Source organism: Euleptes europaea, chromosome 7, assembly GCF_029931775.1.
Source record: "Euleptes europaea isolate rEulEur1 chromosome 7, rEulEur1.hap1, whole genome shotgun sequence".
Taxonomy (NCBI): domain Eukaryota; kingdom Metazoa; phylum Chordata; class Lepidosauria; order Squamata; family Sphaerodactylidae; genus Euleptes; species Euleptes europaea.
The window spans coordinates 78,155,658-78,426,057 of NC_079318.1; the positions used below are offsets into that span (position 1 = coordinate 78,155,658).

Genomic DNA, 270,400 nt, shown 5'->3' on the forward strand with positions numbered 1-270,400 from the left:
TGGCCCGTAGACCTGGGTAGGGCCTCTGCTTCAGGGGTTGGCACATGTGCTTTGCATGTAGAAGATGCCAGGTTCAATCCTTTGTATCCTCAATTGAAGATTCATGGGTTGCAGTGCTGGGGACGGCCTCTGACTTTAGAGAACCACTTCCAGTTGTGAGTAGACAGTACCTAAAGGAAACAGCAGTCTGACTCTGTATGGCAGTTTCATATGTTTGTCTCCTGCCGATGCTCTGACTTTCTGCAGACTGACTGGATCTTGCCTGTTTAAGTAGGTTATGCAGCCTTTCCCTTACATAAGTAGTTCTGCTTGCAGGCTTTGGTGTTGAATTCCAGACCTGGCAGTAGGAGAGTGATGGCATCAAAATGTCCCGTGTGTGTCCTTCTGTGCCAAAAGCCAAATTGGACTGCTTAAGTTCCCAGCTTCTGTCCAGAGTCACGTCTTCAGTGCTTTTGTGAACCAGGGAAGGTGGTGCCTAGCTTAGAGAGATGTCACCCAAGGGTGACACAAACGTAATATTAAACAAAGGTCCTGCCCAGTCCAGTTTTATCCTAGGTGTTTTGCACAGGTGCTCATTGGTGATGGAGGAAGGGGATGGATTATGTATGTTGTGCCTGTGGGTGCGTTTGGTAACTGGAGGAAGAAATTCCTGTTCTGGGGCTGGGAAATTGAGTAGTTGTATGAGCTCCAGATCATACTGGAGAGCCAGTGTGGTGTAATGGTGAAGGTGTCGGACTAGGACCTGAAAAGCCCAGATTCAGGTCCCCACTCATATCATGGAAGCTTGCTGGGTGACCTTGGGCCAGTCACACACTCTCAGCCCTGACCCTGGCTAGTATTTGGATGGGAGACCTCCAAGGAATACCACAGTGGTGACACGGAGGCAGGCAATGGCAAACCACCTCCGAAAGTCTCTTGCCTTGAAAACCCCGTGGGGTCACCAAAAGTCAGCTGTAACTTGATGGCCAAAAAAAGAAAATCTCCAGCACCTGCCCTACAGTGCTCAGTGGTTGCTGTTCTGAAATCCAGATAAATGAAGCAGGGAGTGTAAGTATTCTTTGGAGTTCCTAGGAAATCACTATGGGATAATCTGTCTTGGTTTTGTTTTTGAAGACAAGTAGGTTCAAAAATTCTGGAAATTTGCTAGTCCTTGAATGAAATCTGCACGTGAGGGACAGAGAGAAACCTGGTTCTCAGACCAATGTTCCTCATCCTTATTGTATGGGTCGCATGAACCTGGGAAACTGGGAGTGGTTTAATTTAGCCTACAGGTGTAGACTTGTAGCCCAAAATGCATGAAGCTTGTTTTGCAAGGCTCCCTGTGACATGTGGCCCGCCTTCTCCATTTCAGGAGCCATGTTGGCCAACGCTGCCACGATGCGGATCCTCATCAAGGGAGGGAAGGTGGTCAACGATGACTGCACCCTGGAGGCCGACGTCTACATTGAGAACGGCATCATTCAGCAGGTGGGCCGTGAGCTCATGATCCCTGGTGGGGCCAAGGTCATCGACGCCACCGGGAAGCTGGTGATCCCAGGGGGAATCGACACCAGTACCCACTTCCACCAGACCTTCATGAACGCTACCTGTGTGGATGACTTCTACCACGGCACCAAGGTACCAAACTTCCTTGCATGGGGCTGCAGCAGTGGAAGGAGGTCTCCAGGGTTAGCAGTGGGGTTTCGTGGGTTGTCTGGTCCAATTTGTCCAGTCATTGACTCGGACAACCGGCTCTCCTCCCAAAGAGAGGCAGAAGTGGCACTTGCCAGGGGGCTTCCTGAGCTCCCTGTCATGGTCTTGGAGAGATGAGTGTGGGCTGTGGAGGAGGCCTTGTCTGTGGGTACTCGAGCTTAGTGGGGGCAACTATTTCTTCTTTCCCAAAGCTTGTTGCCATGGAAGCTTAAAAGCACGCTTGGTCATCTGAATGAGAGAAGATCTTGTTTTGCCCATCTGGAGAAGCAAAAATAGTTTAGCTGCAGTTTTGTGTAGCTATGAATTTGTGGTGATGGTGAGAACGTTGGGTTGTATCCTACAGTCCGTCAGAAGGTGCTGATGGTTGTGGGTTTTTTCCATGTTTCCATCTTCCTCCAGAAGTCCTTTCTGACCCCAGGAAAGCTTAATTGCATTGCTGAGGGACCCACATTGACATATATCCACATGGGTTTGGGTGGGGGTCTGCAGTGGGGAAATAGCCCCTTTCTGCCTCTTCCATCAGGACAGCTCTACTGATGGAAGAGGAAGAAGGGAATGATTTGTCCCCCCACCCACTGCAGCCCCCACTAACCCATGTGGACATTAACCCTTGCAGGCCCCATGACTATGTGAATAATGTTTTCCTGAGATCGGAAAGGACTGCTATGCAAAGGAGAAAATGGGAACAGACCACAATATTTGCACCTGTAGTTCGCAGGATCCAGCTGGCTGACATGTTTTTGCTGGAAAAATCTGGGGACGTGCTCAACTCTGATACAACTGGCTTCAGGAGCTGGCTTGATGAATGGAAGTTTGAGAGGATGTATGGAGCCTGAGACTTGCTTTGGGGCATTTCTCTCTTCCCGTTGTGGCCCTGTGGCTGCTGACAAGTCATTACCTTGACTGGATGGATGAAGACTGAGAATCTTAGAGGTGGAAGAAACCCATGTTGGCAGTGGCCCTTCCTCTCAGATGGGAGATGTAAAGGCGGCAAAGAAGAGTTGGATTCTGGCATCACTGGAGGAAGCCACTGGCACCAGGTTGGCCACTGTGTGAACAGACTGCTGGACTTGATGGGCCTTGGTCTGATCCAGTTGGGCTTTTCTTATGTTCTCATTGCTGTAGTTAGACTGTTGCTACTGTCCAGCCTCCCCCTCCCTTAAACTCCCTGCTCTGTAACCTCTCATCCGTGAGTAGGGTTCACAGCTGATTTTGTATCCAAGCCACCCTTCTTTCAGGTATTTGGAAAGCTGTTTGTTCAACTTGGTATCCTCTCTGTTCTTCTGGGGCTCCAGCTCTGCCCTGAAACTGGCCCTATTTACTCATCTGAGTTCTGATTCCAGCAATATTTTAACTGCAACACCCAAGACAATGTGGGATTGCAGAATTGTGTCCTCCGTAAGGTACAGGAGAGTCAGTGTGGATAGACTGCTGGACTTTGCCTGGACAGATCTGGATTCAGATCCCTGTGCAGCCATGACCCGGCTCTGGTGGTTCTTAATCCAACCTACTTCACAGGGTTGTGTGGATAAAATTGGGAAAGGAGCTCTGCAAGCAGCCCCTTGAATTCCTTGAAAGAAGGATGGGATAAAAATGACACACTCTCAACACACTGTGGCATTTCCTTCTGGTCGTGCGGTACAATTGTGGTGGGGGTGGCAGAAGGCCTCAAGCCAGTCCTGTAGCTGACTGTGCTAAACACACCCCTCCTTCTTATTTAAGGCCCACCAAACCAGTCTGGATGCCAGAGCAGTGTCTCCCGGGGGCAGATCTGCCAAGCAGCCTGACTTCCCGCCAGGGCACCCCAAGAAGACATTGTTTGTAAACAGCTGGTGACTAATAGCAATCCAGCATGGAAGGCAGAGCTATCTGGCTGTGGTTTCTGGCTCTGTTTAGGAGGAAGGCATGTTTGCATTTTCTTTAGGCTTCTAGCAGCAGGGTGTTTTTTTTTTTTAAATCTCCATAATTCTTCCATAGATGATTGTATAAATTTACCTCCAAATGGTGGTAAAAGGGAGGCCTAATCACTGGTTTTATTTTCTGCAGTCTATAGCTGGGCTTCTTTCACCAGGGGGCAGGTGCTTTTGTGTAAACATCAACCATGAAAGAATTGCAGAAAGGCCTATCCCATTGTGGCTAGGAATCTCTCAATGTATATAAACCTCCTTGTAAGTTCCTGAAAAAAATTCTTAATGAAGCCCTTCCTTGGCAGAGAAGTGTGGGCCACGACTGGCAGTGAGATGAGCTCAGTGATGGCGGGGGGAAGGCATGCACGGGACTGCCTTTGTTTTCTGCAGAGCTGCTAGTTGAACTGCTGTGCATACCAGCCTGCTGCCAGCCGCTGCCTAGAGTTCTGTACCTAGACATTCTGGAACTTGCAATGCCCAGCCAGGAAGAGGAAGATGATGAAGAAGAAGAGTTGGATTTTATACCCTTCTTTTCTCTACCTTCAAGGAGTCTCAAAGTGGCATACAATCACCTTCCCTTCTCACAAAAGGCCCCTTGTGAAGTAGGTGGGGCTGAGAGAGTGCTAAGAAAACTGTGACTAGGCCAAGGTCACCCAGCAGGCTTCATGTGGAGGAGTGGGGAATCAAACCCAGTTCTCCAAATTAGAGTCCACTGCTCTTAACCACTACACCATGCTGGCTCTCTGGAAACAGAGCAGGAGTCTTCTGGTGCCCACAAGTGAGCTGCTAGAGGAGTGTTATGTGATGCTTGTTGTTGCCTTGACTCCTAGCTAAAACCATGAAGTCTGAAAGGGTCTACACCCAGTCCTGGAAACTGGTGCTTCCTTTGAACAAGCCTTGGATGGTAGCTTTTTTATGCAGCACTCACACCGACACATGCATCTTGGAAGGGCTAATCCTCAACTGATCTGGGCTGCTGATCTGAGACATAGACGGTCAGTCTCTGGTGCTCGCTTCATCTCTGGATGTACCTGGCCAGTATTACAGGCCCAAATAATATCAACAGCATAGTCTGTTGCAGCAAAAACAAGAGAGAATATCGTGTCACCTTAAAGCCTGTAATGACTTGAGATTCCTCAGCTATGACAAGTGTTTAACTCGCTTTGCAAAGCAAGGGAAATTGCATTGCTGTCACTATGAATAACATCTGTACTTTATTTCCTTTATAGTTGAGTTTTGCTTTAGGATTCTTTGTGGAGCAGCCTTGATTGCCCAATGGCTACCAAAGCTTGTAGCATTCTTCAGTCATGCCCCAATCACTGCAAACTCTTACCTCCAGAGGAGGCTGAAGTTAGTTCCCAGTTCCTTATTCGCATTTCCTAGTTCCTTATTCATGAATCCTGTGTCAAATATTAAGGATAATTTAAAAGCTCTGAACCCCCAAACAAGATTTGGACCACCACATACACCCCCACATTCAGGGGACTCTGCCCTCCAAGTGGATGTATGCTGTTTCATGTTCCAAAGTTCTGTTCTTGTGCCAAGTGCTTTGAAGTGGGTGGCCTTCAGGACAAATGCACAGGCACAACCTGGGGCAAAGCTGCTAAAGTTTGAAAACTGCTGCTGTAATCCATTAATGGCAACTGAGATTATAAATTCTGGAGGTAGTTCTGAAAATGGTATTCATGCATTTCCTTATTGCAAAAAACTCTTTTAAGGATTGTCTGTAAAAAAAATTAATTACTGCATTTCTCTCTGTTGTTACAAATAAGCAACTTGACTCTGCTTTCACCCCACCACCATGGATTCTGTAAAAGTTCCTTATTCAAACCTTCTTTGCAATATAGGCTTATTGGTGGCAACCTAAGTAGAAGCTCGAGGTGCCGGAACCACTGCATGTCATCTTGCAAGAGTGTGGGAGTATATGATTTGTGGTGGTCCAAAATTGTTCTGGGGTGTAGCCTCAGTTTCTGCATGTGCATTAAACCTGGGGGCACCCCACTGTGGAGCAGCTAGTGCAAGAACTGGGCTTTGGGCTGCAAAACAGCAGATGTCCACTTGGAGGGCAGAGTCCCCTGAATGTGGGGGTATATGATATGTCCAAACATGATTTTGGGCTGCAGAGTTCTTAAATTATTCTCAATATTTGTCATTGGATTCACAAATAAAGAACTAAGAAATGCAAATAAGGAACTGGGAACCAACTTCAGCCTCATTACCTCTAGGAAGTTCATGGCTGAGATAAGATTGGAAATGGTTTGTATTGTGTTCACGGGCTGTGGATTCTTAGTGATTGAAAGTTGTAAAAAGTATGTGTGTAGATTTTTCTAGGATTTGCCTCTCCAGGTAATCCAACCAACCCAGCACAGAATGACAGACAACTTGGCAAGCAAAGGAATAGGGCTGATAAATTGTTCAGAGAAAATGTCTCCACTTGAGACAAATTCAACAATCTGATTGTACATTACATATAAGGAACTCCTGTCCATTTGGTCAGGTTCAGCTGTATCTGTATGTTCAAAGGCAGAGGAGGTTAATTTCATTCTTAAAGTCTATCATCTCTCCTGCTTTCAGAAAGCCTACTAAAATACTATGCATATTCCTATATATGGGAGAAGATAGAGCTACTTATATAATTCTATAATTCTCTGAGGATTCAGGTACAATACACCTGCTTTTTAGAATGACCATTTATGCTTGGAAGGTTTGTCTTGGATTTGCTGCTCTATAGATGCACATTTTTCCTATCTGAATTCTCAAAACTCTACATAGGGGCTTATTTTTTAGTTTTAAGAATGTGGATGGGGAAAATGTGCATCTAGAGAGCAGCAAATCCAAGGCAAAACCTCCCATGTATAAATGGTCAATGTGTTTTGTTAATCACATATAATGGAAGGGGTATCTCCATGCCTTGGACTTCTGTACTTCCAAGATCTTCATCGACTTGATGCTTCTGATGAGATGTTGCAATAAAATGGTCTTAATTGTTGAGAATCACTGATTTTGTTGCTGGTTTTGCTGTCTGGCATGGCTACTATCTGGAGTTTGCCAATTAAAAAAGGAATATGACTACTGCGTTGGGGATGCAGGTGGGGTGAAGGTAGGGAAGGGGCTTCTTGCAGTGGGATTTGGACCCTTGGGTTGTCTTTCTTGCCTGGGAAGAGCATTATTTCACAGCTCCTCTGTCTTACTGCCTCCTGGCTTGGTGGATACCAGCCTGTCTCTGTGGCAACGGCATATCAGGGGCCCCAGGGCTGCTTTGTATGGAGCACAATGGATGCAACTTGAGAAGGGCTAGAGATATTGGGGGTGGGGGAGTCGATGGGAGGCTTTCAGCCGCCAGAGGCTTTCCTGTTGCTACTCACATATGATGCAAGCAGCACCAGAGTCTTTCCTAGCAGACCCAGCCTGGCTTCTAAAATGACCTAGTAGCTATAGAGCAGTGGTTCCCAAACTTTTTGGGCCACCGCCCCCTTGGTTCCACAAACTCAATCCCAGCGCCCCCTACCCTATAAAAAGCATTATTCAAAATAGGGGTTCGCATGACTCACTAAAGAAGATAATAACAATAAAATTTCAAAACAGTAACAACTAATTGCAGATCTATTCAAAATCAAATTAAAACTTCTTAGTTGAAATTTATTCAGCTAATCTGATGAACTTGATCCAGTGGTACCAGCTCTTCAAAGTCTGGAAAAAAATTCTGATAGTTTCCACCAAATTTGCCAGCATGGTGCCATAGCTTGATCTATTGTAAATTAGTGAACAACATAGTTGAAGGGGCCCACCTCTAGTGCCCTCCTGCTGCTTCCTTGCCTCTTAGTGCCCCCTTGGTAATCCCACTGCCCCCCAGGGGGTGGTATTGCCCACTTTGGGAACCAGTGCTCTAGAGGTACAATTCAGAAGTGTGTGTGTTTAATTGGTCATGTTGCATACCAAAGAAACAAAACAAATTGGGCTTCCGAATACCCAGTTAAACTTTGCCCTGAAGTGAATCCCAAAGGGCAGAGATAACTTCGGTTGTGACGTTTCTGCCTGCGGTTCAGACTTTGTGTCGTCAGAGGCGTAATTGCAGCTTGCTGGGCCTCGGCATAAATATGGCCTGTGACCTTAGGCAGATGATGAGAGGGAGGGCATCTTGGCCATCTTCTGGTCACTAGGGGTGTGGAGGGGGGAGGTAGTTGTGAATTTCCTGCATTGTGCAGGGGGTTGGACTTGATGGCCCTGGTGGTCCCTTCCAACTCTATGATTCTATGGGGAGTGTGCCCTGTTCTTCTTGTGTCACCTTCAAAGGAAAGCAATAATCTACCACCCTCCATAATGGGAACAGGTCTTTACCTGTGTGGGTGGGTGTAACAATGAAATGTTTGAGTGTGGAAGATTCCCCCCCTCCTTTTCTGGCTTAAGGAGAGCTGCTTGCTACCCCAGAGAGGGGTGGGTGGTTTGTCAGTTCTGTCTGATGGCATTAAAGGAGTTCCCATAATTCTCTCTTGTACATGCTTATCTCCCTTTGCAGCCCCCTCCTGTTTCTCCCTCCCACTTCCCCCCTTTGCTCAAAACAGCCTTCCCCACTCTCTTTGCAAAGCTGCTTTCCTCCTCTCGAGTGTGCTCTGCAAAACTCTTCTTCCTCCGCTAGCTTCATCCCCTGCTGCAGGCCATGGTTTCTTTCCATTCTTCTCCTGCCTCTGCTTGCCTGCTCTATCTGACCTGCTGTACGAGGTCATGCTCTTTGGCTTTGGGTTAATGAATGCAGGGCGGCTCTATTTGCATGCTCTCCTGGTTGTGAACATAGGCTGAAATTCTGACCTCCACCCCTCCCCATAAGACTAGACTGGAAAATAAAATAAGGCAGTAGGGTGTAAGAGATCTAGATTACATGGCAGGGAGGGGCTGCATGATGGGAAATGACCCACTTATGTGGTTCCCAGTGCTTCTCAGGACAGTTGTTTGGGGATGTCTTTACTGAATAGATGGCAGCTGATTGTTACAGGGTCAGGTTAGAGGAATATCATTCTGATCTCTCTTTCAGGGGTTCTGCTTCAGATGCCACCCCAGGTATAGCAGTCAAAGGTTTAGGCATCAGTGGCTTATTAATTATGTTTGCCCCTCTGCTTTTCAGGCTTGAGTAATTCTCCAAGCAGCTTATGATGATTAAAATCCCCCCACTGATGCAAGATAAGATGATGATAATTACACTACTTAGCCTTTATATCCATTTTCCAGTGTTCCAGAAATTCTTGTATACATTTTCACAGTAATCTTACAATAGCCCTGAAAGGTAGACCAGAACTATTCCCCTATTGCAGGTGGGGATACTTCAGGCTGAAAGAGAGAGTATGGTTTGATTGCAGGCCATGTGGGGACTTCGTAGCTGAGATCTGAAGGGGGAACTCCTGCATCTTATTTTCTTGGCTGCTATTCTACTCCCAAGTCCCAATATCAAGGGTATGTGAGTATGTCTGTGACAGATTCTTCTAGTTCTTGGTGACATGGGGCAGGTTCCAAGCAGTTTCTGCCCAAAGGATGGAGGAGGAGCCTGGGAAGGGTCTGTTGGCTTCAGCTTCCTCTGTCCCATGCATTTGAGCAGAATCCGAACAAAAGCTGCCGGGGGGGTTAGGGGAGCACCAGTGCCAGGGATCCCTTTTGCCACTTTGCAGCACAACCGGTCAAGAAGCAGTGCACTATTGTGCCTCCCTTGATCTACCCAGCAGAGAGCGTTCAAGCTTTCGCCACAGGCAAGCCGCTGGGGCCGGAGCTGTCCCTGCAAGTGGTGCTGAAAAAATGGCAACGCTGGCTTCTTGCCTGTGGCGAAAGCAATTCAGCTGTGCCGTAGAATGAGTCTATTGCCATCACCTTGAGCCCAGGAATGGTTCTTTTGCAGCTGTTCGCAGACCAAAGGCCAAGAGCACAGCCCCTCGCCATTTCCTACTTACTCCCATCTTCCCAAGGCTCTGAGAGTTCTGATTAATGCCAGAAAGAGGCTCATGTCATTATTGGTTCTTCTGCTTTCCAAGGGAAAAGTGCTGCTTCTCTCTGCCAAGTCTTTTTGCAGTGTGTGTGTTGCATACATACCTGATGGATCCACAAAGGGTTTCCTGAATTACCATCCACAACATATTTTAGGCAGGGCTTTTACAGTGTTCTGCATTGACAGTTTTCTTTCTTTTCCTCTCCCCCTCACCACTTTTTTGTTATATTAAGCCTAAAGAAGAGGCCTGAACATTGAAGACTAGCTCACTGTTTTCTGACTGCTGCTTAGCCCTGATAAAAGTATTCTGACACTTTTTTCTGTGTGAGTAAGGAACTCCAGGATGCTTCGGGGCCAAAATAGACGTGAGGTGACGGTAAAAGACTTGCCAGCCATTTTAATCTTCTCTTTAAAACAACCACTGAATGCTACTAATTTGAGTTAGGAAGCTCTCACCCCCAGCCCTGATCTCAGTCAATTAAATTTTTGTCTTGTCCTCCTTCCAAAGAGCTTAAGACAGTGAGCATAAATCTAAATTCCTTCCAAATCCAGTTTGTGTCTCATCTAAATTGTTCTCCCTCCCCAAAGGCTCACCTCAAAGTTTTGTATTGTAACAGTATTTCCCCCTGTGGGCTAACAGCAGCTTCAATGGCACAGGGAGAAAACAGTTGCACCCCCCAGCATCACTGCTCCAAACTAACTCCCTCAGGCTTCTTTAAAGTAACAATGAAACTATCAGGAAAGCTGCTTGACTGCCTCTTATCACACCTGTTTTGGCCCTTGGTCTTTCACACACACACACACACACACACACACACACACACACATCCTTTGCTGCATCTGATGGGTCATTCATAGATTGCTTGCTTGCTTGCTTTCCCTCTGGCTTTGTGAGTTCCACCTATTAGACATCACAAGGTTGTTGCTGCTAACAGGATGGATTGTGCAGGGGGTTGTACTAGATGACCCTGGTGGTCCCTTCCAACTCTATGATTCTATAGCTACTTCGGAATGAAGGGATGAATGCTATATTACAAGGTGACTCATTCTACTGCTCTACATGGGGAAGTAGAGTTGATTCTTACTGCCTTACTCACATAAAGGTCCATTCCTCACCTTGTAGTCCTTGACTGTCCCCTTGATTAAAAGCTGCCTGGGATTTTAGCTTTGAATGTTGATGATCCCCACCTGTCTTGAAATCGGTGAATAGAACAATGAAAGGGCATCTCACAGGAACAGAAGGAAGCCCTCCCCTCATGTGCAAGTAGGGACTACTTGCAATGCCAAAGTCAACCTGGCCAGCTCTACCTTCATGCAGGGCTGCTTGGAAAATGTTACCCAGCAAGCTTCCTCCTCCATCTCTTCTGTGGGCCTTTCCTTGTCAGCCAAAGAATACACAGCCTGCAAAGCAGCTTTGGAGATTAGCCAGTGCTCGCAAGTGTCATCTGAGGATACAGCCTTCCCCTGAAACCAACCGATGCAGTAGTGACTTCTGCCTGGGTGGGAAGCTTGTGTGTGTGTGTGTGGGGGGGGGGGGTTTCAGCCATAGAAACAGCCCAGAGGTCATCAGTTGTGAGGGTTTCTTCCCCCAGGATTTTTGTTGCCACCTCTCATCCCTGCTGGATGCCAAACAGCTCATTATATCAGGACAGGAAGATGGGGAGGGGCCTGGCATTGGCCCAATGGAAGACTGGCTGAGATCCACAGGAGGGCCCTTCTACTAAGTGGGAGGTTATATTGTTAATCCTTTTCCAATGAGTAAAGTGAAGGGCAATCCAGGGAGGACTCTACATGTGCACAGGAAGTGATCATCTGAATTACATCATGATTTACATTATTTTTAAAAATAGGATTTTAGTTGGAAGAAGAAGAGTTGGTTTTTATATGCCAACTTTCTCTACCACAAGGGAGACTCAGACTGGTTTACAATCACCTTCCCTTCCCCACAACAGACACCCTGGAAGGTAGGTGGGGCTGAGAGAGCTCTAAGAGAGCTGTGACTAGCCCAAGGTCGCCCAGCTGGCTTCGTGTGGAGGAGAAGGGAAACAAATCCAGTTCACCAGATTAGCCTCCGCCACTCCTGTGGAGGAGTGGGGAATCAAACCTGGTTCTCCAGATCAGAGTCCGCTGTACCAAACCACCGCTCTTAACCACTATACCACACTGGCTCACATCTCCTTAAAGAGGCACATCTCCTTAAAGAAATCTTACTTACTTGCAAATGGCCACCCTAAAGAAAAAGTATAAAGGTGGCCCACCTAAAGAAAAACTATTTTCCTCTGTTTTTAAATGGTGCGTGTATGTGTCACAAGTAGACATCTTCTTAAAAGAGGTATTCCCACCTCTTGCACAAGGGGAGAAATGCCTGTTCTTTGATGAGGCTGGTCATTTACAGTTTTGCTAAGTGCCTGTATTTAAAAAATAAAATAAATTGTATGGTGAATGTGGACGTCTTTTTAGTTCATCAAAAATGTTGCAACCCATTAACACAATCTATCAGTCAGCTAAATATTGCTGCCCTCATTTAGTCCTTTCTTCCTCTTTGTGTTCCTTCATCCTTCTGTTTATTGTTTTGAAAGTTCATGAGCCATGCGCTGAGTCATTTTCTTTATTCAGCACAACATTTGGCACAGTGTTAACAATAATAAATCAAGTGATTGATAATTCCTGCAAGGAGCCATGCTTCAGAGTATCAAAGTATCACTCCAGCATCAGAGGAGCATGCCTATTATATTAGATGCTGTGAAACACAGGTGGGATGCTGCTGCTGCAGTGGTCTTGTTTGTGGGCTTCCTAGAAGCGCTACTGTGTTGGCCACTGGGTGAACGGACTGCTGGACGTGATGGGCCTTGGTCTGATCCAGCATGGCCTTTCTCATGTTCTATAAGGTGTCACTCAGTTCCTGAGAAATTCTGGAGGCTTCTTTGTTCTTTGCTGCAAGTTGGGAAATAGCCTCTGACATGGCTAGGAAGTGTGATACCGCCCTCCCCTTGCTCTTTCCCTGGCCACTCTCACACATCAGTGAAAAAGCAGCTTCCCCTGTCACTGAGAAAGGGAGAGCCAGGCTGGAGCAGCCTTAGAAATCCTGGTTTGGACTCCCAAGTAATCTGCAAATAAACATCTCACAGGAGGATGAGTTGGAGCTCCCGGTTGAAATGGAGCAGTAATTCCCAACCTTTTTGGTATGGTGACCCACAAAGTACAAATTTACTTGGTTTGGTGGCCCGTCCAGGTCCAGCATGAGATTTTTTTGGCAGCTGAGGCGAACTATGACCTTGTCAGCCATCTAGTCCAGCACTGCATTTGTTTATAGTGGCCAGCCAGGTGTTGTGAAATCCACAAACATTACACAAAAGATGCAGCTGCACCCCAAGCAAGTGCCATCTCCATTTCCCCCTTCTTCCAGCTACTATGGTAAGGTTACTAGTTGCTAGACAGATTGTCCCCACTCATTGTTGCAAAGGGAGGCAGAAGGTGAGAATGTCAAATATTGACAAGGAGGACAAGGAGAGTAAGAATGATACAACGGAGAGCCAGCGTGGTGTAGTGGTTAAGAGCGGTGTTTTGGAGCGGAGGATTCTAATCTGGAGAACCGGGTTTGATTCCCACTCCTCCACATGAGAGGCGGAGGCTAATCTGGTGAACTGGATTTGTTTCCCCACTCCTACACAGGAAGCCAGCTGGGTGACCTTGGGCAAGTCACAGTTCTCTTTGATCTCTCTCAGCCCCACCTACCTTACTGGGTGTCTGTTGTTGGGGGGGGGAAGGGAAGGTGATTGTAAGCCAGTTTGAGTCTCCCTTAAGTGGTAGAGAAAGTTGTCATGTAAAAAAAGCCAACAACAGCAAAAACAAAGGGCAGGAGCTGGCCTGCAATCCACTTGCTTAGGCATCACGACCTCACTTTTGAAGCCTGACCCACAAAGGCTGAGAAACATTGAAATAGAGGACCCTCTTCTAAAGGCAGGCGACACTGGAGAAGACAGTCTCTCTGAGGCCAACAGCCCACAATGATTTTATTTGTCGCCCCACCAAAAGGCAGCACAAGACAAAGTCACACTGAGCTCTTTGGAGATCTTCTGGCATGAATGGTTTGACCTTCCACACTTGCTGGTCGCTCCCAGCCTCCAGCAATTAGACCAAAGCAGCCAGAGGAGGAGGTCGCATGGCCCCTGACCAGCTCAGTTGTCAACTGGTCATGAATGAGGGCCGTACAAGATATGTGGGTTTTTTTAAGAGGTGGGTCTGGGTTACATGGACCCAACTCAGGTTTTCCACAGCCACACAGCAGCAGGGAATGGCTTTTTTAAAATAAAGGGAGAACCTGTTGGGGCTAGGAATTCCACTGTGGGGAGAGGAAGGCGACTTCCCCCAAGCTGATTTTCCTTGCTGAACCAGGGCTGGGAGGAGTTATTTCCCCATTTTTTGCTGTTCCATGCGTACTCCCATGAAGCAGCAAAATGGGGAAATGACTTTCCCCGGTGCTATTTCAGCATGGGAAAAGAGCTGGGGGGGTGGGGGCAGGAACCCTTCCTCGCCCTGTGGCCTCTCCTTTATTTTTTAAAAGCTATCCCCACAGCTGCTGTGTGGCTACAGGGCAACCTGAACTGGGTCTGGCCAACCCAGACCCACCTCTTTAAAAACCTGCACATCTAGTTTGACCCTGAGATTTGCTCACGAAACGTTAGAATGCCAGGAAATGGGTCCCTGTCTCCAAGGAGCTTACAGTCTCTAGAATTTGATGCAAGGGATACAACAAGGGGAGGGAAGCGGCAGTAGCAGCTCAAGATCATTTGCTGCATGAGGCAGCAGTGGTGGTGGGCACCGCCCCTGCCTATCTGCTTGTGCCCTTGCCCCCAGAGGAAATATTCCACCGTACCTCTTCATTGCGCCAGCCCCCTTTAAAAACACTGTGCCAATATGTCCTACGGGGCTTCTCGAACACTCATCCGTTGACTTTCCCTCATGTGTGGTCAGCCATCAGAAATGGAAGCTGGACTCTTGTGAGAAGGAGTCTTGTGAGAATTTGTAAACTGGTACGCTCAGCTTACCCTGATATTTTTAAACAGGCATGAGAGAGTGAGGAGGTAAGGAAAATTATCTCTGGCTTCTGGCTGGGATAGTAAGTGGCTGTCAGGGAGAAGGGGCTGTCTCTCCTAAATTTTCTTTATATATGTACTACATTTATAGTCTGCTTTTCCCTCTGGGACTCAAGGTGGGTTATAAAATATAAAAAACAATTCAATTAGACTGTATCAGCTCTCCAAAAAATAATGCAGTAGGGCTTGGATTAGAAAACAGTGTGAATAAAAACACCTGCTACTTAAGGCAGCTGCTTCCAATTGCCTCATTATAGAATCAGCTCTGGCAGCATGGGTAAATGGGAACGGTATATGTTCATTCCAGTAATATGTGCTTAGGCTCTGTACTTTATTTTTAAAATAGGTATTATCTGCCTCTTCCATTTTAAAATGCTTTCAAGTGGCTCATATCATGAAAACAAAGACCAATAACTATGTGCCAGCATTTTTTTTTTAAAAAACCTCCACGTTAAGCAGAAATATAACTAAATGACAATACAAGCAGCTGGTAAAAACTTTATTTGAATAGCAGCAGAGGAAAAAAAGGCATCAAAATCCATTCAAATCAATCTGAAATCAATCAGTTTCTGAAGAGCAGTCATAAAGGGGGATATGACATTCTTAAGTCAGAGTCAGGGGAGAGGAGGACTCAACAGAATTCCTGGGCAAATAATAAGAATAATGAGAGTTGGTTATTATATGCCAACTTTCTTTACTACTTAAGGAAGAATCAAACCGGCTTAAGGGAGAATCAAATCACCTTCTCCTTCCCACAACAGACACCCTGTGAGGTAGGTGTGGCTGAGAGAGCTCTAAGAGAGCTGTGACTAGCCCAAGGTCACCCAGCTGACTTCATGTGTGGGAGTGGGGAAACCAAGCCGGTTCACCAGATTAGCCTCTGTGGCTCATGTGGAGGAGTGAGGAATCAAACCCGGTTCTCCAGATTAGAGTCCACCGCTCCAAACCACTGCTTTTAACCACTACACCATGCTGGCTAAGGTTTTCTCTTGCTCTCTAAAGCATAACAAGCTAGGCATCACTTGAAGCAAGATGAAGATGGTGTTCTGTGGCTGAGGCTCCAACACAGAAAACGCCCAGATGGCAGTGGGTGGTCCCGTACCTTTGATTTGTTTGTATTTAAGAAGTCATCAGGTTGAAGCAGCTGAATTGGTGTCAGTAACCCTAGACAGAGGCAGGGGCTTTGACTTACGTCACTTTTATTTTGACCTGGGAGATCCAGCAAAAATGGTAGCAGGATTCACAGTTCCACAGAGAAATGTAATCAGACTGTGACTGGCCCAAGTTGGACAGGAGGATTCAACAATAGGAACATCCTGCAAGTCTTTACTTCTTCAGACCTTTTGTCTCAGGATAGCAATAACCAGAGAATTTACAAAGCTGCCTTATGCTTAGTCAGGCCAAAGTTTCCCCTATATGGTTGCCAGGTCCCTCTTTGCCACCAGCAGGTTTTGGGGGTGGAGCCTGAGGAGGGTGGGGTTTGGGGAGGGGAGGGACTTCAATGCCATAGAGTCCAATTACCAAAGCGGCCATTTTCTCCAGGCGAACTAATCTCTATCAGCTGGAGATCAGTTGTAACAGCAGGAGATCTCCAGCTATTACCTGGAGGTTGGCAACCCTATTCCCCTAGCTCCTTTAAAAATAACAGTAAAAAAGGGGGGAGTCATGGGCCACCCTTTCCATTGTTGCCCTTTGTCGTAGACAGCAGAAACCATAAACACAGCAGGTGCAGTAAACCTTGAAAATGGAAATGAACCAAAATGGGTTGGATCCCACAGAGCTGTTCTAATGGTGGTGGTTTCCCCCCACCCCGGCAAAAGGAGATACCCCAGTACAAGTTCTTGTGCAGGGGAAAGCTCCTTGTGCCAAGGATAAGTGCTACCAATAGTGGAATGGATCTACAGGATCTAACCTACTGTTTTTAAAACCCTCCGGTGTCTCATTCAGGGCCATAAATTCTATAGATTAACTGTGTTGCCTGGAAAAGTTAACTGGTACTATTAAATCACAACATAATCCCAAAATGGAACTGAGAGCGTATCCCATTCCCTTTGTTGGCACTGGTAACTGATGGGCTTCATAGATTTGGAGGCAACCAGAAGTGAGTGATGGGAACAATAATGCTTGGAAGGAGGGGATGGTAGAGTTTAGGATTAATATTTAGCAAGGGAAATATTTCCATCAGTCAATGCTGAGAACATCCCCCAGGCTGAATGCAGGATTTATGGATATATTACGGTGCCATCCTAGAGAGTTATATCCTTCTAAGCTCATTAACTTCAATAAACGTAGAAGGGTGTAACTCTGCTTAGGATGTCCGTGTTAATATAGCATATTACATTTTTAATAGAACTCTTGCTTTATATAGCTCTGGGCAGCGTAAATAGTCTCTTGCCTAGAGTTGAAACATTTCTGCAAATTTTGAAGCTGGGGGTGGGGCCACTCCTGGAAATCTGGGGGGAACTGAAATCTATGCAATACTCATTTTCTTATCAAACCTGAACTTATTTTACTGCTTTAGCATAAAATGCATCATTTATAATTCAGTTAGCATATGAAATGGTACTATTTGGCATATTCGTTTAATTTAAAATAATAAATGCCTTAGTTTTCTACAAGCAAAATAGCAAATATACACAATAATAGACAATGAAAGAGATGTAAAGCTGCACCCTGTGATTCACCTTAGCACACATATCTTAGTTTTTGCTCTCTGAGAGGGAGCAAAAAAATAAAAGTTGAAAATAGAAAACACATATTTTGTAGTAAAAAAAAACTAGTCTTGTACTGTCTGAATAGGGCTAGCAGAACATCTGGATGCCGAATTAAACTTTATAACATTGAAAACAAATAATTATTCAGTAGTATATTGTAAACATTATAATATATTCATTGTGGACAAGTCACAATTAATAAGACTATGCTTGAAAGTATGTTGTATATCTATACAAGAATCATTCTTTAATGTTGTAGGTTGGCTTATATAAACTCTTCATATTGGACATCCTGAGCGTGTAAAACTTTGCCTTAAAAAGCATTTCACTCATTCTCCACAGTGCAGAAACAGGAACTGGAGAGGCCTTCCTTACCACACCATTGAGCTGTTTTCTGCAGGGCTTCTGTTTCTGTTTCTTTCCGGTGTGCCTCCCATGTAATTCCCGAATACCCCCCCATATTGCCCTAAGAAAGGCATGGCAGCCCCTCACCCAAGGTCATGCATGACAGTGTGCAAGGAGAAAACAGAAGGCTCTTGGGACTTCTTTTTGCACAGTCCAGTCGAAATGGTTTGTCTCTTGGAAGCTTCTGATGCCACCCTCTGGCCCTGGGTTCTGATTGCCTGGACAGTGTCCCTGAGCATGTGTAGAGAGAGTGCCAACCTCTCCTTGCTATCAGCATGACCAAGCCCCTCTTTTCTGGGACTGGCGGTTGGGGCTTGCAGGCATGCTGGTCCTCAGTGCGCACCTTGGATCCGCATGGGGCTTCCTGCCGCCCTCTCTTCTCAAGGTTCTTCCATTTTTTCTACAGGCTGCCCTGGTGGGGGGCACAACCATGGTGATTGGACACGTGCTTCCAGATAAGGACACTTCCCTGCTGGATGCTTATGAAAAGTGCCGCAGCCTGGCTGACCCCAAGGTGTGCTGTGACTATGCCCTGCACATGGGCATCACCTGGTGGGCACCCAAGGTAAGGGGGATGAGGCAGGTAAAGGAGGGTGGCTTCCATGGCACCTGGCACATCCAGCAATTTTGCCTTCCACGTGCCCCAGACTGTTCATCATTACTATGAACCTGCAGGTCTCCTCCTGACTACTCACTTCAGTTGGGCCTCAGTCTAGTTATGCCCTTTATAGCACATTGAGATCAGGACTGTGTGTTAAGGGCACCTGTCATCACACAGCATCTCAGGGGAGGGGCTGTGGATCATTGCTTTGCATGCAGAAAGTCCCAGCATCTCCAGTTGAAAGGATACCTTGGAGACCTTGGAGAGGGCTAGTCTGAACAGACAATACTGAGCTTGATGGATCAATGGTCTTACTTGGTTAATGGCATCATCACGTGTTCATGTGTTGACATTGCAACCTCGGGGCCAAAACAGATGAGAAGCTATATATCCAGAGTGCCCAGTGTTGTTTTTAATTCAATTTCCAGGCACTCTGGGGCCTGATATGGATGAGGACCATGGTGTGAAGTTACAGTGGGTTCAGTATTTTTCTCCACTCTGTTTTCTCAATCTGAAATTGCCCTGGGGAGTCACTACTTGCCTTGAAGAAAACTTATAAGCAACGATACAGAGTCATGAATTTTTTACCCTGCTAGGGCAAATAGTGGCTCCTTGGGGCCGTTGGAGTGAAGAAGTGGGGTCCCAGTGCCCCGGCTGAGCTCTCAGGATCTAGCCTGTAAAGTTATTGTGGAGAGGCTGAGGTTGGGGGAAACACCTTCACTTATTTATATGGCCTTTTGGGTTGAGGGGATTGTCTTCGGAGTTTCAAAGGCATGGCATATACCTGCTGTTGCTGTCTTTGTGTGTGTTTATGTAGGGGAAGGGGACATGTTTAAATCTGGTCTGCATTAATGTCGTGGACAAGGGGATAATTGAGGTCTCCCCTCCCTGCACCACAGGTGAAATCGGAGATGGAGACACTGGTGCGAGAAAAGGGTGTCAACTCCTTCCAGATGTTCATGACCTACAAGGATCTGTACATGCTGCGGGACAGTGAACTTTACCAGGTCTTCTGTGCCTGCAAGGACATTGGGGCCATTGCCCGTGTCCATGCTGAGAATGGAGAGCTGGTCGCAGAGGTGAGCTGCTCGAGGCGGGGAGGGGGTGTGGAAAGGCAAAGCAGGGTGCGCTTGCAGATCCCAGGGCCTAGCAGTGCTATTGCACTTGTCTGTTGGAGGGAAGAGGTCAGCTTTTGGAGCCTTGTTCCCTGGAGGGCAGAGGTTTTGCCAGTATCATAAAGCTGGTCCACCCCTTCTTGCTTGCGTCCCCAAGACACAAGATGCTTGGAGAGAAGATAGCATTTCCTCCTGGCTTGCACACACATTTTCCACCTGAATAGATAGATGTTAGGCCAGTATCCCCCACAGATTCTCACTTAATCTGTGCCAGTGGCAGCTGGACTCCTCCAGCTCCATGACCCATTTCCCCTTGTTGTCACCTACAGTGGGGCTGCCAGGATCCTTTCATTCCATGGGGGATGGCAAGATGGGGGTGGAGGGACAGAGGGCACTCCTTGTTCACTTGGCTCTGATTGGGTTCAGAATACAAACTGCCCCCCTTCTTCAGGCACTGCCCCTTCCTTAGCACTATCAAGGGCTTGTGCCCATTATGGTCTGAATGCATCTCAGTGTCTCATGAGATTCTTGCCTCCGCGTCTCCTTGGCACAGACATGGATGCCATGCACTTGGAGATGTTCCTATGGGCACATTTTTTCTGACAGGCGTAAGCATGGAACAGCTCTGGAGCTGATAGCAGCATCTGTGCAAACTCCTTCCAGTCTTCTATTAATCTGGGAGAACTGGCCCTTGTTCTGCACACGAGAATGGTGTTGAATTGGAATCTCCACTTCAACATCAATTATGCACTGAACGTGTGTGTCAGCGGGGGGGGGGGGCACACAATTTTATAATCTTTCTTTTGCCCTTCCAGATTGTGAGTCTTTTAAAGGTATAAATGTTACATATCAGCTGATCTTCACCATAAACCCAAAGTGACAGAGGAGAGAGGAAAAACGCCAGGCCTGCCTACCTTGCCTGCCATAGACTAATAATACACTGTTCTGGTTTCCACTGCAGGGTGCCAGAGAGGTGCTGGACCTGGGCATCACTGGCCCAGAGGGAATCGAGATTAGCCGGCCAGAGGAGGTAAGGGTGGCTCATATTGCAAAGGGAAAAAAACCTTCTTCTTCTGCTCCTGCTAGGAGTTGCCCCTCCTCACCTGTTATTCAGGCATGCTTGGCCTGTCCCAGCTCAGTCCCAGCAGCCAACAGTTATACACGTAATGTGAAGTCCTGCATAATCTCTGGGGAACTGGACATCTTCATGAAGATGAAGGAGGAACTGTCAGGTAGCCAGGTTGACTATTTTCAGGGGAGACAAGGTAGGTGCCCCCTTGTAAAGCCTGTCTTAGCCCTGGCATATGTCTGTCAAAGAAGGCAGCCGTAACTGCAGAATGATGGAAGCACACAGGGAGGTCTGTTGCAGGGATTGCTCTGCATAAGTGTGGGTGGAGATACAAGTTTCTAGCCCTTATGGTTGCTATAACAGCATCTGCAGGCATTGCCTGATGAAATCTCAGGCCCCCACACAAAGCTGCAAAAGGGTTCCACTAGCCATCAAGGGGCACTCCACTCCGTGCTTGGCAGGAGCAGAATAAACAAGGCAAACCTGTGGTGATTTGTTAAAGAACTTGGGCAAGCTTGGTGTACCTGTTTTCCTCCTTAGTACTGAGAATACAGTATTGCCCTCATCAGAGGTTCCCGATTGCAACGCTGACTATCTGTCCAGGCACTTTTGGGCTCTGAACCTGGGAAGGGTCAGGCGCTGCTGGGGCACGTGGGAATTGCAGGGGGGCGAATAAGCAGTGCTTGCCACGCATGAAACACCAATGCATAGAACCCAGCAAAACCACCTCCAGCGCAGCTCCCGGCGGCACGGCTTAGCATTTGTGTCATCTTTCTCTTTCCTCTATGTGTTGTGCAGCTGGAAGCCGAAGCTACGCATCGTGTCATCACCATTGCTAACCGGGTAAGCAACCGATCCCCCGCTCCTTGCCCCAGCAGACCGAAGCATCAGCCCAGCCTCAACCCCTGCACCTGTGCCCCTGCACCTGTCCATCACCTTTCTTTCAACAGGGGATTGAGAATGTATCTGGTGGGGTTCCCCTTTCCAGTCTCGGGTGAATGCCTTGGCCTCTGTCTGCCCCTGGGCACCTCAACCCCCCAGTCTCCCTCAGGCTGCTTTCACCCCCAGAACTCCCTGTGAGAGGGCGGGGTCTGATCCCTAGCAGAGTCATCCCTACACCACTGGGGGCTGGCTGCCCCATAGCCCAGCCTGACGCCTTTGCATATCTCCTCCTTTGGCAGACTCACTGCCCCGTCTACCTTGTCAATGTTTCCAGCATGTCGGCTGGGGATGTCATAGCCACAGCCAAGATGCAAGGTAAGAACCCCTGTTCCCTGGCTTCAGAGTGGGAGTAATCTTTTCTGGAGCCAGTGTAAAATGTCAGTTTTTATACTCAGTTCCCGGCCCAGTAGGGCACCACCCTGGCCCTATTAAAGTGGTGTGTTTTTTTTTGGTAAGGTTGCTTCCTTTCGAATGGTCCATAATTCCCACACATTGCAAGGAAGGAGGCAGGAATGGCTGGTTCCTCTTAGATCTGGCTGCCCAGCAATTTCTCCTCTCTGCTCATAGAACCATAGAGTTGCAAGGGACCACCAGGGTCATCTCGTCCAACCCCCTGCACAATGCAAGAAATTGAAAGCGGTTGGTTCTGGGAGACTAGCTACCTGGTGTCTTCCGTCTGATATGTTGACCCCGACACTCTGTGTGGAGCTTCTAGTATACTTCTGCAATAATAGGTCAGGCTCTCACTGACACTTAAAGAACCACACTTGCACCTGGGTTAAAGGCCCACATCCGCCATGGATTTAGTATTTGGCCTTGGGTGAATCCTGTAGTACATACAGTTCAATAGAGGGACTGAGGGATGGAATACCCCGGCAAAGCCTGAGGCTCCTCCTCTCTCTTCCTTGCAGGGAAGGTTGTGTATGCAGAGACCACCACGGCGCACACCACGCTGACAGGCTTGCACTACTATCATCAGGACTGGTCACACGCAGCGGCCTACGTGACTGTGCCGCCCTTGCGGCTGGACACCAACACCTCCACCTACCTCATGAGCTTGCTTGCCAAGTAAGGGAGCTTTTGGGGGCTCAGCCTTGACAATGCCCTGAACTGTGTTCCGAGTCCTAAGCCCTGAGTGCAGCCCCAACCCAGGGAGGACAGGAAATGCCCTTGTGGTAGGGAAGGCCTGTGGAGACCAAGGACAGTCACCACAGCAAAAGAGGGGGGGGGGAAACAAATCTGGCATCATGGGCTGGGAATGGAGAATTTCATGAACACATGAAGCTGCCTTCTACTGAATCAGACCCTTGGTCCATCAAAGTCAGTATTGTCTACTCAGATCGGCAGCGGTTCTCCAGGATCTCAGGCTGAGGTCTTTCACCTACTTGCCTCGTCCTTTTAACTGGAGATGCCAGGGATTGAACCTGGGACCTTCTGCATGCCAAGCAGATGCTCTACCACTGAGCTACAGCAGTATAAGGCAGTATAAGCAGATGCTCTACCACTGAGCTACAGCAGTATAAGGCAGTATAAGCTGCCTTATACTGAATCAGAATGTTGGTCCATCAGGGTCCATATTGTCTACTCAAACTGGCAGCAGCTCTTCAGGAGGTCTTTCACATTACCTCCAGGTCTTTTTTAATTTAGAATTTTATTAAATTTATTATTAACAAAATTACAGAAAAGCTATAAACAAGATGGGGGGAAAAAGGAAAAGGAAATTAAAAAATTATCTTTTGGGTTTTATGAACAGAAAAAAATATGGATGTTTGTTTTTATATATTATTTCTGCAGCAAGAATATTATATGCACAAAAATGGAAAAATCCAGCTATACCTACAATAGAAGAATGGCTTGTTAAGATGTTGGAATTAGCAGAAATGGCCAAATTGACTGCTTTGATTAGAGAAAATAACTTATTTAAGTTTGTAGAAAATTGGTAACCCTTTACTTTTTGCGTAATATGGAAAAAAATGAATTGATGATTTGTGGGTTTGGAGATTAGAAGAATAAGAATTTAGGCATGATAGAGAAAAGCTTGATTTTTAGTTGTAGGAATATTTTTTAAAAAATATATATTTGTAGCTAGAGAACAAGTAGCAATTCTTATTAGATTTTGATTAGATTTATATTCGATACAAACGAAAATGGAAGTATCCTTTTGTTTGTTTGTAGTTATATACACACACACACACACACACACACCTCCAGGAGGTCTTTCATATTACCTACTACCTGATCCTTAACTGGAGATGCTGGGGATTAGACCTGGGGCTATTTGTCTTCTTGTTGGCTTTAATAATGTTTTTTATTACATCTAGAATTGCTGGCTTCCTTTTTATTCCTTGTAGCATGGGTCCTATGAACAAGTGCCAAAAGTGCTAGATAGTCTCTGCCATTCATTTTCTGCTAAAACTCCCATTTGCACAAGAGGAAACGCACTCTGTGGCAGAGCCTATCTAGCAGGCATGGTATCTTTCTGCTTGATTCTGGTGTTTTTTGTTTGTTTGTACTGGATGCGGTATAATTTTATAATAGTACTACATTGTTTTATGTCTGTTGTAATCTACCTTGGGGATCCAGATTAGGATAGAAGCGTAAGATGGGAACACTTTTAATAAATCAATAAGTAAATAAACAAGAGTGGTTGACTCTGTGTGGAGAGGCAGAGGACCATCCTTTTTGCAGATGCGTGATAGCATTGAGAGTGGGCATTAGGATGGGCTCACCTCTCCCCCCCCTTACCGCCTCTCCCCTGCTTCTCCCCTAGTGACACCTTGAACATAGTGGCTTCTGATCACCGGCCGTTCACCACCAAGCAGAAGGCCATGGGCAAGGAAGACTTCACCAAGATCCCCCATGGAGTCAGTGGGGTTCAGGACCGTATGGCTGTCATCTGGGAACGTGGCGTGGTAGGTGGCAGGCATGGGTTGGACCTTTCCAGAGGGAAGCCTTTCCCCCTACTCTTTGCAGTGGGTGCATGGAGGCAGTTCTGAGCAGAGGAGATCTGAGGAACTTGGTATCCTAAATCACTGTCACCCATTTAAGTTGTGGGTTGAACCAGCCATGCTTTGCCTAGCCTCCACAGCAGCTATAACTTTCCCCATATTTCAGCTACTGATAGGGACATCTAGCACCCCAGTACTGGCCACCAGATACAAATCCAGGCATAATATCCTAATGACGCATGGCAGCTAGGGCTGGGAAGTGGAATTGACACTTAGAGGTCCAGTGATGATTGTGTGTGTATGTGGGGTTACGGTGTGTTTAGCGATACAACCTTAGTTCAGTGTCCACAACCCTGGCCTCCATCTACAGCAAGGTGCAACATGTTAGTCCCCCAAATCAGTACCGAGACTTGACTGTCCTTGATCAACCACAACTCACCTCCAGTGTTCTGAGTTCTTATTTTCCAACATAGTAATGCCTGGTGCTTCTACACCATTGTCCCCGCCCAGGCCAACCATACCTGCTTCCACGAGCAGATCTCTGCTCTTCCACCGCTACCTGAGCGCTTGGGAATCGATGCTTCCAAATCCATCCCTTCTTCCGTGGCCCTTTTAGTGGTGACTCCTCCCTTCCTTTGGCTGCTCTTTCAAGGCAGTCTCTGAGTGTCCCATACAAGGGGCTGCATAGAGCAAGGGAAATGAAACCCATATAGTACAACCAAGGCTACAGCAAGGGGAACCTCCTACCACAGGCATCTGCCCAGGTGTTTGTAACTCCGTTCAAAGGACAATGAGACTAGCAGGAAATAGCAACAAGGGTGCCTTCAGTGGTGGGGGGGATTGTAGCCAGGTAACAGGCTGTGTATGGAGGGAAGGCAGCATGGAATAGCCAAATCTTATCAGATCTCAGAAGCTAAGCAGGGTCAGCCCTGGTTAGTATTAGGATGGGAGACCACCAAGGAACACCAGGGTTGCTGTGCAGAGGAAGGCACTGGCAAACCACTTCTGTTAGTCTGTTGCCTTGAAAACCCCATAAGGGGTCACCATAAGTCGGCTGGGACTTGATGGCACTTTACACACACAATGGGCTGTGTTGGGGAGGAAAGGCAGCATGGAATAGCCCAATCTTGTCAGATTTCAGAAACTAAGCATGGTTGGTACTTGGAAGGGAGCCCTCCAAGGAAGACTCTGCAGAGGAAGGCAACGGCAAACCCACTCTGCTTCTCACTTGCCTTGAAAGCCCTTTTTCAGGGGTCACCATAAGTCAGCTGCGACTTGATGGCACTTTACACACACAATGGGCTGGGTTATGCATGCCTCACCCCACTTCCATAATCCAAGTGAAGACCAGAGTTCCCTTGTTAGCCCCGCTGTTGCTGGGAGATTATTCAGTCAGCCTCTCTTCATGTGCCCATTGCAGGTGGGGGGCAAGATGGACGAGAACCGTTTTGTTGCCATCACCAGCTCTAATGCCGCCAAGATCCACAACTTGTACCCTCGCAAGGGCCGCATCATCCCTGGAGCGGACGCTGATGTGGTTGTGTGGGACCCTGAAGCCACAAAGTAGGCACCTGGGTCATGGGGTGATGGAACAGTCAAGAGGCCAAACTCATGTTGTTGTTATGTGTAGTGGGTGGGGGGGGGCACTAAATAGTCTGTAAGCATGTGCCACTGCAGCATTGGTGAAGCTAAGGATGGGAGACTCACTTGAGAGTCTACAACATGTTACGCAGTGCTTTCTCAAGGAAGGGATGTTAATAATTGAACAAATCCTATATAACCATCACTGTCACCACACGGGGGTGCAAAGAGCATCACATTTACAAGAACATTCTGTACACAGTCACTGAAATACTCTGTGGTTCTTCAGAAAGTCATACAATGAAAGAGGTGCTTTAAATTCACCAGACTTCCAAGTTCTCTTTTGAGTTAGTTTGCTAGATTTACGAAAGTAGATCGTGTTTAACATAAGAAGAGCCCTGCTGGATCAGAGACTAGTGGCCCATCTAGTCCAGCATCCTGTTTCACACAGTGGCCGACCTGTTATCCTGGAGCGCCAATAACAGGGCATACAGGCCAAGGCCTTCATCCTAGCACTGGTATTCAGAGGTTTCCTAACTCTATATGGTTCCCTTTAGTCAGCATGGCTGGTAACCATGAATCTGTCTTAACCCCCCTTTAAATTCATCTAATGCTCATGGCCATCGCTATATCCACTGGCAGTGAATTCACAAATTAATCACTTGTTGAGTAAAGAAGTACCTGTTCTCTTTTTGGGGTATGGGAGAGGATAGCTCCCTCTTCCTTACTGGCCAAATAATAGCTTCAGACTTATCTTTCTGCATCTTTCTCCAAGATGCTCTAGATGTTGCAAACACAGCACAAACCTTGTTTGAATAAGGGGATTTTTCTTTATTGGGGATTTATTGCATCACAAGCCTTTTGTATTGAAAATATGAAACAGCTTTATACAGAAAGAAACCACTGATTCATCTATCTCAGTGCTATCTACTCTGATTGGCAACAGCTCTCTTTGACAGGGGTGTCAAACATAAGGCTTGCAGGCTGGATCCAGCCCCTTGCGAGCTCTTATCCGGCCTGCAAGCCAGCCACCTCCCCACACTCTAAATCTCGGCTGGCAAGGCACAGCCTGGCCTGACCAAGTGACATTTATGTCATATCTGGCCTTCGTAACAATTGAGTTTGACACCCCTGCTCTAGGATCTCTCTCTCTCTCTCTCTCTCTCTCTCTCTCACACACACACACACACACACACACACACACACAGCTAGAAGTCTTTCCCGGCTTTGCTGACTGAGATCCTTCTAGCTGGAGTTGCCAGGGACTGAAATGTAAATCATGCACTCGACCACTTGAGCCCGTGGCCTTTCTGTGATTGAGTAGCCTCTCCTTTTAAGGACCTTCACTTATCCCTTGAACTTTCTGGGCTTATGAATTTCAAAGGGGAAGTTCAGAGAGAAAACGTAGAAGAGATGTGCAAAGTTAAGGACCCTCAAGGATTGTTCCAGGGAACCTAGTAGGAGAGGTTCGTACTCTTTGCTTGGACCTTGTCCAGCCTTCCTTTGACTTGCCTGCTAATTGTTAACCATTAAAAATGAGAAAAAGAATTGGTTTTTATATGCTGACTTTCTTAAGGAAGAATCGAACCAGCTTACAATTTCCTTCCCTTCCCCTCCCCATAACAGACACCCTGTGAGGTAGGTGAGCTGAGAGAGCTCTAAGAGAGCTATGACTAGCCCAAGGTCACCCAGCTGGCTTCATGTGTAGGAGGGGGAAACCAACCTGATTCACCAGATTAGAGTCCGCCGTTCATGTGGAGGAGTGGGGAATCAAACCCGGTTCTCCAGATTAGAGTCCACCACTCCAAAACCACCTCTCTTAACCACCACACCACGCTGGAGAATATTACACTCATGCTTTGAATTCCTTGGGTGGAAATGTAAGCTCCCTTAGAATCATAGCTCATACACCTGGGAGGGACTAGAGAACCAACATCCTGCCACAAAGGGAATAGATGTAACCATGGCTGCCAGTAGGAGGGGCAGAGAGACAAAATTCCTGGGGCCTAGGAAGCCAGGCAAGGGGTAACTGGTGGGTAGCTATACATTCATTTGTTTTTTGCTGAGAGGTGGGGAAGGGTTGGGGGCTTCATCTGTTAGTGGTGTCCATCCACCTGTTGTCGTTTGCAAAAAACACATTCGATCTGTGCACTGTGGGCTGCAGAGTCATCCCCAGCTCCCAGCGAAGCCTTCTGCCTCCTCCACCTCCTCTCCAGTTCTCCCTGTTCTTCTGCAGGACCATCTCAGCCAGCACCCAAGTCCAAGGTGGTGATGTGAATTTGTATGAGAACATGCGCTGCCATGGGGTACCGCTGGTGACCATCAGCCGGGGACGAGTGGTCTATGAGAACGGCGTTTTCATGTGCGCAGAGGGTACCGGAAAGTTCTTCCCACTCCGCTCCTTCCCAGATTCTGTGTACAAGAAACTGGTGCAGCGGGAAAAGGTACGGCAGGGAGGCTGAGGGCCAGGAAGGGAGCTCTCTGCACAGTGAGCCAGGGCATAGCTTGGAGGGAGAGGGTGGATGAAGCTAGTAGAGCACAGTGGCTCAGAGCCTAAGCATAGAAGTCCCGTTCTGAAATGGAGAACTTGTTGATGGTGGCAGATCATCACCTCTTGGCCTCAGCTCTGCATCTGCAATACAAGGGGATGCCCACGTTTAGGATTGTTGCCAGGATCCCACTGAGATTGTATATGTGGAACCCTTTGAACATAATTCAAGTGCTGAGGATTATATGACGGTGCCCCATGTGACTGTCAAGGGAGGGGGAAGCTAAAAGGTGTGTTTTTGGGGGAAGGGAAGCCCAAGCAGTGATTATTAAATTCCACAACTGGAAGGAAAAAGTGCTATGAATTTAAAGGCATAACTATAGAAGAGAGAACTGCTCATAGAAGCCAGGATAAAAGGGGATGGTGGGCAGGTAGAGTGCAGAGAGCCAAGCACGTTTACAAGGCTCTGTATGTCCCACATGTTTGTGTTTTCGATACGAGTGCAGAAATTAGCATCAGGAGGTATGTTGCTTTTTGAAAAGTAAATGCAAGGATTGAGCCAAGCCCAGACTTGGTATGGTTAGCAAGGCTTGCTAGGATTGGGGGGGGGGGGAACAGAGGAGCATTATTTTCTCCCCCTTCCTACAACTCCTCTTCATTACCACCACAGAAAAGGTAAGAGGTCTGGCCAGGAGGGAAGGAGCACACCCCCCTAGCCTGGTGCTCAACGTTTGTGTGAAGGAGGCAAGGAAGCATTAGAGCCTGCAGCTTTGTAAATGGATAAAGACCTCAGTGCCCCGGAAAAATATCCATTTCCATTTTAAATGGAAAAACTGCCTGGAGAGGCTTGAAAGTGTTTGGGCAGCACCTGATGAAATCTCAGGGTTCCTTCACCTAGTGTCTGTAGTAAGCCTGTTCCCAACACAGTTCAGAATGCCGGGCCGTGCAGTCCTGCAAAGAAATCCCTGGGAGTGACACTGCATAAGATTGGATTGAAGAAAACACAACTGGGTGTGTGTGTGTTGTGCAGACAGGAGCAGGTTTTGTAACGGAGCCTGCCGCCCCCAAAGGAGCTCTTGAGTGCTTTCATCCCTAGGGGGAAATGCAAAACAATGCACTTTGGGGAAGGGGAGAGCACAGGTGAAAGAAAATACTGAGGGACACTGGTGGGCCAGCAGGGAGAAGCGATCTGACCAGTAGACAGAAAGTGGGAACCAGGAGATGCAGCCAGGGGGAGCTAGCACCAGAAGGACGCAGAAGTGGGAGGGAGATAAAGACTGCCAGAGGAATAGGCTTGGAGGAGGGGGGTGAAATAGCAGCACTTGGAGTAGACAGAGATGGAGAAAGGAACTGACACCCCCACCATTTACCCCAGCCACACGGCCTGCCTGTGAAATTCTACAGGCCCTAGTTGGTAAGGTTGAGGGTTTTTGTGGGGAGGAGATTCTCAGTTGATTGTGCAGGGATGGGTTAGGGTTGCCAACCTCCAGATGCTAGCTGGAGATCTCCTGCTATTACAACTCGTCTCCAGCTGATAGAGATCGGTTCATCTGGAGAAAATGGCCACTTTGGCAATTGGACTCGATGGCATTGAAGTCCCTCCCCTCCCCAAATCCCACCCTCCTCAGGCTCCGCCCCCAAAACCTCCTGTCGGTGGCGAAGAGGGACCTGGCAACTCGAGGATGGGTGGGGAAAGAGGTGGGTATTGATGCCTAGGTTTGAGTTACAGCTTTGTAGTATCTTAAATCACGCCCAGAGAGAGAGATGGATTTACTTCAGCAGACCTGCTCCACTCAGGCCTGGGGAGGGGGGACTAGCTGCCCTCTTCAGGTGTAATGGTCTTATGTCCCCCATTTCAGATGGCAATGTATACTTCAGACACAGAACTACAGCCTGCTTATTTTGAGGAGGGGGGGTGAGATTGTGTTCTGTGGTTCTGGACTTCTGCCCCAAAGTCCAGTCTTGACTGGATGTCATCCTTTGCAGAGAGCGAGTTACAGGATTCCGATCCCATCGTTATGAAAAGACAAGCAAGCCTGACCCTCCCCTCCCCTCCCCAACTAACCCTGCTGCTAAGGCAATGACTGTGCCCCACTTGAGAGGACGGGCCCAATTACACACATTCCCCTTAGCCCCACCGAAATGGTCAGGGAGTGCCAGCGAGGCTTTTGGTGGAAGCAGGTAGCTTTCCCCATTCCCCCCCCCCCCAGGGGATGCGGGTTCTCACAGGTAGCCTTTTTTCAGGGGTGGGGTTCTGACGGTTGTCTTTTATTTTGTGTATTTTTTTTAAATTAGAGTTTAAAGCTTAAGGGCGTGGACCGCACCCCGTACCTGGGGGACGTGGCTGTGGTTGTGCACGCTGGGAAAAAAGAGACGGGGACGCCACTTGCAGACACCCCCACCCGACCTGCCACAAGACACGGGGGCATGAGGGACCTCCACGAGTCCGGCTTCAGCCTGTCCGGTAAGAGCGGGGCTGGAGCGGGTCCTGTGGGGAGGACCCCAGGGAGTGGGTGACCCTGTCCCACCCAGTGATCCTCAGGCACCTAAATCACAAACCTGATGCTCTGTCCGTCACAATCACCCCCTCCCCAGCCCATTCCTCTGCCTCAAGTACTCTCAGCCCCCCTTTCCCCCGTATCCTGGAGGGCATCATTTTGTATCCTTGCTCACAGGACAGCTGGGAGGGACTGACTGATTTTTGCGCACCCTAATTATTGGACCACATTTCTCTGCAAGGGCTGCATCGTGGCTCCCGATTCCTTTGCCCCTCCTCTAACCCAGCAGCTCTTCTCCTTACTCCACTCTGCTTGCTGAGGGCAGTCCCCCCTGCAGCCAGCTAGCCAGGCTGCTTGTGCTGCATGTTCCCCTGGCCTTGCTCCTGTTTCAGTGGCTGTGTGTTGACAAGGGGGGTTTGTGGTTTGTTATGGATGAGGAAGGCACAGTTCTAGCATCGTGCAAAGCAGGATGGGAACAGAGGACAGGAGGCAAAAATGTTTTCCACCTTGGGGGGCTACAGCTAAATGCATCCCTGGGATTCAAACTGGGTGCAAGAGCTGGAGAAATAACCCCAAATGGCCTTTTGGGTTTGTAGTGCAGTTTGCAAGGAGCCCCGTGGCTAGGGTTGCCAGGTGCCCGCTGGTGGCGGGCAAACCCCCGGTAATGTGCCCCTCTGCCCGCCGACCAACTGAGGGCCGGCGGGCAATCGTGCACACACGCGCCGATGCGGCACTTCTGGTTTACAACCGGAAGTGCCATCTCACAAGGAGCCTTAGCCACTCAAACTCTTTAAGAATTTGAAAGGTCTAAGGCTCCTTGCGAGGCGGCACTTCCGGTTGTAAACCAGAAGTGCCGTGTCGGTGCGCGCGCACACAAGATCTGCACAGAAACCTCCCGCCAAAGATGAGTGGGGGCCTGGCAAACCTACACGTGGCACAGAGTAGTAAGCTGCAGTACTGCAGTCCAAGCTCTGCTCACAACCTGAGTTTGATCCCAACGGAAGTTGGTTTCAAGTAGCCAGCTCAAGGTTGTTGTTTTTTTTTAAAAAATTATTGTTTTCTTCATTTCATTAACAATATATAGAAACGTCAATTATTTAAAATCAACAAGATAATAAAAAGTAAATAATTATAGCAATTTAAATATAAAACAAACTCCCCCAGCTCAAGGTTGACTCAGCCTTCCACCCTTCCAAGGTCGGTAAAATGAGTACCCAGCTTGCTGGGGGTAAAGGGAAGACGACTGGGGAAGGCAATGGCAAACCACTCCATAAAACAAAGTCTGCCTAGTAAATGTTGGGGTGTGTCGTCACCCCATGGGTCAGTAATGACCCGGTGCTTGCACAGGGGACTACCTTTACCTTTAATGTACTTTGCAGGAGTGTTCTCCATTATAAAGCAGATATTTCCAGAAAAGCCCTAACCTTATTTTAGCCATAGACTGGGGGAGAGCATATTCTATGTGTAGCATTATCGGTCTAGATGTGTACTTGGGATACGCGTATTGCAAACCTCTTCCAAAGGAAGCATCTGTTCTATGGGGGGCCTGTTCTGTAAAGCTAGAGGCAGTGTCATGTAAAGAATCATGGGGGTTTTATAGGGCAAGGGCTTCTCTTCAGTGAGGAAATGGGAGGCTGGTGGGCTCCTACAGGAATTGGGGGGGTGTTACCTTGGGATGGGTCTCTGTGGAGGTGTGCTGTGTCTGTTGTGTGGGGCTGAGAGCATCTGTTCTATGGAGTTCTGGAGGAAAGATGCTTGCTTTACCCTCTTCATTCATTAATTTGTTTATGTGCCAACCTCATCATAGCTAGCTCTTCATTGAAAACTCAGTTTCTACCCAGACATTAAAAATATAGACTATTGCATTAAAATTCAGGGGAATCCAAGTGAGTGGCCAAAACATTTGAACGGTTTAACCCTGACCTCTGGGCAACATTTCTCCCAAATGGCCTAAGCACTTCGCTGCTGCTAGACCAAAGCTGTCCCATAGAGTTTGCCATCCTGTTTTCAGCAGTGGCCAGCCAGATGCCTCTGGGTGCCTACAAAGCAGCGCATGACAGTAACACCCTTTCCCTGCCCTTTGACCCCAGCATCTGGTAATCCAGAGATACCCTGCCTTTGAACATTGAAAGAGGCGATTAATAATAGCCCCTTTTCTCTTTCTCGATTAATTTGTCTCATTGCTCAGTTGGGGGTACGTGTGGAGCTTGTGAACCCTGCATGCTTTGGCATCCTTCCCTACATCCTTTTTTATCTCCTCCCCCCACCAGCATGCCTTCCCTCCTGTCTCACTCATCTGCACCACTGTTCTCTTCCTGGGGTGCTGAAGATGGGCCTTGTGAGCCCTGGGTACTGCCTCCCCGCTTGGGAAGGTAGGCCATGGAACAGGATATGACCTTGCAACAGCAGCCTTTCTCCTCCCAGCACCTTGTGCAGAGGCAGGACAAAGCAAGATGCAAAATAAAAAAGACCCTAACTAACATGCTTCTGATGCAGCACCCTCCTCCCTTCTCTCGCTGCAGGTTCTCAAATCGATGACCATGTTCCAAAGCGAGCTTCGGCCCGGATTCTCGCTCCCCCCGGAGGCAGGTCTAGCGGCATTTGGTAACTGCCCCCCAGACTTGTCCCCCAACTAAGGACGCCATCGCCACCCCCCACTTGCCCGGCTGCCTTCCACACCCTGCGGGCCCGAGGCGGCCACACCTTTCACCGGAGCCAGCGACACCGGCGAGCCCTTCATCATCCCACGCCCAGTGCCACGCGATGCCGATGGGAACGAGGCTGAGAGGACGGGGCCCGCGCCCTGCCCTCCTCACCGCATGGCTGCACTGAAATATAGGGTGATGCACCCACGAAGAGCCTGCCTCTGTTGCTTTGTGAGTGGAGGGTGGGGGCTCCCCCCAGTGCCGCAGCAGTGAGGGAGGGGTCTGGCCTGGGGAGGGGGCAGGGCCGAGGGGGCCTGTCTGTGCTGGTTCCTTTCTGTTTTGCACGTTGGGTTTTTGGATCAGTGACATTTTTTACTTGTTTGTGCATCACGTGGGAAAAAAATACTGAAATAAAGGTACTTTAGTGTGACTAGCAGTAGGATAGAAATGGAGAGGGGGGCGTGGGATGGGCACTGGGTGGGAGGCAAGAGCCACCCCCCCTCACTTCACACAGTTGTCTTTCTGGGCAAGGGGGTTCAGCCCAGCACTACTGGAGGGTGCCTCAGCCGTTTCTCTCCCCCTTGGAGAATAATGTATTGGATTGGGGGGGGGGCTCTGTATCCCCTTGTTTTCATATTCCCAGATGTCTCTCTAGACAGCCAAGTGTTGGCAAAGCCCCTTCTGCAGGCCCACCGGGCAGAAACGAGGCAGTGGCCAGAGCTAGATGGCAGGAGGAGAACTCACATTCCTGTTAGAGGGTGCTGCCTAGTGGTTAGAGTAGGAGGGGGCTGGCAAGCAAGGACCCTGTCCTTCCTCCTGTCTCCCTGTCCGTCCACGCAGACTGATGCAGCAGGACCTTCCACCTCTTCCATCCTCCTCTTCTTTCAAAGGCGGGGGGGGGCAGCGGGCCCTTCTACTTACATCCTTTTCTGAGCTCCAGAGTCCCAAGGACAGACCCTGTCCCCTTCCGATGGATCTGTTGCATTCCTAGAATCCTAGCCAGCTCCTTCCATTTGGGGTGGCAGCCAGTGTGCCGGAGAGCCAGTGGTGACCATTCGGCCCTTCTCCCACCTGCCTGCATAGGAGAGGCTTCCAGAGCAGAAGTTGGTTGTTGGGAGGGGGCTGCGTGTGTAAGGCAGCCTCCCCCATAGCTATTCCTCCCCACCTCCCAAAAGACTAAAGAGAAGGAGGGGTGGTGGATTTAGCTCTTCCGGCCACATGGCTCCCTCTTTGGCTGTGCCAGTTGCCACCCCGCCCACCCTCTTAGCTCTAGGTTTTGAAGGTGAAAGAAATACACCAGATGTTGCAAACAGGGTAGAGTGTCTCTCCTCTGATGCTAAGGGACGGGGAGAATACCTCGAGTCTTTAGGAGGAATACCTCCTAAAGGACTTGCCACCCCACTGAACTAGGGGTACCCTGAGAGAGAAGACAGCCGGCTCCCACCCTTCCTTTCTTCTCTGTACACGATGGTGCTAACCCCCCACCTGGTGCTCTGGCTGACTGTTGGGGGCCAAAGGAGCCCTCCTCCCCCCACCCTCCCCCCCACCCTCTGCCCACCAGGTCTCCCTCCGGAGTAGCGTGAAATGTGAACTGTTACTTGTGCACTTTCCCGCCCCCCCTCCACTAGTTGATAACCCATAGGTGTGTGAGGCCGGGCAGCCGGGCGCGACGGAGTCCCCAGCTCCCAGGACCGCAGTGGAGGAACTCGGCTTCTGAGCGCAGCCCTGCCCTGTTACATGTTGGAATAGTCTTGTAATGGCTGTTTTAGCGACCTGCAGTGCGTTTCTGTTTCCTCATTAAAGGTTGTTCTCACGGTCCTAGGCTCCCGTGTCTTTACTTGCTGACCCAGCCTATGGGCATGCCGTTGCCCTTAGAGGAGTGGGGTGGGCATATGCCCCAGAAGGGGTGCAGCAGATTCCCAGACTAGTGGGGTTGTTGTTGTTTTAGTGGGAGTGGGAAATGCAGAGTCTAACAACTGCCTGGACAGAGCCAGGCCAATGACCCACTGATGTCTTCAGCAGCAGTCTACCAGGTGCAGCTACCTTCCCTGGCTTCCAGCAGCCACCATTCAGAACTACACTGCCTCTCAGCGGCTCCACCCCTAGCAATCACAGCTAATAGCCACCAGTAGACCCATCCTTCGTGAATCAATGTAACCTTCTGAAAGCCACCTGTGCCAGCGGCTGTCATGGCACTATGTGAGGGCGATCTGGCTGCAACATCTGTCACCCCATTGATCGCCAGGTTTGATTCGGCTGATCTAGCTGGCTAGATGGGTGTTTCCTCCCTCCCTTACCGCTCCAGGTGTGTCCCTCCCGAAGCTGCGCACTCGGTGGAAGAGGACGACCATCCCAGATAGGAATGTACCGTTCTTCGGTCAAGGGTATAAGATAGCTGCGCTTCCCTGCTAGAACCTCATCTCAAAATCATTACTCTCGTTGCTTGAAGAAGCCCTTCCTGGGTTTGCCTGGAGCCGACTGCCCGTGGATTTATTGTTAGACAAGGGATGCCCTCCCATTTCTCCATTGTGACAAATTCCAGAAGGGCTATTTGTGCTGCAGCAGAAACAGCAGCAGAGATGCCTGACACCTGGAAGACGAAGGCATGAGATAGACATGTGAAAGAATGAGGTGGTAAAATGATGAGATGGGAGAACGGACCACACCACAGCAGGCTAACAGATGGGAAATCACAGTTTGGGATGTTTCCCTATGTTAAAACCGCCCCGTAAACAGAAAACCAGCACAGCGAGCACAAAAATGGGTGTGTGTGTGTGAAAAGTTTTCTCTGCTGTGCTAGCTGCAGGAGGCTTCCCCCCCCCCCCCAATGCGAAGGATAATTCAAAGCTGGAATCCACCCCTGATGTCTGCAGTGGTGCAGTCTATTCTACCACCTCAACATTCTGCCGTCCCATTCTCCTGCATGTGTAAACCCAGGGCTAAAGAATAAAATTTGTGGCACAATACTTTGTCAGCCAAAAAGATCACTTTCTCACAAGTGACTGCTGTCAGAGATGGATCTTACCTTGGGAGGGGCTGTGGCTCAGTGGCCGAGCATCTGCTTGGCATGGAGAAGGTCCCAGGTTTAATTCTGGCATCTCCAGTTAAAAGGATCAGGTAGGAGGTGATGTGAAAGACCTCTGCCTGAGACCCTGGAGAGCTGCTGACAGTCAGAATAGCCAGTGATGATTGTGATAGACCAATTTTCTGGTTCATATAAAGCAGCTTTTATGATTGTTCATATATTTGGGTTCCACAGACATCACAGAGATGCTGGACCCTGTGCACTGTGCAGATCTGAATTGCTAAACACTAGTACTTTCCAGCACCAAGGAGAAAGCCCCTGCAACAAGAGAGCAACAGTGTCATCCTGAACAGGTCTACTCAGCATGTTACTCAAGTTATTCAGTGGGTCTTACTCCCAGGAGAGCCTCCTTTCAATTGCACTGTTACATTGCAAACCTAAACAAAGTTATGCCCTTTTAAGCAAATTGATTTTTAAAGGATGTAGATGGCTGTAAGTCTGCTTAAGAATGGTGTTGTAAGACTTGCATTGGGGGCAGACTCCTTGTGCTGGAGGAAAGTTCCTCCATTAGTGGAATGGATCTGTGGGATCCAACCCATGACCCTTTGGCCCTGCTGTTGAAGAAGAAGAAGAGTTGGTTTTTATATGCCAATTTTCTCTCCCACTTAAGGCAGAATCAAACCGGCTTACAATCCCCTTCCCTTCCCCTCCCCACAACAGACACCCTGTGATGTAGGTGGGGTTGAAAGAGTGTGACTCGCCCAAGGTTACCCAGCTGGCTTCATGTGCAGGAGTGGGAAAACAAATCCAGTTCACCAGATTAGCCTCCGCCGCTCACGTGGAGGAGTGGGGAATCAAACCCGGTTCTCCAGATCAGACTCCACTGCCCCAAACCACCGCTCTTAACCACTCACCACGCTGGTTTACAATCTTGTTGATTTGATAGCTGAGAATCAATACTTCATGCTTCTGACAAAATGGGCTCTAGTCCGTGAAGGCTTATGCCATGATACATTTGTTAGGTGCAAGATGCTTCGTAGCTCTCCCTTAGTCACTCTCTCCACACCTCCATTCCTCATTTATAAGCAGCTATTGTGTTCCCTCTTTAAGCTAAAAATTCCCCATCTGCTTAACTCATTCTTTGTATGACAATCCATCTCCCTGATCATTTTAGCTCACTGTCTCCCAACAATGTCTGCAGGGGAGCATTAGGTGAGCCTTTCTGCCGATTACACCTAGCTTGTGACAGCCACAAACAAAGACTTCCTGCCCACCCAAGCTAGTGGCCCATTGTTTACACATGTAGGAAATATGCCTCCACCAAGATCTGTGGCAGCAAAGCCTACCAATTAGGAGTATTCTGCATGTGGCAGAATGCTAATAGTTGCCTATTGGACAGTACTCCCACTGGTCAAAGAGGAAAATATAATTTACCAGGGATCTGCTTTTGGTAGAGGATGATGGCCCTCCTTCCTCATTTCCAACATTTGGGAGAGAGAAATAAATGGAGTCGCCGCAACAACTGTATTTCCTTCTTTTGACTTCCTTAATCAGGTTTCCACAGAATGGGGCTTTGGGCATCACAAACTGTGGCAAAGGTTCAAAAACCCATTGCACCATGCTGGCTCTCAGAAGAACCACTATATCAACCACTAAAGAACCACTTTATCAATACCACACAAGTATATCCTGTCCCTTAAAGACTCTCTGTGCTTGTTTTGGGTTCCCATAAACCAAACGGATGATCTGAAGAACTGGTGGATGTTTTTAAATCCCACCCGTGAGTTCCTCAAAATGCAGGCCCCAGAGCCATATAATGAGATGGAAGGGGAAAAGGAAATACCAGGAGTCATCAGTGGATTTGGGAATAAGAAGGCGGCGGCAGCAGCAAAGTAGTTACATAAACACCCTGGAGGTGTTTATCTCTACCTTTAATGTGCCCTGTTATTTCTTATGGCCCAAGAGTCCAGGTCTGGTGATGAACTTAGCATGGCTGCCACACTTGCATTCCCTCGCGCTCCGGACCCTCTCAGAGTTCCCCTTCATTGGGGTCTCAGATGCCTTTACAATTCCTCACAGTTCTCCCTGGAGCAGGCAAATCCCACACAGAGCCTTGCCTCTAAAGGCCTCCACCTCCTGTTCTGCTGGAGCTCAAGCCTCCTCAGCCAATACACATTCCCGCTCATAATCAGAAGCCCCTTCTAGCCCAGGTTATGGCCTAACGGCCCTTTCTGTACATTACCTCATTGCTTTATCCGTGATAAAGCAAAACACCGGCTTACAAAACCCTGTTCTCCACCATCCCTAACCCCCCATCTTTCAGGGTCTGTGTAGAGCCTGCGTAACTGTGTGGGTATCCTGACCATGGTCACCCAGCAACTGTGACTTTCCAGACTGGGCAGTGTGTTCCCTGGTTGCTAGACAACCCATCAAGTTCTTCCTCTCTCAGAAACTGGTCAAGCGCCTCACTGTGCTAAGACTGCCGCAGAGCGATGGCAGAGGAAGGAGATTCACCCCCAAGGTAAACAGGAGTGGTGATGGGGCTTGAGATTGGAGGGGCTGGGGAGGCATGGATCTACCTTATTTTAATAGACGGGTGATGGTTATGCTTGAGAGGTAGTCACTGTTGACTTCTACAATCTGTCTTCCCCATGTGAGTCTGAATAGCTGTAACTCTGCAGCAGCTTTTCTGGCAAATTTCTGCCCTGCTTCTGAAACCCCAGTTCAGTCCTGTAGGCCATCTAGAACAAAGCTTCTTAAACTGTGGGTCGCAACCCCATATGGGGTCGCATAACTGAATGTGGGGGGTCGTGAAAAATTTGGTAACAGTATAATTTTTAATGATTTATTATCAGTACATGTTTGATTTGTATACATGTTTTATATACCTATATAACCGGGGTTGCGTAAAAATTTCTCGGGCGAAAAGGGGTCGTGAGTGGAAAAGGTTTGAGAAGCCCTGATCTCGAACACTCAGGGCCTTGCTAGACCTTGGCTTGTACAGAAGTATTCTTTTTAAAAATTCTCTGTGGAAAGCTGCTTCAGGAGGGGATGATTTGGAGCAGAGAAGCAGCAGGGAGGAGAAGGTTCAGCATCCCCTCCCTCCTTTGCTGGCGGTGGTGGAAAGTGCCATCAAATCACATATGACTTATGGCAACACCATAGGGGAGGGGTCCCCCACATGGTGCCCACCGAGTGTTTTTAGAAAATATGTGGGGGCAAGTAGGGCGGTTTCCCAGCAGGGCTTCTGATTGGATGTGCAGATTTAAATAATGTTTTGGCAGCAGCTGCCACACAGTGATGTTAATCTCCCGTTCACACCTCTTTCCCAGTGTATTGTTAAAAAAATACCCCTCTTCTTCCCTGCACTTTGGCTTCCTCTATTTATGTGTCTCTGCCTCCTCTGGCAACCGTTTTGTAGATGTGCCCACCACCCTGTCTCAGAATTCCAAAGGTGCCCATCGACTCAAAAAGGTTAGGGACCCCTGCTATAGGGTTTTCCAGAAAAGAAACAAACAGATGGGTTTTGCTATTGCCTGACTATGCACAGCAACCCTCACCTGCCTTGATGGGCTCCCACCCAAGTACTAACCAGGGCCAACTATGTGGAGCTTCCAAGACCAGTTGAGAGCAGGTTAGCCTGGGCCATCCAAGTCTGCTCCCTCCAATTGCTGCTTCACTCAAAACTGCCTTCTCCTGAAAAGGTTTTTTTTTCCTGTTTCTGTGTAACACCTAATTAGGCCAAACTCTCTGGACTCGTTCTGTTTTGCTGATACTTTCTGGTGTTTGTGGATGAGCTATTTCAGTTGTCTGTTTCGTGGTCTTTCTTAGCAATGACATTCTGAGCCAGGTACAGGTATAAGGTGGCACCTGCCTTCCTCAGCTCCTCCTGTTCTGGCACTGAGCAACTGCAGTGTCCCCTGGGGCTGGCATAGTCACTGTAAAGAAACAACAGGACTCGTGGGAATCCTCGGCTGGATGTTTTCTATGTGGCCTTCCAAAGTGTCTTTGCAGTTCGACATGATGCAGGTTTGGCATGCTAGAAACCTAATTTATACCAAAAAGTAAAGAGGTAATTATCTCAAGCTTGTTTTTCTGTGACATGAGCACAGAAGGAGTCACCACAAATATGATGTGATGTTCCCCAAGACATCGCTGCCCTTTGGTCTCCAGATTTGAAAGGGCTTCACAACGATACCTTCACTACATCTTAATGCCTCCTCACCCTGCTGTTAAAAAAACACCCCACAGGTTTTATAAAACCCCACAGGCTTTATAAAATCCATCACATGCACAGAGCTTGCCCATGTCCAGCAGGGCCTTAGAGGATGGTGGGTTTTAAGCCTTGCTTTTGACTCTGCCTGAGTTCCAGGTACTTTCCTTGGAGTACAGTGTGGCAACTATGGCTCAGGAAAATATTTAGTGGGAGACAGATAAGTTTGGGAACAAGGAAAGAAGTTTCCTGATAGAGCTCTTCATGAATTTAGTGCTGCTTGAGCATGAAAGCTCCTGGTGGATTGGGCTCCTGCTTTTTTTATTGCAATATGAAATTGAAATTGTTTTTTGTTTTTTTTTACCTTGTTTAGTTCTGTGTTTGCTTACAGTCCTGAAGTACAATGCATCCAGGTCACCTGAATTTTATTTCTGTCCTCTGTGGTGTTTGCAGTTCCATCCAATATTTTAACATTCAGTAATGTCACAGGCATATAACCTTCTCTCCTTCAGCAAACTGTGCTGCACACAGAACAACAATCCTTTTTTCAGCATGTCAGAGTCTCTGCTTTACTGATTTTGGTTTGTGGCTTTCTAATATATCAAGTAGGTCTCTGGTAAGGCAGCATATCGGCTTTCTAAATAAATACCCCCTACTGCATAATTCAGTTAGACCAGGTATTCCATGTGAGCTCAGTCCCAGAACTTATTTTTAGTGCCAGAGCTACTTCCTTGAGCATGTGAAGTAACAATTACAGAGATAATGCCTCTGAGCACAGGCAGAGTGCAGTCACCTACCCACTGACTAACCACAGCCTTCCCTGATATATCTGGGTTTGGATAGCAGGATTTTCTATCAAGGGTACACGTTTCAGGACAACATCAACCTTGGAATCTTAAATTTTTTTAAAAAATAAATCATTGTCCTTTTAGCAACATCTTCTAATTGAATCCCCCCACCCTGGAATTTACTCAAGAGTCTGTCATGTGAAAACATGCACTCTGGAGACACATGCTAACAGCACCCTTGCTGAAGTCAAACAAGGCCAGGTCTATTCATTGCCGTCAGGAAGACCACCTTATGAATCTTGTGGAAGTCATCTTGACTTCCATGGAAGAAAGGGGAGGGGTATAAATGTATTTATCAGTTAATTAACACTCCATCAAACAAATTACCTTATCAAAAATAAAAAAATAGCTGGAATAGATAGGATTTAACAGGTTAATGCCCTGACCTGGATGGCCCAGGCTAGCCTGATCTCGTCAGATCTCAGAAACTAAGAAGGGTCAGCCCTGGTTAGTATTTGAATGGGAGACCCACAAGGAATACCAGGGTTGCTGTACAGAGGAAGGCACTGGCAAACCACCTCTGTTAGTCTCTTGCCTTGAAAAGGGGTCGCCATAAGTCGGCTGTGACTTGAAGGCACTTTACACATACACAACGGGTTAATAATTTATACAGCCCATTTTACATGCAAAGCATTTTATGATTTTTCATCATATATCATAACCTGTGCTCTGACGTGGATAGCCCAGGCTAACCTGATCTCATCAGATCTCAGAAGCTAAGCAGGGCTGGCCCTGGTTAGTACTTGAATGGGAGACCACCAAGGAATACCAGGGTTGCTGCGCAGAGGAAGGCAATGGCAAACCACCTCTATTAGTCTCTTGCCTTGAAAATCCTACTGGGTTGCCTTATGTTGGCTGTGACTAGATGGCACTGTACACACACATATTATAATCTCCTCTAGACATGTTACATATATATTTACAAGCTTATATTTTAAAATGAGGGAAAAGTACACCTACCTATGTTGTCAAATAGCACACAATGGAAAGCAGCAATAGAGAGAAATGTTGTAAACAGTGGATAAAAAATAATGGACCTCTGAAAAGTCTTATTTGCATAGCCCCCAGTCCCATACCTTTGCCAACTTTCATCCAGTCTATACGGGATGCCAGGAAGCAGCTAGTTTTCTTCTGGCTGCAGACAAATCAACCAGTACACAACTTGTTCTGCTCTTATGAAGTCAGAAAAGGGACTAGTTTGCATAGAACTTCCCAGATTGCAATTTCCCTGCTTTTGGGGACAGGTGCTAAATTGGCACTTCATCTCCCCAAATCCCTCTGAGCCTATGGCTTGGTAGTCTTGGGATGTCCACAATGGGTCCCTCTTTAGTACTCCTAACATTGTTGAGATCCTACTCACCACTTATGTAATTGTTTTCCTCTGACTCTGTAACCTTGAAAGGTTGCCAACTGACCAGAAGGCCATCCTTCTGGGGGGAAAATGTGCTTTCAGTGCTTTATTTTCCAACTTTCTATACCCCCCTTTTGTTGTTTTAGAAAACAATAAACAAAAGATCACAGAGGATATTCTGCCCATGTGCACTGCTGTTTTTCAACAGAAAACTGCTGTTTTTCAACAGATCCTCTTCGGAAAAAGGAAGGCACTCTGCACATGCTCACGATCACTCTGCACACTACCACTGATCCTTTTTTTGTCCAAAGTTTGTAGATGAGCATAAGGCGCTTCGACCAAGGTTCCAGACGCTCCTTAGGAAGGAGTGCCAGGGTTTCAAGGGTGGGATCTGTAGCCCCAATGGATCGAGTCGATCCAAGTTCGAGGCCAGAGCAGGAATCAGACGAGAAAAGGGGAGGGAAAGCGTCTGGGCGGGACTTTAGAAGCCGCGGTTGCCATGACAGCCAGATCAGTCGACCGCTCTCTCTCCCGCCCTTTGCGGTTGCTATGGCAGCGGGAAGAGAGGCGGGGCTAAGGCCGAGGCCCGACAGGTCCCTGCTCTGGAAGCCTGGTGAGGGGCGGCGCATGCGCGGAGGGCCCTCTCCCCCCCCCCTTCCTCTCAGAGCCGGCTCGGTTGGTGCGGACTCGGAGGCCGAAGAGCCGGAGGAGTCTCCGCCGCCGCCGGTAGGAAGAGGCAGGCCGGAGGAGGGAGCCAGCCGCCGTTGCCGCGCCGGCACCGCCGTGAGTGTTGGGGGGGGGGGGTGTACAACGAACGGAATGGAAATCCGCCCCGTCGTCATCATCATCATCGTCCCCCCCCCCCGGGAAAAAAATTATTGGGCATCTCTCGCGGTTCTTCTGTCGCCTCAGCGCCACTGCAGTGGGGGAGGGGGGGGAGGCGGCAGCGGTTCCCACCTTGAGACGGGGGGGGGGCGTCGATGCACGCGCGTCTTTGGAGCTGCGGAGGGGGGGAATCGGTGTGAGGCTTCTGCTGCGCAGCTCGGCCCAAGCTTCAGGCCCCGTCCTCGGGGGGCCCTGCCGGGGCGAGGGGGTCAGCGGCCCGGCGGAAGCGGCGCTTTCCTACCCCCGGCTGCCTAGGAGGGCCGAGGCAGCGGAGCTTGGCTCGCCGGGCCGGGCTGGTGGATGCTGAGAGGGCGCCTCGGCCTTGGATGCGCCGTCGCATGCCTTTCTCGGGTACCGAGGGTGGGCCGCCTCTCCGGAAGCCGGCCGGAGCGGCGGCTTTGGAGCTGTCTCCAACCCGGCCGGGGTGGCCTGACAGCTCCGAGGCCCAGGACTGCTGAGTGCCACCCCATGGCCTCAGACAGAGAGTCCCTGCGGTCCCCCCTCGCCCATCCCGATCGAGCCCAAAACATTTAGGTGCTTTGGTTCTTGTAGGTTATCCGGGCTGTGTGACCGTGGCCTTGGTCTTTTCTTTCCTGACGTTTCGCCAGCCGCTGTCTCTACAAGACACTGTCCTTCAGTGTGACTCCTCTGAAGATGCCGGCCACAGCGGCTGGCGAAACGTCAGGAAAGAAAAGACCAAGGCCACGGTCACACAGCCCGGATAACCTACAAGAACCAATGAACTCTGACTGTGAAAGCCTTCGCCAACATTTAGGTGCTATTTACACAGCCCAAATAATGCACTTTCAATCCACTTTGAAGGTGGATTTTACTGTGTGAACTGGCAGGTGCAGTGAAAGTGGATTGAAAGTGCATTATTTGGGCTGTGTCAATAGCACCTTAGTGAATCTGGGGCTCTGGATTTTTGTTCTACTCACACACACACACCCCCGCTGGGGTCAGCAGTCCCACTGGGAAGCTGAAGGGATGGGCCTGGCTGTTCCTCCCCACCTCATCTGTCCTGATCGGAAGACCTGATTAAAGTAGATTCAAAGCAGGAAGGACTTGGAGGGAGAGACCAGCGCTTGTTGGGAGGCTGCTGAACTGGCTGTGCTTGGGAAACCCTTTTGTTTTGTGGGACCCTTGGCATCTTTCTGTTACTCCTGCAAGGTGGTGAGTATAGTTGTTACTAAACTGCTGGATCTTTGGGGGCGGTTTGTGTGTAACGCGATGGGATATGCCTCTGTCTTGAAAGGAGAAGCGTGGACATTGATTCAATGTGTGGTTGTGCGTGCAGAGGGCCTTTAGCTCATGGTAGGATCCCCCCCCCCTTGGCCACACTGTAGGTGAGAGTGACCATGAAGGCTGAGTGGTAAAGAGGTTGATTAGTCTTTCTTCTGGATCAGGGATGGCCTTCTCTGTTTCTTCTGCAATGATTGTCAAGCCAGGACAGTCTAAAAGTACAGGAAAGTGAGCACATGAAGTTGCCTTCTACTGAATCAGACCCTTGGTCCATCCAAGTCAGTATTGTCTACTCAGACCGGCAGCGGCTCTCCAGGGTCTTAGGCAGGGGTCTTTCCCATCACCTACCTGCTTAGTCCCTTTAACTGGAGATGCCAGGGATTGATCCTGGGACCTTCTGCATGCCAAGCAGTTGCTCTACCACTGAGCCACACAAACATGTTCTACTTAAGTAGGTTGGTAGGGTGATGAAAGGAGAAGTCGTTGAACATCTTTCATAAGTCTAACTCTCAGTTCTGGCCTCTAAACTAAAAACAAAGGTTGATATAGTAGGTTCTTTTCGGCTATGGTCACACAGAATAGTGGCCTGGTTCTGAACATAATCCTTTAGATTCATGGTCCAAATCCACATTGCCTGCCTGTATCTGACTGGCCACCGCCTGCCATGACGTAATGGAGAAGGTTGCTTACATTTAGGATGGAGAAGGGAGGGAGATTGTGTTCAACAAGGCACTGCTAAATTTGAAAACAGTACAGCTGTGAATGAGATGTCTTAGTAGGGGAGGGATGTCTCTTGGTGTCTTTTTAAAAAAAAAACCTATTGGGGTGCTGTATGGGACATCCATACTTGGGAATGGAGATTGGGCGAGCTAAGTGAATATGAGGTTCTTTCCATCTTGGTGATTCTTTGTATTAGTCACATTAAAAGGTGACCAGGTTCTGGTCTGGACCTGTTTGCCACTAATGTTCATGACTCCATGAAATTTCATTCCCTGTCACTTTAGTTGATTGACCCTTTAGGAATCCCTGGCATAGTGTGAGAGGGTGTGAAGGGACAGCTATGTCATTCAGTGAGCCACCTTGGGGGGGCTGTGCCTTTGCAATCTGTCGACTAGTGCAGTGTCTGGATGCCAGTAGGCTGTGTCAGCACTTCCATTATAGGCAGAGTGATGAGCAACTGTTCTGTCAGCAAGTGAAGATTCTTGCACAGGGGACTGCTACTTGTGGATTCCACAAAAGTGTGTGGGTAAACTCCCTGCCTTATGGCTCCTGAATGCCTGCTTTGGACGCTCTGCAGCTGCTGCAGAAAGCAAGAGAAGGTGTGGCTGTGCTCACCATTGGAAGGATGCAGCTGTCAGAACCTGTTTGGTAAGGCCCAGGGCCTCCAATACAGCAAACAGAGCTCTCTTTTTTTCCCCTCTTCTCTTCCCTTGCGGCTGTAGGTCTTCTTGTGCTATCGGCATTCTCTCTGAGTGACAGCCACTTGCACAAGGCTTTCTTTTTTGGTGCATACTTATCTTTTTGCCAAGTCACAAGAGAGACCCAGGTATATCTCATAAAGTTCTGGCTGAGCCTGTGTCTGATCCGCTGTTTGACAGCCTAGCTGAATGGTACTTGCTGAGGTAATGAAACGGACTTCTTCATTTATTCTGCAAAGTACCCCACAACCCAACTTTAAGGGTACCTTGAACCTGGCTTTAACTGTCTTGCTACCTGTCATGCTCTACACATGTCTTCATGCTCTTTGTAAACATATGTCCTGAAGTGCCTAACAAATTCATAGTTGTGTGAACTGCCCCTAATTTGTATACATGCATCATTTGATGATGTCTAACAGAATCCATTGTAAAGGCTCAGCAGAAAAGCCGAGCTGATGTGTTGTGAAGCGTCTACCTGTGACGGCTCATTTACTCATGAAGCCCCCTGGAGTCCCGTTTTGGACTTCTTGCTGTCCCTTGGTTTATAGGCAGACACTCCCTTTTCCTTCCTGGGATTGTCTCCTTCCTGGAAGTTTTGTCTGACTGTTCTGCAGGGCTTGCCTTAAATGCAGTCTTGATCACCCTTGAACTTGACTGACATTAATATTTATGAGGCTGTTGTAGAGAATAATTCGCACTTGTACTGAGAGGTATTTTCCCCCTAAATGAGCCTTGCTGGAACTGCCTGCCTGTCTGTAGAGGCTCCAGGCAGGACCACATGGGTTGTGGGCCTGTGCTTGGAGGGGTCACATGCAGGGTGTCCTCCTCTCTCAGCAAGCATGAGAATAAAGTCTGTTTTGTGTTGCCTGATTGCTCTGAAGCCAGTGTAGCCTTCAAACAAGTCACTGACGGAAAGGGGGTAAAGGGTGGAAGAGGGTGTGCTTTTGGGGTGGTGGTTGACTGCTTATTATAGAACAGCGTTTTCTGAACATGCAAGTCAGGCTAACTCAGGGAGTGGCGAAAGGAAGAAAGATTCCTGTCGTGGAGGAGAATAAGCAGAGGGAATGAGGTTCAGAGTCAGGCGGAGAGAGTCTGAGGAGGCAACTCCAGACACAGCCTGGAAAAAAAATATTTTGCACTCTGGGACTAAAAGCCTTGGGGCTTTTTTTGGAGCACTCTCCTTGTACTCTCCTTGCACAGGTCTGAGTGAAATTTTCAGATTTGTCAACTGCCAGCTCCCTTGGACTTTTCCAGTTTAGACCTAAGCAAATGCTAATGCCTATATGACCTTCCACAACTTCTCCAGGCAGTTGCTTCTGCTGATCCTTGTCAAATCCTGGTATCTTTTCCCCTACCTTTTTTTTAATCTTTGAAACCATTCAGCATATCTGGATATGAGTGGGTACTTGTCTTCATTTGTCGCAAGGAAAAATTGTCACTAAATTTCTGGAATGCTGTCTGCTTGTCTGTCCTGCAATTGCAAACCATTTCAGTGGCTCCCAAGGGCATTTCTCAGTTAACATGTATGTAGAATGTGGTGTGGGCCAGCCACTCAGTGCTGCTGTCCTGCTTTAGGCCAGATCATCATATTTTCTTACAGTATATGCAGCATCACTTGAGATGGGCGATTGCAGTGGCTAGAGAAAAGGCAGAGGCTCAGAAGAGATGGTGGTGCTGATTTTACCCAAGGGCCATTTATTGAACATACACATGAAGCTGCCTTCTGCAGAATCAGCCCACTGGTCCATCAAGGTCAATATTAGACTGGCAGCAGCTCTCCAGGGTCTCAGGCTGCAGTCTTTCACATCACCTCCTTTTAGCTGGAGATGCCAGGGATTGAAAATGGGACTTTCTGCATGCCAACAGATGCTCTATCGCTGAGCCACAGCCTGCCTGATGTTAGGGACTGAACCTGGGACTGTCAGTATTGTCTACTCAGACTGGCAGTGGCTCTCCAGGGTCTCAGGCTGAGATCTTTCACATCACCTACTGCTTGGTCCTTTTAATTGGATATGCTGGGGATTGAACCTTGGATCTTCTGCATGTCGCACAGAAGCTCTTCTGACTAAACCATAGCCCTTTATATCTGGGAACCTTACATCTGACAGTTGACATCTTGGAAGTTCAGCAGGCGTGCATATGGCATGCACATGGGAAAACAGGCAAAGCAAGAGGTCTAAAAATTGCAAGATTTTAAAGGCCCCAGCAGGGAAACCAAGCAAGGAGTTCCACTGCCCCCTCACCTCTTTCTGAGCTGCCTTAAAAGAAGAAGAGTTGGTTTTTATACCCTGCTTTTTCTCTACCTTTAAGGAGTCTCAAAGCAGCTTACGATTGCTGCCTCCCCCCCCCCACAACTGACACCTTGTGAGGTAGGTGGGGCTGAGAGTTCTGAGAGAACTGACTGGGACACGCAGCAGGCTTTATGTGGAGGAGTGGGGAATCGAAACCGGTTCTCCAGATTACAGTCCTCCACTCTAAACCACTGCACCACGCTGGCTCAGTGTTCATCGTGTGATGCCTCCGGATGCCATTCCACCTAGTCCGGTAATTGGTAATGGGGTTGACGGGCTGGACTCATTTGTCATGCATCACATCACCATAGCAGCCCACAGTGCTGCACCTGGCCAGGTCACTGCTCCGCCCCTTTAGCTAGTACCCACCATTTCTCAGTCAATGGCCACCATTTTGCTGAGCTTGACCAGTGCTGCGGCGGAGGAGAGGCCACTCTCATGCTCGCTTTGCTAAGTCCATCTGCGCTGCGGTTGTTCTTGGTTCCACTGGGCTTTGCAGATCAGCTTCCTGTTTTGGCAGGTGGTGCTGGGACCCCAGAATGGGCAGAGAAGCGGAAGCCTGAAGCCTGGCTGCTGTGAGTGGCATTTTCCTTGTGAAATGTTTTGGGCCAGCACCCAAATCCATCGCCCATTTCTGCTCTATTTTGGCTGCCCCAACTGTCCTGCCTGTCGGACTTCTTTCTTTCCTTGCCCCTCTCCTGCTCCATCGTGCCCCTGTGAGAAGCATCCCATTTGGGAGGGCGGACTATGGTGGCCACTGTTTCTGTTTCAAGTAGCCCTTTTGCTCCAAGAAACGGCAGCATCTGACAGTGCTGTTGTGGTTGTGGGGCCAAGTGTGAGTGAATCCGTGAAGCCTGTCGTGGCTTTGGTGGAAGGCTGATATCAGTCTCCACTTGTGCAGTTCTTTAGTGTAGTGAATTCACAGTGGGTAGCCGTGTTAGTCTGTCTGCAGTAGTAGAAAAGAGCAAGAGTCCAGTAGCACCTTAAAGACTAACAAAAATATTTTCTGGCAGGGTATGAGCTTGCGTGAGCCGCAGCTCACTTCTTCAGAAGTGGTTAGAGTTTTGGTTAGAGTAGTGGTTAGAGTTTTGGATTAGGATCTGGGAGACCCAGGTTTGAATCCCTGCTTTGCCTTGGAAACTTGCTGGGGGATTCTTGGGCCCGTCACACCCTCTCAGCCTAATCTACCTCACAGGCTTACTGTGGTGATAAAATGGAGGAGAGGAGAATGACATAAGCATGCTCTGGGCCCCCACTGGGGTGAAAGCCAGGCTATAAATGAAATTAAGTAATAAATAAAGATGTGAATGCTACACATCATCCCATCCTGTGGCAGAATTGCCACAGCTCACTTCTCTCCTAGAGAGTCCATGTCTTTCTTGATCTGTTGCCTTTGTTGGTGTACTGCCTGGGATTATCACCTGGGTGGATTCACTCGCTGATAGCCTTGATTGCTGTGAGTGATAAGGCAAAGGGCTAGGAGCTTGGTTAAAAAGTTGCTAATGAAGTTTTGGCAGCCATGCTTGCAATTTGGTCAGGATAAAATCAGAAGTAGCAGAACTGGCCTTGTTTAATTCCACTTGATGTAATTAGGACCTGCCACTATAGTTCAACGTGGGGCCCACCTACAACTTGTAATGTTTGCATGTTCAATATTTACTGCATGACAGAGCTGTGGGTTTGGGGTGGATTTAAATAGGGCTCATTGCTTGACGGGTAGAAGGAGCAGCAGCCTCCATTGGTGAAGGGAAAGTCTGTGTCTAGGTACCACAATCCAGCAGTTCTGCAACAAAAATCACTGTGGAGTTGTGTGAGGACTCTCTTCAGAGAGGCTTGGGATAGAAGGTAAGTCTTTTTAGGTTTTACACAAAAGATCAAAACTGCTCTTTGAAGAGGATTCTGTGTGTGTGTGTATGTGCACGTGCTTGTGCGTGCATGCATTTATGTTGGGAACACTCCATGTCAATTGCTTTCCTTGGAGTTCTACAGTGACCCAGTGGATAGCTGCATGGTCTGAGTTTAATTCTTCCTCTCCATGGTTACTTTTATTACAAGTATAGAGTTATTTATATATTGCATAATGTTTTAGTCTTTGTATTCACACACACACACCCCAGCAACTCTGTCTGGTTCCTTTTTGCTATATAGTGGGGGGAAATGGGTGAGATCTGGCTCATGACCATCCTTCAGAAGCCAGGTCCTTGGTGCGCACACCCACGGTTGACTTCTGCCGTCTCTGCAGAAATATCCTTAGGCAATTGTAATAGTCCTGTGGTGTTACTTGTGAGCAGTTCAGCAGAACCAGTCAGAACTTTGCTGTGACAGAAAGTTGACCAAGTATAGTTCACAGAAATCTCTGATAAAACATAAGCTTAAAAGTGTTGTGCATGAGGGCCTAGTGGGAAAATGGTCTGGGCCATGGCCTCCATGGGTTTGCCAGGACATCCATTCCCTTCAGTTATTTTATTGTCCCCCTATTACATTCATTACCCTCATGAGGTCCAGCAGACTGGGGGCAGGAAGGGGAAGCATGATTTTCAGCCACGCAAAAACGTGAAAATCGACAGAAGGAGCCGTTGGCTTATAAAGCAGATGCCAGTGTTTCTCTTTGAGACCCCACTCCCCATATTATTCTGCTCCTGACTATTCTTCCCTCATACACATCCAGCAGTTTGAAATAGCTGGCTCGGATTACATCGTGCAGCTGCCAGAGCAAAAACACACTGGTGAATGATGGGCAGTGAGTGGAGGGGTGGATACAAGAAATCCCCCTCTGCTCTACCTGTTTCCTGCCTGGACCATATCTCAGAGCAACGATACTCAAACTGGGAAGCAGGTCTCCCTCTCACTCACTGTTTTATTGTTTTGTTGTTGAATTTTTTCCAACTTTGCCTTCCTGCCCTTGAGCCAAGGATGTCTGGATATGCCTGATGCTACCAGCACCACATGAACTTGTGACTGGATCAGCACAGTAATGCGACAGCAGGGTTTACTATGGAGGCATAACAGAATGTTTTCCAACCATATGCTTCTTCCAACGACTGTATAGACAGTGAGGCTGTTAGAGTGAGGCAGTGCTATTAAAGCTCCAGATGGAGTACAGTGAGAAGGGTGGTGGTGGTGCAGAGGTTGCATTTGTTGAGGGCACATAACTGCTAATTTAGGCACAATAGAGGTTGGGAACTTCACTTGCTCAGAGCCATGAGCCTGGGTGTTCACAGCTGCCTCTGAAACTCTTTATAGCCTGCCCTGAAAGTCCCTATCTCCAGTCCTCGGTTTCTTATTGTGATTACTTGATGTAGAAAAGATAGTGTGTATGCATAATGATCACATTATGAGAAGACAAGAGACACTGGAGAAGACAATCATGATAGGAAAAGTTGAGGGCAGCAGGAAAAGAGGAAGACCCAACAAGAGATGGATTGGCTCAATAAAGGAAGCCACAGCACTTAATTTGCAAGATATGAGCAAGGCTGTCAAAGATTTTGGAGGACATTGATTCGTAGGGTCGCCATGAGTCGGAAGCGACTTGACTGCACTTAACACACACACATGCATCTGCTCCATGTGTTCCAGAACTAAACCCTTCTAGTTAATACTGGGCATGTGCTAAGTAGTTCTGAATTCAGAGTGTTGCTTTGCCCTGTGGTTGTGTGTTTCTTCTCAAAGATGATGATAATTGAGAGGTTTTCGGTTTTTTAGAGTTGCAAGTAATGAATGATTCAGGGAAATGCTTCAAGAGGAATTGACGCTTTGAGGCTATGAAGAGGTACCAGAAATAAATTGTTTCTTGTGTTTATGAGAATTTCAAGGTTGGCCTTGTGATAACATCAGCTAGGACACTTGTGACTTCATATTTCCATAAATCATAGAAAAAGGTGCTCCCTTACAGTTTGCTTAAGTCCAGGGAACCCCCAAATCAGAATTGCTGGCCGAATTTTGCATTGCTTTGTCCATCTTCTCTTACTATGTGCTAGGTCTGAGTTTCTTGGTCATTCTGCCTTCTAGACTCTGTTTCCTTAATTTGGCTGTGCAATAACAGTCATGCTTTGGTGAAAACTCCACAGAGGCCTATAAAAATGGTGCCTAGAGATGCAAGATTTTTCCAATGTACATAAAAGTATTCTTGGTAAGGATGGAGTCATGGCCTGGGCTAGGAGCAAACATTGTCTGTATCGGCTGTTGGTGCTAGCTGTCAATACTGAGAATCTTCGAGTACAGTCCTTTGCAGAGGCATTCCAGTCTTAAGCCCACTGAAATCAATGAGGTAACTCTATGAAGGATTGTTGTTTACTTGCTCTCCTTGCTTTAAAGAGTGATCTATCCATCCGGCAGCTGTTGACATCTTCTTTGTGGGGAAAGCACACAAGACAGAGGCTGCTAGAGAACTCAAGGTGCCATACAGGGTTCTTGCTACCTCCATGTTATCTTCACAACAGTCTTGTGAGGTAGATTAGGCTGAATGTGAGTGACTGCTCCCAGGTCACCCAGAGAGCTTCCATGGCAGAATAAGGGTTCAAACTGGGTCTCCCCAGTCCTAGTCCAAAATACTAACTGCTACACAACTCTGACACTTCTGGTGTCTGCTTTGAGCCCTGTGGGCACAATTCAAAGTACTGCTCTTGACCTACAAATCCAAGGGTCAGCATTGTCTGAGCCCATTGCTTCTATTATATACCACCACATTCTTGCTCAGCGTAGTATGTTCTCGTAACAAAGTCTGTGTGTGCCAAAAATCCAAACAGCATGAGGCTGTAATGGCCACCCCACAGCAATGGTATTCCAGGTCCCTGGAGGCTTATCAAATCCAGAGCCAGACGGTCTTCTAGATGCTGGCAAAATCCTGCTATCTGGGCCCATTTTCTTGCAGATTGGGATTAGGTGAGATTTTAAGTCATTTAAGTGTTTTTGGTTTTAATCCTTCCAACGTGAGCCCATGCACTTCCAAGTACATTCTTGCAACACTGAGGGTTAGATTTTTTAAAATGAAAACTGATTTTCTCAGGATGCTGAATTTTGGGGCCAGAACTTTTTTCTGCACCTGTGCAGACTCACAGTACCTACATTGAAGGTATAACTTTGGCATTGCATGTTCTGCGGCTTCATTGCATGCACATGGTTTCTTTCTCCCCTTCCCTCACTGTCTGCCTTTATTAAAGAGCTTGTTTCCTTTTATCTTCTGTCTCAGCACTTTGTTTTTAAGTGCTGCAGAGATAGGACTGTTCAGTATCAGAAACTACTTGTGATGCCCTCTTGAGTCTCACAAGCAGCTTCCAGTTGAGATGTTAACCTTCCAGGCATTTTGTTTATTTATTTATTAAAACATTTATACGCTGCCTTCCTCATAGTTTAAGGCAGCTTGCAATGATAGTTAAAGAACATTTCCAGTTAAAACCAAAATAAAATAGCAAACCCCAAATTTCTGCCTCCCTCTCCCTGCTTAAGAAGAAGAAGAGGAGTTGGTTTTTATATGCCAACTTTCTCTACCACTTAAGGGAGACTCAAACTGGCTTACAATCACCTTCCCCTCCGCACAACAGACACCCTGTGAGGTAGGTGGGGTTGAGAAAGCTCTAAGAGATCTGTGACTAGCCCAAGGTCACCCAGTTGGCTTCGTGTGTAGGAGTGGGGAAACAAATCCAGTTCATCAGATTAGTCTCCATCACTCATGTGGAGGAGTTTGGAATCAAACCTGGTTCTCCAGATTAGAGCCCACTGCTCCAAACCACTGCTCTTAACCACTACACCATGCTGGCCTGCCAATTCAAGCAAGACTTTAAATGCCTCCTGAAGATCACCAAGTCAGGGAGCCCATTCCACAGAACAGGAGCCATGATGGAAAAGGCTTGCAATCTGGTCAGTGCCAGATGGGCATGCTAAATTGTGGGATAGCCATTGGTATGCGCAGGGACCTATGGAAGGAGACAGTCCTTTCAAATGGGTGGGTCCCAGGTTGTGAAGGGCTTTAAAAGTTGTAATCTTGAATTGAACTCGGAAACAGATCGGCAGCCAGTGTTGATGTTTCAAGTGGGCAACATATGTTCCCAGTGGCTAGCCCCTGACAGTAGTTGGGCATTCCGCACCAGTTGTGGTTTCCAGGTTGAGTTCAAGGGCAGCCCCACATAGAACACATTGCAGTAATCCAGCTGTAAGGCTACGGAAGCATGGATCAGCATGGCTAGATCGGCTGCATCTAGGTAACGAGAGAGTTCGTGAACTAGATGCAGCTCATAGAAGGTGTTCCTGGCCTCCATGCCCACCTGCTTTTCAAAGAGCAAGGCAAGGGCCATGAGCATCCCCCCCAAGCTCTTAACCTGCTCTGAAAAAGCCAACTTCACCCCATTTAGGATAGATGGATTTAGTTGCTCTAGAATATCAGCCTTCCCAACCAGCATGACCTCTGTGTAGTCTGGATTCAGCTTCAGCTTGTTCTGCTTTAGTCACCTGACCACAGCTTCAAAGCACCAGTTCAGAAACAAGACGGACGTATCTGGAGACTTGGATAATGAAAGACAAGGTTGGGTGTTACCTGCATATTGATGACACCGAACCCCATGCTCCAGACAATCTCAACAGATTTATGTATACTAAAGAGCAAGTGTGAGAGAATAGAACCCTGTGGCACTCCGCAAGGTAAATCCCACCCAGTCGATTCTCCCCCTTTGGTGGAAACTCTGTGCATCTGGTCAGACAGAAAAGAATGAAACCACAAAAGGAACAGTGGGAATTTGGGGAAAATCTAAAACACATGCAATAACTTATTTTCTAAAGATTTAAACTTTTCAACTTTAAGGACATAGCTACATTGTATATAATGATTTTAACACTTGATAATTCTGTGACATTTTAAATTTAATTCAGACAATAGCTTCCAATTTACTCAGTGCTAGCGAGAGAGAGAGAGAGAGAGCAAGCATATTGGTTAAGAAATGGAGTACAAAATGCGATACTTCCCCCTATACAGGCAATATTAACCAGGAACAGTATAAAAATCTTAAAACACTGGTTTACCAGAGGCAGTTTGGGGTTAATGCATGCAAAAAGAAAGAGGGCTGCACCAAACCAAAATGGAGACAAAAAGCAGCAATTGGCGCAAGGGAAAATTGTTTAATAGTTAAATTGCCCCATCACGCTTCACATATGCTTCTTCAAGGGGAGCTTTTTTTATTCAAACGTTCTGAGCTTGGGACTTCTGGGTTAATGCATGCACCATAACCCAGGAATTCTTTTTAAACTATTGTTTTAAAAAACTTGTCTGCCTCCAAAAAAGCCTAAGAGATTACAGTATTAAGGGCTTTTTAGTAAATCTGCATATCGAGTTAACTGCTCTGGGCTCTTTAAATAGTGCACCGTCATTATACAAATGTCATAACATAATTGTGTAGCTGCAACCCCAGCATCACAAACAACAAACAGTATGGCTTTCAGAGTGCTACCACTGAGTTTCTTTCTCTAATCGGAATCACTTTCTGAAAGATATCCCTTAATTCTGAATCACGGCTCTCTCATTAAGACTTCAGAAGGCTGAAGAATTGTCCAGACTGAATCAAGCTTCTCTGTTCTTTCACCTGTCAGCTTGTTTCTTGATTTGTGTATATTTTCAAATGTAGACCACACACCGCAGAAGGTGCAGGAATCTGAAGCATGTGCGAGGCTTTAAGTGATGCATATTTACAAAACAGAAACTGTAATACCGTGTATTTTCTGTCTTTCATAGGCTGCTTTGGGGGTTTTCATTGCGTCCACAAGAAGTTCTCCCCCCTTCCAATCACCCTTCTGTGGTGTCTCCTCTTTTGCTCTGATGTTTCTAGAACGTTTTTGTTCCGATGTTTCCCGAAACATTGGGATCGTACTGGGGTATCTTGCAGTGTAGACAGGAGCGTGCATATTTCCACACTTCCCCGCCCACACCCTGCTCCATTTTCCGTCCCCATTCCCTCATGCCTGTCATCCCACCCCCGCTGCTTGTGGGCTGTTTGCTGTTTTTTAAAAGTCAGTAGTGGGTACATCACTACAATGCTATAGTGATACACCTAGTATAGTTTTTTTAAGCCCTCTGGTGGGGTGGGAGAATAGCAGGTGTGAGGGATTATTAGTGTGTGTGTGTGTGTGTGTGCGTGCGCAGTGCTGGATTCTGAGAGTTGTGCTCTCCATAGAAGTTGGCTTTCTGAGCAGCTAGTGTCTTCAGATGCCAAACCCAGGAGATTGGCAAGAGAAATAGTTGGGAAAGGTGCTAGCCTCCTCTCCTAGACCCACTGATCATGGCCTCTCCACCCCCACCACCCATATGATTGGCAGAACTATAAGGTAAAATTTAAGTCCTGTGAAGTAGGGGCTGGCAGGCAGTTGGTTTCTAGTTGGTTTCCCTTGTTAAAATACATTTACTCTTCACACAGAAATTGTTCTCTGCAACAGATTGCTGCTGCCTGTGAATTCTTCTGTCCTGGGACTTGAATAAGCAGAACTAGGCAAACAATGGGACGGTAGGCTAGAAAGCAAAGCCCTGCCTCTGTCTGGGGCTATAGCAAATGGGCGAAAGGCCTAGAACCTGCTAGCTAGGAAGCTCAGGGCATTGAGTGAGTGCCCAAATGTGCTGAATTGGCAGGCGGCAGGGCTGGGCAAGCGGATGTGATTCAGCAGGGAGCTGAGCTGGGGCGTTGTGCACATACAGGGCACCTGTGGTCACTTTCCTATATATAATTGGGCAAATGTGTGGCCAGGGTGGAGGTGGTCCTGCAGCTTTTTCCAACAAATCCTGTGCTTGAATAGGGGTGAAATAGAGATTATCCAGGGGGTGGAGTGTATGAAAGAGAAGGGAATGGTTTACACAGGACTGAAGAGCTGAGGGAAACAAACTGAGATTTTTTCAAGAGCCACTGCGGAGCCAAGTATTTTGAATTGTGTACTTTGGAAGCATCACCGTTCTCAGAAGCTTATGCAGCCTGAGGCTTCTTTCACCTCTGCGTATAGCCACTGTTCACTTCTAAGCAATAGATGCAGCCTAAATGTGGCAGTCTGTTTGGAAGCTTCCTGTGGCTCCACAAAGTGAGCGTAGAGGAGACGGGGTCATATTGCTGTCACAGCGTCGTCCTGGCAGTTGATGTTTCTCGGGTAGGCTTGGTTTTGTCCATCATCTGTGAAGATTCCAGGCCTCTAGCAATTCCTGGAATCCTTCTCACATAGCTCCAGTCATGCTGGGGTAGAGTGAGAAGTCTCCTCTCTGAAGCATACTTGTGTGGCCCACAGGCCTTTCCCTTTAGTTTTACTCTCCTGCAGAAACGAGCCATCTAGCCCTCCTGGTTGCTGGTAGGAAAGGGCAAAAACTCTAAAGCCCTTTTATGTCCCTCTATGTGGAGGTTGTGATAAGGTGCTTCGTCTTCCCTTCCTTCACTCTCCAGTCCCAGAGACTGCCTTTCCTTATGATGCCACCCCTGTCTGGGGCATGTGCAGTGTCCTAAGGGGAAAGCAGCTATGTCCTGGGGGACAGTAGGCAGCAGTTGCGTGGGGCAGGTGATCCAGTGGCATTACATCACAGGTAAGGATGGCCTCTGTGCCCTGGCAAAGCTTGCCTTCACCCTTCTGGCGAACCAGCTACTGTCCCTGACTGGGTAGCCCGAGCCCAGTGTGCGTGTTTGGAGATGGGGGTGTGTGGGAGAGATTGCTGCATGATATGGGTGTCCTAGCAGGACTGCAATTCATGACCCTTATTCCTGTCACAAGGGCCTTTGGGGGCTCTAATCTCATATTGAAATGAGATTGGTTGTCTAAACTCTACTGGGATTTAGGTGCCTTATTTAGACTTGCTTCTGGAGGTGTCTTTGAGTTCAGGAGAAGCCAGAGGCAAAAGCAGCTGAAGGGATCAGGCAGCTTCTCTGAACCCAGCGAGGACAAAGGTGGAAATAATGCCCTTCTCTGTGCCAGGCTAGAAAGTATCATTGCCTTGCTTGTCCCAAAGTGGGCGTTGGAAGTTGTGATCTGATTTGGACCTTGACATGAGCAGGGTACGTTCACCCAGGCAAAGGCGAATGGGAAAGAGAGCTGCTTCCGTAGTAGACTCTTGAGTGTTCAGCACAGTTCCCCAATGTGCTTTCTCCCCTGCCCAAGTAATCCAGCAGCATTCACATGGCTGCCAGTGGCAGAATCAGGAGATCTGCTGTTCCTTATAGAGCTCCATTGTTCCTCCATTCTCTTCTCACTGAGAGCAGAACAGAAGATGGAGCGCATAGGGCTGAAGGTGCTGTGTAGACGTTTTCCAGGCTCCCTCCCAGCAGCTCATGGGCTGTTTACTCAGTGACAAAATGGACATGGCACTGGGTCTGACTGAGGAGAGTCTTCTGCCTGCAGCTGCAAAAAATATGGGCAGAATTCCAGCCCTAGTGAGCACAGAAAGTTGATCCATCACTGGTGTGTACGGTTGCAGCTGCCCAGAACAAACAAGCACCAATCTTCCCTGCCACCTATTACAGTCTAGCAAGACCCCTTGGAATAAGGACGCCTCTTCAGTTGTGGTGCTGGTTGGTCTCTGTACTGCCCAGAAAATTCCCCTGTCTATCAAAAGTGAAGTTGGCTCTTTTAGGCCCTCAGAAAAGGGATGTAAAAGTGGTGAGAGGGAAGCGCTGATTGGACTCTTCTTTTTTCTTTCAATTTGCAGTGGACTTATGGTGACCCTGTAGGGTTTTCAGGGAAAGAGACATTCAGAGCTGGTTTGCAATTGCCTGCCTCTGCATAGTGACCCTGGACTTCTTTGGTGGCCTCTCATCCAGGTCAGGGCTATCTAGGTCAGGGCTTCCATTCATTGTGTGTGTGTGAAGTGCCATCAAGTTGCAGCTGACTTATGGCGACCCCTTTTGGGGTTTTCATGGCAAGAGACTAACAGAGGTGGTTTGTCAGTGCCTTCCTCTGCACAGCAACCCTGGTATTCCTTGGTGGTCTCCCATCCAAATACTAACCAGGGCCAACCCTGCTTAGCTTCTGAGTTCTGACGAGATCAGGCTAGCCTGGGCCATCCAGGTCAGGGCTTCCATTCATTAGTGGTTTGAAATTTTTGTTTTGTTTATTTATGTCCCACTTCTTTCCTCAATGGGGACCCAAAGCAACTTATGACATCTCCCCCCGCCTTGTATCCTTACAGCAACACCCCTGTGAGGTGAGTTAGGATTATAGAAAGTGACTGGCCCAAGGTTATGCAGTGAGTTTCTGTAGCAGAATGGGGATTTGAACTTGGGTCTCCCAGATCCTAGTCTGAAATCTAACCACTACGCCACGCCGGCACTTTGCAGGCTTTCAATTTGCACTGAACTCCTTCTCAACTGAAATAAGGGTTAAAATTCTGTATGTAAATGGCTCCATTTTAAATGTCAACTTGGGGTTTTAAGCTCCCCCACCCCAATTTTTCAGAACAGAGACTTAACCATCCTATTCCTTGTGACTATGACTGCATCTAGATCAGGGGTGGGGAACGTCAGGCCCGGGGGCCGTATAAGGCCCGTGAAATCATTTGGTGTGGCTCTTCATGGGTCCTGGCAGATCTCTAGCTCAGAAGGATCTAAGACTGGCGATCCTCCCCCTCCCGCGGACAGGAATAGCCTCTATTCAAGGTGGATGTGAGTTTGTGTTTGCTGCCCTGCCTGAATCTCTCGGGCTCAGCTGGGGACGGCAGAGCTCAAAAGCGAGTTGCTCTACGTGGCAGACACTCGGAGCTGTCTCCAGTCGTGGCTCTTGGCTAAATGTCCAAATATAGCAGGCTAATTTTTAAGTTGATAATTTTGTATGGCCCGGAAATGATGTTATAAATATCCAAATGGCCCTTGGCAGAAAAAGGGTTCCCCACCCCTGATCTAGATGTTTTGGCTGGGATCCTATACTTTAGTTCTGTTCATCTGTTGTAGAGGCATGCTGCAGAGCATACTTCCTCTGGTGCTAGGCACTTGCACAAGATCAGTGTTTCCCAAGGAACCCCAAAGTGCCTAGTGCAATAGGAATGTGCTTCACAGCAGAGGGTTGCCTATGCAGCAGACAAAGAGAAGTGCATGCAGAACAAAGTTGTACAATCAAAGCCACTAAATTGCAGAGGGGAACCTGCTATGGAAGCATATTTACCACATTAGTAAAGTATGTAGAGCTTTCTGCTCAGGATTGAAGGTGGGGTAGGAAATCCTGTTTTCCTTCAAGGGCTGGATTTGGACAATTCTGATCAGCTGCCCCTTATGCCAGTCACAAAAAACCTGACTGCACAGAGGAGGGAAAGGGCAACAAATCAGCTTTGGAACCAGAGCCAAATTTGTGTGGGAGTACAGGCGTGAGGGTGTTGGGAAATGAAGCTGCACTGCAGCAAACCACACCCCACCCTGGCACCTGCTCCTGTTTCTATGTACATCTGCACACAGGTTGCAAGGGCCTAGTTGTTTAGCAGGTACATCTTTCTCTAGCTGACCGTCCTCCAGTTGAAATTCCCATTTGGACAGCCCCACTCGATGCTTGTCTTAATGCTTCCAAGTGTTGGTGGTGCAGAATAAATAACTCATTAAAGCTTGCTCTGTTGCGAGGAACAGGAGGGTGAATCCAGCTTTGAACTCAGCGCTGGGCTGGAGTTGGGCTCTTTGCCGTTTCATCGGCCTTCAAAGTTTCATCAGCCCAAAGAATTTGCTAGCTCTGGAAAAGTTTTATTTTTTAGTGATCTGTTGTTTTACTTAGACTTCCAGTTTGCCTGAGTTCCATCAAGAGTCACCCCTCCTGGCTCAAACCCTAGGGTGCATAAGGGCCTAGGCCAACTTTTGCACTCTGAATATTATGATGCATAAAGGTATTGTTCAGCATAACTCTAAAACTTACAGCACCTTTAAACCAGGGGTGTCAAACATAAGGCCCACGGGCCGGATCCAGCCCCTTGAGAGCTCTTATCCAGGGTGTGAGCCAGCCGAGGCAAACCCCCCCCCCCTCGATCTGGTCTGGCGAAGCTTAGCCCGACCCGACCAAGTGACATTTATGTCATATCCGGCCCTCGTAACAATTCAGTTTGACACCCCTGCCTTTAAACCATTGTTTGCTTCAAGAAAGTATGCCATCTTTCCAGAGGCGGCCCTATTACAGGCAAGGTGAGGCAGTGGGTTTTAGATGCCATCGGTGGCAACAGAGTAGGAGAATGCATATTATCCTTGGGACACAATCAGTCGTCCTGCACAGACGAGTGTCTCTTGGTTCAGCTCATCTGTGTCTGTAGGTTTGCACAAGAGCCCTGCTGAATTGTGTCTCATGCATGCGCTATTTGTATTTTTGTTTTTGTGTAGGCTGGCTCCGCATCACACTGTTGCCATTGTTGTTGTGCTGACACAGTTGGCATATCCACCCCCTAAACTTGGGAATAGGCTGCAAGAGAGAGAGAGAGAGAGAAGTATAACTGTCTTTTGTCCACTTAGCATCCTCTGGAAATAAGCATGCTGTTCACATAAGAAACTAAGAACATCTATGCTGGATCAGACCAAGGCCCATCAAGTCCAGCAGTCTGTTCACACAGTAGCCAACCAGGTGCCTCTAGGAAGCCCACAAACAAGACAACCGCAGCAGCATTATCCTGCCTATGTTCCACAGCACCTAATATATTCGGCATGCTCCTCTGATCCTGGAGAGAACAAGCATGCACCATGACTAGTATCCATTTTGATTAGTAGCCATGGATAGCCCTATCCTCCATGAACATGTCCTCTCCCTTTTAAAGCCTTACAGGAATGTAACTCCCTGGAAACCATTTGTATGGCTGTGGTTGGGCCTGGGCTGGTGTGGCTATTTTCATGCCAAGGAAGGAGGTTGATAGGGTTGTTTTCCCTATTGGTTTCCCTACTCTCTCTTGGCTCCACACCCTCCACTTTGTGTCCTACTTAAATCACTCTCGCTATTGTGCATCCAGCGCCTTGTTGAGTTGAGCATCTTCAAGGTGACGGTGTCTTGAAAGGAAACGGGTGAAGGCTCCTGTTTCTACAGCTAACTTGGATGCAGCGGGACAGCAATTGTAAGCAGTGAATTAATGATCCTTTTATCAGCAGCTCATTGTACAATGTAATGGCAAAACATGGGATTCCAGGGATGGAATTAAATTAAAAGCATGCCATAGCTTTTAGTTTCGGTTAAACCTCCATGTGGAGGAGCAGCACATTTATGGTCATGTACACAACGACGCTTCCAGAGGGGCCGTCACATTAGCCTGTTACAGCAAACCAGAAAGGGAGTCTTAGGACACCTTAAAGACAGAACAGATTTATTGTGAACTAGAACCTATGCTATCAGATCTATGAAGTATTGCCCCTTATGTGGCAGAACAGATATGGATATGGAGGGGAGAAAACTGTTAACAGTGGGAATCAAAAGGCATTGTGTCATGTCTATGGGAAGCTCAAATAATAGACATTCCAAAACAGTAGTAATTTAATGCCTTTTTATACAGACTAACCAGCGAAGCATAGCAGAAAAGAGCAAGAGTCCAGTAGCACCTTAAAGACTAACAAAAATATTTTCTGGCAGGGTATGAGCTTTTGTGAGCCACAGCACACTTCTTCAGATACATAGTTAGAGAACTCTTCATTGGAGTGGATGTTCAGTACAAAAAGTGTGGTGGGGGGAAGAGGAGAGAAAATGTTTTCAGGGCATAATGGAAGAGGCCAAAGTCTATAGTTCATGTCCTTGAGATGGAGACCAAGAAGTGTTTCAGACTTGATTAGATTAGATGGTACTGGATGCAAAACAGATCAAAAGAGTTGGAAGAGGCCATACAGGCCAACCCCTTGCTCAATGCAGGATCATCTTAGAGCATCGTTCAGCCGCTGTGTGAAGACTGCCAGAGAGGAGGAGCTCACCACCTCCCTAGGCAGCCAATTCCACAGCTGAACTACTCTTACTGTAAATAATTTTTCCTAATGTCCAGCTGGTACCTTTCTACCTGTAATTTATAGCCATTATTGCGAGTCCTATCCTCTGCTGCCAACATGATCCCTGCCTCCTCTAAGTGTCAGCCTTTCAAATATTTAAAGAGAGCAATCATGTCCCCCCTCAACCTCCTTTTAATTCACAGGGGGACTCCTTTCCCTCTTTGAGAGTTTTTAACTGTATCTTACTCAAACTCATCAGCAGATTGAGGCCAGGTGAGATTCAGAGATTCCCAGGCAGTAAGGAGAGCCGGGACTGAGTGGAGAAGCTGAGTTGTATGGAAGGGGGCACCGGATCTTGATTGTGTGGCAGCAAAATAAATTTTTCCTAGTATAAACATTTGTAAGTCAGAGCTCACTTTATCAGATGCATGAACTCTTTGATGCAGCTGAAGCAACCTCTGACTCATGAAAGCATGACAGATTTTGTTAGTCTTTAAGGAGTCACTGGACTCCTGTTTTATGTTGCTCCTACAGACTAGCATGCCTACCCATCAGGAATTATCCACTATGCAGCTGCAACTCCTCTTCTTTTTTAGAGCTTTTGCTTCCCCCCAGTGGTTGTTCCCTCTGTGACATCTTTGTTAATACTGCGATTTATTTTCCATCAGCTTGTGCCAGGCCGTGGCTGAATTAAGTGGTTTTTCTGCTTCCCCTCACGCTGCTGCCATCCAGTCCTGTGTGCCAGTCCTCTTTTCCTTTCCTGGAGCACCAGCCCTGCTCGACACCAGTAACCTGAATGCTGCCTTTTAGGTCCTCCCTCCTTCACCCCTAGGGTTTGCCCTGTGTGGGGGTGGGGGGGAGACACTGCAGCGTTGAAGTCTGGAACTATGCAGCTACAATGGCAGCCAGGCTCGTATGTTCTGCCCCAGAGAAGGGCTCATAGGCTGGGAGCAATTATCTTCCCAAGTAATGTTCTTCAAAATTCTGACTTCAAGACTCCACGAGTGACAGGTGATTCCGGCAGCCCTCTCTGTTGCTGCTCCTGTGCTTCAGAGTGAGGAAGGCATTTTTAATGTTATTTTTGTGTTCTTATTAGCCTAGATGGATTTTTTTTTAAAAGGAGGGGATTACACATTGATAGATTAAGCTATTATGGCTAACAGAGGTATAAAGTGGAACCTCCATGTTTAGAGGCAGTATACCTCTGATATACCAGATGCTGGACAAAATCATCTCTTCACCTTTATGCGCTGCCTGAGAACTTCCAAAAGAAATGGCTAGCCATAACTGGAAGCAAAGTGCCAGTTTCCTTTCCTGGGACACCTAGATGGCTTTATCATAAGAAAGCATCCTGCTGTTCTGTGCAGGCCTATAATTTGACCATGGAGACCTTTCTGCAAAGAGCCTTTACTGCAAAGAGTCCTATTAGCTGTCCCTCTCCTCAGCTGTCTGTGGGGATTCTTGCTTTTTCCCCACCCCCTTTTACATCCACATGTGAATCAGTTGCTCATCCATGTCTAGCATTTCTCCAAAGTGGCATCCAAATAATTCCCTCCCCCTTCTCTGGCCAAATGGCATAGCGATAGCAAGCTGGAGTCAGCTCCCCCCATATGTCACATTCCACCCATGATGGCATGTACAGTAATTGCCCCATAGCAGCCCTGGAAGCTCCAGGGAAATCACCTGTGCTGCACAGCGATGCCCTCCTTTGGGCATGTTGGGAGTCAGAGGAGGAGGTGGCTCTTCTGGTGGAATTCCTTCCTTTCCTATTTGTCCTGAGAAGGGAGGGCTGCCAGCTGTGGCCCTGGAGGATGCATGTGATCTTTCAAAGTCCAGCAACTTAAAGCATATAAGGCTGTTCGTGGCATTTGCATGGGAACAGGCCTGCTCCTTCCTGGTGCCTCCCAAGCCATTTTTCCTCCTGCCCAGGGAAGGTCCAGAAACAGCAAGTAGGAAATCCTCCCTCCTTATTTTCTTTCATTTAGTCTTACCCACAACACAATGTAAATTGGCACGACCCGTCTAAAATAAAGCGGCAAGCTTCATGATACCTTTATTCTGGCTGCACTGCAGAAGCCTGTGCTCAGCATGTGACACACAGTTCTGCTTGTCCCATCTCTCAAAGGACCAAGCACATTTGGAGAGGGGTCGTAGATTTGGAAGGGGTCTTTGTGGGTCATCTAGTCCAACCCACTGCTTCATTCAGAGAACACAAAGCTAGAGCATCCACTATATCTGCCTTTCCAGCCTCTGCTTGAAGACCTCCGGCAAGGAAGAGGCCTCCCCATTCCCACCCCCATAATTGGTTGTGCTGTTGTAGTGGTAACCATGGCTTCTCTTAATGTTTCACTGCAGCTCTGTGGTACCTAGAAAGTCCCAAATTCAACTCCCAACATCTTAGGTGGCGAGTCCTGGGAAAGAGCTTCCTCTGTCCTAGAGCTTGGGAAGCAGTTGAGTGTCAGAGTTGACAACACTGGCCGGGTGGACCAATGGTCAGTCTATCTTGGTATATTCATGATACCCAAAAGGGCAGCTAAATGGATAAGAGGAATGGAGCATTCTTGTTTTGCAAAGAAAAAGCCTTAATTTATTTGCAGCTATTTCATTAGAGAAAACAATCCTGCAGACTCTTGTCACCTCTCAACTTGGGATGGAAGATTTGAGAAGCTCAATGTTCTGCCTGTTTGTTGATGCTGTACTTTGTGGTGCACTGGGAAGCCCTAACAGAGAACTAATTATCTTAGTCAGCAGCTACACTGTCCAGAGGGCCAAAGCTGACACCAGTACGGCAGCAGTGTGCCAGGTTTTCTGAGCACAGGCTTCTGCCAGCTTAGTTTTTGCTTCATGCCTCTTGCTGTGTGTAACTGGAACTCCTGGGAGAAATGTTTTCCTAATGTAGGTACCCTGAGCTGCAATGTGCACACTTGCATTCAGAGAGGCACTGAACCCAAAGATCTGGAGGGAATCTATTAAAATGTGGACATCCTGAAGCAGATTGGAAATATGAATATTCCATTTACATAATGGTTTGGCATACTGGAAAACATACAGCTGGTTCATAGAATCATAGAGTTGGAAGGGACCACCAGGGTCATCTAGTCCAACCCCAGCACAATGGAGGAAATTCACAACTACCTCCCCCACATACCCCCAGTGACCCATACTCCATGCCCAGAAGATGGCCAAGGTGCCCTCCCTCTCATGATCTGCCTAAAGTCATAGAATCAGCATTGCTGACAGATGGCCATCTAGCCTCTGCTTAAAAACCTCCAGGGAAAGAGCACTTACGGTACCACCTCCCGAAGAAGCCTGTTCCACTGAGGAACTGCTCTAACTGTTAGACATTTCTTCCTAATGTCTAGACGGAATCTCTTTTGATTCAATTTCAACCCGTTGGTTCTGGTCCGACCTTCTGGAGCTACAGAAAACAACTCGGCACCATCCTCTATATGACATCCCTTCAAGTACTTGAAGATGGTTCATTCCTACCTATCTTCAAGTACTTGAAGATGGTTCATTCCTACCTATTTTCTTGTATAGGCATGTGGTGTTGGGAGTGGATGAGACAGATGTTGATTTTTCTGACCTATGGTACCCTTCAGGACCTTCCCTTCTTTTTTCTGCATCCCAGCTTGGTGTGAGGATGTGCTTTGCTGTGGCTTTCTCTTCTTTGTGCATGAACAGGAGGGCTTGCAACTCTTTTTCTTGACTTGGGGTGGCTTCTCATACTCACTTTTTGAGATGAAGAAAGTTACTTTTTGGCATCTTCCCCATTATTTTTGTGAAGTGAGCATTTCTTCTGAAAGCATTCGCCACTGAGCGTGGTGAGCTTTTACCATGGATTTCTCATGCTGGGATGTTCAAGGGCCCTCTCGAATTATGCAAGTGTGAGAAAGTTCCACAAGAGGGTGTATTTAGAAGAGCATTTTACTGTGTCTTTACAGTAAAGACATGGTGAAGTCGCTCTTCTTTTGTGCGTGTGTCCTGAGCATAGCAAAAATGAATGAGGCCTGTGGTAGATCAGCATTTAAACAGTTTTGTTTGGGAGAAAAACACACCTCACTTTGCTGGAGAAGAACTTTCTTAGCTTAGTTTTGGAATGGAGCTTATGATGCCTGACATGGGTTTCATTTGGTGTATCATTCAAGCTGCTGTCATCCTTGCAAAGGGGAGATTGCTTTGGCCTTCCGTGACTTCTGGTGCATCTTCTCTGTCCTCCATTGAGATCACTCATAAGAGGTTTCTGATTCAGATGCTGTTCCTCATTCTGCTTCCCTCTGTGTCACCAAAAGTGGGCTCATTTCAGTTCCCCTGAGAGAGCAGTTCCCAAATTCTTTTCAGTCTCTGATATTCAGTGGGTGAATCAGAAGCTAAAGTGAGTTGGAAGAACGTTAACAATCTCGGGCAATATTGTGAGGCTTGGACAGTCCTGTCTTTTATCCAAGGAAAAGGTGAACATGAAAAGGGTTGCAGCTAGATTTAAGCCCAGTAGCACCTTAATGTCCAAGATTTTTGGGGTATAAGCTTTCAAGATTCAATGCTCCATCAAATATGACTTGGAATGGAGATCTCTTAGTCCTTATATCCCAGTCTGAAGGTGGTGGTGTTGTTGATGGGAAAGCCAAGAGCCACCTCCCAAACACGCACACCTCCCAAAGGCTCTTCCGGCTGTTTTGCAGGCCTTGCATTTCTAATACAAAGCTAAATGATCTTACAAAGGATTGGTAACCTTTTCAAACAGCTGGTTCTGCTCGCTGCTCGAGGTCTCCTTTGAGCTAGCAGCCTCACCAGACTCAAAAGAGGGGTGGGGGAGAGAAGTAACCCCCTCAGTCCACTGTGATTCTTTACCTCCCCCCAATCTCAACAGGGAGACCCCCAATTTGTGCCTGCAATTTCTTACCCTGCCACTTCTTTGTGGCTCTGGATGCCCCAGATCCCTTGGTGTGGGATCCCAGCACAAAGCACAAAATATTCCCAGCGCAAAGAGAAGTGAATGATGAAGTCGAAAATCATGCTTAGCTGCAGGATTAATTCCGGTTTGTGTTCCAGTGACCTGCAAAGGGTTAACTTGGCTTGGCCCAAGACTGGATTGTGACAGACCCCTCCTTCCTGTCCTCTTTTCTGTGCTAGAGCAGGGCAGCAATGTGCTGTGATCCTCCGCCAGTTCCTGCTTGCTCTGTTGCTGCTCCCTGGGTAGACCATGGCCCCAGTCAGAGTACGCTCTTTGCTGTCTCCTTCCTGCGGGTGCAGTGTGGAAGAGCAGGGCCTCGTCCCCTTCCGAAAGCACACTGTGCGGGAAGAGCGCTTCTACAGGTAGGTGCAATAAACCCTTGGTTCCTGGACCTCCCTCAGCTCCTGCTGTCTGCTGTGCTCCAAGGCAACTCTGGGTTGCCTCCACAGTGGCCCAGGAAGGCATTCTTCCCCACCCCTGCCAATTCTGCTGAGAGATCAAAGGCCAAGAGATGACAAGTCATGAATTTCTTGGGCCACTGTAAGACGCCCACAGGACATTGCTGGAGGCACTGAAAGAGGTTTGAGGGGAGGGTGCCAGTGTCCCGGGATGGGGTTCTTGTGAGGAAGTAGCTATGGTTTGGGGCTGGGTGGGATGCCATGAGTGTCAAAGAGGCTGCCGCATATTCATGAGATTCCAGGGAGACCTCTTCCAGCTTCAGGCCACATTCTCCGCTGCAGCCAAGGGAAGGAGCAGTGGAGTAAAAGGAGGTTCCCTGCATCTGCCCACAGGCAAGAGAATTTTGGGGATGGAATAATAAATAATGCAGCCTTTCCCTCCCCCCTCTGGTAATCTGGACTCTGCTGTGTTTTAAACAATCTCTGCTTTGCCAGCAGTAGTGAAAGTCTTTTTATCCCCTTAATCTGATTTGACCCAGCTGTTTCCCAGAGTGCCCCACTTGGGGGTTAGAGTCTGAAGGGAGGAAGAAAAGGTTTGTTTGAGAGCTTTACACAGCAGACGATAAGAGCCTGTTGGGTTTTGGAGTATTTGACAATGACCAAGGTGGCACCTAGTGTGGTGATGCGAGGGGCCAGTATTGCTACACTTTGGTTTCTCAGGCTGCATCAGCAGCAACAGCCCTAATTGGAATGGGATGGAGGGAGTAGAAGCTGCTGGATTTTTTAATGCATAGTTAAATTGTGGAACTCCCTGCCCCATGATGTGGTGATGGCTGCCAGCTTGGAAGGCTTTAAGAGTGGAGTGGACATGTTCACAGAGGAGAGGGCTATCCATGGCTACTAGTAAAAATGGATACTAGTTATGATGCATACCTATTCTTTCCAAGATCAGAGGAGCGTGCCTATTATATTAGGTGCTGTGGAACACAGGCAGGATAATGCTGCTGCAGTTGTCTTGTTTGTGGGCTTCCTAGAGGCACCTGGTTGGCCACTTTGTGAACACACTTTGTGAACACACTGCTGGACTTGATGGACCTTGGTATGATCCAGCATGGCCTTTCTTATGTTCCTATGTTTTTAAGTTTGTTTGGGTCTTCCTTGCAAGATATTAAAACTTCCTTGATATAATGGGGGATTTCAGAAAATTTGTACGTTTTGCAGATGTAGAGAATGCACATTTGTCAGTGCTCTGTAGAAGGACAGTAGTTCTTTTTTGATGCTGTTGGTACCTTTGGTTGTGCTGATTTCCTGTTTGGGAATTTAGAGTTTACTTGGCCTAGGGCTTTTTGACTCATGAAGTAGGTGAGTGAAAGAAGGTCTGAAGGTATAGCTGCGTGCCAGTTCTAAGACTCTGCATATATGCAGACTAATGAAGTCTAGTTTCAGTCAGAAGCTGCTCACAAGCCCAGGCCTGGTCCAGAAATTAAGCAAGTCAAGATATAAAACCAACCAACCACATTTAACACATTGGGGGGAAACTCCTAGAAGCTAGATGATGTATTTTCTAGCTGATCGTTTCATATGTTTTAACAGGTAATCAGTAGAAAATAACAGGAGCCCAGTAGCACCTTAAAGACTAACAAAATTTCTGGCAGGATATGAGCTTTCGTGAGTCACCGCTCACTTCTTCAGGTACAGCTAGAATGTGAGTCCATCTATCCTTAAGTAAAGAGAAGTGAATTCAGGCACCCAATGGCAATAGCAAGTAAATTCCATTAGCAGGTGTGATTGGATATGCAGAGGGATTGTAATATGCAGAGGGGTAGTCGAGAAATCAGCATTGGTAATGAAACATGAATCCCAGGTCTCTATTCAATCCAGGAGAATGCATAGTCATGAGCTTCATTATCTGTTTGTGTTGTCTGTCTTGGAAAGCTAAATACTTGATTTATACTGAAAGCACTCATTACACAAGATCACTGTTCTAACAAAGAAGGGGACTGGGAAAGCCAGCATGGTGTGGTGGTTAGTGTTATACTAGGATCTGGTAGACCCAAGTTTGAGTGTGCTGTGGAAGCTTGTTGGGCGATTTAGGGGGCAGTCACAGACTTAGCCTGACCTACCTCATGGGGTTGTTGTGAGGGTAAGCTGTAGGAGGGGAGAGGCCCAGATGGGGATAAAAGTGGACGTCTCTTGCCTTGAAAACCCTACGGGGTCGCCATAAGTCAGCTGTGACTTGACAGCACACCACACACACACACAAATGAAGTAAATAAATGAAATAAAAAGTGAACAAGGATTCCTTGTCAAATGGTTCAGGATGACACTGCTCAACATCATGCAAGGGAGCCTTTTGGATCTCATAGCTCGGTCATTAAGGCAAACGTTTGGATTGTACAGCTGGGACTTAATGGTAACTTGGCAGTGGGAAAGCAAAGCAAGTAGCCTGAACTTGTGTTTTCCAGTGCTGGGCCTGCCCTTGTTTCTTGTTGGACTGACTTGGCAAGGTCTAAGTCTTAATTTTTGCAACTAATACAGGCACACAGGTAGGACTATGTGCCAAAGACACCGTAATGCTGCTGTATTGCAATGTTGGCTGGCTTGCTGTCAAAGAACGAGTTGCTGATTGTTCTAGTGCCAGTGAAATGTAGCGGTTGCTGGAGTAGGATTGGAGAGACCAAATTCATATCCTCACTTAGCCAATAATTCCTTTAATTACTTCAGGTTGGGGGAGACGTTTCCCCCCCGCAAAGGCTTAAAAAAAATCTCTCAGGAAAATTTGGAGGGGCACTGAGGGTGAGGAAGGAACCTCTTACAAAATATTGTCTCTCTTGGAATGAGAAAATGCTACACACATGAACACATGAAGCTGCCTTCTACTGAATCAGACCCTTGGTCCATCCAAGTCAGTATTGTCTACTCAGACCGGCAGCTGCTCTCCAGGGTCTCAGGCAGAGCTCTTTCACATCACCTACTTGCCTAGTCCCTTTAACTGGAGATGATGCCAGGGATTGAACCTGGACCTTCTGCATGCCAAGCAGATGCTCTCCCACTGAGCCAAAGCCCCAAGCTTTGGAAGATGCTTTGTAAGACAAGGGTTTTCACACTTAGAAATGTATATTATGAAAAGGTTTGAGGACTTCTCCACTTTGTCCAGTGGAAAAATTGGGGAATTTGAGGAAGTATTGGGGGGGGAATAATTTGACAAAATATGTTTGCTTTTTTCAGTGAGAAAAAACGTGTCTTACAAAGCATTCCACTGATTCCAAGTGTGTGCGTGTGTGTGCATGCTGTAAAGTCACAGCTGACTTATGGTGACACCGTAAGGCATTAAAGGCAAGAGACGTTCAGAGGTGGTTTTCCATTGCCTGCCTCCACGTGGGCTGAGAGAACTGTGACAGGCTTCATGTGTACAGCATGAACAAATCTGAGGAGTTTATCTGTTTCTCTAAATTGGGGAATTTGGGGGAACACTGAAAAAAAACCACTTTTATACTGTACACATAGACAAAATTTTGAAGGTTTTTTTTTGTTTAAATGTAAATAATTTTGGCAACAATATGCTTTAATGTGTTTATTAAAGAGTTCAATATTTTCAGTGCTCTAAAGTTTAGCTTAATATCCAAACATGCTGTCAGTCCTATTTACTGTGCCCTGGTCCAAAGGAAATCTCTGTCCAAGTAATATATTTTTGTTTACTACATAATTTGTTTTCTACCTTCAGCTTTTATTTTTCCTACCTCTCAGATGGCAGGAAATTAAAGATGTAAAGAGGATACAGAAATTTGCAACTCCTTGTCAAGTCCTAAGTGTACTTGCAATTTTTCTTATGGAAAATGAGAATTTTTATACTTCTAAATTCCATAAATAGTGCAGTTTTATATATTTTAAACTATGCATTTCATGTTGTTCAACCAGTAAACGAAGTTGAGGTTTGATATCAAAGCAAATTCCTAGGCAGGCATTTTGTCATTGGCGAACGAACAACCTGTGACTGTGGGGTGGAATTTGGGGACAGGGAGAAGGCCCAGAGGAGGAAAGAAGCCTCCCAAAATAGGAAAAGGGATGAGAAATCACACTGACATGCTGTTATGGTACCACGTCTGATTTCTCTTGCACTCTTTTTAGAGGAAGGGAGATTAGGAGAGAGGGGTCCAGCAGCTACTAAGCTGCTTATCGACCATTAAATGAAGTGCCTTCACCCTGCTGGGGGAGGGATTGAGGGATCTGCATTCTGAGGTCAGTCCTGCCCGTGGAACGAGGAGCAGGCCTTTCTTTTCAGGTCAGACCTCAGAAGCCACCCCAAGATCAGCCAACAGCCCACTTCAGTGTAGAAAACCACAGTGAAGCCTGCCTTGCCTTGTCTTCACCCTCTCCCTCCCCTTTTGACCAAGTAGAATGGCAGCAGAGAAGGTAGCCGTTGAAGCCCAGCCTGGCTCCAGTCCCTGCTCAAGAGGCAGAACTGTTGAGATGGTCCCTCAGGAAGTACAAACATCTCCTGCTTGTCCCAGGGGGTGGTCTTTTAGGTGTGATCAAAGCAGCTGTTTTGGAGCGACAAAGTAGAAGATGGATTGACCCATGAGACACAGTGCTCCAGGAAGTTGCCTTGCACACACAGCTTCCCAGTTGGATTAACAGGAGGCGCAGTCCACCAGGCAGCTCTCCTTTGCAAGCCCCACTGGAATGGGCAAGAGCAATTATTGTGCAGCATATTCTCTTTCCAAAGGCCTTCGTATGTACAAGACACCTTCTTGGAGGCATTTCTTGCAAAAAAATTCTTTTGCGCTGTGTTCAAGAAAGGAAAGGCTAAATACTGCCAGGGATCCAAATGGAAGAGTTCTGCTTGGCGTTCTACCAACTGCAGCTGGTCCCAACAGCAAATGCATTTCCTTTTGAGTCAGAAGAATTTTTCCTTTGGTCTTCCTAGTTTCATCACTGAGCATGCCTGAAGCATGTTCACCTCTGTGAGGCCTAACCCCAACACCAATGTCTCCACCCTAGAGCAAAGGTTGCTCTGACTGCTGAGTCTTAATTCATCAGCCCCTTAAACCTGAAAGCAGTCGTCCCATTTCCTGGGAAATGGATGTGCCACTGGGAATGCCCCCCTTCTTTCATGTAGTGGAGCGGTAGAAGCCTTCTCTGATCAGTCAGTGCTAAGTCATAGTGACTCAGACATATTCATGCTGTATATTTGGAATGTTATGCTTCCAGTAGGCCCCAGACTCAATCCCAACATTTTCTAGCTGCAGGGTTGGCAAGGACCAGTGGGGTCCTTTGATTGCTCATGTCAGTTGAAGTATTGGTTTGCTTATTTTACTATATTTTATTTAAAATGATTTTATTTAAAATGTTTCTGTGAAACATGTATTTGAGACGGTTTACAGAAAACGTAAAGCAATAGAACATTTTCCTATAAAAGCAGCATGCAGGAATCACAAACAAAGCAGCAGGTAAACTACTCAAATCCCACAGAGAAATTAAAGACAACCCCAATAAATCCCACTTATAGCATAATCAGCTCAAGGAGAACAAACCCATCTTTGCATGGCACTGAAAAGGTAGCAAAGACCATGCTGGGTGGATGGCCTTTGAGAGGGAGTTCTGTAATTGGGGCACACTACAGAGAAGGCCCTCTTCCTAGTAGCCCCCCACCCATGTTCCAGCAGACTGAAGCCCTGCTCACAAGTTACCATGAATGCACATGTGTCTTGCATGTATGTGCGTACCCCTGTGTGTAATGAAACTGGGGACAAGTACCTAGATAAACATCTAGTTTTAATCACACATTCAGCTGTACACACATTGAATGTAACATGACAATTACTAAGCATATGTATAAGGAAAAATCGAGTGTACACCCTGCATGGATTGTACGTGCATTCACTGTAACTTGTGAACAGGGCTAGGGACTGAAGGAGAAGGGCCTTGGGGTTGTCTCAGCTGCTAGGTAAGTTAATATATGTAGAAGTGGAGTAGACAGTAGTAAACTAGTTGGACCAGTGGCCTGGCATTGTATAAGACGGCCTCGTGGCTTTCTCCAGCAAGGTGTAGTAGTTAAGAGCAGTGGTTTGGACCAGTGGACTCTAATCTGGAGAACCAGGTTTGATTCCCCACTCCTCCACATGAGCGACGGAGGCTAATCTGGTGAACCAGGTTGGTTTCCTCACTCTTCCACATGAAGCCAGGTGGGTGACCTTGGGCTAGTCACAGCTCTCTTAGAGCTCTCGATGCCACCTACCTCACAGGGTGTCTGTTGTGTGGGGGAAGGAAAAGTGATTGTAAGCCGGTTTGATTCTTCCTTAAGTAGTAGAGAAAGTTGTCATATAAAAACCAACTCTTCCTCCTCCTCCTCTTCCTCCTTGCAGCATACTGCAGTCTGAATTGTACATGCAGAATGAATGGCTGGTCCTGCCTCCTGGGCAGGGGCTGAACTTTAACCTTTTGCTTCCTGATCAATGTTCTCTCCCTTTCTTGTGCAGTTGGGGCATGGCCGTCAATGTGTATTCCACATCTGTGACTAGCGAGAACCTGAGTCGCCATGACATGCTAGCATGGGTCAACGACTCCCTGCAACTCAACTACACCAAGATCGAACAGCTATGCTCAGGTACTGTGAGGGATCAGAAGGGAGTCGGGGATGGGGTAACACAGCTGCCCTGGTAGCAGCTTTGTGGCAAGCGGAAATCCACTAGGCTTTGAGCAATGTTGCTAGGAATTAAGAGACAGATGCTGAGCCAGAGGGAAAAGAAAAGCCCTAAAATAATGCAACTTCCTAGTCAGGAAGTGAGGAACGTGTGTGAAAGCCAGCTTATTGCATGCCTGTCTGTCTTTCTGTCTCTGTATTCCCCCTCTCCCCTCCAGGTGCTGCTTATTGCCAGTTCATGGACATGCTGTTCCCAGGCTGCATCCATTTGAGGAAGGTGAAATTTCAGGCCAAGTTGGAGCATGAGTATATCCACAACTTCAAAGTGTTGCAGGCGGCCTTCAAAAAGATGGGTGTGGACAAGGTGGGTTTATTTCTTTGTTAAAACCCCACCTTTCCTCATGGTTCAAGGTGAACACTGGAAAAGCTTTATAAATGCTAATAAATAATGTGTGTGTAAAGTGCCGTCAAGTCACAGCCAACTGATGGCAACCCAGTAGGGTGTTCAAAGCAAGAGACTAATGGCGGTGGTTTGCCATTGCCTTCCTCTGCATAGAGACCCTGGACTTCCTTGGTGGTCTCCCATTCCAAATACTAACCAGGGCTGACCCTGCTTAGCTTCTGAGATCTGACAAGATCAGGCTAGGCTGGGCCATCCATCAGGTCAATTAATAATAGCTATGACTTCTAAATCCTTGTTTTTTAGTGTAGTGTTGTTTTCTTTTTTTTTTCATAGTTACATTTCTCAAGCTATCACGTCAGCAATTCTAGTTCTCCATGAAGGTTGTTCCTGTTCCTAAAGGTTGCCCGCATTCTTGCCCATTGAACATTTCTGTTCTTTGAATGGGGTTGGGGGTTGGGGTTGGGGTTGGTAAACTTGAGAGGGACTTCACGCAGAAGCTTGGTAACCGTCTCCTCTCCCTTCCAATTATGGACTTGTGTGGCTGCAGATTATCCCAGTAGAGAGGTTGGTGAAGGGGAAGTTCCAAGACAACTTTGAGTTCATTCAGTGGTTTAAGAAATTATTCGACGCCAACTATGACGGGAAGGAGTACAATCCATTGCTGGCAAGGCAAGGCCAAGATGTGGCCCCCTCTCCAAACCCAGGTGATCAGAACTTCAACAAACCCAAGAAACCCATTGGCACTGCAGGTAATGTTGCAGGAGAGGGCTGGCACCCCAGGATCCCGCCTCTAGCATGACCTCAGCTCCCTGGCATCCAGCTTGGCAGTTCCTGGGGGCACACAGGGCGGGCAGGGAGGTGAGAGCCCAGCTCTGTCAGCTTGGGAAGTAGCAATCTGCTGTGTGGCATGTGGACTTTGGAGGGGTGCTGAGAAGTTCTCTGGTGGCCAGAAATGCAAGAGCATCAGACTCACCCAGCCAGGCCTCTGCCTACCTTTTCCTGAGGAGACTACACATCCTCGCATGCTGCTATGCTTGAGTGGGTGGAGACTGATTGCATTGCATGCTGGCTCCTGTGGTCCCTTGGGCAATAGTAAGGTCTGCCTCTGTTTGGAATCTCTAGCTCAGCCCCACTACCTGCTCTGGGCTTGGAGAAATTTGGAACTGGGACCCACCGATCTGGCCCTGCAGCCCTGGACAGGTTTTGCCTGCACGGATGAGTGACTTGCTATGCAAGCCAAGGCCCTGCCTTCGTGTAGCTTCTCTGGCTGCTCCTTAAAGTTTGTAAAAGTGCTTTCCCGTCTTCCCTGTTCCCTTCCCAGCACCTAGTGAGGAGTTATGTGGTCTCAGCTGGACAGGTGAAGTGGAGGGCTGAGGCCAAGAGTGTGGCTTATGCAAAGCCACTCAGTTGCTTGATCTTAGGAGCCCTGGTTCCAAGACCTGTGAACTGCAGAGCCTCGAAGCTCCTCTTCAGAGGTTTAGCACTGGCTGGTCTGGGATGTTTATTACTAGTAAATTTTCTGTCCTGCCCTTTGTGCTGGGAGGGGCAATTCACCCAATTCACCCAAGTTCCCTGGGAGCTTTTCCACATCCAGACCCACCATCCTTTGTGGGTGTCTGCGTCTCCCAGTCCCCTTGATCTTAATAAGAGAATAAGGCTCCCCCCCCACACACACACACACACAGGCCCAGTTCTTCACAGCCTCCAGAATGGTTCTGGAGTTGGATCTCTGCCAACACTGAACCACTTCCTGCTTCTCACGATGGTGGTGGCAGTTCCTCTTGGTCTGTTATAGAAAGGCATTCCCAGTGTGTCTATATGAGATGGGGGGGCAGGCTGAGGCCAAACGAAGTGGAGCCTTTGGGCTGAACAGGGCTCAAAGGTCAGCTTTGACCTCATTGAAGTTGCTGCCCTAAGGAGAGAAAGTGTCTGCCTTGTGCTGAGTCATCTGGTGCTGAGTGGTTCATTGGAGTGACTTGCAGTCATCCCATGACGGGTACAGGTGCCTGCATCTGCCTCCTGAGTAGAGAAGAAGGTGTGCTTATGAATGGGGTGGTGGAAGGCTAGGAAATTGCATAATGAAAGCAGCCTCTAAGTTCTGCATGGCTCTGCCCAGCTGGGCCTGCTCGCTTCTGTGTGTGACGGTGGCAGCACCCTTTGGGACAGTTTGGGGCTGGCTGAGGGAATAGTGGGGGGATGTGACTCCTTTTCCCTGCATGTAGCTTTATGCTGTCTATTTTGGTGATTATGGTGGTGGTTCATCTGTGCAAAAAGGATAGGCCTCTGATCTGGTGGGGTGGGTATTAGGCAAAGTGGATAGGACTTCCTTTTGCTGTCAAGGGTCAGTCTTGAATCCCCATGGTGTGGGAAGGGACCCCAGAGTGAAGAAGCACCTGTCTGTGTGTCTTTCTCACTGGCGATGTGGAAGAAAAAGAGGCCTGGTTTTGGCTGATCTTCCTCTTCTCTGTTACCCAAGTGGTCATCACTTTTTTGCAACCCGTACAGGGGCTCTGACTGTGCATGTACACACATGCACATTCTTCTCTCCCCACCCCAAAGTGTGTCTCAGACTTGCACCTGGAAGGATCTAGCCTATTATTGTTGGGGCTAGTCAAGTCAGGGGACTTATAGTAACTTCTCTTTCTCTCTCTGGCTTCTTCACAAAGTCCCGCAGAGAACCTCCCCGACAGGCCCTAAGAACTTGCAGAATCCAGCCAGGATGACCATTGCTCCCAGCAATATTGTACGGAAAAACACTCCTTTGGCCCGGAACGGAGGCAGCGAAGCCGATGCACAGATCCTGGAGTTAAACCAGCAGGTGCGGGGTGGGGATGGTACTGTTTGGTTTCTCAGAGGAATGTGAAAAGGATGTGGAAGGGAGGGGGTTGTCCCCTTAGGGCAGCCTGGTGGATCGCGGAGAGACCCCCTCCGCTCTCAGACACAGCCATGTGGTGAGGGGTGTGCTCAGCTGGATGTCAGGATGAAGGCAATCCTCTGCCTACCCCCCCCCCCCCGTGTTACTGCCATACTGTAATGGTTCCTTTGCCAAAACTCAAAAGGTAGCGGTTGGGCTTACTCTTCTGCTTACACAACAAGTGGCTCTGCTTGGCTCCTACCCTCGAGAGGTCCTATGGCTCAGTGGCAGAACACATGCTTGGCACGCAGCAGGTCCCCGTTCAGTCTTTGGCAAGTCCAGTTCAAGAAGGCTTGAAACAGGCTCTCTTGCCATATCTTCAAATCACTTGCTTGGCTGCTCACCTGTTGAATTTCCTATAGGTGCATTAGTAGCTACTAACAAGCTGGTGCTCTCTTGTCCTTGCAATTCTTGGGCTGCTTCGCTGTGTGGAATAAGTCGACGCATTTTCAGTGTTAACGGGTGGGGCAGCCACATGCATGTCGCCTATGAAAATGCACTGTGCTGAGCAGCAGTAGGTTCCAGTTCCCTGCAGGGTGTGTGTGTGTATAAATGGACAACGTGTGGCATAATGCATGGGGAGGGGCCGTAGCTCAGAGGTAAAGCATCTGCTTGGCATGCAGAAGGTCCCAGGTTCAATCCCTGGCATCTCCAGTTAAAGGGACTAGGCAAGTAAGTGATGTGGAAGACCTCTGCCTGAGATCCTGGAGAGCCGCTGCTGGTCTGAGTAGACAATACTGACTTTGATGGACCAAGGGTCTGATTCAGTATAAGGAAGCTTCATGTGTTCATGTAGTTGCTTATATGTTATGGGACAGAGTGGACGTCTACAGTATGGTCATCCCAAGGATCTTTATTGAGACTAGAGCTAGTTAACAGTTATAAATTACTAGGAGCCAGGTAAAGACCAGTCTGAGGATAGACTGCCTAGGAAGGAGGTTCTTCGGGTTGGGTTATGCAGTCTTCTACAGATATCTGTGGGCTGCAGCTTTGTAAAAGGTAAAAGTGTTAAGGATTGTTAGGAAATTATTGTAATGTTCTAAGCCAGTATCAAAAGGCCATTACATAAATCTTTGATGTGGGCACACTGGGAATCCTGTACTCTGTTCTGATTATCCTATCTCAGTGGATATCCTGGAGCTGGACACTGCATCTAAAATAACCAAGAAGATGGAGCACCTTCCTTATGAAGAAGGACCAAAACCTTTTAGCTTGTGGGGGGAAGATGCAATGCTTTTTTGTTATTGTTGTTTTTTGGATGAACCTAGACCTTTTCCTTAGTATATCAGTGATGTCCTGATACATTTTGAGGGAATCTTTCATTCCTTGCCCGCTGGCTATGGGGCTTGGTCTGTAAGAACTGCTCGAAGTCCACGTGCTCTTGAAGTAGGGCTTTCAAATCAAATTTCCTGTCCCACCCCCTCCCAAACCAGAGGACAGTGCCTCTTTGGGTATATAAGGAGTCTTCCCGCTGAGTGGGCACCCTTTGCATCAATAACGTGAAAGGGTACTTTTCCCCGGCAGGGCCCCCAGTTCATCAAAGGCTACTTTCCAGTGCCAAGCTGGTCCCAACAAGTTGAGCATTCAGATTCTTTCTCAAGCCTGCTTTCTAGCTCCAGGCTGAAGTTTTTAAAAAGACTTTGGGGGGTGTCTGGCAGCTTTCCAGACACTTTGTTTCAAAAATGGTGGTGGTGAAAAGTTACATCTAGTCACAGCTGACTTATGGCGACCCCGTAGGGTTTTCAAGGCAAGAGACGTTTGGAGTTGGTTTGCCGTTGCCTGACTCTGTGTAGGCTGAGAGAGTTCTGAGAGAACCGTGACTGGCCCAAGGTCACCCGGCAGGCTTCACGTGGAGGAGTGGGGAATCAAACCCGGTTCTTTAGATTAGATAGAGTCTGCCGCTCTTAACCACTACACCACGCTGGCTCTCGCCTCAGAAAGGGTAACCTTGGTTTATTCCTTTCTGAGTAGCTGCAGCAACAGCTCTTCTACTTGTAAAAGGCTGGCAAAAGGGAGCTGGGGCATCACTTAGCAAAAGGAGCTGCTTAGGTGCTCTCCCCGGGCATTGCTTAGTTCAGTTACTTTCAGAGGAGCTCTCTGGGGACAGCTGGAACATCTCCAGGGTTTTAAAAAAGTGCCTGCGCCCGACACGCACACCCATCCACCCATGGCAGAGGAGAGAGGTATGGGGAATGTGCTAACGAGGTCAGCTGAGGCCCAGTCAGTGGGTGAAGATGCGAACCGGTCGTTTGTGACCCAGCACATTGCAGCCTTTTTTTCTCCACTATGGATCAATAAGATTCTACAGGTACTGCAAGGAGCAGCTCCCTCTGCAGCCATGAAGACGAAGAAGAGTTGGTTTTTATATGCCGACTTTCTCTGCTACTTAAGGAAGAATCAATTCGCTTAGAATCACCTTCCCTTCCCCTCCCCACAACAGACACCCTGTGAGGTAGTGGGGGCTGAGAGTGACTAGCCCAAGGTCACCCAGCTGGCTTCATGTGGAGGAGTGGGGAATCAAACCCGGTTCGCCAGATCAGAGTCCACTGCTCTTAACCACTACACCATTCTGGCTCTCTGCAGGGAAGTGGCTTAGGATTGGAAGGGTTGACCCACTGTGAATAACTATTTGTTAAATGAAAAAAAATGGTTGTAGACGTGTCTCCACCCAAACACTGACTCAAAGAGGGTTAACAAAGCGTATGTATTCTAAACCATTAAAAGTGGCCTTGTTGCTAACCTGTTCCCCTTTTTTCTGGTTCCCTCTTCTGGGCTAGTTGATTGACTTGAAGCTGACAGTGGATGGGCTGGAGAAGGAACGTGACTTCTACTTCAGCAAACTGCGTGACATTGAGCTGATCTGCCAGGAGCACGAGAGTGAGAACAGCCCCATCGTATCAGGCATCATAGGCATCCTGTATGCCACAGAGGTCAGTCCTGGAAGGAAGGGGGCATCTTTAGCTACTGACGGGGGGGGAGAGGGTTGGCCCTTGGGCCATTTGGCCTGTTTGCCCCTTGCCCTCTGGGGTCCGCAAGGCAGCAGCCAACGACCGTGACCCTGAGCTTCTCCCCACGCCCTTGCAGGAAGGCTTTGCACCCCCAGAAGACGATGAGCTGGACGAGCAGCAGCATCCAGAGGACCAGGATGAATACTAGTTCCACGCCCGCCCGCTCGCTGTCCGCCGTGACAGCCCGCCCCACGCTTCTCACTGACCATGGACATTTAAGGTTTTTGCGTTGTACAGCCTTGTTCTGCACAGTCCACACATTATAACAGGTTTCTTACCAACACAAGAGGCCCGTGGTGGTTTCTGTACGTGTGGCAGATCCCACAGGAAGGCCCCCCGACTACATGGTAAATAGGCATCAGTAGAGGGAGGAGACCAGTGCTGTAAATAGGCCAGTGGTGGGGCAGGACGCCCGGCATGGTGCCCTGGGCTCCTTCCCCTCCTCGCCCTGTCCCATCCCACCCCCATCCTTCCTTATTTATTGAATTTTCTTTTCCGGTTGTCTTGGGTGTGAGCGCTCCCAACCCCCAGCCCCCCTTGTATTATATTGAGAGACAAATTCTTTGTATATTTTTCCGTACTGGATTTCGCTAGCACTTTGCCTGTTGTGTTCATGCCAAGCCCAGCTTTGGCACCCCCTCCTGGCTTTGATGGGAGGGGGCATCTGAGCCTGGGGGAGGCCAAGCCCAGAACTGGAAGCTCGCTCAGTGGGTGGGTGTGGGCAGGGGCGGGGAAGGATTGGATTCGGAATATTTATTTATTGGGGGTGGGGTGGATTTTAATAATGCTGCTGAGAATGTGGCTTTTCCAGCTGCTCTGACATATCGAATAAGCTTGAGGGGAGGAGGGGGAGGAGACCTCATTCTGTTTGGGGCTTTGTGGTGAAATCCGGGGGTGGGGGACCTGGCAGCCTTGCAGTTGGGAACAGATGGGCAAGTGGAAGCCCGCCAAGAATGACCTTTCTCCGTAAATGCCTCTTGCTTGAGTTCCACCCGATTGCACTTGGGACTCAACAATTAGGAGGGGCTCGGGCCTCCTCCCCCACCCATGGTTCTAGCCCCACCAAGGTTTAGTTCATGCTGTTTTGACAAGGTTTGCCACACAGACTCTGCCTTGACCCCGTTTCCTGTTTGCATTGCCTGTCCAATCACAGACACCGGTGTGCAAACCCTCATCTGTGTTGCGTTTTATTTAAAATAAACTTGTGTGGTTTAAAAACCTGACCCGGTGTGTTTGTGCTGTGAAGCCCCAACTTTTTCATTCTCATGGACGGATGGGACTGTGGCCCCAGAAGGCCAGGGCACAGTTCAGGGCCGTCAGGAAGGCAGGGGTGTAAAAGTGCCTGCAGAACCTTTGAGAACACCAGCAGTCTCTTGTCTCCATGCTGGCCATCCCTTGCCCTTCTACTTCAGGTTTTTTTTGCAGAGGGGAGAGGTGGTCTGTGACTGCAGGTGCTAAACTAAGAGTTCTCGTTGTCACAGATGAAAGCATTTGTGTGTGCACATGGCAACCATGCTTCTCAAAAGTCAAGTTCCAAGGTAAGGAGCAGGCTGTCCCACCATGTGGTGGTGGAAAATGCCATCGAGTCGCAGCTAACTTATGACGACCCCGTAGGGTTTTCAAGGCAAGAGACATTCAGAGGAGGTTTGCCATGGCCTGCCTCTGCATAGCAGCCCTGAACTTCCTTGGTGGTCTCCCATCCAAATCCTAACCAGGGGCAACCCTGCTTAGCTTCTGAGATCTGATGAGGTCAGGCTAGCTGGGCCATCCAAGTCAGGGCATTGTCCCACCACGCCTGGCTTTAAAACAGTGTTCCCTGCCTGTATTCCAGGCACTAGGGTAAATGGGCTGCTCTGCAGCTTTTACACCCTGTGAAGTATTTCATAGGTGCAGGAATACTGGTCCTCTGTCACGAGCCCAAAGCTAGCATTTCTGCAAAGCGTAACTGTAAGATCCACCTCTCCCCTCCCCCCGTGCTGTGGTTGGAGGGCCTTTGATGCCAGCATGTCCCAGGAGCTGTCTTTTAGGACCAAGCATTTTCACATCCATGGTGCCAGTCCCTGTGATGGAACACAGTATGGGACACTGGGTGTATGCACAGCCTGAATCGTCCTCTTCCCACCCCACGCAAGCGCCGATTCCACTGTTCCTTAGCTGCTAGGAAGTTACAGATGGCTGCAACGGTGTGGAGTTTGCCTGGTTAGCCAATTGTGGCAGAAGGATTTGAAGATAAGAACCGAAGCTGTATGTGAATATTGTATGGCAAGCTGGAGATACCACAGGAAACAAGGTGTTAGGTAAGAGGAAATTCAGACACTGGGGACTGCTTCACCATATTCGGCATTTCCTATCTTGTTCCTGAACATTCAGTGATATCCTTCCCGTGTCTACCTGTACTGGTACTCTGATCCATTGATCTGTGAATGGGTGTGTGTGAGTGGAGGATACCTGTGATAAAGCTTGCAATATTCTCAGGATATAAGGAAACACTAAAGTACTTTGACGTATTTTTTTTAAAAAAACAGCTCATCTTTTATAAATGTAAAATTATTCCATGTGCAGTCAGAAAGGAAATGTTTCACAAAAGTCACGATTACAGACCACGCAGCCTCAAAATGTCATGATGACCACTGGTTTAGATGCTTTAAAAAGGATTTTATGAAATTTGCGAAGGTTGCTTGAAGCAGCCTTAAACTGAGTAGGACCATCAATCTGTCCAGGGTCAACATTGTCTACTCTGACTGGTAGAGGCTCTCTAGGGTTTCAGGCAGTGGTCTCTCACATCACCTGCTACTTGATCTTTTTAAAAAAAAACTAAAGATGTCAGGGATTGAACCTAGGACATCCTACCACTGAGCCAAAGCCCCTCTCTGTTTTAGCCATGATACTTAACTGAAATCTTCATGTTCGGTGGCAATACTAGTTACAGAAAGGTAAAGAATGGGGGAGGGCTGTTATCTTTGTCTCTTGGTTGTGGGCCCCTGTGGGAAACTGGGCCTTTTGTCTGATTCAGCAAGACTCTTTTCTGAATGTCAGATCAGTCTGTTCAGTGGAGATGTGTATAAATGCAACTTGTTCTTTCTTGCCTTGACCACAGAGGGGCACCCTTGCTTCATCCAGTATGTGTGTGTGAAGTGCCATCAAGTCGCTTCCAACTCATGGTGATCCTGTGACTCAACGTCCTCCAAAATGTCCTATTGTTAACAGCCTTGCTCAGGTCTTGCTAACTGAGGGCCGTGGCTTCTTTGATGGAGTCAATCCATTACTTGTACATATCTATGATGAGACCACACTTGGAATACTGTGTATAGTTCTGGTCCCCACACTTAAAAAAGGATATTTCAGAGCTTGAGAAGGTGCAAAAAAAACCAACAAAAATTATCAGGGGGCTAGATCAGCTGCCCTATGAGGAGTGGTTAAAATGCTTAGGGCTGTTTAGCTTGGAAAGAATGCAGTTAAGGGGAGACATGATAGAGATCTATAAAATTATGCATGGTATGGAGAGAGTGGACAGGGAGAAGCTTTTCTCCCTCAATACTAAGAACGCAGAGTCATCTGCTGAAGCTGGAGGACAAGAGATTCAAAACAGATAAAGGGAAGTATTTCTTCACACAATGCATAATTAAATTGTGGAACTCCCTGCCCCAGGATGTGGTGATGGCTGCCAACTTGGAAGGCTTTAAGAAGGGAGTGGACATGTTCATGGAGGACAGGGCTATCTGTGGCTACTAGTAAAACGGGCTACTAGCCATGAATGCATACCTATTCTTTCCAGGATCAGAGGAGCATGCCTATTATATTAGGTGCTGTGGAACACAGGCAGGATAATGCTGCTGCAGTTGTGTTGTTTGTGGGCTTCCTAGAGGCACCTGGTTGGCCACTGTGTGAACAGACTGCAGGACTTGATGGACCTTGGTCTGATCCAGCATGGCTTTTCCTATGTTCGTGTGTTGGGTCTTCCTCTTTGTCTGCTGCCTTCCACATTTCCTACCATTATTTTCTTTTCCAGTGACTCTTGTCTTCTCATAATGTAACCAAGGTACAATAGCCTCGGTTTAGTCATTTTAGCTTCTAGGGATGGTTTAGGCTTGAATAAAGCTGAATCCATTTGGAGCCACCCGAACACTGCTTGGGATGATAACTGGAGGTGGGGGGGAGATAGTTTAGAAATCATTTCATTTAGAAGGAGCAGCTTTGCTCTAATCACACCCCATCTCTTGTTCAACCTTCTGACACCGAACTTTCCTTACTAGTTAGTATTAATTTCTGTCTTGGTGACTGATGCTCACACACTCACATGAGATTTCGCTTGCTTTGAAGGTGACTGTCTGTTCTCAGTTTTGTATGCTGTTCAGTCCGGAGGTATTGCTCAAGGGTAGGTTTTGCTTGAGCAGTAGATGGTCTCCCTACAATGATGCTTTTAAAGAAACTGATGCTGTTTCCTTGCAGAAGGATGACCACATCACACACACCCAATTCAGGTCTAAGGAAGCTAATTGGAAAAGCAATGGCTCAGCCATGTAGTACTAAGTATTTAGCACCGGAAACTGTCAGCCCTTCACATAGATTTGCAGAGGTGTTTTTGCCACCTGCTGACCTGTTCTCATCAAACAACAGCACCCTTTGAGCTCCTCATTCTCCTGCCTTTTCTGTACTTCTTTGGAATGACTAGTTAAGCCATCTTGAGACCAGCTGCTGTGTCTCAACTATGAAGTGTGGCCTAGAGATCAAAGTCCTTTTCCACTGTGGCTGGCTGAAAGCTAGAGTCCAGCTGCCAGCAAAGCATTTACCTGGGGAAAGGGGAGCAGCAGTGAGGCCATCCTGTTGGAAATACTTCTTTATTTCCTTGGTGAGAAACAAACCACAGGCTTATCCTAGCTGGTTGTTTATGAACTCTGTGTGTTGCTCAAGTCTGCAGAGTGTCGCTGTATGCAGCCCAGGAGAAGCTGGGTAAAGACAAAGCACCAAGGTTTTCTTACGTGGCAAAAGTATGAGCATTCACTGGATGGATTTTTTTCAGCTTGCATGGATACCAATTCCTTCCTGCTATGAGCAATCTGTCCCAGTGTGCTGTAGTGGTTAAAGAGTCAGACAAGGATCTGGGAAGCCCCCCAGGTTTAAATCCCACTTTCCCAGGGGAGCTTGCTGGGTGCCCTTGGGCCAGTCACATATTCTCAGCCTAACCTACTTCACAAGGTTGTTGTGAGGATAAAATGGAGGAGAGGAAAACAATGTAAACCGTGGGTCCCCATTGGGGAGAAAGGCTGATTCAGGGCAATGGGACATTCATAGCTAAAGCACTTCAGCTTTGGTCAGGTTTTGCTTGCTTGATCTGCTGCACTCTGTTAGAAGGTAAACTTCAAAACTGTTAGGTATAAAAATATCCCATTTCCACGTTTCTGTCTCTGTTTACCCAGTTTGTTTCATAGCTCGTATATTAATAGCTTTACTGTAGGGCAGAGAAAATGAGCCCTACATGAACACATGCATCTGCTTTATACTGAATCAGACCCTTGGTCCCTCAAAGTCAGCACTGTCTTCGACAATATTCAGTACTGTCTACTCAGACCGGCAGCAGCTCTCCAGGGTCTCAGGTAGAGGTCTTTCACATCACCTACTCGCCTAGTCCTTTTACCTGGAGATGCCAGGGATTGAACCTGGAACCTTCTGCATTCCAAACAGGATGCTCTACCACTGTACTGAGCCACTGCCCCTCATGGCAGTAAAAGTCTTTCTTCCTACTCAGCCTAGCCCATAAGATGGCACCTTACCTTGATATGGCTGATCTAGCCACCTGGATCCATGCCATAGTAACATCAAGACTAGACTACTGTAATGCACTGTACGTTGGTCTCCACTCAACTCGGAAACTCCAACTGGTGGAGAATGCCACAGCTCGGCTATTGTCAGGAGCTAGACAGAGCATGCATATTACTCATTCTGCAGACACTCCATTGGCTGCCCATTTGGGTTTTTGTTTGTTTGTTTTGCTGTCAAGTCACATCTGATTAATAGCAACCCCTCGTGGAGTTTTCAAGGCGAGACATTCAGAGGTGGTTTGCCATGGCCTGTCTTCGGATCACGACCCTGGTATTCCTTGGAGATCTTCCATCCAAATACTTGCCAGGATCGATCCTGCTTAGCTACTGAGATCCGTGGCGATCAGGATAGCCTGGGCCATCCAGATCAGGGTGCCCATTTGTTACAGGGTGCCCAATTGTTACTTCAAATTTAGATATTGGTTTTTCCTACAAAGCCCTCTCTCCTTATGATCCACCACTACAGCTTTGCTCATCTAAGCAGGGCTTCTGCGGGTGCCACCTTGCAAATGGGCAAAAACAACTTCCTGTACATGTACTTTCTCCATTGTGGCCCCCACCTTGTTATGGCCTATCTGAGGTCAGGAAGATGTCCCACTGTCCTGGCTTATTATTATTCAAGAGGTCCTTTCTGCACAGGTGATAGGGTTGCACTGTACAAAATGGTTTACAGACTTACTTGGATAAATTATTAGTGACTGTGATCTATACTTCTGTGTGTAACTTACTGTAAATAGGGTCCTATTAAGTAATTTTTCACCTCATAATGTGTCATGTTAATACTTATGCTCTGCTTCAGTTCTTTCTGGTTGATGAGAGCCAGTGGTGTAGTGGTTTGGAGTGGTGGACTCTAATCTGGAGAACTGGGTTTGATTCCTCCCTCCTCCACATGAGCAGCAGATGCTAATCTGGAGAACTGGATTTGTTTCCCCACTCCTACACATGAAGCCAGCTGGGTGACCTTGGGCTAGTCACAGCTCTCTTAGAGCTCTCTCAGCCCCACCTACCTCACAGGGTGTCTGTTGTGGGGAGGGGAAGGTGATTGTAAGCCGGTTTGATTCTTCCTTAAGTGGTAGAGAAAGTCAGTATATAAAAACCAACTCTTCTTCTTGATTCCAGACTTCTAAAATCCTAACACATTGTTTATTGAATGTCCTGTTTTGTTAACTGTACTGACTCACTATATGTAATCCACCTTGAATCCCTGTGAGAAAGGCAGACTATAAATAGCATAAATAATAATTAAAAAATTAAAAGATGTTTTGGTGTTGAGAGGATGCATTCCTTAGAGCATCTGAGATAAGAGAGAAATTTCTAAGAGTATCTGCTACCTGCAGTTATTGTAAGTACCTTTGCTAAGATTTATACTACTGATTTTTTTTAATGCAACAGTCTTTTATCCTTTGAGTTGGTGCTTGGCCCTAGGTTGCTCTGTACCCTTCAGACTAGCATTTTATGCAGCATTTTCTTAGCTCCAGCAATCTTTGCCTGGTATGCCTTTGTCAAGTTCCTGCCTGTCACCAAAATCTTCAATCCCTCCCAATTCTGACTGCGGCTTCCTGGTTGCTCCAAAACGTCTCATCTTCAAAGACTGCTACAGCCCCGTCACGCACAATGCTTAATCTCTGCGCTCTGACTCAGTCCTGCCTGCCAACTTCACTCCTGAAGCTCACTCTCAGCCTTTCGAAAGTCTCCTGTTCCTTCAGACGACTCTGCCCTTGCTGTGTACGTCTGAATGTGTGTGTGTGTGTGTTAAGTGCTGTCAAGTCACTTCCGACTCATGGCGACCCTATGAATGAAAGTCCTCCAAAATGTCCTATCTTTGACAGCCCTGCTCTGATCCTGCAAATTGAAGGCTGTGGCTTCCTTTATTGAGTCAATCCATCTCTTGTTGGGTCTTCCTCTTTTCCTGCTGCCCTCCACTTTTCCTAGCATGACTGTCTTTTCCAGTGACTCTTGTCGTCTCATGACGTGACCAAAGTACGACAGCTTCAGTTTAGTCATTTTAGCTTCTAGGGTCAGTTCAGGCTTGATTTGATCTATAACCCAGTGATTTGTTTTTCTGGCAGTCCACGGAATCCGTAACACTGTCCTCCAACACCACATTTCAAAGGAATCTATTTTCTTCCTGTCAGCTTTCTTCACTGTCCAGCTTTCTGGACATCTGAATAACCTCCCAAAACACCAGGACGGCCACAAAATCCCTCTTCAAAACCCACGTTTTCCACCTTCCCCGAACTCCTGTTTCCTACTGAAAAGAAGCCTAAGATAAACCTTCAATTTGTGACTGGAGAAATTATGGATGTATATGAGGATGGCCAAACTAACTGAATTCCTACATGGAAAAGATATGGAAGAATTTAAAAAAACATGGGCAAAGGCCATCACATATTGGGATAAACTGGCAAAAATGGATTTTACTACTTTAATTAGTGAGTTATAGAAACTAGTTTAATACTTTTATACTTTACTGTTAATAGATATTTTTAAAACTGTTAAGACACTTCTTCAGAAGTCGGGTGATGGGTCACTTTTTTAAGGTGGGTGGAGGGTCGAGGGGGTATCTTTTTGGATTTAATAATTTTGTAATCACGAATGTATTGAATAGTATATATAGATACTCTTTTGTACTTTTTAATTTTAATTTTTTTGATTTTATTATTTTTGTATTTGTTTTGAAGTGCCTTATTAAATTCAATTATGGGGAAAACATATATTCTTTCACATATATGCATATTCACATACATAAGATGCCATGCTCATATATAAGAGCTTAAGCATCAAGACACATATATTCTGATACATATGTAAAGACACTATGTATGATGGGTAAAGTAGGAATCTTTGGTTCAGAGATTCACTAGTGTGAGACCTGGGTCAGCCTGACCCAGAACCATTTCTAGGCAAGTGTTAGTGAGATCATTCTCTATCTCTCTCTTTGCTGGTACAGGCAGGCCCCTTAATGAGGCCTGAAGCTTTGATTTAAGACAAAAAGTGTCAGCCAGGAATCTTAGCTTTCATTTCTTCATTAAGATCTTATAACCATTAGAGACCGCCTTGAAGAGCACTTTATTGGACATGCAAATAGTTGCTTACACGTCTATAATGGTTTATTGGCTCACATGTTATACACAATGATAATTGGTGCTGTCTACTTGAATATAAAACATGCTGTATTCCTCTGTTTGGGTGGTGGAAGATCTCTGACACTTTAAGAGCTTCCTCCACGCGCGTTGCTGTCCTTCATCGGCCAATAAAAGACCTGCTTGATCGTTAACCTCTCCTTGAATTACTTAATTGAGTGCTAAAAGTAATTTAGGGCACTACAGTTTTATGCTATAAAATTTAATAAAAAAATTTTTTTAAAAATGAAAAGAAGCCTAAGCACGTGGGACTGGAACGAACGCCAATTCTTCCGCTGATTCTCACTGCCTCCCTTCTGTCTGAGCCATTTCGAGACAGGGACCGGCGCTCTGAATAGATAAGGGCGGAAACGCGCGGCGGCTCCTTCAGAGAAGCAAGAGGCGCGGCCAGAAGAGACGCAGGAACGGGCAGCGGAGGGAGGCTGGCAAGAGCGGGCGGGGGCAGACCTGGGAGAAGGGGGCGCGTCCCCACGTCACGTGGCACTTGGGGGCGGAGCTCAGAGGGGACGTGGCAAAGCGAGCGTATAGCTCGGGCTCTCCCGTCGGGGGAGGGGCGTGCGGCTAGCCAATCGCGGAGGCCGCGGGGCGTGTCCTCTGGGGCCTGTGAACGCGGTCTGGTTCTTTCCCCCCCGCCTCCCTTCTCTCTGTCTCTCTCTCTTGCGCGTGCGCGCTGGTGGGGTTTGGTGGGTCTCGTCGGAGGAAAAAGAGCTGGGGAAAGGGGGGGCTCCAATGGCGGCGACGGCGGGGCGCTGGGAAGTGGTGCGGAAGCCGAGCCGGCGGGGCCCGGGAGGCGGCGGCGGTCCCGCAGGGCGGAAAGCGCTAGGCGAGGCCAATGGGGGCCGTGGTCTGGCCCCGCCCCGTGAGTGAAGGGAAAATGGGGGGGGGAGGCCTGTATCTCTGGTCAGGCTGCCCTGTGGAACCTCCCTGTTGCAAGGCAGTCTACCCTGGTGTATGAGAGCCGGGTGGGGGAGTGCAATGGCGGCGCCCTCTCGGTTCTGGGGTTTGGTGTGCTTCGGTAGAGTTGGGATGACAGCTGAGGCCAACGCGGCTGGGTTCTCAGGCAGCCCTGTTGTCCCGCTTCGCCCTGCAGAGAGAATGGTATCTAACGGGTCTCTGTTTTGCCTTTTCGGTAGTGCCTCTGGCGCCTTCAGAAACCCTCTTTGAGCTTGCATTCGAGAAGACCGCGAAGAAGCAGAACAAAGAGCAGGTGCCCCCACCCCCCGGGCAGCAGCCGCAGCAGAAAAAGCAAAACCTGGGGAAACCCGCCAAGAAACCATCCGCTGGAGATGTGGGGCGCAAGCAAAGCCAGTTCCGATCACTGGAGGATGCTCTGAAAGCGGTAAGTGGTGCTGTTGCAGCAAGTGAGACCTATGACTGTGCTCTGCAGGTGAGCGTGGAGCGCCAGAACAGGTTGTGTTAGTGGTTGCTAGTCCGAAACGTCCCCTGCATGGGAGCAACAGTGGTTTGCCCAAAGGGAGGGCAAGAACCAATGCTTTAGGCTGCAGCTTGGCCATGGCTGTTGAGCTTGCCTTGTTGCTTCATTGCCCCTTCCTCTGCAGAGAGAATAGTTAAACTGCTCCTATGAATTATTGTAAGTGAAGGATTCAAAGTCTGCGGAAGGAATTTTCTGTGGGTTTGTGTCCTGGAATGAATACTCCACTCATCTGTAGGAAGAAGCCTAGAAGAAACTAAACTTTTTTTTTAGTTTTAAAAGTGTTATTTCAGTACACAAAACAAACATAAAACATGAACACAAAACAAACATAAAACATCTTCATACAATTTGTATGGAGCTTACTGTTTCAATTTACTATTTTTGTTACATTACTCTATCTTTTCAATACATTACTCTATCTTTTCAATACATTACTCTATCTTTTCAATACATTACTCTTCTATCGTCGTATCTAATAACATATTGCAAAGCATATGTTACCTAAATGTTTAACATTGAAAAGAAACTAAATCTTGAGGCTGCACCTGCAGGGGTTGCTTTCTTTAGAACCAGCTGCATGTACAAAAGTGTGCGAACGGAGCGATAAGTGGCCCACTGCCTGCACTGTGGGAGGAAACATTTGAAACTGATGGGCGCGGAAAAGAACACCATGTCTCTAAAGCATAGCCTGGTTAGTTTGCTGTAGGTCTGGGGAGGGGAAGTATTTGTATTGGCCTTTGAAAATATTGTGAGTTGTTGCTTTGTGTCCAAATGTGCTTTCCTGTGGAGTAGTTTGGCTTAACAGTTCAGTTACTGAAATTTGGGAAGTGATCCTGTTGATACGCAAGAAGCAAATTTCCCCACTGCTGCCCTCTCAACTAGGGTGCATTTCTGTCCTTGGATGCATTTGGGACACTCTTGTTTCTCAGGGTCTGTTGCAAATGTTTTAAAAACATGGCTTGGTAAAACAGAGAACAGGAAATACCCATTCAGTATACGGTATATAGAAAAGTTTGTTCCGAGTGGTCTGTATTACTCTCTAGTGGTAAAATAAAAGTCCAGCAGCTCCTTACAAACTAACAGCACTTATTTTAACATGAGCTTTTGTAACTCATGAAAGTCATATTGAAATAAACACTATTCGCTTTTAAGATGTTATTTTTGGGGGTGTTGTTTTGCTACAGTACCTACCCCTTTACAAGAAATATTGCCAGGCTTAGAGGAAGGTGGAAGCAGTGAGCCTTTTCTGCCTTTCCTAATCCATGACCTGGAGGTGTGCTTTTTCTCTGCTGGAGTAGTGGAGATAGTGGTTAGAAGGGAAAAGCACACACACCAGCCAAGGTAGGACTTGACTCTGAGTGGGGGAAGGGAGCAATGTTCCAGGACTGCATTATCTCCCCCTTCCTAATTGCTCCAGGCTGGCTGGGATGTGTGTATATGTGGAGATAGAGCTGCTAAGAACACTTCTGTTCCCTGATGCCTGGTGGGTTCTCTTGGTACATGTTCCATCGTGATCTTTAAAAAAGAGAGGCAGTCCCTGCGGCATGGAGTCTGCAAACCACTTGACCGTCCCCTTCCTACTACTTGAAGCTTCTGTAGCACCAGCCTCTATCTTGATAAAGTTGCCACATTGAAAGCAGAGCTGGATCTTGGAGGTGAAAGAGACTGAGTTGATGCTGAGAGCTGGGGTGGGGGGGAGTGAGAGTTGATGCTGGGACTCCATGGGTTGAGCACCTGGTTTGTAGGCAGATGGTCCAAGGTTCAGTCCTTGAAAGGACTTGGTGTCCCTTGGTCTCTGTGGGTAAGGCTGAGCTAGGTGAACCAACAGCTTGACTCCCAAAAAGGCAGCTTTGCGCTGCTTCCTCTCTGCAAGTTTCCTTACAGAAGTGTTTCAGATCCTGACCGTTGTGCCGGTTGTTGCCTTTCCCAGTGTTCTCTTTAACTCTTCTTTTTGCAGCTTGACTTGTCAGAACTCCAGCAGGAGCTGGACAAAAGCTTGAGCATGTTCCCAGAGAATCCTTCCGTGTGGGTCAAGGACCTGGCTGGATATCTGAACTACAAGCTGCAGGCTCCTAGGAGCGACCCCACGCTTAGCCAGCACCCTCACGGTCAGTGGTGCCTTGTACGCGGCTTGTGTTGTCGATCAGAGGGGACGGGGTGTGTGTGTGCCTTGAAACCTGCCCTGACCACACCCATACTTCATGTGCAGATGTCTGAAATATGTGCTTGGTGTTGTCCAAAATATTCTCACAGCTCTTGTGCAATGTTTTGCTAAACCGGTAATTCTTAAAAGAGATAGTGAGGGGGGAAAGCTAGTGTAGTCCTTGTTGACACACTGTTGTCAGCCACCTTTAGAATTCTGCAATCAGAAAATCCAGATTTTTGAAGTTGGAGTGTTACCCTATAATTGGGAGAAATTTGCCTGCCTTCTTGTGGTTTGTGAATTTGTATGATTTTGCAGTTGTTGCAGGAAAGTTCTTTATATTTTATTTTTCTTCAGAGAATTTTGTTATATTTTACTTCACAGAGAAAGTGGTGCTTGGTATTTTCAAACACAAGTAGGTAGCTCCTCTCTCCTCATTTCCTGCTAAGTGACCCTTGTTCGAATCCAGATCTTGCTTATTTTTTCTGTGTGTTTCCTGTGCCTGAAAACATGCCCACTTTAGTCATTAACAGTCCAATCCTGAGTGGTTACAGTGGCCTCGGAGACAGCGCAAGCAAAAAATGTTAGTTTAAAGAAAACCCTGTGAAACTCTCCGTTGAGTTCCATGGGACTACACCACCCTTTTTCCAGGCGCAACTTGGGGCCTGCAAAAAGGGGTGTTCCCAGGCTCAAGGAGCATTCCTCCCCCAGGAATGCCAAATTTGGTGCAGGTGTGAGCCCCAGCACTGGAGTCACGTTCCCATGGCAGCTATGCTGGCACCCAGCCGAGATGTTGCCACACTGCTCCCCCCACCAGCGTACGTTCCCCTTCGCCGGCACAGATGCCAGTTTAGACGGCGTTAATGGCATCTATGTTGGTGCTGGGGTCATGCCAGCTCCTGTGCCCTTTTGTTCTCCCCCCACACACAGGTTTACTCTGCCCAACTAGAAATTTGATTTTTAAAGAAGATAAAATTCTCAGGGTCGCTGTTGCAATAGATGATGCATTCTGCGTCTTGAAACTGTGCAGATTTTGTTGTAGTGCCTGTGTTTCAGGCTGCTGGGTATGTTTGTTCTGATTTGGTGCTGATAAAAATACCCCCAAAACAGTGGCAGTAGAAAGACATTCTTCCTCCTCTGAGCAGAAGAGGCTTGTTCCAGCCATTCTGTCTCCTTGTGTGTTTACACTGTGCCTTGAATTTCTGCTTGGGGCTCCTTCATGAGCAATTAACTTTGTAACAAGTGGTTGTTCTCTTCAGTGGGGCTTTATTTGGCAAGATACTGAATAACAGGAAGTAGAGGACGTCCCTGGAAAGAGAGTATCCAGCCAAAGCTGAGGTGCTGTTGTCAATGGAGAAGCTGCTTGTTGATTGCAGAGCCAACCTGTCCTGTAGGGGATGCACTCCCTTGAAGGAGCAGGTTCCCAGCTTGGGGGTGCAACTACATACTGCCCTACAGATGGAGGCTCGGGTGTTCTCCATGGCACATAGCCCCTTTTATCAGCTATGGCTGTTTCTCAAAAAGTGATCTGGCCACAGTGGATCCACGTTCTGATCACATCCGAGTTAGGAACTTCTGTTGGTCTAAAATGCAATGGCCAGGCTACTGTCGGGTTGGTTACAGGGACAGTATCACCCCTGTGCCGAAAGATCTGCATTGGCTACCTATCTGTTTCCAGGCACAATGCAGAGTGCTGGCTCTTACCATTAAGGCCCTAAATGTCTTGGGGTCAGGGTACCTCAAGGTCTCCCATAGTATTCAGGCCACCAGTTAAGATCTACCTCTCAAGCCCTGTTCTCTGTGCCTCCACCTTCAGAGGTGAGGCAGATGGCAGCTAGAGTCAGGGCATTTTCTGTGGTGGCATCTCACCTTTGAAATTCCCTCTCTCTTGAGGCTTGCTACTTTACTTTCTTTTTAGGCACTAGGCTAAAAAACATCTTCCTACCCAGGCTTTTAATTACGGGTTTATTTTACCAGCTTCTTAATGGTGTGCTCTGTTTTATAGACAATTTTAATGTCGCTTGTGTTTTGGTATTGTAGTTTTTAATTATAAGGTGCCTTGAGCAGGACTCAGATGAGGGGGCAGAGAAACACAATAATTAAATAATGCTGCCTTTATCTCCTGGGCTGCATGTGGGCTTCCTCCTGCACAGCATTTTCCAGCAGGCTGAGCCTACAGATCAAGCGATGTCAAGCTGCCCTGTCCAAAATCCACAGGAATGTGGACATTGGGGCTTAGTTGTAGGCTGGCTTTGGCAATTGTGCAGCCATTTGGACTGAGATGTCAATGTGGTTCTCAGGCCTGTGGGGGCGGGGAGAGATCTGTGCTAGACATCTCACTGCATTCTGCGGGTTAAGGTTTTGTTACTGGTGGACACAGGCCAGAAACAGTGACTTAAAAAAAAAACACAGAGTGCTGCTGGACCCATGTTAAAGTTTGTAATAAAATCTTCAATAGAATATGAGCCTTGTCAGTTGCTTTTGTGACTGCCAGCGTGGTGTTGGGGTTAAGAGCGGCGGACTGTAATCTGGAGAACCAGGTTGGTTTCCCCACTCCTCCACATGAAGCCTGCTGGGCGACCTTGGGCTAGTCACAGTTCTCTCAGAACTCTCTCAGCCTCACCTACCTCACAAGGTGCCTGTTGTGAGGAGGGGAAAGGGAAGTGATTGAGTTTGAGACTCCTTAAAGGTAGCGAAAACCGGGATATAAAAACCAGTTCTTCTTCTTTTTGAACTTCATAACGCTACTGAAGTGCCCAGTGAGTAGGGTTGCTCTCTTGAGGAAGCAGCAGTATTTTCTTCCATTTTGTTAAGGTGAGGCAGGGACATCCACATAAACTCTTGATGGTGTATGCAATCCTTGTGTTAAGACGGCATGCAAAGTGGGGGATTAGCCCAGGTCCCCGCATGGGAAACAGCTGCTGTCCCCTTGAAAATGGAGCCTCCCATCCAAACCGGAGTTTGTTTCTAGGTCCAAAGGTGGGGAAGTTCTCATGGCAATGAATGTTGACTTTATAAATCCTTCCTTAATCGTGCGACTGGATTATTCTTTTGGCCGCAGACTATCCCTACTGTCTCGTGAACAAGGAGCTGAGGAGCATAATCAAGTCCCTGCTGTCGAAATCCGGGGGCGTTCTGGAGCTTTTCTTTGACCACTGTATTTACACAATGTTGCAAGAGCTGGACAAGACGCCTGGTGAGAGCAAGCGAAGCGTGGGGAATAAGCTGTTGGGTGAAAGGTTCTGCCACCCACCCTCCCCTGAAGGGTACAACGAACAGGGATGGAGTCATTTGGAAGCTGACTTGTGGGACTGAGTTGTGGGACCTTTGAGAGCAAGAAATTGAGAGGGCGGCAACAGCTGTGGCGGATGAGGGAAGAGAGACTGAAATTGGCAGCCACAATCTCTGGAGCTGCCAGACCAGTGGGGCCACCTTGCAGGGTACTGGCAACAGGACTGGGGTTCAGTTCTCTAGGGTTGTAGGCATTCCCAGCCCCAGTAACTAGTCCTGAGTATGTGTGTGTTTGTTCTCTGATCTACAGCTGTGTTGGGGAAGTGCTGCTGTTTTTAGTGAGGGAAGCCTCATTTGAGGGGCAGAGGTGGAATCAGAATCGGAAAGGTGCGGTGAAGAATTGGAGGAATTGGGCCACTTCCAAGACAGAAGGGGGAAATTTGGGAGGGCCTTTTGAGGCTCAGAAAAGCAAGAATGGGAAAAGTGTTCATTGAGAAGTGGAAGATGCTTTGCAATGGTGGAGATTGTGGGTTCTCTACTGAGGCAAGGGCATCCTGAGCTGTGGGTTGTTTTCCTCTCCATCCGGGTAGGCAGGACCAAAACTTTGACTTCCTGTCTCCCTTGGCGGGAAAACAGCCTACAGGAAGCCAGTTTCCGTCCTGCCTAGTCGGGTAGAGCAGGCATCTTCGCACAGCTCTGTGCCACAGATTAGGAATAGAGGATAGAATAGCCTTTCCTTCTTTCTCCCTGTCAGTTTATTTGTGTTTCTTCTATTTCCCTACCTTCCTACTAGCTCTGTTCCTCCCTAGCCTTCTGATCCTCCTTTTCTCTATCTTTCTCCAAGGCTATTATTTCTGGCAAGGTCTAAAATGGCCGACACCATTAGAGTCAGAGAGGACGACCTCCTCTCTGAGAAAGATTATCAGAGGGGGCTGGTTGAAACCGCCCGAGAGGATCCCGGCTCTCCCAACGGCCGCTCAGTCGGACCATTAGGGAGCTTATCACAGCCGGAGGAAACCGCGCCTGAGGAGCCAGCCCCGGTCAAGCATAAGATTAAAAAGGCGCGAAAAGCCGCGCCGCAACTCCAGGGCACCCGGAAAAGGCGGTGCGGCGCGAAAGTCGGCTCCGGACAGAAAGCCAGGCGCGGAACGCCCGACTCTTCTCCTACCTCCGTCCCCAGCGCTAAGGCGTCCTCGGTGACGGCGGTCGCGGCTCCTTCTCAGGCTGGAACGGGTAACATGGCAGCGGGAACCTTCCAGGCGGGAGTTGGCAACCCCCCCCCCTTGGCCCTCATCCGCCGGCGGCCATTTTCTCTCCTGGGAAAATGCAGACGAATTGATTAATTGCGCCTTGCAGCGCCAATGGATGGCTTTTCAAGCTTTTCAAGCCAGAATGCCACCTCCGCCCCCCCCTCTCCAGGCAAGTTCTATGGGAACAACCATAGCTCCCCCACAGTCAGCGATCACTAATACTATAGAACAATTAGGTGGTCCTAGCACCTCTACTAACCCCAGGACCAATACTTGGCCCACAAAGGCGGCTATGAAAACCAAATTTATAGAACCACTGGAGTCACAAACAGATACTTCTAAATCCCTTGATTCTTCCCTTGATTATGAAGAGGAAGATAAGGAGGAAGGCGAATTTGACTCGGCTGACGAGGTTGATCAACCCACAGAACAGCATAATAGGCTTTACTCTGGGGATGACTATCAGGCCTTACTGGCCAAGGCCATTTTAGCCCTTGACCTTAATGAGGAGGCCAATCCAAACGAGGAACCCAAATCTAACTTAAAGCAGGGTGTCAAGGAATGCTTCCCCAGACATCAACCACAATCTAATATGGTGCCATTCCCTGAATTTTTTATACGAGCAGTTAGAGAGGAATGGGAAAAACCTGCATCGAATAAACCAGTTCCTCAGTCCATCAAAAAATTATACAACCTCGCACCACATGCCATGAACATGCTCAAAGTGCCATTAGTTGATGCACCAGTGCTCGACTTACAATCCCCGGGCCTTGTCCCAGAGGATGGTGTTGGTTCCCTAAGGGACCAACTCGATAGAAAGTCTGATTTTCTAGCAAGGAAGGCTCATGAGGCCTCGGCCCTGGCCATCCAATCCAGCGCAACCACTTCAATTTTTGCCAGAGCCTCTTACCTCTGGGTTAAGAAAATTATTCAGTTGGTTCCTGAGGACAGCCTCAGAGCCATAGGAGGTCTGGAAAGGGTACTTAGTGCAATAACCCTAATGGCAGACGCTTCTCTGGATACAATGTCCTTTGTAGCTAAATCCATGGCTTCTGTTACCTCCCTTAGGAGAGGTCTTTGGTTAAGGGCTTGGCCGGCCGATTTTAAAGCCAAAACTACCCTCATGTCTTACCCAGTAAAGGAAGGTCGTCTATTCAGAGAAAAGCTAGACAGCATCTTGGTTGAGACCAAGGATAAAAAGCAGGTTCTCCCAACTCAACTCAAAAAGGAAAACAGGTCTTCCTTATATCCTTCCTTTCGTGCCTCAAAAGTCCAGCCTAGATTTAGAACAGACTATAGGAGAGGTTCATGGGGACCCACCAGGGGTACATGGGGCAATAGCCGTTCCTTTCGTAGAGGAGGACGGTTCCAAAAATCCCAAGGGTTCCAACCCAGATCAGACAAAGCAGATCGCTTCCCCAAAAACAATCCACAGTGACGCCATTCACCCCCAGATAGGAGGGAGACTGCAATACTTCACCACAAGGTGGGCTCTGTCCAATCTGGACAAATGGGTCTCCAAAATCCTGTCACAGGGTTATCTCCTGGAATTTACCAGGCACCCCATAAACAGATTTCTTCGCTCCCTGATATCTTACAGAAAAGGAAAACACCACAGAACATTAACAGCCATTCAACACCTGCTGAAGATTGGTGCTATCGAACCGGTTCCCACTCATCAAAGATGCCAGGGAGTGTACTCCATTTTCTTCACTGTCCCGAAGAAGAACGGGGACTGGAGGGCCATCTTGGACCTAAAATACATCAACAAGAGGATGGCCCACCGACATTTCCGCATGGAAACGGTCAAGTCCATAGTGGAGTCCCTTCTCCCTGGCACCTTTATGACTGCTTTGGACCTCACTGAGGCTTATCTACATATCCCTATCCACCCCTCCCACAGACATTTCCTACGCTTTGCCTTTGGCACGAACCATTACCAATACAAAGCCCTCCCATTCGGCCTGACATCAGCTCCGAGGGTCTTCACCAAGACCCTCGTCACAGTCATAGCGACACTCAGACAAGAGGGAGTCCAGGTACACCCGTACCTGGACGACAACCTGATCTGCGCACCAGACCCGAGCACATCACATTCACACACAGCCAGAGTCATTCAAGTTCTCCAGGAACATGGCTATCTGGTCAACTTTGCCAAAAGCTCACTCCAGCCATCCCAGGTCATGACACACCTAGGGGCTACTATCAACTCCAAAACAAATTCGTTATCCCTTCCAAAAGAAAGGATAGACAAACTGATGTCAATAGCAATCGACACAGCCAAATTAAAGTCCACCAGACTCATGTCCTTGGCCAAGCTCTTGGGACTAATAGTAGCATGCATATCCATAGTGCCATGGGCCCGATTTCATTCACGCCCCCTACAGTGGATGCTTCGCCCGCATCAAGCAGACATAACAAAGAAAAAAGTAAAAATGGTACCCATTACCTACGAGGTCAGAAGGAGCCTCCTATGGTGGTCTTCCAAAACCAATCTCCGCAAGGAGACGCAGTATATACAGGTAGAGACTCTACAGGTTTTCACAGATGCCAGCCTAACGGGTTGGGGGGCAACCCTGGGAGATCACATAGCCCAGGGGAGATGGTCACAACAGGAAGCTCGGCTCCACATCAACATTCTGGAGCTCAGAGCAGTGGGTCTGGCCCTCAAGACATTTGCAACCCAACTAAGGAATCACCATGTCCTGATAAGGACCGACAATGTTTGCACGAAGTCTTACATCAACAAACAGGGAGGGACCAGGTCGTCCTCTCTACACAGGGAGGCGATGATAATCTTCTCCTGGGCCCAGAGAAACATACCCTCAATTCGGGCAGAACACATAAAGGGCACACTCAACACACAAGCGGACTGGCTGAGCCGTCGGTACGTAGACGAAGGAGAATGGACCCTAGACCGCACAACCTTTCATCTAATCACACAAAAATTTGGCATCCCCTCAGTAGATCTATTTGCCTCCGGGTCAAACCATCAGGTACCAAGATTCTACTCAAGGTATTATCACCCAAAAGCAGAAGGCATGGACGCTGTCCTGAGCGATTGGCCCCACGAATTGCTTTACGCCTTCCCTCCAATACCCATCCTACCCAAGGTGCTGCGCAAAATCCACCAGCAAAGGGCCAATGTCATAGTAATAGCCCCATTCTGGCCACGCAGACCATGGTTCGTCACCTTAAAAAGAATGTCATACCAGGAACCATGGCAGATTCCAACGGAATTGGCAACACTGCGCCAGGGACCGATAACTCACCCAGACCCTCAGTGGTTCTGCTTGACCGCCTGGCACTTGAAAGGAGGTGCCTATTAGATCAAGGTTATTCTGAAGAGGTGGTTAATACCATCATAGAGGCCAGGAGACCTTCCACCAGACGTATCTATAACATGTCTTGGAAGGCCTTTGTCAGATGGGCGCGGAGAAAACACTTCAATCCTTTACAGCCAGGCATTCCAGCTATCCTAGAATTTTTGCAGGAAGGAGTCAGACAAAAACTTTCCTCCTCTACACTGAGACGTCAGGTAGCGGCTCTAACAACAGTAATACCCTTTTCAGAAGGGGTTGTCACCTCCCAACACAGGCACACTACAGCGTTCCTAAAGGGAGTTTCACAAACTCAACCACCCGTGGTTCACAGATTCCCTTCCTGGAATCTTAACCTGGTTCTAAACGCCCTCACCGCTCCGCCTTTCGAGCCCCTTAGATCGGTGCCCCTGAAGTTCCTTCGTATGAAGGTACTCTTCCTCACTGCCATAACTTCAGCGAGGAGGGTATCCGAGCTCAGAGCCCTGTCCATTCGAAAGGGACTATGTACCTTCCACAAAGAAAAGGTTGTACTCATTCCAGACCCCACCTTCCAGCCAAAGGTGAACTCAAGCTTTCATAGAAGTCAGGAAATCTGTTTGCCATCATTTTGTCCCAAACCCTCAGGTTCAAAAGAAGCCACTTGGCATTCCCTAGACCTGAGAAGGGCCCTTTGCATCTATATTCACAGAACAGCTGAATTCAGACAATCGGACTTCATGTTCATCGGTATTTCCAATCCCAAAAAAGGTCAGAGAATGTCAGCGGCCGCCATTAGTTACACCATTAAGCTGTGTATCTCTGAGGCATATAAAGCCAGTGGAGTCCCTGTACCAGGAGGCATTACGGCACATTCCCTTCGCAGTGCAGCCACCACGGCTGCATTCGACAAACAGGCTTCAGTCGACGAAATCTGTCGTGCTGCAACCTGGTCCTCAGTATCAACCTTTATTAAACACTATAGGATTAATACGTGGTCATCGGCACAGGCAGCCTTTGGCCGTAGAGTCCTGCAGAGTGTTGTAGAGTAGTGAAGTACCCACCCTTCTTGGGAGCTCTATAAAGTCCCACAGCTCAGGATGCCCTTGCCTCAGTAGAGAATAGAGCCTTGGATACTCACCGTGAGGGCTTATTCTTTCCTGAGGCGAAGGGCATCCTGCCCCACCCGGGGATGTTAACAAGGCACACCTTAGATAACTTACTTACATAAGCTAAGGTTTCTCCATCATTATAAAATGACAAATTTCAAATAAGGGATTACATAATCCGTGAAAGTCTCAAGGAAAAATTCAAATCACAACCTTTTAGCCGCTAGATAGTATTAAAACCAGTTATTATAGTTCATGTTGTTCCTATAGTTCATGTTGTTCCCACATTTTGTTCAAATTAACACCGTTCTTGGTGAGTGTTCTCGTTACTGTCAGTTTAGCTAGTCTAGACGGTAACTGGCTTCCTGTAGGCTGTTTTCCCACCAAGGGAGACAGGAAGTCAAAGTTTTGGTCCTGCCTACCCGGATGGAGAGGAAAACAACCCACAGCTCAGGATGCCCTTCGCCTCAGGAGAGAATAAGCCCTCACGGTGAGTATCCAAGGCTCTATTCTGTGACCTGAGTGCGGCTTCTTGATTTTCCAGAAAGGCAGGCCAAGGTGTGTGGGGTGTGCTGGGAAGAAGAAGAAACCTGTGGGTAGTGATACATTGGTTGGGGGGGGGAGGGCAGAGGTTCTTCTGTTTCTGTCTATGCTTTGGGGTTTGCAGGCGGGGGGACACCACTGAGCACTGGCAGGACCCAAGCAGGTGGGTGGCAAAGCCACCACTGTAGAATCCACGACTAACTATTCTCCCCATTAGCTCAGTCCCACAGTTGCTACAAGTGTGTATGGTATGTCGATAGTGTCCGAGTCCCAAACTGGTAAGCCCGGCACTGTTGTTCCTCATGGTCTGCATTGCTGTGCTTGCCTTTCAGGAGAGTCGCTGCATGGATACAGGATCTGCATACAAGCAATGCTGTTGGACAGACCTAAAGTTGCCACGGTGAACTTAGGCAAGGTAGGCAGCTGGGGTCACATAGCCTCATCCAGCGTGAACGGCTTCTCCCCTTCGGTTTGCTGTGGAAGTTCCTTCACCCCTCTCCACCTCCTTGAGTTCTCAGTTGCCTTTTTAGATCGGCAGAAGGCAGTCTTGCACTCCCGTTATGGATCAGGTTCACTCCATTTCCATGCAGGTCACATGGTAGCATAGCTGCATCTGGCAACATTTTGTGCGGACCTTTGGGGGCACTTGGGTTTTCCAGTTTTGTGTGCCTGGAACCAGCTCCAACATTGTTGCCAGAGCAATTCTGGTGGGGAAGGGGACAAGGAGAAAAAGTATATTGATGCCATAGCCTGCTGTCCTTGGAAAACCCACCCTGGAGGGCACGGTGACTCCTGGAGGTCTTGTGGTATACAAGTAGACCAGCATTTATGGTGCACAGAGATTATACACCGTGTCCCCCACCTCAAAATAAGCTGCCAGTATCTTGTGTAGGAAGACTGCAGGTTGTATGCTTACCATTGGCGGTTGCTCCCATGGCCTGGGGAATTTCCCAGAAAGCAGCTCTGCATCCTTCCGGCCCTGAGAGTTCTGAATTAACGCCGCTGTCTTTGCCTTTTTGCCTCAGTATCTTGAGCTCTTGAGATCCTGTCAAAACCGACCAGCCAGATGTCTCACCATCATGTGGGCCTTGGGGCAAGCTGGATTTGCTGACCTTACAGAAGGACTGAAAGGTGAGTAGAGCAGGACCATTGCCCCGTCCAAACCTATCCTGCGCACTTCATAGGACTGTGCCCCTTTGAGTTAAATGTTTGTTGCTGGAACATTTTGCTGGCCCACACCACAGTGTTAGGTTGCTGTCCTCTTTAGAGCAGAATAACCCCCTTGAAAAGGTTTTCCTGATGGCCAAACTGGACATTACAATCTACGCCAGTCTTCCACTAGGACTGTCAGTCATAGTGCAGCTGCTAGTTCCGGGTGGGAACTCCATTTAAAAGCACTGTGGGGGCCAGCGTGGTGTAGTGGTTAAGAGCTGTGGACTCTAATCTGGAGAACCGAGTTTGATTCCCCCTCCTCCACTTGAGTGGCAGACTGTAATCTAGTGAACCAGGTTGGTTTCTTCACTCCTCCACATGAAGCCTGATGGGTGACCTTGGGCTAGTCAAAGTTGTCTCCAAACTCTCTCAGTCCCTCCTACCTCACAAGGTGTCTGTTGTAGGAGGATTGTAAACTGCTTTGAGACTCCTTATGGTAGGCGAGAGAGACAGAGTTGATGCTGAGAGGTGGGGGGGGGAGTGAGAGTTGATGCTGTTTCTATCCAGCCTTATCTCCTCAGACTCAAGATGGATAACAAAGCAGGAACCAGTTTGCAAGGAGACAAATTTATAATAGCCCAATTAAAGTTAAAACACAGGTTCAGATTCACAACTCACTAATTTAAAAGCAGCCCATATTGAAAGCACACAGGAGCAGAATGAGCACAGTCAAACCTGTTGAAACAATTTACTCCCTTGCCTACATAATCATCACTCTGATAGTGGCCCAAGATGTATGCTGAAGCCAGCTTGCCCTATAATGTGGGAGGCAAGTGAGAGACTGTATGGCTAGTTCTTTGCTGTGAGGAGGTAGAGAGGTGAGCTCAGTATGAAGATAAATGCAGGCATTGCGCTGAGAGCCCCAAAGCCCAAGCAGAAGCCATGATGTGTATCAAACAGTGCTCTTCCATAAGTATAAGTGCTTTTGCTCTGGAAGAGGGTGACGCTCAGGATGGGGGCAGTAGCTCTGTTGGAGAGAACCTGCTTTGGCTGCAGAAGGTCCCAGGTTCAATCCCCAGCATCTCCAGTTAAGGAATCTGGCAGTAGGTGATGTGGAAGACATTTACATGAGACCCTGGAAAGCCCCTGCCAGCCTGAGTGGACTTTACTGAGTGTGATGCACCAAGGGTCTGATTCATTAGCAGGCAGCTTCATGTGGTGCAATCTTAATGTATCCAACCACTTATTTCCACTTGCGCAAGATGGAACTCCACTCCTGACTAACGATTACTGAAGTAAGCATTCAGTAGCATATTTTTAAGAAGCAGGCAGCCTTCGCTGTTATTTCCTATCAAGATTAGGAGGAGCGAGAATCGACAGCAGAAATCTGTGGTGGAGAGGAACTGAGAAGGGAACGTGAGCAAAGGGTGAGGGGCAGCAGCAGGAGGAGGAACGCTAAATCCATTAACCATTTATACAATGCACATTTACCTTAGAGCGAGCGCCACTGAGCATATTGGAACTTTTGAATCGACGGGCATAGAATGTTGCTGCAATGTGTTGATGCAGAATGAAGAAAAGTAGCAAGGGAGAGGAAAGTGAGCTGTGTGGACTCTCACAGAGCACTATAACAACCAGTACACACCCCCAAACACCATCCATGTGGAAACGTTTTAAGATGAACAGTTTGATATTTGTTTACTAGCTGAGTCTTGATTCATTTCCCAGTTTTGGATTTGTGCTTCCTCTTGAGCTTCTGCTGTGGCCCATCCAGAGCTGTCCCAAGCTGTTGTAGATATCTTTGCACTGGTCACTGGGTACATGGCACTCCCCTTCCACTGACAAAGACCACGTTGATCCCTAACCAAATGCACCATCCTTTTCCTCTGCAGTGTGGCTCAACATTATGCTTCCTGTTCTGGGCATCAAATCTCTCTCCCCGTACGCCATCACCTACTTGGATCGGCTATTGATGTGAGTTTCTCTGTGTGTGGGTGGGGTGGGGGTGCAACATCAGGCTGTATCTTGTTGGCTGCCATCATGGGTTGTCCTGAAACTTCTCCCCGCCAACTTTCAGTGACCGCATTCTCGTATTATGCTGAGAGAGGAGAATTATTCTCTTATCTGCTCTCTTCACACCCGGTGTCATTTTAGTGTCTCCTCCCTCCTTCCTGATGCAGTTGAATGTCTGTGGTGTTTGGCTGTTGAATGATCTGGCCGTGAGCACTGGCACATCCCATCCCATGTAGTGGGCTGGTGGTGGGTTTGTCTCTACTTGGTGGTCTACCTGCTTGTGTAGGACCGATGTACTTATCATGCCAAGAGCGAGAATTCATGTCTGTTCAGTCCATGAACTGCAGAAGCATGTGCCCACGAGCACTGGGTACTTGGTCTGTTGGGGGCATCTATCTGCCTTTGCCACAGGCCCTGTGGTGATGGTGAATGAAGCTCCTAGAAAGACTTACCATAATCAGTAAGCAAGAAAGAGCCCGGATGAGCCTGTGGGATGGCAGTGCATGGTAGTAAGTGAGATTGGTGGGTTGATTCTGGTGTCCAAGCATTGGAAATGACTGGGAAAGCATTCGTGGTCTTTGTATTCGGCGCGGAGGCTATTCCCACTGACAGGCACTGCTTGCTTTCTTGCAGGATGCACCCAAACCTGACAAAAGGCTTTTGCATGATTGGACCCAAAGACTTCTTCCCTATTTTGGACTTTGCCTTCGTGCCCAACAACTCTTTACCACCCAGGTATAGCAGCATGTGTGGGAAGTGTGGCCTCCGCCCACACTGTTCTGCGCCGCTTATGCAGATGGGAGGGACCTCCAGGTGTATTGAATAGCACAGGGAGGTTGCAGAGAGAAAGGGGTGATCCTGGTATGGCACGCTTCCAGCCAGGCATGGCATAACAAGCATCATGTTTCTGAGTGAAGGCTCCGCAGAGCAGAAACAGCAGCCAAGGATTTTAGGAAAGGAAGGCAGAGTGCCAAACAATTCAAACATTTCCCTGACTTAACCTACTTAGCACAATCAAAATAGTGTGACTGTTGGTACATATCAGTAATGAACAAAATTCATATTATACCTACAAAAGGTCAGACGGTGATGTAAAATGCCTTCATAGTGCCCGAAAATCCAGTCTGCTCCGCTCCCATTCTTTGTAGTATTCAGAGCAGGATTAATAATCCTCCAGCATCACAAAAGAAGTTTGAAATAGCACGCAGGTCATTTTCCATTCATGGTGTGGTAGTTACGGGTTCTTGTATCCATAGTGTGTTTCTTCAAGGGCCCAGCATTAAAATAATTGCTGATGAGGAGACGGGGGTTCTCATTCATCAGAAATATCCCATAATTATTTATTGTCTTCATATGACACCATACTGCTAAGGTCCTTGGAAGCATGCTAGGTGCCTGTGGGTCAATCACATACACTCAGCCTAGCCTACCTCATAAGGTTGTTGTGAGGATTAAATGGAGAAGGGGAGAACAATGTAAGCTGCTTTGTGGTCCCCATTGGGAAGAATGATGGGATGTGAATTAAGTAAGTAAATAGTTATATCTACAATAATCATATCTTAACAGTAGAAAAGAGCAAGAGTCCAGCGGTCAGAATTTGTCCTTCCTTGCCCCAGCACAGGGTGAGATCCTTCTCATTTCCAGGCATGGTGGGCTGATGCGATTTCTCTCTCTCTCTATCTCTCCTTAGCCTGCAGGAGCAGCTACGGCAGTTGTACCCCCGCCTGAAAGTGCTGGCCTTTGGGGCCAAGCCGGAAACCACCCTACACACGTACTTCCCTTCCTTCCTCTCCAGGACCACTCTCAACTGCCCTGATGACATGAAAAAGGAGGTGAGGCCGGGGCGGGTTTCGGAGAGGCACAGGTGTGCTTCTTCCATCACCTATTGGTTCCTAGGGCTGCGGTATCTAGGCAGTTAATGAGCTAAGCTAATCTATCAAAAGGCTCCCTCAATTAATGAGAGTAAAAGCGCACTACCCTTTCAAAAGTTCCCCCCCCCAATACTTAAAAACCTGCAAACGGCAGGCCGCCTCCTAGAACAGCTGTTCCCTCTCGTATTAAACAGAGCGTGAGGAACGGAGGCTTCAGAGGTGATGCTTGCTTGTTCCGTCGGATAACGCACTGCCAAAGTGAGGGTCTTGCCCTCCGAAAGCTCAACTTCAGGTGTTTCCTGGCCCCTGAAATAGTCCCTGACTTAGTGAGCCTGCAGTTGCCATTCCCACGCCGGTTGCCACCATTCCCCCACCCTCGGTGCTCTCCTCTTCACTCCCATACAGCAGTGATGAGGCATGAGGGTATGCTGGGAGTCACACAAGACAGAAAATGTGCTGGCAACAGCCCACCCCATCCACACATGCAAAGGACTTTGTGTACTGAAGCTACCTAAGAAAAGCCATGCTGGATCAGATCAAAGGTCCATCTAATGCAACATTCTGTTCACACCGTGGCCGATCAGCTGCCTCTAGGAAGCCCACAAGAAGGATCACTGTAACAGTATTCTCCTGCCCGTGCTCCCCAGCTACTGCTATAAAGAGGCATACTGCCTCTGGTGCTGGAGGGAATATATATGAACAAAACCATTTGAAATTCTGATAGAACACGGCCCTCAGTCTGTAAAGCTGTTAACGATAGAACGTTTTGGAGATGATCAGTTCACAGGGTCACCGTAAGTTGGAAGCTACTTGACAGCACATCACACAGGACAGTATTCCATAGGTGCGGGCATACCCACCCACATCTTCTCCCTTTTGTGCCAGAGAGAGGATGGGAACCTCAAGAGCTGAGTTAAAGCAATACTTTCCTGCCAGCAGCAGCATTTGGGGGACCTGAGCTTTCACAATGTTCATCCAGCTCCTGAAACCAGTATAGCCTCATGACTTTATCAGTGACCTTGTTGCAGAATTTTCTGATTCTTAGCCCTCTTGAGAATCATTCTTCTCTCGCCCCTGTGCAGCTGCTGAACTGCCTGAACGACTGCCTCAACCTGGATCCTCTCAGCTTCAGCGTCTGGAGACAGTTGTACATCAAACACCTCTCACAGTCTAGGTGCGAATAGGCGAGTGCCGTTCTGCTGCCTCAGTGATGCTGATTAATCCTGTCTGAATTATGCTGGCTGGATCGCAGCTTTGACTTGTGCGTTAACATAGAAACGTTTCTAGCCCTCAAGGTTTCTAAAGATGATTAACTAAGAGGAGGTATGGAATAAGGTAGGCTAGAGAACTTATAGGGAGGGACTACAGCACAGAGGTAGAACTCTCACTTTGCATACAGAGGGACCCTGGTTCACTTTTCACCTTTTCTTGAGAAAAGAAGAGGGGTTGGTTTTTATATGCCGACTTTCTCTACCACATAAAAGAGACTTAAACCGGCTTACAATCACCTTCCCTTCCCCCCCAACAGACACCCTGTGAGGTAGGTGGGGTTGAGAAAGCTGTGACTAGCCCAAGGTCACCCAGCTGGCTTCATGTGTAGGAGTGGGGAAACAAATCCAGTTCACCAGATTAGCCTCCGCCGCTCATGTGGAGGAGAGGGGAATCAAACCCATTTCTCCAGATTAGAGTCCACTGCTCCAAAATCAGAGAAGGAGAAGATGATGATGAAGAAGAGGAGTTGGTTTTTATATGCCGACTTTCTCTACCACTTAAGGAAGAATCAAACCAGCTTACAATCATCTTCCCCTCCCCACAACAGACACCCTGTGAGGTAGGTGGGGTTGAGAGAGCTGTGACTAGCCCAAGGCCACCCCGCTGGCTTCATGTGGAGGAGTGGGGAATCAAACCCGGTTTTCCAGATCAGAGTCCACCTCTCCAAACCACCGCTCCAAACCACTACACCACACTTGGTGTAGAAAGATTTCCCCCCTCCCAAAAATTAAATACAAAGTGTAGACGTTCTGCCCGTCTGCAACAAATATGAGACATGCCAGCAGAACTGTGAAGGGCCATGTTTCGCTTGTGCGCAGAGCTCTGCTGTCTTCACCCTCACTGTTGAGCTTTTGTACCACAGTGGCAGTCAGATGTGACCTGATTCGTCAGAGGGCTTAATATCTTTATTTTGTAGAACAGAGGAAGTCTTCAGTAGAAAAGAGCAAGAGTCCAGTAACAAAATTTCTGGCAGATTATGAGCTTTCGTGAGCCACAGCTCACTTCAAATACTTTCAGATATCTGAAGAAGTGAACTGTGGCTCACAAAAGCTGATACCCTGCCAGAAATTTTGTTAGTCTGTAAGGTGCTACTGGACTCTTTGCTCTTTTCTACTACTACAGACAGATAACATGGCTACTTGTCGTGATTTATCTTTGTTTTGTGTCTCCGTGGCTAATATCTTTGTTTTGCTTTTCCCTTCCCAGCCTGCTCCTGAATCACCTTTGTGAGTCCTCGGATGGCACTTCCAAAAAGGTTTGCGTTCCTTGGTCACTTTTACTCCGCTTGCACGGGCAAACCTGACATGGGGAAAGGGCCCTGCCATGAGCATTCCCAGTCTATGTCTTTTGGGGGTTCAGACCTAGGTGGAGCTGGTGAAGGTTAGTCAGGGGGTGGTGGTTTTTGATAGCGTATTTCGGTATGCTTCTAAATATTAATAGCATCACTAGTGTTCAGTGATGCTGGCTAGTCATACTTAGCTTTTTCCACTGGTGTTTGTTTACAAAGTTTGTTATCCATCTTGGGACTGTTGGATTAGAAGGCTGAGAGAGATGTTAGCCAAAGTACTTCATGGCTTGCATGTCACATCAGGGCGAAGCCTGTAGCTGGCCCTTCTGCTTTGTGGCTGTGATTCAAGAGGTTTGCATGTATGGAACATGAGGTTGCTTGGTGGAGGAGGAGGCTGGGAGCTGGGGCAGCATGGGCCTCTTCCTCACTGAAGGCAAGCGGCTGGCTGGCCTTTCAATGCTTGGACCCTGAAGGCTAACAGCCCTCTCGGCTCGGTCTGTGCCTCCTGCTGCTACTTCAGAGCGATGCTTGTGATCCTCTTCTCCTCCAGATGCGGAAATCTTTGCAGGAAACGGTCCATTCCTTTAAAGTCACAAACGAAGAGCTGGCTCTGAAAGGGCCGAACAGTGTTCAGGAGGTTGCCGCTTGCAGAGACACCTGTAAGGTAAATTTCCTTGCTTGGAAGGAGAAGGCGGGCTTTGGGGGCCGGCAGATCCTGAGTGAGTCTTGCATCTGTTTTCCCGCTCTGCTAAACTTTGTTTGATAAATTGTGGAACTCCCTGCCCCAGGATGTGGTGATGGCTGCCAACTTGGAAGGTTTAAGAGGACATGTTCATGGAGAAGTAAAAATGGCTATTAGTAAAAATGGATACTCGTCATGATGCATACCTATTTTCTCCAGGATCAGAGGAGCATGCCTATTATATTAGGTAGCGTGGATCACAGGCAAAATAATGCTGCTGCAGTCATCTTGTTTGTGGGCTTCCTAGAGGCACCTGGTTGGCCACTGTGTTAACAGGCTGCTGTACTTGATAGACCTTGGTCTGATCCAGCATAGCTTTTCTTATGTTCTTGTTTCTCTTTTGGCTTTGTCCTTTTTAGAACTTGCTGCTCAAGATGAAAGGCAGCAGGTTCCCCTGGCTTCGACTGCTGCTAGTTATCCTGGTATTTACCACGGGATTCTTGATGAATGACATCAGAACTCACAGCTCCTTCCAAGGTTAGTCCTGCCCCAGGAGGCCAGAGGATCTGTGTGGGAGGGGGATTTCTTTAACTCTCAGTCTGCCTTTGAAGGGGAAGGCAATTCTTTCCTTTAAGGATAGGTAGACTTGGCCTGTGCAGCCTTCTCCAGACCACACCCCCACTCAAGGAGGCCATGACTGTGTTTTTCCCCCTCTGCCAGATTCTGCCTCTGCTCGTGTCCTCCGCAATTCTGGCATCCTGTCTGTTTCTCAGCAAGCCTGGAACAAAGTTACCCATTACTCTTTCAAAGGATACAGGTCAGTGACTTGCTCTGGATCTGCGTCGGCAGAGAGGAACAATAGAAGCGCCTTCACTTAAGGGCAGGTGGGGGTGGGGAGTGCACGGCAGCCCAGCACTTAGAAGAAGAGTTGGTTTTTATACCCCTCTAGCTTTTAAGGATACTCAAAGTGGCTTACAATCACCTTCCCTTGCCCCCCCCCACAACAGATACCTTATGAGGAGGTGAGGCTGAGAGAGCTCTAAGAGAACTGTGACTAGCCCAAGGTCACCCAGCAGGCTTCATGTGGAGGAGTGGGGAATGAAACCCAGCTCTCCAGATTAGAGTCCACTGCTCTTAACCACTATGCCACGCTGGCTCTCATGGGTGAGGCTTAGCATGGGTAAGGCTCCTGGTGTGTTGCCTAAAACGTAAACTCTACAACTTGGATAGTCTGTGAAGGACAGCAAAACATGCTCAGGCACTGATTCTTGTGGTTTATTGACACTGCTGTGCAAGTTTCTGTACACTACTGTTTCAGTCCAGAGATGGATCACGCTGGCTGCCTGTGGCCTTTGGGTGGAACAGATGGATTCCAAGTCATGCTGGCAGAGTTGGCTCAGCTGGGCTTACTTCTGGCTTGCCTTGTATCCTCTTCTGCTTCTCCCCTTGCTATGAAAAATTTGAAGGGTGGTGTAGTTTTTAAAAACTTGTTGCTGAGCTGATCCCAAGGAAAGAAGCAGAAAAAGTTAGAGCGGTTCCTCAGTGGAACAGGCTTCCTCTGGAGGTGGTGAGCTCTCCTTCCCTGGAGGTTTTTAAGCAGAGGCTAGATGGCTGTCTATCAGCAATGCTGATTCTATGACCTTAGGCAGATCATGAGAGGGAGGGCATCTTGGCCATCTTCTGGGCATGGAGTAGGGGTCACTGGGTGTGTGTGGGGGGGGAGGTAGTTGTGGGTTTCCTGCATTGTGCAGGGGGTTGGACTAGATGACCCTGGTGGTCCCTTCCAACTCTATGATTCTAAGTGGTCAGATAGCAAGGATAATTCTCCCACAGTGCTTTTGGCTGACCTATCGGACCGGCAAGCCTAGAAATGTATAGCTTTAGGTCAAACATAAGACAGGAATTCCCAGATGTCTAATATAAATATTTGCCAAAAAGATATAATATTTGCCAAAAAGATAAAAATATTTGCCAAAAAGCTACGTTCGCTGGATGTTTTTCTTTACTCTCCCCTGCTCCTGAAGAGGGCTCCAGCTGTAAGACATCCACTAAGATTTAGGGATCTCCTAGAAGGCTTGAGCTAGCCGTGCCTCATGCCATACTGGGGTGGTCTTACACATTGGAGGATACGGCAGTGACCTCTGTGCATGTCATTCAAGAAAATTGTATAGATTGCTAGAAGATCAGATTCGTTGTTGTGGGTTAAAGTTCCCTGTGCAAAGTGCCATATTTCCAGTTAAGACACCCCAATAAATAATCCAGCTCATCCAATTCCACTTCTTTTAGAAGAAGAAGAGTTGTTTTTTATATGCCACTTTCTCTACCACTTAAGGAAGAATCAAACTGGTTTACAACCACCTTCCCTTCCCCACAACAGATACTCGGTGAGGTAAGGTGGGGCTGAGAGAGCTCTAAGAGAGCTGTGACTAGCCCAAGGTCCCCCAGCTGGCTTCACATGGAGGAGTGGGGAAACCAACCCGGTTCACCAGATTAGAGTCCACCGCTCCAAACCACTGCTTTCAAGCACTACATCACGCTGGCTCTTTTTTAGAAACCTTCTCTGCCCCCTAAGGCCCGACTTGGAATGTGGCTGGCACCCTTTTCTCTGGGGGGAAAAGAACATCTTTCTATTAGTGTCATACTGGGATCTAGGAGACCCAGTTTTGAATCTCCACTTGGCCATGGAAGCTCGCTGTGGGACAGTGGGCCAGTCAGTACGGTCTCTCAGCATAACTTCCCTCCCAGAGTGGTGGTTAAGATAAAATGGACATGGGGAGAACAATACTGTATGCCACTTTGGGGCCCCCACTGGGAAGGGGAGCGGGCCGTAAATGTCTAAACAAAGATGCCTTCCCTTCCAGCTGGCTAGAAACAAATGTGCCTCTGTACTATTCACAAGTGGTGACCGTGCTGGGGCCAAACCTGGAGTTAGTCTGGGCCAAGACGAACGAGACTACCACGTACATCTCTGGGAAGTGCTCTACTCAGCTAGCCTGGCTTGGGGACAACCTGCCTCGGCTCATCGAATGGGTAAGGGTGGTGTTTCCTCCATTTGCCAAGTAGACATAGGGAGGAGGAAGGTAGCATGGGCCGGGGGTTACGGTGCAGAATATTTACAGGAAGGTGGTTATCAGAAATGGTGTAGGGAATTCAGACACAAAGGGAAGGAGCCACAGTGCATGAGAGGGGGCTTTGTGTGGCCGGCGTTTCCAGGTGGACCAGTTTTCCCAGCACGTTATTCTGGCCATGCAGGCAGGGCAATGCAGGCCTAGATCTGTCCAGCCAGATTGTGTATCCAGGCCACCCCAGTGGTACTTAGTGGAATTGAGGAGTGAGATGTCTGGCTCTTGGCCGTGCAGATGTTTTCCTGCTGTTCACACGGAGCTGCCAGTGCCTCAGCTCCAGCTGTGCTTGTGAACAGCCTCGTAGGGGAAAAGAGCAGCTGGGACTGGGGCAGTAAAAGCTCTCTTGGGAGCAGTGAAAGGTGTGGAGGGAGAGGAGCACCAGCAGCAACCAGAGGCTCAGTGGGTCTGATGGAAAGGGGCGGGGACACCAAGGCTCCGTCAAACACCTGGAGCAGCTCTTGGAATGTGGGGAGTTGCCCTTTCTGCTATTTGTGGGGGCGGGGGATGACCCTTCATTCTCCAGATCAGGGAAGGGTCTTCATTGCTATCGGCAGTTTCAAGTTCTGTGTTTCTCCTCCCCTTCACCCTTCTTTATTTCTCCTTATTGCCAGCCAGTTATGTGTGATCTGGATTCCTATGGCAAGCCCTTTAAAAGGATATAGAGCCGTGCATAAAATCCACATCTGTTCTTGGCCATCCCGACTCTTCTGGATAGAGATCAGAACAAATAATTATAGTCTGTAAGCTATGCGTTAAAGATGTGGGCCCTGTTACGATCGATCCACCCTGAAAGTGGCTGAACCGATGCCTCTTCTCTGACCTTTTCCTGCCAGCTCCAGGCCCACCTTCCCGATTCCGTGTTGCACCTGGCCGAGCACCTCAAGGAACTGCTGCTCTTCCTCATGCGGAACTACCTTCTGCCAGCTGTGGACTACGTTGCTGGGACGCTGGAGCAGGGCTGGCAACTCTGGGTGGCTTCTTGCAAGTGAGCATTTCCAGCATGAATCGGCAGGAAGGTCGTCCAAAACGACTGACCCCTCAAAAAAGATGTGGGGGGGGGGGAAAGCTCTGAGAGGCGGGTTGTGGCGGAGAGCATTGATCATGCATGTGGCTGTGTGCTGTTACACCCCTGTGGATGCAAAACTTGGATGTTCTGGAAGAATCCACCCTCCTGGAAATTGCAGCTTTTAAAATTCCTGCCTAGAATTTCATAAGCTGGGTTGGCCAGTAGTTGTCATAGGAGGCGAGTGCTTCCCATCCCAGTTTATCATTCCAAAGAATAAATTGCCTGAAATAAGCAGGGACAGATTCACAGCCAGGCCGTCCCAAGCTCTTCAGCCAAATGGATGAGGGGCTGTGGCTCAGTGGTAGAGCATCTGCTTGGCATGCAGAAGCTCCCAGGTTCAATCCCCAGCAACTCCCGTTAAAGGGACCAGGCAAGTGGGTGATGTGAAAGACCCCTATCTGAGACCCTGGAGAGCCACTGCCGGTCTGAGTACATAATACTGACTTTGATGGACCAAGGGTCTGATTCAGTATAAGGCAGCTTCATGAGTTCAAGCGCAGGGCCCTGGTTTATTAGCTTCTCTGGCTGTCGCACATGCATTGTGTTTGCACATGTGGGAAGGCAAGCAAGCCAGTTTGTGACGGGGTCCGTGTTTAGTACTTGCAGTGGCAGAGTGAGATTATCGAAGATTATTCTCTTTAGAGAGGCATGAGGAAGACCCAGAATTAGACGTAAACTATAAGGACTAACCGATCGCTCTTCTGAAGGCTCTCTGGTGGCAAACCCCTTTAACACACCAGGGGCATCTTGGTCCTAGGGGGAGGCAGCAGGTATTGAGGACTTTAACTCTCCCCTCCTGTTTTTGATGGGTCAGAGTTGGAATGTGGGGCTGAGAGAGGAGCCTGTCATGCAAGCCCTCCTTTAATTTCTTCACACGGGCCCCAGCCTGCACAGGTAGAGAGGACTTAAATGGAAAGACCAGCCGTTAGCCTGGCCACAGTTCTCTGTATGGTCAATTAGTATGCAATGGCAATAATATGATGTATACAATGACTTTTTATAAATTGTTCACAGTGACAAAGACATTGCGTAAAATAGATAGGACAGGAATCTGGGCGTTTTCCTGTTTTCAGCAGTCTTCTTCAGCTTGAGCCAAATGGATTGTATGACAAAATTGTGAATTGTGAAACTGGAGCTCTGGCAGATTTCAGTCACTAGAATTTTAATGCAGGCAGGAGCACAAATCTGTTACCAGGCTAACGCTGTCCATGCTGGCTAAAATGCCATAGCATAGAATCATAGAGTTGGAAGGGACCACCAGGGTCATCTAGTCCAACCCCCTGCACAATGCAGGAAATTCACAACTACCTCTCCCCCACACCCCCAGCGACCCCCACTACATGCCCAGAAGATGGCCAAGATGTGTTCCCTCACTCTGCTTAAGGTTATAGAATCAGTATTGCTGACAGATGGCCATCTAACCCATGCATGCAGGTTGCACCTCTGATCCACCTCTGTTTCCCTCCTCCTAGCGGTGAAGGGTCGTGGGACTGCTTGAGAAGACAGCTGGCGAGCCTCACCCATTCCTCTTGGATATACCTCCAGGACGCAACCGTTGCCATCAAGGACTGGGCCTTGGCCATTATCTCCGGCCACTGAGATCCAGGAGTTGGGCGGGAGGTTTGGGTTGCTGCTGGTGACTAACAGCAGAGTGTGCCAACTACTTGTTCTTAGTGCTGATCCTCAGGTTCAGGGACAATCTCCTGCTGTGAAGCTCTGCTCTGCCTGGGCCAGAGTCCCTCCAGGCTCTGAACCCACTGTGCTGGCAGGCCTGTTCTCCGCTCAGGCCTTAGCTGCCCCCTTCTCGTTGGTCGGTCCTGTCGCTTAGCTGTTGCTACGGGATCATGGTGTCAGCAACAGCTTTCAAGGCAGCAATGCACACCCCAATCAATTGCCCCCTGGCTGCTTGAGGCTGGGGTACAGGTGGGAAAGCATTGCCTCTCTCCTTCCCGAGTAAACTGTCCCGCCTCAATAGCCCAGATAAATGGGTTCTGGGGACAGTGATCCTCTTCCCCGCCATTTGATGCATGGAGCTCCCGTTCCTGTCCTCCGTTCCTGAAACTGTGCTCCCCCCACCCCTCTCCACCCCTCTTCTCCTGAAGCCATTCCCAAGTTGTGGTGCTTGCTTGTAATGCTCGCTTCCTCGTCTCCCTTCCATCTCCTCGTCATCTGGTGGGAGGGCTTCCTGCACAGCATCCCCAGACTTCAGCCTGCCCCTTTCAGCTGCTCAGTGACTGTCTTGGGGCAGCCAGCAAGCCTCCCACAGTAGAAGCAAGGATTGTGAGCCTCTTCTTCCCCTCCCCTCAAGTGCTGTCTTTTGCCTTTCTGTGTACCCAGAAAGAAGGGGTTGGTGGTTGCAGGTTGGGCAACTCTTCAGACATGTGAATAGAAATTGGAGCAACGTGAAACCTGTAGAGAAGAGAGGGGGGCGGTTGCTCCTCTTTTTGGGGGGACTCGAGAGCAGTTTGCAAGTCCCGTAGGGGCTGCTCTGCCACCCTCCCCTGGCTTGCAGGGAAATGAACAATTCTCACAAAGATGTAGGTGTGGATCCTGTTTTTAACAGCGTTTCCTCAGCCCACTTTTAAACTCTCCTCCCCCACAAAATTAAAAGCTGCCCTCCTGGAGGGCAGGAGGAATGCTGTCCTGGTCTGTCCCGTGCACATTAATCAGTGCGAGGCTTTCTGGCTGCTGTGACTGGATTGTGGCTGCCTCCACACTGTGGCACGGATCTCGTTGGGTATTCCTGTCTCCTTAAAATTAATGGTCAGGGACCAAGTCATGATGGATTTGCCTGGGGAAATAACAGGTTGGAGGAAGCATCTCTTAAGTTATGTGGCACCCTCGTCCGTAGTGTCTGTCGTGGTCATCTGCTTGCGGGCTGGGCCTGCCCCCTCAATGCCTATCAGGCGCTGCCAGACTCAGGTGTGTATTTGTGGGGGAGAGGCGTTAGAGCAGGACTTGTGAGAAGCCCATTGTCTGCTGCTGCGGGGGCCTGGCCACTGACTATGGGCTGTTCTCCTCGACTCACTTGGAATTCCAAAGGTAATGGGACTGTCATGACAGTTCTGTGGCGCTCCTGTCATGTGCAATAAAGGAAAATATATTTGGTAACAATCCTTGCCTTCATGTTGTCTGTCTTTGCCCCTTGCTTCAGATGGCATCTTAGGCTAGACCAAGTCCCCTTTTGACCCCGTCATTTTCCCATTCCGGAGCCACCAGCTTCCTCCTTCTAACACCGGCCCTAAATCCTCTGCCCCTTCACTGTCCTCTCAGGTTGGGCTGCTGCCTTCCTCTTTCTTCCTCATTCTGTGTGCATGAAATGTATTTGTCTTCTTCATTTTATAGTCCACCTTTCTTGCTGAGACTCAAGGTAGGTTACAACCAAAAGAATGCAGTAAGAACAGTGTAATACGCAGAGCCGTCAAAGTGAGAAAACATTGCACCCCAAAAAAACAGTGCAATACAGACTGTAAGGCAGGAACCGCAAGACTGGAAATAATGCAGTGGAACATTACAATAAACAGTAATAAAGCTGGATTACAAAAAACTGCAGGCATGGTGCTTTTTCCCCCATTAAATGGCTCTTCCACTGCCAAGGGAAGAGATGAGTATGCATTCTGACCTCCATTGGCTGTAAAAGAGGGATATGGGGTGGTATTTATAATACAGATTAAAATATGCCCATTCCCTGCCAAGTGGGCCTAAAGTAGCTGCACTGTGTAAACTGGAAAAAATACTTTCAACCATAGTGGGGAACAAGGCATGGGGTCAGAGCACGGAAGGAGTCCTATCCAACCTAGTTAGGTGACATTGCAGCCCTGCTGGTCTCAGCATGCATGCAGAGAAGCAGGAAGAAGAAGAGTTGGTTTTTATATGTCAACTTCCTCTACCTCTTAAGGAAAAATCAAACCGGCTTACAATCACCTTCCCCTCCCCGCAACAGACACCCTGTGAGGTAGGTGGGGCTGAGAGAGCTCTAAGCTGTGACTAGCCTGAGGTCACCCAGCTGGCTTCATGTGTAGGAGTGGGGAAACCAACCCAATTCACCAGAGTAGTCTTCCCTCATGTGGAGGAGCGGGGAATCAATCCCGGTTCTCCAGACCAGAGTCCACCACTCAACCACTACACCACACTGGCTCTCCATGGCACCCTGTCCCTATGCTGCAGGTTCTTCCAAACAGTAGTGTTTTTTAAAGTTCAACAGGGGCTCGCCTATGCTTGGCTTGTGTTTCCTGGCCTCAGCACTCTCGTGCTGCCTGAGGTTCTGGCCTTGACACCCAGATGGTCATAGCTCTGCCTTCCCCTCTCCCTGCCTAATAGCTGATTCCAAGTGAGCATGCTGGGTGTCTGCAGCTCAGTGGGTCACATGCTCAGTGGATTATGGGGGTTTGTCCTAGATCCTAGTCCAATTCTCTTAAGCACTACAACTCACTAGCTCCCCTGTACTTTCAAATGTGATAGCTTGCCTCCTGGTTAAATGCTACTCGGCCTTGAAGCCTTGACTGCTCTTTTATTACTGTGGAGTTGCTGCTACACTTTTGACAAGGGCCCTCCTGCCTAGGACGCTTCTCAAATCTCTTGATTCACCTTTCAGAAGTATGAGGAAGAATCCATAGGTTAATGTGGGGAGGAGGGCAGGATTGAGGCCAGTATGCTCTTCTATGGGAGAAGGAGATAGCACAGCACCCTGTGGGTTTGGGGTGCATTCACCTGACTGCAACCATGAGATCTGCCCACTGCAGACTATTTCAGAAGCTAGCAATGATTATTTCCAATCACCGATTCTCGCCCTAAAATTGACTCGTAGCCACGAGGACAACCCCCCCTTCCCACCACACACTTTCTAGAGCTGTCAACTGGAGGTTTACCCAGAGCATTGAACAAATTACTTAATTTAGTATGATAGATTTTGTGCCACCCACTGAAATTTTGAGCGAATGACCACCATACCTCTGAGCATGGGCTACGTGCATTTCCTACACTGCATATCTCTGTGTGGAGCAGCTCTTACCTGAAGGTATTCTGGCAGATTGGAGCCTCCGCCTGTGGCGAGCTGGGAGGCCCGGCAGGTAAAGGGTTTTCTCATCATATAGCTCTATGAAAAGGGCAGGAAAATCTTCAGTGTATGAGGAGTCAAGTTAATTCATGCCATCATATTCCCTATTACTATATATGGGTGTGAAAGCTGGACAATGAAGAAAGCGGATAGGAAGAGCTTTGAAATACGGTGTTGGAGGAGAGTGTTACAGATACCATGGACTGCCCCCAAAACACACACACCAAAAACAAATCAGTGGGTTATAGATCAAATCAAGCCTGAACTGACCCTAGAAGCTAAAATGACTAAACTGAGGCTGTTGTACTTTGGTCACATCATGAGACGACAAGAGTCGCTGGAAAAGACAGTCATGCTAGGAAAAGTGGAGGGCAGCAGGAAAAGAGGAAGACCCAACAAGAGAGGGATTGACTCAATAAAGGAAGCCACAGCCTTCAATTTACAAGATCTGAGCAAGTCTGTCAAAGATAGGACATTTTGGAGGACTTTCATTCATAGGGTCGCCATGAGTAGCAAGCGACTTGAGGGCACTTAACAGAAGTCAAGCTGCTAGAGGCCAGGGAGAGCACCATGCTCCAGCACAAGCAGGTAGTCCAACCCAGCCTTGCCCAAGGCTTACTTAAACGGGCTGCAGCACCCTCAGCGGAGAGCAGAGGGCGCGCTTGAAAGCTTCATATGCCCTGATGCGCCCACCCACGCTCCCTCCCAATGGCTTTCAGTTGTCTTTGCCTTATTTCCCCCCTGCTGGAGAGAAAGTTTACTTCAGCTCAGTGGAACTCTCCAAAAGAGTGGGGGATTAGCTCAAATGGTAGAGCGCTCGCTTAGCATGCGAGAGGTAGCGGGATCGATGCCCGCATCCTCCAACAACCAAGGCTTTTATCCAACTTCCAAAATTGAAACAATCTCGCAGTTTTTATCTGATAATAATACATTCGCCTTTCCGAGCCAGGTCGTTTAAATTGGCAGGACGTTTACACTGCGTTTAAACCAATCCCCTATTGGACCTTATAATTTTGTAATCACGAATGTACTAATAATATATAGATACTCTTTTGTATTTTCATTTTTAATATATTATTATTGTATTTATTTGTTTTTTTGTTATAAAAATTAATAAAAATTCATAAAAAAATAAACAAATTGCGTCTGCACTCTGTTTTAACGCAGAAAACAGGGACGCGTTTTCCAGTTTCTCTCTGCGAGTTCGCCGTCTTGAAAGAGAGCGAGGGATGAGATGGGCCGGGATCAGGAGGGATCGCTGAAAGAGCTCGTCTGTGGCCGTGGATGAGCGGAAAGGACTCTTTCATCATCAGCTTTGCAGTGACGTTCCCTTGCAGGGTTCATTCAGCTACACGGGTCTTTCTTTCGAGGCCATGGGCGCATACGGCTGAGAAATTTCAGAGTACAGCTGCCTTCCTTGCTTGTTCCGAAATGCAGTCCGGAAAACGACGGAGGGTCACTCTCTCTCCCCCCCCCCTCCCCACGCACCCCCGCCAAGAAGCAGCTGTTCCTGTCGCTCTACCCGGTCACGATCCGGGGGGAAGCTTTATCCAGGGTGATCTTAATAATATGCTAACCCAGAAAAGAGATCAACATGCAGAGCGAAAGCCTGCGGCTTTCCGGGGCCCGTGCATCCACACGTTCCTTGGGAACACGTGTTTTGTAAGAGGAGCAACCAAAACCACGCACTCCGATTGTGGGCTTCCGAGAGGCCCCCGGTTGGCCACTGTGTGAACAGACTGCGGGACTTGGTGGGCCTGGATCTGACCCAGCAGGGCCTTCCTTAGGTTCTTCACTGCCAAAGGCGGAGCTCCCGCCGCTTGATTGGCGACGGATCAGATTGCGAACCAGCCTTTGAAATATGGAGCGGGCCAAGTTAAACTCCGCCCCCCCCCGCCGCCGCCGCTGCCGCTCAGCGCCCCCATCCCCCTTCCTGCTGTGTCGGAATGGAACTCGAGCGGCAGCGTTGACCCCGCCTTCTCCCGTCCCCCGTTAGCAACCAAACCGTCTCGTCGCCATGGAAGGGACGCGGCCAGCCAATGGTGCGTCGCGTTGCTATGGAGAAAGCCTGCGGGCCAATGGTCTACCGAGTTGCTGCGAAAGGCGCGCGCTGGCCAATAAGCGGCCGCATTGTGGTTGCCTAGGTAGCGGAGCCAGGGTAGGCCTGGCCTGGCCCGGGCCCCTGGCGGCGGTGGCGGCGGTGGCAGTGGAGCAGGTCGGCGAGAGCGCGGAACGCGGGGGAGGAGGGCAGGTTGGGTCGGCGGTCATGTCTTCGGCGCCTACTGGGAGCGTATGCAAATATAGGTAATCACGGGGCGTGGCCTGGCCAGTGGCCACGCCCATCCGGTTGACCGCTTCGGGGTCCGGAAAGGAGGGGGAGAAGTGGACCGGCGCTGCGGGTTCGCCCCGGGTGGCGGGCCTACAAATAGGTGACATGTCCGCTTTTCCCATGGGGGATCCCCTGTCCTGAGGCGGAATGAGATTTTGTGAGGGGAAGGGCTGGGAAGCGGTGCCTTCGATGTCTCCCACAGACCACGATCCGGGGGCTGGGGGGCTGGGGGGCTGGGGGGCTGGGGGGCTGACCCCTTCGGTGCCTTTGGCCACCTCAGTCTCCCCAAGCAGCTGCTGGAGCCCCTCGGCTGCCTGAGATCCTGCTCCTTCCTGGTGCCTGCAATTAGATCCCCATGTTGATGATGGCTGGAAGTTTCCTTGGCTGCTCACAAGTGACCTTCTGACCCTATTATAAGGGTTTGGTGTGGGGAGGGTGTGAGATGCTCCCCTTGAGTGCCCATGTTTCTGTTTTGAATACCTGACTGTGCTGTCTTGAATGACGTGCTTTATGCAGGGGAATCGGGGCAAAGAGGAGCTGTGCCTAACGGTGCCTTGGAAGGCTGCCAGTCTGAGCAGGTAAAGACCCTCCCAGTGGGTTTCTTTGCATGTGTGCATGCATGCAGGGCAATGCGGAGCCTTCTTAATGGTATCCCTCGGGTTCTTATTTTCATACACTGGTGATCTGTAAAGTTTTGCGTCTTCCCATGCCTAGGTAGGACCAGAGAGGTTTGCTTGTTTTCGCAGCAGTTTGTACTTTGGAAAGGCCTTTCGGGGAGAGGAGAGAGCTGCAATGTGTAGGTACCAAAATAATCTCTTCCTCTGCTCATTGTAATGCCATTTCTCTTTCCCAAGACGGGGGAGAGCAACTGGATTTCCTCTTTCCCTCTGGAGATGAAGCTCTCTGGATGCCAAAAGTAACTACTCCTTTCCCTCTCAGTAGGAGGTCCTTGTAACATCCTGCTGCGTAGAGGAGGATGAACCCCTTCTGCTGGTGGCGAGGCTATGATGGAGATACGCTGCGGCGGCCTCTTGTTCAGCTCCAAGTTTGACTCGGGAAACTTGGCTCACGTGGAGAAGGTGGAACACTTGGAAGGGGAAGGCGACAGCGCTGGTAATGGTGGCAGCGCTTCCTCGATGGTGTTTGGCTGCTCCCTTCCCATCGCTGACTATGAATTCAACGTGTGGACCAAACCGGACTGCGCAGGCACAGAATATGAGAATGGAAACAGGTGAAATGGATGCAGAGACAGACAGTGGGCCTCTTAGGCTTGTGGCCTCACAGGGCCCTTTCCAAGACTGGTGGTATGAACCATTCCCTTTCAAGGCTGTTGGTGACTAATGGATCCTTCAGGGCTACTGTTCCTAAAGCCTTCCTCCAACCCATAGAGACCCCTTAGAGACTGACCGCTTCTTGTGGCTGACCTGGTCCCTCTGCCTTATTGTATCTGTTGATGCCTTCTATAGCTCTATGACTCCCCTGTTGTTGGCACCTGGCCATTCGTCTTCCCCTTTTCAGAGGGTCCCTGGGATGAAGTATAATTGATGGGAATGAGAGAAAGTTGAGAGGCAGTGTGGTGTAGTGGTTAAGGCGTTGGACTAGGACCTGGGAAACGCAGGTTCAAATCCCCACTCCCTCCATGGAAGCTTGCTGGGTGACCTTGGGCCATTCACACACTCTCAGTCCTGACCCTAGCTAGTATTTGGATTGGAGATCTCCAAGGAATACCAGGAATGTGACGCAGAGGCAGGCAATGACAAACCACCTCCAAGCGCCTCTTGCCTTGAAAACCATACGGGATCGCCATAAATCATCTGTGACTTGATGGCAAAAAAAAAGAGCAGGTTGCCAAGCAAGTGGGTTTTCCATCCTTCCACGGATCTCTCTAAGAGTAGCGATATGGGGTACTATAAGGGAAAATATACCGAATGACCTCCCCAGGAGCTGGGGAACAGAAGCTGAGCCATGGCTGCAGTCCTGTCTGATTTTCCTCCTTTTTCTCCTTGTCTTCCCTGCCCAGATCTTGGTTTTATTTTAGTGTGAAGGGGGGGATGCCAGGCAAGATGATCAAGATCCACATTGTGAACATGAACAAGCAGACCAAGCTCTACTCACAAGGGATGTCCCCCTTAGTCAAGACTGTGCCTATCAGGCCCCGCTGGGAGCGCGTCCGCGAACGGCCCGCCTTCGAGGTATCCGTGTGGCGAACCCCTCAGGGGAGAACACCCGATTGGTGCGTCGGGAGTTCAAGCTTGCCTGCACTTGGGCTCTCTCCTGCATTCCTGTTGCCTCTGAAAGCAGCATTTGACTGGGGTCGGGGCTCAGTTTTTTTCAAGGGGAATAGTGGACCATGGACTTACACGATCCAAGTTGCACAGGGCAGGGGAAGGCAGGAGTGACGCCTGTAGGCACCAGTCAGCAGAAATAAGGCACCAAGGAGCCCTGCCTCCAAAAGCTGTCAGCCCACTGATGTTTTACCACTGTAGTTCGCCGCTGGAATTCTTCTTCCATGATTCTGAGAGTTAGAATAACCTTTTCCTTATCTTTTTGGCTCCTTGGAAGAACCTGTTGTCAGCTTGATTTCATGTCATGCTGTTCAGCTTGGTCACACTGATTTTTTTAATGTTTGGTAGGGAGGTACTGTGGCTCGGGTAGAGTGCTTGCTTTGTGACCAGGAGGTTTCTGATTCAATTCTTCTCCATCTAAAGCAGTGGTTCCCAAAGTGGGAAGTACCACCCCCTGGGGGGCAGTGGAATTACCTAGGGGGGCACTAAAAGGCAAGGGGGCAGCAGGGGGGTGCTAGAGGTGGGCCCCTTCAACTGTGTTGTTCATTAATTTGCAATAGAACAAGCTATGGCACCATGCTGGCAAATTTGGTGGAAACTATCAGTATTTTTTTCCAGACTTTGAAGAGCTGGTACCATTGGATCAAGTTCATCAGTTTTGTTGAATAAATTTCAAGTAAAAAGTTTTAATTTGATTTTGAATAGATGTGCAATTAATTGTTACTGTTTTGAAATTGTATTGTTATTATCTTTTTTAGAGCATCATGCAAACCCCTCTTTTGAATCATGCTTTTTATAGGATAGGGTAGGGGGCGCTGGGGTTGAGTTTGTGAAACCAAGGGAGCAGTGGCCCGAAAAATTTCACCCTCTGTAAAGGTACTTCTCAGAGTGGTCCAGAAAGAGCCTGAAGACACGTCTGTGTCTCTGCAGAAACAAGTCGGTGTGGGAGGCGTTGAGAATAGGCATTCCGAAACCAAAGAAAAGATGAGGGGGAGGCAGTGAGCAGGAACTCCTGGGCATTTAATCCAAAGGCTTTTGGGGAGAGAGGTTTCTTCAGCCCAGGGCCACAATGGGATGGCAGTCCCTTGGCAGTATGCTTGTGGTTATTGCTCCCTTAAAGCTCCAGGCAGTGGCACTGGGGGGTAGGGAGTGGGCATGGATCCTGCCTGAGCAGCGGGCCACTCAGTAGCCACTTTTCCTCTTGTGCAGATGGTGGATACCCAGTTCGTCCTGTCCTTTGTGCATCGCTTCCTGGACTGCCGAGGAGCCACTACCTACTTCGCCTTCTGCTATCCCTTTTCCTACACAGAGTGCCAGGACATGCTGGAGCAGCTGGACGCTCACTTTGCAGAGTGCAGATACCTCCCTCTCAGCAGGTGAGCACGGTCTGCAGCTGCAACCCCACCTCCCTCTTAGGCAATCAAGGGCCTGGTGGAGTAGTTGCCATGTGAAGAACAGCCAGGCACTTTCTCACTGTGGGAGGGGCCCCAGGTCTGGGGTCGGAGGCCCTGGATGGCCCACAGGCTCCCACGGGCCCAAAGCCATGGCATCGTTTTTACAGCACTCATCAAACTGGGGAGGCAGTGTGGTATAGTGGTTGCAGCTTTAGACTTGAATCGGAAATTTGCACTCAGCCATGAAGACTACTTTGGATCACTCGCTTTCTCTCAGCCTTACAAGGTGGCTGTGAGGATAGAATGGAGGAGGGCAAGCCTTCCCTGAGCTTCTTAGAAGAAGGGCAGGGTAAAAAAATGTAATAGAAACACTGATCCCATTCGCCCTCTGATCCCCCTTTTGCGGTAGGTAGACCACCCAACAAAAGCTTGATCTCCCAGGCTCAGTGTCACGTTGCAGCTTGCAAATGGTGCTGGAGAGCCCCGGGGCTCTTCACACGGCTAAGGATGGTAAAGCTGCAGCCTCCTGTTTTCCTGCGGCTAACCCTGTTCCAGTGGTTCAGGGCCAGTGAAAAGAACCTCTATGTTTCAGGCGCTGCCCCATTCTCTTCCTGCCCCTACGGACCAGGGACTCCTTGCATAGAAAGGCAAAAGCAGCTGCTCTTTGCAGATCGAGCCTGCTGTTTCTGTGTGCAGGCAGCGTAAAGATTGTCCAAGCACTGGCATGCTTCTTGGGTGTACAGTGCAGGTGAGCAATGTGGAAGAAGCTAAAAAAAGCTGCCCGACGAGTTGGATGGGCGATGCAGCTGTTGTCCAGCCAGGATAGTCTATGGTGTTGGCCCAGGGCTAGATGACGTTGGAGGCTTCCTCTGTGACAGGAGGGAATTGGAGGTGGGGCATGCTTGTGACCATCCTACTTTGCCTGATTCATAGAATCATAGAGTTGGAAGGGACCAACAGTGTCATCTAGTCCAACCCCCTGCACAATGCAGGAAATTCCAAACTACCCCCACACACACACCAGTGACCCATACTCCATGCCCAGAAGATGGCCAAGGTGCCCGCCCTCTCATGATCTGCCTACGGTCATGGAATCAGCATTGCTGACAGATGGCCATCTAGCCTCTGCTTAAAAACCTCCAGGGAAGGAGAGCTTGCCACCTCCCATCTCAAGGTGATTTGAATAGCTGTTCCTCCACCATTCACTGGTTTGCTTCCATAGCAAGGATTCCTTATACGTACGAGGGTAGCTGGGGCCCTAGATTGGGCTTTGGGCTTGTTCTTGTCTGCCTTGATTATACTAGGGTCTTATTTCTAAGGGAGGGGTGGTCAGTGGCTCTGCCATTTCTCTTGTGATGCCTTTAGGTAAAGGTGTTCATGGCTTAGAAACGTTTCAGCTGTGAACCCCGTAGTGGGACAGGCTTTCCCCACCCCTCCAGCCAATCCTGCTCAGCTTGGATAAGTGGCCACTGCAGCTCCAGTCCTTTTAAATTGCCCTCCCAATGTTTGCTGTTCTCAAATGGAGAAGGGGCTTGACCCCAGCCTGGAGCTGCAACAAAGACTGGTTAGACTTGAGGATTCAAGAAGAAGTTGGGAGGAAATATGAGAAGTTCAAAATATGAGAAGTTCAAAGTACTTCCTTGGCATGCAGTAGTTGTGGTATGTCATGTTGCACAGCTGTATCGTTTGGCTTGGGGCGCATCCTTCCCATGCTCAGCACTAGGTCTCGGAGGAGACTGAGCAAGAAGTCTAAGAAGGGGTCTGGTTGGAAGGAGCTTGTTATGGATGAGCCGGCAGTTCCCCTGATCCCAAGATGCTGTGTGTGTGTTTTCCCTCATGGTTCTTGGAGAACCCAACTGGATCACTGGTGTGTGTACTTGTTTGGCACAGTAATGGAAAACACAGCAGCAGAGCAATCTCCACTCTAGGTATAATCCACCCTCAAATTAAACAAGAGCAAGAGCTTTGTGTGGGACACAGAGGATCATGGCAAGAGCAGGGCCTCCAGTCACTCGTGGGTGCCAGTCAAACCTGTTCCCATGGGACAGAAGGGGGCCTTCTTCCTAGACATGCCCCTTCTTTGGTAATGTTGTCTGAGGCACAGCAGTCCTGATGCCTGCAGCTCTTTGGTGCCTTTCCTTCCTTTGTGTGTATCGAGGAATAGTTTGGTGCCAGACCGATACCTGACTGCTTGGTCCCTGTCCACTAGCCGGGAAACATCCTCAGGCTGGGTGGGGCTGGCTTTCTAGAGAGGGCAGAGCAGGGCTTCTGTTGCTTCTGTTTCTTTTTTTAAACTTTTTATTTTTCAAACATATTACAAAACATACAGACCTACAAACATACCTGTTATACCTTTTTTAATATAATTGCATATTCAGTGGCATATTTCTTAATTTTTTACATTCTGTTATTTTTATCAATTAACAAGTATATACTCAAGACATACTTTCCATTTTTCATAAAAATCAGCAGTTGATCTGTTATTCACTAAAGAAGTTAACTTAGCCATAGTTGCATATTCTGTTACTTTATTTGCCCATTCAGTTACATCTGGGCAGTCTTCTGCTTTCCACTTGCTTGCATACTCCACTCTTGCCGCTGTCACCATGTATACTTAAATAATTCATTAGATATTTTGGCATATTATCTGGCAAAAATATTTAACAACATACGTTTTGACTCTTACCACAAATTTGATGTTCAATATTCTTTGCATTGCACCATATATCATTTCCCAGTATGTTCTTGCTGTTCTTCTCTTTCCACCGCTGCCCTGGCTGCTGTGACGATTTTCTAAGAGCCTTCTGGGTCAGACCAAAGGCTTCTTCAAGCCAGTCCTGTCTCCAGAAACAACCAGCCAGATGCTTATGGGAAGCTGTGAAGCCAATGGCCACTTCCTGCAGCTTGGCTCCTGAATTTGGTATTCAGAAGCATTCTGCCAGAGTGCAGAAGTCTTTTTTTCCTCCCCTAACTGCCCTATCCCCTGTCACATAGTCGAGTCTCAGGTAGTGGCCATCCACACAGCTTGTGATTCATTGATATTTAAATTAACTGGGAATTGTGTGAAGGAGAGCTGGCTTTATCTGGATGAGAGGGTAGATGATAGCCATCTGCCCTAGCAGGACTCCCTTGTTCTATTCCCCTTCTGCTTTGATTCAGGAAACATTTGGATATCTGTGGCAGCCACTGCCAAGCGAACAGCAAACTCAGAAGTCATCTCTGGTCTAGGTGTGCTCTGGTCTAGGTGTGCCGGCTTGGCAGGGTTTGAGTCTAGGAATTATCGCCTCCTTTGCCACTCAGGCCTGTACCTCTTTGGCTTCCTCTTTGAACCAGCTGGGCATGAGTTTTTGTAGGAATAAGGATGATCTGAACAGGAAGAGAAGTTCCTTCACCTCCTCCTTACCACATCTTCGCACAGTCATCATTCCTGTTGGCTTTTTTTCATTTCCTACCTCATACCATCTGGAGCTGCCCTTGATGGTAGTGGAAGCAAAGAATCCTCCTGGCTTGCTAATTCCTAATGGGTAGCCATGTTAGCCTGTAGCAGCAAACTAAAGCAGGAGTCCAATGGCACCTTAAAGACTAACAAAATGTATTCCATCCTAAGCTTTTGCAAGCCAGAGCTCACATCATCAGTGCAAATGAGGAAGTGACGTCTGACTCGCGAAAGCATCCGCTGAACTCCTGCCTTGGTATTTGGGGGCCTGGTGTTGCTGTTTGTGCTGGGGCAGAGGGAGGCTGGGACTGAACCAGTGAAAAGGGCTGAATGGAGCGGAGGGGTGGGCAGCAGGATGGGGGAAAGCTCAATTCAGCAGGACACTCACTTGTCCATTTAAACCAGCATCCAGCGTTGTAGCACAATTAGTCGGAGGGCAGGCGCAGGCCCTAGAAAGACTCAGGGGAAGCCACACCCCACCGCCCACAGAGCGAGAAAGTGCCCTAGAGGAGGACGTGCAAAGGGGAGAAAGGAGGAGGCCCTGCCCAGGGATATGCCGTAAGTGATTGATTTGATGACCTCCCTAGACCCAGGTGATTCCTCCAAGCGGGAGATGGGTAGCAAACAGTCAAGGTCTGGGAGCAGCAAGCCTAGTGGCACCAAGAGGGCAGCTCCAACACACTGTGGGGAGAAGTCTGTTCCCTTCCGAACATCCAACCTTGCTGTCTTCCAGGGGCTCAGCTTCCTTCCCCTCTGTCTCCCATCAAGAACCAATAGAGAGGGGGCTTGTATTCTGCAAGCATAAGGCAGGATGAGCCAGTCAGCCCTCAACCTCCCTCCCCCCTTGGGGGCTTCCTTCTAGCCTTGTGGGTTATTGCTGGCTGGGTAGGTTCAGACAGATGCCTGAGGCTAGGTGAGCAGAGCTGGAGGGTGGTACTGTTTGAGCAGGCACCGACCCACTCTGATGGAACTCGCGCATCCTCTCCAGCTCTCTCGATACCATCTATTACCATCGGGAGCTGCTCTGCTTCTCCCTGGACAAGCTCCGCGTGGACCTGTTAACCATCACATCATGCCACGGCATGCTGGAAGAGCGGGAGGCCCGGCTGGAAAGGCTGTTCCCTGACCAGAACACGCCCCGACCTCACCGCTTTGTGAGAAAGAGAGTGAGTTGGTGTGCTGTCCCAGCAGGGGGATGTTGTGCGCGAGGCACAGAATGACCCATCACGGGAGGCTTTTGCTTAGGCACCCAGGTGGGTGTGTGCTCAGGAACCAGCTGGAGGGGATGAAAATCGCCACTCCATAGAAACAGCCACAAACCAGTAGCTAAATGCTGCAAGTGGTTTTTGCAGCTTTGACAAGCTCAATGGGGTGTACTTTGGCCCATGCCAGCCAAGGCATATGGTGGCGGGGGGAGGGAGAAATGAGTAGGGAAGCAGATCTCTTCCCCCTCATGGTTCCCAAGAAATGTATGGAGCCCCTCTCCAACTCTCTCACTTCCCCCTCCCCCGGCCAGGTGTTCTTTCTCAGCAGCAGAGTGCACCCCGGTGAGACACCCTCCAGCTTTGTCTTCAATGGCTTCTTGGAGTTCATCTTGCGGGAGCAGGACCCCCGAGCCCAGATGCTGCGCCGCATGTACGTTTTTAAGCTCATCCCTATGCTGAACCCGGATGGAGTGATGCGGGGCCACTACCGGTGAGTGCTGCTGCCAGCGCTTGGATCTCAGGGAGCAGGTGAAACTGGCGCATGTGCAGCCGGCAGTATGGGGAGGGGGCAAGTCCTAGGCTGTCTTGCTGGGCATAATATCTTTGTGCCTGTGCACTAGTGTTTAACGGTAGCCCTCGCGGAGGTTGAGTAAAGGCAGAAGGTCGGGGGCCAGTTGGCTGTGGAAAGCGCTCGCCGAAACGGAGACCTTCCTTCCAGGCTCCAGGTCAGATCAGTTTCGGTTCCCCTTGCAGCAAATGGATCAAAGAGGCCTGACTCCAGCATGCCTATGGGAGGCCTCGCAAAGGCCAGGGGCTGATGGAGAGCAGCTAGCGGCCTGGGATCGGCTGCCGCTAACACAGTTGGCTCAGATCAGTTTCCTGTCACAGTTCTGCCTCCGTTGATTGCAGGAGTGTAGGAGAGGCTCGGGCCTCCTGGCTCCTGATACAGGACACTCTGGGTCAGGCTGCTAAGTAATGATGGGCTTGACATTATTTGGCTCAGGGGCAGTGGCTGTATTGTCTCACCTTTGCAGCAGGTCCCGCGTAGACTCTGGGATGGCGACCGTGCCCAGCGTCAAGGACGAAGGTGCCTTCATCCAGCCTGATTCCCAGATTGTTCCCTCTCTTTCCCACAGGACAGACTCCCGTGGAGTAAACCTCAACCGCCAGTATTTGAACCCCGATGCAGTATTGCACCCTGCTGTATACGGAGCCAAGGCCGTCATGCTCTACCACCATGTTCACAGCCGCATTCACCCCGGTTCCCCTGACTGGCAGACCCACGTTTCCCCCCTTGGCACAAAGGTGACGAATCAGCATTTTGTGCGCAATGGCCTACCCGCTGAGGAGGCCCCCCTTTCCAAGCTGGAGAGAGCAAACAACCTCCGCAACTGTCTCAGAGATGCCTGCGTCCCCCCGTCTCAGGACCTCGAGGCACTGGGGAGCAAGGACCAGGATTCCTGGATCCTCTGTGACTACCCAACACCCGACTACTTTGACAACGAAGCAGAGAGCCTACTGTCCTTCCCAGAAACCATCCCACCTCAGGAGAGCGGACTAGCCTACTATGTCGATCTCCATGGACATGCCTCCAAGCGTGGCTGCTTCATGTACGGGAACAACATGTCTGATGAGGCCTACCAGGTGAGGAGTGGTGGGAATGTCCAGGGGCCAGTCAGAGTCTGCGAGACCTGCCTGGTGACGTGCTCTACCCATGTGCTACTTTGTCTGTCAGCAGGATGCTCTATATCAGAGCAGTATCAAAAGGAGCAAGTGGGACACGCTTGGCTGGGATTATTTACCCCAAAAGGGCTTACATCATTCTTCCCTCCTCTGTTTTTTTCCTCACGAGAACCTTGTGAAGCACATTATGCTACTCTCCTTCATGTGGTGCAGTCGTATCACTGCCTAGAGGCTGTTGGCTCTCTCTGTGTAAATGTGTGTGTGTGTGTGTGTGTGTAGTCACAGCCAAGGCAAGAGACTAACAGAGGTGGTTTGTTTGCCATTGCCTGCCTTCACATCATGACCCTGGTGTTCCTTGGTGATCTCCCATCCAAATACTAACCAGGGCTGACCCTACTTAGTTTCCAAGATCGGGCTATACCATATTGCCTCCCCCCCTCCCCCGTGAACACTCATATAGCTACAGAAATGTGACAACTAGCAGAAATTATTTTGTGTCCTGGGATGAATTCAGGCTTGGCCTGGCACAATCCCCACGTCCGCTAGAAGGTCGGGGTGGCTGGGTCAAAGGAGTGCTTTCCAAGGTGATGCTGTGCTTGACCACATAACTTGTTTAGTCTCCTGTGGCTCATTCATTGGAGGGCTCTGGGACCACTACAGTCCCTTGACTGATCTGTGATCCCTCCACCTCTTTGCCATCCGCACTCCAGCCTAGTGGCCATTTCTCCATGGTACATGTACACTGGCTCCCCAGGAAACGTGAGAGCCAGAAAAATATGAGGGATGGGCCGAAGCAGTTAGAAGGCTCTTGCTTGAGGCTGGCTGAGCTGGAGATGGTGGCCGGCCATTGTGCCTCACCGGTGGCTGCTGATGCTGCTGGCTCTAGCACTGGATGCCTGATAAGCATCTTCTGCAGGTACCTTCCAGCCGTCACCAAGTTGGTTGCGATTCCCTCTCTGTGACAGGCCACCTCTTGGCTGGCTTCAGTTTCTTTTGATTGTTGTTTCCTTGCCACCCACACCTCCCCGGGGGGGAGGTTGTCTGTCTGCTTCTGCAGTGCTTGCCCCAACCTCTCTGCTTGATCTTGCAGGTTGAGAACATGCTGTTCCCTAAACTCATCTCCCTGAACTCAGCTCACTTTGACTTTGCGGGCTGCAACTTCTCGGAGAAGAACATGTACGCCAAAGACAAGCGGGACGGACAATCTAAGGAGGGCAGTGGGCGGGTGGCCATCTACAAGGCCTCGGGCATCATTCACAGGTATGTGCCCTGGTGGGGTTCCGCTGAATTTCTATCTGCTTGCTCCTTCCACATGCACAACCCCTGGGCAGCTTTGGTTTTTAGAAGGCAGTCCTAAAACCTGGTCCTCAGAACCCTGATTGTTATGCACTCTAAATAGTCCTGTTGCTTGCATGATGCTCCTCTAGAAGTGATGGAGATGGAAGAAGCCTGTACCTTCGCCTGCCTACTTTCCTGGCTTCTAACATTTCACTAGGTCTGCGGGTGCAGGGCAAAAGCTGAGATTCCTAGGCTGCTCAGTCTTGCTCCTCAAGCTGGATGCAGTACTTGGCCAGTGGAGTTGCAGACTAGCAGAATCCACCCATCTCTGGCAGAGGGCCAGGCTTTGTTGCCATGGGGAAGACTCAGGCCAGAGAGAAGGAACACCTTACGGTACCTGGCTCATGGAACTACTCTTCCCAAGAGGATCACAGTCTCCTCCACCTCCCTTAATGTTTTTTTTTCAGGAGAGTTGCTCTCTAAAGGATCCTTGCAAATTGAAGCCAGTGCTGTGTTTGGGTTGGGGTGGGCAGGGTAAACTCAAGGTGGGTCAGGTCAGACCTGGCTCAGTCCATTTCGGCAGGAGGGCAAATCTGAGCAGTCCTAAGGCGCGTGATCACATGTGGATCCTTTAGGTCAGGGGTGGGGAACGTCAGGCCCAGGGGCCATTTAAGGCCCGCGAAATCATTTGGTCTGGCCCTTCGTGGGTCCTGGCAGAACTCTAGTGCAGAAGGATCTAAGACAGGCAATTCGCCCCCCCCCGTGGACAGGAATAGCCTCTATTCAAGGCAGATGTGAGTGTGTTTTGCCGAGAAAATGAACCTTTTTCCCCCCTTGCAGAAGAGTCGTTAGCTATGGAGCTGCTAGAACCGCCCAAGAAACTGTTAACCCTTTCCCACCTGGGCCATGGAGAAACGTATTCCCTCTGTACTACAAGAGGGCTGGGGCTGGAAGTGGTGACAATGGAGGGGTTAAAGGAGGCAGGGCCAGAATGCGCGCGGGGGGGGGGGGGGCGGGGAGTGAGTTCTTAGCCAGTGCGTCCTCATTTCATCCCTGTAGGTGGAGGTAGCAGGAGCCGGCTGTAGAATCTGGCCCCAACCATGCGTAGCAGGAGCAACTCTGGCGTGTGGCTGGACTGCTACGCCTGGCTGGTGCAACAGACCATCCTGTGCCACCAGGTGGGCAAGCACGCCACTGGTTGGATGCTTGCCTGCGTGGGAGGCAGGTCATCTGGGGCAGCTGCCTGCTTGGGGCTTGGTCAGCTAATTTTTAAGTTGATAATTTTGTATGGCCCACGAATGATGTTATATTCAAATGGCCCTTGGTGGGAAAAAGGTTCCCCACCCCTGCTTTAGGTGGTGTTAACCTTTCTCTTTCTGCCCTGGAGCAGCTGGGAGGGGCCCCTGTCTTTTTCTCCATCCTCCATCTCTGATGCGATCACTCTCCGCATCCTGGTAGCTGGCAGAATTCTTTTTCTTGTGCCAGTAGTGACGGCCTTTGTCTCTGTTTTCCAGCTACACGTTGGAGTGCAACTACAACACAGGGCGATCAGTGAACACTGTTCCGGCAGCCTGCCATGACAACGGGCGGGCCACCCCTCCTCCTCTCCCAACATTCCCCTCTAAGTACACCATGGAGCTGTTTGAGCAGGTACCCGTCTCCTCCTCTCTCTTCTCCCCCACCCCAGTAATGCTAGGTAAGCTGTATAGTTCCCCGGGTTTGCTCCAGGGCAGGGTGGAAGCCCCTCCCAATAATGCTGGTCACATCCAGGAAAGTCCCTCCTGCCTAACAGGAAATGGGAGTGTAATATTTTGAGGACAGATGCCGCGTACGGAGGAGCTGGTGAAATACAAGACTCATAGCCAGATGGTTTGCTTAGTCAGTGGCAGAATCTACTCATGTTTGCTGAGTAATACCTCCCCTGCCCCCATCTATCATTTGTCCCAGCCTGATGACCAGACCAGGACTCAGCACAACCTGTGGGTCAGGATTCCTGAGTTCTCTTGCTGGCCCTGTGACTTTGGGACACGAGGTTTGATGCACCCATGGCAGATCTTGCTTTAGCTGCCATCGTGAGAAGATTTCTGGAAAGGCCTCTGGCTGTTGGATCTCAGAGAAATCTTTCCCAGGGGGCTGAGGTTGATCTTTTCCTGATCTGTCTCTCTAGGTACGATACTATGGGTGTTAGACGGGTGCTGCTGTTCCCAAGATGTAAAGGAATTGCCTTCCTAAGGAAGGCTGAGGATTAGACCCTGTGCGGGATAAGATCAAGGGAGGCCTGTCAAGGCCTGTCCAACCTGTACCCTGTTCTGTGTCACACGTTTCCTCTATTGTGGCTGCCGGGTGCCTTGTAAGCCTCCTGTTTTTGTGGCCCACAAAACATTGGTATGCCACATACAGCCTGGATCTCAGGAGCACCAAATGTAGATCACTCAGTGCCCAGCATCCTACCACATGAAGCTGCCTTATACTGAATCAGACCCTTGGTCCTTCAAAGTCAGTATTGTCTACTCTCACCGGCAGCAGCTCTCCAGGGTCTCAGGTAGAGGCCTTTCACATCACCTACTTGCCTAGTCCCTTTAACTGGAGATGCCGGGGATTGAACCTGGGACCTTCTGCATGCCAAGCAGATGCTCTACCACTGAGCCACAGCCCCTCCCCGTACCAATGATACCTTGACCTCCCCCAAGAGAGACTTTTGGACAGAAAGCAAAGGAGTTGAACAGACTTCTCCAGTCAGTGGCTTCCCCACCCCACCCCCAAAAAAAGAAATATCAGGAAGCTCAAGCAGTGTCATATCTACAGAGGCCACTGATGAATGACCCAGTCCACATGAGTTTCTCCAGGCCTGACACACTTCTCTGATCATTGTATCGAGCTTCTGCTTCTCCCAGCTGCCTCTGTGGTTTCTCCACTGGCATATTCCTTTATGAAAGGGCATGAAAGGACATAGGCAGGAGCATAAGAGATACGGCATCTCATACTGGGGCATCATCAGCTGCCAGCAGTATCTCATAAATGTCAGCTGATTGATGGGCTGAGGGCTAATCCTTGAATAACCTTGGGTTACTGCCTCAGTCTCAGCAGGCAATAAAAGGAGGGCAGGACAGAAATGGGCCATCAGAACATCTGGCTAAGGACCCTTGACACTTCCTGCTGTCTCTTGTTGAAGAGAAAGGGCTACCAACTGCTTCTCCGCAGGGCTTTCCTTGGCTCTTCCAGTTCCACCCTGCCTAGAAAACACACCCTTTGGCCAAAATACCCCGGAGTCTAGTGACGTCTCTTGCCGTACCCAGGTTGGAAGGGCGCTGGCAATCGCAGTGCTGGACATGGCGGAATGCAACCCCTGGCCGCGGATTGTCCTGTCTGAACACAGCTGCCTCAGCAACCTGCGAGCCTGGATGTTGAAGCATGTGCGCAGCATGCGGGGCTTGGCAGGCTGCAGCCGGAGGAAGGGCAACAAAACCCCACCCAAGGGGGGCAAGTAAGAGACTGGGCTGGGGGCCTGGTGTGAGGCGGCTGTCCTTCAGGGATTTCTCCCTTTGCTTCTCAGAGCAGTCAGAAAAGGAGGGGGGGCTTGGATTTCTTTCTCGCAGAGCCACTCAGACCCTGTCGTACCTGTGCATGTGTCTCTTCCCTCCCCAGCCAACCCACTTTCAAGGCTTTGCTGTGCTGTTCAGCAGGTGCAGCCAGCCACCTGCAGTTCTGGAAGATGACTGCGTAGGTCTTTTTTCTGAGCATGTTCAGAACCAAGCCCTTGCCTAGCATGCTATTGCATGTGGCAGGCGGAGCAAAAAGCCCTCTTCTTCCTAGCAGCGGTTTATCGTGGTGGGTGGGTTGGATTTGTTTATCTCTGGAGGCACAGAGAACCTGAAAGCTGGCTGTGGTTGCGGGGAATAGGTTCCTGAGGCAGGTGTTGCTTTCCTCCCTTTACCAGCCTGGACCTGAGTAGTCCCTTGTGGGGGCCCATCACTGCACACGGGGGTTGTGAGGGTGACGCTGTTCCCTGAATAGCTAATTTGAGACAAGGAGGAGCGGCTGCTTTAAGAAACACTCATGCCCTGCATGTAGTTTCAGTGGGGAGTCAGAGATGCCCTGTTGCATTCTTCTTCTGATGCCAATATTAGATTAGTGTATCAGTCCTCAGACCCTGACATGCAGAATGCATGGAACTGCACGTGAGAATCCTAGCACCTTCACCTTTGGCAGAGATGTTGAGGGGGAGAACACAAGGTAAATTCAGGAGGGTGGGTCTAGTTCCAGAAATCCTGTGTGTTATGCCAGAAGGCAAAACACGTTGCTCAGGGATGGTTGCCCCAGCTCTTACGCGGCCTTTTCCCGTTTCCTCCCAGCGCGCTTTCTGCCTCCAGTTCCGAGAATTCTCTGTACCGGACCAGGAGTTTCAGCAATGGCACCAGCGGGAGCAACAGCAGCCAGCAGACCTCTCCCCAAGTCAAAACCTCGCCTAGCTTCACCTTCAGCGGCTCGCGGTCTCCTGCCCCTGCGGGCATGGGCCAGAGCCCCCAGAAAGGGGTCTCGAGGGTGCTGGCTCTCGTACGAGGTAAGCTGCCCGATGGATCCATAGCAGGAGTGATCCAGTGGATGTGGGAGTGGATCTGTTGCCGACCGTGGCACCCTTGATCAAATGACACCTTTCTCAAGAAATAAAGTTGGAGCCCACGCATCTTGTGAAAACTGTCCATCTGTCAAACTGAGCACCCCTTCCTCTTTCCCAGCCTTGGGAGAGGTCAGGCTTCGGCAGCCTGCGCAGGGCAGCAAAGCTTGTGCTTCCCCCACACCTGAGGAATGGCCAGTTGGTCCTGGGGGGAAAGAGGCAATTCTTCAGCAGCTCAGTTTCAAAATTGGCATACTGGATGACTGTTTTGGAACATGGCTGTGGGGTTATTATTTTTATGTAGCTATTTATGGTCCACTTTTCTTCCAACTGGGGACCCAAAGCAGCTTACATCGTTACCCTCACAACAGTGGCCCTGGGAGGCAGGTGCGGCTGGCTCAAGGTTACCCCGCAAGCTTTCATGGCCGAGTGGGGGTTCAGACCCGGGGTCCCCCACATCCTAGTCCAATGCTCTAAACACACCACCATGCTGCCTTCCACTGCATTTCCAGCACCTTCCCCCAGGTTCTGCTGCTCCTTAGTCTCCCTCATTCTTCCCCCCATGCATCCCCTATACACCTTTCCCTGTTCCTCCCTCCAAGGGAGGGAGCATATGTATCCTTACGGCAGTCCTGCAAAGTAGGTGAGGCTGAAAGAGTGATGTGACCAAGGACATCTAGTTACCTTTGGAGCTCGCAGGGCTTCCCCAGTTCAAGCCCTAAGCCTGGGCCTGAAACCCACTGACTGGTGTCTCCAGGGGCACTCAGCTGCGCCAGGACCCCCATCACAGTCAGTTCCCCCCTTCCTGAATCCAGCCACTTGCAAAAAGCCTCTGCTCCAAGACACCACTTCATGTGAACGGTTCTCCCTGCCTCCGCTTGCCTGTTGGAATGGCTCCACCCCTGCTGTGCCCAGGGGATTCCCAGCTCCGGCCTTGCCTGTCGGGTAGAGAGATTGGCGCACAGACCACTGCTTCACGCAGTCAGGCCACCTAGCCCAGTTCAGTCTACTCCAACCCCAGTCTGGCAGTGTCAGCACACTCGTGAAGAATGACCACTGAGAGAGGAGGAAGATCTCTCTTGCTCAGAGCATGAATGGACAGAGCATAGTGTGAACCGTCCCCCCTCATTTCTCCCTTTGTTGCTGTAGAGCAGAGGTAGGCGACCTTTTTGACCCAGCCCTGGTTTAGAGAAAAAGACAGTTCCCCGTGAAGATGTCGGCGTGCCAGGGGTGGAGGGGGCACGCACACAGCCTGTTTTCGGCCTCAAGCCACACAGGGAGCAAGCGGAGCCCAGCAGTGCTGCTGCCTGCATCTCAGGGGGCATGCCTCCCACCCAGACAAGGTCTCAACGGGCCCAGACCCTTGCCTTCTCCCACCCTGCAGGCCCCAGTGGAACTGCCATCACCTCAAGGGCAGAAAACCAGCCCTGTGGGCCAAGCAAAATGGTCTAGCCGGCACATCGGCTGGTGGGGGTGGGGTTTGCACAGCCCGAGGTAGACGTCGGGGCCCTTTGACCAGCTCCTGCAGCAGGATCCTGTGACACACCACAGGACGATCCACGCTCTGCTCTCTTGCACCTGCCTACCAGCTCATTCTCTTACGAGGCGCCTTGGTGTATCACCACGTTCGTTCTTGTTGAACAGTGCTGCGGGTGGTGGTGGGGGAACGGGGCTCGCAAACTCACTGTGCTTTCCAGGTTTCAGTAGCCTGCAACTGTTCAGAGCCTCCAAAACACCGCCTGGGTTGGATCAAAGTTGACCGGGTCACACTGGAGGCAGAACAGGGAAGGGAGGAATTCTTCCGTTTGCCAGTGAGGAAGCTCGTCCCCCTGCTGGCATGACTGCCAGGGACCCACTCATGCTGCAGAGAGCTCCGGCCTGACAGTAAAGTGCATCAGAGCCCGGACCTTTTACCCCTCTTAAGGCTGTTAGCCTTGCCTGATTGTCTATTCCACGTTCGAGGGTGCTCTGAGCCCAGTTTGCTCTATTTGCTCTTGCTACTTGGTCCTGTGTGTTGAAGAAACAGGACAGCTGGCTCCTCCTTTCCTCCTGAATTGAACACTGATCTAAAACATCTGGAGATGGCCTGGGTTTGAGACAGGAGAGTGGCTCTTTCCTCTCTTTGTTGACTGTGCCTGCCGCTCACGTTGTGCTCCAGCCAAAAGGGCCCACCCATTTGGGCCAGCTCTATAGAGGAGGAGGGAGCTTGGAGAGCAGAGGGGGGGCAGGAAGACGGCTGCTCTCACCTGGCCTTTTGCTTGTCCCTTCTTCCACGTAGAGCCTCGAGTCCAGGAGAAGCAGCGCCATCAGCATCCGACCTTGCTGCGAGCCGCGGTGAGCGGCATCCAGGTGCCTCCGCCTCTCCCTCCCTCGGGCCGGACAGTCTCCCACCTCCAGCTGCCTCCCAGTCTCAGCCCCTGCCCCCTCTCAGCCACGCTCAGCATGTCAGGTTCGTATTCCCTCCTCTACCTGCACCTACCCTCACTCTCTTCCTGGGGTCAAAGACTGCAACAGAAACCTGAGCAGATTTGCTGCTGTCTGGGTGACTCAGCCACCAGGGAAGCCAAGGGCAACAGGCTGTGTGCCTACTCGCTGTTGCGGACTTAATACTAACAGGGAGATCCCTGCTAGTTCAGAGTTGCTGCTAGTGCCAGCTGGGTAGCCAAGGCATGTGGCTGCTGACAGCCAAGGTCAGCCCACTGAACTTTCTCTCCTTGCTGAGCCAAACCTCTTTGCCAGGAGGGAGGGCAGGTAGCTCTCTTCCTACCAAAGGTAGTAGGATATTAAGCAAATGCAGAGAAGCTGTGGGGCAGATTATATTTTTACTTGGCTGGCACAGGCCCCAGCCACTTACTCTCCAGCTCCACCACAAGTGCATTTATTCAACATTTTTACCCCACCTTTCCTCATGTGTCAAGGTGGTGGTTATTCCATCCATCTTCTCCGCCAAGTTAACCTTCGCTCCCACTGGAGCAAAGTCCACGGTTTCCTTTTCCCTGCACCAGGTGCCTACCCTGTTAGACAGCAAATCTGTATTGGGCTGTATCCACAGGCTCCTGCCCATCATGGGTTGTCTCTGCCTCCGGCGGCTCGCAACTTTTATCACCCTACCAGGCAGCGGTTTTTTCCTCCTATCTTCAGGTCCCCTTGCTGACAGCTGCTGAGTTTGTGCACAGGGGGAGATGACCTCTCCCCGTTTAGTCAACTGTCTGCTACTCACTACCTGTACTGCTCTTGTTCTTAAGTCTCACCACCTTAGTACCCCTGATCCCTGTTGCGTCTTTGTGGTTCTGATTAGAACACGGGGCCAATTGTGCAACTGCTGCTTGAGCTGCAGCCCCCACCTAGCATTCAGGCTTCTCCAGTTCTTCCAACACACACACACACACCCCATGGTGGTAAAGGTATCAAGCCGAGTGCTGTCTCGGAGGCTGCTGCTTCGCTTCCAGATGACAGGGTGTAGCTCCTAGTATTACGCATGCTGGCCTGCTGTTCTCCTAGCGCCTCCCTGTGAGTGTTGCACCCCAGAATACTTATTCAGTTTGTCTTAAAGGATTGACTGAAAACAAGGGTCGTCTCAGAAAACAAAACAATACTTTGGGAATACTTTGTGCAAGATCTTTAAAATATCTTCCAGGAAACAATTGCTAGAACAAGGACCCAGCATGGTGACAGCCTTTGCCATGTGTTCTTTTCAACCGTCAAATAGGTACTTAAAGCGTGACTCACTGATGCTGGTCTGACACGAACCAAACAGGGATTGCCAAAGTAGATTCTGCCTCACGGCTTCCAGTCAGAAATAGACCCCTTGGGGGTGATATGAAAAGGACAGCTCAGTGCAATTCAGCTGTATTTCCCAGTTGGTGGTCTGTAAAGCAGGGCATGCGCTGCTGTCTCCAGACTTCCCTGCCTTACTGCCCAACAACATGCTGTAAAACCTTTAGTAAAAGAAATGTGGTCATAACAATCCGTTTTAAAGAGAAAGTCAGGCGTCTCCGAGGTATTTCTGCCTGTCAATCAAGACTGAGGGAGAAACGCATTCCATTTCTTCTTTTAAATCAAACGTTTTGCTTTGGCGAGATCAAAGCTTCCTATTGGCTTGTCCTCTCTAATTTTAGACGGTCATTTGCTCAGTTTCACATGATTGAAAGGATTTTTTCCGTGCTTTTAAAAAAAACTGATACCTGGAACAATACTCGGCTAAAAGAAGTGTGAAACTTCTAAGAGGAAATTATTCTGTAGGGAATCCTTCATTCAGTCGTTCTTTTAAAATTTCCCCCTTACTACGCAACTAGCTGGAGCTCTCGGGGGGGGGGGGCGTCTCTTGGTGGCTGTTCTCCAGTATGGAAAATGAGTTGGGCTTTTGGGGAATGATGCCGGGTGGATACTGATGGCTCATGGAGCACCACAGAAGTCTCTGCCAGGCTGAACTCTCCCAAGCTGGGGAGCCGAAAACATCCCCTTAGGAATGAGGATCGTGCTCCTCCAGCCCTCCAAGGAGTATTACGGAGCTGCGTTTCCTGGGTCAGGCTAGCCGGTTCCTGTGTCAAGGGTTCTACGTTCATGCAAACATATTAATCTCCCCTCCCCTGTCCCTCCAGCGGACAAAAAGAACAGTTTCCAATTCGTCCCCTTAAAATTTGCTGTACTGCCTCTCGTTCAAGAGAAGAGCCAGTCTTGTGCCTGAGCGCTGGAAGGTAGGTTCCCAAGTGGTACAGGCAAAAGAGTGCAAACAGTCCAGTCCTTTGGCTTAAGGTTGCCTGTGGTGGGAGAACAGTGAAGAAAGGCCTTGCAAGAAGCACACTGGAAGGTAAAACCACCACACAGTATGGGGCACTTTAGACCTGCTGCAAAGGCCATTAGAACAGCGCTCTTATGCGTCAATTTCAGCAGAGGTGTCTTTGCGAAACAAGCTGTCCATCGGTATTCTGACACATACCCCGCCCCCCAGAAGCAGGTCTTAATGGTTCTTTCAAGGCCTTTTTTATTTCAGTGTCTTCCCACCACACAGAATCTCACACTAGACCATTCACACTGGCCATTTCTGCATGGGAGGATTTGCTGCGCTCTAGATGCACATTTTTCCCATCCAAATTCTCAGAACTCAAAAATAATCCCCCGTGCAATTTTGAGAATATGGATGGGGAAAATGTGCATCTAGAGAGCAGCAAATCAAAGGCAAAACCTCCCATGCAGAAATGGCCACTCTTTCAGGTGCAGCTACTCAGATTATCGCTGCAAGGAAAAAATAATGCAGGGGATGGCAGGCAGCAGTTTGCAGCCCTGCTGGTATGTGGGGCAAGCTCTTGCCAGCCACACTGTTCCGCTGCCTCTTCTTCATAGGCCCTGCCCTGGAGTTGCTCCAGAAAACCAGCAAGTAACACCTTGAAAAGGAGGGAAACCGTCGCAGCCTCAGCCTAGGCAGAGGAAGGGCCGCCAGCTCAGTATATGCACCAGTTTGCCTGTTCCATATTTGTTTAGAGCTGTCACATGGGGTGAGGGTGTGAGACTGTGTTAAGGCAGTACATTCTGACTGTACTTTCCAAGGAGCTTTCCCCATAGCTAGTGGCTTGGTTGCATATTCCCCCTTGAACTCTGAATGTCCAGCTCTGTCAGTGAGTACCTCAGGGAACACGGGGTGGGTGGTGGGTGGGAGGTGCCTCTGCAAGCATAACCTGTGCTCATTGGAGAGGCTAAAGCTAACTGCTCTCCGGCCTAGTGACTTGTGGGTGAAGCTGTGGGGGTGATATAATACTACAGGGTATAAATATATATGACTTCGCAGGGCATCAAGGGCAGCAAAGTATGACCCTGCCTACACCACGGCCTCCCTTGGCCTGAGCATCTCTCCTGCTCTGAGCCACTGTGGGCTTGTTAGGTATCTGTGCTGTAATCCTAGCCCTGTTACAAATGCCCTGTTGGTACAAATGGGGACGATACTAATTCCCCTCCCCACCATTAATCACTCAGGGTCCAGCCACCGTGGACTACTTGTGGGCACCAAGGCAAATACCTTAGCAGCTACCTGCCGTGGACTGCAAAAGGCAGAGCACCCCAGAGAGGAGCTACAGGGCCATCCACCTTGTAGCCTTGCACTGCTCCAGGTAAAGGGAGAAGGGGGATGGAGTCTGCTTTACAACACCAGCCTCCTTAGCTTGACTGACAGCTCTCCTCCAGGAGAGGAAGCCACAGGAAAGGCTTCAGCTTGGTTCAGAAGGGGCAGGTAGTTGCCAGGCAAAGGCCTCCTTGCCTGGCTCCCCTTCCATGCCACCAGTGTCCTTTCCAAGAAACATGATCCTTGGCTTCCATTCTTTCCCCCTGCCCCAAGATAAAGCTTCCAGCTGCCTCCCCTCCCATTCCTACTGCTCTGCTCCTCATAGCTCAAAGCACCCAGACAGTCTACAAGCAAAGTGCTTAGAAGCATAGGGTTGGAAGGGACCACCTGGGTCATCTAGTTCAACCCCCTGCACATTGCAGGAAATTCACAACTACCTCCTCCCCATCCCCAGTGACCCCCTACTCCACACCCAGAAGTTGGGAGAAAGAAAAACAACCTGCAGGATCTCTGGCCAGTCTGGCCTGGAGGAAAATTGCTTCCTGACCCTAAACTGCTTGGCTCGTGCGATGCCTCCCTCATGACTTTTCTCTCTCCCCACAGAATCTGAACAGGAAACTGAACAGTGAGAAACTACCACAGCCACCCAGGTAATGGATGTGTGGCAAGAGCCATCAAGTGTTCATGTCCAGTGTGTGGGGGGGTGCCCCACAGAGGGAGCTATTTTACTTCTCTTTTGTGCCCGACTCTGTGAAAGGGCCATGCTTGGGAATTGTGCGTTCCCACATCTCCTTCTCCACACCCAAGCAGCCAGAACTGAATAATGTACACCTCCTCAGGTCCATACAGCCTTCCCAGCTCCAGCTGTTGCCTTAACAGCAGGACCAGTTGTCCCAGTGCCCCCACTTTTGCTGTTCCCTCAGCCTGGAGATGCTTGTACCTCGGCCCAGCCGGATCCCCATCCGCAGGAAAGCCCAGGCCCAGCACCTGCTCAGGCTTCAGACCTGCAGCGAGGATTCTTCTCTCAAAGTGTGGAAATACACACCCTCACAGATGCCAGCCCAGAGTTCTCTGCCAGGTACGTTCCTGCACACCAGGGGGAAATAGCTGCCTTGTAGTCAAGCAAACTGGGCATCTAACGGTGGAAACTTTGGTTAGTTTCATGTCTTGAATTCCCTGGGGTCACATTGCTGCTGGCGGGCTCATCCACCCTTTCCTCATCTCCCCCTTCCTCCAGAGTTCCAGCTGGAAGTGCCAGAGCTGACTGCAACGAACCAGAGGGAAGAGCCGCTTTTTCTATGCAACACTCCCAAGGTTTTGTTGGACAAGGTACGGAGAGGGGGGACTTCTGCTAAGCCAGCCACTGCAGCATCTCTCATCTGCAGCCACTGCCCTCCACTTGAGCACCTGTCTTATAGGCAGAAGAAGAAGAAGAAGCGTACTCCGTGAGGCATAGTCAGTACCCACCCTCCCTCCTCCCCAAAAAAGCATGGGGGTAGTATTAGCCCCTGTAAGTCCCTTGAGGCAGATCTCTCTGTTGCAGAATCTCCCGGGGCACGCAGATTCCCCCCAGCTCACCTACCACAAGATCCTGTCTTTCTGCACAGAGGCCTGACTTGCCAGGGGGGGCTCAGCAGCTGCAGCCAACCTGTTCCAGCTCCTCAGGAGCCTCCACCCCGCAGCATGCCAGGCACAAGATGACTCCACCGTACTTCTCACTGTGGGAAAGACCTGTGGGAGATACCCTGCTGACATCCAACAAGTTGCCAGACCATCTGTCACCCTGCTCCTGTCCTTTTAAACCAAAGCTCCTGTTCTGGCTGGCGGCAACCACTGGTGCTGGTTTGGAGCCACCCTTCCGGGCGTAAGGGCCCCCCTTCCACACTCAACTTGCTGCATGGGACACCAAAGGCCTAAACAGTATAGCCCAGCCAGTCTTCCTGGAGCCCCCTTCTCTGCTACCTTCACCAAGGACTGGAGTTCTGTCTCTCTCTCGTCTATTCTGTGCGTGATGCTCTTCCCACCCTGGATGTTCCAGCAGAAGGAGGGTAAAAGACTATTAGGGGTGGATGACATCTGGGGATCTCGACGAGAGCAGCTCTCCCGTGGAGAGTACATCCCAATCAGCAAAACAACAACAACAACAAAACGAAAGTTGTGTCTGGAGACAGATTCACCACAAAGCCAGCTGCCCCTCCTTCCCCAGACCCATGGGAAGGAGCCCACCTTAGGCCATTTCTGCAGCTGTATATAGTAGTTACTGGGTTGGAAGCTATTTTTGAAATGAGATTGTCTTGTAACACGTTTCTATTAATAAATTTTGTTTGACAAAAAAGAAAAGAAAAAAGAGGCCCATTCTGCCCTGCTGAGCCACGCCTTGCTTTTGATCCCAGCCTGCCCCATCACAGTTACAGGTGCTTTGTTCTTGTCCAACCAAGCGGGGAGGAAGAGGCTGTCGGGTGCTGGGGCATGACGCCGGCGGTCTCTGCCGAAGGAAGGGAGAAAAGGTTGAGGGGGGGTAACTGTTCCAGCAATTAGGGGGAGGGGAAGAGGGGGGGGCTGACAACCAACTTACCTGCCTCTTTGGAGGGGTGTGTGTGTGTGGGGGGGAAATCGTCACTCCTGCTTCTTGGGGTTGTTGACTGCTACGTAGTGGTAGAGCACAACGAGCAGGAAGAGCGACACGCCCAGCATGTTGGCGAAGATGGCCAGTTGCACGTCGGTCACCATCCTTGGGGGATGGGGCGGAGAGAAGGGGAGCGTTAGTGGGGGTTAACTGGTCCCTTTCGTGCAGCGGCAAAGCGCCTCCAGGTCTCGCTCGGAGACGGTTCGGGGGTTGCCCTAGACGGCTCCCGCCCCCCGAGCGTCCTCCGGGGACGGAGAGGGGCACGCCGGACCGCTTCCCCTCCCCCTACTCACCTGGCGGTTCGGGATGACGCTGCCTTGCGCCGAGCTGCTTCCCAGTTTCCGCCGCCGTCTTCCGTGGGCGGGGCTTGAAGGGAGGGTGCGCCGTCGCGCTTCCGGCTGTTCCTCCGGCGGTATCCGCTGCGGAGCAGCGCCCCTAGAGGGCAGGAGGAGAAGAGCGCCTTCGCCTCTGCCCCGCCCCTCCATCTGGGCGGAGGATTGGAGTCTGTCGCTGTGAGGCTGCAAAACTGGCGCAGGAGTCAGAGTCCTTTTATGCGCGGGAGGTTTTGCCTTGGATCTGCTGCTCTCTAGATGCGCGTTTTGCCCATCCAAATGCTTAAAACTCAACAATAAGCCCCCATGTAGAGTTCTGAGAATTTGGTTGGGGAAAATGTGCATCTATAGAGGGGGCCAATCCAATGCAAAACCTTCCATGCATAAATGGCCAGAGGCAGGCTGGAAGCCAAGCCCACGTCATTAAAGGCCATTTATGCACGGGAGGTTTTGCCTTGGATTGGCCGCCCTCTAGATGCGCATTTTCCCCATCCGAATTCTCAAAACTCTGCATGGGGGCTTATTTTTGAGTTTTGAGAATTCGGATGGGGGAAATGCGCATCTAGAGAGCGGCCGATCCAAGGCAATACCTCCCATGCATAAATGGCCTTTTGAGCATTTGGATGGGGAAAATGTGCATTGAGAGCATGCATAAACCTCCCATGCATAAATGGCCTTTGCCTCTTCTACAGTCAGGAGTAAAAGTCACCGGGTGTGCAAGAAGGCTTACAAAGACTGGCAGATGACTGTTCCTCACTGGATTTTTTTTTTACCGGGAATTCAGACGATGTGGCTGGCAACCTCTTCACCATTTTGTGTTGCCTTTTTTGTTTTTAAATTGACTTGTAGCCATTTTGGTCGGTCCCATAATGCTGGTCATGTATTGCTTCTTGGCTAGCGTTTTAGCTTTTCTACATGGATGCTTAGTCAGTACAAAGGTGCGGTACAAATAATTGATCAACTTAATGTTGATGGCCAGTGTGGTCTAATGGTTAGAGTGTTGGACTAGGACCTGGGAAAGCCAGGTTCAAATTTCCGTTCACCCATGAGACACCTTTTCCCTTTGTGTAGGAACATAAGAAGAGCCCTTCTGGATTAGACCTGTGGTCCATCCAGTCAACATCCTATCTCACACAATGACCAACCTCTGGAGGTCCAACAACAGGGCATAGAGGCTGAGACCTTCCCCTGATGTTGCCTCCTGGTGCTGGGATTCAGAGATTTACTACCTCTGAGTGTGGAGGTTCCCTTTAGTCACCATGGCTGGTAGTCACTAACAGACCCATCCTTCACGAATCTGTCTAATCCTTTTTAAAGGTGACTGTACCTGTGGCCATCACCACATCCTCTGGCAGTGAATGCCACATTTTAATCACTTGCTGTGTAAAGATGTATTTCCTTTTGTCGGTCCTGAATCTACTGCCCATCAGCTTCATTGGATGCCCTCGAGTTCTAGTATTTTGGGAGAGAAAGGAAAATTTCTTTGTCATTTCTCTCTATCCTGTGCATAATTTTATAAACCTCTATCATGTCCCTCCTCGGTCTTCTAAACTGAAAAGTCCCAGACTCTTCAGCCTTTCCTCATAGGGAAGATGCTCCAACCCCTAATCATCTTGGTTGCCTTCTTCTGTACTTTGTCCAGCTCTGCGATGTCTTTTTTGAGATATGACCAGAGCTGCATACGGTCTTCTAAATGAGGCCGCACCATAGATCTATACGGGGCATCTGGGGAGGGGCTGTGGCTCAGTGGTAGAGCATCTGCTTGGCATGCAGAAGGTCCCAGGTTCAATCCCCGGCATCTCCAGTTAAAGGGACTAGGCAAGTAGGTGATGTGGAAGACCTCAGCCTGAGACCCAGGAGAGGTGCTGCTGGTCTGAGCAGACAATACTGACTTCGATAGACCAAGGGTCTGATTCAGTAGAGGGCAGTTTCATGCATTCATTATAATATGGGCTGTTTTATTTTCAATCCCTTTCCTAATAATCCCCAACATACAGTTTGTCTTTTTCACGGTTGCAGCACGCTGGGCTGACACTTTCATGGAACTAATTTCTGCCTAGTAACCTACATTTTTCCTCCACATGATTGCATTTCCCAGTGTCATTGGTGCCAACGTGTGCCATGACTGCTGACTCTTCCCCAGCTATATCAACTATCTACTCAGCACATGATGTGCACAGACTTTGCACCAGGCAGGCAAGTCAACATGAAGCCAAAACTCTATATTCCTAATAATCGAGTCACCCACTGCCAAAAGCCCACCTCTCCCCAACCCCAGAGGGGTATCCTCAGTTTGAGAGGATATTGGTCCAACACCCGAGCAAGGGGTCCCTTCCATGCAGTCACAAACACTTGTCAGGGATGCTCTAGGCTGATCCTGCATTGAACAGGGGGTTGGACTAGACGGCCTGTATGGCCCCTTCCAACTCTATGATTCCTCACTGTTGCCTCCAGTGTATGGTTGCCAACTGCCAGGTAGTAGCAGGAGATCTCCTGCTAATTCAACTGATCTCCAGCTGATAGAGATCAGTTCACCTGGAGAAAAATGGCTGCTTTGGCAATTGGACTCTATGGCATTGAAGTCCCTCCCCTCCCCAAACCCCGCCCTCCTCAGGGTCCGCCCCCAAATCTCCCGCCGATGGCAAAGAGGGACCTGGCAACCCTACTCCAGCTTGAAGACTCTCACTCTCCACAACAGCAGACGAGCTTTCAGCACAAGAGTGGGACTGTTCTGGGTAAGTCCTTGAAAGTCTAGTCCCCAAACCTCTCTCTCGGCTTCAGCTTCTCCAGGTGGGCAACCTAGCCTCATGGGAACGAACCTGCTCCCTGAGAGCAACAGGTACACAGCCACCAGAAAGTAATTAATAAAGAATATGGATAAACGAAGCTGCTTAAAAACAGTAGAGCCAAGGAGGTTTTAAAGGGACCAGAGGAAGTGTCTGTGCAGCAAATCTGACTTTTTTTAAAGGAAAAGAAGGGGGAAAGGAGTAATTAAAACTTCCCCTTCCCCAAGGAAAAAGATGCATTTAAGCACTGACAGAGAGTAAGTAATTAAACACCGAGAATCTGAAACGTTTAAAAAGTGTAATAGCAAAGGATTTACACATGCATTAACTTCTGGACACTTCATGTGGCTGGCTGGCACTGCAATTGTGTTTAATTGAGGGGGGAAATCATTGCAACAGGCCTGAAGAAAGGAGGAAACTACATGGAAATCACTTCAGTGCAATGGGTTGACTGTGATGTCATCTAGGTGCTCCATGCAAACACTGTAACAGATCATGGAAAGTTTAGATTCAACTGTTTAGAACCAGCTTTTTCACTCGAAGCACCAACTGTCCACGTGCAGAGACAGACAAAAGCCCAATTTCAGCTTCACAAGATTACTGCCCCTTTAAAAAGATTCCACCTGTTTTAAAGCTGATGTCAGTTTCTCAGCCTAATTAGTTACCTCCTGTCCAGTCTTCCCTTCCTTTAGTAAGTTGGTGGCCGAAGGGAGGTTTATTTCCCTCCCAGAAGCTCTTGTTCTGATTTAAACATGAAGCTTGTGAGGCAAAGTAATTTGGGGCAGGCTTAGCACCTTCTTCAAACTGTTCTGCAACCCATGCAAGGCAGCCATGCATATTTAGTTAGCGCGTGCCACCACTCAGATCTCTGGTGTGCAGATTAAGCCCATAAAGCTGCTTTGCATGGATAGCAGCCAAGTTTAAAATTCTGTACAAATTCTTTTGCAGCAGACAAGTCATGCTTAAATCAGGCTTAAACTTCAGCTGAATCTTGGTTTTCAGTTATATCTTTTTGTGGTGGGGGGGTCTTCACATTAAGGAGACCCTCTGCATTTGGCCCTCACAGCCAATTGGAGCTTGAGCAGATCAAGACCAGTGTGCCAGAGGAAGATGCATTGAGCATGGACAGAGAACAACCTGCATTCATGCACGACACAACCTCTAATTCGTTGGAGTTCTCTTCAAGCAGCCCCCAATCCCACATAGGTCAACAGAAGAGGCATCCTAATAACAGCTTGGATCCTTTGCTCTGTGGTTGCGTCTCTCCAGGCACTGTGGGGGCAGTGCTCTGCTGCGCACTTGTGGGGGGGCACTGAAAACCATTTGAATGGAGTAAACAGAAGTGCCTGGCACCCAAGAAATCAAGCCCTGCAGCAGAGGACTGCCTTTGCACCACCTGGAGAGAAGTGTGTACAGGACTAAAGTATACTCAGGATTGCAGGATTATTTGGAAAGAAGGAAGCTCCCCTTCAATAGAGCGGAGGATGGGATCAGCGCAAAAGAACACAAGAACAGCTTTGCTGGATCAGACCTACTAAAGGTAAAGGTTGCCCCATGGGGTGACATCACATCCCGACGTTTACTAGGCAGACTTTGTTTGCGGGGTGGTTTGCCAGTGCCTTCCCTAGTCATCTTCCCTTTACCCCAAGCAAACTGTGTACTCATTTTACCTACTATCTCGCTTAAATTATTTAATTCACTGCATTTTATATAGCACACTTTGGATGACATTCTATCAGTAATCCTAACAATAACCTTTGTAAGGTAGACAAGTATTAATTCTGCAGAGCTTTCAAAGGAACAGGAACACTACTCGGCTTCAGTTGTGGACAGAACTTGAAGCTGGGATTATTCACGAGGATTTCTCCTTGGCCAGTTTGCCTCTGCACATGGTTGTGCAGTAGATGGCACCAGTGTGCTGAAAATGCCTCTGCCCTTTTGCCTCCACAGAAATCTGTCAGCCAAGGTGAGGAATGGCAGAATACTTGAGGGGGGTCACTGCGAAATCAAATAAGTATTCTAGTGACCGTTGCAAGGCAACAGATTTGTGGCAACATTAATCCACAAAGAAGTCTTCAGCCACAACAAATCTGTTAATATTCAAGATATGACAGGGTTCCCCCTTTTGCTCCATTAATTTTGAGGGCGTTCGGGACTGTCTGTGCCTGCATATGGAATTGCACCTGGTCCTGAGCCATCCTGCTTCCACTGTGGCTTTTGCTGGTTCATTTCTAATCAGCTGGTATGGAAACTTCACGGCACAATATATTCCCTGCAGTCAAGCTTGATATGACCATAACAAGTTGCTTCACTTCATGGTGACCTTCTGAACCGAGGGAGCTTGAAGAGATAAGACAAAGATCCCGTCTATAACATGAAAATTCCAGGCTCAATTTCTTCCCTGAAGACTGCAGGGAAGGAGAAGGCAGGGGGGGCCAGTTTTGAATACCAAAATCAAGGGGGCTTTGGGGGAGAAGGCAAGAGGGGCACCTCCCTTCCCTACATGGCCTTAGAATCATAGAGTTGGAAGGGGCCATACAGGATTGGCCGGTGCTACCATTAGGCGAACTAGGCGGTCGCCTAGGGTACAGACCTCAGAGGGGCACAGAACTGGCCTGAGGGGCACAGTTTTAAATAGATTCATTTCTTGGGGAAAAAATGCAACTGACAATTTGTATTTTTTAATTTTAAGATAAGTACCACAACAGTGCTATGGAATATAATTAATGATCATGTCTTATAAAATGTTTTGTGCTTTTATTTTTCTACAAGACATCTGTTTTTGAAAATTGGTTAGTAATGGGGGCTCAAGTAGTTAGCCTTGCCTAGGGTGCAGAAATTACTGGCTCTGGACCTGCATACAGGCCATCTACTCCAACCCCCTGCTTAATGCAGGATCAGCCCAGAGCATCCCTGACTAATGTTTGTCCAGCCTGTTCTTAAAGACTGCCAGTGAGGCTCGCCACCTCCCTAGGTCGGTAATAAAGAATGCTTGTCAACAGTTCTTGCATGAAGGAAATGGCAAGCCCATTTGGCTGGGGAACCCTTGATTCTTGGCCAAGGGAGAGAAGCCACTCTATGGACAAGGTAGACAAGATGATAAGTGGGAGGGAAAAGGTCCAAAAAGCTCCATCACTGGAGCCAACAGTGGGCTGAGAAACTGATTTGGGGTAGCAGAGTGTATGACTCAGTTTTATTGGAAGCTCTTAACACTTCTGGTTCAAACAAGTTTATTCAGAGTTTAATGCTAACTTGCAAGCTGTACTGCCGATCAGGAAGTCGTGCATTCTGTGGTTTTGAGCTGTGGCCACTGCGATGTCTCTGAACCATCTGGAAAAACAACTGGTATTTTGAACTACAGATTCTGCCTTTCGTGTGAAATCTTGGAATTGAATCTCCTCTGAGCCATCTCTGATATGCAGATCGAGCAACTGCAGAGGAGGAAGTGTCAATGCTTGTTCGGCGGGCTAGGAAAAAGCAGAATGTTTTAACAGGGCTGGCCTTTCCAGGTCGCTTTAGCTGTTAATGGACTAACTGGTGTTTCCCCCTTAAGATCCCCTGAAGTGTCACAGAAGATGCTGGGAATACAGTGCACTTGGGTCACATACATCTGTGCGCAAGCCCTCATGCCCTGGGCGCACTCCTGGCCTCTTGTGCTGCAGCTACCGGGCTGCAGAAGGTTGTGGGGTGGCTCAGCCTCCCCTGCTGTTTTTGCTACCTTGAAACAGAAACCAAAGAGAAGTTTAGATTTAGAATTATAGAGTTGGAAGGGACCACCAGGGTCATCTAGTCCAACCCCCTGCACAATGCAGGAAATTCACAACTACCTCCCACACACAAACACACCCAGGGACACCTACTCCATGCCCAGAAGATGGCCAAGATGCCCTCCCTCCCATGAACTGCCTAAGGTCATAGAATCAGCATTGCTGACAGATGGCCATCTAGTCTCTGCTTAAAAACCGCCAGGGAAGGAGCACTTGCCACCTCCTGAGGAAGCCTGTTCCACCGAGGAACCACTCTGTTAGAAAATTCTTCCTAATGTCTAGATGGAAACTCTTTTGATTTAATTTCAATTTAATTTGTATGGTTTTCTGCTGCTTGAGTGCTACAGAAGCCAGGAAGCCCCTCTAATTGAACTGATTCACTCTTCCAATCAACCCTCATCAGATCCAACAGGGAGGAGACCTCAGGCTCTAAGCATCCTCACCCCACTGCCACCAGGCCCCTTTTTGCACTGAGGCATCCCAGGAATCTGTGTGTCAGGATTCACTGACATCTCATCCCACAATCACAGCAACTGCTCTGCCACTGTGAGCAACCACTTAACCTTCCCAACTGTAGACCCCTCCCAACTCTCCAGAAACACAACAGGAATGATGTGTAGATTTGCCAGCTCCAGGTTGGGAAGTATGTGGAGATTCTGGGGTTGGAGCCTGAGGAGGGTGGGGTTTGTAGATGGGAAGGGTTTCAATGCCTTAGAGTCCAATTGTCAAAGCAACCATTTTCTCCAGGGGAACAGATTTCTATCGCTTGGAGATCAGTTGTAATAGCTGGGGATCTCCAGCCACCACCTGGAGGTTTTGGAAATTAGCACAGACACTCAAAATGTAACAAAGTGCATAAGGTATATTAATATGCTACACAATTATACAATGAAAAGGATTCTAACTTACTAATATAACAACTACATCTATCCTAAGCTAAAGTGCAATGATTCAATACAATGGACATGAAAGTCTCAAAAGTACAAAGTTCAAGTCTCCATACAGGTAAGGTGGTAGAATATCCACAATAATGAGATATAGTGCTGATATAACAATGTATTCTTCTTATTTTCTAGGATCCTTCACCAAGGTATCTGAACAGGAGAAATATCATCCAGAAGGGGATACTTCTGATCAATGCCGAGTTTCACAATTCATTCTCATTTTCAAATGTCAGAGTCTCAGCATCACATAATGTCATGTTTCATTTTCCTACTTTAGGATAGCTTTCTGAGTTCCCAGCAGGGACTGTTGAAGACTCCGAAACGGCCGTATCCCCTTCTGGATGATATTTCTCCTGTTCAGATACCTTGGTGAAGGATCCTAGAAAATAAGAAGAATACATTGTTATAGAAATAACTAATGTATTTAAAACATTTTTATGTCGCCTTTCCATCCAAACAAAGTCACCAAGGCGGCAAACATCAAAAAAATCAAAACCTTTGAGCAATTAAAAACAACGGTTCTTGTAAGTTATCCGGGCTGTGTGACCGTGGTCTTGGTATTTTCTTCCTGACGTTTCGCCACGGTCACACCGCCCGGATAACCTACAAGAACCGATGAACTCTGACCGTGAAAGCCTTCGACAATAATTAAAAACATTTAAAATTATAACATAATTCAATAAAACTCAAACAAATCCCGTCGGGGTGGTCTGTTTCCAGTGGGAGGGCTGTTTCTTGGATAGTTTTCTGCTGTTTATGCCCCTGAGGTGGGTTTAATGGCTTGTTGTTTTTATCTTTATAATTTATCGTTTTAGCTGCCGGTCACCTCCAGCAGGACTCCGATGATTTACGAAATCTCATAAACAAACAAACCATTAATCCGGAGGTCACAGAGGCAGGGCTGGTTAGAGGGAAAGGGTTCTTATACCCCAGTGTCTTGTCAGAGGCCTGACAGGGCGGTTCCAGCCCCCAAAGACACCAGAAACGGTTCCTTCTCAGGGCAAAGCAAAACATTGCGCTGTAAACCCAAGGGATTGCTCTTTTTATCTGGCGCCTTTCACGTACAAAGTGTGTGTGTGTGTGTGTGTGTGTGTGTGCATATGCTCAGACACACAAACACAGAGTACAAATAGATGGAGAGAGAGAAAAGCCACTTCCGGGGGGGAGGTGGGGGGAGAGAGACATTCCCCGACTGCCTTGCAGTTTGGCTGACTCAGCTCCCCTTCGCCTTCCCTCCGAACAGGAGGTTCTTGTCACCTTCCTGCAGCTGCTGGGAGAAGGTTGGGAAGAGGAAAGGGGAAGGAAAGGATGGCGGGGCAAGGAGACCTAGAACGGAGCATAGAGGGGCTCCAAGGAGGAGATTGGGGACCAACCCTCCGAGAGGACTACTTGGCAAAGAGGGGAGAAGGAATAGCTGGGCTGGGGGGGCCAAAGTTTGCAGGAGTCCACTGTGGGGAGGTCCTGGGGCCCCAGTCCACACTTTCTCTGCCCCCCGTTTTGCTTCTCAGCAGCGTCCTTTAAGGGTAGGGTTGCCAGGTCCTCCTTCGCCACTGGCGGGAGGTTTTGGGGGCAGAATCTGAGGAGGGCAGGGTTTGGGGAGGGGAGGGACTTCAGTGCCATAGAGTCCAATTGCCAAAGTGGCCATTTTCTCCAGGGGAACCGATCTCTAGCGGCGGGAGATCAGTTGTAATAGCAGGAGATTACCAGCTAGCCAGGCTAGCCTGATCTCGTCAGATCTCAGAAGCTAAGCAGGGTCATCCCTGGTTAGTATTTGGATGGGAGACCACCAAGGCATACCAGGGTTGCTGTGCAGAGGAAGGCACTGGCAAACCACCTCTGTTAGTCTCTTGCCATGAAAACCACAAAAAGGGGTCATCAAAAGTCGGCTGCGACTTGACGGCACTTTACACACACACACCTGGAGGCTGGCAACCCTATGAGGCACCCCACCACAGGCGAAGAGCATCAACATTAGGCTCCACTGGAAAGCTTCCAGTGGTAGCTACTGAATGAAGCCCCTATTGGGTGGGCTTAGTGGAAGAGCACCTGCCTTGCATGCAGAAGGTCCCACGTTCAGTTCCTGGTTTCTTCTGTTAAAGGCCACAGGGCTGAAAAAAAGAGGTCATTGCCAGTCAGAGCAGACCAAGGTGGACCAGTAGTTGGACTCAGGATGATGCAGCCTCCAATGAAACAATGCTGATCTTGGCTGATCCTTAGTCTGGATCCAGCAAGGTAGTGTGTATATTCCTGCTGAGAAGAAGACGAGTTGGTTTTTATATGCCAACTTTCTCTACCACTTAAGGAAGAATCAAACCGGCTTACAATCACCTTCCCTTCCTACAACAGGCACCTTGTGAGGTAGGTGGGGCTGAGAGAGCTCCAAGAGAGCTGTGACTAGCCCAAGGTCACCCAGCTGGCTTCATGTGGAGGACTGAGGAAACCAACCCGGTTCACCAGATTAGCCTCTGCTGCTCATGTGGAGGAGTGGGGAATCAAACCCGGTTCTCCAGACTAGAGCACTACTTCAAACCACCGCTCTCAACCACTACACCATGCTGCTAGAGGTACCGATGGCACATGGTAGCTTGTCTTCCCATTAAGGGAAAGCTGTCTCTGTCTGTCTGGCAGTACGTGGGCAAGCAGCCTCTTGAAGCCACCTGACAGGTGGCAGCCTGCCAGGGTGGTGGTTAGGAGTAAAGAACCTCCAGCCTCATCTCTGCAACTCAACGCTGGTCCAGCCTGTGCAGACCTGGCTCTGTAGGTGTTTACCATTTGGGCATTCATGGTAAGAAACAGCAACAGAATGCAATGGAGGGCCTTGCAATGTTTTGCCGGGTTTGGCCAGCAGCAGCAGGGTGTGGGTCACCCTTCCATGAATTTTCCCTGCAGCCAGAGGGAGGGAGGCATCTGGGCCTCTTGTCCCGGGCGGTCAGTCATGAGGAAGCACCTGAGGCGCCACCCTGCATGTGTATGGAGGGGAGACCTGGCAGGCACACTCCCTTCTGCTCACTGCCCTTTGCTCTCTATTTCCTTCCCCAGATGGGGTCAGCCAATGCTCAGGCTGAGAGATGGACAGACAGCATGGCAGAGCAGAGGGACCTAGGCCTTCCCCAAGGGCACAGAAACGCAGCACAGGAAAGAAACTCCAAAACCCATCTCTTGTTTCTCTCTAAAAGTGAGGAGCGGAAACCACTCTGGGCTGGTGGAAGTAGAGAGGGGTGACAGGACTGCCCTCCCTAGTCTAGCAAGGTTGCCTCCCACCTTGGTGGGCTCAGCCATATATCATGCCCAACTGGTACAACATAGACAGCTGGGGGCGTTCCCACTGACTGCGGAACTCTTCTAGTAAAAATGGATACTGCATACCTATTCTCTCCGGGATCAGATGAGCATGCCCATTATATTAGGTGCTTTGGAACACAGGCGGGATGGTGCTGCTGCAGTCGTCTTGTTTGGGGGCTTCCTAGAGGCACCTGGTTGGCTACTGTGTGAGCAGACTGCTGGACTTGGTGGGCCTTGGTCTGATCCCGCAGGGCTTCTCTTACGTTCCTCTGCTGCAGACGTGCCAAAGCCCAAGACTGTGCACTGCAAGACCTTCAGGATGAAGTCGGTTCCCATGTCCTTGTTGCTTATTTGCTGCTCCCCTTTCTTCATGCATGTCAGAGATACAGAGAGAGTCTTACTAAGGAACTGGGACTGAATAATTCTGTGCCCCAAAGTAAGTTTAGGTTCACATCCATTCACATGCCTTATACTGAGTCAGACCACTTTAGTGTGTTTATTTACTTTATAACCTACCTTCCTCATTGAGACTTAAGGCAGATCGCAGGGTAGGAAATGATGCAATCAGACACCGCAGGATGAACAACAAACAAAGCGATAGCTCTAGGCTTACAGGAAACAATGTGAACCACAAGATGTCTAAGGAAAGGGAGGTATACTATAAACGATGTAGAAAGCAGAATTACAAAGGTGGAAGATAGTGCCATAAAAGCAAGATGATCCCCACAACACCACAAACCTGTTACAGATCATTGGTCTATCAAGGTCAGCACTGTCCACTCAGACTGGCAGCAGCTCTCCAGGACATCAGACAGAGGCCTTTCACATCACCTGCTGCATGATCCTCTTTAACTGGAGATGCCGGGGATTGGCCCTGGGACCTTCTCTGTGCCAAGCAAATGGTCAACCACTGAGCCATGGCCCCTCCACCTCAATGGTATGCTCCTGTATCCAGACAACTGTCTTAATGATGACATACTACCCTTGCACTGATTGGCTCCAAATGGAACTGTATCAGGGGAGCACTGGAAAATGTCAACTGGAAGATGTCAACCTGGAGCACTTAGGACCTCTTTCTTGTCTCTCTTTCTGCAGCATCCATGGACAGGTGTCCAGCCAGCCAGTTTCTTCCCAACACTTACCTCCTAGACCAGTTGTGTCTGGTTCCACCCTGGACTTCCCAGGGAAGGGCAAGGCCATCAGCAAGACAAAAAGGCTAATGGAATAAACACCCCTACATACAGAAGTGGAGCAGAGCCAGAAAGGATGTTCTATCACCATAAGATGAAGCGGTGTGGAATGGCTAAGCCCCTGGTTGCTATGGAGGCAGGTGGGGGGGGGGAGGGAAACAGAATTTCAACCAGCACACCCCATCTTAGCACTTACTGTCAATGTCAGGCTCACCCTGGGAATGTATGCATGTATGTATAATTAAACTAATTGTTATGAATACAGGTTATAGATCTAGTTGGGAGTTTTTCAGAGTAACATAGGCAAAAGAAGAGCTTACCAATTTAAACATAGACTTGGGAGATGACAGGACAATAGAGGGAGGGGAATATAACTGGGCGGCAAAGGCAACAGGGGGTTGATGTCAATAAAGGTGGCTCTGTAGAGTTCTGGGAAGAGAATGGGGTGCAGGTGTTCTGAGCCCATGTCAGGCCCCAGGGCAGATGGAGAAGAGGGGTGGAGCCATTGAAGAGAGCAGGAGCCTTTGAGTAGTTTCCTAGGGCAGCAGAACCACTGGAAAACCTCTCCAGAGGGAACATCATTCTCCCCTTCCCGACCTGCGTTCTTGGACTCAGGTTTGGAGGCCCTCTTTCCCACTCCCGTTTTCCTAATTGCAACCCTGTTTCTTTGTTCCATGCAAGATGTTCCAAGAAGGGGGGGGGATTAATATTCACCTAGGGCAGCAAAATATCTTGAACTAGCCCTGACCAGAACTCACACTTCAAAGCTTTCGCTTGTTTGTTTCCATGCAGGTGGAAGGCACCGAGCAGCGCCCAGTTAGGATCAGGACCTCAGCTCATGGGGAGAAGGGACTTCAGCTGCTCTTCCTGTGCCAGCCTCGAAAGCTAAATCTGAACCACTCCAAGCAACTACCACGGACTTTCCAGAATGAGGCTGGCCCTCACTTTGCCAAATGTCACAATGGGTAGCCGTGCTAGTCAATCTGAAACAGCAGAAAAGAGAAAGATTCCAGTAGCACCTTAAAGATTGGTCGTTTATGCATGGGTAACTTTCACTCATGTTCACCCCCCAGTCTGCCTCGGTTGTTCCTTGGAGTTATGCATGTGTTTTCCATCCGCTAGAGATGACCTTGCTGCCAGCCCTCGCAATGTCCAGGTCTTCCCATTCCTCTGTTAACCTGACTCTTCCATCTTCCCTGAGCAAGGCCCGGGTGAAATCCTCGTACATAAGGCAAAGCGCAGGGCACACAAGCTTGGTTTCTCTCACAGCCAATTAAAAAGCAGCATGTCCAGAGGCGGGGACTGAAATATTTCTGCTCTTTCTGAGCAGAAAAAAGTCTTTTTAAAACAGAAGCTTGGATTTCTCCCCTCCCCTTTCAGATTGCTCCGTTTGTTTGTTTTTTGTTGTTCTTAAAATGCTTTTTTATGCAGCAATTGGGTTTGGGGGAGAATTGTTGCTCACAGTAAGCACTACAAAGTAAGCCAATTACAAAGCAGCATTTAAAGGGGTAGGGACTTGATTTGAGTCTGGAGACTTGCTGGTGCAGAGATTCCCAACAGGAAAGTGTGGGTCCAGCAAGCAACGAACCTCAGGTAAAACTCCCATGCATAAATGACCTAACAAAATTTCTGGTAGGGTATGAACTTTCGAGAGTCACAGCTCACTTCTTCAGATAGCTGAAGAAGTGAGCTGTGACTCACGAAAACTCTTTAAGGTGCTACTAGAATCTTTCTCTTTTCTACTTTGACAAATGAGTAGGGCCAATACAATATATTTTTTAAAGGCCTGTGTGAGGAAGTTTGTTGAGGCAAAACTGTAGTTATTACAGCGACTTGTGTACATTCAAGCATCCCGTGCCAGGGAGTATCTGGAGGACAAAGGGCCCGTGATCCATTTAAATCTAGCTCGCCTCAGCTTGGTTCTGAATGCGATTTCATGACCGTTCAAATTACTTGATAGCCTCTGAAACGGCAGGCGTCCCCTAGAGGCCAAGGCTTCCCCTCTCCCCAAATCTCCAGCCTGTTCGGCTCCGCAGAGATCGGTCAGGCCCCTCTCAGGGGTTCTGCCAGGAAAGTGCTGTTGGGCTGAATTGTGGTGGGGAGTGGCTCCCCCCCTCTCCCCCCCAAACCACCGTCCAGATGCTTTTGCCATAAAAGGGAAAGTGCCTTCAGTTGGGAAGATGCTGCCAGACTCAGAACTAATGGGAGCCAATCGGGCGTGGGGGCTCAGGAGGGGAAGAAGCAACAGTAGCGCCTGTTTTGCAAGAAAAGGGGGGGGGGAGAAAACACCCACATCAGCAGGGAACAAACTACAGAAACAGAGAGTGGGGATAAAAACTAACGGCCAGTCCAAAACAGCCACACAGCCCAGCTCTGGGGAGCTTCAATTCACCACCCGACCCACTCAGGCACGCGAACACACAGAGCCAAGAGGAGACCCTGGATCCTTGAGGAACAAAAAGACGAGCCCCAAATAGGAATACTTCCGACATGACTTCTGTCCTCCCCCAGAAATCTGCCCAGGGCTCGGAGCAGCTAGAAGCCCAGTCTTGTGCAAGGGGACAAGAGGTGGTCTTCTGGGGTCTTCACCCAACTACCCCCCCTTTTGGAGATCACTAAGAGACACTGCGGGGCTCTAAGCCAGAGGGAGGGAACTCCTGGTCCAGCACTGAACAGAACTTGGAGCCTGCCTGGCATTCCTCTCCCTCCCCCACATTTATCAGTTTACTTAATTTTCTGAGCACATGTGCAAGGGAGACTGGACATGCACCTATGGAAAGCAAAGGAGTTCCTCATTAGAAGCTGGCTTCTCCTGAGTCCGTCCGTCCGTTCCTCTAGCTCTGACTTGTTTTTTCTGACCCACAGGGGCTCAATCAGAGAAGGGTCTCAACATCTGCTCAACACCTGATACTGCCTTATCAGTACCATGAGTCAGATTATTAGTCTGTCAAAGTTAGGAATGTCTGCTCTGGCTGGCAGCCATTCTCCAGGTGGAGGTCTTTCAAATTACCTACTTCCTGAGCCTTTTAAGTGGAGCTGCTGGGGATCGAACCTGGGGTCTCCTGAGAGCCAGGCAGATGCTCTGCCATTGCATCGCTGGAGGGCCTTTGCTCGGAAGCCACACACCGCACACTGTCATCCTACTTATATCGTCTTCTGTTGCACTAATGAAGTCCTGCTGATTGGCATTACAAGAATAAAATCAGAGTGTTATTTTAAGGTGTATCTGGACACATTTTGTGCAGTGAGGAAAAAGGGGTTTCTGCAGTTGGGGAATAATTGGGTTAATAAGTAGCTTGGTTCCTTAAAAATAGATTATTGGGGAAAGGGTAAACCAAGATGGAAAATGAAGACGAAAACTGTTTCAAGCTTTCGTGTCATTAAACAAGAAGTATATAATGGTAGCAATTACTTGACTAGTCAAAGGCATTTAATGAATCATACAGAATTCTACATAGGTATACAGTGACATAGCAGCACAAATATAGAAAAGGTTACACCATTGGTAAAATGTGAGAGGAAGCAGAGTAAAACCCCAGTAAAATTTCTTTTATTTCAAAGCAGTCGGATGAACGTCAGTGCAGACGTTTGTGCTAATAAAATGTTCTGCGGTTTAAGTGCGGGGGTCAGAAACCAGCCTTCAGTTATATGTCAAGGGGGAAGAATAAGAGGGAATTTCATAGTGCAATATTAAGCATGACAACTTCAAAGCAATTTCCACTGTGTTCAGTACGACTCCCCCCCCCCCCACCAGGAAAGTGTGCTTAGAGGTGAAGCCTTAAGTACAGTTTAAGGAAGACACATGAGACGGCTGCCAACTCTGGGTTGGGAAATTCCTGGAGATTGGGGGTGGAGCCTGGGGAGAGTGAGGTTTGGGGAGGGGAAGGGATGGGCCTAGGGTTGCCAATTACCAGGCGATGGCTGGAGATCTCCAGGCAACAGAGGGTCAGTTCACCTGGAGAAAATGGCTGCTTTGGAAGGTGGATTCCATGGCATTATACCCCACTGAAGTCCCTCCCCTCCCCAAACCCTGCCCCCCTCAGACTCCACCCCCAGAACCTCCAGGTATTTCGCAACCCAGAGCTGGCAACCCTAAATGGCGATCTCCTAGGCAAGGTGGGGCCTGGAGATCGCCTGGAATTACAACTGACCTCCCGAGAGGAGTTTCCCTGGAGTCATTTCCTCTTGGGAGATCAGTATTCATTCCAGGTGATCTCCAGGCCCCACCTTGCCTAGGGTTGCCAGGTCCCTCTTTGCCACCAGCGGGAGGTTTGGGGGGGCGGAGCCTGAGGAGGGCGGGGTTTGGGGAGAGGAAGGACTTCAATGCCATGGAGTCCAATTGCCAAAGCGGCCCTTTTGTCCAGGTGAATGGCTCTCTATCGGCTGGAGAAGAGTTGCAACAGCAGGAGATCTCCAGCCAGTACCTGTTGGGTTGTAATCAAACAAACGGCTTACAAGTGCTTACAGGAGCATGGAATTCAAAATATGGCACCAAATAAATATTTCCAAAATAGGAAAGAGACAAAGCAATACTTGCAATTAGAAGAATATAATGAGAATGTTGAAAACAGGTACACTTCTAAAGCAACAAATATGTAACAATGGGTGAAGTCCCAAAACAAACCCAGTAGTGAAAATATGCCGGCGTAAACGCTCAGTTCATATCAGTTCGTTGTCTATCAAGTTCATAAATATATCACATAGCAACGGAAACAAGACGTAGAGCAATGGAGATCCGGTAAGCTTCCATTTCGTGTAGACTTTCTCAAGCCTTCCATCTTTCCGTGCAAAATTCATTCAAAATTTGAAGGAAGGTACCTTTCCTATATCTCGGGACGGCAAAAGTAAGACATTTTTCGTGCAGCAAAGCGGGGAGTTAAGAATAAATCATGGAACGACCCCCACCCCCCACCCCTCCGCCGCCCTGCAGATAAACGCCCCATTCCCAGCACTGGCCCAAGAGGCCGATCAGTCCCGCGTCCAGCCCCTCCCTTTCTCTCGCCCCACGAGAGGCTCCTCCGCCCCGCCCCGCCCCGCCTGCACCATTTGCCGGCCCAAGCACAAGTTCTTTGGAGACAGCCAAAAATAGCCGCAGCGAGCGCGCGCGAGAGAGATCCCAGGGCTGCGCTTCAGCCCCGGAGCGGGTCTCCCGGGCAGCCCGCCCGCCCCCCTTCCCCACGAGCACGTGCGCGTATGCGGCGGTGACGACGGAGGAATCCTGCAGTTCCCTTGCAAGCTCGCCTTCGCCCGCGGGAAAGGGACGGGCGGATGGGGAGGGGAGAGAAGGTGGCGAAGCTCCTCGGCCAGTCCCGGGTTGCAACTTGGGATGCTGCGCTCGGCCCCCGTTTCCATTTCTTTTTTTCAAATTTTTATTTTTTCATATATTCGATACAATCAATTGACATTGCCTTTCAATCTTGTCTAATTCTCAATTAAAACTAACATATATATATAACAATTATCTTCCCCTACTTTAACTTCCCCCCTTCCTTCTTCTATCTCTGACTTATCTTCGTTATCCTCTTAGCAATTATTTTCTAATTCTTTATAAAAAAAATTTTTTTTTTAATAAAACCTAGTTATTAAAAAAGAAAAAAAAGTAGAAACAAGAAAATTAACGTAGTCTAAGTTATAACCTTTAACATTTTGCACATTAAGTTCATTTTTGCAATAAACAATCCACGCCTCCCACTCCTTATGGCCCCCGTTTCCATTTCTGGCACCCGATCTAAATGGTTGAGGTTTTCTTCGGCCCTGAACACGCACACGCTGCCTCCGCCTACCCACCCAGAAGCACCGGCGAGGGGTCGGGCGGGGGGGGGGGGAGTCCGAAGGGTCATTCTTCCCTCCCCAAGCCCAACAACAGCATCTTCAAACAGCCTGCAGCGCCCTGAGATTGTTCCCTCCCCGCATCCCCCCTCCGCCGCATCCGCTGGAGGGCTCAGGCGCCTGGGAGCCCCCCCCCCACGACACACCCACGGCCTGGCTCCGTCAAGAGGCGCGAGACAAAATGCAGACCCAGCCGCAGCAACAGAGGCCAGGCTGGGAAAGCAGCGGCCACAGTCTGGTTTGAAAGACAGCTTCCAGGACGCCAGGGGCCTCCCACAACCCCCAGATCTAAGGATGTGTGTGGAAAGTTGCCTTCAAGTCACAGCCGACTCATGGCGACCCCTTTTGGGGTTTTCATGGCAAGAGACTAACAGAGGTGGTTTGCCAGTGCCTTCCTCGGCACAGCAGCCCTGGTATTCCTTGGCGGTCTCCCATCCAAATACTAACCAGGGCTGACCCTGCTTCGCTTCTGAGATCTGACGAGATCAGGCTAGCCTGGGCCATCCAGGTCAGGGCAAATCTAAGGATAAAGGCTGCTATAACCTGCCTTACTGCAACAGAGAGGCCTGAGCTAGTTCTGGATGGACTTCACACACACACACACCCCTGTGTCCAACCACATGCCTTTGGGAAGCTCTCAAAGAGGCAGCAAAGGGGGATTGCCCCCAGGTGTTGTATGCACCTGATATTCAGAGGTAGGTTGCTTCTGAGTATGGAAGCTCCGTTTTAACTATTGGGTCCCTTCAGCCACCCTCTGTAAATTGCGCATTCACACATTAGAGAGTTGCCATATCCTCCACATATTGTGAGCAGGATTGTTTGGGGACTTCTGTGCTGTAAGCAGGTTCCTAGGATGTCATTTTTGCTTTCGTTTAACGTCCCATGTTACTACTGAAGCTGAGTTTCACCTCCAGTTGGTTGCCAGATCTCTACAAGTCAAATCCTATTGCACCATTGGATGCCCCACTCTGTTGATTGTATGGATTTTATTCCGTGTGACCTGCCTTCAGTCCTAGTGAGAAGGGCAGACTATAACTAAATACAAATAAAAAATATATTCCCGGGCATGCCAAGGAGCCACTTTGGATTGAAACAGTGGCACACAGAGAAAGGAAGCATACGCCTTCTCCCCCACACCATTTTACCACACCAGAAACTGTCCTGGGGAGCTGCTGTTTGCCCTCTTGAGGGAAACTTACACATAACCAACCAGTGCACGCAAGCGTCCTCAACAGGGCAAATCGCAGCTAGTCGGGACCATGTTAGGTTGGGGGGAAATTCGGGGGGAGGCTTAAGCCCCCTTTTCCCACATACCTCAATCCCAATTCAATTAAGGCACCACCGACCTGGGAAATAAGTAACAAGCAGGGAACTCTCAGAGCACGTGTGGTCAACAGGAGCATATGGGGGAAAGCATGAAGGCTTTGTAACCAATGAATTGGCCCTAATTCTTTTATGAAGTCATCTCAGCTGGAGGCCATTACCACCTGTTTTTCCTTTAAGAGAGTCCTCAAGTAAAACCCACCCCCATTGCTCAGCCTGAACTTCTGTGACTGGGGCGAAGTTGCAACCGTTGGCTGATATACCCCTTTGCCTCATACACAAACCAAAGATCTGAGAGCTAGCATGGTGTATCAGCATGGTTAGAGTCAAACTACAATCTGGGAGACTCAGGTTCAAATCTCCGCCCTGCCATAGAAGCTTGCTGGATGACCTCGGGCCAGTCAGATTCTCAGCTTAGCCTACCTCACAAGGTTGTTGTGAGGTTAAAATAGAGGAGAGGAGAACATCATAAGCAGCTTTGATTCCCCACTGCGTCGAAAGGCAGGCAAATAAATAAATAAATAAGCTATGGTAATGGGATTTATAACCCTTAGGTAACATCTCACCCCTTCAGAGGATGCAAAATCCAAACTGGGAGGAAATATGCATCCATTCCTCTTCAATGCCCCGTTGTCAGGGCTGAGACTAGCCCTACCAGTAGGGTTTCCAACCACCAGGTACTAGCTGGAGATCTGCTATTACAACTGATCTCCAGCCAATAGAGATCAGTTCACCTGGAGAAAACGGCCACTTTGGCACTTGGACTCTACGGCATTAAAGTCCCTCCCCAAACCCCGCCCTCCTCAGGCTTTGCCCCCAAAACTGCTCACTGGTAGCAAAGGGACCTGGCAACCTTACCTACCACATATAGAGTGAAACTTAGCTACTTCCATGACTCAGCAAGCCAGACTGCTGGTATTTAAATCCGGGCACGTTCCCTGACTGGAAAGTGGCACTTCCCACAGAACCCCAGCATTTCCCACCGCATAGCCCTGTCCCCGGCAGTGGAAGAAGCAGAGCTGGGGGGAATGGACCTGCTTTCCTTCTTTGGGGGAAAGGATTAATCTATCTTTATTTTGCTGTTTCTCCACAGAGTTCAGAGTGACATGCATGGTTCTCCCCTCATCCATTTTGTCCTCCCATCAGTTCTGTGAGACCGGTTACGCTGAGAAAGAGTGAGTTGCCCAAGGTCACTCTACGAGCATCGTAGCAAAGCGAAGGTTGGGACTCTGGTTTCCCCGCTTGTCGTCTGATGCTGTAGCCACAACACCACACTACCACTACAATGGCTCTGGATTTTGGCTTATTGGTGATTCCAGATTGTCCACAGCCAATCTTGTGTCCTGTGGTGCTCTTGGCCAGATGCCAACCAGATTTTGTTTTTTTGCCTGCTTGCCATTTTGCACTCAATGGGCTTTTAAAAAATGGGTTTTTAAAAATAGGAGCCATCTTTAAAAGCGACAGTCAGTGGTCAGTGCCTAGCTACTATAGTCCCCTTCTGGGGATGACTGTTACCTCTGATGTTGGAGTGCCATACTAAGATCTGGGAGACCCAAGTTCAAATTCCCACTGCCCACAAAGCACTCTGGTTGACTGGACTAACCTATATCACAGGGTTGTTTTGAGGAGGCAAGGACTGTCCTAAGCTTCTTAGAGGAAGGACAAGAAAAAGTCACTATGGGGGGGGGCTTCCTCTCATTCCTCTCCATCCAGAAATACTTGGAGCAATGTGGTGTGTGCGTGTGGGGGGAATTCTTTTGAGATAGTTATGGCCCAGGAGTTTGGTGGGGGAAGAGGGAGAAAATGTGTGTGTGTGCTATTGATCTTTTTGCGTATTTTATTGAAACCCAGTCTGAATTTCTGGTGGGTTATTTTACCTTAAAAGGGAAGTAAAAACTGGGTATGCTACAACCCCACCCCGCAAAAGCAGGGCTCTTTTAAAACTGCCTAGACTACAGCTTCATGGTCCCTCCCCCAAAAAACACACACACCTTTTTTTCTCCCCCTTTCCCATCACTCTTCACTGCAACAGTCTTATGGCGCCCCTGATAGCCTCATGCTGGCTGCCCGAATGTCTGTTTGATTACATCATCCTTCTTTACCCTATGACATCACCACTTCTGCAGCGGTAAGTGAGATGTAAGTGATGTTACCAGCAATGGAAGGCTTTAGGGATTCCATCTCCCCCATACACTGATCAGACGGAGCTGTCTTCTCCCCCTCCCATTGGCTCTTTGGTGTCCTGTTGGGGGCGCCACTGGGGAAGCACAGGGCAATATGTGATTGGAGGCTGTGTTACATCTAGGGCTTGCAAGCTCCATGGCAGGGGCAGTCTGTTTTTTGCCTGTACCCAAAAGGTGTAGTACTACACCCCAGAAGTCCAGAGTATAGGATCCTTGGGACAACACATGGGGGATTGGGGTGGACGTCACACAGTGTGCTGTTCTCTGGCAGGGCAAAGATTATTTTTTCCCCATGGAGGGAGGAATTGCCTGGCACAAGGTTGGCTTGTGCAGAGTTTATAGGCCACAAAACAAAGGGTTTAATCCAAGCAATAGGTCAACACTGTGACCTTCCAGACACCCTCCCCACAGGATCCCCCCCTTGCTTGGCTACTATATGTCCCCTTGTCCCCTCCCCACCAGCAAACCCCTTTGCCCTCCCTGAGAACTCTGAACTTCTGCCCCTCCTTCCCCCATAGCATGCAAATAATAAACTCATGGCTGGAAGCCCAGAGTTATAATATGAGGAGGGAGATCCTGGAGTTGCAGGCATCATGTAATGCGTGTGACATGGGGGTCTTGCAAAGGACACTGCGCGGGGCGGGGAGGAACTTAAAGCTCCATTCCTGGCTGCAGTGCAAGAAGAAGCGCTGGGTAGAGAGGGGGGTCTCTGCATCCTTGGACTGGAGCAGTATAACTGGGTAACTTGGAGCTAAGCCGAGCCTATACCCCTAGGAAGGGAGACCCCTGCGAGCCACTTCTTTCAATGACAAGGGTCAGAGGATGTGAAATGGTGCCTCTGAGCATGTTCAGAATGCATGCATTCATTCATTTTTCAAATTTGTATCCTGCCCTCCCCAGCAAGCTGGCTCAGGGTAGGTAACATAATTAAAACATAACATACAATCCAATAATACAATAAAAGCAGCAATAAAATCCTCAGCCATAAAATCCTCAGATGGGGTTGTGGGCACCATACAAGTGGCACCCCTTCTACTCATGTTGGAAGGAGGGGGGAGGCCAGTAATGATGGTATCTGCGGCTGTCCTCAGTTGTAGGCCTGGTGGAAAAGCTCTGCCTTCATCTTGTCTCCTTTTAGGTTTTTACAAATTACACATGAAGCTGCTTTATATGGAATCAGACCATCGGTTCATCAAGATTAGTATTGTCCACTCAGACTGGCAACAGCTCTCCCGGGTCTCAGGCAAAGGTATTTCACATCACCTATTGACAGATACTTTTAACTGGAGATGCCAGGGATGGAACACAGGACCTATTGCATGCAAAGGAGAGGCTCTTCCACTGAGCCAGAGACATTCCCTAAAGTTAGGGGGGTTATTAAGGGGGATAGATCTAGGATTACCATTTGGCACAGGACTATGTGCATGATACACATTCAAAAGGTGCAGCCTTGGCATGTGTTGATGGGAAAGCTACACCAGTTGAATTTCTGCCATTTTGTGCAGATGTTGAAGGCCTAGAGCCTTGGTCAGGAAACAGAGGCAACCTAAGGCAGGGATGTCGGAGGGATTTCAGAGGGTCAGTGGGTAGAACCCCACCCACCTTTCTTTTGGAAATAAATCTCTGGGCTCAAATTGCCTCTGTTCCCACCCACCAACTCACCAGCTCCTGCTCCCTCCTCCCACTTTTGCCTGCTTGTGGCCAGATCTCTCCCCCCAAGATGAAAGTCCAGCTGCGCCTGCAGGCAATTCCCAGCTGGTGGAGCAGCATCTGTGTTGTGCCTTGCAGGCCTCCGGCCTGCATGTTCTGTCCCCCTCCTCCCCGGGCCCAGCGGAAGTCGAGGCCACTGGATTTGCTTGGCCCTGCCTGTTCTCCCTAGGCTGATGGCTTTTGCAGAGACAGGCCAGCAAGCGCCAGACCGCCGGCTCGGCATGCGGATGAGCAAAACAGTGAGCAAGAGGGCCTGTTGGGGGCAGGATCCCCAGAGAGTGAGTGTGAGAATACTGGCTTGGTTAGCACCAGTGGGTCTCTGGTTGAACTTGGCTGCAAATGAGATGTCCTTCCAGCCCTGGCCACTGCCTACAATTCCTTGAGTGTATCACTTTAGTACAGCTCCTGACACATCTTCAGCGCTAGCGTGATGCTATGCTAGCAGTAGTCAGTAAACAGAAGCATCAAATGTTTATTGAGCCCAGCAGAGTTCTTGGCTGATCCACAGCCCACGTTTGGGGGAAGGGAGGGCCACACATACAGAGACCATGTTGCACCATCTCCAAACCTAACTTGAAATCTTCAACTCTCTCTGTCTCTCTCTGTGTCTCCTAGCACTTTAGCTGCAAGTTTGGATCTCAGTGTACTTCGAATAGGAATGTAAGGGTGTACTACATGACAAAGAGCCCCTTCCCCTTTACTTCTCCATCTTGCAACATTATTTATTTGACAGGCCCAGGCCAAAATTGATTTAACACCCCCTCCCGGCAGACTTCCAAAATCCCCAGCATGGCCTGTAACGTCATCTAATATGAGCTGCCCCCAAACCTCCCTGCCCAGGAGTTCTTGATACTCACATGTTAAGGTTGCCAGCCCCAAAATTCTAGTGCCTGCGGACAGAATCCTACCTCTCTACCTATCACATTTGTATCCGACCCTTTCTCCAAAAAGGTAGCTTCTCTCATATTTCTTCCTACAACAGCCCTGTGATGTAGGTTAGGCTTCATGACTAAACCCAGGTCACTCCAGTCCTAGAACAACATAATTGCATACCACTGAGGATCAAGGGATTGAACAATTCTGGGGTTGGAACTGGGTAGTTCTTGATGAGTCCAGCATGGAGACCTGGGCAAAAGTTTGAGGTATACAGCTAAAGAAATCCAACTGAAAGAGGCTCCCTGCAGATCTGGATCAAGCTCAAAGAAAAAGAAATAATCCAGGGTTGCCTCCCCCACCAGTAAGATGGTGACCCTCCCACATGCTCAGGTTAAATGGAACAGATCAAGGATGTGTGGAGGCAGGATGGCGGGATGCCCTCTCAGACTTTCAATTGGAGCCCAAAGCCTGTTTTCAACATTAGGGTCCTACCCAGGCGCAAGGGAAACTATAAGAGTTCCTCTGAGCATGTGTGGAGGGCCTTTAGCACTGAGTAACTGCATCTAGCCTTCATGCTCTAGGGATTAGCGGGTATGGACTTCCATGTCAGAGGACATTTCGTCAAGTCTCCACACCTTTCTGTTTTTTAAAGTGATTGTCAGTTAGCAGTAGGGTTGCCAACCTCCAGGTAGTAGCTGGAGATTTCCCGCTATTACAACTGATCTCCAGCTAATAGAGATCTGTTCACCTGGATAAAATGGCTGCTTTGGCATTTGGACTCTATGGCATTGAAGTCCCTCCCCTCTCCAAACCCTGTCCTCCTCAGGCTCTGCCCCAAAAATCTCCAAGTATTTCCCAACCCGGAACTGGCAACCCTAGTTAGCAGGTCTTTTACGACAATGAGTGGGGAGGGGGGCAGGGGGAAGATGGCCCAGCAGAAAGATGGATAGAGAATTTCCAGAGACTCTGAGATGTGTCATGTTAAGTAATCCCCACCAGAGCCTCACCAAACCTCTAAGAAGCCCCTTCCCTCACCAAAACCTCGGAGGTCCCTCATGGGTAGCTGCACTGTGTTGCATGGCCCTGTGGTCAGCTGCCCACTCTCCACGCTGAGGTTTGGCAGTTCTGGGGTTCCCTGGGAACTTGGCAGCACAGGAAACGCCGTGTGGGATGGCGGGGTTGTAATGCGCTGAACACAGTAAGGAAGCAGGTGAGACGGGCCACGGAGCAGCAAGGGATCGGTTAGGATAAAAAGAGGTCCCGCAACGATCTCAGCCCACGGAAACGAGGGGGAGACGAGCGTTGCCTTCCCAGAAACAAAGAGTTCCCTGTCTCACTGGCGGTGCCGCGCACAAACCCATCCTCTGGTGAGATGGTCCAGACAGACAAACCGCCTGCTGGCGACTGTCCTGGCCGGTGTCGTCAGAGAGCCGAGGCGGGGGCAGAAACATGGCCCGTGGATCTTATCACGTTTGTAGGTTTATCAGTCATGGAGGGAGGGGGGGAGGCTGGGGACAGAGCCACGGATACAGGAGGTGGCTCCTTCTCCCAGGTCTTGTGAGCAGGAGTCCTGGCACAGCGGGTACGTGGACAGCCGCCCCGTGGCAGGGACTTCACTCGGTAGCTGTGTCGTGCCGACTCCCATGGGCTGCGTTGGCTCCATGCCCGGCCCCTCTCGCTTTCCCATTCCTGTTCGCTCCCCCCCCTCGACTGTTCCCGTCCCGACTGTAACGAGAAGCAGATGTGAGCAGTGCAAACCCGGCATGGGGGGGGGAAGGGGGGCAGTGAAGCAGGAACTGAAGTTGCAGAAAATCCCTTCGTAGGGGCTGGCTGAGGGGGGGACGCGTGAAGGGCCAAGGCCGGCCCAGGGGCGAGGGAGCCAGTGGTGGGGCAGGCAGTAGGGGAAACCCAGGATGGGGAAGGCTGGCGGGGGGAGCAGGGAGCTGGGCCCCAGAGTTGCCAGGCAGGAAGTCAGGGGGGAGTGAGCAAGCCAGCTCTGGGAAGTTTGCAAAGCTGTCAGAGTGTGTGGAGAGAGCGACCGAGCAAAGCCCTCTCCGCCCGCCTGGCGACGGGGCTAAGGCTTCAAGGGAAAGGAAAGGGGGGGGGACCCTCCAGCTGTTGGCAGCATCTCTGGCCCGAAGGCCCACACCATGCGCGGCTGACGAGGGACCTCGGGGACAGGACCTCGAGAACCGGGGATGGCCGGCCCCGTGGCCCCGGTGTGGCTCTGCATCTGGTGGGGCCTGCTGGCTAGGCAGGCCTGGGGCATGAACTACCCTCCCCGGTACAGCCTGTACACGGGGGCTGGCCTGCCGTTCACGCAGCTCCAAAGCACGGCTCAAGCACCCAACGGTGCCCGGGTGGCCAGCCGCCACAGGTAAGCGAGCCGGGAGGGCGATGTGGCAGGGTGGCAGGGCCAGGAGCATGGGCCACGTTGGGGAGGAAAAGGGGAGGGTTAAGACCAGAGAATCCCATTATCTGGACCGCCACAAGGAAGAGCGAAAGAGAATTGGGAGGTGTAGGCCAGGAATGCGCCCCCCCACACACACACTTATAAGAGGAACCCAAGAGCAAAAGCCCATTGTAGCGAAGCCTAAGGAGAGCAGGATTCCCAGCCGCTGCTGCTAGTGAGGAAATGGGGGAGGCGGAAGGTTACCGTTTGCTTATCTGCTCATGCTAATTGATTTTAATATATGCAAGTTTTAAATGGCTTGTTCTTTAGAACTGAGTTCCAGAAGGCCCAGTCTCATTAAGATGCCTTCAGATCTTAAACCGGGCAATCATGAGAGATCACCTGGAACGGATACCTGGACTCCTGTTTTGTTCACATGTATTGGGGGGGGGTGTTAGGATTTGGGACCAGGTGTTGTCATGGCAACAGGTTTCTCTGCTAAGAAAAGGTGGAGGGATCTGGCCCGTGTAGTTTAAGGCCTGTCGTTGCGCCACCCCCCAAGCCAGAATATCTGCCCGTCCCTCATGCCCTCCCTTGATCTTATTGTTTGGCTGTTGGCGGGCCATTCACAAAATCACGAGCGAGCTGTGTGTGTGTGTGTGTGGTTTGTGTGTATGTGGTTTGTCCAGGATGTAGGGCTAGGTGGGCCTGGTTGCCAGCGACTGAGTGAATTAGGGGACTGTCGGCATTGGGGCTGGGATGGAGAGACTGTGGCTCCTTGTGCCTTATGTGGGCTGGTACCGAATCAGTGGGGTTTCCGGGACATCCGATGGGATTTTTAGACAGTGGGCAAGGAGGCGAGGAGACGGCTGGATGTGGGGGGAGACTTTTCGTTAAAACTGCGAGCGGGGGATAACTCACAGCTGGGCATATCAGACTTCTTTGTTGGTGGCGTAGGGGAGAGAGAGGTGGCGGCTGGAGATCTCCTGCAATTACAGCGGATCTCCAGACAACAGAGATCAGTTCCCCTGGAGAAAATGGCTGCTTTGGCAATTGGACTCTACGGCATTGAAGTCCCTCCCCTCTCCAAACCCCGCCCTCCTCAGGCTCCGTCCCCCAAATCTCCAGGTATTTTCCAACCTGGAGCTGGCAACCCTAAGAGGAAGAGAGGCCTAGGGGGTGGTTTGTCACCCAGTTGGGGGGTGGCACACTGGAAGACTGTCTCTCTAAGCTGCAGTGACATCCGCAGCAACGTTGCATTGTGGTGGGGGGAACGAAAGGGCTTAGGAAACCACCTGAACCAAAACAGCAACATGAGGTGGTCCATGGCATGGGGGTGGATGGGGTGGCAACTTGGGAAGGAGGCTGCCCCGCCCCCATTTACCTAACCAGGCCCCTCCAAATGGGCTTTTTTTTACAGGCTCCCTACTTAGGCTTGACAACCTCCAGATGGGGGCTTGAGATCTCTTGGGATTACAACTGATCTCCAGGCGACAGAGATCAGTTCACCTGGAAAAAATGGCCACTTTGGAAGGTGGACTCAATGGCATTTATACCCCATTGAAGTCCCTCACCTCCCCAAATCCCGCTGTCATCAGGATCTACCCCCAAAATCTCCCAGTATCTCCCAGCCCAGAGCTGGCAACCCCGTCCCTACTTCATTTGATGAATAGGCCTCTTTTCAGCCACAGTCCCGCTTTCAAAAACAATTTAAATCTCCAACTGTCATTAGCCAGAACAAAAAAAACACGATACCATGAAAAGAATCCATGCACAAGTTTAAAATAGCAGCTGGCCAAAAATAGAACTCAGGCCTCAAAACCATGTCAAGCTGATAAATTGTAAACGGTGTACCTGCAATTTCCAATGGAACACAGCCCTGTTTACTCCAATCCCCAGAGGCTGTGTTTTAAAGATGCATGATCAGAGAGAGGCACAGGCTGCCCTGAAGTTTGTTTGGAAATGCCCCACCCTCAGTTTGGGAACCCAGATGTGCGTGGGTTGGAGGGGGAGCTGCTTACAAAGAGCCAATGCTGTGGGAAAGACACACTGCACATGCTCAGAGGATGCCCTCTGTTATCTCAGATGTTCCAGAGCTGAGCAGACTAAAAACAATTTTGGGCTGATCCCTGGGATTTCCTGTGCAACTGGGAAGGTTGGGAGGTGAACAGGGCAATGATTAACCAGTTCAGGGAGGTTTGTTTGCTAGATCAGACCAGTCTCCGCCAGGAATGGCTGGAGGCAACTTTGGACAGGCTTGTTCCCAGCTGTGGCCTCCTGACCAAGTTATGCCTTGATCAAAGGTCCCTGGACCCCATGGGAACCGGCTGGGCGGAGATAAAAGGGATTCCTGACACAACAACCCCAGGCCCGCACGAGCACTGAGCTGTGACCAGCCACTACTGGTGTGGGGAATAGAAGCTGGCAACGGTGTCACGAACGTCCTGGGCAGAGTTCAGTGACTCCCCATGGTTTTTCCAAAAACTACCATCCATTCACAAAAAGAAAAATTAAGGGGAAATATCCCTGTGGCTTTACCTCTGTTGTGGTGCCCTGAAAAACTGATTTGGGCGGCCAAGATTGCTTTCATCTGGGTAGCAGGGCTTTCTGAGCATCTCAAAACAACGTCTTCTTAGGCTAAGATTGCAGGAAGATGTACAAGGGCAATAGAATTGAAAAAATCCCCCAAATAGCAATAGTGTAATAGCTTTCGTTAAGGCCAGCAAATACAGTAGGATGTTTTTAGTTGGTCCTAAAACAGGGTATAACATCATTGTTGCTTGGGGTTTCTTCCTAGGCCCCTGCCAATTTTAAATAGTCAGTTTCCCAAAGACTAACAGTGAGCGTACACACCTTAAGGCCTTAAGCCCTTTCTGGCATGTTACTAAAGAAAAGTGAAAAGCTGATACCTCTGTTGATCAAACACCCCCCAAATTTATCTTGGTTTAGAATTCTTTTCTCCCCTAACATTTGATTAATAAAGCAAGGACGAACTTAATTGAATCATTATCAGGAGGTGATTTGGGAAGGAGGTGAGGCCCAAAGGGTCTCCCAGGTCCCAAAACAGAATTTTAAATCTGACACGGTGTTCCTAGTTCTCTTAATATTAGGTTGATGCCAGGAAGTAGTTTTTGCAAGACAACGGAAAGTGGTTTGAGAAAGGCATTGCTTTCCATGGTTTGCGAACACATTTCATTTAAGCAGAATTTTGAACCATCTTAGAGAATAATAGATTTATTAGGCACATATTTTTGCAGCCTGGGGCCCACCGAAGCGGAAGGCATAACAAATCTATGAGTTGTTAAGGTGCTACAGGACCCTTTGGTTATATTCAGACATTGCAAACATACCAGAGTTTGTGAGGAGGAGAATGAGCATGATTTGTTTTCAGGCTCTGCAGTCCCTCCCTCCTCCCGGAGTCTTCCTGGTTTAGGAAGTTTCGAGGTAGCCATGTTGGTTTGTAGGAGAGGAGCTAGATTCAAGTCCAGTAGCACCTTAGAGGCCAATATGATCTGACGAAGGGAGCTTTGAGTATTGAAAACTTGCACCATGAAAATCTTGTTGGTCTCTTGGACCTGAATCTAGCTGGCTTAGGAAGTCTTTGGAAGTTTTTCACACAATGCATAGTTAAATTGTGGAACTCCCTGCCCCAGGATGTGGTGATGGCTGCCAGCTTGGAGGGCTTTAAGAGGGGAGTGGACATATTCATGGAGGAGAGGGGTATTCATGGCTGCTAGTTAGAATGGAGATTAGTCATGCTGCATACCTATTCTCCCTAGTATCAGAGGAGCATGCCTATTATTTTGGGTGCGGTGGAACACAGGCAGGATGGTGCTGCTGCACTCGTCTTGTTAGTGGTTTCCTAGAGGCACCTGGTTGGCCACTGTGTGTACAGACTGCTGGACTTGATGGGCCTTCGTCTGATCCAGCAGGGCCTTTCTTATGTTCTTATGTCTAACCACAGTGTTGTCATATCTGAATTTTAGTGTCATAATAAATCAGGGTTTGTTGCTTGACCCCAAGCTGGAATTCTAAACCCCACTGTGACCCAGCATCTAACCTACTTCAAACATCACAATAAACTATGGCTAAAGTGAAACCTTTTAAAACCAGGAAGCCTTCAATCTCAACTCTAAGAGGAATTGGGGGGAGGTATTTTGTTATTACATCTGAATATGGCCCACATTGTTTATTTATGGCTGTACCAGTATTTTTTTTTTTGCCTCATTGTCACTTCTGATCAAACAGGCTTTGCCAGTTTCAAAGTAAGTACATTAACCTGTCTGACCTGTTTGACCAGGGAACAAAAGTGAGATGTGAGCAAAAACCACAAACAGTGATTCTCTTTCAAATGGCCTTTAATTCTGTGAAAAAACTGTCTATGGCCAGCCTATATTGAGACATCCTTTTCATGCCACAGAGATGGACCCCATTGAAGGAATTGTCTCCCTCCCTCTGTGGAGGGCCCAGACATCGCCTATAGATAGATCCCCTTCATTCATTGTCCGAAGCTCCTCCCATGGAGGTGTCTCCTGTGATTTTTAAAAAAATTGCTAAAAATGTGAGGAGCAGGGATTCCTAGCCAGGTCCCTGAGCTCATTACATCATCCCCCCCCCCCTTACAGGAAGAAACAGATCATACAGTTTTAAGTGAGTCACTGATGAGGCCATTGAGATGCAAAAGCCTGCATTCTTATGTGATTATTTTAAATTGGGATTCGATAAAAGGAAAGACACGAAAACTCCATTACTAAGGAGTTTGGCTTGGCTGCAGTTCTGGATCCTGCGTACGGCAAGGAACTCTATAAAGAAAGATTTGGGGTGAGGCAGAGAGCAGCAGGAAAAGAGGAAGACCCAACAAGAGATGGATGGACTCAATAAAGGAAGCCACAGCCTTCAATTTGCAAGATCTGAGCAAGGCTGTCAAAGACAGGACATTTTGGAGGACTTTCATTCATAGGGTCACCATGAGGAAGCGACTTGACGGCACTTAACACACACACAGATGCCCAGTTGTCCCATCTGAATTCTCAAAACTCTGCATGGGGGGTTATTTTTGGATGGGAAAAACGTGCATCTAGAGAGTGGCAAATCCAAGGCAAAACCTCCTGCGCAGAAATGGCAATAATGTGTTGGCACATCAAGATCTTAGCAACTGGGGAGGCACAGAAGTATTTTGGGGACCGGAAATAGGTCGTTGGCACCGGTGTGGGGCAATGCTAGATCTGTTTCCTTTTCCTGGGTGCTTGAGTGGGTGTGTCACCCTCTGCTTGATCACCCTTTAGCCTGGGGTTAAACAACAGAGGTAACAGGCCTTCTACCTGCCTGGAAACAACAGCCTTGCATCTGGAAGTTCAGCCACCTAGCCCCTAATGGCGGGGTGGGTGGGTTGCAGAATACACTGTAGATGCTCAGAGAAACACTCTGAAGGCTGAACTGTAACGTGCTGGAGCCAAGCTTTTCATCCCAGCCTCCAACCTTTTGTTCAGTCTTCCTGACCTCGAGTATGGGTATTGCCAGGGCTTGGAAACTGGAACGGAGTGGGACTGTGGACTCAGTCTTTGTTTGTTGGAGCTGGATGGGCAGTGGCTGGGTGGCAAGAGCATTTGCTTTGCATGTGGAAGGCCCCAGGTCCAGTCTTCATCATCTTCATTTCCAAGGATCTGGTGGATAGTAATGTGAAAGACCTCTGCCTGAGGACCTGGAGAGCCACTGCCAGTCAGAGTAGCCAGTAGTGACCTTGATAGATCAGTGGTCAGACTCAGTATATGGGGAGGGGCTGTGGCTCAGTTTGTAGAGCCTCTGCTTGGCATGCAGAAGGTCCCAGGTTCAATCCCCTGCATCTCCAGATAAAGGAACCAGGCAAGTAGATGATGTGAAAGACCCCTGCCTGAGACCCTGGAGAGCTGCTGCCGGTCTGAGTAGACAATACTGACTTTGATGGGCCATGGGTCTGATTCAGTATAAGGCAGCTTCATGTGTTCGTGGCAGCTTCCTTTGTTCATGCAAGGCGATCTTGTCCACAAACCAGTCTCTGCTTCAACCACATAATCTTCCCACCCTCCCTTGTAGGAACTGGTGTGCCTACGTGGTGTCACGTAGTGTGAGCTGCGTGGTAGAGGATGGCGTCGACACCTACGTGAAGCCGGACTACCAACCATGTGTCTGGGGGCAGATCCAGTGCCCCCGTGTTGTCATGTGAGTGTGGGATAACATGGGGTGCCATCCTGCCAAAAACACAAGAGCAAGCAGAATTGGAGCCACACTGGGCTGGGTCAGAGTGCGTCAACAGACAGAGGGCACCAGCAGGACAGCGGAGGGCGATTGCCACAATACGGGGTTTGGGGGCATTGCTGCAAGCTGCCTGGCTGGCGGGGTGGGGCTCAGGGTCACGGCCTCCATGGGCAGCCGAGGAGGAGAGGCCGGATGCCTGTGGCTGCTGCCTGGCACGTGCCCAGACCATTAGCTGAACTGCTTCTGGGAAAATGCAGGAACCAGCCGGGCCATGCCTGGGGGAAGGCACCGTCTTCCCCCTTGTGGGGATTCCCAGCACTGCATGAGCAGCTGGCTACCAGCGGCCTGAGGCACTTCTGGTCCTCTCCACAGTGCTGATTCTGTGAGAGGAGGAGGACAGGCCATCCTAGATAGGTTCTGTGTGGCAATCCTGAGATTCTGGAGTCAACTTTTCAGGTGGCACAGAGCCTATTCATCTTAATTTTAGCAAATCTACCTGATCGACAGTTCTTGAGCAAAAATCTTGGGGGACCAGTTTAAGAGGGGAAGGTATAGGGGGTCCTTTCCCTGGGCAAGGGGCTAAATCCAGTCCATACTTCTTCTGGACAGATGCTCCAGGTTTACTGTCATGGAGCCAAGAGTGCCATAGAATAAGACTGCAGTAGAGGCCACAGTTGGGTGTTTATGACTAAGTCTGTGCTTTCCAACATCTGACTCACTGTTTTTGGTAGGGGGCAAGGCCACTTCACCTAGTCGAGCGAGAAAGCCCCCTCCCAGGGTAACAGGCTCAAATACCAGCCGCTTCCCATTATCCCACCTGGCAGGTACCGGAGTTTCATGCGCCCCCGCTACAAGGTGGCCTACAAAACAGTGTCGGACATGGAGTGGCGGTGCTGCCCTGGCTACACGGGGGACGACTGTGCCGAAGGGGGGACACCGCTCACCACCACCCGGCCACGACCGCAGCCCGGACGACCCAACCTGTCTGGCTTCAGCAACACGCTCAGTGGCCTGGGCGGAGAAGGTACCGTGGGAAAGGCATGAAGGGAGATGTGTGCTCTGCCCCTCAGCAACTGCGGCCCCTTGTGTTTTAGTTCTATCCTCTTGGTTGCTCTTCTCTCCTGCCCCAAGTAATAGTAGAAGGAATGGGGAGGTACCTATTAGGCAGGCGCATGAACTAAATAGATCCTTTGTGTGGCAAGAGTGGAGGACGGATATGGGAAGTAGAAGCACAGCCAGGCGCTGCCCTTTCTGAGATTAAGTCTCTGATGGCCATCTTTTCAGGTGCCCGTTCACAGCTTGCCTTACCAGTTTTGCTTTTCACCAGCTTCCCACTCACTCTCAGTTCTACCAGGGAGCTAGCATGGTGTAGTGGTTAAGAGCGGTGGTTGGAGTGGTGGACTCTAATCTGGAGAACCGGGTTTGATTCCCCACTCCTCCACATGAGCCGCGGAGGCTAATCTGGTGAACTGGGTTTGTTTCCCCACTCCTACACATGACAACCGCATCTCCAACCACGAGAATTGCCAGGGTCCCGGAGGTGACGGGACAAATGTCCATGGTGAGGTCCTACGGGAGGTAGAACGGCCTTTGCAGGAGTCATACATGTCCTGCCTGACGGGCGTGGAAGGACTGCGGTGTCAGCAAGAGGAGAAACGTGAGGGCATGAGAGCCGTGGACAGTACTTTCTTCCACCACCACTCTACGTAGTTTCTAATCTCTTCTTTTTATTTCCCACCAGGGCAAAGGGACTCAGAGAAGGTGCAACAGCTGGAAGAGAAAGTGCAAAGCCTCACCAAGCAGTTGCATGACCTACAGTCCACCATACAGGCCAGCAACACCAAGCTAGCGGAAGACATACGCAAGGCGGTAGAGTCCTCTTTGAATGGCAAGCAGCCCGCAGATGCAGCTGCACATCCTGAGATGAAAGAGACCCTCAACGAGATCCAGCGTCACCTGCAGCGCCTTGACAACCGCATCTCCAACCACGAGAACGGCCAGGGCCCCGGAGGCGACGGAGCGGATGTACGTGGCGAGGTCCTACGGGAGGTAGAACAGCGATTGCAGGAGTCGTGCGCGTCCTGCCTGACGGGTGTGGAAGGGCTGCGGCGGCAGCAAGAGGAGGACCGTGAACGCATGAGAGCGGTGGAGAAGCTGGTCACATCCATGGACCAACGGAACCGCGAGGCTATGAACGCCGTCCAACAGCACCTGAGCAGCCTTGCTCGGCAGCTGCCCAAGGACTGCTGCCACCAGCTGGAAGACCGGGTGAACGGGCTGGAGCACCGCCTGGATGGCATCGCGGACTCTCTTGCTGGGCTGAAGGAGCACAGAGGAGGAGGAGGCCAGGGACCACAGTCCCTTCCTCCTTACCAGAGCATGGACAGACACATATCTGAGATAGAGGGGCGCATCAACAGCACACAGCGCAGCATGATGGAGCGCATTTTTGATATTCAGACCATGCAGGAGGGAGCGGACGAGCGGCTCCGCAGAGCTGAGGGGCAGCTGGATTTCTTCTTCTCCCGCCTCAACGACTTCCAGAATCACGTCAACCGGGCCCTGGCCAACCTGTCACGGGACACGGGGGGGCTGAAGGACAGCGTCCTGCAGCAGCAAGGGGCTCTGGAGCGGGTGCGCGGGGTGGTGCACACTTGCACCCAGATCTGCACTCCGCCCGGCAGCCAGGACTCCCAGATTAGCACCATCCTGAGCGACCTGGGGCGCCGGGTGCTGGACAACGAGGCCCAGCTGCGACTGCTGGGCTCCTCCATCCACCAGCTTGACGTGTCTGGCAAGCTGCAGAACTTGCGGGGCCTGGTGGGGGCCAACACGGAAGCCCTCGGCAAGCTGGCTGGGGAGATCGGCGAGCTAGAGAACAGGCTGGTGGTTTCCATAAGTGCCGGGCCGCCGGACCTGGTACTTTATTCCAACCGCACCAACAAGCGCCTGGAGCAGCTAGAGAAAGAGATCCAGGGCTTGGAAGGCGACAGCTGCAGCCAGACTTGCTCCGAGCTGAAAGGGGAGGTGGGGCAGCTCAGGGAGCAGGTTGTGATCTGTCAGGCAGCCTGCCAGCCAATGGGGAGGAGGGAAGAGCTGGACAAAGAGCAGGTGGACGCCACGAAGCCCTTGGACGGCTTCAGCGTGATCGGCGGCAGCTCCAGCGTCCACCTCAAGTCCCTGCAGGGCGAGTTGTCCGAGGTGATATTGAGCTTCAGCGCCCTCAACGAGACCCTGGCCGGGCTGCAGGCCACGGTGGAGAAGCACCAGACGGACATCCACGAGCTGGGCACCACCAAAGACCACATCATCGAAGAGATCAACCGCGTGCAGCAGGAGGTGACGGAGCACGTCAGTGAGAGCGAGGAGCGTTTCCAGGTGCTGGGCCGCGAGATCCACCAGTTCGGCGGCACTCTGCAAGTGGAGGCCTCGGACTGCCGGCGGGCCTCTGGGGGCCTGGCGGAGCGGCTCGCTAAGCTCGAGGGCACCTGCGAGCGGCTGGACGATGTGTCCGGGAGCCTGCGGAAGATTAAGGAAGGGCTGGACAAGCATGTCACAGCCTTGTGGAGCTGCCTTCACGAGGTGAACGGGACCCTGCGCAACCACGGGGCCCTGCTGGACAAGATACACGGTAGCCACCTGGGCACCATTCACCGCCGCCTCAGTACCCTAAACGGATCTCTCCAGACCCTGCAGGGTCAACTGCATGACCTCATGCTTCAGGACTTGACAGGTACAGCGGACGACTAGGAAGGAGCAGGGTCCTGCAGCTGCCGTCCTTGATCTGGGACTAGGTGGTCTTGGCAGGCTGTTGGCCTCTCCCTTACCAGGCAGGAGATGCCGGCTAGAATTTTTCACTTTCCTATTCATTTTCAGGACGTCCAGGGCTCCCAGGACTACAGGGTCCCACAGGGATACCGGGTCTCCCAGGTCCAATTGGGCCTCCTGGTAAGGATGGAAGGACTGGCCCCGTGGGTCCCCCAGGTGAGGAGCTGGTCACCATTTCTGTCCCTAATTTCCTCCTTTCCCTTCCCATCCACACCACACGCTGCATGGGCACCAGTTATTAGGGTTGCCATGTCCCTCTTTGCCATCAGCGGGAGGTTTTGGGGGCGGAACCTGAGGAGGGCATTTTTTGGGGAGGGATTTCAACGCCATAGAGACCAACTTCCAAAGCGGCCATTTTCTCCAGGTGAACTGATCTCTGTTGGCTGGAGATCAGTTGTAATAGCAGGAGATTTCCAGCTAGTACCTGGAGGTTGGCAACCCTATCAGTTATAAAGAGTTTGGGAGCCTCCCTGAAGAATTCATCCCCACCCCAGTGTGCAGAGGATAATGAGAAGTATCAGTCTGATTCTAGAACCCGGCAGATGATCTCTCCTGCCCAGTCTAGGTGGAGCAATAGAGAATCTGGAAGGCCTTTTTGGGCTGCGGCACCTGAAACTAAGCAAGTAAACACTGAGGATCAAATGAGATGTTATATTTTTTTACTGAATCAGGACAGGGTTCTCCCAGCCTGACTCTCTTTCCTGGAAGCCAGATGGTATTTGCAAGGAACTAATTTTTTAATTGCTGCAGGGGCCAAATTGGGACAGAAGGGGGGTTCGGTCTCCCATCTGTTTTCCCCAACTAAAGGCCTTGGGGGGGATTATCTGCCCTATTTGGCAGCTGTGCATGCTGTATTCAGTAATACCATTTCAACTGAGGAAAACGGGGGAGTGGGGGCTGCAGGGAAAGTGAGTCTGACTTTCTAAAAGCTATTGACGGGGCAGCATTCCAAGGCCTTTTATGCACAGCTGTTTCCCTGGCAGTCACCCTCAGACTACTTCAGGTCTTTGTTTTGATTATGCATGCCGTTTCAGACCATCAGAGGTCGCTTCGCTCTCCCCCTGCGTTTCCCCGTGTTTTGCCCACGTTTTCAAATTTGTGATAAAACAGGTCCATGAAAACCCGGGGCAGAGTCGGTAGAGGGTGACCTTTAGGGGAAAAGCCATGCATAAAAGGCCCAAGATTGTCTGCCCAGATAAAGGTGAGGCTAGGTGAAGGGCAGCTGTTGAACCTTCTCCTGTCCTCTCCACCGACTCAGCTGCATGACCCGTTGTCTCTGCTGGTGAATGCTTTCTCTTTCCTCTGGGAGCACATCTAAGATGGGCAGCATCTTCCCGAAACCTTTCCCAAGGGGGTACATGAGCATCTATGTTCATGGATAAGAAGGACCCAGTACCACATGCGGTGGGGAGCACATAGGAATGGGGTGTAGTGGTTACCAGCATGGTGTAGTGGTTAAGAGTGGAGGACTCTAATCTGTAGAACCGGGTTTGATTCCCCACTCTTCCACATTAAGCCTGCTGGGTGACCTTGGGCTAGTCACAGTTCTCTCCGAACTCTTTCAGCCCCACCTACTTCACAAGATGCCTATTGTGGGGAGAGGAAGGGAAGGCGATTGTAAGCCGGTTTGAATCTCCTTAAAAAGTTAGAGAAAATCAGGGTATAAAAACCAGCTCTTCTATTTCTTCTTAAGACACTCCCCATATGCTTATAGAAATTCATTTTTTCTCTTGCAGGTTTCCCTGGAGAGCAAGGTAAAGATAGGGCACAGCTATGTGTCACTATCCCTGCACGGGGGATATGGAATAAAAGGGCAGGGCTGAACTGAGCTGGATTTGAGGGTAGCCGTGCTGTGCTTTATTGCATGTAACTTGGTCCCTTCTCCTTTGTTTTCGTATGATGAGAGACGAGAAAGAGAACAGAGAGGCCGTGCGAAGTAATGATGGACTTGGATCGTGGGGAACCATTGTTCAGACCCCTGCTCAGGCATGAAGCTCACTGCAGGATCTTGAGCCCATCACCCTCCCAATTCTTATGGTGCTGTGATGGGGGGCAAAATGAGAGGAGTGGAGAACTATGTATCTTACATAAGAACATAAGAAAGGCCATGCTGGATCAGACCAAGGTCCATCAAGTCCAGCAGTCTGTTCACACAGTTGCCAGCCAGGTGCCTCTAGTGAGCCCACAAACAACACAACTTCAGCAGCATTATCCTGCCCATGTTCCACAGCACCTAATATAATAGGCATGCTCCTCTGATCCTGGAGAGAATAGGTATGCATCATGACCAGTATCCATTTTGACTAGAAGCCACGGATAGCCCTGTCCTCCATGAACATGTCCACTCCATTCTTAAAGCCTTCCAAGTTGGCAGCCATCACCACACCCTGGGGGAGGGAGTTCCACAATTTAACTACGCGTTGTGTGAAGAAATCCTTTTGTCTGAGCTCCTTGCACGGGGAGGAATGTAAGCATGAAATCTAGATAGGTAAAATTCTTACAGAAAAGGTGGGGGGAGAGACTGTCATGGGGCACCACTGGACCGCATTTCCCCAGCTGGCAGTCTCTGCCAAACATTCTGTGTGCCAGTTGATCAAGGGATCATTTTGCTAAAATTCATTGAATTAAATATGTAAATCAACCCATTGCTTGAACGTTGGTTCTGCTCTGCAGTAGTAAGGGGAGCAAGAAGATGAATTTAGACTTAACACTCCTTGCGAGAAAAAAGGATGGCCTTCTTAACCATTCTTTTTTTTAAATAATAATGATAATAACTTAGAGTAATGTTCCAGAATCAAAATAGCCTCAAGGGAAAAACTGGGCTGCCTGTATCACTCAGCCCACAGATCAAAATCTCCCCAGTAAAATTAACCCCCGTTGCTTTGAGCTGAGTAATTTGCCATTTGAAAGCTGAGAGCCCAAGTTAAAAAAAAAAAGAGAGAGCGAGAGCCTTACATAGAAACTGCAGGGTTCCGATAAAAGTATGTTTCATTTGAAAACACAGCTTGAAAGATTGTGTCAGCTTCGTATGGTAGTCGGGCTTTGAATTCTGGTTTTCTTTTCTTCCTCCTCTCTGTGCTCATTAAACATGGGGAGCAGGTCAACAAAGGGATGGTTTCCTTGCGTGTGTATGTTGTGGGGTGGGGTGGAGTTAGTCTGTAGCTCAGTGGTGGAGCACCTGCAAATGAGCCTCTTAAAACTGAGTCACCACCAAGACGTGAATCAGCTAGTTTGGGGGGGCTAGCACAGTCTGAGTGCTTGGGGACAGCTGGAAGAGCCAGGAAGGGCCTCCAAGAATCCAATTAACCCACCCTTCTCTTCTTCCGCAGGGCTGCCAGGTCCCGCCGGAAGGGTACCCCAAGTCTCCTTCGCTGCAGCGTTAACCTCCCGGCACGTGGAGACCGGAACCATCCCCTTTGACAGGGTGCTGGTGAACGACGGCAATTTCTACGACCCTGACTCAGGTCAGTGGGGAGTGGGAAATGGGTCGAGGGGGGGTTGGAGCTGAGGTTTCTCACCCCCCCACACACACACATCATCACTCCTTTGTTCTAATTTTTGACGAAGAGGCAGCAGTGGCTTTGACTCCAAAGCACTGAACTACTGGGAAATTTTTTAAGGCTCTTGTGATTAGTAACGTTTCAAAGATACCTGAAGTGGAATTTATTTCTTTAAAACATTTCTATCCCACCTCGCTTCCAAAGGACCCGAGAGAGCTTCCAGTAAGCACAAAAAACATAAAGCCAACAGATTTATAACATAAAGACAATAGATTAAAAATAAGGCAGCTGAGGACAAAACTTGCCTGCAGGTCTGAACCAATTGTAGGTCTTCATGGTCAGAGTCCAGCTGTTGCCAAGGAATATATAGGGAGAGGCAGTCTTACAGATATGAGGGCTGCAGGCCATGAAGAGCTTTAAAGGTAAGAATCAATGTGTTCAGGTGGGCTCAGAAACCATTAGGAAACTAGTGCAGTGCCCACAAAATTGGTTGAGGAGCACTGTTTTGCAGCAGCTGAAGTTTCAAAGCAGTCTTCAAGGGTAACCCAGCATAGAGTGTGTTACTGTAGTCTAGCCTCCAGGTTGCTCTGGATCAGTGAGGCCAGTCTTCTGACTCTAAATGTGGTTTTAATTTATGAAAAGGTCCCCTTGGTTACTTCACTGTCTTGCTTTTCCAGCAGAGGCAGCTCCTTCCTTATTCCCAAATTGTTCACCACGTCCAACAAAGATAACTTGACTCCATCAAAACTTGGGAAGGTCATACCTTCCAAAACCTCAGCCTTCCCAAGCAACATTTGAATAGATGAATCTTTTCTCTAGCACCAGCTGTGTGCTAGGCACTGTACAGAACATGTAAACAGCAAAAACGTTTTTATAGTCTTATGTGAGTGGGACAGAAGACAGAGAAAAGGGGTGGGAGGAGCCAGGGTGGCCAAACATGTTTTGCTTCCCTAGGAAGCTGTGCTACACAGCCTGAAATGTGTTCCAGCATCCTTTGCAATATTGTAAAGGATACTGGGACACAAATATTTAACTGTGAAAAGCTGCGTTTGACACAGGGCATCCAGATCTCAGAAGCCGAGTGGGGTCGGCCCTTGGTGGTACTTGGATGGGAGACCATTAAGGAAATCCAGGGTTGCTCTGCTATGCAGAGACCGGCAACGGCAAACCACCTCATGCCTTGGAAACCCTACAGGGTTGCCATAAGTCGGCTGAGACTTGACAGCATTTTCCTCCACCACCACCCAAAACCAGTCCCTGGTTGGAAGCAAGATGCTCATCTGAATGGGGGTGCAGGCAGCCTTTGAAGCTGCAGATTTGGAGGGCACAGCAATTGCCCTGACCCCAGCAGTGGAACAACAAAAAAGTAACCCCTGCCTCTTTGCCTTGGGCATTCTCCTCACCTCTTGTCCCTCCAGGGATCTTCACGGCTCCTGTTTCAGGCCGCTACCTGGTCAGCGCCATCCTGACTGGTCACAGGGGCGAGAAGATCGAGGCGGTGCTGTCCCGTTCCAACCAGGCAATCGCCCGCAGCGACTCAGCCGGGTATCAGCCCGAAGGCCTGGAGAACAAGCCTGTGGCTGAAATCCAGCCAAGCACAGGCGCCTTGGCGGTCTTCACCCTCGTCGTCCCCATGGAGGCTGGCGAGACCCTCTGCGTGGATCTGGTTTCCGGCCGGCTGGCCCGCTCTCTGGATGAACCACTGACCGTCTTTAGCGGAGCCTTGCTCTACGAGGAGGCGGAGGGGATCTAGGCGGAAGGTGGGGAGAGCCCTCAGCTCAGCCTAGAAAGGGACCAAAGAGGAACTTCTTGGCTTGCTGACCCAGATGACCTCCTTTCCTGTGGCTTCTGAGCTGGGGGCCTGGGGAACTTCCAGCAGCCCAGCGTTAAGGTCACAGCTTGGGAGCAGGAGCCCCAAGGAAAAGGGAGGGCCTCGCTGCAGTGCCAGGCCCCCTCCGCCCTTCTAGGACCTCTCGCTGCCACCTACCTCCCCCTTCCCAGCCACACGGCAGAAAACCACACAGAGACTCTGCCAGCCCGACGCTCTGCCAGTGCGGCTGTGTGAGGTGAGGAGAGCGAGAGCACCAAAGCCAGCACCTTCTTTCCCGGCTACGTCACCCCTCCCGGTCCGGAGGTAGGGTTGCCAAGTCCCTCTTCCCCACCGGCGGGAGGTTTTTGGGGTGGAAACTGAGGAGGGCGTGGTTTGGGGAGGGGAGGGACTTCAATGTCATAGAGTCCAGTTGCCAAAGCAGCCATTTTCTCCAGGGGAACTTATCTCTATCGGCTGGAGATCAGTTGTAATAGCAGGAGATCTCCAGCTACTACCTGGAGGTTGGCAACCCTATCTGGAGGTAAGGGAGGGGAGGTGGGAGTGCAGCCGTCCAGCCCAACAGAATGCATTCCAGGGTGGGTGTGGGGAGGGGAAAGGCCTTTTCTGTTATTTATCAGTGTCTGTCGTACCCTGGAGAAACCGCACACTCCCTCCCTCGGGCCGCCGCCACCTCACTGCGTCACCAGCCAGTCAACTTCCTGCGCTGCTCACGCCTCACAGCTTGGGCTGCCTTATCTAGCCACTGCGGAGCCACTGCAAAGTCAGGCCCTGCCTGCCACCGAGGGGCCAGATCCTGGCTTTTCTCCCTATTACACAGGACTGTTGAGAGGAAAAGGAGGACTGTTGGTAGAGAGAGAGAGAAGCAGTGAAGAAACGGTTTCTAGAGGAAGAGAATGGTGCCCAACTTTTTACAATCCTTGTGGATTCCCTTCTTTGTGCCTACCCTGTGTAATGGCCAAACTCAGCTACAGTTATAATTATTGAATAAAGAAACACAACTCTTTTTTAAAAAAAAAAAAATCTTTGTGCTGTTTCCTTCGTTTGGAGCTGTATAAGTATATTGACATTAGGGTTGCCATGTCCCTCTTCACCACCGGCAGGAGGTTTTTGAGGCAGAGCCTGAGGAGGGCAGGGTTTGGGAGGGGAGGGACTTCAATGCCATTGAGTCCAATTGCCAAAGCAGCCATTTTCTCCAGGTGAACTCATCTCTATTGGCTAGAGATCAGTTGTAATAGCAGGAGATCTCCAGCTAGTACCTGGAGGTTGGCAACCCTAGTTGACATGCCCTGACCTAGATAGCCCAGGCTAGCCTGATCTCATCACATCTCGGAAGCCAAGCAGGGTCAGCCCTGGTTAGTATTTGGTTGGGAAACCGCCAAGGAAAACCAGGGTCGCTACACAAAGGCAGGCAGTGACAAACCACCTCTGAACGTCTCTTGCCTTGAAAACCCTACAGGATCGCTGTGAGAGATCCCCCTCTCTGAGTTTGCTTCTCCAAATCAGTTGCTCAGACGTTGATACAGAAACAATAGATTTATTGAAGCCTTCAGGAGATGAGACAGGCACAGGTAGAAAGTTGCAAGTGAGGGGCTATACGGGTTTACAGAATATATTGACTCCAGGGCACTGGGGCACTGGGGTTCACACTTATTGTTATGGGAAGTTACAAGCTTGGCATAATACAAAACATCAGACGGATCCCAGGAAGTCTGGTGCGGCTATCACACTTCCAAGGCCGCACCGGCCTGAGGGAGTACTGGCAGGAAGAACAGCGGGGGGGAAGATACATGGGCCATCAGGCCTGGCGCCTGAGACCAGAAGGTGTGAACTGCTTTTACGAGTTCACTGATAACACCGCAGGTGATGGAAAGCAGAGACACAAAGACAGAGACCCTCACATTCTGCCCCCCTTAAGGCCCCCCTCCGAGAGGACGAGGCTTATCGGGATAAGCGAGGTGGAATTCTCGGACCAAGCGAGGAGCTGCCATGTGGGGTGCGGCCACCCATTCGTCATGAGCGGAGCCAAGGTTTTTCCAGCGAACAAAGTAAAACAGTTTCCCTTTCTTCCATTTGGAATCTAAAACCTTGGATATTTCCAAATGGGTATCCCCTCCTACTACGGTAGGAATCTCATGAGCGGGAGGGGGGTGGAACTGGGGAGCTGCTACATAAGGTTTGAGGAGGCTTATATGGAAGACTGGATGAACTCCCTTGAGAGTCTTAGGGAGACTCAGTTCCACGGTAACCTCGTTGATTACTCTGGTAATGGGGAAAGGTCCTACATAACGGTCGCTCAGTTTTTTGCAGGGGCGAAGAGAGCGGAGGTTTTTGGTGGACAGATAGACTTGCTCCCCCACCTTGAGTTCCCATCCCGGAGACCGGTGTTTGTCTGCTTGTTCCTTGTACTTGCTTTTTGCCCTTTCCAGATTTTTGAGCAACCATGGCCAGGTGGATTTAACCACCTGAATCCACTCCTGAAGATCAGGGGTAGACTGGAGCTCTGGCGAGACGGGGGCAGAACCGAAAGGGCCAAAATCCGTCCCGTATATAACTTGGAAGGGACTAAAGCCGGTAGAGGAATGAGGCGCATTGTTGTACGCATATTCGGCAAATGGCAGCAGGTCGACCCAGTCGTCCTGGTGGAAATTTACATAGCAACGCAAATAACATTCTACTACCGCATTTACTCGTTCCGTTTGACCATCCGTTTGGGGGTGATAGGCGGAAGAAAGGCCCTGTTCCTCCACTCCCATTAACTTTAGGAAAGCCCGCCAGAATTTGGCAACAAACTGGACCCCCCGGTCGGAGAGGACCTTCCTCGGGATCGAGTGTAGCCTGAGGACGTGCGTGATGAACAGTTTAGCTAAGCCCTGGGCTGAAGGAAGACCTGCACATGGAACGAAATGAACCTGTTTGGAAAAGAGGTCTGTGATAACCCAGAGAACCGTTTTCCCCCGACTTGGAGGTAGGTCGGTGATAAAATCCATGGCGATGACTTCCCAGGGACGGGAGGGGTTCTCAAGCGGTTTGAGAAGCCCCGGGGGTTTTCCCATCCGTTTCTTGGCTGTGGCGCAGGTGGGGCAGCTGCGCACATACAACTCTACATCAGATCTCATACCGGGCCACCAGAATTGCCTTCGAACCAGGTGAAGCGTTTTTATGAAACCAAAATGACCCGCTAGCCTGGCCCCATGTACAAGTCCCAATACTTCTTTGCGAAGGGAAGATGGGACATATAGTTTCCCCCCTTGCACCCACCAAGTGTTGGTTCGTTCCAAGCCAGTGGGGAGGAGATGGTGCTCCTCCTCCTGTAAGGAGGCGTCCCGGAGTCGCTGTTGGAATGCTTCCGGGATACCTTTGAGCGTAGGGGGGGTCTCCGGTTGGCGGGCTTGGGATCGGGTGGTGACGGCCAAGCCAGGGACTTCCCCTCGCTGTTCGGGAGTGAACAGGGAGTCGACGGGGCGATCGAAATCGTTGCGATACTGGGGAAGTCGTGACAAAGCATCAGCTAGGGCATTTTCTTTGCCAGGGACATGTTTGAGGGTGAACCGGAATTTTGCAAAAAATTGGGCCCACCGAATTTGTTTGGCATTGAGTTTTCTAGCTCCCTTGAGAGCCTCAAGATTCTTGTGATCTGTGCACACTTCGAACGGCAGCTCGGCCCCCTCCAAGAAGTGTCTCCATATGGTAAGGGCATGTTTGACCGCTGCTGCCTCCTTCTCCCAAATGGCCCAGTTGATTTCGGACTGGGAAAACTTCTTGGAGAAGTAGGCGCATGGCCTCAACCGTCCCCCCTCATCCCTCTGCAATAGGGCCCCGCCCATGGCTACATCCGAGGCATCCACCTGCACCACGAAGGGCTTGGTGCAATCCGGGTGAGCCAAAACGGGTTCGGATGAAAAAAGTAGCTTTAAACGTTCAAAAGCTTGCTGGCACTGGGGAGACCATTGCAGACGGGCTGAGGGGAGTGCGGCGCTAGCCCCCCTGTCCTTGGTACGCAACAGGGCAGTGAGGGGAAGCGCAACTTGGGCAAAGTTGGGAATGAAATTCCGGTAAAAGTTGGCAAACCCCAAAAACTGTTGAAGTTGGCGGCGGGTAGTGGGGGTTTCCCAGTCCCGCACCGCCTGGACCTTGGCGGGGTCCATTTCCAACCCTTGGTGGGAAATCACATACCCCAGAAATGTAATAGAAGGTTGGTGGAATTCACACTTGGACACCTTAGCATACAGTTTGTGCTCCCGCAGCCGCTGGAGCACTTCTCGCACTAGGCGCACATGTTCTTCCATGGTCTCAGAGTAAATAAGAATGTCATCGAGAAATACCACCACCCCCCGAAACAGTAAATCATGCAAAACTTCATTAATTAATTGCATAAAGACACTCGGAGCCCCCGAAAGTCCGAACGGCATGACCAGGTACTCAAACATCCCAAAACAACTGGAAAAGGCCGTTTTGGGTTCGTCTCCTTCTTTGATGCGAATGCGGTGGTAGGCTTCTACCAAGTCCAGTTTGGTGAAGATTCGGCCCTCCTTTAATTGTGCTAGAAGGTCAGGAATAAGAGGGAGGGGGTAAGCATTAGACTGGGTGACTGCGTTCAGTCTGCGAAAGTCAATACACAGTCTTAAATCTCCCGTCTTTTTCTTTACAAAGAAAGCTGGGGCTGAATAAGGAGCCTTGGAGGGGCGTATGAAACCCCTCGCCAGATTGACATCCAGATAGTCTCGCAATACAGTCTTTTCACTAGGGCTCATGGGGTAAACCTTTCCCTTAGACAGCTTGCCTTCCCCTACAATCTCGATGGCACAGTCCGTTTCTCTGTGGGGAGGCAGTTCGTCGCACTCTCTAACATCGAAAACATCAGTAAACTGCGAGTACTCAGAGGGTAATTGAGGAGAGACTGGGGCGGGGGACCCTACCAGTGCGGCGGCTGGAGTTCTGAGTACCCGTTCCTTGTCATGCAACCCACAGGGGTTTTCGGGGAAGGAAAGCACCCGTTTAACCCAATCAATGGAGGGATTGTGTCCCCTTAACCAGTTCATCCCTAACACCACAGGGGTTACAATAGGGGCGATGGTGAAATACAACCGTTCCCAATGTTCCCCCACGGACATAATCACGGCTGCAGTTCTGTGGGTCACAGGGCCCCGTTTAAAGTCACTCCCGTCCATTTGGGAAAAACGGAGGGGTCCCGGAAGCCGCTTGCGCCGGACACCCAACTTCTTGGCAGTTTCCTCATTTATCATGGTGCGGGCACACCCCGAGTCGACCAACGCGGGGACCTCTAACGGGGGACCCCCTTTGGGTAGGGACAGATGAACACGCACAAATACATTGTCCTCTTGGGCGCTTACCATCGGTGGAGCTCCTTGCACAACGATAGGGACGGTCTGCTGCGGAGCCCCCTCTACAGCAGACCGACGGCGTTTTTTGCCGGCTGTTCCCACTCTTCCTCCTCGCTGGAAGAGGGGGACGGGGTGGTGGCTTCCGGGGAGCCGTCCGAATCAAAGACGGTATTTGTAATCCGGGACCCCGATGGGACCGTAGAGTCGGATGCCCCATCCTGGGGGCGCGCGTGGAGAGCGGAGGGTGCGCCGGAGCGCCGGCTCAGTGGTCCACTTCTGCGGCGAGGCTGGCTGTCGGCGGCCGGTTTCGTCGGCTCGGCCTGGGTTTGGCGGGGGGGGGTCGGACGGCCTGAGCGAGAGGGGCATTGCGATGCAAAGTGACCCTTTCCCCCGCAGATCAGGCAGACGCCGGCCTCGAACCGCTTGCGGCGTTCCGCGGCCGAGAGACCCCCGCCACCCCCTTGCCGGAGTTCCCGGCCACGGTCACCTCGGGGCCTGGGGTCTCGCCCAAGCCGTTGCTTGGACAAGTTCAGGAGTTGTTTGCGATTCTCGATGTCAGCAGCATGGCGAACCCAACCTTCCACATCCGGGGGGTTCCCTTGCATGAAGGCCCAATGTTGGAGGTCTGGGTTGAGACCCTCCCTGAAACATTGTACCAAGGTAGCTTCACTCCAGTCCAGAATTCGGCTAGCCAGTGACTGGAACTCACTTGCATACTGCGCCACCGACTTAGTCCCTTGGCGCAGTTGCATCAGGGAGGCTTTAGCCCGCTCACCCAGAGTCGGGTCCTCAAAACGGTTTCGGAGTGCTACCATGAACTCGTCCAGGGTTCGCAGCACCGGCGAGCGGAGTTCATACTGCAACACCATCCAGGCAGCCGCCTCCCCTTGCAGTAAGGAAGCCACGTACTGCACCCGGGACTCCTCAGAAACGAAGGTTCGGCCTTGTTCCCGCATAAAAATGTCTACTTGGACCATAAAAAAGGTCAACTGGTCTCCCGACCCGTCATACGTGACTTTCAGGTCCCGACGGGCCGGGGGGGCAGGGGTTGCGGGCGGAACTACCGGCGCCCCGTCTGGGGGAGCACCGGCTGGAGGTTGCAACTTCAGCGCATCTAGGGTCGTGGCCATCTCACCCATTACGCGTTGCATGATCTCCATCTGCTCCTGCATAGCCCGGCGGTCTTCCTGCCACTGCTTTCGTTCTTCCTCCATGAGGGCCTCTTTGCGGGCCGGGTCCCCTTCGAGTCCCGTGCTGGGGAAGGCCAACCGGCGATCCTTCGCCGCAGTCCGCGAGAGCGACCAGCCCTTGGGAGAGTCCAGCCAATAAGTAAGCCCCCGGGGACGTCCGTCCCGATCTTGGTCGGGGGCGCGACCCTTCGGTTCCTTTGGCTTGGCTCCCTCCTCCTTCGGGTCCGGCTTCTCCGGCTCGTCCGGTTCCTTGGGGGCATCGGGGTTAGGTATGGTGTCCTCGTCGGCTGACATTCTGTCCAAAGCGGTACAGCTGCAGTCCGAGAGGCAAGGACTTGCAACTTAATGTGAGAGATCCCCCTCTCTGAGTTTGCTTCTCCAAATCAGTTGCTCAGACGTTGATACAGAAACAATAGATTTATTGAAGCCTTCAGGAGATGAGACAGGCACAGGTAGAAAGTTGCAAGTGAGGGGCTATACGGGTTTACAGAATATATTGACTCCAGGGCACTGGGGCACTGGGGTTCACACTTATTGTTATGGGAAGTTACAAGCTTGGCATAATACAAAACATCAGACGGATCCCAGGAAGTCTGGTGCGGCTATCACACTTCCAAGGCCGCACCGGCCTGAGGGAGTACTGGCAGGAAGAACAGCGGGGGGGAAGATACATGGGCCATCAGGCCTGGCGCCTGAGACCAGAAGGTGTGAACTGCTTTTACGAGTTCACTGATAACACCGCAGGTGATGGAAAGCAGAGACACAAAGACAGAGACCCTCACAATCGCCTTAAGTCAGCTGCAACTTGAGGGCAAAAAAAAAGCATGTATTCCTTGCAAATCAGGAAAGAATTGGGGTCTTTGGGCACTAGGACCCATCTTCTCTGACAACATTGATCCTTGGTGGGGGGAGGTCAAATAAGAGATGGGGAAGATGGATGGACTGACGGTGCTGTTTCCCAGCCCCCTTCATCCAAGTGGGGTTTCTGCAGGGGAACTGGTGGATTAGGGCCCTTGTTAATTAGTCATAGAATCATAGAGTTGGAAGGGACCACCAGGGTCATCTAGTCCAACCCCCAACACAATGCAGGAAATTTACAACTACCTCCCCCCACACCCCCAGTGACCCCCACTACATGCCCAGAAGATGGCCAAGATGCCCTCCCTCTCATCATCTGCTTAAGGTTTTAGAATCAGCATTGCTGACAGACGGCTATCTAACCTCTGCTTAAAAACCTCCAAAGAAGGAGAGCCCACCACCTCCCGAGGAAGCCTGTTCCACTGAGGAACCGCTCTAACAGTTAGAAAATTCTTCCTAATGTCTAGATGGAAACTCTTTTGATTTAATTTCAACCCGTTGTTTCTGGTCAACAGAAAACAACTCAGAAGCCCCACTGGGATGAAGTGTACAAACTTGGTGCCATTTGGAGGCACAAGTTTAGATTTTGTTTTTCACTCAGATACCAAAACATCTTTATTGCCAGGGATGGCTTATGAGATGTAGTGAACTGCCCCAGGGTCCTCATCTCCCCCCTCCTGGAAACAATGCGTATCTCATCGGTTCGTGTCCAGCATTCAGTGAGGCAAATAGCAGCTCCACGGGGCCATTTCAGTCAGGAAAATGACACAGGAGGGGTTCTAAACTCCTTCTTCCACAGGCTGTGGCCCCAATCCAAAGTAGGCCAACTCACAAACCTGATAAGCATCAAACATGCGTCTCTACTTGACCCAGGGACTTCCCTTGGGGTAAAGTAATGCGTCCTTAGACCTAGGGTGTCGAACTCATTTGTTATGAGGGCCGGAGATGACATAAATGCCACTTGGTCAGGGCGGGCCATGTGTACCATAAAATTTAAAGCCAGGTACTGGAGATACAAACTTTATAGAAGGCACAGGCAAAGCCAATTAATTATATATATATATATATTTACTGAAAATACAAACATGCTTAAAACAATAACACTCTTACAGGGTTAAGATTGGGGGCAGGGGGGTGGCTGCCCCAGCTGGTGAGCCCAAAGAAAAGTTACCTGCATGATTCATACTGAGTGTGGATTTTAGGGAGCTTAGCTAGGGCTTTTCAACCCACAAGCAGCCCTCTCTCAGTTCAGAAGCATCTCTGCCAGCATCAAGGGTGGACTCCCCCCCCCCCAAAAAAGTCTGACATATTCCACAACCTAACCCTGGGGTTGTGTAGAGTAGCACAGCAAAGCCCAAAACAAAGTGGTAATTGCATCGAGCTAAGGGCCTGTGGAGTAGCATCATGGCTGAAGACTGTTCCAGCCCTCAATCGAGGTGAGACACGCGTTTGGTCTGCTGGTCTGCAGGAGGTCTTTGACCCTATATAATTATTACAACAACTGATGAAGCTTTTGAGCGAAACGAACACGTATCCGGAAGTGTCGTTTTGTCACTGATTTTCAATTTGTCACTGAATTTTTATGATTTGGCATTTTTTGACCTTTGAAACCATCGGAGTTGGATTTTGAGCTTCTTTTTGCCACCATTTTTCGTTTCATTGAATATCAGCGTAGAAGATGTTACTTTGATGAACTGATCTACACGTGAATTCTCCTTGAATCTCATCAGAAGTTGTGGATTATAAGAACGAGAGGAATTGGACTTTTCTTTTCAATTGGTTGAACTGGGTATTTGTACTTGCTGAATTATTCCGGTGATGTAACCGGCTTTGTGGCTTCACATTTATTTCCCCCCTTTTTTTTGTAGTATTTTTGTAGTATTTCTATACTGAATCTTGAGTAAAAGTGATTGTAATTAGAACTTGCTAGTTGTTCTTATGAGCCAGTGCTGTATGTTTTCTCAACTGCCAGGTAGTAGCAGGAGATCTGCTAATTCAACTGATCTCCAGCCGATAGAGATCAGATCACTTGGAGAAAAATGGCCGCTTTGGCAATTGAACTCTATGGCATTGAAGTCCCTCCCCTCCCCAAACCCCACCCTTCTCAGGCTCTGCCCCCAAAATCCGCCGGTGGCCAAGAGGGACCTGGCAACCCTATGACTGCGTCTTAATTTGAATAGTGCCATTGAAGTGTACAGCGGTTGTGTAGCTCCCAGTACCCCATAATTCATGACATCTCCCATCCCAGCTAGCAAAATCATAAAATTTAACACAGCACCACCACCACAACAGAACACACACCGCTGCTGCACTACTATAAGACGGTAAAAAAGCAGAACCTTTAAGAAGTCTTGACTTGCTTCTGAAAGGTGTTTCAACAATAGAACCACAATGCAGGGTCAAAAGGGAAGGACATTCCCTAGCGGGAAGGTAACCACTTAAAGGCCCTGTCCTTTGTGACTACCAGCCGCCTCACCTCTGAAGGCAGAAAAACACAAAGGAGCGCCTGAGATTATGGGGCGGGGGGGGGGAGTAGTTAGCTAGGTTAGTCCATAGCAAAAACAAAACAAAAGGTATGCACCAATTAACCTTGTTAATTCAGACCCACAAAACCTCACATGCTGCATCCACATGCACAGCTCAGTTGGAAAAGCAAAAAAGCCCTTTAAAAGGCTGAAGGGGGAGTTTAATTTTGCCATTGTGAAGGTGGAGATTAACCCCCCCCCCCATATTGGTTGCAGACAGAGCATCCACATGGATGTTTTGCCCACAACTATATTGCAGTTTCTCCTGATGCACAGGAGAAAATTAGGTTTTTATTTGCTCTGGTTCAGCAGGGGAACCAGATGAATTGTATCTGGATGATTCCAAAGAGCAAGGTCATTGCACTGTTCACACTGGGGTGGGTGGGAGATCCCTGTATGGAAGAAGGAACAGCATGCAAAATTTCGAGATTAAGTAGCGTTGTGTTATTTCGGTTGGTCTTTTATTTCTTAGATGACAGAAGTCTGGCCCAGGGAAGCTGTCATGTACTATTTCACATAAAGAACGGATGGATAGGGGAAGAGAGTGTTCACTCCAGTAAGGCTTGCGCAACTCTGGCCAAGGCAGAAAAAACCCCTCCCATGGGGACTTTGAATTGGGTTGCTACCTGTGCAAAGCATTTGCCTAGGTGAGTTGCTTTGCTTCAGCCAGAGTTGCATTTATTCCCTTCATTTCAGCGTGAGGTGTGCGTGAAAGTATAAGAGATTGTACCAGAGGGACAGGAAAGATGGAGACAGTTCTGCGCATAAGGGGCCCCAGGAGAGAAAGGGTAGTCATTGGAGGGAGCAGGAGAGATCACCAACACGAAGGCACATATGGGGATAATCATGGGAGAGCTGAGGAGAGCCAAGCATTGTTGCCAACCTCCAAGTGGGGTCTGGAGATCTCCCAGAATTACAGTGGCTGACCAGACAAGACAGCTCAGTTCCCCTGGAGAAGATGGCCACTTTGGAGGGTGGACTGTGTGGCATTATACCCCACTGAGATCCCTCCCCAAACCCTGCCCTCTCCAGGCTCCACCCCAAATCTCCAGCAATTGCCCAAACCAGAGTTGGCAACCCTAGTTGCCAAGCCATAGAATGCTTTGAAGGTAAGGAAGAAGAGTCTACCTTAGACCAAAGAGCAAAGAAGCCAGAGAAAGAAGGGGCATCTCATGGTGGCAGGGAGAAGGTGGATGAAGGTCAAGATGGATGAGGGGCAACAGAAGACAAGAGAGGAGGAGAGGGCAGTTGTCAAGGGGGGGAAAGTGAGTTTTTTTGTGGGGGTGGCGGGCTTTTCTACTAAGGTCTGGGCCTGCACGAAGAAAGCGAGAGTCACAGAAAGCCAGGGTTTTATGCCTGTTGATGCTGTCGATAAATATTGTGCAAAGAAAGGAAGGCTTAGGAGGCAAGATCAGTCTCGGAGATAATGAGCTTGAGATGGCAGACAGACATTGAAGTGTAAATATCAGACCAATTATTGGAGATACAGGGTTAGACAGATTGAGAGAAAGTTCAAAGCTGGGGGAGAGATTTGACAACACCAGTTCTGGGTTTGATTGAAAGTATCGGTATTGAAATTGGTGTTTGATGAGGTCACCCAATGGCAAATAAAAAAAGGCCAAGAACAGCACTCCAGGGGACCACATCAGAGCGAGGCAAACAGCATCCCTCTGTGAAAGACCAAGGCATAGTAGACTGGAAAAGAACAGGCTGACAGTCACAGAAACCGAGGACAGAAGGATGCTGAAGCAGGAGAAGGTGAACAGCAGCATCCAAAGGAGCCACTAGGTTGAGATTTCATCACATTTTTCAGCAAATAAAAAATCTCCCTGGATTTTGATGAGAGACTTTTCAGTGGCGTGTAGAAGAGAAGCAGCTGATGGGAACAAACAGAACTCTTGGGTGGAGAGGTAGAGGGTGGAAGGAAACCTTCTGCAGGCAGTAGGTAGAAGAGGTAAACAGCATGTTGGAACGTGGTAAGGAATGATGGCAGCCAGAAGCTGGGAGGGGAAAGGATCTAGGGGACATGGAGTAGGGTTGCCAACTACCAGGTAATAGCTGGAGATCCTCTGCTATTATAACTGATCTCTAGCCGATAGAGATCAGTTCACCTGGAGAAAATGGCCGCTTTGGCCATTGCACTCTTTGGCATTGAAGTCCCTCCCCTCCCCAAACCCCGCCCTCCTCAGGCTCTGCCCCAAAAACCTCCCGCCTGTTGCAAAAAGGGACCTGGCAACCCTAACATGGAGGCATTGGACAAGATCAACAATGGCTGCACCCACATAGCAAGGCTGTTGCTTTTGCCGCCAGTGTGAATGCAGAGGGGTGCGCATTGGCAGGGGAGCTTTCCCACTCGTGGAGGGTGCCGGGCACTTTCCTGTCCGCTCCCCTCAGCCCCCATTTCCCCTGCATTTTCTACCTGCTTTGGCACTGGTGGGCTGTTCCCAATTGTTAAGAGCATCCTCTGGTGGTACAGCAGAAAGCAAGCGGAGGAAATGCCCCAAACAATGGGTGGGTCATCAAGGAGAAAGATGGGGCAGAGGAAGGTGACCCAGGCACCTTGGTTCGCCATAAACATTTTGAGGTGTGTGTGTGGGGGGTAATTCAACATTAAGGGGGGTGTTTTGAAGGTCGAGGGATGGGAATTGGTAGACGCTGAATGGTAACTACCACCGTTGTTGTTCCTTTCAGGGACAGATGTGGAGGGGAAGGGTGGTAGATAGGGCTGTCAGCTCTGGGTTGGGAAATTCCTAGAGATTGGGGGGGGTTGAGCCTGAGGAGGGACCTCAGCAGGATATAATGCCATAGAGTCCACCCTCCAAAGCAGCTGTTTTCCCCATAGGGTTGCCAGGTCCCTCTTTGCCCCCGGCGGGAGGTTTTTGAGGCAGAGTCGGAGGAGGGTGGGGTTTGGGGAGGGGAGGGACTTCAATGCCATAGAGTCCAATTGCCAAAGCGGCCATTTTCTTCAGGTAAACTGATCTCTATCGGCTGGAGATCAATTGTAATAGCAGATCCCCAGGTAGCACCTGGCGGTTGGCAACCCTATTTCCCCAGGTCAACTGATCTCTGTCGTCTGGAGATCAGATGTAATTCCAGGAGATCTCCAGGTCCCACCTTAAGGTTGGCAAGCCTAGTAGTAGAGGAGAGCATGGCAGAAATAGGACCTCAAAGGTGGGCTGGTGCCAACAATGACCTACTTAGAACAGGTTATGAGAACAAGACAGCCAGCAAGCCGTGTACAAGGCAGTTCCAGCATTAGTTGGAAACTCTGGAGAAAGGGGACGTGGAGCCTACCAGCAATAAAATGGTGTGTGTGTGTGTGTGGTGGGGGGAGGTTTTCCTTTAGGAATCTGACAGCTGCTTCAAGGAGAGCTTTTATTAATCTTAGTTTACCTTGGAAACGAGTCAAACGGAGTTGATAAGCACCCTTGAGGCTGAAGCACTCTCGTCCTCTTGGAAGCAGAAGATGTTTCCGGGTGTTGTTTGATCCCAGGCAACATCTTTTTAAAGATTTTGAAGTGTTTCCCTTTGAAGCTGTGCCTAACTGCACTCAGCTCCCACGGTGGGTGTCAATATTCCACGTGCAAAAACAGGTGGAGAGCGCACATGAGAAATGCCTTGTTCTAGGCACCGTCCCCCAACGTGTGAAGAGCATCATGGCTAAGAGACGAAGCTGCCCGTTCCGCCTCTGCCCCTAGTGCAGCAAGGAGGCCTTTGGACAAGCCTCTCGATGCCTCCCACCTCGATCTGCCATATGGGGATGATATCAGCCTACCTTAAAGGATTGTTGTGACAATTACAAGATCATGTAAGTGCTTTAAACACATGGACATGCTATCATTTCCAGTTACCATTCCATTCCTTCACCTAGTGCTATTTTGTGGGTTTTTTCCCTCAGCACATTATGGAGCCGAGCTACACTATTGGCTGTGTCTGCCTGGACTTTCCTCCCTGCTTTTGCTTCCTACTTGGGTACTGGTTTTGGGAAGCATCTATGCAATGTCACTCATTTTCCAGGTATTCCCCACCCTTGCAATGCTCTGCTCCAAACTTGCTTTACTACAACCTTTCCTGAAAGAATGCAGTCCAAGCAAGTGAGCAAACCATCTGGCTCAGAAGGTGGCATTTTTCAGCCCTTCACAGTTACCATTTTCCCTGCCAGATGGCTTTTTCTGGAAATAAACAATTGCTATAACAATTACTGAATGCACCTGAAAGGAAGATGCCCCTAAATAACCCCTAAAGGAGATTATATGCAAAAAATTATTGTACATACCTGCAACTTGCATGCAAGTGTAAGATTACCCCCTTTCCCCATTTGTCTTGTCACAGCTCCTGGGAAAAACCTAGTCTTCCTTTCGGATAAATAGGGGTACCATTTGTTTTGTAAAAGAGCCTGTTACCACACCCCCAGAAATACTTGAACATACATTCAGATTAACCAGGGGGGATAGTTTGCATGTTTGGGCAGGGAACCCAAAATCAGGCTCTTTTACCTAAAGGGGTGACTGTGAATAGCATGTTTTAGTAGGGAAAAGATGACAAGAGACCTGATTTAAATATTCAAAAAGGAATATAGAGATTATTGAGGAATTTAATAGTTGGGGGAAGGAGAATTATCCTAACTAAATACTAGCAGTACTAAATCAAAGCACAGACAAATAACACATTCCTAACTAACAATATAACAGCAACAACGAAAATGAATCAGAGCTACTCCAGTTTGGAGCAAGAGTTACTCTATAAACTAAAGGTGTAAATGTAGGGAAATGGGACAGAGAAGTGAACTGTTGTGACAGAGGTGTCCAGTTTTGCAAATGTGAGGCCTAAATAGCAGAGAGAAGCAAAATACCAGTTTTCTGTGGTGTGCAATGTGGGTCAGAAAATAAAGGGAGAAAATGAAGGGAGTGAAGGTATACCTGGCCTGGTCTGCAAAGAAATCAGATGGAAGAAGGAGGGATCTAGTATGTTGGGAGCCTGGCTTGCAGTCCATGTGTTAACCAGGAGGCCGAAGTTGGTTCCCAGTTCATTCCCAGTTCCTTATTCACATTTCCTAGTTTCTGAATGACATTGAGGACAATTTAAAAGGAACTGGGAACCAACTCCAGCCTCCTGCGTTAACCCATGTCAGACTCAATTACTGGCTCTAAAGCCAGGCTAGTTATACTGTTTTTGGCCCATAACATAAAATGGGTGCTTTTCAGGAAACCAGGCTAGTTATGGCAGAGGATAAAGGAATATCTGAGAGTTGGACAACTTATCAGGAGAAAACTATAGGAGTAAATGGCACTGGGGAAGGGCGACAGAGTGAGAAGTTTTTGATTGAACTATAATTCAGGATTACAAAACTGGAGACACGAAGCTGAGTCATGTATTCAGCAGGAAATGTGGGGACAATGGGAAGATTCGAATCAGAGGTTCCAGACTGTCCCAGGGCAGAATGTCTGAAGTGCGTTAATGGCCAGTGATTGCAAGATTCTCTGTGAGACACAAAACATGTCCTTTGTGTGTCTCATGGGACTTCCTCACGTTGTTACACATACAGTACATACGTTCAGGCTGGGAGGGAGGGGTGTGCCAATTAAAGGGGGGCTGGCAACAAGCCCTGAGATGTTACTACAGGGGGAAAGGCAGCCGATGGAAGAAAGTGTGCAAAGAAGTCCCTTGCAAATGCTCCAATGGCAAGCAAAGCAAATGCCTCTGTGCTTGAAGTGGCAATGGACACACAACAGAGAATCCTTGCTGTGTGGAAGGAGCCATAATGCAAGGGCCAGCGTGGCGTAGTGGTTAAGAGTGGTGGGTTCTAATCTGGAGAACTGGGTTTGATTCCCCACTCCTCCACATGAAGCCTGCTGGGTGACCTTGGGCCAGTCACAGTTCTCTCCAAACTCTCTCAACCCCACCCACCTCACAAGGTGTCTGTTGTAGTGTGGGGAGGGGGATTGTAAGCCACTTTGAGACTCCTTAAAGGGAGAGAAAAATGGGATATAAAAACAAACCATTCTTCTTATAGGCAATCCTGCCCATTCCCCTATTGCAGTGGTGTGCTAACTCAAGACCATTTTTGAAGGGGGGAATGGTCCTATGATGCTGGGGGGGTGGCGGGGAAGCAAAGAACTCCCATACCAAGGAAAGGTATGGGACCAAGTCTTCCCATACTGACCCAAGTCCACCCCCCGCCCCGTCTTCCACAACACATAGTTAAATTGTGGCAATGCCTGCCAACTTGGAAGGCTTTAAGAGGGGAGTGGACATGTCCATGGAGGAGAGGGCTATTCATGGCTTCTAGTTAAAATGGGTACTAGTCATGATGCGTACCTATTCTCTCCAGTGTCAGAGGAGCATGTCCATTATATTAGGTGCTTTGGAACACAGGCAGGATAATGCTCCTGCAGTCGTCTTGTTTGTGGGCTTCCCAGAGGCACATGGTTGGCCACTATGTGAACAGACTGCTGGACTTGATGAGTCTTGGTCTGATCCAGCATGGCTTTCCTTATGTTCTAATTATGCCTGCAGCACACACCACTTACAAGACCAACACAAAACAGGCTCTGAGGAGACCTCCAAAGCCTCCCTGGGCCCCCTGCAGGGAAAGTTCGGGCATTCTGCTGCCTACTGCCAGCCATCTGGGATCCAGGCACGAAGCAACCGAGACCACCCCAGTTTCGTAAAACTCTTTATTCTGCACACTGAGCAGCACAAAAAGCAGAAGGACCTGCCCCTCTCACAGTGACTTCACCCACTGCCACAGTCTCACAGAGAAGGCAGAGGGAGACGGGGAAGGACAGGGAGAGAGGACGGGCACAACCGGGAGGCAGCCAAGGGCAGCCGTCTCCCTGGGAGCAGCAGCAGCAGCATCACCACCACGGGGGGAGGGGGGAGGAGGGGGGGGCTGCTGGGGTTACTCCAGTAAGCTCTATTTTCCAAGTTCCTATCCAGGCCATGGGGTGGGGGGTAGCCTCCAGACAGGCCTTTTGTCCATCACTTCCAGGAGCTCAGAAGTCTTCGTCCCAGCCGGAAAACTCCTCTTCGGGCACCTGCCCCGAAGCAGAATACCGCCGGAAGTTGATGTAGGGGTAGCCCTGGAGGGGGGGGGGGGGAGAAAACGCAGGGAGTAGATGGGACAGCACCTGAGCCATGGAGGGGGGTAGGGAGAAGGAAGGGGGTAAAAATAAAGGAAGATGTCCCCCAAAGTACCTTTGCCATTAAAGCGTTGGAATGGTGTGATTCTACACTGTAAGAAATGCCCTGAGCTGGATGGCCCGGGCTAGCCCGATCTTGTCAGCTCTCAGAAGCTAAGCAGGGTTGGCCCTGCCAACTTGGACAGGAGACCGCCAAGGAACCCCCAGGATTGCTGCACGGGGGCAGGCAATGGAAGACCTCTGAACATCTCTTGCCTTGAAAACCCCAAGGGGTCGCTATAAGCCAGCTGTGACTTGACGACACTGTCCACTACCAAGAAATGAAGGACCCCCTTCTCCTGTGCAGATCAGCCCATCAAGTAAGATTGTCCTCACAAACCCCAGGGGTGAGAGCCAGCTCTCTCAGAGGTGGCCCCTCCCCTTTGGAACATCCCCCCCCCCTTGAGTCTAGGATTGCCAACAGGCCTGAAGGAATATCCTGCTCCTTCAGCAGTGGTGTGATGTGTGGAAATAGGCAGCGGAAGCTTTTTTAGGACGTGAAGGTCAATGACATGGAAGTTATTTATTTCATTTCTATCCCACCCCCTTCCCGTCGCACCTGGTAAGTAATATCCCATTAAGCCTCTCTTAAAAGGACAGAACATTTTTCTCCAGGCCTTCTGGCAACCCCTTACTGTTGTTTAGGCACTAGGTAGAAAGTTTTTAACAAAACCTATGCTTTTAACTGAGGAGATTCCATCTTTGTTAGTTATTCACAGCCCACTTCTAGCCTGAGGACTTTTATGAATATAATTTTAGTTTGCTGAAAGTTACCAACCTCCAGGTGGCGGCTGGCGATCTCCAGCTATTACAACTGATCTCCAGGCGATAGAAATCAGTTCCCCTGGAGAAAATGGCAACTTTGGCAATTGGACTCTGTGGGATTGAAGTGACCTCTACTCCATGCCCAGAGGATGGCCAAGTTGCCCTCCCTCTCACCATCTGCTTAAGGTCATAGAATCAGCATTGCTGACAGATGGCCATCTAACCTCTTCTTAAAAACCTCCAGGGAAGGAGCGCTCACCACCTCCTGAGGAAGCCTGTTCCCCTGAGGAACCGCTATGTTAGAAAAAACAGTTCCAATGGATTCCTGTAGCAGTTTGGAGAGCCTGCCTATTCCCATGGCCATTTGGCAGGAATTGCTGGCTGTTCAGTCATTTCTCAGCACATCCTTGTGGGATGCTCTGCTTCCCATGAAGTTGCAGTCATCTGCCTCTCCAGTGTTTTAATTAGTACCTGGCACAGTAGCGAAGGCCAGAGAGCGGCAGCTTCACTAACTGGGACCAGTTCCTTTCTGGGGCTGTGTTCCCACCCACCCCAGTTCTCTCTGCTATCGGCAGCAAAGGAACCCTTCCGTGTCTTCCGCGTACAGCCTCCGCACCAAACCACTCATACCTGCTTAAGCATTGCCATGGTGGGGGCCTCGAGCTGACGCAGTGCCAGTTTCTTCCAGGAGATGGAGCTAAACCATCTATGGGTAAGGAGGCAAGACGTGAGAGGGGAGACGCACATAAGCCAGGAGATCAAACATTGCCCCAAATCTTGATGCTAGCCCAAACTCCTTAAGGAGTCCTGCTGTACGTTTCCCAGAGCAACAGTTCTCGGACCTCCATCCCCAACAAGACCGCAGCCAGCCTGAATTTCCAGCAATCAGCTCTTGGGCTCCTTCTCTTATGCAACCTTAAATATGAGCATTGAACATATGAAGTTAACCTTCTACAGAAGCAGATCTGCCCACCTGACTCAGTGTTGTCTAGCCTGATTAGGAGGAGCTCTCTGAAGTCTCTGGTAAAGAAGGTTTTTTTTGACCCAGGGCTTGCTATCCAAGACTTAACTGCAGATGCAATGGACCAAATGCAAGTTCTTTTGTATGCAAAGCAGGTGCTTTACCACCCAGCCACAGCCTGACCCCCCCCTTTATTTACTAATTGAGCATATCTTCCTTTCCTGCAAACTATCCACCAGCTTCAATGAGGCATAGTATGAATTCCCAAGCACAATCCGTGTGCAGGTTGAGAAGGCCACAGTAGTCCACTGAGAACTAGTGCAGATGTGTAAGCAAACCTTGGGGCCTCCCCCAAGTTTATGGAGAAACTTGGAAAAATGAAGGCTTAAACCTCCCATGGCGCAGAGTGGTAAGCTGCAGTACTGCAGTCAAAAGCTGTGCTCATGACCTTAGTTCTGTCCCGACAAGTCGGTTTCAGGTAGCCGGCTCAAGGTTGACTCAGCCTTCTGTCCTTCTGAGGTCGGTAAAATGAGTACCCAGCTTGCTGGGGGTAAACTGTAGACGACTGGGGAAGGCACTGGCAAACCACCCCATAAATATTGTCTGCCTAGTAAATGTTGGGATGTGATGTCACCCCATGGTTGAGGAATGACCCCGGTGCTTGCACAGGGGACTACCTTTACCTAAACCCACCCCCATGGAATAGTATCTTTTCCCAGTGACAACAGTGCTTGTGCAAACTTTGGACAGCATTTTTGGGTTGCTATGGCAACCCCTACTGGCACCTGACAATAGATGGGGGGAGCAAGAGAGGGAAATAGACTGAAGGAAAAGACTGGGAGGTTGAGTGATGTGGGAAAAGAGTGGGGGGGGGAGCACAAGGAGTCATAGAGAAAGCAAGCAGGGAAAGTGCAAAAGGGAATGACATTTCCCCTCCCCGCAAGTTCCTTGTGGGTCCCCAGCTTATGTCTTTATCAGGGGGTTGCGTTACGTGGCCTACAAGACCCCAAGTTCTAGAACTCACTACACCCCCCACCTTAAACCCATCTGAAAAGCTCAAGGTTTGATTGCTGGACAAGATGAACGATTGGCCTGATCTACCCAGTAGTTCTTATGCTCTTCCACATATTAACACTCTCCTGACCTAAGCTAACCACATGTCCCCTGTTGTAAGCGTAAATGAGAGGTTAGCGCTTGCAAAGCAAAGAGCCAGCTACGCCCCCACGAGTATAAATCATGTGCTGGAAAATGTTCATTCAAGTAAAGAAAGCAATTTTCAGAAAAGCTTTAACCACTGGAGCTGGTTCACCCCATGTAGCGCAAGGGCTCTTAATAAGATCGCTCGCATACAATAGCTGATAGCGTGCGAAACCTTAGCAGCTTCCTGCATAAGGAGGGAATTGGAAACCCTTTGCCACCACCAGCCCTGTTCCTGGCAGAGAGTGTCTGGCCCAGCAGGCATACCTGTGCTTCCGAACTGCCCGGATCCCGTTGCTGGTACTCCCCAACCGCTGCCCTGGTCGACGCCTGCCAAACAGGGGAGGAAGGAAGGTCAGTGTGTACACCTTTCCTGGAGCTCTGAAATATACTGTTTCGCCTGCTTTAGGTGACTTCGGTCAGGCATCTGAGCTGCAGCAATCTAGGCGGGATGTGGCAAACACATTCCTGCCCTCTACCTCGATGCGATAGTGCTCCTGCCAAATGGGGGAGGAAGGAAGGTCAGTTTGTTCACCTTTCCTGGAGCTCTGAAATACAGGAGGATCCTTTATCGCGACTACTTGTGGTCTGTATTTCAAATATTTGCATATTTTGGAAGATTTGCATATACATAATGAGATATCTTGGGGATGGGACCCAAGTCTAAACACAAAATTGATTTATGTTTTATGTAGGTCTTATGTACACTTTATACACATAGCCTGAATGTAATTTTAAACAATATTTTAAATAATTTTGTGTACATTGAACCATCAGAAAGCAAAATGCTGAAGGCCTGTGAGTAATGTGTGCATGCCGGCTCAAAAAGTCTGGTTTTTGGATCAGTACGGATATCCGGATAAGGGATATAAACCTGTATATACTTTTTCACCTGCTTTAGATGACTTCAGTTATGCATCTGAACTGCAGCAATCTAAGCAGGGTGTGGTAAACACATTCCTGCCCTATACCTCCATGCAATACTGCCCATTCTCATGGCACCAAGTTTGCTTTGGCCATTGATGCAGGGTCACTTTTTTATGGTCCCGAAGCAAAAGGAGAAATTCCACCACCCCCCCACTCGCCTACTCCTTAGTTCCTTCCATTAGCAACCGCTGTTTGCATAGCTAACGCGCGGCTGTGATTTTGCATGCTTCCTTGAGGGGATTCTTTGAGGCAGGGGCAGAGCAAACACAAAAGGTCACGTTAAAGGGGCTCTTAAGAAATGCGAAGCAGGTTGCAGTCACTTCCTAAATGAGGGTTCAGTATATGTATATATGTATATATATGTGTGTGTGTGTGTGTGTGTGTGTGTGTGTGTGTGTGTGCAAGGGCAATTCAGCCTGGAATGCGCTGCTAATTGCCAAGCATAAATGGCCTTTGTGTGAATGAACCTCTGTGTTGCATACATTTGACCAGCTCCTCCCTGCCCAGGCCAGATCTGTTCCACCCGTATCCCCTTGCAGCCCTGGAGAGCAGGTAGCAGTGGGGAGAGGCACCTGCAAAGCTTGGCCACGAGGGAGCAGGCAGCATCACTCACAAACACAGGGAAAGAGAAGACTCCGTCCAGGATCTTGCTGTAAGTCTTTTGAGGCTCAGGACTGTGGAACGGGGGTCTGTGGGAAAATACGGAGGGGAGGGGAGGATTAGTGCTGACCGACCGTGGGCAGCCTGACCGGCTCAAACCCACCCTTCTTGTTTGGCATTGGCTGGAAGGACTCTGAAGTTTCCATCACAGGAGGGGGTAAAACAATCTCCTCCAGAAGTGCAGCTATTATAGGCTCCGCTCCCACCCACCATCTCCCCTCCCATGAACCTAGCAAGCTGCTCAGCGTGTGCAGGAATGTGTTTCCATCTTAATGCTGCCTTTGAGTTGCAGCACAGCGTAGCTGGAGTAAGAGCCCTCAGCCACAGGGACCACCGTGAGCTTCACTGGGGACAGAGTCAGCCCTCCAGCCTCAGGGATCCAGGCAAAGGGCACATGAGGCTTTGGCTAGAGCCAGCTGATGGTCCTACTGTACCCTTCACATGCACAGGGGGCTTTGTTTCTCTGGTGCCTGCAGTGCTTCATTCATAGAATCATAGAGCTGGAAGGGACCACCAGGGTCATCTAGTCCAACCCCCTGCACGATGCAGGAAATTCACAACTACCTCCCCCATACTCCCAGTGACCCCTACTCCATGCCCAAAAGATGGCAAAAAAAAAAAAAAAACCTCCAGGATCCCTGGCCAATCTGGCTTGGAGGAAAATTGCTTCCTGACCCCAAAATGGCAATCGGCACTACCCTGGGCATGCAAGAAAGGGCCATGAGAGCCAAACATTGACACAAACATTCCTGCCCTCTCTTTCATGATCTGCCTAAGTTCACAGAATCAGGATTGCTGACTGATGGCCATCTAGCCTCTGCTTAAAAACTTCCAAGGGAGGAGAGCTCACCACCTCCTGAGGAAGCCTGTTCCACTGAGGAACCACTCTGACTGTCAGAAAGTTCTTCCTAATATTTCTCAGCATCAGCAATGCAGAGGGAAGGGGAGAAAATCTGCAGTTCAGAAAGGAACCCACTCCAATTCTGGGGGGCGGGGGGAGAAGAGCCTCACCGTCCCACAATCATTTCAAAGATGAGCACCCCAAGCATCCAAAAGTCCACAGCATAGTCATGCCCTTCGTGGCGCAGGATCTCAGGCGCCAAGTACTCGGGAGTCCCACAGAAGGAGTAGGTCTTCTCGCCAGGCTTCAGAGTTTTGGCAAAGCCAAAGTCCACCTGCAAAGAAAGAGGAATGGGGAGCATTAGAAAGAGTTCAACAGGCATGTAGTCTCCACCTGACCCCCCCACCCCCACCATTTTGTTTGTAGGGGAAGGGCCGTGGCTAAGTGGTAGAGCATCTGCTTGGCATGCAGAAGGTCCCAGCATCTCCAGTTAAAGGGACTAGGCAAGTAGGTGATGTGAAAGGCCTCTACCTGAGACCCTGGAGAGCTGCTGCCAGTCTGAGTAGACAATACTGACTTTGATGGACCAAGGGCCTGATTTAGTAGAAGGCAGCTTCATGTGATCTGCTCTCTGCCCCCACCAACATGGGGCCGAGTGCTGTTGTACCCAGGTAATCATAACCTGCGTCCAGCCCCAACCCCTAGCAGCGCTCTTTTACAGAGGCACTTTACTCCAGCAAGACTTTACTGGAAACGGGTGCGAGGTTAGGGTTGCCAGCTTTGGGTTGTGAAATACCTGGAGATTTTTGGGGGGTAGCCTAAGGAGGGTGGGGTTTGGAGAGGGGAGAGGCTTCAATGCCATAAAGCCCAATTGCCAAAGCGGCCATTTTCCCCAGGTGAACTGATTTCTATCAGCTGTAGATCAGTTGTGATAGCAGCAGATCTCCAGCTACTACCTAGAGGCTGGCAACCCTGTGCAAGGTCCAAAGCCTCTTTCCCATGCCCGTCATTTAAAATATTTATTCTGAATACATTCTCCCTTGCCACCGTTTATAGTTCATCCACCCTCACAGGAGCAGGTCTTCCAACGTAGATGTACAGGGTGTTTTCCAAGGGGGCCTGGGCCCCAGGGCCAAGCGCTTCCACCCCACCCTGTGCCTTTACCAGCTTCACATAGCCCTTTGCATCCAACATCAAGTTCTCAGGTTTCAGGTCGCGGTAGACAATGCCCTGGTTGTGCAGGTAGTCTAAGGCCTCAACGACGCAGGCAGAGCAGAAGACGGCCACAGGCTCCGAGAAGTAGCGGCTGGAGAGATAATCGGTGGTTAATAAGCAAGACTCAGACTTCCAATAATAGATGTAGTAATAGCTTAATCCCTTTCCCCCGCCAGATCCACAGGAATGTTTTTCAGGAGCAGAAGCGGCCTCAAGGACGTGAGGAGTATGAATAGCCACCCACAGTTATTTTCTTTATTTATAGACCATCTTTCTGATGCTTCAGGTGGATTACATATATACACTTTTGTTTTAGAAGGAAGTCATTAAGTTGAAGACTAAGTGGAACCCATACATTAATTGGGTGAAAAGTGGAGAAGCCAACGAAGAGACTTTAGTAAAACTAAAAAGGCTATGCTCATGGCTGAAAATATGAAATTATGGACTGGTCCGTGGGGGGGGGGGGGAAAGGGGGAAAATTTGTATTGGAAGAAGGAAAGTGTAAATTGTAATTATAAAGGTATGGAGATGTAAAATGACTTCCAATGCAATAAAAAAAGAATTAAAAAAAGAAGAAGGACGTCATTAACATTCTCATTATCCTTAAAGGGGGCAAGGGACCCTCCTGCTTGGCATGGCTCAGTGCTTAAAGTGCCAGAAAAGGCTCTGGGAGACCCAGATTCAAGTCTCCACCGTACCACAGAAGCTCACTGGTATGACCCTGGTTCAGGGATGCTCTCAGCCTAACCTACCTCACAAGGCTGTCGCAAGGGTGGAATGGAAGGTAGAACAATTCTTTGGAGCGGGCAGGATAAAAATATAAATAGAGCTTGGTTTAAAGGGAGTTTGGCCTTCCTGTTCGCGGGGGGGGGGGTTATCAATGGGCCTGAAGGTGACGCTAGTCCCGCTGCCCTGCTTTTTGCCCAGAGCTTCAGAGGATGCAGCCACCTTCCCCTTCCCTCTCTTCAGGCTTCTTCCTCACACAGAGATAGGGTTGCCAACCTCCAGGTGGTGAGCAAACCGAAAAAAATGGTACAGCATTGTATGGGACACGTACCATTTGATCCCACTTTGGAGGATCGTTTCAGCATTCATTTGTGGAGGCATTTTAAGATCCTTGTATATGATTTTCCATGCTTGCTATTCTTTATGTATGTGATATATTGACTGCTATAATACTGAATGACTTACTCTTTGCTTGATATTCTTTATGTATGAGTTATAATACATGCCATAATAGTGAAAGAGTCTAGGCTTATGTTTAGATCACTTGTTTGTGGCTTGTGTCTATTATATTATTTTTTCGGTTTGCTCAGTTTAATAACAGCACACGTCTCTTAGCATAACCTCCAGGTGGTGGCTGGAGATCTCCTGCTATTACAACTGATCTCCAGGCGACAGAGATCAGTTCCCCTGGAGAAAATGGCTGCTTTGGAAGGTGGACTCTATGGCATTATTAGGGTTGCCTATTTTGCCATCGGTGGGAGGTTTTGGGGGCGGACCCTGAGGAGGGCAGGGTTTGGGGAGGGGAGGGACTTCAATGCCACAGAGTCCAATTGCCAAAGCGGCCATTTTCTCCAGGGGAACTAATCTCTTTTGGCTGGAGATCAATTGTAATAGTGGGAGATCTCCAGCTAGTAACTGGAGGTTGGCAACCCTAGGCATTATGCTCCACTGAAACCCTTCCCCTCCCCTCCCCAAACCCTGCCCTCCTCGGATTCCACTCGCAAAATCTCCAGATATTTTCCAACCCGAAGCTGGCAACCTTACACACAGACCACCCCCACTGCTATTTTTGCCCCACGATCCCCCCCATCCCAGTTGCCTCTCCATACGCTTCACGCAGCTTGGCCCACAGCTCGCCGCCTTGGCAGAACTCCAGCAGCAGGTAGACATGGCGGCTGTCACGGAAGGTCCCATATAACCTGGAAAGGCGGGTGGGGGGGAGAGGATGCAGTAAATTAGCCTGGGTGGGTAGGGGCTTCTCAGGATCCCCACCAAGATGAAGGCACAACTCCTTCCCCACAGATTCAAGTGGTTGGCCCCCTCACACCCAACCAGAACCATCCGTAAGTCCGGATTCCAGATCACCCTTCACGTCAAATGCTTCCAGAGTGTATGCACACATCCCAAAGGAAACAGCTGTGTGACTGAGTACATGTAGTACATGCTAGCAAAAATGGATACTCGTCATGATGCATACCTATTCTCTCCAGGATCAGAGGAGCATTCTGATTATATTAGGTGCTGTGGAGCACAGGCAGGACAATGCTGCTGCACTCGTCTTGTTTGTGGGCTTCCTAGAGGCACCTGGTTGGCCACTGTGTGAACAGACTGCTGGGCTTGATGGGCCTGGGTCTGATCCAGCAGGGCCTTTCTTATGTTCTTATGCTGGGAGCTCAAATCGGAAGTTTGGATTCTGATTGACACAGGGCCAGGTCGAGAGAGGTGAATTCTGGAGTTCTGCATTTCTCAGGTATCAACAGGCCTGATTTGGGTCAGCACATGACATGCAGGGGAAAGGTCTTTCACCTCCCATCTGCGCTAGTTCCCCGACCTGAAACAGCCCTGGGGAGCTGCTGTTGGCCCTGTGGGTGTTTCATGTATATTGATGACCTGCAAATTATGTTTCCCAAATGGAACACACAGGGTCTCCTGGAATTGCCAACGTCCAGGTGGGGTCTGAAGTTTCCCCCTGGAGAAAATGGAGACTTCAGGGAAGCTGACTCTAAGCTATCATATCCCCATTCCGAACTCAGCTTTCCCTTGGCACGGCCACCAAATCTCCAGAAATTTAACAAGCTAGAGTTGGCAACCCTAGCATCTCCCATTTCAAGTCAGGAAAGCGGTACGGGGTGAGATCTAAGCCTGTGCACCACAGACCCAATCTGAACCCATGTGCACCTAGGAAGTAGAGTGCCGCAAAGCACATCACTCGACCTGACCCTGGGACATACCCAGGGAAAATGTTTAGTTAGACCATAAAACCAACCTCAGTATGATCCAAGGGACTGCTTACTCTTTGAAGCTGGGAAGTGTAAGAGGGCCAACCGCCCCACCCCTTCCTCCTTTGCCCCACTGAGTTCCCCACCTGACAATGAAGGGACAGTGGCTCTCCTGTAGCACCTTCTTCTCCATCAGAACATGCTCCTGCTGGCGCTTCTGCACAATGTGGTCCTTGCGCAGGCGCTTGAGAGCAAAGAAATGGTCCTCGCCCTCATTTGTGTATCGAACCTGGGCAGGGAGGGGAAAGAAACATGGCACAAAGAGGCCATCTGCAGAGAGTCATTTGCAAGCCCAAGCATTTCCTGACCTGGTTGGTAGCAGCATAGTCAGAGACCTGGCCCTTGGAGGACAAGTCAAGAAGAGATGACCAGGTCACCCGGGAAGAATACTTGCAGCCATGACTGCCATGCCCAGGCAGGTACACATGCCAACAGATGGGGAGATCCCCTGTGGAGCCTTAACCTGTAAGCACCTGGCTGCCAAGATACAGGGAAGGCCATCAGAGGGGGTCAGCCCAGCCAGAGCAGGAAATTCGTGCTCCACTTCGCCTTGGGATGGGTAGGCGGAACTGACAGTCCATTCCTGAGCCTTTGGCGACCGGGGACAGCGTGGCTGCGGCGCCTCCAAAGCTGTTTCCCGGCCGCCAAAAAGCTTTAAAAAGCCTTAATATTTTTTTTGTGTGAAAATGAGGCATTTTGCCCCATTGAAAACAGCTGCGCCAGCAAAAACCTGGTGCAGCAACACTGTTCTGGAGGCGGTGTTCCTGGCCTGAAAGGGGTCAGGAAGCTGCCTACAGGCAGCTCCCCACCCCCCGGGCATGCCCTGGGAACACTTCCCCGGGATGCTGGTGCGGGGCTTTGCGCCGGTGGTAACTTGCACTTTCAGGTAACAGTAACCATGGGCACTAGGAGCAGGTGTGCCAAGCTGGCCTTCATTACCCAGAATTCAGCAGTCCAAGACATTCAAATACACTGGGTGGAATTGGGACTGTCACACACTCTCAGTTTAACCTACCTCACAGGGATGTTGTGAGAATAAAATGGAGGAAAGGAGAACAATGTAAGCCGTTTTGGGTCCCCATTGGGGAAAAAGGCAGAGTATAAAGTAAATACAATTAAATATAACTCAGCTGTGGTCAATAAACAGCGGTTTGGAGCAATCCACAGTCAAGATAGGAGAGTTTTGTTTTTTTGCAACACCAGTGAAGGACACATCACATGGTCATTTCACTTGCCTAATGCAGGACTTATCACTACAGCCAGTATCCTAGGACTTCTTAAAACCCTTTTGTTTATAATCCAATTGGTTATAGAATCACAGAATATAATCATAGAATTCTAGAGTTGGAAGGGACCACCAGGGTCATCTAGTCCAACCCCCTGCACAATGCAGGAAATTCACAACTACCTCCCCCATACACACACCCAGGGACCCCTACTTCATGCCCAGAAGAGGGCCAAGGTGCCCTCCTTCTTATCATCTGCTTAAGGTCATAAAATCAGCATTGCTGATTCTTAAAAACCTCCAGGGAAGGAGAGCTTACCACCTCCCGAGTGAAGTGCTAATATGTCAGGCAACCCCCTCTTGGGATTTTAAATCACTGCCTTCTTCATGGGGAAACCAAGAGGCAGGACTAATGCTAACCCAAAGGGACTCCAGTCAGTAGTTCTGGTGGGCCTGCTTAGGCACATGGGAGACGAGTAGGGTTGCAAGATCCGGGAGGGAAAATACCTGGAGTTTTTAGGGGTGGAGCTTGAGCAGGGCAGGCTTTGGAGAGGGGGGGACTTCAATGGGGCATCAAGTCAAAATGTTAGGGTTGCCAGGTGAGTGGTTTTGGCGGGCAATTGCCCGCCAATCCACTGGGCTACTCAGGAGCAGGGAATGCACGCACACAACACAATTATGTCACTTCTGGGTTTGTCCCCAAAAGCAGCACATCACCACGACCACTTTGGCACTCAAACCCCCGCCAGCATTTTGGGGGTTTGAATGCTAAAGCAGCTGCAGCAATGCAGCACTTCTGGGGGTAAACCTGGAAATGAAGTAATCTCATCGAGCGGGTGCAATCGCCCCACCTCTGCCCCCCCAAAAACCTCCTGCCAATGGAGAGGCGGGACCTGACAACCCTACACAGAGTCCACCTTCCAAAGCGGCCATTTTGTCCAGGTGAACTGATCTCTGTCGCCTGGAGATCAGTTGTAATAGCGGGAGAACTCCAGCCACCACCTGGAAGTTGGCAACCCTACGAGACAGGTGAAATGGAAAGGGACATCAGGAGCCCGGAAGGGATGCAACCATGCACTGCATGCCATGCCCCTTCCCCCCGCCCCCGGCAAGGCCTTACCAGCTCAACGGTGCCAAAGCCTCCGGTGCCCAAGATCACTGGCCTCCCTCGCTGGTCCCCATCCTCGTAGAACACAGGTAGAAGATCCTGGAGTTGCAGCTGGGTCACAGGCCCCTCAAGGAATGAACCACTGCAAGGAAAGGGAGAGCGACAGATCAAGAGGCAGCGCTTTCTTTGCACCCTCCAGATCAATACCTGGAGGAAGCAAGAAGTTTTGGATCTATTGCCACAGTGGGAAATGCCACCAATCTAGCAGAAGAGGAGGTTCTGCTCTTCCTCATAGCAGCCCTACTGGCCAAAAATTCCTCACTGGGGACGCAGAAGGGCCTTTGCTCCTACACTGGTGTGGGCACCCTTTTACTTTATGAGAGCAGTGTTGTGTAGCGGTTAGAGCAAGGATGTCAAATAGGGTTGCCCACTCTGGGTTGTGAAATACCCAGAAATTTTGAGGATGGAGCCTGAGGAAGGCGGGGTTTGGAGAGGGGAGGGACGTCAAAGCCATAAAGTCTAATTGCCAAAGCGGCCATTTTCTCCACATGAACTCTATCGGCTGGAGATCAGTTGTAATAGCAAGAGATCTGCTAATACTTGGAGGTTGGCAACCCTAAGCTAGTACCTGGAGATTGGCAACCCTAGTGTCCTGCAGCTGGATCCAGCCCTTTGAGCGCTGTTATCCGGCCCGTGAGCCAAGGCAGCCACCTCCACTGCGAGGGCTATCTGATCCATGCCACTTGCCAGCTCGGACCACCATGATCTGGACTGGGGAGCCCACTGTGAGCTCGTCAGCCGAGGCAGCTACCCCCCTAGGGTTGCCAACCACCAGGTACTAGCTGGCAATCTCCTGCTGTTACAACTGATTTCCAGCTGATAGAGATCAGTTCACCTGGAGAAATTGCCGCTTTGGCAATTGGACTCTCTGGCATTAGAAGTCCCTCCCCAGACCCCACCCTCCTCAGGCTCTGCCCCCAAAACCTCCCACTGGTTGCAAAGAGAGACCTGGCAACCCTATACCCCCTTCACTCCCGCTATGGGCTGGCTAGGCTGCTGTGGGCTCACCAGACGAGTAAGCCCCCCCCCCAACGCTTCCAATCTGGGCTAGTGAGCCCACTGTGGGCTGGTACACCTGGCCCAGCCCGACCAAATGACATTTATGTCATATCTGGCCCGCATAACAAATGAGTTTGACACCCCTGGGTTATAGTGTCATATTAGCATCTGGGAGACCCCGGTATGAATCCCCATGCCATGGATGCTTGCTGGGTAGGGTTGCCGGGTCCCTCTTCGCCACCGGCGGGAGGTTTTTGGAACGGAGCCTGAAGAGGGCGGGGTTTGGGGAGGGGAGGGACTTCAATGCCATAGAGTCCAATTGCCAGTGGCCGTTTTCTCCAGGTGAACTGATCTCTATCAGCTGGAGATCAGTTGTAATAGCAGGAGATCTCCTGCCACCCCCTGGAGGCTGGCAACCCTATTGCTGGGTGACCTTGGGCCAGTCACACATACTCAGCCTAACCTACTTCACAGGTCTGTTGAGAAGATAAAGTAGAGGAGAATAATGTAAGCCACTGGAGGGGAAGATAAGGCATAAACAAAATAAACAAATCAATAAAACAACGAACCTATCAGTAGATTCCTCTCCCCTAGGAATAAGCTTATTGCAAACCATGAGCGCTCCAGAGATCACAAGAGACACTCTCTGGCTGCTCAAAGAACTCATGCTTGTGTGAGAGTAATCGCTTGGCTTTCTGCAAAACTGCTGGATTACCTGCTCTCCTGGGCCTAATAGAGCCTGCTAGCTGATTAAAGGCAATCAAAGCCAATTAATGGCCAATTAGCCACAGCAAGGGGCCCTAACAAGACATCTGCCTGCCGCCACCTGGAGAGCGTCCAGAGGGCAGTTATCCGAAACGGGATGAAAGCGTTTGTCTGGGCGGGCGAGGAGCCGTTTGAAGCAGCATCTTCTGGGGGCTCGCTGTGCTGAATGCCGCTTAGTTGGAGGGCTGATGAAAGCAGGCGGAGGCTGACACATTGGTGGGGAAACTGGCGCTGGCTGCGTCCACGCGACGGCACCCCCGTAGCAACCACTCACTTTCAACATTTGCCAATCAGAAGAGCCATATAACAAGCTTCTAGCACTCAGCCCACCTAGGGCAAACCAAACGCACAGCCTGCAGGAGCCAGCCTGAACCTCCCGCCAAGGAACATGGGAGGCAGGCAGGTCCTTCTGCAAGCCCCCCACCCCGGTACCCCTGACTTACCCCTCATCAGCTGCCTTTGCAGCTGGCCAGGAACTCAAGTTACCCATCTCTGGGAACAAGCAATTGAAAACAAAAGAACTTGCAACACGGCCAGCCCTATTCCTACTCTCTTATATGACCCAGAGAAGGCAGGGGCCCCACTTTGTGGGCGTGGCTTCTGCAGGTACAAGGAGATTCTTACATTAGCCCCGCCTTCCTAGCAGCCGCAGATTGTTATCCTCAGGCTTCCCTACACCCTAGAGAATGCACAACAGGTTTTGGAAGGGGCCAGTGACTCTTTGATCCCATAAGTGGGGTTGCCAAAAAACTGGAGAAAAAATGTCTTGCCCCTTTAACAGAGGCTGAATGTGTGGAGATGGGCAGTTGAACAGAGAAAAATAGCATCACCTGAAATAAAATCCCATTAAGCCCCTGTTAAAGGGGCAAGACATTTTTTTCCCTCCAGTATGTTGGCAACCTACCCACAAGAGACCAGACTGCTAATAGGACACACGCTCAGCCTAACCAACCTCACAGAGATGTTGTGAGAATAAAATGGAGGAGAACAATGTAAGCCGCTTTTGGTCCCCATTGGGGGAAAAGGCCGAGTGTAATGGCCTATTTCTAACATGAAAATATTCAAATATTTGCTATTTAAGTGCCTTGCGTTTATTTACTAATTTTCAGATTTCAGATCTGCTTTTCATATTCTTGAATTCTCAAAGCAGGAAACAATAGTGAAGTTGGTATAGCATGGTGGTTAAGAACTTGGGGAGGTTGCAGGTTCAAGTCTTGAACTATAAGTTTGCTAAGGAAACTTAGCATCCTGACAACTGCAGGCTGAAAGCGGCTTGCCTAACTGTCTAAGGCCATTTTTGCATGGTAATTAGCAGCGCATTCCAGACTGAATTGCCCCGCATATTTTTTTAAATTTTGCACGCAGAACCGTCATTCCGCAAGTGACTGCGAAGCCCACACATACCTGCTTCGCATTACAAAAGAGCCCATTTAACAAGACCTTTGGTGTTTGCCCGAGAAGAATCCCCCTCAAGGATAATGCAGAACAACAGAGGCGCATTAGCTATGCATATGCTAATGACTATGCAAACAGGAACAAAGAAGCAGGCGAGTGGGGTTGGGAGTGAAACTTCTCCTTTTGCATGGGGACAGTGAAAAGGCATTTTTAAAGTCACATTTTTAAAAAGAGCTTTGAGCGAGCATCAAAACTGACCATGCAAAAACGGCCTAAGCCTACCAGACTGCGTTGTTGTAAGGTTTACTATGAGAATGTATGCAAAGCACTTTGAACACTGTTAGCACTATATCAATGCTATTTTTTTAATATGTGAAATGGCCAGACAAATAATTAAAAAATGAGAGCAACAGTCTTTTTTTTATGGAGATAGATCATGATGGATAGCCATGTTAGTCTGTCACCAGCAGTAGAAAAGAGCAAGAGTCCAGTAGCACCTTCAAGACTAACAAAATTTCTGGCAGGGTATGAGCCTTTGTGAGCTGTGAGTTCACGAAAGCTCATACCCTGCCAGAAATGTTGTTAGTCTTTAAGGTCCTCTTTACACAAACACACACGCACGCACAAGGTCCTACTGGCCTCTTGCTCTTTTTTTTAATCTTAGCAATGTAGTGAGAATAAAATAACTCAATAATTGCTGTGGCTAGCAAAACAAGGGATATATAACACACTTATCCTGTTCCGGGATGTCTGCCATGAACACAGCTAGTACTAAGGTGTTAATGGCAAGGAGTTCCATTTCTCTAACAGCCACAACAGCTAAATGAAACGCCCATGTGGAGAGGCAGCATGCGTTTAATTACTGAAGGCAAACCTCAGCGGAAGGTTCTCCACTTTCATGCTCTGCTTGTGCGCTGCCAGTCGCATTCGGCTGGCTACTCTTGGAAACAGAATTTTAGGAGAACCTGAGGTCCGATCCAGCAAAGCAGTTCTTATGGATCCTTCCCCATGAAGATTCACTGGCTGGGCCTGTTTTCATGTTCAGCAGATGGCTCATCACCACAGGCATTTTCTCCAAAGCTTCATAAAATAATGACTGGGGGAAGTTCTTACTTATTTCATATATACTCCACCTTTTTCCCAGTAGGGAGCCAAAGCAGCTTAGATAGTTCTCCTCTCCTCCATTTTATCCTTACGACATAGGTTTGGCTAAAAGTGTGTGAGTAGCCTAAAGTCACCCAACAAGCTTCCATGGCAGACTGGGGATTCGAACATGCTAACCTAACCACTACCTACCATTGGCTATCATTGCCTGTAATGTGTGGCTTGGCTCACTTGCTTGAACTATCAGTGCTCTGACTCCTTGCTGGTGTCTAGGCTTTTGGGATGGAAAGCAAATGAACCTTCCCTTTTAGTAGCTATCTCACCTTTTGAGATCCCCCAATTCTGAAGAAGAAGAAGAGTTGGTTTGGTTTTTATATGCTGACTTTCTCTGCCACTTAAGGGAGAATCAAACCAGCTTACAACCACTTTCCCTTCCCCTCCCCACAACAGACACCCTGTGAGGTAGGTGGGGCTGAGAGAGTGTGACTAGCCCAAGGTCACCCAGCTGGCTTCGTGTGTAGGAGTGGGGAAACAAATCCAGTTCACCAGATTAGCCTCCGCCGCTCATGTGGAGGAGTGGGGAATCAAACCCGGTTCTCCAGATCAGAGACCACCGCTCCAAACCACAGCTCTTAACCACTACACCACGTTGGCTCTCTGCCATTCTAATTCAAACATTCACTGCAAGCTGTTGGGGTTCGGCCAGAAATAGAACCCACACTATGGAGAGCCGCTGTGGTAGGAGAAGACAGCCTGGTGGTGGCTAGAAGGAAACGTTTCTTTCCTTGTGATGTGCCTGTTCCCTATAGGGAAGATGTGGGATGTGGGGAGAGCGCTCTGGGAAGATGAGACCCATTTAGCTAAGCTGCTGAAGCATGTCTTAATAAGAATGTCTGAGTCTCGCTGGGTCCTACCAATCATCTATCAAGTCAAAATTTTGTTTCCCATTATAGCCAACTAGATGTCCTAGAAGACCTACAAGTCAAAGTCTCCCTCTGTTCTTGCCCTGCTTCATGGAAGTTTCATTTAATGATAATGGCTAAAAAAAACTCCCTCACAGCTTTTACAGAGTATGGAATCCTTTGACCATGTCTGTCAAAGCATGACATAAGAACAAGCTATTGCTGCTGCCTGAGCAGCTTCCAAATCACCCACAAAAGCCAGCAGATGGCACCCAGACCCACAAAGGATGTGAGAAGATGCCACAAATCTCCAGCAAGGGCCCTAACCTAAGGCTTAATGTGGAGGAGTGGGGAAACCAATCTGGTTCACCAGAGTCTGCCGCTCATGTGGAGGAGCGGGGAATCAAACTCATAGAGGAGAGAAGTACTCTTTTCTGTCTGCTTGAATCTACTGCCCATCAACTTTGTGGGGCACTCCCAAGTTCTGGTACTAGGGGAGAGGGAGAAAAGCTCTCTCTATCCACTTTCCCCACCGGGAAGGGATTGCCTGAGTGCTAGAGCAGTCAACAAGCAAAGGAAGGGCCAATATCCAAGCCTTGGTCTATGATGTTCCCAGGCTAGGCAGCGGTACAAGCCCACTGCAACCCAGCCAGCACACACAAATAAATCAGCCAGGGCAGGTTCAGACTGCCCTGACAGCTCTCGATCTGGGCAGAGGGAAGACCTGCTGGCTGTGATGGCCACTGCCTTTCTTTCCCATCATCTGGCTGCCAAGGCCTCAGTGGGGAGCCCCGACCGAGACCGCCGCCACCAGTGCAATGTGGGCATATGTATGTGCAACGACCCTCAGTACTGACCGTCTGGATTCAGAGAGAGATGGAGGCTCTGGCACTGCAACGTCTCTGAGGGGGAGAAAGAAGAAATTAGTAGGAGAACACTTTTCTTCTTCCCTGAGCCCGTCCCTGTCCCACCCTGCTGCTCAAGAGTCAGAGCCTAGATTTGGGTGGGGAGTGATTTTCATACGGGGTTGGCCAGGAACAGTGTTTACCTAATGGGTCACCATGGCCAAAGGGTCCTGATGTGGATAGCCCCAAACTTCATCTATCTCCCCCCTCCCCTCCAAAGACTTACGGCTCACGAGCACACATTGGACTCAGTTCCTGGAAGTCTCTATGGAGAAGTCAGAAAAGAGAAGCCATTCAGCGGGAACAGAGGTTGGAACACCGGCCTAGTCCGGTTTCACACATATCAGTCTCCCGGCAGAAAAGAACTGCCTCGCGCAATGCTGTCGTTAACAAAACTGGGCATTTTTTATATTGGACTTACATTTGGATCTCACATGTGAGCATCAAGGCAAACTGCATGTGATATGCAAAGGTGTGTAACAAAGCCTCCAAAGGCCCCCCAACAGAAGGAAAAGTGGCTTTGGGAAGGGTCTACCTTGCCCCCAACAGTGCAGAACAGAAAGGGTGCTTTAACCCTTTCCCCCACTAGCCAGTGCTCTAAATTGCTCCCTCCCCAAGGGCTTCCGCATACAAGTTTGCAAGGATAAACATGCACCAAAATACCTTGTGGAGTACCATCCACTTTCTACATCCTCCCTGTTGCATCTGTCAATTTTACACCTTGAGTCCGTGGGCCAATAAGAGGTTGTGGGCCATTAAGAGGTAGTAAAATGCCTTGTTGTTTTAGGCTCTTTATAAAGCCTAAAGCCTGACTTCTCTGTAAGAGACCTAAAATGTTTCTGTGACCCCCTTCCACCTGCCACTTTGCAGGGCTTTGGACCAGTTGCTCCAGTGCCTTTTCTTCTCCATAGCTAATAAATTGTTGGCAGGAGTTGCCAGGCCTGTAGCTCAGAGGATGCTTTCTGCAGAGTGGAAACTGAGGCAGGAATTATTCCCAAAGACCAGGCCTCAGCAGTTCTGATGCTCAGACAGAGAACAAGAGGGGCACTTGGAGGACAATTTTGAGTTGCAGAAAGAGAGGGAGGGAGGCCACCTGGGTCAAGTTTATAGATGAGACGTCCACACAACTCAGGCTTCACCTTGCTCCCTCTCCTCACACGGGAGGGAAGTATCATCTTATTGGACTTACTCCTTAGCTACTGCAATGCAGATGACCTCATCCTCTGCCCGACAGCTGGCAGTCCGGCGGATGTTCCTGCGTGTGTTGAGAAGCAGAAAGGTGAATAGGAAAGATTATGAAGAAGATATTTTGCTTTGCTGTCCCATTCCCCCCAATATGGTTGCTGCCCCAAAAGCAGAGAAATGGCCCAGAAGCAGGTATCTGTGCATCCTAACCATCTAGGAGGTCAGATCCTTTCTCTGAGTGTATCAGCCTGAATCAGTGCAAGGAATCTGCAAGTACATGCATGAGAGGCTCTGGTTTAGGGAGAGGCTGTGGCTCAGTTTGTAGAGCATTTGCTTGGCATGCAGAAGTCCCATGTTCAATCCCTGGAATCTCCAGTGAAAGGGATAGGCAGGTAGGTGATGTGAAAGACCCCTGGAGAGCTGCTGCCGGTCTGAGTAGACAATACTGACTGATGGACCAAGGGTCTGATTCAGTATAAGGCAGCTTCATCATCTGTGTTGCCAACTGCGGCTTGAGAGATTGGGGGGGTGTTTGTGGAGGGCAGAGGGAGCTCAGCAGGGATGTGGTGCTGTGGAATCTACCCTCTGAAGCTGATGTGTCCTCCGGGGGAACTAAATTATGTGATCTGGAGATAATCTGTAATTCAAGGAGAACTCCAGGCCTCACCTGAAGGCTGGCAACCCTTGATTCAGGTGTGAACCTCCTTGCCAACTTGCCCTACTTTGCCTCCCAAAGGAGATAGCTTCTTTCTGCTGTTCGACCTTCCTGGAAAAGATCGGCTCAAAAATTGATGCGTGCCTGCTATTTAATGAACTGGATGGATCTGGGTTCAAGCCCCGCCCTCTTCCACAGATATATTGGGTTTTGATCATACTATATACAGGATAAATGACTGGAGAAGAAATACATACATTTGGCGAAGAGGACCCATACACCATAAGGATGCACACATGGCTCTAAAGAGCACAGAACAAGTGGCCACCATAAGACTGGAAACAGTGAGAAAGACCCAACTCAGTGGGAAAATATCTGTGTTGCATACCAAAGATTCCTTTTAGGGGCTCCAGTTGCCTATTTGGTTTTTGTTTGTTCACATTTTTATCTCAGTATTTGTCCAAAAAGCTGGGAGCAGAGTGCATGATTCCCCCTGGGTTATCCAGGTCTAGCCTGGGTTATCCAGGTCAGGTATACCAACATACCAGAGGGTGCTGAATGGATACCTAATCAACAACGGTAGCCAGGGACTAAGGTTGCCAATCTCCAGACTGGGTCTAGAGTTCTGGAATGACAAATGTTCTCCAGACTACAGAGACCTGTTCTCCTGAAATTTTCCCAGCTGGATACCTACCAGGGATGGCAATGGAAACAAAGTAGCTACCAAAAAAGCCAGCTGAATTAAATACATTTTAATCAAAATGACAGCAGGGATGGTGCCAAATGGATATCTTGAGGCAGGGAGTTCCAAAGCCCTGGACAGGTTATTGAGAAGGCACCGCTGTAATAGAGGGCAACCCTTGACTCTGCATAATATGGTACCTGAAGCAGGGCCTCCCTAACTGATCTTAAATTTCAAGGAGGTTCATAGCAGATTAGATGCTCCCTGAGACTCTGTGGACCAAGTCTGCTTGGGCTTTCAAGGCCAAAATCCTAAATTGGGTTTGGAAGCATAATTGATTCTGCAGATGCATATAATGATATCTGCTCATCTCTGACGTTGATGTGGCTGCATTCTGAACCTACTGTAGTTTCTGAAGTGTCTTCATGGGGAGCCCCATGTAGGGAGAATTACAGCAGTCTAATCTAGAAGTCACTAAACCATGGGTGACCCTAACCACATCTTTGTCTTCTAGCAGAGGATTCAGCCTAAAGAACTCACTGTAAGATTGTGCTGGAGGCCACAGAGACACCTGGAAGGGCAGGACTTCAGCTGAGACCTACTGAGGGACTCCTGGTCTGTTAGCCTGATCTTTCAAGGAAAGCATGAACCCAAGATAGGTCTTACCAGTCCACAGTCCACCCAAGATAGGTCTTACCAGTCCACAGAATCTCCGACATTACTTCCATTTCATATAGGTTAAATAAACATATTCACCCACAACCAGTTCCTGCCATCCCACTTTGTTCTGAGGGAAGAGGTGGTAGACTCCATTTTGAAACGCCCTGAACAGAAGGAGCTGGTAACGCTCACCTAAGAGTTGTTACCTAGCTTTCAGACCTGGCACCTGTAGGAAGCCTTTATTGCTTCTGAATGCCTTTTGCTATTTTTAGAAAGCTTATCATGAAATTGCATGTAAATTCTGATTATCTTTTATGACGAGTTTATTTTTAACTTTTGATGATATTTCTGTGCCTAGCATTTTCATAATAACTCTCTCTGCCTACCTGCATCTCATTACATTAGTCTAACAATAAAGCATTCTGAACACATTTTATGTTCTGATGGCTGGCAATTAAACAACTCTACTGTGGATTTGTTTTGGATTTTGGAGCATTGGTTAGGCTGGGGGTGCTGGAATGGAATCCTGCACACCCCAGGAGCCCAATCTCCACATCTGCTCCTTGCCATTTTGAAGCCTGAAAGCTTGAATCAGTCCCTATAACTCCCTTGTTCCTTTCTCTGGCTGAGTCAATCCAGGCTGAACTAGCTTAGAGAGCCTGCGTACCCTCCCCACTTACCGGATTAAGGCGAGTTCTCCAAAGTGGTCCCCTCCTTTCAGCACCCGGATGTGTTCCTCCTGCCCTTCCACATTCATGGTTACCTCAACCTATGGAGGAAGGGAAGGGAGAAGGACAGAAATAATAGAATCATAGAGTTGGAAGGGACCACCAGGGTCATCTAGTCCAACCCCCTGCACAATGCAGGAAATTCCAGACTACCTCCACGCACAACACCCCCAGTGACCCATACTCCATGCCCAGAAGATGGCCCTCCCTCTCATGATCTGCCTAAGGTCATAGGATCAACATTGCTGACAGATGGCCATCTAGCCTCTTCTTAAAAACCTCCAGGGAAGGAGAGCTTACCACCTCCTGAGGAATCACAGGGGACTACTGTGATTACCAGTTTCATGCCCCAAGCACCTGTTTGGGTCATTTGGGCACTGAACCAGCCCTGTGGCTCTAGGTGACCGTGAGAAGCTGGAAAGTGAAAGGACTTAGGAAAATATATTTTTATGGGAGCAGAAATGCTGTGTCCTGCTTGAGTGTGCTTGATAAACTCAGTAGACACTCTGTGTCTGGCAGGCTTTGCAGCTGTGGCTTCAGTGGTTGAGTGCCTGCTTTGCATACGGAAGGTCCCAGGTTCAATACCTGACATGTCCAGTTAAATAATCTCAGGAAAGACCCGTGTCTGCCTGAAACCCCATGAAGCTACCGTCAGTCAGATGATCTCCATTGGATGGATGTAATTATCTGACTTGGTATAAGGTGCCTTCATAGGTTCTCTCAGTAGGAAAGGGCCAGGTAGTGGGCTCCAAGATATGCTGGAGCATAAGCACCCTTGACCGACCTGGAACCATTGCTCACTGATTCCTCTTTTTGCTTGACAATTCTGGAACTGATAAGGGGGGGGGATCTGGTTGTGTCTCACCTTTCCACTGAGGATGTAGAAAAACGTTCTCCCCTCGTCCCCTTCCTGGATGATCATTTCATTGGGGGCGAAGGTGCGCTGCAGGGATGCACAGAAAGGCAAGGGCTCAAATGCAGGTACAGGCAGGTGGGGGATCTCTATTCACTCCACACCGGTGTTTGTACAAAGAAAGATTCCCATCTTCTGCAGAGGGTATTCACTGTGAAGCACCCCCTCCCGAGTCAGCTCTGTGCCAGAGGCAGCAAAGCAGAATGAAGGAGGACATGGAAGTTAATACTTACCTCTTCTGCTGTGTCCAGCAGCTGTGAAAGGGCAGCATCTGACAGGCCTTGCAGAGGCTTTGCCCTGGGAGGGAGAGAAAAACAGTGTGGGAGACACACAGAGAGAGAGAGAGAGAGAGAGAGAGAGACGCCCAGAAGAAGCGCAGGGTCTCAAATCTGCCTCAAAGTTGCATACAGTATCCTGCAACCAAAGCCCCTTTGACCAAAGCCCAGACTAGGGTAGACCCAACAGGCCAAAAAGTGGGATGTAAATACTTTCAATCAGTCAGTCAATCAATTATTTAATTCATTGTTCCATGGGGAGGGATTCCACTCCTTGCATGCTCAAAGGCACTTGGCTGACAAAAGGTGCCAAGGTGCCAAGTCTGGGCTTTAAGCCCTGAGGGAAGGGTGGGCTCGTACCCCCCCCATGTCTGAGTCAACTGTCAGCCTGGCCCTCATCACCCCTGGTTTGTAAATTGCCCCAACCTGTTCTCCCCACTTTTGGGGGGAGTGACCATAGGTCAGTGTTGAAGCACACCCTTTGTATAGCAAAAGTCCCAGGTCCCTGGTTCAGTACTCAAAAGTTAAAGTATTTGAGGTAGCAGGTGTTGAGAATGACCTTTCTCTGTCTGGGGGCCAAACTAGACATGACAGGATCCTCATGGCCACCACCTCCGTTTTAAAGTGATTTTGAAATGCTGTGATTGAGCCCACAGCACAATGTGCTGAGGGGCTGGTTCTGCTCTTTTGGGACTTGACAAGGCTGGGTGGTTGGTGGTCAAGTACTCTGTGATGCGGACCTGAACCGGATCGAGCCCTCGCAGCATTTTTAAATCACTTAAAAATGGGGGTGGCATCCTCACGGGGGCCCTCACGTCAAGTTTGGCCCTGAGGCGCTGGAACTCTAAGCTCAAAGAGACCAATGGCTTGGTTTTGTATAAGGCAGCTTCATACGCTCGCTCATCAAGAAGCCCCCATTTTGGCAACAGTGCCAGCCTAGGGATGGCAGAAGGAGAGAGACCCCAAAGTATCCTCTCTTGTGCTCTCATCCCAGGACTGCAGCAGCCAGGAAAAGCACCATATTCCCCCACCAAAGCAGATGAAGTGTCCTTAAATGAGTCCCCTTCCCCTCCTTTGTGCTTCCTTCACTCACCCTCGCAGGCCAGCAAGTATCTCAGCACGCCGCCGTTTGGCATTCTCGGTGATAATTGTGCGGTATGTCTGCCGGTCGATGGCCCACAGCTGCACAGGGGTGAGTGCTGGGGAGATGAGGGGGACAGTCAATAAAGGACGGGAGACAAACACCCCTGAATCTGAGCTACAGTACCTTCCCCGTCATGAAACTCCAGACCCATCGACATTGTAGCTTTTATGAAGAGACCTAAAACCCTTTTGGTTTGGTAAGGTTTTGACTTAACTAAACGAGACACGATGTGAGGTATTCTGTGGCCAGCGCGCTTGACATTTAAAGGGGGGGAACACCTCTGGGAGCTCTGTCCACAGAACGCCCAGGGTCCTATTTTAGCGCCAGGGCCTCCCCAGCTGTTCAGCTGTTGTTTGCGATCTATTTTCCTTTGTGCAGTTCATTATATTGTAATTTATGGCTTTCATATTGTCCGCGAGCTGCCTGGAGGGGCCTCCGCGTGCTGGAAGACGGGCTAGAAATGTATTAATAAGTAAGTAAAGAGCTGTCAAAAAGAGGGGCTCTTCATCGTCTTTCCTGGCTGAACAAGGGTCCTGCCGAAGAGCAAGGAAGCCTGCCAGCGAACAGGCCCCTGTGGGGTTTTGGGGGGAAAATGCTTGAGAGCTCAATTCCCCAACATCTCCACAAGCACTACTGTCACATTTCAATGTCATCGGTGTGTATGAGGGTGTTTCAGAAAGTAGCAGCAATTTCTAACATACCGCGTGGGCAGCTCTTTTGCCATTAACTTTCCGAAAACACCTTTGTACATCTTGATTGACGCACGTCGTCTCAAAAACCCTGCAATGTTTCGGTATTCTGGAGCTCGCTGCAATTTGCTATCTGAGTTGTCGGCATCCAGCGCAAAAGCAAGAAAAGCCAAAAAATTTTGGAGGAGTAAATGCTCCGGTACGCGCCGTGAAAAAATGGGAGGAAGCGGATTCTGCATCTCTATTCAATAGGTACAGTGAATTGGAGAGGATGCAATTGTACCATCGCCATGGCAACGGAACCAGGGATGCCCCAGCCCCAACAGCCAGCCTGGATTGCAAAGGCAGGACCGACGGCGACTCAAGCGCGGGGCACAGTAAGGAAACTGATGCTAAGCCGCCTTCCCACCTCTTTATCTCTTCATCTCACACTCTCTTTAGGCCAAAGAAGAGACTGCCTTGTGCCTTTGGGGGGAAATGGACAGCGTCCTTAGCAAAGATATGCATTGGGGGAGACACGTTGCTTAGGTAGGAGGAGCAGAGTGGGCGCTGCATTAAATAGCCCCTCGCCACACAAAAAACACAATATAATAGTCAAGAGTTTCCTCTTCAGTTTGTTAGCCTGATTCATTTAGATGAGTGGAAATGTTCCCAGCCATTAAATTTTATGAATATTACATAAAACTCCAGAGGGGTAGCCATGTTGATCTTTTATAACAGAAACAATGAAGTGTCAGAGGACCTATTAAAAGACAAACAAATATTGCGGGCGTGAAGGCTCAGCCCCCCTACATTTGTTAGTTTTTAATTTGCTGTGAGACTCCTTGTTGTCTTGGCACAGAACGGTTATTATTTATGTAAAGAAAAATTAAATTTATTGCAAACACACAAACCTCAGAGGGCAAGACCAGTCTCCGGGTACTTCCCACCTGTCCCCGCAACCAGCTTATCCCCCATCCCCATGCTAAGAGAATGCCAACTGGATGAAGTTTCTGGGGTTTGGAAGGAACTTCCACAACTCCCATGGGAGGGCGCGAAAGGGTCTTATTCTCCATCAGTGGAGCTATGGAAGGTGGGCAGCAGGAGGAGGAAGAAGAAGAGTTGGTTTTATATGCCGACTTTCTCTACCACTTAAGGCAGAATCAAATGGGCTTACAATCACCTTCCCTCCCCCTCCCCACAAGAAGACACCCTGGGAGGTAGGTGGGGCTGAGAGCCCTTAATAGAACTGTGACTAGCCCAATGTCACCCAGCTGGCTCCGTGTGTAGGAGTGGGGAAACCAACCTGGTTCACCAGATTTCCACCGCTCCAAACCACCGCTCTTAACCATTACACCATGCTGGTGTATACAGAGGACAGGCCCTTTTTACTCCCTGAAGATCAGATGGCTATGGTGGGGTTGATGCCAGCACCAAAGGGCTTTGGGCCTGTGGGGATACATCTCCCTTTAGGGTTGCCATCTTCCCAGTGGGGCCTGGGGTCCTCCCAGAATGGCACCTGATCTTCAGATGACAGGAATCAGTTCCCCTGGAGAAACTGGCAGTATCAGAAGGCAGGCTATGCTCTACCAGAGATTTGAGGTGAAGTCCCTCCCTGAATTCTCCCCGCTACGGCCCCCCCCCCCCCTGCAACCTCCAGGAATTCCCCAGGTCAGATTTGGCAATCCTGCTCCCTTACCCACGACAGTCGCGGTGCGCTGGCAGTTGTACAGCACAGCCAGCTCCCCGAACACATCCCCCGGAAGCAGCGTCCGGAGCTGGCGCCCTTTCTGCACGACGCTGAGCTCCCCCTCTGCAATGGGAGAGCAAGGTCGATTCACGCACATGTACATACAGACGCATGTGGTCCCTGCTGGAAAATCTCATCCCTTATGGGATTAAATTGGAGTTGGAATTCACCGCCTCACGGGATGCAGTGAGAGAAGGGCCTTAGACAAATCCGTGGAGGAGGAGAGGTCAGTCAACAGCTATTAACACTGATCGCTGAATGGAACCTGCAATTAATTATTATTATCCACACACAGGCACTCTGCGTCTAGCCATGCCAGGGAAAATCATGCCTGAATAGAGGCCAGGGTAAAGATCTGTCTCACTTTCACTCTGTGGAAGGGCAGCAGGAGACTAGGGCTTTTGCACAATGAAGCTGCTAGCCTCTGAGTGGAACTATATATGGAGCTAATGGGAAGGGTCCGTGGCTCAGTGGTAGAGCATTTATTGGCATGTAGAGGGTCCCAGGTTAAATTTCTGGCATTTCCAGTTCAAAGGAACAGGTAGCAGGTGATGCGAAAGACCTCTGCCTGAGACCCTGGAGAGCCACTGCAAGTCAGAGTAAACAATACCGACATTGAATGACCAGTGGTCTGATTCGGTATAAGCAGTTCCGTGTGACCTCTGGGACTGCCTGCTGCAAACATCCCAATGATAACAACCACTGATTTGGATTCACTCCTTCATCTTTGGCCTGCAGGGCTGGGCCACGGTATGATGTGGCTCCAAGCAAGGGACATCCATTGCCTCTTGAGCCCATGCAAGGAATGTCCGGCTCCGAGCCAACCACCCGCCACCCATTCATCAAGTCTTGGGGTGCAGCTGCCAGCCGGGTCTCCAGGGATTTGGCTTGAGCCTGGCCAGGCACTGTGGAGACCCTTGAGGTGATGGATGCCCACTGCTTGCTTCCAGGGCTGCGAGCAAGCCAAGCCCCGAGGGGCATCAGCGCCCTCCTTGTAGTGCTGCCTCAAGCAGTCACTCAGTTGACTTGACTGAAGAACGGGCTCTGTTTGTCTGGAAGTTCAAGAGGCTGGGCTTGCATGGGGGGGGGGAGAAGAAGAAAGCCTCCAATGGGTAAGACGGGCAGAAAACAACTGTGTTTCTCAAGCAGCTGCCTAGAAGCCTTTCCCTGGCTTTTGCAGGGCATTCTCTCCCCCCCCCCCCCGCCCGATCCACATTTCACAGCCTGACTAGCCCAATCTCGTCAGAGCTTGGAAGGTAAGCAGGGTCATGAACACATGAACACATGAAGCTGCCTTATACTAAATCAGACTCATGGTCCATCAAAGTCAGTATTGTCTTCTCAGACCGACAGCGGCTCCCCAGGGTCTCAGGCAGAGGTCTTTCACATCACCCACTTGCCTAGTCCCTTTATAACTGGAGATGCCGGGGACTGAACCTGGGACCTTCTGCATGCCAAGCAGATGCTCTACCACTGAGCCACGGGTCTCAGGCAGTACTTGGATGGGAGACCACCAAGGAAGACTGGGATTGTTGCACAGAGGAAGGCAATGGCAAACCACTGCCATTTAACTCTTGCCTTGAAAACCCCATGGTGCTGGAGTGGCTGTCAGTTGCAACTTGACGGCACACAATTGTTCCTGTTGTTATTCCATACGTATCCTTCCCCAACAAACCCCTTTTGTTGCATTCTAGTTGCACTGGAAGAGCAACGAGGGAGTGGTGGAAGGAAGGAGATCAAGAACTGGGGTGTCCCATGCTCCATAGGGGCGGCCTTCCCTTCCTAATTCTCATGCCCCCGAGACTCAGCCCTTGGAATCTCTGGTGTGTCATCAGGGGAAGGAAATCCCTTTGGGGACAGAGGGGACCATGTGTGACAGACCTGGTCTTCCCCAGCTTGCCTAACTACTTTTTAAAGCCATCTCGAAGTGAACTGTCATCTCAAATCCTCCCTCCGAGTTAATGAAGCGTGTGAAGAAACAAAGCAACCCAGTCGCTTCAGAGCAACACACAGTCCTGCAGCCCCTCAGAGAAAATCTGACAAAGTGCTTCGGTGGCCGAGGGTCCCCTCTGGTGCGGCTGCTCTCCCAAGCATTAAACCATTGGAAGTGTTTGGCAGGAACGTCCCTTGATGCAAGCAGGGGAAACGTTCAAAGCCTGCAGCAAGAGCGGATACTGCCTTGTTCCAGTCTTAGACATGGGGAGATGCTGTAGTTGCCAAATGGCAAGGGAAGGCACTCTGCGTATGCTCAGTAGTGCTCTAATCTTTAACAGAATAATCTCTCCATACATACCACCGAGATCTGCCCAAGAGGCTGTGTTCTGGATCTAATCTTTGACAGGGGTCACCCTTCCCACCCATCCTGCATGGGATCAGGATTTGAGCTTTCTCCATCACAGCTCCAGTTCTGCAGAAGTCCCTCCCCAGTGAGGCTCACAAAATCCCAACACTATTAGCCTGGAGAAAACTGGATGAAACCCTCCTCTCACGTTTGATAAACTCCCCTGCCAGCAAAAGCCTTCTTATGAAAAGCCAAACGGTACGCCAACAGGCAGATGTAAACATACTTTCCGCCCTGGATTATTAGGAAGCCACCGGATGCACTGAAATGTCCAAGGAAGATCTGGAACACCAGGATGCCAACCCAAGGTAGGGCAGTTCTTCCAACAGTGATTCAGGGCACCGGTTTTCCAAGATAGGACAGAGCAGGGGTCTAGAGGGGTCTCCCAACAGCAATCCATCTCCCCACCCAATGCAGTTTGGGGCTGTATCCCAACCACCCCCTCTGCCCACAACCCCCGGCACCCTCACCAGCTACAATGTACATGGTGTGCCCATCGTCACCCTCGGCTACAACCGTGTCACCGGGTTGGCGCTGCTCCAGGGTGAAGCTCTCCACCAGTGGATGGCTCTGCCCATCACCCAAGCATCGCAGGAATTCGTTGCGTTTCACAGCTTCCAGGATTAGGTTGGCATCCCTGGGGGAAGGGAGGAGAGAGATGCCAGAAGGGGCAGCAATCTGCCACTCCCTGTTCACCTGCCTCCTCAGACTCACAAACAGGGAGTGGATTTCCGCTCCCCCCTTGAGCATCACTTGGTTGCAAGTCTGGAGAGAGGCACCCCCACATGCACACACTGCAGCCGGTTACCTGGGGGATTTGGGGATACAGGGCACCTGCCAGTCACCATCGGTCATAAGGGGCTCGGGGACAATAGCCTGCTCCCTGCTGCCCCTCCTTTCATCTTCCATGGGCAACTGATCCAGAGTGCTTTCACCCATGGGCCCCCTGGCATGCTCCAGATTCCCATCTGTAGCAAAGAGAGGGGAGACAGTCTGGCACCCACAACATTCTTCCCCCCAGATCCCCCCCATTGTTTACCCAGAAAGGTCCTCATTTTCTTTTGTCCCCCCCTCCCAGCATCCCAGGAGCCCCGTGGTGCAGAGTGGTAAGCTGCAGTACTGCAGTCCAAGCTCTGCTCACGACCTGAGTTCAATCCCGATGGAAGTTGGTTTCAGGAAGCCGGCTCAAGGTTGACTCAGCTTTCCATCCTTCCGAGGTTGGTTAAATGAGTACACAGCTTGCTGGGGGTAAAGGGAAGATGACTGGGGAAGGCACTGGCAAACCACCCCATAAAACAAAGTCTGCCTAGGAAACGTTGGGATGTGACGTCACCCCATGGGTCAGGAATGACCCGGTGCTTGCACAGGGGACCTTTACCTTTACCTTACCCAGCATCCTTTCCCAGTTGGCACTAGCTCTATGCTTTCCCGTGCAGGCCAGAGAGCCCCACCGGACAACATTTAACTGTCCATCATTTCTTTGCTGGGTGAGGGGAAAGGAATGTTGAAGACCAACCATGCCTGTCTGGAAGGGGAAAGGATGCCCACATCCCACCCAGCACAGCTGGGAGAACACCTGCAGGGGATGCTTTTGTAACAGGAAAAGATGCTGTTACGTTCAGCCGATCCCTGGCAGACCATTATTTGGGTCGACCACGGAGGGCTCCTGAGCCATTGAGAGGAAAAGCGCTTTGGCTGAAACCTGTTGATCTGAAGCTGAAGTCGCCTAAGCACAGAAGCTCTCGGGCAAAAGGCTTCGGATTTGCTGCGCTCAAAGAGGAGAGCCGAGAAGTGCGCACGGCAGTTTGCGAAAAGACAGAACAAACCAGGGGCTCTGCTCAAGATTTACTAGTCCCCGAAGCCGGGGAATTAGCTGGATGGACAGAAGAAGTGGTCAAGGGGTGAGGCTGGTGGGTTTGGGGGAGAGGGCCAAGAAGGAGGGCAGGTGGGTCAGGCCTATGGGGACCAATCCACCTGCAACTTCTCTTGCATTAGAATGAACGAACGTCCCAGAAGACTGCCCCGGGGTTAATCGGTGGCTGTGGGAAGATGGGGTGGTGGGGGAGATTTTTCCACTCCAGGCACCAGAGTGTTTAAGCAGCCCTCAATCTGGCTCAAAGCATGCAAATGGACTGTGGCTGAGTTTCAGTGTCAACCTGTTGAGCTTCTCCCTCTGGTTCAGAGGCATGAGAAGCCCCCTTCCTGGGCCAGAAAGGGGCTTCTCCTGCCTCTGAGCCAGAGGAAGAAACTCAACAGGGCCAGAAAGGATTGACAAAACCCAAGCCTCTGCTGAGAAAATCCAAATGTCTGCTCAGGACCCCCACCCCCCAACAGCCCCAGGCAGATTTGGCTGTAGGGTCCCCTTACCCGGCTCCACCAGCGCCACGCTCTCCAGAAACTCCCTCTCCTCCTGGAGGCGCAACTCCCGCAGTCGGAGGTCCATCTCTTCAGCGGCTCCGCTCCGGAGTCAGTGTGCAGCCGCGAGCTTTTCCTTTGCAGGCTGCAGAAAGGAAGGGGAGGGGGGAGGGAGAGAAAAGTGCTCAGTAGTTCAGGGAGTGCAGGATCCCAGCCAGCCAAGCCCAAGCCGCGCTGTCAAAACCTGGTTCAATTCCCCAACAGCTCAGCATGTCTCCAATCCAAAGGAGGGACGGACAGCCCAGCCTATGGTCTCAGACCCCTCCTGGGAGCAGATCCAGTGCCAACCACGAGCACAGCAACCCCAAGCGTCTTCTCCATCTTACCCAAGTATCCCACGCAGCTCTGGAGACCCACCGTGCCCCCTCCCACTCCTCTGCCCAGGCAAGTCCTCTTGCTGGCATCACCTGAACTACTGCAAACAAAGTACCCCCGAGCCTCCCCTTGGCTCTGCCTGCCCAATCCAGCTGCTGCCTCCCGAGCGAGGTGCTCGCTGGCAAGTGAGTCACCCCACTTCTGTGGGTGGGGGGAGGGGGGCAGGGGGCGTGCCAAGATCCTTGCAAGAGGCTTGGGCATGGCTGATGTTTAGCTCCCTGCCCTTGGCGCTCCACCACCAAACATGATGCCAATGTGTTACTAGGCAACCAGCCGTTCCAATGCATTTCAGTCACTCAGAGGATTTTCCCACAACAGGCATCAATGATGCATGGGGGGGAGTATTCCCTGAGGGATAAAGACAATCAAGGGGGCCTGTGGGGGTGGAGGACCATCTGTCCTGGTCCATGAGCATCCTCTTAGGCTGTGAAGGTATCAGGGGGGAGGGGGGGAGGTCAAACTCCATTTACCTTTACAAGAAATAATCTTGAAATAAGAATCAAGCTACTGCGGGGGAAGGGGGGCAGGTTAGACAGGCCCCAGCTATTGAGTCTCTTCTGCACTCAGCCAAGCTTGCCCTAAAAACACCCAGGCGCACACAAAGATGTAAAAAGGGACCCAGGGGAATGCTCTGCTGGAGATACAGCAGCACCTGCATTTGAATATATCTACATATTTTGCAGACTGCTTTGTGCACCTCTCTGTCCAGCGGGACCTATTGTCAGCCAACAAAGAGAGTCGGCAATACTTCCAGGTGTGGGGAGGGCTGACTCCGAGCGAGGGCAAACACCCCCTTCTCCAACCCCAGCCTCTGTTTTCAGTGCTTGGACTCGGCTTGTGTGTGTGTAAAGTGCCTTCAAGTCGCAGGCGACTTATGGCGACCCCTTTTGGGGTTTTCATGGCAAGAGACTAACAGAGGTGGTTTGCCAGTGCCTTCCTCTGCACAGCAACCCCGGTATTCCTTGGTGGTCTCCCATCCAAATACTAACCAGGGCTGACCCTGCTTAGCTTCTGAGATCTGATGAGATCAGGCTAGCCTGGGCCATCCAGGTCAGGGGACTCGGCTTAAGGCGATCTAAAAACCCAACCACTGAAAACAAATACCATGAGGTAGTAGAAATTAAAAACAAGAGGGTGCCCCTGAGCACATGCAGAGTAGAAATTAAAAACAAGAGGGTGCCCCTGAGCACATGCAGAGTTGCTTCCCCACTGAAGAACCACAGCCAATTTCCAAGGATTTGGGATGGTGGAGGCAGGGTTTTCCAGTCGCATAAGCAGGCAGGTTTGATTAAGCATTGGCACTTCCAGTTAGAAAATGAGCCCTCTGGATCCATTTAGCCCAAGTTTCTGTCTTGAGCCCATGCCTAAGCAACTCCCAGCATTCTGGTCCAGCCTCTCCTATCTCCTTTTCATTGCACAAGGAACTATTCTGGAGAAACTGGTACTCTCTTATTTCTGGCCAATACCAGGGACAGGGGAGAGGCTGTGGCTCAGTGGTAGATCATCTGCTTGGCATGCAAAAGGTCCCAGGTTCAATCCCCAGCATCTCCAGTTAAAGGGACTAGGCAAATAGGTGATGTGAAAGACCTCCGCCTGAGACCCTGGAGAGCCGCTGCCGGTCTGAGTAGACAGCACTGACTTTGATGGACCAAGGATCTGATTCAGTATAAAGCAGCTTCATGTGTTTAATGTGTTCAATGACATTACATAGCCCCAAATGCCCTGCCATCGTATCAGAGAGGCACAGGCACTTCGGCATCTTCTGCAATATGATGAGGCATCCGGGCAAGCACCTTTCGGTCCATACCTTGGCAGTCTCAAGGATGCCCCAAGCAACTGCTTGTGTTGCTTGTGCTGATGGGCTAGCCTTCCACTTGGCTGTGCTGAGATTTTAACACTATGGTTTGGGAGACTTGACACTTTCCATGTACATGTCAAAAACTATTGACACACCTGCCTAACTCTAAACCTTCAAGAAAAGGTTTGGGGTTAAGATAAAAATCTGAAGACATCCATGCAGGTGAGAAGAGCCACATTCAGAAAATACAGGGCTGGATGTCCTCTGCCCAAAACAGCTGGAAAAGCTTTGTTCCCCCTCATCTCAGGTGTGTGGTTGCAATAATCACACATACTCACAGATAGTCAAAATGCCCTCTGTGCGTGCTCTAAGATATTCTTCTGTCTAGTCTGCATATTCCAGGGCCAGGGCCTGGTACCAAAGAGATTTTCCAGGCTGAGTTTCCTCTCAAACGAAGCTCTATACACTCCCACAGATGCACAAACATGAGGGAGTGGTCGTGCGCATCTGCAACATACACGAACATGTAGCAGCCTTAGCTAAAAACAGACATGGAAGCCACAAAGATCCACAGGGATACCCCAACATCTGTGCATAGCAATGTTCCTAGATGACAGTATGGTAAACCCCCCCCCTAAGATTCCTGCCTCTAGAAAATGGAATGCATGCACTCCAGATTCAAGTCCTGGGTTGCAACATGCCTTCACATCTGCATCCACTGTGTTGGCTAGTGAGGTTTGTGCACCTTTCCGCTATGCCTATTCTGTCCTTAATTAGACACAGCCACCCGCATACCTTGTCCTCTTCCCCTCCCCCATGGCTAGGGTTCCCAACCTCCAGGTACTAGCTGGAGATCTCCTGCTATTACAACGGATCCCCAGCCGATAGAGATCAGTTCACCTGGAGGAAATGCCTGCTTTGGCAATTGGACTCTATGGCATTGAAGTCCCTCCCCAAACCCCACCCTCAGGCTCCGCCCCAAAAACCTCCCGCTGGTGGCAAAGAGGGACCTGGCCACCCCACCCATGACCAAACCTGTGCCTTGGAGGGTTCCATTTCAGCTCTGAGTGGAAGCCCCGAGTGTCCTTCCAATGCTCCTTGCCACGCCTTATCTGGCAGTTACACATTAATCGAGGTGCTGCATCGCCTTCCTCCCTGCTGCCCTTCCCCCTCCAGCAGATGCATCTCTGGTAAGAGGCCTTAAAGTAGTCTTCTCCTCTCTGACAGCAAGGCACTAAGATGGAAGTCCTGTGGAAAGCAGGTCTTATTCAGAGCCTTCCTGGACCCTCTCCCCCACCCCACCCACATTGCAAAGCAGGAAGGCACAGTATTGCCCAATGTGGAACTGAGGTATGGGGTGTGTGGCTGAGAGTGGGAAAGGGGGGCTGCTAATTATGAGCCACGCCTATTCACGGGAAGTCAACAGCAGCCTGAACAGCTGCTCCAGATCATATGCTTGTCCATGGAGGGACACTTTCGCCTTCCGCTGCAAAGTCCCAGGTATGACTGAGGCATGTCTGGAGTACCCACAAATTCAGACTACCTACAATATGAGACTGTACCTCTTCCTTTTTATTTTTCTTCATTTATTGCCCACCTTTCTCATTGAGATTCCTGGTGAATTACAAAATTATAATAAAGACCAGCATAATACATACAGTAAACACTGCAATAAGATTGGTTTGTACAATTAGAGGACAAAGAAATAAAAACAGTATAAAACATCCCATAAAGTGGATCACGCATAGAATCATAGAATAGAATCATAGAGCTGGAAGGGGCCATACGGGCCATCTAGTACAACCCCCTGCTCAACGCAGGATCAGCCGCCCTAGAGCATTCCTTACAATTATTTGTCCATTCTCTACTTAAAAACTGCCAGTGAGGGGGAGCTCACTCCTCCCTAGGTAGCCGATTCCACTGCTGAACAACTCTTACCGTGAAAAAATATTTTTCCTAATATCCAGCCAATATCTTTCTGCTTGTAATTTAAACCCGTTATTGTGTGTCCTATCTTCTGCTGCCAACAGGAACAGCTCCCTGCCTCCTCTAAGTGACAGCTCTTCAAATACTAAAAGAGAGCCATCATGTCCTCCCTAAACCTCTTCTTCTCCAGACTAAACATTCCCAAGTCCCTCAGCCTTTCCTCGTAGGGCTTGGCCTCCAGGCCCCTGATCATCCTTGACGCTGTCCTCTGTACCCGCTCCATTCTGTCCACATCCATTTTGAAGTGAGGCCTCCAGAACTGCACATGATACTCCAGGTGCGGCCTGACCAATGCAGTGTACAGTGGAACTATGACATCTTGAAATCTGGATGTTATGCCTCTGTTGATACACCCCAAGATCTCATTAGCCTTTTTGGTCGCTGCATCATACTGGCCACTCATATTTAACTTACGGTCCACTGGTACCCCAAGATGTTGTTCACACACACTGCTACCCAAAAGTGTATCCCCCATCTAGTATGCGTGTTCTTCATTTTTGCTGCCCAAGCATAGAACTCAGCACTTATCCTTGTTGAATTGCATCTTGTTCACATCTGCCCACTTTCCCAAGTGTGTTCAGATCTCGTTGAATTCTGTCTCTATCTTCTAGTGTGTTCGCTGCTCCTCCCAATTTGGTGTCATCTGCAAATTTAATGAGTAGTCCCTCCACCCCCTCATCCAAATCATTTATAAAAATATTGAAAAGTACCGGGCACAGTTAGAGAACAATGAAATAAAGATGTCATAAAACATCCAATGAAAAAAGCAAATGAGGGTAGGAGGAAAAGGAGGAGAACTGCCTAAGATTTTTCTGACAGAGCATTGAAACTACATTCCTATTCCTTCATAAAAGTGTTATTGTGCATAATTATGTTTTACCGCATCTCCGTTTCCTTTATAAAAATGCCCTCCTGGACAGTTTTGTTTTACACATTCTCAGAAACTATAGGATTGTGGGAGTGTTCCTGGTCTCCTCAGGCAGGCCATTCCACCATGTGGGAGCCACCACAGAGATGGGACACGGTGGATGCCAGGGCCTGAACTCCCCCCCAAAAAGCCTGATCCTGCACAGGGAAGAGTCTGGAAGGAGAAAGAGGAGCCAGTCTGCTTGTCAGACAGCCATCACCACAAGGAGATGACACACAACAGCCCAAAGAGTCAGACTTTCCAAGGCCTACAGCCTTCCCTGAGGCAATCTTGGAACAACAGAGCTCTGGTAGTTCTACTGCCAGCAACCTGAAGATGTTGTTATGAGGGAAAGTGCAAGAAACTCCTTCACACTGTGTGTGTGTGTGAGAGAGAGAGGGGGGGTATATATGCAAAATGTATCCCTAAGTCCAAGAAATTGAATGAACGTAAATGGCCTTCTGTTTCTCTCCACCTTCCCTTTCTCTGTGGTCTCCTTACGACAAATTTTAGATTGTAAGCTTCAGTGGGTAAAGTCCTCTCTTCTTGCATTTTATCGAGTGCCATGCACAAAGATGCCATTGTATGAACAAACCAACTAATAAACAATAATTAATAAATCACAAAGCCATATGCATTCACTATAAAGGAAAAAGTGATTCACCGTTTATCAGAATCTTACCCTAAAACTTTGAAGGCAAACTCATATTAAAATCCCTGCTGGATCACCTTGTGCGAGCATAAGGTTTTTGCTGTCAGGATAGATGCATAAAGTAGGAAAGATGATGCCCAGGTAGGGTTGCCAGGTGCTTCTTAGCCACCGGTGGGAGGTTTTTGGGGTGGAGCCTGAGGAGGGCGGGGTTTGGGGAGGGGAGGGACTTCAGTGCCGTAGAGTCCAATTGCCAAAGCAGCCATTTTCTCCAGGTGAACTGATCTCTATTGGCTAGAGATCAGTTGTAATAGCAGGAGATCTCCAGCTAGTACCTGGAGGTTGGCAACCCTATGCCCAGGCCTCATATCTGCAGGGATGTTTATCTGCCTCTCTCCCTCTCCCATCCAATAAGCAAGGAGAAGGGGGTCTGGGTTACCATTAAGGGAAGTGGAATGGCATGCAGGCAGCATCACCCTGTGCAGCACAATCCTCTGGGTAGCTGACTACCCAATTGCTGTTGACATTACTAGGCGTTTCACAAGAGCACAAGAGCTCCCACTTGTTCCAGTGGGGCTTGTGCAGGAGAGCTTCACAAGATTGTGACTTGTTAGCATGTGTGTGTGTTGGGAGGTGCACTTTGGATTTCCTGCCTCAAGTACCAAAACATCAATAGCTGACCTATATGCTTCAACACATGTGCCTGAGTTGCATGCATTCATGCACACATAACAAACACACCAGGCTCCTGTCCCTCAGATCACAAGAGACACCATGTTTGCCTCTTGGATTCTTTTTTATAGCCTAGATCAAAGCCCCGTTTCTTATGAAAAGTTAATTTAAAAAACCAAGCCAGCTGTTCCTTCCATCCTTCCTCCAACATTCTTTGCCCGACTTGTCTCAGCTCAACCAGAGTGATGGAAGTTGGCAAGCTTTATAAAACAATGAGCAAAACTTTGACCCTTTCTTCCCCCGCCCTCCACACACACAAGTGTAATTCGTTTCAATGGGGTGTGTCTACCTCCCTATGTAAATCACAGAGGGAGGGCAAAACAGTTTGGGACTCCACTTAGCTTTTGACATGCAGTGGTTGGAACTGTAGGCTGATCTGTGAATGAGGATGCTGTGCTTGATCCTGTGTTTCAACAGAAGTGTATAGAATCATAGAATCACAGAATCATAGAGTTGGAAGGTACCTCTAGGGTCATCTAGTCCAACCCCCTGCACAATGCAGGAAATTCACAACTGCCTGCCCCCCCCCACACACACACATACCCAGCAACCCCTACTCCATGCCCAGAAGATGGCCAAAAAAACCCTCCAGGATCCCTGGCCAATCTGGCCTGGAGGAAAATTGCTTCCTGGCCCCAAAGTGGTGATCAACATTACCCTGGGCATGTAAGAAAGCGCCACAAGAGCCAAGCACTGACGCAACCCTTCCTGCCCTCCCTCTCATGATCTGCCTAAGTTCACAGAATCAGCATTGCTGATAGATGGCCATCTAGCCTCTGCTTAAAAGCCTCAAAAGAAGGAGAGCCCACCACCTCCTGAGGAAGCCTGTTCCGCTGAGGAACCACTGTAACTGTCAGAATAGACTTGGTCTCTAGACCTCTCACCAACTTCATTGCCCTCCTCTGGACACTTTCCATCCTTCTTAAATTGTGGTGCCCAAAACTATCACAATACTCTAGGCGAGATCTAACTAGAGCAAACCTCTGAAACATTCTGTTAAGTAGGAAATTTGGCTGTATCTTTGACAGGTCACTGGATTTTTGTTGTTTGTTAAGTGCCACTTTCTCTGCGAGGATCTGTTTTAAGGATGGTTGTAAGCTACCCTTTGGAGAAAGGGCAGAGTCAGTACAATCAACAGGATGGGACATCCAGTACACAGATGGGACATCCGAACAGACAGGATTTGACTTGTAGAAATCTAGAACCAACCAGAAATCTGAAACAGAGATGCAGCAAACCGTACAAATTAACATGATGCACCAAACAGTGCAAAAACTACATAGAAGGAACCTTCTTACAGCAACTGATAGTACGAATGATACACAGTGGTATAGTCCACAATCTCAAACCCCTTTACCCCAAGTATCTTTCTGAACCATTTTGTTACAGTACAGTCCTATTTCATTGTTACTGTTGTTAGCAAATATCAGTTGCACTTTGCAAATCCTCTTTTAGAAAACACAACAGACATCATATAGAAATGTACAATATCACCAGATCAATGAAAATAAATGACACCTATCTAGGGCTGCCAACCTCCAGGTGGTGGCTGGAGATCTCCTGCTATTACAACTGCTCTCCAGCTGATGGAGATCAGTTCCCCTGGAGAAAATGGCTGCTTTGGCAACCGGACTCCATGGCACTGAAGTCCCTCCCCTCCCCAAACCCCGCCTTCGTCAGGCTCCAACCCAAAAACCTCCCACCGATGGCGAAGAGGGACCTGGGAAACCTATCGCCTTTCTATCCTCTATCCTCCCTCCAAGGAGCTTGAGTCTGTGTAGTTCTCCCCTCCTCCAGATTACCCTTGTAACACCCTTGTGAGGGGTGTTGGGCTGAGAGACAGAAACTAGCCCAGCATCACCCAGCAAGCTATAGATGCAGAAATTAATATTGAGACATATAGGTTTCTCTTGTACCAAAACGTATATGAATGGATAACATTATGAAACTCATCATTCCAGTGCTGTGCAACGAACCATTGGCCTTTTCCTTGCATACAGTTCTTAATAATTTTTATTACAAAAGCCATGTGGGGTAGGCCCATTATTTCCATTTTAAAAAAAGGGGCCGAGAGTTAAGGGCTTTGCCTAACCTCCCAGGCTCCTGGACCTTCACAGACAGATTGGGAAGGAAGAGAGATGATTGTTTGGTGTGAACTTTGGATGGAACAAGGATGGCGCAAGATCCTTTGGTCTTGCAAGAACCTTTGTCCCTCTTCCCTCTGAGAGACAGGCAGGGAGGTGTGTGATGGGGAAAGTGGGTTGCTCCCCCTAGGAGTAAAGCATCAGATGACAGCAGCAGCGGAGAGAAAGATCTGTGCCTGGTCTTTAGGTTTGCAGAGGATCCACAACAGACAACCTCATTAAACTACAAAGCACTCCTGGTATAATATGGAGTGAAAACCAGCAAAGTTAAATTCAATACAGAATTCTAATTCAATTCAGCATGCATGTTGGAAAAAGAGGCCAAAACGGCAGTTAGAAGGAAAATATCTAGACAGACGCCAGGCTCCAACGCTGCTGAATGGGATCACGTGGATCTCAAACTGAATGTTAATAAAGCAACATAATTGAAGAAATGATGCAGGGACTGGTAGGGCCAGAGGAGCTTAATGCAGCTCCTTAATGCAGCTCCTTGGTTTGTAGTGTTATCATAAAGGAACAACTGCTGGACAGAATCTCCCCCCCCCCTTCTGTGAGCTCTCAGAGTGAATCAACCTCCACTCTGTGTTGCGAGCCTGGTGACAAATTCCAGAGGGGGAAGTTGTGCTAGTCGGCTACAGCCAAAACAACCACGATTCTTGTGACATCTTCAAGACGAGCAAATTTGTTGGGGAATTCTATACTTTCATAGGTCAGACTTTGCTTCTTCAGATGTCCGGGGGCGGTTGGCCCGTGGGCTCACTGACAGAGCCTTTACCAGAGCCAGAGTCGAAATGTTACAACAGCCCTGGAACTAGCCGACTGCCGTTGTCATTGCTCAGGTCCAATGCGAACAGCCCGGCCGCTTGGCTCGGTTTGCTCTCGGTCCTCAGTGCAGCAGCCCGTAAGTAAATCCCCTAGTGATCTGCTTTGCATGCAGAAAGTCCCAGGCTCAAATCCCCGGCACCCCAGTTAAAAGATTCAGGTAACAGACTGCAATACAGCGACTCAGAGATGAGTAAAAAAGCATCCACCCTTCCCCTGTCAGAAGTGGCCAGCACACAAAGATGAGAACCAGCTCTTAAGGCGAACGTGTGGTCTGTGTACAAGAGCACAGATGTTGCGGACTGATGTCAAATGAATTTCTCTCACAAGACACCCCCTTGACTCAAGCGTGAGGCGCTGCACGAAGGCAGGAAGGAAAAGCAAGACTTCTCTGCCCAAGGGTAACGCTTTGTGATCTTCCTGATCCACAGCAGAAAACATTTGTGTTTTCCCAGTATTCTGGATTCTGCTTTCTAGCATCTTCAATAGACGGTGACTGTTGTGTTTCCTTCCACGGGGTAGACGCTGCAAAGTAGGTCAAATGACATCTTATTTAACAGTTTCTCTGAAACTGGCATGCTCCTACACCCGCTGAAATTGGCCCAGTAAAAAAAAAAATACTGTGATGTTGTGAGGCTAGAAAAGGCAACCCCTCCCCCCCCCAAAAAAAACCCACTACTGTCTCCACACCATATATATGTAACTGGAAAGAACATTCTGGTAGTAGGGATGCCAGCTCCAGGTGTGTTTATTTATTTATTTGACTATTGGTTGGGAAATACCTGGAGATTCTGGAGGTGGAGCCTGAGGAGGGCGGGGTTTGGGGAGGGGAGGGGCTTCAATGGGGTATAGTGCCATACAGTCCACCTTCCAAAGCAGCCATTTTCTCCAGGTGTACTGATCTCTGTCGCCCGGAGATCAGTTGTAATCCCAGGAGCTCTCCAGCCATCACCTGGAGGATGGCAACCATATCTGGTAGAGATCTGGCCACTTTGCATTTTTGCCAGCTCCCTGACTAGACTCACAGCGAGAGGTCTGAGGGCTGGATGGAGGTTGCTCGTGAAGCTGATCCTCAGAGACTCCAATATTGCTGCCCAAAAACCTTCTGGCCTGGCAGAACACATGACTTATGACCTCTAAGGCAGCCAAAGGCTTCCCAGAACATGTTGGTGGACCTATTCCTGTTGTAAGCCATACACTCTACCCAGGATTAATTTGCAAGCCATGCTGTTGGCGGGATGCATGTGAGATGTATGTGCCTGTCATATGGATAGGATCAGAGTGCCGATTACAGGGGTACAGTGGCTCACCCCAAGAGACTAAATGCATCATAATAGATTCCTGAGTGCTATGGGGGATGTACTGATTGACTTAGCCAGCATTCCTGTTTCTGACCTACTTGAACTATGGCCATGCACACTATTGCTCCCTGGTGCCCTCTTACAAGCAGCAAAGCCTATATCATCCTTGGCTAGGGTTGCCAACCTCCAGGTGGTGGCTGGAGATCTCCCGCTATTACAACTGATCTCCAGCCGACAGAAATCAGTTCACCTGGAGAAAATGGCCGCTTTGGCAATTGGACTCTGGGGCATTGAAGTCCCTCCCCTCCCCAAACCCCACCCTCCTCAGGCTCCACCCCCAAAATCTCCAGGTATTTCTCAGCCCAAAGCTGGCAACTCTACTGAAGACGGAGTTGCCCATGCGGGCAGGAACGGCTTTCTGGGCCCTCCCCAGTCAAGATTTTGGACCAGAGTGTGTCTGCCAGCCAAAGCCCTTGCCTGCCCCAGGGCTGAAGGGGGCAAGAAAGTGTATGCGTGGCTGAGGGCTCCACAATAAAACCCCTGCACAGCCCCACCATTTCCTATGATACTACCTCAGAGGGTTGTTTTGCGATTGCAACCAATATGACTCGGATGCTGCTATTATACCTGGTCAAGTTTGCTGCTTGGTCAATTGGGTCAGTTTCACTTGTTATCTCCTGAGGATACTCAGAAGTGTTCATGGCTTGCTTAAGTCCTGCCCCAGTCAATTAGGCCTGTTACCTGTGACTACTGTCAATACTCCTGTCACTGAGGAGTCATTACCTTAGTTCTGAAGCAAGCTATCCATCCAATTAAAAAAAAAAATCTATCTGAGAGTTCTGAATAATTACAGGCCCATCTCTAATCTTCCCTTCTGGGATAAAGTCCAAATGGGCAACAGTGGATCATCCCCAGATGGCCGAGTCCTCATCCAGAGACAGATGGGGAAGTGTATTGCTCTTCATTCTTCCAAACCTCTCAGTGTTTTTGGATTTGGTTGCCCATAAATTATTTCTGGATTGGATGAGAAGGCTGAGGGCACTGCTTTGCAGTGGTTTTTATTCCTTCCTGTCAGGGCAGTTGCAGAAGTTAGCATGGAATGCGTATTACTTTACCTCAGAGGAGTTATCCTGTATGGTGCCACAAGGTTCAACTTTGACACCAATATCTACATGCTGATGCTCAAAGAGATCATCAGGCAATATGGAATACAGGGAGGTGGGTGCCCCCTGCAAAAACAAAACAGGGCCTCTTCTGCTGTGGCCTTTGGAACTCTCTTCCCATGGTTGCTCACTTGGCACCTAACTTGACTTGCTTTAGGTGGCAGGTGAAAACTAGTTTGCTTTTTTAGGCCTTTTTTTCCTGCCCTGACCTGGATGGCCCAGGCTAGCCTGATCTTGTCAGATCTTAATTAAGCAGAGTTGGCCCTTGTTAGTACTTGGATGGGAGACCACCAAGGAAGTCCAGGATTGCGACACAGAGGCAGGCAATGGCAAACCATCTTTGCTTGGCTCTTGCCTTGGAAACCCTATAAGGGGTCACCATAAGTCAGCTGCGACTTGATGGCACTTTCTAGCAAGGCTTTTTGGTTGAGTTTAGTTGATTATACATTAGAATGAAAGGGTTGTTTTTAATCACATTATTAGATTCTCTGTTGTCTTTTACTGATTGTTATAAGATGATGTCTTGCCTGTTTTTAGCTACTTGCTGTTATGTCTTTTGATTATTTTACTGGCTCTTTCATTAATGATTATTGATTATTTTTAGGGATTGTTTTAATTGGGGATTGTTTTTATTTATTTATGTAAGATTCCTCAGAAGCCTTGAGAGTTCTGTGGGATATAAATTCTTTAAAATAAACAACATGCAGGTAATGTGTAGTTCTGTATTCCTTCAGGTCTAAGAGCAGTTGTAATGCAATAGGCCAGCACCCAGATTGTTATAAACTAGATAAGGGAGAATAACTGTCAGCTAAACGCCGATAAGATTCAGCCTTGAAAATATTTAATAAATCAGTTAAAATAATGATGGTTGAGGGATCACTGGGATGTCAGCTTGGTGAGTGTACTTACCCTAGGTGGGGGTCACACTCCCCCTGAAGGATCAGACGTAAGGATTCCTTGGCATTCTGCTTTGCTGATTGATCTGCAGGGGCCAAGAGTGTCTTTTATCAGCTTTGGCTGATAAACTGACAAACCAGTCAGCTTCCTCTTATGTTTTTGGCAATGTCATCTAGACTACAGCTGCGGGTTGTCCTTGGAGAGAACTTGGAAGCTGTAGTTGATGCTATATTCTGTGACCTGCTTTTTGATTAGAGAAATAATATAACTCATCTGAGCAAAGATAGCTGCCTTCCATCCACCGATCCTGAAGTGTGGGACACAGGTGATCCTGGCTTTGCCGAGTGCACAGCCCCTCATCTAGTTCAGCTGTTTCCAGATGCACAGGCACGCCAAGGACTGCAGAACCACTTCCTGCATGCAGACTTCCTCATCTTCATTGCAGCCTGCCAGTTTGCGGAGGGGGAGTCTGCTACCATCTATGCCTTCCTTGCTCCCTGGCGTAAACTTGGTTTTTGTGACTCTGATACTAATCCGCATGGCTATTGTGGACTGTAGTCTTTGTTAGTCTGGACTACAGTCCACAATAGCCATGCGGATTAGCTTTGGATTCCACATGTTAACAGACCACTTCAGGATACAATGGTTCCACATTAACATACCACACCCTCATTAGCACATTATCTTGATACTTACAGGACAATGATTAGCACATTACCTTTAATACTTTGCAGGACAATGACTCAGCTCAATCCCAACCCCCTTCTGACTATATATTACTCTTCCTACACACTTGACCCTGAGAGACACTGTCCTTCAGTGCTGCGTGTGTGTTTTAAGTGCCGTCAAGTCGCTTCCGACTCACGGCGACCCTATGAGTGAAAGTCCTCCAAAATGTCCTATATTTGACAGCCTTGCTCAGATCTTGCAAATTGAAGGCGGTGGCTTCCTTTATTGAGTCCATCCATCTCCTGTTGGGTCTTCCTCTTTTCCTGATGCCCTCAACTTTTCCTATCATGACGGTCTTTTCCTTCAGCGTTACTCCTCTGAAAATGCCTGCCACAGCTGCTGGCGAAACATCAGGAAAGAAAACAACTCTGACCGTGAAAGCCTTCGCCAATATCCCGGGGAGGCTTGGCAAGCTTTTCCTAGCATGACTGTCAAAATTCAAATTCAAAAACCTTTATTGGCATAACAAATCGTACAAGGTATTCCAGAATTTGGCAAATGACTGTCTTTTCCAGTGGCTCTTGCCTTCTCATAATGTGACCAACGTACGACAGCCTCCGTTTAGTCAGAACTAGCATTGCAACCTTAAATGTTGCGCATGGCGCTACGGGAGCGCTCCAAGGAGCCCCACCGAACAACCGGAAGGAGCGGAGCAGGACCGAAGGAACGCCCGTTCGCCTGATTGGCGAGACTAATTTCATGGGCGGACCGAAGGGGGGGGGGAAAGGGGACCGCGGCCAATGGGGTGGTGCTCATTTGCATAGTGCAAGAAAGGAACCAATCGGCGAGGGCGCGGTGGCTGCAGGCGGACCAGGCGAGGGGGCTTGGCGGCCAGCGGGGGCGAGGAGGGTTGCGGTGCAGCCGGGCTGGGCTGGGCGCGGGGTCGGTGGCCTCCGCTGCGCGCCAGGCGCTGTACAGCAGGGGCGCTCGGCACCCCCGGCCTCGCCCAGCATCCATGGGGGAGAAGCAGGTCCTGTGCGTCGGCCTCGTGTGCCTGGATATCATCAGCGTGGTGGATAGCTACCCGGCGGAGGACACGGACACCAGGTGCGTGCCGGGGGCTTGCACAGGGGACCTTTATCTTTTATTGCATGGCTTATTGGATGTCCCATCCTGTTGACTGTATTGACTCTCCTTTCTGGGGTGGGGGAAAAGCCAGGCCCTCGGGTGAGGGGGCTTCAGGTCATCAGGGTCATCTAGTCCAACCCCCTGCACAATGCAGGGAATTCACAACTACCTCCCCCCACCACCACACACACACACACCCCAGTGACCCCTACTCCATGCCCAGAAGATGCCCTCCCTCTCATGATCTGCCTAAGGTCACAGAGTCAGCATTGCTGACAGACGGCCATCTAGCCTCTGCTTAAAAACCTCCAGAGAAGGTAATCAAAAAGGGTCTGTGTGCTCCTTAATCCGGACTACACTGCTTCTCTTCCAGTAGTTCTGTATGTGGCTTCTTCTCCTCCCCACTTACCCCGTTCCCATCTATTGACAGGAGTTGGTGCAACACCGGTTTTGTAGTAGCTAATCGGTGATGATGTCGCTCTACCTAGAGGCCAAATCTAGTGGTTGCTGGCATTGCTCAGTCCTGTTAGGGCTGCTACTGCCCTGGAAGTGCTTTGGCATCCTAGCAAATTGCGAGCTCTGCCTAGTTCTGGAAGTTTGGCCCCAACATTTGCAATCCCACTCTGGTCTAGTAGCACCTTAAAGACTAACAAAATTTCTGGCAGGGTATGAGCTTTCGTGAGCCACAGCTCACTTCTTCAGAAAGCTGATACCCTGCCAAAAAATGTGTTGGTCTTTAAGGTGTTACTGGACTCTTGCTCTTTTCTGCTGCTACAGAGTAATACAGACTGACCCATCGTGATCTACCACTTTGGGCTGTACTACTGTATATAGTTTCTACTTCTAGTTGGTGTAAATCAGATCCAACTATATCATTTTTGCGTCGTTTAACATGTCGTATTAATATTTATGCTTTGCTTCAGTTCTGTTTTCAGATTTCTACAGTCCTATTTCATTGCTTAAGAGCCCCGTGGCACAGAGTGTTAAGCTGCAGTACTGCAGTCAAAAGCTCTGCTCACGACCTGAGTTCGATCCCGACGGAAGTCGGTTTCAGGTAGCTGGCTCGAGGTTGACTCAGCCTTCCATCCTTCCGAGGTCGGTGAAATGAGTACCCAGCTTGCTGGGGGTAAAGGGAAGATGACTGGGGAAGGCACTGGCAAACCACCCCGCAAAACAAAGTCTGCCTTGGAAATGTTGGGATGTGACGTCACCCCATGGGTCAGGAATGACCCGGTGCTTGCACAGGGGACCTTTACCTTTTATTGCATTGCATATTGAATGTCCCATCCTGTTGACTGTATTGACTCTCCTTTGTAATCCACCTTGAGTCCTAGTGTGAAAGGTGGACTATAGCGTAAATAAATAAGTAAATGTCAAGTTTTAAAATTGCTAATACCTACCCAAGTGGCTATCTGAAGTGCTGTTGTAAAGAATCGAGATTGTGCATTTTATTCTGCAAATTGTTCTTTGCACAAAAGAGTGAGCCCCGCTGAGGCTGGCCTTTGGTGTGTTTCCAGGTGTCTGTCGCAGCGCTGGCAGCGAGGGGGGAACGCCTCCAACACCTGCACGGTCTTGTCTCTGCTTGGGGCACCCTGTGCTTTTATGGGCTCACTGGCTCCAGGCCATGCTGCAAAGTAAGTGTGGGGGGAGCCTTGCACCTTTTCTCCTTCAGTCCCTGGAGAAAAGGGTTGCCTGCCGGACTTAAGCAGGATCCCAGCACGTAATTGTGTGTGCACAAGTGTATGAGCATCGGGGTGGGAGAGAAGGGTAGACACAACATTACTCTCTACTCCCTTGCCCTTGGTCAACAGGAAGACAGACTAGCTTGGGTTGGCAAAGCTGTTGCCATTTGGGTAGTGCCCAACTAGTTTGGGGTAGTATCATAGAATCATAGAGTTGGAAGGGACCACCAGGGTCATCTAGTCCAACCCCCTGCACAATGCAGGAAGTTCACAACTACCTCCACCCCACACACACACACACAGTGACCCCTACTGCATGGCCAGAAGATGGCCAAGATACCGTCCCTCTCATCATCTGCTTAAGGTCATAGACTCAGCATTGCTGACAGATGGCCAACTAACCTGTTCTTAAAAACCTCCAGGGAAGGAGAGCTCACCACCTCCCGAGGAAGCCTGTTCCACTGAGGAACTGCTCTGTTAAAAAATTCTTCCTAATGTCTAGATGGAAACTCTTTTGATTTAATTTCAACCCGTTGGTTCTGGTCCGACCTTCTGGGGCAACAGAAAACAACTCTGCATCCTCCTCTATGTGACAGCCCTTCAAGTACTTGAAGAAAGTAGTAATTTCACTGTCACAGAAAGGGCCAAGGAAGAAAGGCCCCGCAGGTCTCCTCTGCTGTGCGGCAAGGGTAGGTTCCAGACTCTTTTCTGGTACTCTGTGGAATGGCCTCTCAGCACAGCCTCCAAGGCAATATTCAGGGTAGTGGTAGTGGAATGAATTTCCTAGAGAGCCAGTGTGGTGTAGTGGTTAAGAGCAGCAGACGCTAATCTGGAGAACCGGGTTTGATTCCTGACTCCTCCACATGAGTGGCGGACTCTAATCTGGTGAACCGGGTTAGTTTCCCCACTCCTCCACGTGAAGCCAGCTGGGTGACCTTGAGCCAGTCACAGTTCTCTCTGAACTCTCTCAGCCCCACCTACCTCACAAAGTGTCTGTTGTGAGGAGAGGAAGGGAAGGAGATTGAAAGCTGGTTTGCTTCTCCTTTAAAAAGGCAGAGAAAGTTGGCATATAAAAACCAGCTCTTCTTCTTCTGGGGCCATCTCTTCTCTTAAAAGCTGCCTTGAACCAAGAGGAAAGGCAGGATATAAATGCCTTAATAAATGAATAACAAGTAGAACTCACCTCAGTTTTAGCACCTTTCCCCCCCTCTGCTGTCCTGCCGTAACCCTTTATTCTTCCTTGTGGAGATGCTCATGTCCCTGGAACGGAAGCACGCCACAGTCTGCCCCGGGTCAGTTGGCAAACATGCCAAGCATAGCCTGAGGTTCAGACGCAAGGGTCAAACTGGCTCTCTGGTTCTGGCCACGCTTGGCTGCTTAGGAGGGAGGGAGAGCCCTGGTGCATCTCTGGGCTAGTAGAGAATGTCGAGCCCTGGGCCTCTTTATTCGCAGCTGCCTGCCACAGTTTCCAGATCTTGCTTTGGTTTTGACAATGCATTCAGGAGCCCCTTTTAAATGTCAGGATCTGGCTTTTGAATATGTGAAAACAGAGCAGGTGTCTCTGCTCGTGTATAGAGTTTCTCTGAGCCCTGGCCTCTTTAGAATAGTGGGACTGAACCCTTGAACATGGGCCATAATGAAGCCTGTGCCTCTAAACATGGGCAGAATGCTTTTAGTCACCACTAGGTAGGTACAGTTTGTTGATTTAATCTCCAGTCTGCCTTTCTCACAGGCTCAAATTAACTTCTCAAAGTCTAGATTAAGGAATGGGTCTGCCTTCCAGGTGAAAGCATTCAAGAACGTAGAGCCTAGGGCTGCTTTCATTTTTTCAAAACCAACCGCAATTATCTGGGGGTGAGATTTTGGTGTCACGTAAGGGCGCTTTCACACAAGCTGAATAATGCACTTTCATTCCACTTTCAGTGCCCTTTAATGATGGTTTGCAAGTGGATCTTGCCGTTTCACACAGTAAAATCCAGCTGCAAAGTGCACTGAAAGTGCATTATTCGGCATGCGTGAAAGCGCCCTTTGAAAGAACAAGGTATTTAAATGCACCATTTTTGGCTAGCAAGAAATTGGCTCCTTTAAATGGCACAAACTGTAAAAGGACAGGCAGTCTTCAAAGCCGCCTACTTGCATCATTCCCTGCTTAGGGCAGAAGAAGTCCTATCTGCTTGCATCTCACTTGTTGTGGGAAGGGATGGAGTGACGAATATGAGACTCTGTTGCCTTCCACGGGAAGGGAAATGGACTAGATTGGGGCAGAGAGGCTTGGGTTCCCTGGATAGATTTAAGCCCCCTTGGCATGAGGATCACTGTCTCACTTGAACGTCCGCTGCAGGTCCCAGCGCTCTTTGGGGTCTAGTACCTGTTGGCTACCAGGAGTGGCTGTTCTGGTTGGGAACCAGGGCTCCTGGCTTCTGTTCCATCCCTACAGACAGAGGGCCCTCCCCAAGATGCTCCTGTTCTCTGCACACCCAGCTTTGTCCGTGACGATTTCCAGCGCTACAAGGTGGACCTTGCCCACGTGGCCGAGCACCTGGCATGTGCGTTGCCCATCTCGATGGTGATCAGCAACATGACGGCAGGCACCCGCACCATCCTGCACGCCGCTAGGTGCGTAGGCAGAGTGTTCCTCGCTTTCGGCTCTAACCCTCCTCTTTCTCTCCCCCTTCCCTGGCCCCCAAGATTCGTCCTGTCTGATTTCCAGCGCCGCAGCGTGAATGTGGCTCATGTGGTCTGGCAGAGCCAGGGGGAGACACCATGTGCCTGCTGCATCGTCAACAACTCCAATGGCTCTCGGACAGTCACTCTCTTTGACACGTAAGGCCCGGCCTGGCTGCTGCTTCTAATCCCCCCTGCCAATGGGTGGCACCACAGGGCCCTCTGCCATTTGCCTTAGGGACCAGGCCTGCTCTAGCAAGCCCCTTTGTCCTTGGCCAACCACTTCCTGACATGAGACACTAGGGCCATGTTGGTATTAACAATGATTTCACCTGTTTCATGCTTCCATTCCTTTTCCGTCAAGAGAGGAGGAGTGCACTCCAGAGTATATCGGCTTGTTCCTCCCATCATTCTGGAGAGGGTCTTTGATTCAGAGGAGTACTCAGGTCTGACTGAATTCTGAATGTTTTGCATCAGGAAGCATTTGGTCATGTGACTTGCACCTCAGGCATATTTGCATAGCTGTGTGGTTGAACCCAGTGTCTTACTATTATGCATTTTTTTAAAAGTCTGCTGATCATGGAGAAGCAGCAGGAAAATATGCTGGCCCCCGGGGAAGTCTTATTTAGCAATCTCATCGCCTTCTCCGATTCTACCTGCATTGCCTTTGCAGAAGGATCAAAACTCCAAAAGCAGAGGCTCTTGGGAATCGGAATTGTAGGGCCAAAACTGTGTTCTGCTGATTTTTGGCTTTTGTGTGGAAGAGCTGCATAGCTGGACATAAGAATTTACCAATACTAAAGCCAACCATTGATCAATGGTATTGTCTGCTCTGACTGGAAGTGGCTTTCCAGTGTCTCTGGCAGAAAAAAAGACTTCTCATCATCAGCTGTCTGGGATCCTTTAGGCGGAGATGCCAGGGTCCTTCTGCATGCCAGACATGTACTTTCTCACTGAGCTTTGGTCCTCCCCTTAAACAAAAGCAAAGCTGCCACTGGGTCCAGCACTGTCTGATTTGCCTGGCAACCATTCTCTAGGGCCTTTCCCAAGAGGCCCTATATAACTGGAGATATGAGGGATTGAACCAGGGACCTTCGGCATGCAAGGCACGTTCTCAGTGACTGGGCTATGGACCTTGCAAAGGGGGGGGCTTAAAGCCCATCCCTCGCACAGCAATTCTGACCACAGCCACAGGAGCAGACTAAGTCAGCGTGGCTTGGCCTTCTCGTATTCTTTGTGTGGGGAGGCTGAAGCCCGTGGAGAGGTGAAGTACAGTCTCCAGAACAGGGCTGCCAATCCCCCCCCCCGCCAGCAGTGCTTGTCTGGGCAATATACCGAAATATAGCAAGTGAAGCATGGGTCAGAAGCCCTGCCAGAACTTCCCAGCCATATTTCTGCACATCTGTTGCACTCTGAGGGCCCAGCTGCAAAGGAAGGCTGGACTCCTGCCCTTTTAACAGTTGTCCAAAGAGAGAATGTTGACAGAGGTGGCTCTTCTCAGCCCTGAATAGCAAAGCCGTATCTCCTTAATAACAAGTGCGTGTATCACGTTTTCAGTGGTTCACAGCCCTTCTTGCATCTTGTTTTAATTCATCCTCACAACACCCGTGGAAGGTAGGCCTCTGTTATCATCCCGTGTTGCAGAGGAAATGGACCTCGAAAAAGGACTTGCCTAAGGCAAGTGAGTTTGTGGCAGAAGGGATGTTTGAACTAGGAGCCTCCTAGAGCGCAACTCATTCTCTTAGCCACTGTGCTAGATGCTTCGGCATAACTGTGGAAGGCACCATCCTCATAAATTGTGCAAATGCTGCCTGGGAGCTGGGAATTATGACACTTAAGTTCAGAATTTCGGGAGGAAAAAAAACATGGAGCCAGAGCTTCTGGACTTTTAACTTTGACCTGGTGGGAGTTCCTGTGGATTCCCACCTTTCCAGCTTGTCCTGCCTTTGTGCAAAATATTGCAAACCATGTGGGAAAAGGAGCTCTGTTGAGTGTGGTTTTTCCCTCTCTCTCTTCCCCTGTTATCAGTGACTAATATTAATTATCCCCCTAGTAGGCTTGATGTACAAAGTGCTTTTTGATTGCTATCTTGTTGGTCGTCGTGACGTTTTAAGGTGGCCCCTTTTGACAGGCACAAGTTCAGCAGGTAAAAGCTTGGCATGCAGAAAATCTGCTGAATTTTTTCTGACTGCGCAGCCATTGAAAGACGGCTGGCAACCCAACATACTGGTTGACGTTGCCCTTTTACAGGCTGGGGGAACTGAGGCTCAGAGAGAGGGATGCTGCTCAATAAGTAAATGGTTCAGCAGCCAAGACATGCAAGTTCAGATATATATATTTTTTCATCCTCAGTTTTTCATCCTCTGGCCCACAGCCATGGCTATGTTGGAAATTACAAGCCAAAAATATGTGGGGTTCTTTAACCTCTAGCTTATGGTGCTAGGGTTCAAAGACAGTGCTTCGAATCAGGACTTGTGTAAGGGCTTGCCTGAGCAGGTCAAAAGAGTCCCCACCACCCAAGCAGGTTCCCAGAGTGGCGCCACCCAGTGGGAGGGAAAAAACCATTTGTGCACGATCAAGAAAGATCTGACTCACTTAATTCTCCATAGATTCACCTACTAATTCTACACAATGCAGCCAATCATCTTCGTCAATGTTAATTCCTGATTGTCCATCCTGGTAATTGCACACCGTTGTTTCTTTTCTTGTGATATTCCCTCCCTCCCAGAGTCTTTTTGACTCACGGATTGAGAGTTGCGGGTGTGAGAGCTTCTAGACCAGAGCAGGGGGCACACCTGGAATCTCCACAGTGGAAGGTGAGAGGCCGTGGCCTTGCAGATAGGCTCACCTGGGCCCAGTGATACACGGCAGAAGGAAAGGCTGCCATTGTGCAGTGGGAGTGGGGCAAGGCTTCTGTGACTTTGGGGGGTGTCTCTGTGTGCCCCCCCCTTCGTGCTCTGAGAGGATGCCCTCCCTTCCCACTTATTTGATACTCCTTCAGAGGGCTTTCCACTGTCTTCTTTTCACTCCTATCCCTGCTCCTTAGGACGCATCGCTAGCAAATATTCAGCCTCACCATTTAAATGTGGGGTTGTGCTCAAGTGAACTCTTCCTGGGGAGGGTCTTTAGGGGGGGTGGACCCAGAGCTCCTACTGCCAGTAGAGCGTCAAGCCCTGGTTAATGATTCTTGGGGGCCTGCGCAGGTCCTGGAATGTCTTCCGGGCGGCCTTTGCCCTGGGGCAGGTTTTGAGGGTTCTAGTGGTTAATAATTGAAATGGGATAGAGTCCAGTTCCCAACATGGGGGCTGAGAGTCAACTATTAACCCTTGGCCTGCCAAGCACCCCAAACTACAACTCTCCATACCACACCGTGGTGGTAGTAGGGGCCCATTAGCTGAAAAGGTGAGAGTTGTAGTTTGGGGTGCTTGGCAGGCCAAACTACAACTCTTCTTAGTCATGGCACTCAAACTCAGAAGGTGACTTTTCTTTTCCAAATGGAAGAACCACAGTTAGGCCCCATATCTCTAGGATTTGGGCAGGCTTGCCCAATCACCGTAGCCCTCAACCTATCTCTTATGGGAAATGGAGCCTCTCTTGTACACCGGTGAATGCAATAGGCCTAAGGTCAGTCACTGCCAGAACAGCCAAAGGCCAAGTGGTTTCCATGGCAACCAAAAAAAGGCAAGGTCAAGCAGCTGGTGATGCCCTTAGGTAAACTGCCCATTCATCGGTGTCTCATCTGATGCATTGCATGCTGGGATGTTTAATAAGATGGGCTACCCTTGGGCATCAAAGTAACGTAAACTTCTTACCAGTACTGTCTCTCTCAAGGGGACTCGAAGTGCAAGGTGGGAAGTACCCATTTCAACCACTTTCTTACTGGTACTGTGTGCTGGCCCAAACCAGCTTCCTTTCACCCAGGCGACTCTCCCCCTTGGATATTTCAGAGCGGAGAGTGAGAGGATCTAGTGCTTGTTTGTGTGTGGGGAGAGGGGTTGAGGCCTGTTCCGGTCATTCGTACTTCTGCAAACTACACTCTACTCTTCTGTAATGTGAAAAACATGAAGAATTGACCTGCACAGCACAGCCCCTCTGCCAGGAAGCCAGTCTGAATGCAAAGGTCTTACAGCATTTCTTGAAGATGCTAGGCTCAGACTTTGACAGTCTCCAGGGGAAACAAAATTCTGTGGCATCTCCCACGAACACTTCTCCCCATATATTGGCAGTTTCGTTTTTATTTTACAAATTTTTTATCCTGCCTTCCTGCCCTCACAGGGGCCACCAAGGCAGCTAACAAACTAAAACATACATAATAAAACCCAAATTGTAAAATGATGAATACCAACTCAAAAAACACATCAATAAAACAAGAGCTAAAATACATACAAAGACATAAAACCTTGGGCAGGAAAGTGGGGTCGCTGAAGGGATGCCAAACAAAATGAAGTCTTCACCTGCTGGTGGAGATGGCAACAGAGGGTTCAGACGAATCTCCCTGGAGACAGGCGTTTCAGAGTTTGGGTGCCATGACTAAGAAGGCCTCCTGGTTTGTGTGTGTGTGTAAACTGCTGTCCAGTTGCAGCCAACGTATGGTGACCTTGTAGGGTTTTCAAGGCAAGAGACTAACGGGTGGTTTGCCTTCCTCTGCATAGTGAACCTGGGATTTCTTGGTGGTCTCCCATCCAAGTTCTAGCCAGAACCAACCCTTCTAAGCTTCTGAGATCTGACGAGATCGGGCTAACCTGGGCCATCCAGGTCAGGACTCCTGGGTTGCCACCCGCCTAAAGGCAGGGGCACCCGAAGCAGGGCCTCAGAAGATGACCATAGTGGTTGGGTAGGTTCACAAGGGAGTAGGCAGCCCTTCAGGCGTGCTGGTCCCAAACCATCTAGGGCTTTAAAGGTCAAAACCAGTGTTTTTGCTTGTACCTAGAAACTAATTGGAAGCCAATGTAGATGGGCCAAGATTGGAGTTATATGGCACCTATGACCCACTCCAGTCAACATCCTGGCTGCAGCATTCTGCACCAATGGAAGTTTCTGAACACTTCTTAAGCGCAGCCCCATGGAGAGCATGTTGCAGTACTCTAACCTAGATGTAACCAGGGCATGTACCACAGTGGACAGATCTTCTCCGCCCAGCAAAGGCTGCAGCTGGCTAACCTGTCGAAGCAGGTAAACTACACCCCTGGCCACAGCTGCCATCTGTATATCCAGTGCTAAGCCTGGGTCCAAGAGAACCCCAGTGTTCTGTTCAAATTTTAGGGCAAGGAATTAATAGGCCAGGCTTCTTGGACACACTGTCATGACCTCTTCAAGATGTAAGGAACAAACTCTTCAGGCCTTCGTAAGTCGAAGCCAACACTTAGAATTGCTCTCTGAAGCTACCATTGTGCCTGCAGAGTCAGCCCCACATGCAACTCATAAACAGAGCCTCCATGTTCAGAAGCAGTCTGCCTCTGTATACTGGTTCCTGAGGGCGAAAGATAGGTATGGCTAGCTCCTTAATGCCCTGACCTGGATGGCTCAGGCTAGCCTGATCTTGTCAGATCTCAGAAGCTAAGCAGGGTCAGCCCTGGTTAGTATTTGGATGGAAGACCACCAAGGAAGTCCAGAGTTGCTATACAGAGGAAGGCACTGGCAAACCACCTCTTGCCTTGAAAACCCCATAAGGGGTCGCCATAAGTCGACTGCGACTTGACGGCACTTTACACACACACACACAGTTCCTTAATGCCTTGGCTGTGAGCTGCCCAGAAACGCCTGGACCGGTGCCATGGAAACACAGTTCTAGACTGTCTGAATTCTTTGTGTGTGGTTGGCGACCAGACAGGGAAGGCAGAGTTGAATAGGGTAAGTGGCGGGATTAGGGTGGTTCTCTGTCAATTATTTTTCGACAGGTATGCATTTTGATCGTGGCGGTCTGCGTTCCTGCTCTGTTGGTTTAAATAAATAACCTGGGTGGTGGAGGGGAGGGGTCACCATAACCTGTGTCCTCTGCCAGCTCATCGATCCTTGTCCCCCCACATCTGTCCCTCCCACCCCTCTCTGCAGCAACCTGCCAGATGTGACGGATGCTGATTTTGAGCAGGTTGACCTGTCTCAATACAAGTGGGTTCACTGGGAGGTGAGTGAGACTGCAATCCTAAGCGTGGCGAGTCAGAAGTATACCCACTGAATAGAATGGGGCTTGCTCCCTAGTAAGACCGCAGCCTGGGATGCTGACCTTTTCCGTTTCTATCTGCCAGCATGGTGTAGTGGTTAATAGCAGCAGACTCTAATCTGGAGAACCAGGTTTGATTCCCCACTCATCCACATGCAGCCTGCTGGCTGACCTTGGGCCAGTCACAGTTTTCTCACAACTCTCTCAGCCCCACCTACCTCATAATGTGCCTGTTGTGGGGAGGGGAAGGGAAGGCACTTGTCAGCCACTTTGAGACTCTTAAAGATAGAGAAAAGCGGGGTATAAAAACAACTCTGCCTGTGGAATATGGGATGGCAGAGCCCTTTGAGAAGATCTGCATTTGATATATGGGTACACTTTTGCTCATTGGTGGGTGGTGCTTTGCTGACTGTTGTCTTGCTGCTGAGACCACCAAGTCGTGTGTCCCTTTGCAGATGCTTATTTAAACATTTATTAGCCTTTCTGCCTTGCAGAACTCAAGGCAGCTTACAATATAAATAAAACGATTATTAAAAAAACACATTCATGACCACAATTTAAAATCTCCAATGAGGACCGTCAATAAATAAACGCTGAATGCGTCAAGGAGAACACTTCCTTCCAAAATTTGTTTGCTGCCTTTGTGCCCATTGAGGGCCACCAAGGTGGATAACAGGTCAAACAATATGAACAATATTAAAAGTACCTAAAATGGCAATTAAGACATACAGCAGGAAGGAGGGGTCGTTGAGGGAACTCCAGATGAAACAAAAAAGTCTTTAGCTGCTGGTGGAAAACAATGACAGAAGACAGATGAATAGCCATAGGGAGAGAGTTCCATAGTTTTGATGCCATGGCCAAAAAGGTCCTTTCTCAGGTGGCCACCTGCCTAACTTTGGGAGAGATGACCCAAAACAGGGCCTTGGACGATAACTTTAGCAGTTGGGTACATGGCTCTTCCTTTGCATGCAGAAGGTCTTCACTTTGGTCCCTTGGAAAGAGTTCTGTCTTAGCCGCTGCTGGTGAGAAGGCACAGTCCTAGGCCAGATGAATCAGTGGTTAGACAGTATAAGGCAATTTTATATAAGCAGCTGTTGGCTCAGCCTCGGTCCCAGGGCTGGATTCCCAGGGCGGTGAGGTTGTGTGTTTGCAAAAGCCCCAAGACTAGAGAAAAGCTTAATATCCCCACGGCGTACATGGAACACCTGAGAAGACAGCTCCAGAAATTTGCGGGTGATGATAATACTGGCCTGCATTGCAGGACTGTTGTGTTATCGTGAGATCATATCTATGAAGCATTATGAAAATGCCGAGTGTCAGAGGTGGAGCAGGGTGCTTGCAGCCACAGCTGGAGAAATGGGAAGGGGCAGGGGTCCACCCCGACAGTTCTCACCACTCAACTTGTAGTACTCACAGTGGGGGGGGGTCTCCACAGAGTGGAAGGTTCAGCTATTCCAAGAGGTGGGATGGGCAGAGGTGTCTGTGCAGACAACCTGAATAGCCTGCCCCCACTAAGAGCAACTCTCTTCCCAGGGCAGGAACGCCTCTGAACAGGTGAAGATGCTGCGACGGGTAGAGGAGTATAACCAAACCTGCTCTGAATCTCAACGAGTGGCCACGTCTGTGGAGGTGGAGAAGCCACGGCAAGAACTATACCAGCTCTTTGGCTATGGAGATGTGGTAGGGAACTCCAGAAGGGTGGGAGCTGTCAGGAATCTAAAGGGGTGTCTTGGCTAGACTTGGGAAGGAGGTTGCTGAGGAACAAACCAAAGACAGGCATTCCAGCCTGGATCATGGTGTACCAGGCAGCTGTTGCCCCATTAGTAGTTATATAGCAAGGCCAAGGATTGAGCCCCACATCCTCTGCAGTGTTTTTGACCAGGAGCTGCTATAGAGACCTGGTCTGTAGCATTACAAAAAACCCTGTGGAAGCATCTGTAATGCTAAGATACTTGGAAAGTCAAAATGTATTTTAGTGGCTCCATTGGCCTTCTGCCGTTGACCGTCACATCCATTTCTTCAGCTACAAGTCAGGGCAGCTGGCATGTTCAGCGAGCTCATTTTAACAACAGTATAGTAGAGAAGAACCATGGGAGGGGTTGTGGCTCCGTGGTTGAATATCTGCTTTGCAAGCAGAAGGTCCTGGGTTCAGTCTCCAGCATTTCCAGTTAAAAGGGATCAGGTGATGTGGAAGACCTCTAGCTGAGGAGAGTCTCTGCCATTCAGAGTAAGCAATACTGAGCTTGATAAAGCAATAGTGTGGCACAGTAAAAAGCAACTTCCTGTGTGCGCAGCGTTCCTTTCAGGGCCTGCTCATGAAGCCCCTGCACCCCAAGCCTTTGGCAGACAGGCGGCTGGGCTGGGCAAAGTGGTTTGAAGTGATGGTGATTCTGTTGCTGTTCTCTTCCTCCAGGTGTTTGTCAGCAAGGATGTGGCTAAAGATTTTGGTTTCTGCTCTGCTGCTGAAGCTGTGAAAGGGCTGTACAGGCGTGTGAAAGCAGGGTAGGTGGAAGCCACAAAGTCAGGTGGGGTGGCAAGGCTGGAAATGTCTCATAGAGCCAGTGCTTGGAGGAGAGGGGAATGTATGAAGTGGAACAGTGGGATGGAGCCAAAGAGCAGAGGGTTCCCTCCAGCAGTAGGAGAAAGTTTCCGATTTAACCCATGGTTGACAGCTGCCCTTAACACTCTTCATCGAGCAAGCCGTAGAATGAGACTAATTGGCCCTCTGTTGCAATTCCTCCCCACCAATTGGCCCACCTGGTTTGGAAATATTTCTTGATCCCAAACTAAAGCTGCTGTCTTGGCTACCGCTCAAACTGGTGGCTTCTCATCTTTCTGGAGGTGAGCATGAGGACATGTGTATTTGTACTGCAAATGTCTCTTCCCCCCCCCCCCACTTCCACTGAAATACTGCTTTCTTTAGTTACACCACTACCTAGCCCCCACTGGGGTGGGGACAGCAAAGGCGTCATCCATCCCACTTGAATGGCAAGACACCCGGCTTCTGCTCTGCCCCTTTGGGTCGTTTGGATTGAGTGGGGTGCAGTGTTTGCAAGTGGGGAGCATGTTGGGAGGGGTCTCTTGCATTCTTACCCCACAAACTCCCTCCTTCGCCTACCCCCTCCCTCTCAGGGCCACCTTGATTTGTGCTTGGGCTGAGAATGGAGCCGATGCGATGGGACCAGATGGGCAACTGGTCCACTCAGACGCCTTCGTCCCCGACACTGTCGTGGACACGCTGGGGGCTGGAGACACGTTCAACGCTGCTGTTATCCTTTCCCTAAGCAGGGGTGAGTACTGGGATCCTTCTCCCTCCCCCCTCCCACAGTTCTGTCCAGTTCCACTGCCTTGTCAAATAGCACTAGGGCAGATGTATGAGATGCTTCCCTCTGCAGATTCACCCTTCGGGTCTTAGCAGATTCAGACAGGCTGCTAGCTGTGCCTCTCTGTGTTTTGGATACAGTTGACGCTCTGCTTTCTGTGGCAGGGAGACCCCTTCATGAGGCCATCACCTATGGGTGCCAGGTGGCTGGCCGGAAGTGTGGGGTGCACGGCTATGATGGGATCGTGTGAACTGCATTCTGGAATATGTGACTGCTGGGTCTGGGACCCTCCTCTAAGCCAAGGACCAAAACCTCCCACTCCTGCACTGCACCCGCACCATGGACACTGGTGCTGCCTCTATGCAACTCTCAGCTGGTGGGAAAGGGATAGGCCAAGCCTGACTTGCTGCCCTGCACGCACTGTGCCGCTTGCTCTGGCTGGCCCTGGCCCTCTTGTCCCCAATGGGGATTCTCTTGTGTTGCCACTTGTCAAGTAAAGATCAATAAAAGCGCTCAAATGTACAGATTGTGGCTGGCTCTACGTGCAAGTCCTACACAAAAGGTTGGCGGAGGAAGGCTGTCTGTCTCCCGGGCAGCCAGGAGGAGCAGTACAGACTACAATTCAGAGAAGACCCCTGGACAAGAGTAAGGAGCAGGCATCTGGATACAGTTGTGGCATTCTGTGTCTTTCAAAATGGCAAGGGGAGGAAGGGAGAAGTTGCAGCCAAGGGGAAATCAGGCTCTGGAATTTGGCACTCTTTCTATGCACTCTCTGCCAGGGTAGATTTACAATTTAAATCACTAGTCAGTAAGATTTAGGGCCCTTTCGCACATACTGAATAATGCACTTGGCAGTTGGATTTTGCGGTGTAAAGCAGCAAAATCCACTTGCAAACGATTGTTAAATTGCTTTGAAAGTGCATTATTCAGCATGTGTGAAAATGCCCTTGATTTAAATCATGGTTTTCTACATAAAGACTTGTGGAGTATTCTGCTCAAAAGGTTTCACTTCTACTTTTTACTGCTTGCCCCTCCATCCTCACACTTCGCTCCTTTCGCAGATCTATTCCACTCCAAACAATCTTCTATTCATTGAACTTCTTTAAATTTAGGAGGTAAGGGGTTGATTCTGTATACATAGATTTGCAAAGGAATTATAGGATTAAGGTCTTTCCTTCAACTCTGTATGTTTATTTTATAACATTTTTGCTATGAAGAAGAGGCATGTTATCTCTACAAGCACCAATTCAGTTTTGAGAACTGCAAAACCAAGCATCCGCGATAATATCTTCTAGATAGAAAAACTGCCCAAAATAATCTTACAGAAACATCTGGAAGAGCATGACATTGTGAACGGATTAATGGAATTCATTTACCAAAAAATTTAAACATTGCATGAATATACCTCATGCTACGTAATTAAAACTAATCCTTATTTCATGATACATTATAGTCCAAAGACTATTTATTTATCTTTAGATAGATTTTTCCTCAAAAAACATTTTTATTTTAAAAAATCTGATTTAAATAAAAAATCTGGTGTTGTTTTTTTTTTAATTATATTGATTTTTATCCACCCTGCTCTCCACGCACTATGCTTCGGGAAGAGTCACAGGCAGTGGGGGCAGGAATTCTAGCCTTATGATAAACAAGTAGTTTAAAGAAGTACTGTATGGACATGTGGGGAATAGTGGCTATTAACCATGAGGCTACAGTCAGAAGTAGGGTTGCCAACCTCTAGGTGGTGGCAGAAGATCTGCTATTACAACTGATCTCCAGCCGATAGAAATCAGTTTGCCTGGAGAAAATGGCTGCTTTAGCAATAGGACTCTATGGCATTGAAGTCCCTAACCCTAAACCCTGCCCTCCTAGGCTCCTCTCCAAAAACCTCCTGCTGATTGTGAAGCGGGACCTAGCAACCCTAGTCAGAAGATCTATAGATGGTGGGGATTCACTGTGGGACAGATGTTGGCACTGTAGCTTTCCATGAAGGATTGGGGGTGGGGTTACAGTGAGTAGAAAGAGTGCCAAGCTATGGGATCTGTTGATCTGATCTAGTATGGCGAGTCTTGGAATCTTGAGCATTGCTGGTTCTTTTCTGCTCTATGCTAGCCTAGATTTACTGTGGACAGGGCCCAGCATAAAACACAGTCCAGACTGCCCTGGTCTCCTGCCTGGCTCCCTCCAAGATGTTGTAGGGCCGCTTGTTTCCTTCATCTCTGACAGAAATGTGTCAAGTTCAAAGACACTTTATTGGTAGGGCGAAACAGAGAGAGTTTACCAAAATACAGGAGACCGAGAGATGTTGATGCCAGAACAATGCCGTCAGTGCCCTTCACCTTATTGGACCTGCACAGTAGACAGCAGCTGCCCACTTAGGAGAGATGCCGTGGCTCAGTGGTAGAGCATCTGATTTGCACGTTGAAGATCCCAGGTTCAATTCTGGGCTTCTCTAGTTAAAAGGATCAGTTGGTAGGTGATGTGAAAGACTTCTACCTGAGACTCTGGAGAGCTCCTGCCAGTCACAGTGGACAATACTGGCCTTGATAGACCAAGGAGTGACTTGATAGAAGGAAGCTTCATGTGTTGGGAGGAGCCATGATAGATACTAACAGCTCCCTAACATGGAGTGAGAGGGAGGCATTGTGCTTCTGTACCTCCCATCATAAGTCTAGAAAGTGGGAATTGGTTCTTTGCCTACTTGCCACAGGGGGGCAGCAGTTGGGGGAGGAGAGCACCACTGGCATTGCAGCCCCCAGAGCGACTTGCTTGGTACCCAGAGAGAGGGATAAAGTCTTCTCTGCAAAGAGGTGTTCTATGAAGGATACCAAGGTCTGCTCCTAGGTTTCTGATCCAGGCTAAGCTGATCAATCCATCCCGGGGATGGTATGTTTGGGATTCTCAGTTGCCGTTTTGAACGGGATGAT

General features: G+C 49.4%; 7 protein-coding genes and 1 pseudogene across 13 annotated transcripts; 6 read left to right on the forward strand and 2 right to left on the reverse strand.

The window, feature by feature from the left end:
• The first annotated feature begins 1,353 nt into the window (after positions 1-1,353).
• DPYSL5 (dihydropyrimidinase like 5) lies at positions 1,354-34,134 on the forward strand. 2 transcript variants are annotated; one of them, XM_056852373.1, is made up of 12 exons: positions 1,354-1,617; positions 18,189-18,347; positions 19,283-19,462; positions 20,460-20,528; positions 21,366-21,410; positions 21,749-21,824; positions 22,421-22,577; positions 24,280-24,421; positions 25,878-26,020; positions 28,275-28,482; positions 30,822-30,990; positions 33,547-34,134. In XM_056852373.1, exons 1-12 carry the CDS (start codon positions 1,357-1,359, stop codon positions 33,630-33,632), a joined length of 1,695 nt encoding a protein of 564 aa, XP_056708351.1. In that variant the 5' UTR covers positions 1,354-1,356; the 3' UTR covers positions 33,633-34,134. The 2 variants fall into 2 exon arrangements, with proteins under 2 accessions (XP_056708351.1, XP_056708352.1); XM_056852374.1 differs by lacking the exon at positions 30,822-30,990.
• A 9,634-nt stretch (positions 34,135-43,768) lies between these two features.
• On the forward strand, positions 43,769-82,827 carry MAPRE3 (microtubule associated protein RP/EB family member 3). 3 transcript variants are annotated; one of them, XM_056852377.1, is made up of 7 exons: positions 43,769-43,889; positions 75,629-75,756; positions 76,011-76,156; positions 76,743-76,944; positions 78,862-79,013; positions 81,887-82,039; positions 82,194-82,827. In XM_056852377.1, the coding sequence occupies exons 2-7, from the start codon at positions 75,636-75,638 to the stop codon at positions 82,263-82,265; spliced, it is 846 nt and encodes a 281-aa protein (XP_056708355.1). In that variant the 5' UTR covers positions 43,769-43,889; positions 75,629-75,635; the 3' UTR covers positions 82,266-82,827. The 3 variants fall into 3 exon arrangements, with proteins under 3 accessions (XP_056708355.1, XP_056708353.1, XP_056708354.1); XM_056852375.1 differs by lacking the exon at positions 43,769-43,889 and adding an exon at positions 68,943-69,113; XM_056852376.1 differs by lacking the exon at positions 43,769-43,889 and adding an exon at positions 68,947-69,113 and having other exon boundaries at positions 76,743-76,899.
• On the reverse strand, positions 44,161-55,232 carry LOC130480793 (uncharacterized; annotated as a pseudogene).
• On the forward strand, positions 52,121-190,623 carry EMILIN1 (elastin microfibril interfacer 1). The gene is made up of 9 exons (XM_056852368.1): positions 52,121-52,125; positions 174,936-175,119; positions 181,207-181,332; positions 182,193-182,392; positions 183,110-185,101; positions 185,245-185,352; positions 186,933-186,950; positions 188,526-188,660; positions 190,115-190,623. The coding sequence occupies exons 2-9, from the start codon at positions 174,941-174,943 to the stop codon at positions 190,447-190,449; spliced, it is 3,093 nt and encodes a 1,030-aa protein (XP_056708346.1). The 5' UTR covers positions 52,121-52,125; positions 174,936-174,940; the 3' UTR covers positions 190,450-190,623.
• On the forward strand, positions 91,797-118,294 carry TMEM214 (transmembrane protein 214). Its single transcript, XM_056852379.1, has 17 exons — positions 91,797-91,938; positions 92,213-92,418; positions 94,472-94,622; positions 97,719-97,853; positions 104,422-104,504; positions 105,115-105,220; positions 107,134-107,215; positions 107,888-107,989; positions 108,945-109,086; positions 110,208-110,299; positions 111,604-111,652; positions 112,236-112,349; positions 112,787-112,904; positions 113,088-113,184; positions 115,229-115,397; positions 116,326-116,477; positions 118,031-118,294. Exons 1-17 carry the CDS (start codon positions 91,809-91,811, stop codon positions 118,155-118,157), a joined length of 2,055 nt encoding a protein of 684 aa, XP_056708357.1. The 5' UTR covers positions 91,797-91,808; the 3' UTR covers positions 118,158-118,294.
• AGBL5 (AGBL carboxypeptidase 5) lies at positions 124,898-147,601 on the forward strand. Its single transcript, XM_056852378.1, has 16 exons — positions 124,898-125,174; positions 125,964-126,135; positions 127,438-127,604; positions 132,047-132,224; positions 132,575-132,753; positions 133,400-133,907; positions 135,037-135,206; positions 136,739-136,874; positions 138,521-138,708; positions 139,577-139,785; positions 142,118-142,288; positions 145,810-145,943; positions 146,498-146,544; positions 146,818-146,972; positions 147,132-147,223; positions 147,438-147,601. The coding sequence occupies exons 1-16, from the start codon at positions 124,948-124,950 to the stop codon at positions 147,507-147,509; spliced, it is 2,805 nt and encodes a 934-aa protein (XP_056708356.1). The 5' UTR covers positions 124,898-124,947; the 3' UTR covers positions 147,510-147,601.
• Positions 190,624-207,324: 16,701 nt separating the features above from the next.
• LOC130480341 (cGMP-dependent protein kinase 2-like) lies at positions 207,325-239,121 on the reverse strand. Its single transcript, XM_056852823.1, has 20 exons — positions 239,026-239,121; positions 237,467-237,626; positions 237,129-237,295; positions 234,267-234,380; positions 231,849-231,954; positions 230,714-230,777; positions 230,433-230,510; positions 229,520-229,608; positions 226,847-226,912; positions 225,884-225,922; positions 225,610-225,654; positions 219,540-219,669; positions 217,281-217,423; positions 216,025-216,114; positions 214,139-214,280; positions 213,145-213,308; positions 212,046-212,162; positions 210,814-210,876; positions 209,019-209,094; positions 207,325-207,524 (listed from the first exon to the last, which is right to left on the reverse strand). Exons 1-20 carry the CDS (start codon positions 239,099-239,101, stop codon positions 207,438-207,440), a joined length of 2,016 nt encoding a protein of 671 aa, XP_056708801.1. The 5' UTR covers positions 239,102-239,121; the 3' UTR covers positions 207,325-207,437.
• Positions 239,122-253,512: 14,391 nt separating this feature from the next.
• KHK (ketohexokinase) lies at positions 253,513-267,737 on the forward strand. Of its 4 annotated transcripts, none has more exons than XM_056853066.1 (8): positions 253,513-253,623; positions 255,162-255,278; positions 257,808-257,942; positions 264,042-264,114; positions 265,684-265,830; positions 266,564-266,652; positions 267,283-267,440; positions 267,638-267,737. In XM_056853066.1, exons 1-8 carry the CDS (start codon positions 253,532-253,534, stop codon positions 267,721-267,723), a joined length of 897 nt encoding a protein of 298 aa, XP_056709044.1. In that variant the 5' UTR covers positions 253,513-253,531; the 3' UTR covers positions 267,724-267,737. The 4 variants fall into 4 exon arrangements, with proteins under 4 accessions (XP_056709044.1, XP_056709045.1, XP_056709046.1 ...); XM_056853067.1 differs by lacking the exon at positions 257,808-257,942 and adding an exon at positions 258,015-258,149; XM_056853068.1 differs by lacking the exon at positions 264,042-264,114 and having other exon boundaries at positions 265,689-265,830.
• Positions 267,738-270,400: the final 2,663 nt, after the last annotated feature.

Excerpts from the sequence above, each read along its gene's own strand:
- DPYSL5 (XM_056852373.1), top strand. The coding sequence starts at position 1,357 with ATGTTGGCCAACGCTGCCACGATGCGGATCCTCATCAAGGGAGGGAAG. Across the intron at positions 18,348-19,282 it reads TCACCTGGTGGGCACCCAAG|GTGAAATCGGAGATGGAGAC; the intron begins GTAAGGGGGATG and ends CCTGCACCACAG. Across the intron at positions 19,463-20,459 it reads ATGGAGAGCTGGTCGCAGAG|GGTGCCAGAGAGGTGCTGGA; the intron begins GTGAGCTGCTCG and ends TTTCCACTGCAG.
- MAPRE3 (XM_056852375.1), top strand. The coding sequence starts at position 69,001 with ATGGCCCCAGTCAGAGTACGCTCTTTGCTGTCTCCTTCCTGCGGGTGC. Across the intron at positions 75,757-76,010 it reads GATCGAACAGCTATGCTCAG|GTGCTGCTTATTGCCAGTTC; the intron begins GTACTGTGAGGG and ends TCTCCCCTCCAG. Across the intron at positions 76,945-78,861 it reads GAAACCCATTGGCACTGCAG|TCCCGCAGAGAACCTCCCCG; the intron begins GTAATGTTGCAG and ends TTCTTCACAAAG.
- TMEM214 (XM_056852379.1), top strand. The coding sequence starts at position 91,809 with ATGGCGGCGACGGCGGGGCGCTGGGAAGTGGTGCGGAAGCCGAGCCGG. Across the intron at positions 105,221-107,133 it reads CCTTACAGAAGGACTGAAAG|TGTGGCTCAACATTATGCTT; the intron begins GTGAGTAGAGCA and ends TTTCCTCTGCAG. Across the intron at positions 113,185-115,228 it reads TACTCTTTCAAAGGATACAG|CTGGCTAGAAACAAATGTGC; the intron begins GTCAGTGACTTG and ends CTTCCCTTCCAG.
- AGBL5 (XM_056852378.1), top strand. The coding sequence starts at position 124,948 with ATGATGGAGATACGCTGCGGCGGCCTCTTGTTCAGCTCCAAGTTTGAC. Across the intron at positions 138,709-139,576 it reads ACCCCACCCAAGGGGGGCAA|CGCGCTTTCTGCCTCCAGTT; the intron begins GTAAGAGACTGG and ends GTTTCCTCCCAG. Across the intron at positions 147,224-147,437 it reads CCAAGGTTTTGTTGGACAAG|AATCTCCCGGGGCACGCAGA; the intron begins GTACGGAGAGGG and ends TCTCTGTTGCAG.
- EMILIN1 (XM_056852368.1), top strand. The coding sequence starts at position 174,941 with ATGGCCGGCCCCGTGGCCCCGGTGTGGCTCTGCATCTGGTGGGGCCTG. Across the intron at positions 181,333-182,192 it reads CAGTGCCCCCGTGTTGTCAT|GTACCGGAGTTTCATGCGCC; the intron begins GTGAGTGTGGGA and ends CCCACCTGGCAG. Across the intron at positions 185,102-185,244 it reads CATGCTTCAGGACTTGACAG|GACGTCCAGGGCTCCCAGGA; the intron begins GTACAGCGGACG and ends ATTCATTTTCAG.
- LOC130480341 (XM_056852823.1), bottom strand. The coding sequence starts at position 239,101 with ATGGACCTCCGACTGCGGGAGTTGCGCCTCCAGGAGGAGAGGGAGTTT. Across the intron at positions 237,627-239,025 it reads CGTGGCGCTGGTGGAGCCGG|ATGGGAATCTGGAGCATGCC; the intron begins GTAAGGGGACCC and ends TCTTTGCTACAG. Across the intron at positions 237,296-237,466 it reads TGTATCCCCAAATCCCCCAG|GGATGCCAACCTAATCCTGG; the intron begins GTAACCGGCTGC and ends CCCTTCCCCCAG.
- KHK (XM_056853066.1), top strand. The coding sequence starts at position 253,532 with ATGGGGGAGAAGCAGGTCCTGTGCGTCGGCCTCGTGTGCCTGGATATC. Across the intron at positions 264,115-265,683 it reads ACAAGTGGGTTCACTGGGAG|GGCAGGAACGCCTCTGAACA; the intron begins GTGAGTGAGACT and ends CTCTCTTCCCAG. Across the intron at positions 265,831-266,563 it reads TCTTTGGCTATGGAGATGTG|GTGTTTGTCAGCAAGGATGT; the intron begins GTAGGGAACTCC and ends CTCTTCCTCCAG.